We start from the raw sequence: 242,548 nt of genomic DNA, 5'->3' as shown, positions 1-242,548 counted from the left end.
CCATGCTGAACTGAGTTGTTCTGGGTCAAATATGAAGGCAAACCCACTTTCCCTTCAGTATTTTGCTGCAATTGGCAGAAATCAGCTCATTCGGCCTGAAAATGCTTTTAAGCGCATAAAAACTTACACTCTTGATTTCTGGCTAAATAAAAGCTGTTGCAATGATATTTCCATGCTGAACTGAGTTGTTCTGGGTCAAATATGAAGGCAAACCCACTTTCCCTTCAGTATTTTGCTGCAATTGGCAGAAACAAGCATATTTGCTCATTCGGCCTGAAAATGCTTTTAAGCGCATAAAAACTTACACTCTTGATTTCTGGCTAAATAAAAGCTGTTGCAATGATATTTCCATGCTGAACTGAGTTGTTCTGGGTCAAATATGAAGGCAAACCCACTTTCCCTTCAGTATTTTGCTGCAATTGGCAGAAACAAGCATATTTGCTCATTCGGCCTGAAAATGCTTTTAAGCGCATAAAAACTTACACTCTTGATTTCTGGCTAAATAAAAGCTGTTGCAATGATATTTCCATGCTGAACTGAGTTGTTCTGGGTCAAATATGAAGGCAAACCCACTTTCCCTTCAGTATTTTGCTGCAATTGGCAGAAATCAGCTCATTCGGCCTGAAAATGCTTTTAAGCGCATCAAAACTTACACTCTTGATTTCTGGCTAAATAAAAGCTGTTGCAATGATATTTCCATGCTGAACTGAGTTGTTCTGGGTCAAATATGAAGGCAAACCCACTTTCCCTTCAGTATTTTGCTGCAATTGGCAGAAACAAGCATATTTGCTCATTCGGCCTGAAAATGCTTTTAAGCGCATCAAAACTTACACTCTTGATTTCTGGCTAAATAAAAGCTGTTGCAATGATATTTCCATGCTGAACTGAGTTGTTCTGGGTCAAATATGAAGGCAAACCCACTTTCCCTTCAGTATTTTGCTGCAATTGGCAGAAACAAGCATATTTGCTCATTCGGCCTGAAAATGCTTTTAAGCGCATCAAAACTTACACTCTTGATTTCTGGCTAAATAAAAGCTGTTGCAATGATATTTCCATGCTGAACTGAGTTGTTCTGGGTCAAATATGAAGGCAAACCCACTTTCCCTTCAGTATTTTGCTGCAATTGGCAGAAATCAGCTCATTCGGCCTGAAAATGCTTTTAAGCGCATAAAAACTTACACTCTTGATTTCTGGCTAAATAAAAGCTGTTGCAATGATATTTCCATGCTGAACTGAGTTGTTCTGGGTCAAATATGAAGGCAAACCCACTTTCCCTTCAGTATTTTGCTGCAATTGGCAGAAACAAGCATATTTGCTCATTCGGCCTGAAAATGCTTTTAAGCGCATAAAAACTTACACTCTTGTTTTCTGGCTAAATAAAAGCTGTTGCAATGATATTTCCATGCTGAACTGAGTTGTTCTGGGTCAAATATGAAGGCAAACCCACTTTCCCTTCAGTATTTTGCTGCAATTGGCAGAAATCAGCTAATTCGGCCTGAAAATGCTTTTAAGCGCATAAAAACTTACACTCTTGATTTCTGGCTAAATAAAAGCTGTTGCAATGATATTTCCATGCTGAACTGAGTTGTTCTGGGTCAAATATGAAGGCAAACCCACTTTCCCTTCAGTATTTTGCTGCAATTGGCAGAAACAAGCATATTTGCTCATTCGGCCTGAAAATGCTTTTAAGCGCATCAAAACTTACACTCTTGATTTCTGGCTAAATAAAAGCTGTTGCAATGATATTTCCATGCTGAACTGAGTTGTTCTGGGTCAAATATGAAGGCAAACCCACTTTCCCTTCAGTATTTTGCTGCAATTGGCAGAAACAAGCATATTTGCTCATTCGGCCTGAAAATGCTTTTAAGCGCATAAAAACTTACACTCTTGATTTCTGGCTAAATAAAAGCTGTTGCAATGATATTTCCATGCTGAACTGAGTTGTTCTGGGTCAAATATGAAGGCAAACCCACTTTCCCTTCAGTATTTTGCTAAAATTGGCAGAAATCAGCTCATTCGGCCTGAAAATGCTTTTAAGCGCATAAAAACTTACACTCTTGATTTCTGGCTAAATAAAAGCTGTTGCAATGATATTTCCATGCTGAACTGAGTTGTTCTGGGTCAAATATGAAGGCAAACCCACTTTCCCTTCAGTATTTTGCTGCAATTGGCAGAAATCAGCTCATTCGGCCTGAAAATGCTTTTAAGCGCATAAAAACTTACACTCTTGATTTCTGGCTAAATAAAAGCTGTTGCAATGATATTTCCATGCTGAACTGAGTTGTTCTGGGTCAAATATGAAGGCAAACCCACTTTCCCTTCGGTATTTTGCTGCAATTGGCAGAAACAAGCATATTTGCTCATTCGGCCTGAAAATGCTTTTAAGCGCATAAAAACTTACACTCTTGATTTCTGGCTAAATAAAAGCTGTTGCAATGATATTTCCATGCTGAACTGAGTTGTTCTGGGTCAAATATGAAGGCAAACCCACTTTCCCTTCAGTATTTTGCTGCAATTGGCAGAAACAAGCATATTTGCTCATTCGGCCTGAAAATGCTTTTAAGCGCATAAAAACTTACACTCTTGATTTCTGGCTAAATCAAAGCTGTTGCAATGATATTTCCATGCTGAACTGAGTTGTTCTGGGTCAAATATGAAGGCAAACCCACTTTCCCTTCAGTATTTTGCTGCAATTGGCAGAAACAAGCATATTTGCTCATTCGGCCTGAAAATGCTTTTAAGCGCATCAAAACTTACACTCTTGATTTCTGGCTAAATAAAAGCTGTTGCAATGATATTTCCATGCTGAACTGAGTTGTTCTGGGTCAAATATGAAGGCAAACCCACTTTCCCTTCAGTATTTTGCTGCAATTGGCAGAAATCAGCTCATTCGGCCTGAAAATGCTTTTAAGCGCATCAAAACTTACACTCTTGATTTCTGGCTAAATAAAAGCTGTTGCAATGATATTTCCATGCTGAACTGAGTTGTTCTGGGTCAAATATGAAGGCAAACCCACTTTCCCTTCAGTATTTTGCTGCAATTGGCAGAAACAAGCATATTTGCTCATTCGGCCTGAAAATGCTTTTAAGCGCATCAAAACTTACACTCTTGATTTCTGGCTAAATAAAAGCTGTTGCAATGACATTTCCATGCTGAACTGAGTTGTTCTGGGTCAAATATGAAGGCAAACCCACTTTCCCTTCAGTATTTTGCTGCAATTGGCAGAAATCAGCTCATTCGGCCTGAAAATGCTTTTAAGCGCATAAAAACTTACACTCTTGATTTCTGGCTAAATAAAAGCTGTTGCAATGATATTTCCATGCTGAACTGAGTTGTTCTGGGTCAAATATGAAGGCAAACCCACTTTCCCTTCAGTATTTTGCTGCAATTGGCAGAAACAAGCATATTTGCTCATTCGGCCTGAAAATGCTTTTAAGCGCATCAAAACTTACACTCTTGATTTCTGGCTAAATAAAAGCTGTTGCAATGATATTTCCATGCTGAACTGAGTTGTTCTGGGTCAAATATGAAGGCAAACCCACTTTCCCTTCAGTATTTTGCTGCAATTGGCAGAAATCAGCTCATTCGGCCTGAAAATGCTTTTAAGCGCATAAAAACTTACACTCTTGATTTCTGGCTAAATAAAAGCTGTTGCAATGATATTTCCATGCTGAACTGAGTTGTTCTGGGTCAAATATGAAGGCAAACCCACTTTCCCTTCAGTATTTTGCTGCAATTGGCAGAAACAAGCATATTTGCTCATTCGGCCTGAAAATGCTTTTAAGCGCATAAAGACTTACACTCTTGATTTCTGGCTAAATAAAAACTGTTGCAATGATATTTCCATGCTGAACTTAGTTGTTCTGGGTCAAATATGAAGGCAAACCCACTTTCCCTTCAGTATTTTGCTGCAATTGGCAGAAATCAGCTCATTCGGCCTGAAAATGCTTTTAAGCGCATAAAAACTTACACTCTTGATTTCTGGCTAAATAAAAGCTGTTGCAATGATATTTCCATGCTGAACTGAGTTGTTCTGGGTCAAATATGAAGGCAAACCCACTTTCCCTTCAGTATTTTTCTGAAATTGGCAGAAACAAGCATATTTGCTCATTCGGCCTTAAAATGCTTTTAAGCGCATCAAAACTTACACTCTTGATTTCTGGCTAAATAAAAGCTGTTGCAATGATATTTCCATGCTGAACTGAGTTGTTCTGGGTCAAATATGAAGGCAAACCCACTTTTCCTTCAGTATTTTGCTGCAATTGGCAGAAATCAGCTCATTCGGCCTGAAAATGCTTTTAAGCGCATCAAAACTTACACTCTTGATTTCTGGCTAAATAAAAGCTGTTGCAATGATATTTCCATGCTGAACTGAGTTGTTCTGGGTCAAATATGAAGGCAAACCCACTTTCCCTTCAGTATTTTGCTGCAATTGGCAGAAATCAGCTCATTCGGCCTGAAAATGCTTTTAAGCGCATAAAAACTTACACTCTTGATTTCTGGCTAAATAAAAGCTGTTGCAATGATATTTCCATGCTGAACTGAGTTGTTCTGGGTCAAATATGAAGGCAAACCCACTTTCCCTTCAGTATTTTGCTGCAATTGGCAGAAACAAGCATATTTGCTCATTCGGCCTGAAAATGCTTTTAAGCGCATAAAAACTTACACTCTTGATTTCTGGCTAAATAAAAGCTGTTGCAATGATATTTCCATGCTGAACTGAGTTGTTCTGGGTCAAATATGAAGGCAAACCCACTTTCCCTTCAGTATTTTGCTGCAATTGGCAGAAATCAGCTCATTCGGCCTGAAAATGCTTTTAAGCGCATCAAAACTTACACTCTTGATTTCTGGCTAAATAAAAGCTGTTGCAATGATATTTCCATGCTGAACTGAGTTGTTCTGGGTCAAATATGAAGGCAAACCCACTTTCCCTTCAGTATTTTGCTGCAATTGGCAGAAATCAGCTCATTCGGCCTGAAAATGCTTTTAAGCGCATCAAAACTTACACTCTTGATTTCTGGCTAAATAAAAGCTGTTGCAATGATATTTCCATGCTGAACTGAGTTGTTCTGGGTCAAATATGAAGGCAAACCCACTTTCCCTTCAGTATTTTGCTGCAATTGGCAGAAATCAGCTCATTCGGCCTGAAAATGCTTTTAAGCGCATCAAAACTTACACTCTTGATTTCTGGCTAAATAAAAGCTGTTGCAATGATATTTCCATGCTGAACTGAGTTGTTCTGGGTCAAATATGAAGGCAAACCCACTTTCCCTTCAGTATTTTGCTGCAATTGGCAGAAATCAGCTCATTCGGCCTGAAAATGCTTTTAAGCGCATAAAAACTTACACTCTTGATTTCTGGCTAAATAAAAGCTGTTGCAATGATATTTCCATGCTGAACTGAGTTGTTTTGGGTCAAATATGAAGGCAACCCCACTTTCCCTTCAGTATTTTGCTGCAATTGGCAGAAACAAGCATATTTGCTCATTCGGCCTGAAAATGCTTTTAAGCGCATAAAAACTTACACTCTTGATTTCTGGCTAAATAAAAGCTGTTGCAATGATATTTCCATGCTGAACTGAGTTGTTCTGGGTCAAATATGAAGGCAAACCCACTTTCCCTTCAGTATTTTGCTGCAATTGGCAGAAATCAGCTCATTCGGCCTGAAAATGCTTTTAAGCGCATAAAAACGTACACTCTTGATTTCTGGCTAAATAAAAGCTGTTGCAATGATATTTCCATGCTGAACTGAGTTGTTCTGGGTCAAATATGAAGGCAAACCCACTTTCCCTTCAGTATTTTGCTGCAATTGGCAGAAATCAGCTCATTCGGCCTGAAAATGCTTTTAAGCGCATCAAAACTTACACTCTTGATTTCTGGCTAAATAAAAGCTGTTGCAATGATATTTCCATGCTGAACTGAGTTGTTCTGGGTCAAATATGAAGGCAAACCCACTTTCCCTTCAGTATTTTGCTGCAATTGGCAGAAATCAGCTCATTCGGCCTGAAAATGCTTTTAAGCGCATAAAAACTTACACTCTTGATTTCTGGCTAAATAAAAGCTGTTGCAATGATATTTCCATGCTGAACTGAGTTGTTCTGGGTCAAATATGAAGGCAAACCCACTTTCCCTTCAGTATTTTGCTGCAATTGGCAGAAACAAGCATATTTGCTCATTCGGCCTGAAAATGCTTTTAAGCGCATAAAAACTTACACTCTTGATTTCTGGCTAAATAAAAGCTGTTGCAATGATATTTCCATGCTGAACTGAGTTGTTCGGAGTCAAATATGAAGGCAAACCCACTTTCCTTTCAGTATTTTGCTGCATTTGGCAGAAACAAGCATATTTGCTCATTCGGCCTGAAAATGCTTTTAAGCGCATAAAAACTTACACTCTTGATTTCTGGCTAAATAAAAGCTGTTGCAATGATATTTCCATGCTGAACTGAGTTGTTCTGGGTCAAATATGAAGGCAAACCCACTTTCCCTTCAGTATTTTGCTGCAATTGGCAGAAACAAGCATATTTGCTCATTCGGCCTGAAAATGCTTTTAAGCGCATAAAAACTTACACTCTTGATTTCTGGCTAAATAAAAGCTGTTGCAATGATATTTCCATGCTGAACTGAGTTGTTCTGGGTCAAATATGAAGGCAAACCCACTTTCCCTTCAGTATTTTGCTGCATTTGGCAGAAATCAGCTCATTCGGCCTGAAAATGCTTTTAAGCGCATAAAAACTTACACTCTTGATTTCTGGCTAAATAAAAGCTGTTGCAATGATATTTCCATGCTGAACTGAGTTGTTCTGGGTCAAATATGAAGGCAAACCCACTTTCCCTTCAGTATTTTGCTGCAATTGGCAGAAATCAGCTCATTCGGCCTGAAAATGCTTTTAAGCGCATAAAAACTTACACTCTTGATTTCTGGCTAAAAAAAAAAAGCTGTTGCAATGATATTTCCATGCTGAACTGAGTTGTTCTGGGTCAAATATGAAGGCAAACCCACTTTCCCTTCAGTATTTTGCTGCAATTGGCAGAAATCAGCTCATTTGGCCTGAAAATGCTTTTAAGCGCATAAAAACTTACACTTTTGATTTCTGGCTAAATAAAAGCTGTTGCAATGATATTTCCATGCTGAACTGAGTTGTTCTGGGTCAAATATGAAGGCAAACCCACTTTCCCTTCAGTATTTTGCTGCAATTGGCAGAAACAAGCATATTTGCTCATTCGGCCTGAAAATGCTTTTAAGCGCATAAAGACTTACACTCTTGATTTCTGGCTAAATAAAAGCTGTTGCAATGATATTTCCATGCTGAACTGAGTTGTTCTGGGTCAAATATGAAGGCAAACCCACTTTCCCTTCAGTATTTTGCTGCAATTGGCAGAAATCAGCTCATTCGGCCTGAAAATGCTTTTAAGCGCATAAAAACTTACACTCTTGATTTCTGGCTAAATAAAAGCTGTTGCAATGATATTTCCATGCTGAACTGAGTTGTTCTGGGTCAAATATGAAGGCAAACCCACTTTCCCTTCAGTATTTTGCTGCAATTGGCAGAAACAAGCATATTTGCTCATTCGGCCTGAAAATGCTTTTAAGCGCATAAAAACTTACACTCTTGATTTCTGGCTAAATAAAAGCTGTTGCAATGATATTTCCATGCTGAACTGAGTTGTTCTGGGTCAAATATGAAGGCAAACCCACTTTCCCTTCAGTATTTTGCTGCAATTGGCAGAAATCAGCTCATTCGGCCTGAAAATGCTTTTAAGCGCATAAAAACTTACACTCTTGATTTCTGGCTAAATAAAAGCTGTTGCAATGATATTTCCATGCTGAACTGAGTTGTTCTGGGTCAAATATGAAGGCAAACCCACTTTCCCTTCAGTATTTTGCTGCAATTGGCAGAAACAAGCATATTTGCTCATTCGGCCTGAAAATGCTTTTAAGCGCATAAAAACTTACACTCTTGATTTCTGGCTAAATAAAAGCTGTTGCAATGATATTTCCATGCTGAACTGAGTTGTTCTGGGTCAAATATGAAGGCAAACCCACTTTCCCTTCAGTATTTTGCTGCAATTGGCAGAAACAAGCATATTTGCTCATTCGGCCTGAAAATGCTTTTAAGCGCATCAAAACTTACACTCTTGATTTCTGGCTAAATAAAAGCTGTTGCAATGACATTTCCATGCTGAACTGAGTTGTTCTGGGTCAAATATGAAGGCAAACCCACTTTCCCTTCAGTATTTTGCTGCAATTGGCAGAAATCAGCTCATTCGGCCTGAAAATGCTTTTAAGCGCATAAAAACTTACACTCTTGATTTCTGGCTAAATAAAAGCTGTTGCAATGATATTTCCATGCTGAACTGAGTTGTTCTGGGTCAAATATGAAGGCAAACCCACTTTCCCTTCAGTATTTTGCTGCAATTGGCAGAAACAAGCATATTTGCTCATTCGGCCTGAAAATGCTTTTAAGCGCATCAAAACTTACACTCTTGATTTCTGGCTAAATAAAAGCTGTTGCAATGATATTTCCATGCTGAACTGAGTTGTTCTGGGTCAAATATGAAGGCAAACCCACTTTCCCTTCAGTATTTTGCTGCAATTGGCAGAAATCAGCTCATTCGGCCTGAAAATGCTTTTAAGCGCATAAAAACTTACACTCTTGATTTCTGGCTAAATAAAAGCTGTTGCAATGATATTTCCATGCTGAACTGAGTTGTTCTGGGTCAAATATGAAGGCAAACCCACTTTCCCTTCAGTATTTTGCTGCAATTGGCAGAAACAAGCATATTTGCTCATTCGGCCTGAAAATGCTTTTAAGCGCATAAAGACTTACACTCTTGATTTCTGGCTAAATAAAAACTGTTGCAATGATATTTCCATGCTGAACTTAGTTGTTCTGGGTCAAATATGAAGGCAAACCCACTTTCCCTTCAGTATTTTGCTGCAATTGGCAGAAATCAGCTCATTCGGCCTGAAAATGCTTTTAAGCGCATAAAAACTTACACTCTTGATTTCTGGCTAAATAAAAGCTGTTGCAATGATATTTCCATGCTGAACTGAGTTGTTCTGGGTCAAATATGAAGGCAAACCCACTTTCCCTTCAGTATTTTTCTGAAATTGGCAGAAACAAGCATATTTGCTCATTCGGCCTTAAAATGCTTTTAAGCGCATCAAAACTTACACTCTTGATTTCTGGCTAAATAAAAGCTGTTGCAATGATATTTCCATGCTGAACTGAGTTGTTCTGGGTCAAATATGAAGGCAAACCCACTTTTCCTTCAGTATTTTGCTGCAATTGGCAGAAATCAGCTCATTCGGCCTGAAAATGCTTTTAAGCGCATCAAAACTTACACTCTTGATTTCTGGCTAAATAAAAGCTGTTGCAATGATATTTCCATGCTGAACTGAGTTGTTCTGGGTCAAATATGAAGGCAAACCCACTTTCCCTTCAGTATTTTGCTGCAATTGGCAGAAATCAGCTCATTCGGCCTGAAAATGCTTTTAAGCGCATAAAAACTTACACTCTTGATTTCTGGCTAAATAAAAGCTGTTGCAATGATATTTCCATGCTGAACTGAGTTGTTCTGGGTCAAATATGAAGGCAAACCCACTTTCCCTTCAGTATTTTGCTGCAATTGGCAGAAACAAGCATATTTGCTCATTCGGCCTGAAAATGCTTTTAAGCGCATAAAAACTTACACTCTTGATTTCTGGCTAAATAAAAGCTGTTGCAATGATATTTCCATGCTGAACTGAGTTGTTCTGGGTCAAATATGAAGGCAAACCCACTTTCCCTTCAGTATTTTGCTGCAATTGGCAGAAATCAGCTCATTCGGCCTGAAAATGCTTTTAAGCGCATCAAAACTTACACTCTTGATTTCTGGCTAAATAAAAGCTGTTGCAATGATATTTCCATGCTGAACTGAGTTGTTCTGGGTCAAATATGAAGGCAAACCCACTTTCCCTTCAGTATTTTGCTGCAATTGGCAGAAACAAGCATATTTGCTCATTCGGCCTGAAAATGCTTTTAAGCGCATAAAAACTTACACTCTTGATTTCTGGCTAAATAAAAGCTGTTGCAATGATATTTCCATGCTGAACTGAGTTGTTCTGGGTCAAATATGAAGGCAAACCCACTTTCCCTTCAGTATTTTGCTGCAATTGGCAGAAATCAGCTCATTCGGCCTGAAAATGCTTTTAAGCGCATAAAAACTTACACTCTTGATTTCTGGCTAAATAAAAGCTGTTGCAATGATATTTCCATGCTGAACTGAGTTGTTCTGGGTCAAATATGAAGGCAAACCCACTTTCCCTTCAGTATTTTGCTGCAATTGGCAGAAATCAGCTCATTCGGCCTGAAAATGCTTTTAAGCGCATCAAAACTTACACTCTTGATTTCTGGCTAAATAAAAGCTGTTGCAATGATATTTCCATGCTGAACTGAGTTGTTCTGGGTCAAATATGAAGGCAAACCCACTTTCCCTTCAGTATTTTGCTGCAATTGGCAGAAATCAGCTCATTCGGCCTGAAAATGCTTTTAAGCGCATAAAAACTTACACTCTTGATTTCTGGCTAAATAAAAGCTGTTGCAATGATATTTCCATGCTGAACTGAGTTGTTCTGGGTCAAATATGAAGGCAAACCCACTTTCCCTTCAGTATTTTGCTGCAATTGGCAGAAACAAGCATATTTGCTCATTCGGCCTGAAAATGCTTTTAAGCGCATCAAAACTTACACTCTTGATTTCTGGCTAAATAAAAGCTGTTGCAATGATATTTCCATGCTGAACTGAGTTGTTCTGGGTCAAATATGAAGGCAAACCCACTTTCCCTTCAGTATTTTGCTGCAATTGGCAGAAACAAGCATATTTGCTCATTCGGCCTGAAAATGCTTTTAAGCGCATCAAAACTTACACTCTTGATTTCTGGCTAAATAAAAGCTGTTGCAATGATATTTCCATGCTGAACTGAGTTGTTCTGGGTCAAATATGAAGGCAAACCCACTTTCCCTTCAGTATTTTGCTGCAATTGGCAGAAATCAGCTCATTCGGCCTGAAAATGCTTTTAAGCGCATCAAAACTTACACTCTTGATTTCTGGCTAAATAAAAGCTGTTGCAATGATATTTCCATGCTGAACTGAGTTGTTCTGGGTCAAATATGAAGGCAAACCCACTTTCCCTTCAGTATTTTGCTGCAATTGGCAGAAATCAGCTCATTCGGCCTGAAAATGCTTTTAAGCGCATAAAAACTTACACTCTTGATTTCTGGCTAAATAAAAGCTGTTGCAATGATATTTCCATGCTGAACTGAGTTGTTCTGGGTCAAATATGAAGGCAAACCCACTTTCCCTTCAGTATTTTGCTGCAATTGGCAGAAATCAGCTCATTCGGCCTGAAAATGCTTTTAAGCGCATAAAAACTTACACTCTTGATTTCTGGCTAAATAAAAGCTGTTGCAATGATATTTCCATGCTGAACTGAGTTGTTCTGGGTCAAATATGAAGGCAAACCCACTTTCCCTTCAGTATTTTGCTGCAATTGGCAGAAACAAGCATATTTGCTCATTCGGCCTGAAAATGCTTTTAAGCGCATCAAAACTTACACTCTTGATTTCTGGCTAAATAAAAGCTGTTGCAATGATATTTCCATGCTGAACTGAGTTGTTCTGGGTCAAATATGAAGGCAAACCCACTTTCCCTTCAGTATTTTGCTGCAATTGGCAGAAACAAGCATATTTGCTCATTCGGCCTGAAAATGCTTTTAAGCGCATAAAAACTTACACTCTTGATTTCTGGCTAAATAAAAGCTGTTGCAATGATATTTCCATGCTGAACTGAGTTGTTCTGGGTCAAATATGAAGGCAAACCCACTTTCCCTTCAGTATTTTGCTGCAATTGGCAGAAACAAGCATATTTGCTCATTCGGCCTGAAAATGCTTTTAAGCGCATAAAAACTTACACTCTTGATTTCTGGCTAAATAAAAGCTGTTGCAATGATATTTCCATGCTGAACTGAGTTGTTCTGGGTCAAATATGAAGGCAACCCCACTTTCCCTTCAGTATTTTGCTGCAATTGGCAGAAACAAGCATATTTGCTCATTCGGCCTGAAAATGCTTTTAAGCGCATAAAAACTTACACTCTTGATTTCTGGCTAAATAAAAGCTGTTGCAATGATATTTCCATGCTGAACTGAGTTGTTCTGGGTCAAATATGAAGGCAAACCCACTTTCCCTTCAGTATTTTGCTGCAATTGGCAGAAATCAGCTCATTCGGCCTGAAAATGCTTTTAAGCGCATAAAAACTTACACTCTTGATTTCTGGCTAAATAAAAGCTGTTGCAATGATATTTCCATGCTGAACTGAGTTGTTCTGGGTCAAATATGAAGGCAAACCCACTTTCCCTTCAGTATTTTGCTGCAATTGGCAGAAACAAGCATATTTGCTCATTCGGCCTGAAAATGCTTTTAAGCGCATAAAAACTTACACTCTTGATTTCTGGCTAAATAAAAGCTGTTGCAATGATATTTCCATGCTGAACTGAGTTGTTCTGGGTCAAATATGAAGGCAAACCCACTTTCCCTTCAGTATTTTGCTGCAATTGGCAGAAACAAGCATATTTGCTCATTCGGCCTGAAAATGCTTTTAAGCGCATCAAAACTTACACTCTTGATTTCTGGCTAAATAAAAGCTGTTGCAATGATATTTCCATGCTGAACTGAGTTGTTCTGGGTCAAATATGAAGGCAAACCCACTTTCCCTTCAGTATTTTGCTGCAATTGGCAGAAACAAGCATATTTGCTCATTCGGCCTGAAAATGCTTTTAAGCGCATCAAAACTTACACTCTTGATTTCTGGCTAAATAAAAGCTGTTGCAATGATATTTCCATGCTGAACTGAGTTGTTCTGGGTCAAATATGAAGGCAAACCCACTTTCCCTTCAGTATTTTGCTGCAATTGGCAGAAACAAGCATATTTGCTCATTCGGCCTGAAAATGCTTTTAAGCGCATAAAAACTTACACTCTTGATTTCTGGCTAAATAAAAGCTGTTGCAATGATATTTCCATGCTGAACTGAGTTGTTCTGGGTCAAATATGAAGGCAAACCCACTTTCCCTTCAGTATTTTGCTGCAATTGGCAGAAACAAGCATATTTGCTCATTCGGCCTGAAAATGCTTTTAAGCCCATAAAAACTTACACTCTTGATTTCTGGCTAAATAAAAGCTGTTGCAATGATATTTCCATGCTGAACTGAGTTGTTCTGGGTCAAATATGAAGGCAAACCCACTTTCCCTTCAGTATTTTGCTGCAATTGGCAGAAACAAGCATATTTGCTCATTCGGCCTGAAAATGCTTTTAAGCGCATAAAAACATACACTCTTGATTTCTGGCTAAATAAAAGCTGTTGCAATGATATTTCCATGCTGAACTGAGTTGTTCTGGGTCAAATATGAAGGCAAACCCACTTTCTCTTCAGTATTTTGCTGCAATTGGCAGAAACAAGCATATTTGCTCATTCGGCCTGAAAATGCTTTTAAGCGCATAAAAACTTACACTCTTGATTTCTGGCTAAATAAAAGCTGTTGCAATGATATTTCCATGCTGAACTGAGTTGTTCTGGGTCAAATATGAAGGCAAACCCACTTTCCCTTCAGTATTTTGCTGCAATTGGCAGAAACAAGCATATTTGCTCATTCGGCCTGAAAATGCTTTTAAGCGCATAAAAACTTACACTCTTGATTTCTGGCTAAATAAAAGCTGTTGCAATGATATTTCCATGCTGAACTGAGTTGTTCTGGGTCAAATATGAAGGCAAACCCACTTTCCCTTCAGTATTTTGCTGCAATTGGCAGAAACAAGCATATTTGCTCATTCGGCCTGAAAATGCTTTTAAGCGCATCAAAACTTACACTCTTGATTTCTGGCTAAATAAAAGCTGTTGCAATGATATTTCCATGCTGAACTGAGTTGTTCTGGGTCAAATATGAAGGCAAACCCACTTTCCCTTCAGTATTTTGCTGCAATTGGCAGAAACAAGCATATTTGCTCATTCGGCCTGAAAATGCTTTTAAGCGCATCAAAACTTACACTCTTGATTTCTGGCTAAATAAAAGCTGTTGCAATGATATTTCCATGCTGAACTGAGTTGTTCTGGGTCAAATATGAAGGCAAACCCACTTTCCCTTCAGTATTTTGCTGCAATTGGCAGAAACAAGCATATTTGCTCATTCGGCCTGAAAATGCTTTTAAGCGCATAAAAACTTACACTCTTGATTTCTGGATAAATAAAAGCTGTTGCAATGATATTTCCATGCTGAACTGAGTTGTTCTGGGTCAAATATGAAGGCAAACCCACTTTCCCTTCAGTATTTTGCTGCAATTGGCAGAAACAAGCATATTTGCTCATTCGGCCTGAAAATGCTTTTAAGCGCATAAAAACTTACACTCTTGATTTCTGGCTAAATAAAAGCTGTTGCAATGATATTTCCATGCTGAACTGAGTTGTTCTGGGTCAAATATGAAGGCAAACCCACTTTCCCTTCAGTATTTTGCTGCAATTGACAGAAACAAGCATATTTGCTCATTCGGCCTGAAAATGCTTTTAAGCGCATAAAAACTTACACTCTTGATTTCTGGCTAAATAAAAGCTGTTGCAATGATATTTCCATGCTGAACTGAGTTGTTCTGGGTCAAATATGATTTCTGCCAATTGCAGCAAAATACTGAAGGGAAAGTGGGTTTGCCTTCATATTTGACCCAGAACAACTCAGTTCAGCATGGAAATATCATTGCAACAGCTTTTATTTAGCCAGAAATCAAGAGTGTACGTTTTTATGCGCTTAAAAGCATTTTCAGGCCAAATGAGCTGATTTCTGCCATTTGCAGCAAAATACTGAAGGGAAAGTGGGTTTGCCGTCATATTTGACCCAGAACAACTCAGTTCAGCATGGAAATATTTGTGCAACAGCTTTTATTTAGCCAGAAATCAAGAGTGTAAGTTTTTATCCGCTTAAAAGCATTTTCAGGCCGAATGAGCCAATATGTATGTTTCTGCCAATTGCAGCAAAATACTGAAGGGAAAGTGGGTTTGCCTTCATATTTGACCCAGAACAACTCAGTTCAGCATGGAAATATTTGTGCAACAGCTTTTATTTAGCCAGAAATCAAGAGTGTAAGTTTTTATGCGCTTAAAAGTATTTTCAGGCAGAATGAGCAAATATGCTTGTTTCTTCCAATTGAAGCAAAATACTGAAGGGAAAGTGGGTTTGCCTTCATATTTGACCCAGAACAACTCAGTTCAGCATGGAAATATCATTGCAACAGCTTTTATTTAGCCAGAAATCAAGAGTGTAAGTTTTTATGCGCTTAAAAGCATTTTCAGGCCAATTGAGCTGATTTCTGCCATTTGCAGCAAAATACTGAAGGGAAAGTGGGTTTGCCTTCATATTTGACCCAGAACAACTCAGTTCAGCATGGAAATATCATTGCAACAGCTTTTATTTAGCCAGAAATCAAGAGTGTAAGTTTTTATGCGCTTAAAAGCATTTTCAGGCCGAATGAGCAAATATGCTTGTTTCTGCCAATTGCAGCAAAATACTGAAGGGAAAGTGGGTTTGCCTTCATGTTTGACCCAGAACAACTCAGTTCAGCATGGAAATATCATTGCAACAGCTTTTATTTAGCCAGAAATCAAGAGTGTAAGTTTTTATGCGCTTAAAAGCATTTTCAGGCCGAATGAGCAAATATGCTTGTTTCTGCCCACTACATCACCAACATTTCATGCCTAGAAAGAGTACAACAGATGCAGTATTTGCTTTAAGGATGACTAGTACAGAGGATGTCATAAGGAGTTGCATTGTTGTCTTCGTAAATTTAGAGAAAGCATATGACAGGGTGCAGAGAGAGGAGCTGTGAGGACGTCTTGAGTGGCAGAGAAGTATGTTAGAGTGGTGCAGGACATGTATGAGAGCTGTACGACCGTGGTGAGGTGCTGTAGGTGTGACAGAGGAGTTCAAGGTGGAGGTGGGTCTGCATCAAGGATCAGCTCTGAGCCCCTTCTTGTTTGCTCTGGTGATGGACAGGCTGACAGATGAGGTTAGACAGGAATCTCGGTTGAAGGGTGAGGTCACAGAATTGTGTTGATTAAAGTGTCAGGTGTATTGTTTGATAGAGTATGAGCAACAATGAAAGGAAAGGTATTCAAAACGTGGATATGAAGTCAGCCAGATATCCCTAAACTGCCACAATGTATGGGAATAAATTAATAATTACATTAATTAATAATAATAATAATAATAATAACATTTCTCTTAAATATACTTAACTACGAAAGATGCCAATTTAATTTAGCTTAAAGGCACAGTTAAGTTTCACATGAGACCAAGCTGAAGTTAGAACCTGGAGTATGTTTTTGTCTGAGTGAAATTTGATACAGCGTTACAAATATAAACATACGAGGAGTTTAATATTGTAGCAAGCCCAGCTTCCAAAAACCTACATTTTGATAAACAGAATTCATAATTTTTTTTCTTTTTTTTTAAAGTGTGTTGTTAGCTCCAGGCAAAAGAGTCATTTTGGTTAGGATTAGAAAAAGGATGGATGTGTATTTTCTGAACATGTGTATGAAGTGACTTTTTCTCTATTAAGTGTTGATCTTTCTGTTATCCTAGCGAGCTGCTGTGCGTACAGAAACATGTCCATTAAAAATTTAATAATGCTGCACTCAGACTGGAGGTTGCAGTGCAACAATTCATAGTGTGATGGAAAACAAAACTGAATGTGCTACAGGAAAAAATACATCTGGTAACATTTTATTGATATGTTCAGTATCAACATAATTGCAACTCACCATTTACACTGCATTTCAACAAATCCTCATTACATCATCGAAAGCGTAATCTATATTAAATAACTTTCCACAGAAATCCCAATTTGCGTTTGCAGCTGTAAAGAAACTTTTTAGATTACAGGGATGACTGAAGTAGAACATTTTCATACTCATGGTGGCTTCTTTACCTGGGAAAACAAATAAAAACATATGATTCAAATATAACAATAGCTGATCTTAACAGTCCCTTTTACATAAGCTCCAATGAAACGAAACTTCAGACTAAAGGCTATGACAGACCAAGTCAACACACACACAACACTATTTGTCCATGTCGGGCTGTAGTTGAGCATCTGTCAGTTTTTGTTTTTGTCATTCCGTTCGTTTTGAGATGTGATGACTAAGCTAGTTAGACCCCCATCTGACCCCTGTTGGTGGCTCTTTAAGCTGTTTTGACATATTGAATCTGCATCTGTCCTAACTCAGATACTACTTACTCAGATTGGCTGTTTAGCGATTTGGTATTAACTTCTAAATGCTTAATCTCGACAAGAAATAGCTATAAGCCATCTTTTGTGAGCCGCAGTTATGTGAAAATGGTAAACTTTATCTGTAGTAACAGGTCTTTTGCATGGTGTATCACAGCCCTGAGAAATCAGCTTGTCCCATTTTGTGCCTGCTTCTGACTCGGGTCCACAGGCTGCGGGCAATTTTTATTCTGCGAGGTAGACGGAGAGTCCTCAAAGGCTCCCTGATGCACGCCAGCACTCCTGGCTCTCTTGGCTGCCCCAGGTATTCATGGGAAATGTAGTTTATTCTCCTCAGCTCTTTGCTGTAGTAATTCCTCAGGTCACAGAGCTCTTCAGCTGCAGTGTCAGAGATTATAGAAACCTGAGATGGGGAGCTGGAGGCAGTGAAGGAGGGTGTGTCATTAGCAGAGGGTTTTTGCCTCACTCTCTGAACAGTGTTGGATTTCCTTTTGGAGCAAGGTTTAACTGGATGTAATGGTGTTTTCTGACCATTGCTAACACCTGAATTGCCTATTATATTAATTTCAATTTTAATTTTAACATCAACTTCAAAAACATGCGGAGACATAATGGATCCTCTTTTGTCCTCTTCTCCACATCTGTCGGTCAGCTTTTTTTGCCTATCTGCTTGTTTGTCTGTCCGACTGACTTTTTTCAGTTCTTGTTTCGCAGATATGTTTTTAGTTTGTTTCTGTTTACGTTGTGCAAGACAGCTGTTTTCCAGGACAATGGGTTCAAATGTTATATCGATCTTGTCATCATTGGCTTTTACAGCTGATGTGCTCTGGAACCATAAAAAACAGAGTTAGTTAACATAAAAGAAGCATTCATTCATCCTGGAATCACCTTTTGGGGGTGCTAATAAATGTGGTGGAAATATAACAGCCGTAGTGCTCTTTTATTATTGTCCTCATGGTAAAGGAAATGGTGGAAAACAATATTCATTCTACCTCTCACAGTAATAAGAATAAATTGGTAAAAGGTTAGTAAAGGTTAGTGGCTGAATGCTCCTGATTATGGAAACTGGCACCAGAAATGATGAGCAACAGGCATGAGTGATACTAAAGTTTTACAAATGTCAAAAGTCAGAATCAGATTTAAGAAATCATATTCAATAAAGGTTTTTATACAAAAACATCTATTCCAGCTGCAATAAATTAGGTACTACAGATCATGTAATCCAGTGTGTAGTATGTTTTAGTTGAATTCCTCTAGGTTTTCAAACAACTAGCATCTTTAAGGCAGTAGTACACTAAGCCAACATGCCTTAGTTTACTATTTTCACACCACTCTCAGTCAATACAGACACATAACCATTTCAAACCATGAATCTGTTTGATAAGAAGTTAAAATGGAATTATTGCGGTTAGCATCATTGTCTGTTCTTGTGCAGTGATTTGTTAAACTGAACACCCAATTAGAGTGGTCTCTCTTACCAACGCCAATTCAGCATACTAAATTAGCTTTTAAAAAAATGATTTGGGGGTAATCTGACTAGTCCCAGATGACTGATCATTGGGTTTTGTGTCACAGTCTGTAAGACTCCTGGTAACAAATGTCACTAGGAACACGTGGCTGATTTAAATTAACCCATCAATAAGCAAAACTACAGGTTTTGCAAAAAACTTCCATCACCACCCAAGCCTCCTGGTACAAGAAGAAAAATGATATGCTTATTTCTTTACAACTAACACATTTTTTTTAGATGAAACTAGTTTCTTAATTTTTACCTTTCCTCTACCACCCAGCCAATCTGATCTTACAGTGAAGCATATATTGGTAAGCAAGTATAGGTATGCCAGCAGCAATAGTGAGCATAATAAAGAATGATACACTGTACTTTGTCAGCTTGTCTTCTGGTCGGGGTGTGGGGGCTAGGGGAGGTCTGTCTTGATTTTCTTGCGCACAGGGGCATCTCCAGCACTTTGAACGGATCCCTTTCCTTCTTTGGTTTTGCCCTGGCCACTCACAGTTCTTACCTGCAGGTTATTAACAACAGTCTTTACCTTAGGGTCAGACATATAGTACAAGGAGCTGACGAAGAAACACTAGAGGGGAGGATGTGGGATGATAAGATCTGGAAAAGAACCTAGAGTATGTTCCATTTTGTCATCACAGTGGCTGGGGATGGCATAAAACATAAAACATCCACAAGACTTGAGCTAACTTTTCTGTTCAATCACTGTTTTCTGAGATCACTTTCTAAACCAGAAGGGACTGGATACTAGAAAGCGGATCAGATTCAGTTCACATTTTGTTAATTGTCTATGTATTGTCTAAACATAAGTTTTTAAAACTCAATCTACAAATTAATCTTCTATACCCCATAAAGGTGCAGCATTCAATGCAAAGTAAACTATTTGGACTACAATGTTTTTTTTGGATTAATCAAGTTAAAGGTGGCAATGTGAGCAATGTTCAAATTACAGATCTAGAATATACTTTAAAAATTTAGTCACCACTATGTGGAGAACATACTCTACTGAACAGTTTGAATTATCAGTGTACACACTAAAGTGCACTACTGACTTACCTTCATGGATTTTTGGTACTAATTATGTGAGAGTATTTTAAATTCAAAAAACCCATCAGCCACATAATGGAAGAAGAATAAACTAGTTAAGAAGAGAATTGGAGAAAGTACTGGAAGAAGTCACATTAATGTACTATACAGCACTAAAGACAAAAGCCAAACATCTACTGGCAAAATGAACAGTCTCTGAACAGTCAGGCTCCATCATATATAAAAGACCTCATAGCACCATATCATCCCAGTAGACCAATTCGCTCTCAGAATGCGGGCCTACTTGTGGTTCCCAGAATTTCCAAAGAGAAATGGGAGGTAGAGCCTTTAGCTATCAAGCTCCTCTCCTTGGGAACCACCTCCCAGTTCAGATTCGGGAAGCAGACACCCTCTCTACTTTTAAGTCTAGGCTTAAAACCTTCCTTTTTAATCAAGCATATAGTTAGTTATAGTTATGCTGCTATAGACTTAGACTGCTGGGGGACCCACCCCCCCCAATGCACTGAGCTCCTTTCCTCCTCTTGACCATCTCTCCTCTCACCCCGCAATTGTCACCACTGTATGTCATTAACTGTGTGTTCTCTCCCGTAGTTGTCTTTGTCCTTCTCTGTCTCCCTCTCTCTGTCCCTTACTGCAGGTGTCCCTGGCTTTGAAGCTGTGTGTCTTCCAGCGTGCAGCTACTGGTCCTACCAATCTGCCCGATATTTTGTTGTTGCTTTTTGTTGCTCTGTTCTTTTCTCTCTCCCCTTTCCACTCACCCCAACCGGTCGAGGCAGATGGCCGTTCACCCTGAGCCTGGTTCTGCTGGAGGTTTCTTCCGTTAAAGGGAGTTTTTCCTCTCCACTGTTGCCTATGGCTTGCTTTGGGGGAATTGTTGGGTTCTCTTTATACATCTTCATAATATTGACTTTATTCTGTAAAGTGCCCTGAGATGACTTTGTTGTGAATTGGCGCTATATAAATAAATTGAATTGAATTGAATTGAAAATAATATTTGCGATCTTCGTGGCTCTTCTGTATAGTTGCAAATAAAAGTAAATACATACACTCAACAGAGACATGACTGTCCTGGCAAGATTGAGCTTTACATTTTTTATATTAACTTTATTTTTACTGAAGTGTCTGTACAAAATACATCTATGAAAAAAAAAACAAAAATATTAACACAGGTTCAAAATTAAACATTCAGAGTCAAAACTGTACCCCTTAGCAAGTTTCACTTTTTGTAGAAATGTTTGGTAACTATCAACAAGGTTTTGGCAGAACTCTAGTTATACGTATGAACAGTTTGAGTTTAAGGTGTTGATTTTATAACAGAAGCTTCTTTCTTAGACATAATCTTTTAGTCCACGGCAATATAAATCTTCACTGAGTAAAGAACATGACACTAGTATTCCAGCAGATTCCAGGTCATGACAGACCTATGCCATGATAGTTTCTCTCAGTAATTTGCATTTATGTACAATTATTTGAACTGATGATCTTGGAGTCTGCAGCTGTTTACAAATGGCTCCAAAAGACATTCCTGGACTTGTGGAAATCTACCATCCTCTTTCTCAGATCTGACCTAAGCTCCTTCGACTATTACATTGTGTGTTGGCCAATCCAATGAGCATTGTCAAACAAATCTTTTTTTATGATGGCAACTGTAATCTATCATGATCAATAACAGGAAGTTAAGAGGCCTTGACAAAGTAAAAGACAATTCAAAACTTTTAGCACCATTAAAATAATCAATAATTTGAGCTTGAAAATTGCAAAAAAATTAAACTGTATTCACCAAATTCTTGGTGTTAATGTTCATTAATTATTAAAATGCATTACACAAATGATTATATTTTTATTAAAAAAAAACTCATTCTAACAACTAATTGAAAGCCTAATGCTGCCATGACAGTCATGTCCTGAAAATCATTTCAGATAGATAAAGATTCAGTCTGGATAATCTTTGTCATCTTTAGCACACAGAACCTTTGGACATTAATTTGCGTTGTATTTTAGAAGAGATGCCAACCTTTTCTAGAAACAGGGCTTGTATACTAGACAACACATACATAAAGATGCAGAACTTGGTAGATACAGAGGAGTATCTGTTTGACACAGTTGTGATAGATTAATGTTGTCAGGTTCTACTCACCTTTGCAGTGCCAGTCTCTTTTGTTCTCATCTTCATTCTGAGTGTGTGACTCTGGTTCTTTAGAAAGGAAGCTTTACGACCCAACTTCATGTAGAAGTAGGTGGTGTATGGCGTGAAGCTGAAATCCTCACTGATGTCATTACAAATACAAGATCAAAAGAGCAGACAGTACACAGTTAAATATATATATATATATATATATAAAATAAAATAAATAAGGAGCTCATACAAAACATGTATAATATATGTAGCTGTGTGGTTAAGTGGTAAAATATTTTTAAAAGTTCTCCTAATAATAAATGATACATTGCTGCTGGAGGCCTACAATGTCATTACAAATTTTGGTCACAGGATGGCAGCATTTAATAAGAATTAATCTGCCCAGACACTGCCAGTAGCATATTAGTTCCTTCTTCCTGTTTTTTTGTGGGGAGACTAAAGAGTTGTAAAATTATTATTAAATAATCAAATATTTCGTTACTAACATTTTTAACTTAGAGATGGCTGTGGTTTAGATGATATGGTGTCATACAAAATCTGGCTACATAGTAAATGGTCTGCACTTACAGTATATAAAGCTTTTCTACCTATTGCCACTCAAAGTACTTTACACTGCTTGTCATTCACCCATTCGCACTCACAATCACACGCACACTCCTACATCGATGGGGGAGCTGCCATGCAGCTGGCCAATGCTCACCGGGAACAACACTGAAAGTTGGGGTTCAGTGTTCTTTGGACATATGACCGGAGAAGCTGGTTTGAACCAACAACTCCAAGATTGATGGACAACCGCTCTATCTTCCTGCGCCACAGTCGCCAATACATGCTGTTGTGTTCTCAGCTGACTAGCAGGGTAATGTTATTACTGATTATTTTGCATAAGACTCTGACCATATTCTGTTACTGGTAAATATGTATTCATTAATTTTATTTCTGTTTGTATCCATCATCCACTACACACCATTTTTATAGAAAGAAAGAAAATACAAAAGCTGCTAGAACCCCAATTATTATTATCGTGGTGCAGGCTTAATTAGTTGTTACACAACTAAATAAGCCTGCACCAGATTTATCTACTACAAACTGCTGAATTACGACGGTGTACAGACACTTGTACTTATGTTTGTAATTTCCAGATTATTAGCATTATGAATAAACCTAAAAATCACCAGATAAGTATCCTGTTTTTCATTTCATTACACTGTCAGCTGCTTATTACACAGAACTAGTTGGTCGTTATATCAAAGCAAAGATAGGTCTTCTAGGAAATAAACATATATTTGATAATCCACAAATAACTTCTTGCATAGTTTCTAACAATATGAACAGAGACAACACCTGAGGTATCCTTGCAACAGCAGCTGGACAATCACAGTTTCAGCCTCGAGCCGAGACAGTGTTGTGGTCTGAATCATCTTCCTGCGCTTGGCTGGACCTTTCCCCATCCACGTCTCCACCAGCTTTAGAGGAGTTAGCTTCTCATCCATGGATGATGCCAGCTCTACAATCTGGACCACCTGCCTGGCATGCTGGGTAATGTCCACATTGGAGTAGTCTGTAGAAGTAGAGATAAGATTATCATCAACAAAGCTGACAGTTAATGTCATACATGCAAGCCTGGTTCTTGGCTGTTGATTAAAATATACAGTATCAAACACACACCTTTTGCATAGCGACAATTATCACACATCTGGTTGCATCCTTTATCGTCCCATACTTCATCAAAATGAACAGCCATCAGAGATCTCCGACACCTTCACGCATCAAACATGAGAAATTTAGATGCTGCTGTGAGAGTCAATAGTTAACACGTGTTCATCTTTCATATGCAAGTATGTATACACAAACACACAAACACACACACACACACACACAAGTACGAGCGTGCATGTGTTTGAGGATACATAAATGGAAAAGTGTTTTTAGAATACTTTTAAGTATTTAGTACACAATGTCCATTCATATATGTATTTATTAAAAAAGTGTGTGCGTGTGTTTGAGTGCTGGCAGTACCTGTCAACATTTTGGCAATAGTCGACCATTTGCAGCAGTTTCTGTTGACCAACATTCTCCATCACTACCATGGTGCTGATCCTGAATATATCAGAAAAGGCAAAGTAGACGATGCAGTCTGCTGGATTGTCATCTCGACCTGCACACACAGAGAAGGTTTATAATGAGATGTATTCAAAAAATAATAGAGTAGCAAACACCAGCATGTTGGCCCTGATAGGTTAGAAACAGTGTGTAGTGTGGAGGTGACTGTGGCGCAGGAGAGCGGTTGTCCACTGCAGAGTTACCAATCTCACAGTTGTTGGTTCAATCCCTGGCTCCTCCAGTCACATGTCGAACTGTCCTTGAGCAAGACACTGAACCCCAATGATGAATGTTGGCCAGCTGCATAGCAGCTCCCCCATCGGTTTGTAAATGTGAATGTGAATGTGAATAAGAAGCAGTGTAAAGTGCTTTGAGTGCCAGTAGGTAGAAAAGCGCTATATAAGTGCAGATCATTTACCATTTACCTGCACGTCCACTCTCTTGGTAGTAGTTCTCGATGGATTTGCTGATGGTGTGGTGGATGACAAACCTGACATCAAACTTGTCGATGCCCATCCCAAATGCAACAGTAGCTACCACCACCTGGACCAATTTCAAAGAATTATGTGTTAAAATATGACACCTATAACTGAATTTCCAATTTTGTAGTTTCTGAATGATGTTTAAAATAAATCTGTGTAGTACACTAATGTAATCATTAGTTGGTAAGGCAGTCCTCCATGGACCACAGGGTCAGTGGATTGATTCGTTGTCCCTCCTGGCTACATGTCGAAGTGTCCTTGGGCTAAACACTCAACCCTAAATTTACTACTTTTGGGTCGGGTGAGCCCCTTTGCATGGCAGCCACCACCGATGGTAAGTAAATGTGTACGGGAATAACAAACAACATTGTAAAGTGCTTTGGCTGAAAGTACTACATAAGTGGCCATTTACAAGCCCCTTGTCAAGAGTTATGTAGAGATTTATAGAGAAAACCCAACAACTCCCCAACACACACACACACCCCAGATAAAAAAAAGTAATGTACATCATATGCAAATACCTTGATTTTGTTGGAGGCCCACTTCCGGTGAATCCGAGACTTATCTTCAGGGTTCATGTTAGCGTGGTAGGGATAGGCATGGATGTCTCTCTTTTGGAGCTCAGCTGATACCAACTCTGCATCTTTCTGAGAGAACACATACACGATGCCTGTAGGATATAAAAAATAAAAAATAAAAACAGACTATTTACAGTTCAAATCTTAAAATCTTTGACTTGAGTATATTAGCCTTTATGAAATGCCTTATACATGCAAACACTGCAGTACCTGACTGGTCCTTGTATCGGCTTGTAATCAGAGAGGCGATGTCACTTAATGATACATTACTGTCAGAATCTTTAATTCTAACCTAAAAAAAAAATAAAACAATATTATAAGTCACGCTATCTTTTTGTTCTTTTTGTCACTTAAGTTAGTGTCAATAGATGGAAGTATTCTGTGTAAAGACATGTTTATACAGTGCATCCCAAAAAATATTCACAACACTTAACTTTTTGTGTTATTTTAGTCTTATTCCAAAATGGATTTGATTAAAATTTTTCCTCAAAGTTCTACGAGCAATACCTCATAATGACAAAATGAAAGAAGTTTGTTTGAAATCTTTGCAAATTTACAAAAATACCTATTGGCACCTGAAGTGGTTTACACTGCTTCTTATTTATCTATTCGCACTCACAATTACACACACATTCACACGCTGACGGGGGAGCAACATTCACCAGGACCATCTAAGTTGGGGTTCAGGATCTCGCTCAAGGACACTTTGAGTGACCGGAGGAGCTGGGGATCGAACCAACAACTGCAAGATTGGTGGACGACCGCTATACCTTCCGGTGCCACAGTCGCCCCCTATTGTATTCAACGCCTTTGCTTAATGTAGCACTTTAGGACCCTTTACAGTCTTAGGTCTTCTTATGTATAATGCTACAAACTTGGCAAAACGATTTTGGACAAGCTCCACCAGAATGGATGGGGAGTGTCAGTCTGCAGCCATTTTCAAATTTCTCTTCAACTTACAGATGATGGAGGCCACAGTGTTTCTTGGAACCTTCAATGCTGCAGAAATTCTTCCGTACCCTTCACCAGATCTGTGCCTAGATACAATCCTGTCTTGGAGGTCTACACACAGACATGCACTGGTAAATGTGAGACCTTACTTACAGGTGTATTCCTTTCCAAATTATGTCCAATCAACTGAATTTCCCACAGGTAGACTTCAGTCAAGTTGTAGAAACATTTCAAGGATGATCAGGGGAAACAGGATGCTCAATTTTGAGTGTCATGGCAATGACAATATACTTATATATGTGTGATGTTTTTTATTTTTTTATACATTTGCTAAGATTTCAAAAAAACTTCTTTCACATTGTCATTATGGGGTATTGATTGTAGAATTTTGAGGAAAATAATGAATTTAATCCACTTTAGAAAAAGGCTGTCACATAAAAAAAATTGGAAAAAGTTATGTTCTGTGAATAAATGGTAAATGATCTGCACTTATATGGTACTTTTCTACCTATTCCTAATCAAAGCACTTTACCTTGCTTCTCATTCACCCATTGGCACTCACAATCTCACAAACACGCACTCACACCGATGGGGGGAGCTATGCAGCTGGACAACGCTCACCAGGAGCAACTTAGTTGAGGTTCAGTATCTTGCTCAAGGACACATCAACACATGACTGGAGCAGCCAGGGATCGAACCAGCAACTGGTGGATTGGTGGACAACCACTCTACTGTGTCACAGTCGCACTTTCTGGATGCACTGTAGCTATCTGCAGTAATGAACCAAATACCGCACCACCAGCAATTTACAAGTTTTACAAAAGGAGGTTAGACAGGTGAGTTGGCAGGTAATATGGTAAATAATCTGCACCTATATAGCTATTTTCTACTTTACTTTTCAATGCAACGTGCTGGCGTGAACCAATCAACCATTTTGTTATTAATTCTGTCTACTTTCTTATTTTTTTTTTAACCACCAACTTAATCCTATCTCTCTTTTCCTCTCGCTCTACCCCAAGCAACCTCTCTGCATCAAACACAAAACTCCTCTCCTTTAAAACCAAAACATGTCCAAACAGTTTATGTGACTTTACATGTGTTTCGCTCTGACGCCACGAACCACAATTGTGGTTTGCTTTTGCCAAGGCCACATCCCTATGTTTAGCAGCATTGCAGTTAAACTGTGTATCTTAAACTATCTTCCTCAACCTTGTCTTCCTTGTCTGCAGGCGGGGGAGGAGCAGAAGCCAACAGGAACGCTTCTCTTATTAATGTAGTGGTAAAAAAGTTTGCTAAAAGATGTGTAAGTGCATAGTTGCCATGGTTACCACCTCGTAGTAGAGATTGGTTCGGTTAAAGGAGGCTGTGATTGTGATTGGCTGTGGCACACACAGGATCTTCTCACAGTCCTTGAGGACACTGCTGGTTGCTGTGGCTGTGAGGCCAAGCAGTGGGACTTTGGGGAACTGCCTCTTCAGAATACCCAGCAGCTTATAATCTACACAGAAACAAACACACACACACAGTTCCTTTTTTTAACAGAAACCAAGAATTTAAAAACTGAGTTAAAGGCAATTAGTTGGGTTCTTTTAGAAGAAATATTCATCAAAAACCCTTTAGCCCTAGAAAAAAACCTGGTCTGAAGTCGTGTCCCCACTGACTGCAACAGTGCACTTCATCCACAGCAATCCGACTCAACAGGCTGGCATTGTAGGCTTTTTCCAGACGAGACATGAGCAGCTTGCTCTTTGCAATCTTCTCCGGAGTTACGTAAACCAGCTTAAAAGGAGCCTTCATATCTGTCATTCCAGCCATGACTGTCTTTGTGTGCTCCTACAAAAAAAATGATTGCTAACACTTGCAGACATAACAAACTAAAATATCCATGTCATGCATGCCACTGAAAAACTATTTGGACCCCTTGAATTTTGTATATTTCACAAAAATGGGAAAATTATTTTAAAAATCAAAAAAGTGAAAGTTTGCCTATCAATCTACACACCCCAGCCTATACTAACAAAGTACAAACATTTTTACAAAGTTTGACAAATTTATTAAAAATCAAAAATTGAAACCTCTCATTTAATCTTTGAGGGGCCAGCTCTAAAAAGCTCTTTAAACTACAGGTTTTATAGCCTTGTCCTGATGTATTCCTCACCACAAGACATTATTATGTCATATTCTGGTTTTGTCCTAAAGTGTGGAGTTAATTGAAGAAAATGACTGTATTACAGCCAATATTCAGACACATCTAAAGGAAACCTGATCACAATTTGGAGCCTCAGCATAGGATGTGAATACTTTTGAAATACAAAATTTAATTGTTATTATTTTTTTGAAACTATGCTGTCAGACGATGGGATGTATGAGGATGTAATGGTACAGTTGTGCTCAAAAGTTTGTACCCCTCCTTTATTTTTGGTGTTTTTTTGTGTAAAAACATCATTCGAAAATCATTCAATCATAACAGGTCATGAAAAACGTGCAACTTTTTTTTACCATGGCATAAGTTTTTAACAAAAGTTTAACTAAAAAGAAAAAAGCACGTGGGCAATACTTAGTACCCCCCATGATTCAATTGCTTGTAAATCCATGTTTAGCAGCAATAACTTAAAGTAATCATTTTCTGTATGACTTTACCAATCTCTCACATCATTGTGGAGGAATTTTAGCCCACTCTTGGCCCAACTGTGTTTCAGTGTAAAGGTTTTTGGCCATTTGCTTATGCACAGCACTCTTAAAAGTCCTGCCATTGCATTTAAATTGGGCTGTCCTGTTGCATTCAGATGCAGTTTTGTAAGGATCAGCCATGCTTTCAGGTTCTTTCTTTAGACTGAAGATGCTTTCTCTTGGTACCCTTCCAAACAAACCATCCTTGTTCACTCTTCTAATTGTGCGGTCATGGTCTATAACATTTAACATGCTCAGTGAAGTCTGTAGGGTTTTTTTGTATTTTTCTTTGCATTGCATGGTAGATGGTCTGCACTTATATAGCGCTTTTCTATCTATTGGTACTTAAAGCACCTCATACTGCTTTCTCATTCACCCATTCACACTCACAATCACACACACACACACACACAATCACGCACACACCGATGGAACTAAATTGGGCTTCAGTGTCTTGCTCAAGGACGTCATGTGACTGGAGAAGCCGGGGATCAAACCAACAACCTAGGGATTGGTGTACGATAACTGGGCCACAGTCTCGTCTTAGTCTGACCTTGAGGTGAATGTGCTGGGACAACAAGTGTTTTCCATTTGTAAAAAATAGTTTGGAAATAGTTTTTTTAACCCTTTCCAGATTGATGTGCAGCAACCATTGTTTCTCTAAGACCCTGTTTAATTCTTTCCCTCTTGTCATTGTGTTAACAGACACCTAAATTATACAAAGCAGCAAATTACCAAAGCTTCTGCTTTGTAGTCTGTACACCTGCTAAGGATCACTAAATCAAAGGCTGTTGAAGCACCTGGCTGCAACTTACCCCCCTAAATCCTTTAGAAGCAATAAGGGGGTACTTAGTTTTACCCACAATTTATTCTTTTGGACTTCATTTTTCTTAAATAAATAATGGCACAGTGAAAAAAGTTATATGTTGTTGCTCGTCTGATGTTGTATTTGACCCATTATATCAAATTTTTATTACATTTTCACCCAAAATAACATTATTAAAACAAGGGGTAATTTTTCATTACATACTGACCTATCACATTACAATGATGGCATAATTAATCGCCTACTACGGTATATTATAATTATGTAGGGGCTTTTAGCTGCAAAAGAAGAAGAGATGGAGCTTGAATGCGGCTGTCTGGCATTAAAAACAGACAACAATAAATCGAGAGCACCAAATACTAAATAAAATCTGCAATTTGTTTCCATAGTCAAGTAATCCATGCACACAGATAAGTAATTCGTTTTATATTTGTTAGTTTTATATTTTTTTCCCCTCCCTGGACAGTCTAAGACTCCATATTCTTGGGTAATAAAATACACACACACACACACAAATTTTAAAGTAAATGTATATGCCCCTTGTTTTACTGCTGAACTATTAAAGTCCTATTCCAGGTAAATACAGGGTTTATTCTTTAAAGAGCCCATAAACCTAAATAACCAAATATTATATAATTTCATACATATATCTAGCTGGATTGTGCTGGTTTTACACATTCTGAAAGGTGTGTTTTGTATTCTAAAATATTCTCTCTATCCCAATGTGATTTGATGTGATATAAGTGAATCAAATGTTACCTTGCTACTGGATGCATTCATCAAAACTGCTGAAACATTGATTGACTTCAGGTACATCATCTGGTCCTCCATCAGAGACACCAAAGGGGTGATAACCAGTGTAAAACCTGACACACACACACCGTGCATTTACACTATGACTGGAGACAATATACCCAAATACACAGAACAAACAGAATGATCTAATTAAAGTGTATATGTGTTTCTGAGTAGGAGTTTAGCTAAAAACAGTGTGTTTTATTTACCCTTAGAGCAGACTGCAGGCAGCTGGTAGCAGAGGCTTTTTCCTCGCCCTGTTGGCATCACTAGGAAGAGATCTTTGCCGGACATAGTCAGGTTGATGGCCCTCAGCTGTAGCAGTCTGAACTTGGATAAATGGAATGAATCCTTCAGATGCTGTTCAATGTCTTTGGACCATGGGAAATCTACACAAAATACAAAGGTTAAAACAGGGCAACACTCTAAATCTAATATTTATTCTGTGTAGCCATGTATACCTGTGCCATCATAGAGCTTCAAGTTCTGCTCGCTCATTACAGAATCAGGTCCAGATGACTTTGAGGATGAGGATGATGGCGGCTGTGCAGCACCACAGGCCTGCTCCAATTGCTGTAGCAGTGCATTCTTATGAGATGTCAGCTCAGATTGCTTCTGCAGAAGCTCTGCGATCTGCAGCTCCAGCAGCTCCAGCTCAGCCTCCACTGAGTCCAGCTCCACTTGCACATCTGAAGAGGAACAAACACATTAGGGATTCTGTCAGCAGGCTTAACCAGGCCAGTTATCAGTTACTGTGTAGCGTTTTTTCCTCACTGAATAGTAAGTTGATAACTTTAATATGGGGGAAACTGTCTCAAATGTACAGGTAATGATCTGAGGCTCATATCCCCAGCTAATGATCTTGTCTTCTTTTTACCTCTGCTAGTGTCCCTTTGGAGCCACGGGAATGTAATCTGCTGTTTGTTCCAATGATGTCAACCTTCTCTTCAATATAAAACAACCATAGAGATGCCTGTAACTGGTGCCTAGCCATTAATAATATTTAGCTCATTTCTCATTGAAATAAAAATGAAGCAAGCAAACAAATATCCTCACATCTTCTGTCCTTTGCTTCTTAGCTGCTAGAAAAGACTAACCATTAGTTCTGCTGCCACCATCCATTTTCCTCAGACTGCTGTGCTTTGAGAGGAGCCAACCTTCAGATCGTCAGAGATGGTGAGGAGTCTCAGATACCCTGTCCAATTAAAAGTTAACTATCAAAGCTCTGTTACTTTAAACATGTAATTACACTGTACAATTCAAAATTAAGAAATTCCTCTTATTAAAATGTCATTAATGTATTAGTCTTACAAGAGAAGCTACCAATTACTTTCACTTAACTGATTAACGTCTGCTTGTTTTTTGTGTTTTATTCAATAATTTGGTAAGAGAATTAATGGATATAATGCAGGATACTCGTTTGTAACTCGTTTTGTTCAGCCACCTACTTTAGCCACATAAAAGGACCTGTCTTACACAAGGAACAGCCAGTTAAGTGCTAAGCTAGCTGTTAGCTTGTAGATTGCTGTAATTGGAGCATCGTATTTAGCACAATACCCTTCCTCTCGACTCATTACCTTGTTCGTAGCAAATTGTGCCCCAGTAAGGAACGGTTTCTTTCTCTCGTGGACTAAATTACTATATGTGAAACAAAACTTTGGAAAAGAAACTAACCACTCAGCACCTCTGGTTGGGTCCCCGTCTTTTTTGTTAGAGCCTTTCCAAGGTTGCTATAGACAAAAAATACATCGACAGAAAAAATACTCTCCAGCAAAGGGGGTTTAAACAATGAGGATAATTTTATGTCCTTGGTTGGGACTGTCAGGTTTGCCAACAAATTCCAACTCACCACATCGATTTTCATATATACAGTTTATACAAACTGTGCTGAAAACAAAAAAAAAATAGAAGACCCGGTTCAGAGCGGATCCTGTTTAGCGCTACCTGCAAAAGTATGCCCAGGACAAAATTTCCCAGACGGTCAGCGTGATGCATTCAAGAGACGAAATAAGATGGCAATAACATTAGCCGTAATAATAAAGAACTCTAGTTGGTACTTTGAATGCGCCAAGGTTCCTTTCCGGAAAATGACATCGCGAGAAGGTGTGTTTCCGGAAGACGTGGCTGTTGCTGCAGTGGCAGCTGTCATCCAAACCCAAAATTTAGGAGGTGCACTTCAGTAGCTACTATACTTTTCTCTCTTCTTCTCTTTAAACTTTATCGGCTTATTCGGCATCAAAATGATTTCGCTAACGGATTCCCAAAGTAAGCATTTCTGTGGCTTGATATTTTCTTTACCAAACCTGCTGTAGCAGTTGGCTAAGTAGCAATTAGCATTCAGTATTAAGAAAGCTAGCTTAATTTTTTCTAATAGTATAACGTTACCACATACCGTGGCTGAAAAAGCTAACAGCTAGCTGTATCTTACCAACGTTAAACTTTTCAACAGTTACCGGTGTGGTAATGCTCATGACACAGGAATAGTTACCTTTATGTCAATCTCAACGTAATCTCAGAAGAGTTTACCAGCTCCATATATATATATTATAAATAACGGAACTCCTGTGCATGCTTCAATGAAAACATTATTTTCAGTTATGCTTTGGTTTTTGTTAGAATTGTTAACATTATTATAACATTATTCTTAATGTTTTTTTCTGTATCTGATAATGGAGTAAATATGAACACCTGTGATGAACCCTTTCAGTTAACATCAGTAAACGATAACATGTAGGACAAGCCTATGTATCAAATCTAAATCAAGTCTAAATGAAAAGATATTGTGGCCCATTTAGGTCATTTAGGTTTGTTTTTAGTGTGTGCTTCAAATTTAAAACAGTCAAGGCAATTAAGGGGAGCTCCAGTGTTCATTTACATTTCAACAATGGGTGTTGAGTTTGTATTACAAGAATTAAGTGATGGATGCAGATGGAATATTTTAACATTCTGTGATGTGTGTTTCCTGCAGAGATTGGAATGGGATTGACAGGTTTTGGCGTGTTTTTCCTCTTTTTTGGAATGATCCTGTTCTTTGACAAAGCATTGCTGGCTATTGGAAATGTAAGTATTGCTTCATTCTTGAACTGGTGTTACTGGCAAACCTGAGAAACCCACAGGTGCACCTTACATCACAGTGATATTACTTGTTACGGTTATTTTGTCAGACTTACAGAGCTCACTCAGATTCACAGAAGACACTATACAATTGTTTTCACAGGTTAGTAGTTGTACATCTTGCTTGTACATCTTGTTTTAAGTGCCTAGCTACACTGGTACCTACACGACACAGAAATGAAATTTCTTTCCCACACCCAGCACTTGCAGTCTGATTGGGTGTGTGAAGAAATTTCTGTATCCTGTGTTCCTGCAGTTGCAGGAAAGGCCCAGTATTGAACCATTCTCTAATGTTGCACCAACCTTCAAATTCTCAGATTTTATTTGTTGCCGGACTCGCCTTTGTCATTGGGCTGGAGAGGACCTTCCGTTTCTTCTTCCAGAAGCACAAGATAAAGGCCACCAGTTTCTTCCTAGGAGGCGTGTTTGTGGTGCTAATTGGCTGGCCCATCATTGGAGTCGTGCTGGAGATCTATGGTTTCTTTCTCTTGTTCAGGTAAGAGGAGACTAGGTAACAGACATAGAAGACTGAGAATCAATATAAAATGTGAAATTTATTTTCCAATGGCATGTTTCCATATGGAACAGTGTGTTAGTGGGACAGTCGGCTGACGTTTACACTGATGCATTCCTCCTGTTCATACTGACCACTGACAGATCTCCTAATGTGCATCCATTAGTGATGGTTGACTACATCCTGATGATTGCAGCCAAAATGTGCTTCAGTATTTGATGAATTCTGACTATAAATGTGGTGTAGAGCATAAAAGGATACATCTGCACAGCTTTATGCTAGACAAGACCAGCCTATCTGGAAAGTAAATCCAAGTTGACCTAAGTCTCCAGGTCCTGGGCTTTGCGTGATCATCTAGAACCAAAATTGACACTTAATTATGAAGGCTTGGTTGAATACTGAAAACATAATGAACATATAATGAGCTTTTATTATTTATTTATCCGCTTTTATCTTTTTCTGTCTCTCTCGCTCTGCCTCACTCTGGTCTTTCACTCTAAACATGCAGGGGTTTCTTCCCAGTTGTAGTAGGCTTTATCAGAAGAATACCTGTCCTCGGTTCCATCCTAAATCTGCCATTCATCAGTGCGGTGAGTATACCATAGGGCCAAAGCATGATGTCTGTGCAGCATGGCTCGTTTTCTTGTTCATTTATCACCCTCTTCACACAAAACAGCCTCAACTGCCCCACTCAAATATCAACATAAGTCCTGCACATACCAGCTTCTCTGTTGGGTTAGTGATGATAGTAGACTGTCTATAAACATAGTGATTGATCAGGTTAATTCCATAAACACAAACACAGTTTTGGTATTTCTACATAAAGAAATGTCAGGGTTGTCCGGGATTAAACTCCTGTCTTAAAAATTTGTGAGCTTTCCAATGTGGACTCTTATAGATAAATCTAGAGATAGTAGTTTAGTGGCTGATGAATATGCTCCTTCCATGTTGTTGCATAGAAAGCTTTATTTTGAGGTGAATGTCTCTCTGTCTTTGTGTTTTTGTTTTTTTTTTGTTATTAAAGCCGTCGTAAGGCTCTGAGGACAATCAGCAGTTGTGGTCAGTCACTGCAGATTTTCCCTAGCATGCTAACATTTAACACGCTTTTCAACATTCACAAGAAATGCATACTATGATTCAAGCAAATAAGTATATATTTATTTAGATTTGTTTTTCATCTTACTTTTTTGACTTTAAATGCACCACCGCAGGTAAAATGTTGATTTTTAAGTAGGCCAACATGAGGCTTGAGAGCAGGGGTAGTTGGGAATTTGTATATAGTAGCTGTCAAACTAACTAATAGTAGAAAATAGCAGATGTTAAAGAGAAAATTTGTTCTAATTAATATAAAGAGTTGGTGGTTCATTTGTTTATTCAACAGATCCACAACTTTTAATGATCTATTGTAGCTCTAAAAAAATGGCGTTACTTCTGACACTAATGAGTTTTTTCCCATGATTTTGTTCCTTTTATCCCTGCTGTATTTTTAAACTATTTATAATTTTTAATCTCCCAACTGGTGAGCTGAAGCTGAAGCTGCTTTCAGTTTGATGTAAAACCAGACTGCAACATTAAAGATGTGAGGATAAGTTACGGAGCCATACAGAATATGCATAACTTATAGACTGGGTTTCCTTTGCAGCTGACTAAGCAGCAACACAGTTTTAGACATGTATTTTACATTTATGCATTTTACTCAGTTGATCAAAATTTGTGATAGTTTCTGTGATCTCTGATAATCTGTTCTGTATTGACAGTCTTTGATAGTCTTCAGGTGTGTCCCCACCTTTAGAACAGAGGGAAGTCTAAAGTCTTAGCGTCAGTGTTAGCACTGAAACTACATTAAAGAACACAATTTTGCCCTTTGCCAGCAAGTTCACTGATTACTACTTTTCCCTTCAGATGAAAACTTATTATTTATTTATTGTTTATTCAAATTTTATGTTAAAAATGGTGGTGTCACTAGGTTCTTGATAACTATTCATTTTATATTGAGGGAAAACAACAAATTCTTCTCTAAATTGAATTAAAAACTGTAATCTGCACTCAGATACTGTATAACTGCTGAGAAAGGGCTTCTAAAATTGTTTATTAATGAGCCTTGTTGAATTTCTAAAAATAAAAACAAAATCGTAGAAAATGAAGAGTGCCGTTTACCAGTGGTGTGTCTCTTTAAGCCATGTTTTCCATTAGAAATGCTACAGGTTAGTGGCCAAACATTGCAGTAAATCGGTCTGTGTCATACATCACACTTTGCATCTCAATAAAAAAACTCCCACATCTGTGTATTAGATCATGCATCTTTCACAAAGAGGGTGTAAAAACAAATCAGATGACTCTTAACATGGTTTGTTTTTATTTCTTCCAGTATGTCGACAAAGCGGGTGAGAGCAACACCATGGTATAACAGTGACTTTTTGTACGCACTGAAGGCTGATTGAACAGGTTTTGTAAACCAACACAAACTTCCATTGGGCTGATTCAAAGCAGCAAAGTAAAGATTCATCCCTCCTCCAGCAAGCAAAGACTGCATTGGTCAGAACAAGCAGTCAGAGGGTCATCAGTGCATTGCCCCAGTAGTCTGTTACTACTATTGAACCTTCTACCACTGACTGCATTTAGCATGAACAAGGAGGATGAAAAACTCTGTCAAAGCATCTTCAACTCTTGTTTAGTTGTGACTTTTTAACAGACAAAACTATCCTACCCTTTGCCCACAAGGATGAGAAGTGGATTTACAGCTTTCCATCTTCTTATGTTACTGTGGCTGCGCTTTTAACTTTATTTGGACAAAAGCTCCAGCATTTTGTCTTTTTGGGGATCTTTTGTGACACTGTTTTTGCATCTCACAGCTATTTGAATACCAAGTGTGGGTATTGTAATATTTTCCCTTTGCTACATGTCATTTCTGTTTACACTTGGCTCATGACTACTTTGTTATAAATTATTTTTTAAATGATCTATACTTGACTTCATGTGTGGGGTTCTATAACGGGGGTAGCAGAAACTGAATAGTTATCTTCTTGCTTGTGATTGACTGATCACCCCTCATCCAGGCAATCAGCATTGAGCAATGCAGGGATGGTAGGAAGACAAGCAGGGCAAGGGCTTTGGAGGACTTTAGTTGACTACCCTTGCTAGTATTCTTTGATAATTTTACCCCCCTAAATTCATAATTGTGCAAACTTTTAAAATTTAGTCACACAAATAAACACCAAAAGCTGATTCATGATGACACGTGGATGGAAGGGTTCATCCAGGTGATGCTACAAGGTTGGTATGCATATGTTTCCAATTGTCTGTGCTGAAGATAGCTGTGATTAAACTAAAGTCTTTTGCTTTTTTCCTGGCCCTTGCTGGTATGAGCAGACATTTTTGCTTTGTGCTCCAAAAAATGACAACTTGGTATCTTATAAGCAGACATAGGTTTCACTTGATATGGCAAAGAGCTTAAATGTCACAAAAAGTATTTTGTATTGTTAGTAAGGCCACCTAAATCAAATAATTGAACTATATGATTTTTGATACCAAAATAATATATAAAATATGAGAAATTGTCATGTAGTAAAAGTTAGCTATATTTGTAACGTTGTTCAAGTTCTCCTTAAATGTTTGCCCTTTAAATCATATTCATATTCCATATATAAATCATATTTAAATTCTTTTTTTTTGCATAGATGTTATTAATATTGAAATGCATCTTTTTGGCAAGTTAAAAAAAATCATATCATACCCAGCTTTGTTTTCAAAACTTTCCACAAGAAGACAAATATTTTTTATTTTTAATTCATAGAAAACTCATCAAAATCTTTGTGATATCCTTTTTTTAAGTGCTATAAGTGCCATTTGCTTTTAAAGATGAGCTCTGTTTTTTTAGAACTGGGTGCTGTTAAAGGAAAAACGCCGAAAATAGAACCCACATTGTAATAAACCAATGGGGTTTTTTTTATGTGTGTCCTTTCGGCTTATCCCGTGAGTTCAGGGTCGCCACAGCGTATCATTGTCTGCATGTTGATTTGGCATAGTTTTTTTTTTTTTTTTTTTTTTTTTTGCGCCGGATGCCCCTCCTGATGCACCCCTCCCCAATTTCTACTGGGCTTGCACTGGCACTGCACAGTGGGGATGAGAATGGGCTCTTAGGGTTCAGTGTCTTGCCCAGAGACACAGACCGGGTCTGTGGACGACTGCCTTTACCAATTGAGCTACAGCTGCCCCCACATTGTAATAAACCAGTAATGTTCTAAAACACTATTATGGTCCTTTTTAAAGGTTGGTTTTAGTGATTTGAAGCAGTATTCATACGAACAAATCAAACCTGAGCAACATTGCTCAACACAAAATGTAAATAGTGAAACTGCTGCAGGTTCCCTTATTTGTGGAACTATAGACTTAATAGCTTAATAGAAATGCTTTTTAAAAATGTGCCCTCTAGTACTCTCTTTGTTCATACATCCAATATCTGTAAACTCTATTGACCTTTGGACAAAACGAAACCCGATTTTGCATTTTCTTCTGTTATCATTTGTTTCTGATAGAAAAATCTCATAATCACCTAGATTATCCACTATAACTGATGATTCATCTGTTTACAGTGTCAAAAACTGAAGTTTTGCTGTTTGACACTTTTATCAATATACTGTGGAATTTAGCTTCACATCTGCCACACATATTGTTTCTGTTTGTCTTTTCACTGACTCTAACATGCATACATCCATGAAGCTGAGAATTTACAAGACAAAGCTAGAGAAATGGGTGTCCAAAGGTAATGTTTCTATTGTCTCAATGTCTCAATTGCTAATTGTGTGGTTTATTAAGAGTAAAAAATGTGTGAATAATATTGTGGGTGACTGTGGCGCAGGAAGGTGGAGCAGTTTTCCACCAATCTCACAGTTTTTGGATCAATCTCCACCTCCTCCAGTCACATGTTGAAGTGTCCTTGAGCAAGACACTGAACCCCAACTTAAATGATAAATGATCTGCACTTATATAGCGCTTTTCTACCTATTGGCACTCAAAGCACTTTACACTGCTTCTTATTCACCCATTCACACACACACTCATACACCAATGGGGGAGCTGCTATGCAGCTGGCCAACGCTTAAGTACACAGAACTCTTTTTTTCTTGCAAGTTTCTTGCAAATTTTTATTGACTATTCTCACAAATCTTGATTTTCAAGGTAGAAATAAGTAACTGTTGGCAAATTGTCTCCACTTATAAGCACTTTTTTACCTCATTCGTACCCAAATTAAATATTTTATACTGCTTCTCATTTATTCAGACTCCATTCACACTCAATGGTGACCTGAGCCAATTGGAGCAACTTGGGTACAGCGTCTGGCTCAAGGACACTTTCACATGTGACAGGAGGAGCCAGGACTCAAACAAAAAATTCTGGGATTGTTCAACAACTGCCCTACCTCCTGAGCCACTGGGATCATTGTGTAGTTTTGTGTTAAATATATTTGAAATACTACATGGGGAAATTATAAATGAAAGGTGCCATTCAGTTTAAATTGTTAACTTTAGAAATTTCCTGAGCTGTTCTCCAGCGCTCTATGACAAAATTGAGAAGGGGGAAATACAGTTCTGATTAGTTTATACACACTCGCTGTGGACACAGCCAATACATAGAATGCTAAAAGAAACCTGATGGTATTATAAGAGGTCTGTAAGCCTGAGCTTACCTTATTTGAGGAGAGGCTCACATCAGTCTGGTGAATTTATGGTGAAGTCGTGCTCTGTGGACTGCACAATCAGTGTGTCAGACTATTCTGTACCAATAGCATTAATTTAAATCCTTAGGCAAATATCAATTATTGAGTAAGAATTACTCTTCATTAATCAGTTCCTTGATTTAATTTAATTAAATGCAGTCAATTAAATAAAATTTTCTTCTTTCTTAGGAACAACTAACTAAATCATTAAAGAACTCACTTCATTTTCAGTTTTGTTACTGTGAAGTTAAAATCATGTAAAATTAAAACAAATACAAAAAAAAAGAAATGTCAATGTTTGCAATTTCATGGTTTTCTGCATAAATTATTAATAAAATGTGATCTGATTTATTTTTTTATTTTTTTTGTCCTTTCGGCTTATCCCGTGAGTTCAGGGTCGCCACAGCGGATCATTGTCCGCATGTTGATTTGGCACAGTTTTTACGCCGGATGCCCTTCGTGACACAACCCTCCCCAATTTCTGATCTTAACCATCACAATTATTATCAAACAATATTTAAAAGCTAATAAAACAGAAACTATCATAATTTTTCATGTCTTTGTTGAACACATCCATAAAAGATATAAGGTGATGGTGGAAAAGTAACAGCAACAGTGTTTAAGTAACTGGTTGAAATACCTTTGGCAGCAGCAACCTCAAGCAAGAGCTTCCTGTAGGTGTGGATTAGAGTACACTACCAGATGAAGTTTGGAACCATTCTTCTGCATAGAATAACTCCATGTCAGCCAAATTCCTAGTGGCGTGAACTCTTCTTTTGACTATGTTGCTCTTGAGCTCTCGGCTCTGACTGAGTAACTCGAAAAAGGTGAATTTTGTGTCTCTAAAGCCATTCGATTTACTTTGATGTTTATGGTTATGGTCCTGCTGCATCACCCAGCTTTTTATGAGGATTAACTTGCAGACAACCACTCTGAAATTATCCTAACATAATCATTTGATAAAGTTTAGAATTCAAGTTCCAATTTCCCCCTAACAATGGCAAATTACATCAGCTGATGCTGCTTGTGAATAGCACACTGACACATTGTTTTTACAAGTCAAGGTAGTTCTTAACCACACCTCCATTCTTGTTTCCTTGATTGGTCTCTGTGTGTTATTTAATAAAGACAACCAAGATCATGACTGTGTTTATTGGCTTAGAAATGTTGTGTTTAAGAAAAAAGGGCTGGATAAAAAGTCACCTTAATTGCAGGTCCTATTGTAAAGTTCAAAATATTGACTACCTGAATTAAAAATAAAATGTATTAAATGAAACTTTATATCATAATAAACCTAGACAATGAAAAAGCTTGATACATATTACAATTTTTTAAGTCCAAAACATGAGAAACAATATGGAATTGGCTCAAATTAGAAGTTTAAATGTCACAGTATAAAATTTAAGAAACCATAAACAAGAAGCAGTGCATAATAAACCATTGTATTATGTCAAACAGGAAATTCAATCTATAGGTAATGGAGCTTGGCAGCACAGTGGAGTAGTGTTTAGCGCTCTCGCCTCACAGTAAGAGGCAGTGTGCAGTTCTCCCCATGCTTGCATGAGATTCCTCTAACTACTCCAGTTTCCTCCCACAGTCCAAAGACATGCATATTAGGTTAACTGGTGACTCTAATTTGCCTGTAGGTGTGAATGTTAGTGTGAATGGTAAAGGGTCTGCACTTTTCTACCTATTGGCACTCAAAGCGCTTTACACTGCTTCTTATTCACCCATTCGCACTAACAATCACACACACACTCATACACCGGTGGGGGAGCTGCTCAATATGCTATGCAGCTGGCCAACGCTCACCGGGAGCAACAAAGTCTGGGTTCAGTGTCTTGCTCAAGGACACATGAGTAGAGAAGCGGGGATTGAACCAACAACTGCGAGATTGGTGGACAACCACTCTACATTCCTGCGCTACAGCCGCCACAGCCAAATGGTTGTCTGTCTGTGTATATCTCTCTGTGTTGGCAGAGATACAATGGAGACCTATCAAGGGTACACACCACCTCTTGCCAATGACAGCTGGGGCTCTAACCATCCAAGGTTACAGGATACGCGGTTACAGATAATGTGTAAAAATAGATAGTTATTTACACTTTTTCATAGTGGTAGCATCATGTTTAGCTGCTTGCTGCCAATGGAAGTGATGTTTATATGGAAAATAATGAAGGAGGGTTAACTCAGCAGAACCTTGACTAGATGGTTGAAATTAAACGCCCTTATAACATTAAGCTTTTGGATTGTCCTTTACGAAGTCCTGATCTCAATCCTATCGAAAATACTTAATATTTTGGCCAACTCGTTCATTTTAAATAGGCTGGCCAAAATATTAGAATCATCTCTTCTTATAATGCCCTCTTAAGTACAACTCCACCACCCTCTTTCATCACAATAATAAATACATAGTAGAATTATCACCTTTCTGACAGTTTCAACCTAAAAACTGAGAAGTTATAACCCTATAAAAGTAGAATTAATGGCAGAGCCACTGTATTAGACAATGTATTGTTATAATGTTATGCCTGATCAGTGTAAATACACATTTAGTATTTTGTTTTAGTGCCTTTGGTTGATGGGTGTATAGAGCATTATTGACCTCTATTGACTATTGACTTATTTTCTACTTGTTTTCTATTTCTAAGATTCTGGCTCAATGATGTTGATATTCCAGTAGGCTGCTGAAAACCTTACTGAAACTCAGGATCATTCTAATAATGTTGCTGGATGTGTTTATTCTTCATAAAATCCTGCTCTCAACCATTTGGGTGCTGCTGCATTGAGCAGGCTGCAAACACATCAATATTCCCCCAAAGGAGAAAATATTGCTCTTTTTACTGACAATGACCATCAAGATCCAGTCCACACTTCAGATCAGGAGCCTGCAGCTCAGTAATTTAGAAAAACTACAGCAGGGCAGCTCCTTTAATTTAGAAATATTTACAGTATGGTTCAGCCCTCAGTGGAAGGAGCGGAATTGATTGGAGGTTCATTCATTCACTTTTCCAGTTGCACCGACTCCATCAAAGTGGCTTGACCTATAGCTGCTGGCATCATGAAGGAGCGTGGAGCACAGAGGGATCCCTGCCCAGGAGTATATAAATGCAGAAAGAGGGATCACCAGCACAAGTTACACTCAAGCTCTCTGCTGTACCCCACGCTTACAACACCTTGGACATAATGCAAGTAAGTAAAACGCACAGGACATCTTGGTTGGAAACCAGATTTTAAAGTACTTTTCAGATAATTTTGTAATTTTTAAACAAGGATCGTCTCTATTTATAGGGACAATACAATAGATTTAACAAATTTCCAAGTTACTGTATGAATTTAAATGCACACAAAAAGCTAATGTCAGATTGAGACTTTCTCCGTTAAAGATTCTGTTGTGTTACAGTTTGTGGATTCAAATGTTTCCCCACAGGGTTTGAGGACTATAACATCCACTTATCTACTCACCCTTTTATTACTTTCGACGTGTATCTCACAATTAAGGAGCGCACCACAGGTAAAGCTGATGTATTTCTCTTCATATATATTTTTTAAAGAATTAAACTAAATATAACGGATGTGGCAGCAAATTCTTTTTAATTGTTCCTCCATTAAAGGGCTCTTTCCAACGGAGGAATTGGACCCCGCAGGCTATGCTCTACCTCAAGGGCACTCGTATGTATTTATCAAGTGATTACATCTGTCTATAGGGAAACACCGATCAGCCATAAGACTAATACCACCTAGTGGTATTAATATAAAAATCTGATGATGATGGTTTTTATATGAACATTATGAACTACTAAATGTTGATCAGCACATAAAGTGGTTAAAATGAGGTCCACATTTATTAACATTGATTTTTGACTCTTATTACTATTTACTGACATGTTTTGCTGTAATTTTCTTCAGTATTGTTTAAAATACATTGTTTTCTTAGTGGAGTACTTTTACTTTTGTACTCGATTATTACTTTTTTTTTTTTTTTGTCCTTTCGGCTTATCCCGCGAGTTCGAGGTCAGCAGATGATTACTTTTACTTGATTAAAAGTAATAATTGATCATTCAAATTCTCGTTCTAGGTAGAAGAGCGTCATATAAGTGCAGAGCATTTACCATTTACTTTAAGCCAATACTTGCACTTTTTCTTGAGTAGTGAGTTTGTCTACTTCTAACACCTCTGCTCTTTCAGGGCCTTGTCCTTAATGACATAATTAAGGCCAGTAGGGATAACGTTGTGGCTAATTGGTGAATAATCATGACATAGTATTTTAAATTAGATTTTTTTTTTTTCAGTTTTTTTATCTCCTAATGCTAAAAATCCACTAACTTAACAAAAAATGTCTTAATGTCTTATCGATTTATTTAAATATGGTTGCTTAGTGCTTTTAATTTTTAGACCTGGTTCAGGACATCACAGCAGACATCACTAAGTGCTGGATTTTGTTTTGTTTTTTACCAGAGGGACGTCGGTTCATCTCAGAGGACCGAAAAGAAGGAGATGTCTATGACACGTTACACTTAGGTACACCAACAAGTTTACTAAACAAGACTATGTTAGGCTTTTGATTTGATAGGAATCAATCATAGGAGCATTCCCCAAAATGTTTCCTGCAACAGTCTTAGAGCTGTAGTCAACTTTGGCCCATTAAGTGATCCATGTTTTGGTGCTTGTTCCCTGTCAGAGACCCGCAGTCAGAACACAGAGAAACTGAGTGTGGACCAAGCAGCCACCGTCCTGCACAACTTCCTGCAGCAGGCCAGACAGGGAGGTAAGACCATTGTCTGTTTTTCTTGTTTTGTTTGACAGAATGACTGAACTAAGTCTTCCAACTTTAATGCTCAAAGATGTCATTAGTCAAGTACCTACCCTCTCATGTGGATCGGTAAACCGCCACCCAAACCTGCCTCCTGACAAACATTGAAGGATCTAAATGCTATATCATGTGTTCAAGTGGGAATACGCAGTACACAGTATGTCCTATCATTATATTTCCCTGTCTCATATTTGACAGTCACAGAATTAGAAAAAAAAAGGACAGACATTCTGTGTAGTCTCTGACATTAGGACAATAATCTCACATGTAACTTTATTATTTGTATTTATTGATTTACTGAAAGAAACAATGGGCAGCATGGTGGATGAGTGGTTAGCGCTGCCGCCTCACAGCTTTAAGGTTGCAGTTAGCTACCCAGCCAGCCGTGGCCATCGGTGTGGATTTTGCATGTTCTCCCTGCGCTTGCTTGGGTTTCCAAATACATGCATGTAAGGTTATTGATTAATCTAAAATTGCCCGCAGGTGTGATGGTTGTCTGTCTGTGTATGGCCCTGCAATAAGTCTATTGTAGGGCCATACACGTGCACGGTGTACCCTATCTCTTGTCTGATGACAGCTGGGATAGGCTCCAGCCCCCATGGGACCCACATAGGATAAGCGGTGACCGATAATGGATGGATGAAAGGAACAATTTTACTACAGTGGCGCTGATTTTTTTTTTGTCCTCAGCTCTGATTAGCCTAGATAATCAGCACAAATCAGAGTAGGCCTCTGAATGTGACCTAAATTAAATTATGAGCTTGATTTGTTTTTATTTCCTCTGGATTTTTCACAACAAAGTCATCTCAAGACACTTACAGAATAAAGTCAACACTATAAGAATTTATAGAGAAAACCTAACAATTCCCCCCTTGAGCAAGCCCTAGGCAAGTGGAGAGGAAAAACTCCCTTTAACGTAAGAAACCTACTGTAGAACCAGGCTCAGGGTGGACGGCCATCTGCCTTGACTGGTTGGGGTGAATGGAAAGTGGAGAGAGAAAAGAACAGAGCAACAAAAGCAACAACAAAACATTGGTCAAGTTGGAAGGACCAGCAGCTGCACACTAGAAAACATACAGCTCCAAAACCAGGGACACCTGCAGAAAGAGACAGCGAGAGGGAGACAGACAACTACAGTAGAAAACACACAAAGTTAATGTCATACAGTGCTGACAATTGTGGGGTGAGATGATAGAAGAGAGGGTCAAGAGGAGGAAAGGAGCTCAGTGCATTGGTGGGTGGGTCCCCCAGCAGTCTAAGCTATAGCAGCATAACTATAACTAACTATAAGCTTTATCAAAGAGGAAGGTTTTAAGCCTAGAATAAAAAGTAGAGAGGGTGTCTGTTTCCCGAATCTGAACTGGGAGCTGGTTCCACAGGAGAGGAGCTTGATAGCTAAAGGTTTTGCCTCCCATTCTACCTTTGGAAATTCTGGGAACCACAAGTAGGCCTGCATTCTGATATCAAAGTGGTCTACTGGGATGATATGGTGCTATGAGGTCTTTTAGATATGATGGAGCTTGGCCGTTTAGAGCTTTATATGTAAGAAGCAGGCTTTTAAATTCTATTCTAGGTTTGATGGGGAGACAACGGAGAGAAGCTAGTGAAGGTGAAATATGAACTTTGTTGCTAATTTCAGGCAGCACTCTTGCTGCAACCATTTGGATTAATTGCAGACTTTTTAGGGAGTTACTGGGGATCCAAAAGTAGTCCAGCCTAGAAGTAACAAATACATGGATTAGTTTTTCAGCATCACTTTGAGACAGGATGCTCTTAATTTTGGCAATGTTTCGTAGGTGGAAGAAGGCTGTTCTAGAGATTTGTTTTATATGTGAGGGAAAGGACAAATCCTGGTCAAAGATGACTCCAAGGTTCCTTGCAGTAGTACTGGAGGCCAGACTTATGCCATCTAGCGTAACTATATGGTTGGTCAGTATATTTCTTAGCTTTTTAGGCCCAAATACTATGCCTTCAGTTTTGTCTGAGTTTAGAAGTAAGAAAGAAAAAAAGGCCTTTTATTGATGGGTATCAGTGAAATAGCCATGGTATGGGGCAGCATGCTAAATATCACATTTGATGTCAAAAAAGGAAAAAATTATTGTTCAAGTATTAGCGCACTTTCCCTCTAATCAACAAACCCTGAAGGAATTACTGATGAAAAATTTAATAGTGTCTTTTGCTCTGATTTTGTGTTGACAGTTGTGTTTTAGTTTCACAGTTTAATGCTAATTTCCTTTTTGTCTCTTCCAGCCGATGACCCAGATGAGGTGTATTTCCAGGAGCTTCCGGTGTGGAAGAGAGAATACTTCTGATAGTTTTTCCATTGTAAAGCAGACAAAAAAACGGTGTCTTTAAATTTAAGTTCCTACAGTCAGTGAGATAGAGAGGAACAGTTGTAAATATGAATTCACTGTGTCTGAAATTTCACATTTTAATAAACATCATATGAATTCTAAGCACTGTTGGTCTGAGATTGCCTGACTTTTTTTCTACTATTCAGATCACTCAGATACAAATACAATATTTATGACATATGAAATATTTAAATATTATTATATTTTAGAACCATGTACATGAAAGACATGACTGCCAAAAGTTCCAACATTTTAGTTCTTTAGTACTATACACACTCTTTTCTACAGTACAGCCGAACATACAGTATTACCAGATATCAGGGCAGATTCTCTCTTTGGACCTTCTTGCACTTACATGGGAGCTGGAAGTCAGTGTCTAACAGTTGGAAAGAAATTAATTCATCCCAAAGGTCTCTATCGGATTTTAATTTCAGCCCAAATCCCTTTCGGTACTCAGCTGTTCTATTATGTGAAAAGATCCAGAGATACAACCTTTCCAACTAGCAGTAACAATTATTATAACTGGGCAAAGAGAAGCAAAAACTAAGCATATAATTCATTCATAAAAATACTAGTAGAATTATATGAAGGAAACTGACAGAAAAGAGGGTGGAAGTAGAGAAACAAATAAGAAAATAATGGATAACTAATACGCAAAATGCATGTAATAATAAAAATTCTTTATATCAAAGACACAAAAATAAAACATGGTAAGAATTTTTGTTGCTCTTAAAAAGGCATTTGTCACCATGATATGGCATAAGAAGTGTTGGACAGCAACAACAAATTGCTCAGTGACAAAATTTCTTGGTTTTTGTTTTTTTATTTGACTATTATTTATATATTTTTGTTTTAATGGGGATGTTGAGAGGATTAAAATGGCAAATGTTTACAGTGGGGTAGTGGCTTCAGCCTTCTCCCTTTCCTTCTTATCTTATAGGGCATTACATATTATATAGTATGCATGAGGAATTGTCAAAACTTAAAATAAACCCTTATGAAATGAAATAAAAAATTTTAAAATACTGCCTTTAAACCTTTAAAAAAGGTTGTCACATGTAAGGTCTATGTATCTTCGAGGACATAAGAATCAATAGAAGCCACTTTTAGAATGCAAATCATAATTTTTTCATCACTTTCCAAAATTCTTCTCTGAGAATGTTTGAATAACTCTCAAGGATGTAAAATGCAACAACTTCAATATAAAAGTAAACATCCCATGTTGCTTTGCTTAGCTGCTTCATTGCACAGTTTAAAGATGGTTTCATGTAGTGAGGTAAGTTACTCCCAAATTCAGAAAATTTATCTAAATAACTTTATTTTATTATTTTTTATCCTTTTGGCTTATCCCAAGAGTTCAGAGTCGCTACAGCGGATAATTGTCTGCATGTTGATTTGGCTCAGTTTTTACGCTCGATGCCCTTCCTGACGCAACCCCTCGCCAATTTCTAGCAGGAGAGGACCCAAAAGGAGCAGAACACAGAGGAGTGGGAGGCAATGTTAATTTATTAAGAGAGAATGAATAATGGATGGGATAGCCGGGGTGGTGACTTGGGGCAGGACTGAGTGAAGGAGATTGCCAGGAAGCGGTAGAGCGATCTGAGGGAGAAGAGAAGACAGAGGTGAGCAAAACCATCTACAACACGGGGAAAGATTGGGGCGTAACTAGAATCTTACTTTGCCCAAGTGCAGAACGGTGGTGGTGATGTGGAGACCAAAAGGTGCGGGACAACTAAGGGCGGCCGGGAAAAAGCCCAGGGAGAAAAATACAGCAGGAATCTAACAAAGTAACAACTAAACAAACAAAGCATCAAATCAACAGAAAGTATCAACAAAAAATAACTCTTATCTTCTGGCTTGCACAAAACTCCTCTTCTAAGAATAATCCACGGTGCTTAAGTCAAAACTCTAAACGTAAAGTCACTTACTGCTCTGAAAGCCAACAGGGCATCTTAGGTACACTGTCCAAGAGCAGGAATTCCTCAACAGGACAAAAAACAAAAATACTTGGATAGAAAAAACACAAGAAATCCTCAAAGGCATAGGCCGAGCAGGTAAACAGAGAAATAATTTACACATAGAAACCTTAGGTAGACACGGAGACTGGTCACTCGGGGAAACAGGAAGATAATCTGGCGGAGAAAAACAGGTAACCAGGGCTTAAGAAAGGGAGGTAACAGGTGTAGGGAATCTAGGCTGACAGGCAGTGCAGCCGGGAGGGAGAGACATGGAGATGAGAGTGGAGGGACGAGACGGTGAATCTCACCAGGACAACACGGAGCGGAGTTACGGTCATGACAAAGGTATCTCTGTACACAAGGGATAAGGCCGAAGGTCAGAACTAGATGAGCGTGATATTCGGGCCCTTAGGTGGCACTGCATTAAAAACAGGTATGATTCTCTACAGAACATCACTGCATGGGCCTAGGACAATTCCAGAAATCACTGTCTATGACACAGTTCACTGTGTAATCCACAAATTAGTTAGTTAAATCTGTATCAATCAAAGAATAAGCCATATGTGAACACATATGGATCCAGAAACACCACCGTGTTCTCTGGGCCAAAGCTCATTTAAAATGGTCTGATGCAAAATTGCATCTCTTCTGTGGTCAGATGAATCAAAATTTAAAATATGTTTTGAAAACCATGGACGCTGTGTCCTGCGGACTAAAGAGAAGAGGGACCATCCAGGTGGTTACCAGCAGGCAGTTCAAAATGCTGAATCTATGATGGTATGGGGTGTGTTAGTGCCTATGGCTCGGGCAGCTTACACATCTGAAAAGGCACTATCAATGCTGAAAAGTACATAGAGGTTTTAGAACAACATATGCTCCCATCTAGACAATGTCTCTTTCAGGGAAGGCCTTGCATATTTCAGCAAGAAAATGGCAAACCACAGACTGCATCCATCACAACAGCGTGGCTTCACAGAGGAAGAGTCTGGGTGCTGAATTGCCCTGCCTGCAGTCCAGACCTTCCATCAATAGAAAACACCTGGCGCATCATAACATCCAGTAACAAAGACTTTTGAGCAGCTAGAAATCTGTATTAGACAAGAATGGGACAACATTCCTCTCCTTAAACTCAAGCAACTCGCCTCGTCACTTCGCAGATGTTTACAGACAGTTGTTAAAAAAAGAGGGGATGCTTCATATCACCTGGTTCCAACTTTTTTGAGATGTGTTGTTGGCATTAAATGTAAAATGAGCTAATGTTTTCCATGAAATGGTAAAATATCTCAGTTTCAACATTTGATAAGTTGTTTGTATTCTATTGTCAATAAAATATGGGTTTATGAGATGTTTTTATTTAGGTTTTACACATTGTCACAACTTCTTTTTTTATTGTTTTAGAGGAAGAGTTTGATATTAAAAGACCCCAAGTTAACGTTATGCACATTTATTTAAAAAAATAAGCAATAAGAGAAAATTAGAACTTAGCTATTCTTAGAACTTAATTTCACTATTTCGGTAAGACAGATACATTAATTAGATTTCAATTGTGACTACGTGATCTGCACAACAATTCATGCAACAATTATATTTTGTATAACTAAACTAGGTGGAAACATACATAAAACGGTGGGCCCCTTAGGAAATGCCACTATGACATTAGGCCAAGATCCCATGAGTTTCAGGACACAGACATAATCAGGTTTACTGTTTCCACAAACTTAAGTTAAGAGCTTTAGTGTTACCTGGCTGTTGCAGAAATAATGAAACAGTGGACTGTGACAGTGCAAATAAAATGGACGCCTACTCCAGCAGCAAAGTGTGATTGGTGATTTCCATCACCAATGTACAGCATACCTCTGAGTACACACCCAGCAGGCACACTTGGTGTAGCCACTCATGGTTCCTTTCAGTTTCCTGATTCTCCCGGTTGCTTCTTCTTCCCCGCTGGAACAGCCCCCAGCACAAAGGGAGTCTTGATGTTCAGCCGGTCCTTCTCAGCCTCCTCTTCTTCATCGTAGGGCTCATCATCATCATCATCCTCCACATCACTGTGGTGTGGGGTGGAGTGGAGGGAGGCAGAAGGAGAGGGGGGCACAGATGAGGGCCGGGGGTAACGGAAGCCCTCTGTCTGTGGAGATAAGGAAGTTGCAGTTTTCTTTCATTCTATCTTTTCTCACTGTATTCCTTACTTTCTTTCTTTCCTTCTTACTTTTTCTGTATCCTTTCTCCTATCCTGCCTTTCCTGATTCCTTTCTTCAATTCTTTTTCAGCTTTTGTTTTAACTAAAATATTAATAAATACCTTGTATGATCACATTTTGATTTATAATTAGTCTAAAATTGAAGCTTATGACAAGTGTGTTTTATTTTGTAAATGTATATCAAATAGAATGTAGTAAAACTGTAGTATCAAACACAGGACTTAAATTAGGACAAAAGCAGCATAGCACAGCAATTTTTAGCCTCAATACACACAAAATGATGTTCTGTCTCTCAACCAAATGTTATGCTGTCAATTAAAGCCTGACAAGTGTTGATGAAATTCAAAAGGATGCACTCTGTATGTCAGTCAGTGCACCGTAGGGATTCTCATGTACATGCATGTGGACTTAGAGGAAGTTTTGGTTCTCAAAAGTTCCCTTTACTGCGAACTTCCAAAATGTCATTTTCTGTTTGGAGCACTGTTGAGATTTCAACAACCCCAAAATATGTGATGTTGTGCTCACATCTTTTCAGTTAAAAGTACAAAGCTACAAAGTGAAGGATACATACATTCAGTAAGCATACCTGCATTGTGTCATTTAAAAGTTTTTCCATTTTCCTGCTGCACATATGTAATGTAATTTTACTGAATAAAGCTTTCAAATGTGCACGTTTAAAATGGTAATTTGGGGTTCAGTGTTTTGCCCAAGGACACTTTGACATGTAGCCAGGAGCAGGGATTGAACCACTGACCCTTAGGTCTATGGTCAACTGCCTTACCAACTGAGCTACAGCCGCCCGACATTTAAACGTTTTACCGAAAATTGCAGAAGGTTCTTGTTAACTTCATGTAATTTATTCAAGTTTGAGACTTGGCGGTTTCACAAGATGCATTGTTTGAGAGTTAAAACTATTGCAAGTTTTGCCAAGTTGAAGACACTTGGTTTACAGTTAAAAGTAGTTTACAGTTTACAAGCTGGATGCATTGCAAAAAATGAAGTGCATTTCTATCACCAGTTAAGACGTGGAAGTGGAGCCGTAACTCATTCCCAGAAAACCTTACCTTCAGTGAAGCAATGGGGTCTATCTTGAACTTGTCTGGGAAAGCTCTGCTGAGTGCGAGACGGCGGGCATGTATGTAGAACTGTCAAGCACAAGTCAACAGAGATTCACATCATCTCTTACACAACATTCTTCTGTCCATCTCAAAAGTAAATTTGGCACATTCTCTTAATTTGCTAAAAGTTGGGCTAATTTTGAAAGTTGGGTTTAATTTATTATTTATTTAATTTGTTACATGAATATACAGAAATTGACACAGGACAAAGAATGGTCCATCTTTTCTGACATGTTTTCGTTTGCTTCTTATCAAACAGCTGTTTACTACAGGTTCTACAGAAACAGACCCGTCCCAGGAATCTCCAGTCCAGCAGGTCAGACAGTCTCTCTGTTCGGTTACGTTGGATGATGCGCTGACGCCGAGATTGCTGGCAAAAGCTAAACATGAACTGGGTCAGCTGGTTACAAGACTCCTCAGGGGAATGAAACCGCCGGTCCACAATGTAGATCCCTGAATGGCAAAGAGGGAAAGGGGGAGGAGAGGCGAGGAAAAAGCGATGAGAAGGACGCACATGTAATGCTTCAAATTATGTGTGTGTGCTTGGTTTTGTGTCTTTTTGTTTGCGTTCATACCATAGGCAGCAGGGTCTGATATGTGCTCCTCTATGAAGCAGCCGAAGCCTGACAGGTTGGTGGTCACACTGGGAATGCCCATTACAGTACATTCACCTGTAACACAACCACAGCACACAGCTCAGAACTTACAGTAGACAGTCTTTACAGCTATTTTGATAATCAATGATTCATAATCAATTACAATGTTAAACAAAAGAATAAATCCCGATGATACATTGATAAGATACAAACATTTGTGAACACATACTATACATGCATGTCTCCTTGTTAGGTGCACTGGCTTTACAGACTGTCAGATAGTCAAGTTCAGCTTATTGCTGAGTTTGCATTAGATACATCAAATGTTGAATGAGTGTAGTCTAGATTGGACTGTGAAAGGTGAAAGGCTACCAGGTGTGTATCCCCATGGTTCATAGTAGGAGGGGAACACTCCAAGGTTACAGCCACGAACAAAGTCCTCATAATCCATTGGCAGCAGGGGACTGGTGGAGGACAGGAACTCAGGGTGAAAGATAATCTGGGGGAGGAGAACACATAGGGAAACACAGAAGGCAAATATCAGGTGGCGAAAGAACAAAAGTAACGTGGTATGTAGTCCATCGAGGCAGCAGCGCTAACTACTTCTTCACCTTGCTATCTCACTAGACTATATACCATCGGGGGAGTGGGTAGTGCTGCTGCCTCACAGCTAGATGGTTACGAGTTCGCATCTGAGACTGAATGTGCATTTTGCATGTTCTCCCTGTGCTTGCTGGGCTTTCCTCCCACATTCCAAAGACTTCATGTAGGTGTGAATGTCTGTCTCTGTGTATCTCTATCTGAAATAGACAACAGACCTGTCCAGGGTGGACAGGGCTCACTGTTTTTGTTATAGAATTACAACTTATTTTTCAGGTCTGAACTGCAGACTGGTAGCACCTAGATTCTTTTACTACTGAGCCATGTTGTAATACATGTAGAATACGGTTTGATATAGTTTAACATGACATCAGCAAAATCTTCCCTAAAACTACTTCTGAATGGCAGCAGATGTTGCTCCAAACTCTGTGTATATGATTTAGCATTAACGCTTCTCAGATGTGTAAGTAACCTATGCTGTGTGCTCTGGTAATACCCACACGGTAAAAGATACTGGCTTTTGAACCATTTGGTCAGAGGGTGCCTCGTCTCTTTAGCATGGACAATGCAGCGTTAGGGGTCGGTTATGATAGCTGATTCTAATTTGAATCTGGTTCCAAGTTTGAGAAAATACCTGGATTTATAAAAATCATAAAAAAGTGAACTGAATCCTTTATTGAAACTTTCATTAACTTTGTGTAATTCATCGTGTCACATCTGACTGTCTATGAAATAACAGACTAAAGACTGCTGGTGTATACAAATGCCTGGTGACTCAGTGACTCTAAGTAAACATGAGAGAGTGGCTTAATTTTCTCTAAACACTTCAAAGTCAATGGAAACAACAGTGACTGCAATATTTGTGGGAAGATACATGGGATTAGGGAGGATGACAAGTTATTTGTTTAAACATGTAACTATCATCAGGTAAAAGTAAGAAGTTGAAGAACGTTTGGTAATTTTCATTATTGGAAAACATTCAGTGCCTCTGCTATCAGGCTTTGCCTTCAGAATATTCAGCTATTCTGATTATACAACTTCAGCTGCAACAAAGCTACAAAGAATTCAAAAAGCATCAATGATTTCCAAAAAGACTTTTACATTTTATCAGACCACAGGACAGTCCATTTTAAATGAATTTCTTTGTAATTTCTACATTGAGAAACATTATACTTAAGGCTTTGAATGAGAGGTGAAACTTACCTATGAAAAGGTTCTCTCAATGACTTGATGACTAAAATTAGTAAAACTTCACTTATATATACATTATATCTAACCATAAGGTCCGGATTGCAATGGAATTCACTTAGCAAAGCCTACTATAGTCTTCACTTTGTCACAATATCATTATATATATCATTATAATTATATTAAATGATATTTTAATTGTGTTTATATTGTGTTTATTCAACACAATATAAAATGAAAACAATGGATGTGGATGAACTGTCTACCTTGACACGGTCGTTCCTGGAGTTGAAGAGGCCAATGCGTCTGACGTTAGACAGAATGGGGTCTGTTGAATCATCCAGCATGTTGTGAGTTGTCACTGGTGGGAGGCTGTGTCTCTGCAGCAGGAAGTGTTAAAACCAGTGAAACAGACACAGCTTTGTTTTTTTAAAGACACCAATTATGACCTTTTTGATCATTGATCTTAAGTGATCGTTTCAGTTTGCATCATTATGGCCACACTGCTAATCAATTGTCTCTAGGAGGAAGTAATGTTAATCAATTAACTTCCCTACAATCAATGCAGCTTATTCCCATTGCATCGTGAGTAATGACTGAATGATGATTCAGTCCACAGCTACACAACTTGACAGAGAAATTATGTCTGGTCCACTTTCATCTTAATTCTGTGTTTGTGTGTCTGTGAATTTACTTAATTTTAATATTTTCATGATTTTAGGCATACACTACATCTCATCCACGTAGGAACATTCATTCCTAAGGCCGGGGAATAAAGAGAAATGACATAATGAGTGTCTGAAAGGTTACCAATTGAGCATCACTAATTCAGAGTGTGATTCTGAGAAGTATTGATAAATGCAGGTTTCGGCCTAATGATATCTGATCACTGTCTCACACCACAGTGCAACACAAAAGAAAACCAGCAACTCTTTATCTTATATCTTCCTGTAAATTCCTATGACGAAACTGCAAATTCACATAAACTGAGGTTGGTTTAATATTTGCATTGAAGTGGAGCAGTTTAAGTATGGAAAATCATCTGTAAATCAACAACTCACCAAGAACTGCTGTAGCTACCTGGATTTTTTATTTTATCTTTTTTGTCCTTTTGGCTTATCCTGTGAGTTCAGGGTCACTCACATTGTCCGCATGTTCATTTGGCACACAGTTTTTACGGCAGATGCCCTTGCTTATGCAACCCTCCCCAATCTCTACTGGGCTTGAACCAGCACTGCACAGCTGGGAAGGGGAATAGGCTATTAGGGGCTGCCCAGAGACCCTTTGACATATAGCTGGGACCGGGGATCAAACCACTGACCCTGTGGTCTGTGGACGACTGCCTTTACCAACTGAGCTACAGCTGCCCCCTAACTAGCTAGAATATCTAGAATATCAGTGACATTATTATGACACTATTTTCCTTATGTAGTATTGGGGTAGAGGTCTTTATATTAAAACTGCTGCCAGATATGAACAATAGAAAGAAAGAAAAAGCAGTGTAACAGCCCTGCTGTTGTAAAAGTTTGAGTAATTAAAAAAATGGTGTGGAAAAAGTCTGTGCTTCATAATACCATTACACTTGTAGCCAATAACACACACTGCACACAATTCTGTGTTCATTTAGATTAAAATTGAGAAAGACTTTTGTGTGGCACTTTTTGTGTAATATGGTGCTTTAACGTACATCACCATTGAAGATATTGACCCATTGTCTGGGGTAAAGGAATGTAATTAACTTATGATCAGATTAGCTGTACTAGTGACGTTCATTCATGCTCACATTGATGAGTCCAATCCTAAAAATTGAGCAATCCTAAATGAAAGTCAATTGTCAAGTGTCCACAAGGCCCTTGACCTTTACATGCTGAGAGTTTGTTATGCCACTACCAAACTGTGATCAGTCAGGATTATGCTAAAGTAAGACCAGTCAACCTTTGGCTTCTTTTATTATTGTGTGCAACATTAGTGTGGGCAGTTATAGAAGGTGAATAACAGTTTGAAGAAAAACATTTAAATAATGACAGAAGCAGCAACTTCAAATTACATATGTGTTGTGTTAGCCAACAGCAACACAAAGTATGTTAAGTATGGACAAGTATGTACTAGAAAGAGGAACTTTCCATGATGACAATTAAGTTGTATAGAGTAGATAGCTGGTTGCTGGCAGATCCATGGATGACAAGATTCACTGCTTTGATAGCTTGACAAGAACAATTCAGAGAAACAAGTCAGAAAGACTGTTCTTTAAAAATGCAGACTTTGAATGTGTCAGGATCAATGAGCCTCTGGACATTTTGTAAGTCTTGTTTAATACTCAGTTACTTAGTGTGAGTGCTGCTATATATTTTATAAAAATATTCAGTTTTATTTTTGAGTGTGTTGCAGTCATCACACACACAATTTGCTTACATTGAAAGAAAAATACAGTAAAAACTATCTCCTTAGATGAAGTTTAAAACAAATTCACAAAACACAAATATTAGTTTTTATAACTTTTAAGATAATGTCCCACCTTTTCTGGTAATGGGGTTTTGTACAGTGCATCCAGAAAGTTTTCACAGCACTTTTTCCACGTTTTGTTATGTAACAGCCTTATTCCAAAATGGATTAAATTCATTATTTTCCTCAAAATTCTACAAACAAAACTGCACAATGGCAACGTGAAAGAAGTTTTTGTGAAATGTTTTCAAATTTATTAAAAAAAAAAAAAAAAAAAAAAATCACATGTCTATTATTAGTCATAGCGTTTGCCATGACACTCAAAATTGGGCTCTGGTGGATCCTGTTTCTACTGATCATCCTTGAGATATTTCTACAACTTAATTGGACTCCATCTGTTGGAAATTTAGTTGATCGGACATGACTTGGAAAGGCATACATCTGTAAGTAAGGTCTCACAGTTTACAGTGCATGTCAGAGCACAAACCAAGCCATGAAGTCCAAGGAATTGTCCCTAGACCTCCGAGACATCATTGTATTGAGGCGCAGATCTGAGGAAGGGTACAGAAAAATTTCTGATTAAAGGTCCCAATGAGCACAGTGGCCTCCATCAAATTTAATGGAAGAAGTTTGGAACCACCAGGACTCTTCGAACATCTCTGGACAGATCTGAGAGGTACTGCAAAGAAGACACTGCCCAAATATAGGTGTGCCAAGCTTGTAGCATCATACTCAAAAAGGCTTAAGGCTGTAATTGGTGCTAAAAGTGCTCTAACAAAGTATTAAGCAAAGGCTGTGAATACCTTTCTGAATTTACTGTATGTAGATCCATGTTTAGCTGTAATAACTGCAGTAATGCCTCAAGGGGCATTCTTCCATTGCTATGGAAGAATTTTGGACCATTTTTCTTTAATGTTGTGACAGAGTGAAAGTGAAAGACACTTTTTTTTTATGACTTTCACTCTGTCACAACATTAAAGAAAAATGGTCCAAAATTCTTCCATAGCAATGGAAGAATGCCCCTTGAGGCATACAGAGGCCCTCGGTGTGAGGAGGCAAGGGGCTAAAAAAAGATAAACTATGTACAACACTGGAATTGTGCAATGTTTGCAAAGACACTACCAGTCACAGACCTCCCTAAGATGGCCTAGACGCATATGATTCTGTTTTAACAAACAATTCTAATGAGACGAGGAAAACCAGCTGAAGAAAATGAAAAGTAGTTATTCCTCTTGGAATAGAAGAAAAGATGCAGCCAAGAAAAAGAAGAAGAGGAGAAAACAGTAAGACAGTGGTAAGAGGAGCAGATAAAAATGATTAAATATTTTATTATGTAGCATTAGCTAAATGCTGCTATTGTAGCCATAATTGTGATGAAGAAAGAGTAGAATAACATTACTTTCATATGACATTTTTTCTTTTGTATACTTTGACATTTAACCAGTTAATTTAGCCAATTAACTTAGCAATGTAACCTAATGTGTCCAGCTTTGCTTTGGTCAGAGTCGGGACACCATTAGTCACTCATATGCTCAGTGAGGCCTGTAGAGTCTTTTGTATTTCTGTGACCACTGCACAGTCTGACCTTGGGGCTGAATATGCTGAAACATCTACTCCTGGAAAGAATGGCGCCTGCCTGCAACTTTTTTTTAATACTAAGACCCACAATAATCTGATGATTTATATTATGTTTTACACCAAAAGACATTGAATTAAAAGAGGTCCTGACTTCTGTACATGACTGTAAACCTATGTAACTACATCTCAATATAATATAGCCATGTATTGAGGGTTTGTCACAGATGCTACAACTCTTTTTGTGCTAACCTTTTATAAATTAATCCAATTTGCATTTATGGGTATTTTCACGTCAACTAGAGTTAGTAACCACAGTCCAAGATCAATAACTATGTGACAAGGTAGATATTATAAGAACATATGTGATATTTTGCAGTATGGCTGAAGTCTTAAAGTTAAGTGGAGGAAGTGGCGCCAGCAACCCCACTCCTTACAGTTTTGGCTTTGTCAGGGACATAAAGGACATAAGTGTTACAGGGTTTTACAGTAAATCTTTATTGAAAGATCAGTGATAGGATAAAAATCGTTTCAGCAACTTAATATTAGAAGAAGCAAGAGTTTCTTACAGTATATGCACATCATAAATACGCAACGCAAAGCTATTCTAAGTGGCATCAGTAAAAAAGGTAACACTGAAAAAGGTACACTGACTGGAATTCAGAGATGTATTCAAATGTGAATACAATCTAGCTTTTGTTGGGTGACAACCTTTAATAAGAATTTTGAAATGTTGTGACCTGCAGAGGTCAAAACATTTAGGAGTCAATGGAATAAAAGACATTTTTTATGTAAATACATAAAAGGAGTTACAGAGTAGTGACATTAGTTGCCAAAAATAGATCTGAAACATGTGCCACTAGTTCATTTAAAGATGAAGAAGAAGCACTCTATTACCTGAGTGGCATAGATGGCTCTCTTCATTATAGTGAAGTCATCTCGGTCCAAAATGGAGTTCATGTCAGGAATCTGCCCTCTGAGAACAAATCAAATGTACACAAAAATCAATGATCACATCAATTTACAGTAATCTCACACAGCATCCATATACTTACTTTAACAAAGCATCATACAGCTTTTTTCCAAACTTCTCCTTCACACTGTGAGCTGTATCCCTGTGAAAGACAAATGGCAGCTTACATCTGCAGACATCAGTCTGATCCAAACACAATAGTTTGAGAAACTATTTTGTAATTTTGGGGATTAGAGTTGGGTTAGGCTGCCTGCCAATCCCCAGACCTATGTGTAAACAGGTATAATAAAGAAGCAGTCTTTGCCTGTGTTTTTATTGATACAAAGTTGAAGCATAGGTTAGATTCAACAACAAGGTTTTTCTAAGCTAAGTAAATGTAGCACCTATAAACACACATCAGTATAGCAGTATGCGCGGTATGTATCCGCATCACTGTTTAAAAGTTTCTTTATAAGGAGCAATTCTGAGGTCCCCAAACAGAGACTTTCCTCACCCAACACCGCACCTTGAGACCCTGTCCATTTAATCTCTTCGGTGGGAGATATTGGTGGGACAATGGACAACCCTGTCAGGGGCCAAAGTAAACTTTGAACCAGCAGTTGATGAAGTGAAAGTACAAATACACAAACATAACTTTACCCCAGTAAAAGTAGAAGTATCAAACTGACGGTTCTATTTGTGAAAGTAAATAAGAACATGATTAATAAATCACTTAATTAAAGTAGAAGTACTGGACATTTCCCCCTGTGTCCCTTTCAAGTGCCGGTTTATGTTTGTTGCTAAATAAATGAAATCATTGTGTTAATTCATATATTTTATATAGTATTGTTTGTTCTTTTAGATGAAATAGCAATAAAACCAAACAATTATGATGACCAACTAGATATTTTGAATAAACTGTAAAAAAACTCATCAAATTGTTGTACTCTAAATGAAAGAACATAGCCATTAAACTCATCATCTGAAGTAGGCACTGATGGTGAAACACAGTTTCAATATATTTCATCTAATGAGTTAAGTAAGTTTTTGTTTAGTTCAGGCTTTTAAAAAATACAATCCACTTTGCCAGGAAAAATTTGAAACGTGCAAATGTGGTAAATTATTTGGAAGCAACGGTGCTAAAGAAATTGGTTCTAAACAAGGGCCATGTTATTGGTACTTTAGACACTAGAGAGTGAGATTAGGAGTTTGGTTTTGGAGTATGTGGTGCAGCCTCTTTCCTTTCTGTCTCCCCTTGCTCTGTTTGGGTGGGGCCCATCTGCTGAAGTAAAACTTGTTTCTGGAGTTGACAATTATAGATGGCCAAATAGGCTGTGCTCTTTACTGAAATCTAAAATATCATAAAGCTTTTTTAATAAGGCCACGGAAGGAGGCCTTGCTGACTCATATGAAGTGATTCCTATTTTGATTTGTTTTTATTAAAAAAAAAAAGTATGTGTAACACAACTTTGATAAAGTGGAATACAAAGTATATATTTCCTCTCTTAGACTTTCAGTCAGGATTTAGAGTTCATCATAGTAGTAGGGCTAGTCTCTATACATGTTCTGTTAGATTTGACTTAGATTTTTTCTGCCTTGTACCTCACTTGTAAGTCGCTTTGGATAAAAGCGTCTGCTAAATGACTAAATGTAAATGTAAATGTAGATCTTAGTGCTGCATTTGATACCATTGATCATCACATTTTATTACAGAGACTGGAACATGAAATTGGGATTAAAGGAACTGCACTAGGTTGGTTTAAATCTTATCTATCTGATAGATTTCAATTTCTTCATGTTAATGATGAATGAGGATTCATCATGCAGAGGCTTTAGCTATCGAGCTCCTCTCCTGTGGAACCAACTCCCAATTCTGATTCAGGAAGAAGACAACCTCTCTCCTTTAATTATAGGCTCAAAACCTTCCTCTTTCATAAAGCTTATACTTAGTTATAGTTATACTGCTATAGGCTTAAACTTAGACCCCCCTCCTCCTCTCTCCTCTCCTCTCACTTCCAAATTGTAACTACTGTATGACATTAACTCTGTGTGTTTTCTCCCGTAGTTGTCTTTCTCCTTCTCTGTCTTCCTCTCGCTGTCCCTCTTTGCAGGTGCCCCCGGGCTTTGAAGCTGTGTGTTTTCCAGTGTTGTCCTACAAACCTGCGTGATGTTTTGTTGTTGCTTTTGTTGCTCTTTTTCTTTCCACTCACCCCCACCGGTCAAGGCACATGGCTGCCCACCCTGAGCCTGGTTCTGCTCGAGGTTCCTTCCGTTAAAGGGAGTTTTTCCTCTCCACTGTTGCCTATGGCTTGCTTCAGGGGGAATTGTTGGTTTTTTTTTTTACATCTTTATAATCTTATATAGTCTTTATAGAAGCTTAGATGTAGTGGAATAAAAATGTAAGTAACTACAATTAAATCCACTTAAGTACAGACATGTGAAAACTTAATGACAGTAATGAAATACTTGTACTTTGTTAGTTTTACCACTGTTTTACTTCTTACAAGAAAACAGACTGCTGAATGGCTTGTAACAATGGCCAGATACTCTAAGGGACACAATTCTTTCTGTATCAATGTGATTGGAGAACACCCTCATAAAGCACACCCGCACGTATTCATTATAAAAAAAGAAATACAGAGGGGCTGAATTTGACAGCTTCTAGGTGTGAATTTGTGCAACTGTGTATGTCTGAGGGTTACTGTGAGTGAAACTACCTGATCGAAAAAGGTACATAAATATCTGCTTGCCATCTGAGGAATATCTCTTACCTTCCTGCATAATCATTGCTACTCGATCTGGGATAGAGTAAAGTAAACTCTTTATATAAATACAATAAGATGTATCATCTAATATTGTTAATATTGTATTTTTATTCAAATTACAAAATGGCATACCAAAGCTGTTTGCGAACTGCCTGCCCTCTCAGAGACTCCACATTGAAGTTGTTGGTTTTGGCTGGCATGATGAAGAAAACTACTACTGTCATGTCATTTCTGTGGACCTGTGAGCAAAAAAGAGAGGAGATGGAGGAGGAACCCATAGAGGACAGCAATAGGGATTTGAACAGGAATGCATACATAAATATATAAAACATATGTATTTGCTTATGGAGTTCTCCTGACTTTATAAAAGCTAAAGAGCTCACCCGCAGCAGATAGTTGAGTCTTGACAGTGATTCAAGAAAAATATCAGCTCCTTTGTTAGAGAACTCATAGCGTCCAGCAATAAAGAAGAAAAGAGTTTTGTCCAGGTTAAAGTCCAGATAGCTGCCATGAGGACAGGAATTACAGCCAGTTTTAAAGAGGAGCATTTTAGAATGAATGAATTTACTCATTGCAAAAAACAAAAAAACAAAGTGAAGGCCTGTTACGTAAACACAAACACTGAATTACCTCCACATGAGTTATCTGAATAAATACGTTTACCTACCCATAAAAGTGTCCTCTGACAAACTCTTGGATGCGGGCTTTGTTGGTGGAGTGCAGGTTCTGAAACTCATGCATGGCTGAAAACTTCTTCACATTAAGCCCATTTGGGGTAACCACATCTGTACCATCACAGCAATAGAAGTCTGTATTATTAAGCTGCCTGCAGTAGGCAATAATAGATTTGTCAATCTGTAGAGAACAGCTAAGCGGCTTAGCTTCATCCTCTGAGGACCATGGATATAGCATACTATACTTTTCCACATCGCTTCACCACATCTAAAAAGATGTAGTGTTGAACATGAGGACAGATGAATAAACTGAGCAGCTATAAATGTGTATGAAAAACATCCCCACCTGGCTTCCTGTGGAGGATGTGGTTGGCCTCAACAGCAGTGATCTGGGACACTGTAGTGAAGACATGAGCACAGTGGACTGCTGCTCTCTCCAGACAGTAGCGATGGTAGATCTGCCTCTCACCTGCCTCTTTGTCAATGTTGAACTATAACACACACACACAAACAAATACATACACATAAAATACAGTTTGAGGGGGCGTTATTTAAAGATTTATTCATACACCCCTTATGATAGTATGTACTAAGGTGAGTGCATTGTAATTGCAAGCAGTAGTTTGCAGAGTGTATGTGTATGCGAAACAGTTTGGAAGTGTTACAGAAGTATGCTGTTTTGTTTTTGGGGCAATTGTGGTGCAGGAGGTAGAGCAGTTGCAATCCCAGGGTTGTTAGTTCAATTCCCGGGCTCCTCCTGTCACATGTAAGGGCCATCCCAGTCCCCAGACCTGAATGTCATTGAACATCTGTGGGGTGATTTGAAGTGGGCTGTCCATGCTCGGCAACCATCAAACCTAACTGAACTGGAGATGTTTTGGAGGAGGAATGGTCTAAAATACATTCATGCATAATGCAGACATTCATTAAAGCCTGTAGGAAGCATCTAGAGGATGTTATTTTTGCTAAAGGAGGCTCTACTAAATATTGATGTGTTTTTTCTGTTGGGGTGCCCAAATTTATACACCTGTCTAATTTCATTTTGATGCATATTGCGCATTTTCTGTTAATCCAATAAACATCATTTCACCACTGAAATATTATTAATAGTATAATAACATATTGTGTCCTTCAGTTATTTGATAGATCAAAATGGAATTGCTGATCAGAACACCCAAATATTTATAAATGAAAATCATAGACATTGTCTTTTGCCTACAACTGTATAAGGCCATAAGCTTTGTAGCCCATTTCCAGTACTAACCCTTCATCCAAGGGTTAGTTCATCAAAGGGTTGTTAGACCCCAACCCTTTGTATAAGTACACTAATAATATTGATACTGAACAGAGTAATGAGTAATATATTAAAATTTTTGAGTAATGAGCTTAACACTGGTGTTAAAGTCCCATTTAAAATTGGGATATTTCAACCATGACCACTTATGACTCAGGAGCATAAACTTAAACTTGAGGGTACACTGAGAGTGGGTAGGGTAAATATAAAAATATAAATTTGGATTTGGTCCAGGTATAGTGTTCTTGTTGCTTAATACATATGTCTGGTCATTTTGGCCAACCTACTGGTTCTTGGGTTGTTACTGACTATCCCAATCAAGAGTGAGACAGTTTAGGTCTTCTTTCAGACTTTGGGAAACCGTTCCATCTCCCAGTAACTTTTATTTATGTCTAAATGTTGGAACTGATAATCCTTAGAAATAGCTCCAAGAGTCATTGATGACTGTAAATCTGCTATCATCTACTATCCCCTGCACAAAGCTCTTTGCTCTTTCCAATTGCAGTGCAGGTTGTCAATTCAGTGAGTGGGGTCAAACATGTCCTTCTTATGATTGCACAGAGAAAACACCAGCTGTAGTCAATCATGATCAATAACAAGAAGTTGGAGGCCTTGGCCTTGACAAATTAAAAGACATTTTTTGAGTCACAGAATGAATAATCTAAGTAGATGTATGTATATTTTAGCCATGTCAGAAAACTCCAAATAAATAAACTATGTACACCAAATTGGGGAGCACGTGATGGAGTGGTTAGTACTGCTGCTTCACAGATAGAAGGACCCTGGTTTGAATCCTGGCCAACTGCAGCCTTTCTGTGTGGAGTTTCCATGTTCTCCCTATGCTTGTGTGGCTGTCCTCCAGGTGTTTGTTTTCTTCCCACAGTCCAAAGACATGCATGTTGGTGATTTGCCTGGTAAATTGCCCATAGGTGTGAAAGTTAGTGTGAATGGTTGTCTGTCTGTGTCTGTCAGAAACAGTTACAAGGATTTTCAGCAACACTGAATTAACAATTTGAGTGTATGTGTGTGTAGTTTTAACCATTTATGTTTAATTTCAACCTGTGTCGATGTCTGAAAACCCGAAATGACTTTAAATGGTCTACACTTATATAGCGCTTTTCTACCTATTGGCACTCAAAGCACTTTACACTGCTTCTTCCTATTCGCACTCACAATGTCACACACTCACACACCAATGAGGGAGCTGTTATGCAGCTTGTCAACACTCACCAGGAGCAACCATGTTGGGTTTTAGTGACCAGAGGACCGGGGATCAAACCAACAACTGTTGGATCGGTGGTTGACCGCTCCACCACTACTACCTTCCTGTGTCACAGTTGCAGTGAGCTCTGTGCATCAAATTCTTGGTGTTCTTTTTTATTAAAGATTTATTTGTAATGCTCTGCCAATTAAACTTTAAAATATAATGTTATACTTAATTTCCTAATGTGTAAATTGTGCTTACAAAATAAATACTGTAAAGGAGTTTAGATGTGCATTCAGGACACAGCTCTGTACATGACAAAGACCCAGATTTCAAAAGTACAGAGACTAACATCTACATGTCACATAGAACAAAGCTTATACTATTAATCTAATTGATTTAGATTAGATTGATTTAGTCCCTCTGGACTGGTTCAAGCTGAAAATAACAAAAGCCTTTAGTGTCAATCATGCATTCAGGCAGAGAGCACCACTTTAGCTGTTGACCTTTAGGATGTATGCAGATTAGATACAATCACAAACATCACCCTCTGCACACAGCTCAACATCACTAATAATGCTCTAAGTGGGTGTAAAAGGCAACAATGTTTAGTCCAAATGTTTGAATGTCAAAGTTTTATAACTGTGTGTGTGTGTGTGTGTGTGTGTGTGTGTGTGTGTGTGTGTGTGTGTGTGTGTGTGTGTGTGTGTGTGTGTGTGTGTTCTAGTAGAAAATCAATACAATCAAAACATCAAACAAATGATACCTTGTCAGACTGATGCTTAGTATTTTCAATTAAAAAAAACATCACATCTAGACAGCTGTACTTTGACTTCACCAATGACATTCCACAGTCACATCAAACAGAGGGTCTGGGTTAGGGACTTCCTGACATCTTGGGCCATTATCCTAACATCAGTGGGGTTTTTTTTGTTTGTTTGTTTGTTTTCAAATGAGAAAATCTAAGCTGCAAATTCCACTTCTTGTAATGTCTTATTTGCAATTTAAAAAAATTAAAAAACTTCACATTTTCTAACATTTGGCACCTTATGGTGGATGGCGCAGGAAGGTAGCGTGTCCATCCACCAATTCCACAGTTTTTGGTTCGATCCCTGGCTCCTCCGGTCACATGTGGTCCTCAAGTGTCCTTGAGCAAGGCACTGGACCCCAACTTAGTTGCTCACGGTGAGCGTTGGCCAGCTGCATAGCAGCTCACCCATCGGTGTGTGAATGGGTGAATAAGAAGCAGTGTAAAGTGCTTTGAGTGTCAATAGGTAGAAAAGCGGTATAAAAGTGCAGACCATTTAGCTCATTCTTTTTAAACAGGTTGGCCAAAACATTATATAACATTGTAATGAATTATAACATTCTTATAATGCACTCCAGCAGAACTTCACTACCCACATTGACCTCAATAATAAACAGATAGTAGAATTACCAACTTCTGAGTGTTAAAACCTAAAAACTGAGAAATTATGACCTCATAACCTCATTATAACCTCATGGCAGAGCCACTGCCATAAATTGCACAGGTGTAATTAATGTTGTGGCTGATCGGTGTATATACCTAATGAAGTGGCCAGCGAGTGTTAAATATAACTGAATTCACAGTTCTTCTACTAAAATGATCCCTGATAATAGAATACCTACATCATCACATACAGTAATGACATGGCAGTAGTTTTCTTCGTGTGTGTATCTGTTCCAGTGTGGTTTCCAACACTGACAGTATAGAATCTGTCCATGTTCTATGTGTCTCACCTTGTCAAGGTTGTTGTAAAAGTCAGCATTCCCAGCACAGAGGTAACGTCCCAGCAGTGTGGCATGTGTTGTGAATACTGTTGCCATGGGAAGCTTGCGGGAGCGAGAAAGAATAAGCCCAGGTCCTGCCTGCCACTCATGGAAATGACTGATGACATTGGGCTTTTCCCCGAGGTGATCAGTTAGCTAGAGGAAAGCAGATGAGACTTGGAGTTAGAATAACAGTATAAAATAAAGCTATAATGATCCTATAATTGTAATAATCTAAATTGAAGAGCTGGGTGTTTGGTCATCTTACAGCAGTGTGCTGTACATTAGCATAAACACCACCTGACCTCTTTGAAGAACCAGGCAATCAGGGAGCCCAGGATAAGCGAGTCATTGGCCTCTCTGTCGTGGTAGGGCAGGCCGATGTTGCAGGTCTCCCACAGGTCCCCCTTCCAGCGGTCCAAGTTCCATGCAGCTGATCCAATGTCAAACAGGATCACATAGGGGCTGCCCTCAATCAGCCAGCGCCCGAAAAAAACCTGGAGCATTGATATCAACACACAGGTGTTGATCTTGCTTTTTTGAAGCTGAAATCTTTTATTGCAGCATATGCCATCATTTCATCTAATTCATAGGAATTAGTATGTAGTTATAGATGTCAGATGTTAGATGTCTTAAGAAAAGGTTCAGTTCTAAGTCACGTATGACATATGAGGTCGCAGGTTTTCATTTTAAAAGGGCAATCACAGCCTAAAGCAGATATCCTATTCAATCTGATTATTACAGGAAAGATGTAAACACGATATTGCACTGCCCCAGATAATCCTCATCTCTGGTGTTTGACCGCCATCTACTGACAAGTGACTAGCGACAGTGAGGGAAAATTCAACACACTGAGAGGCTACAAAATCAGCACTAATCAGGTTTTTCTATATACATAATATACATAAACAGACACATATACTATTTGTATATGCATGTATTGCACAGCTGGTCATGATGTTATGCCTGATCAGTGTAAATAACAGTGAGTGTAGTATTTGTATGGGTAAATGCAGTAGTTATTGTGCTGCCAGCTGCAGCAGTAGCTGCACAACTGGAAAATGTGTGTTTGCTTACAATACATTACCATACAATATCTCTCATCAGGAGCGAGCCACACCCCCCCCGCCCCCCCACCCCTGCATTACCATATGTTTCCACTCTCCCACCTGGCAGCCGTTGTGGATGAGAGCATCCATGGCCTTCCTTATAGCAGCCTTAGGTGGCTCACAGACTTCCACCTGGGTCTTGAAGTTGTGCTCAAAGTACGGCCCCATCATGTAGTAGCTCTCCCCCCATTCGTCTGTTGTGATTTTCGCCTTGGTCTGAATCACTGTGTAGATTCCTCCAACTGTTCCCATTGTGAAAGAAAAGCCATATTTTCTTTTAAATGTATATCAATAACAGACATCTTCACTGAATGTGCATTAAAATCTTATCCAAAGTGTCTGAGAGTCTTTGACATCTTGGCTAACATCCTCTTCTCACCCACCTCCTCCACAGAGTCCAGCGGGCAGAGGACAGAGCTCCTTACCAGCTTGTTCAGTGTCTTCCTGTGCCGGTGAGCAATTTGACATGTTCTTAACGTCTGTCAATAAGAACCGCTACCTGAGATGTGTACCAATAACTCATCATATCCCCAGGAGGGGGGGGTTATTTTTTGTATTTGTTCATTTTTAATTTTCAAGAAAGAGCAGGGAATGACATCAGTCAGAGCTGCAAATTATTACTATTATTCATTTTTTCTTTTTTTTTAAAGGGCTTACAGCAGCACTCTCTCCAGCAGGTGGCACCTTAGGCAAGCGCCTATATGGCCTTTGCCATGATATTGCTCTGGGCAAACCTACATGAAGTAGCCTATAATCCGAACTTAATTGAAATTTCACATCAAATATTTCCTCATTTTCAAATTCAATTCAATTCAACTTTATTTATATAGCGCCAATTCACAACAAAGTCATCTCAAGGCACTTTACAGAATAAAGTCAAGAGTATAAAAATGTATAGAGAGAACCCAACAATTCCCCCTTGAGCAAGCCCTTGGCAACAGTGGAGAGGAAAAACTCCCTTTAACGGAAGAAACCTCCAGCAGAACCAGGCTCAGGGTGGGCAACCATCTGCCTTGACCGGTTGGGGTGAGTGGAAAGTGAAGAGAGAAATGTAAAAAAGCAATAAAAAGCAACAACAAAACATCGGGCAGGTTTGTAGGACCAGTAGCTGCACACTGGAAAACACACAGCTTCAAAGCCCGAGGACACCTGCAGAAAGGGACAGAAAGAGGGAAACAGAGAAAGATAAAGACAACTATGGGAGAAAACACACAGAGTTAATACAGTGGTGACAATTGTGGGGTTAGAGGAGAGAGGGACAAGAGGAGGCAAGGAGCTCAGTGCATTGGGAGATGGGTCCCCAAGCAGTCTAAGTCTATAGCAGCATAATTATAACTAACTATATGCTTTATTAAAAAGGAAGGTTTTAAGCCTAGACTTAAAAGTAGAGAGGGTGTCTGCTTCCCGAACCTGAACTGGGAGCTGGTTCCACAGGAGAGGAGCTTGATAGCTAAAGGCTCTGCCTCCCATTCTACCTTTGGAAATTCTGGGAACCACAAGTAGGCCTGCATTCTGAGAACGTAGTGGTCTACTGGGATGATATGGTGCTATGAGGTCTTCTATATATGATGGAGCCTGACCATTCAGAGCTTTATATGTAAGAAGCAGGGTTTTAAATTCTATTCTAGATTTAAAGGGAAGCCAATGGAGAGAAGCTAGTGAAGGTGAAATATGATCTCTCTTGCTAGTTCCAGTCAGCACTCTCGCTGCAGCATTTTGGATTAATTGCAGGCTCTTTAGGGAGTTACTGGGGCATCCTGAAAGTAGGGAATTACAGTGTCCAACCTAGAGGTAACAAATGCATGGACCAGTTTTTCGGCATCACCTTGAGACAAGATGCTCCTAATTTTGGCAATGTTCCGTAGGTGGAAGAAGGCTGTTCTAGAGATTTGTTTTATATTTGAGGTAAAGGACAAATCCTAGTCAAAAATAACTCCAAGGTTCCTTGCACTAGTACTGGAGGCCAGACTTATGCCATCTAGAGTAACGATATGGTTGGACATCATATTTCTGAGATTTTTGGGCACAAATACTATGACTTCACTTTTTTCTGAGTTTAGAAGTAAATAATTGTGGGACATCCAGGCCTTTATGTCTTGAAGGCATGCTTGAAACTTGATTAAAGTGCCCTGAGATGACTTTGTTGTGAATTGGTGCTATATAAATAAAGTTGAATTGAGTTAAATTAACTGATTTTTTTAATCTGGTTCCATAGATAGCATAGCAATGGAAATTTGTGGAGTGTTTTCTAATAATTTTGCCTAAAGGAGACTTGTATAAAGTAAAAAATATTGGTCCTAACACAGAGCCTAGTGGAACACCATAGCTAACTTTTGTGCACATGGAGGACTCATCATTGACATGAACAAATTGAGTGAGAAAGAATGAGAAATGGGGGGGGAGCAAAACTATAAGCAGTGTATATTAAATATATTTAAAACTAACTATATATAATATTTAAAAAACATAAATTGTCATTAATATCAGCTCTGACTTAGCCTCCATCAACATTGTTATTACTGCCATGAATGAAATTAATAACAATGGTGCTTGTAATGTTTTATGTTTCTCCACCATCTTAGTTGTTAAGGTTGATTTTTAGCTATGAGGTATTCCCACATGTGAAAAAAAGGGGGAGGGGGCATTAAATCTGAAAGCTTGATGATAATGGGTTCATGGGAATGCATAGCAGTTTCTGTATTTAAATAGTCATATCACACTCAAATAATAATAATGTCATTCTCAAGCAATGCTCAAGCAATCCACTTGGGGTTCAGTGTCTTGCTCAAGGACACTTCGACATGTGACCCGGAGGAGTTGGGGATTGAACCAACAGCTGCGAGATTGGTGGACAACCGCTCTACCTTCCTGCTCCACAGTCACCCTTTGTCCTTGTTAGTGGCAAGCTTGAACTCAGATAACACTACAGACAGTGAAAACACACACAGTGAAGTCCATCATAGTTAAGAGAGTAAATAATTAACAGAAATTTTATGTCATGAAATACCGCACGATTCTGACGGACTCGTGCGCTAAGCGTATTGCGTCACTTCCTGTTTCTGCACACTCTTGGGTTTCTATTGAAGGACTGTTTACTGATTAGTTGTAGCTCTTATTTTACTTAAATAAGTTATTTCTTCACACAAGAATTAATACTTGAGTCATAACATACACTTGTATTACACAAGCACCTGCTCTTGTAAAACATAACCAGCTAAAGTTTACAAATTCCAAATTTCACGTATATTAGCTTCGTTAGCTTAGCAGTTATCCGTTAGCAATGGCTTGTCTATCTCCCTCTGTTTCTCCTTCTCTCACTTGCTCGGTGTGTCTCATGTTCAGTTTTTCCTCTGCCTCCTTTCGTGATAATGGTATATGTAATAAGTGTAAGGTTTTTGCAGCTTTGGAGGCGAAGCTCACGGAATTGGAAGCACGGCTCCACACCATGGAAATATGGGTGGTTTTATTAGACAACCAAAAGTATGACAATCTAGAGTTGAGCCTAGGATACAGAGATCCAGTCCTACACGCCTCTCTGCAGTGTCCTTACAAGATGCTGACAGTAACTGCCTGAGCACTGCGTTTAATTCATTATTAGATTTAATTGGTTTTTCCCAAAATGTAAATAAACCCACTCACTGTTTTAGTCACACGTCCTTACGTATGGAATTGAAGCAGATAAGTTAACAATATTTCCTCACAACTCTCTTCTGTCTGACCATTTTTTAATAACATTTGAATTTACAATAACGGACTATGCAGCAGTTAGGGAAAAATTCCACTATAGCAGATGCTTAAGTGAAAAAGCTGTCAATGAATTTAAAGAAATTATTTCTTCATCATTTGCTTCACCATATGTTAATACAATGGAAAGTAGTCTCCTTAATGTTACTCCTGCACAAGTAGATTTTCTTGTTTTCTGCAGCCTCACTACGTACAATACTCGATAGTGTTGCCCCTCTGAAAAAGAAGGCAGTAAACCAGAAGAGGTGATCTCCATGGTATAGTTCACAAACACGCAACTTAAAACAGGAAACACGAAAGTTAGAAAGGAAGTGGCGTTCCAGAAAGTTAGAAGAATCTCATTTAGCCTGGAAAAATAGTTTTAAAAAGTACAAAAAAGCTCTCTGTGCTGCCAGAACAGCATATTATTCATCATTAATAGAAGAAAACAAGAACAACCCCCGGTTTCTGTTCAGCACTGTAGCCAGACTGACTAAGAACCATAGTTCTGTTGAGCCTAGTTTTCCCTTAACTCTAAGCAGCAATGACTTCATGACTTTATTTATGAATAAAATTGTAGCTATTAGAGAAAGAATTCACCAGATCCTCCCCCCAAAAATATTACAGATAGATCTTCATGTACAGCAGTGCTAGAGTCATCGATAAGGCCCCTATCCCTGTTAGACTGCTTTTTACCCATAGATCTCTCTGAGCTAACTTCAATTATTACCTCATCTAAACCAACAACCTGTCTGCTGGACCCTATTCCAACTAAGCTGCTCAAGGAAGCTTTACCCTTAATAGATACGTTCATATTAGATATCATCAATCTATCTTTAGAAACAGGCTATGTACCACAGGCCTATAAGGTAGCTGTAATTAAACCACTACTTAAAAAACCCTGTCTTGACCCAGGTGTTTTAGCCAATTACAGACCAACATGTAATTTCCCCTTTATTTCTAAAATAATTAAAAAAGTAGTTGCAAAACAATTATGTGATCACCTTCATAGGAATAATTTGTATGAAGCCTTTCAGTCAGGATTTAGAGTTCATCATAGTACAGAAACAGCACTGGTAAAAGTCACCAACGATCTTCTCATGGCCTCAGATATTGGACTCATCTCTATACTTGTTCTGTTAGATCTTAGTGCTGCATTTGATACCATTGATCACAACATTTTATTACAGAGACTAGAATATGAAATTGGGATTAAAGAAACTGCACTCGGTTGGTTTAAATCTTATCTGTCTGATAGCTTTCAATTTGTTCATGTTAATGATGAATCCTCCATGCACACAAAGGTTAGCTATGGAGTTCCACAAGGCTCTGTGTTAGGACCAATACTTTTTACTTTATATATGTCTCCTTTAGGCAACATTATTAGAAAACACTCGATAAATTTCCATTGCTATGCTGATGATACCCAGCTATATTTATCTATGGAACCATATTAACTGGAACTAGCAAGAGAGATCATATTTCACCTTCACTAGCTTCTCTCCATTGGCTTCCCATTAAATCTAGAATAGAATTTAAAACCCTGCTTCTTACATATAAAGCTCTGAATGGTCAGGCTCCATCATATATAAAAGACCTCATAGCACCATATCATCCCAGTAGACCACTTTGATCTCAGAGTGGAGGCCTACTTGTGGTTCCCAGAATTTCCAAAGGAAATTTGAAGCTGTGTTTCTTCCAGCGTGCAGCTACTGATCCTACCAATCTGCCCAATGTTTTGTTGTTGCTTTTTGTTGCTCTGTTCTTTTCTCTCTCCACTTTCCACTCACCCCAACCGGTCAAGGCAGATGGCCGTCCACCCTGAGCCTGGTTCTGCTAGAGGTTTCTTCCGTTAAAGGGAGTTTTTCCTCTCCACTGTTGCCTATGGCTTGCTCCAGGGGGAATTGTTGGGTTTTCTCTGTACATCTTTATAATCTTGACTTTATTCTGTAAAGTGCCCTGAGATGAGTTTGTTGTGAATTGGTGCTATATAAATAAAGTTGAATTGAAAATTGAATTGAATTGAATCAAATGTTCTGCACTTATATAGCACTTTTCTACCTATTGGCACTCAAAGCGCTTCACACTGCTTCTTATTCACCCATTTGCACACAAAGTTTACAACAAACAGATTCAGATGTCTACAGAGTTATCAAAATTATATATGTGTGTATGAGTATATGTATGTTGTGCTTGTTTACCATCCAATTCATAATTAGCTATGAGGTTTGTCATTTTGCACCTTTAATTCTATTCTTGGCACACTTTACAGTTTGAGAAGAATGAACCAGTCACATCTGAAGCTGCTCCACTTTCGTTGCTTATCTGCAGTTTAATGTTTAACTCTTCAGAGGGGCACCACTCTCAGTAGATTCCAATATTTACTCTTTAAAGGAGAAAGAGTCATAGTTTCTTCATAAAATATCACCAACAGAGCAGACTGTGCTGAAAGTGCTACATATTCAGGATTAAAATGCGCAACATAAATGGTTTCACCTGTTGTTTCACAGTAGCTCCTGCCAACTTTTACCTTTTCTCTTCACTTCACTTTTTATTTGATGAACGAATCTCTACACTTGTGACAGTCAAAAACTACAGTTTGCAGTCACACTTGCCTTTGTTAGTAACCTCCCAGGCCACTTCGAAGAGCAGCAGGTCCTCCACAGGCAGCTCATCCTCTTCCCAGGCCGGCAACACCCCACTCAGAGATGACATGGACAAGGAGCGAGACAGCGGCATCTTGAAACACCTGGTGAACCAACACCTGGAATGTGAAGCATATGTGTGTGTGGCAGTCTGAAGAGAAATCTTTCAAACAGGCCTGTAGGTGAAGGTCCTGAGCTCAGCAGGGACCGTCCCCCCAGGATGCAGCAGGACAAGATAACAGGGACTCATGAAAGCAAACAGATTTCACCCCACCCACTGGGGCTGATCCTCTACACACACAGGTTAAAGTGAAATGTTTGGTGAGGACATGTAAGATGAACTGAATGTGATTGTGAAATGTTAATGAATAGATACAGGTCTACTTAGGGTTGGGTCGAAGTTCAAAATTCAAATACATTTTTTTTTCGGATTAATCTATACTCAGTACCACGAAATGACAAACTGAAAAACAAATGAAATGTCTGTACTTTTAAAAGGTCTACACTTATCTAGCGCTTTTCTACCTATTGGCACTTTACACTGCTTCTCATTCACCAATTCGCATTCTTAATCACACACACACTCATACACCGATGGGGGAGCTGCTATGCAGCTGGCCAACACTCACCAGGAGCAATTAAGTTGGGGTTTGTGTCAGTGTCTTGTTCAAGGACACTTCGACATGTGGAAAGCAACAACTGCGGGATTGGTGGACAACTGCTCCACCTTCCTGAGCCACAGTGTGTGTGCATCTATATTATTATATAGATCATTCTTGTGAAAGGTTGTTTGTGATGTCGCTAACTATTGTTTTGAGGTGTTTTCTCCAACACTACCAAAAAGCTTCTCTCATCAGCTGTTGTTTTCTTTGTTCACCTGTCCTGTGTGTGTTGCTGATAGTTCACAAGTGCTTTCTGTCTTTTTCAAACCATTGAAATTGTTGTCTTTCAGGGTCACAGCCTTGGAAGAGGGAAAAAGATCTTTGTTAGCTTGCTGGTGTGGTAGTGAAGACTAGTGAATAGTCAAGATTCCAGAATTTTTTCACTCAGTTTTTCATTCAACAGCAGTTTCACTAAAGGGAGTGTTTGTATCTTAACTTAAATAAAGACAAATAATGATGCAATGTTTTACAAAAAAAAATCAAGAACTTTTCTAAAATAAAAATGTTTGTTTAGCTAAGTAAAGGAACCATCCATGAAGGTGGTCCATCCCCCACCATAGCTAAAGCAGAATTAATGAGCAGATCAAGCAGAATGAAATGACAGGTGACAACCAACAGCCAGCCCAATGGGCTGTCTCTGTTTGATGTTTTACTGTATTACTGTTGTATTACAAGTCCTGGCATCAAGTTTACGTCACTTATTGAATTTACAAATGTCGCCAATGTGCAGTAACATATTATGTTGTACTGGCTGAAATATCCAAGCAGCGGGCAACATTTCTGAGAAGAGATAATGAATGATGCATTTCAGCACCTGGAGCAGAGGATAGCTTCGCAATTTATTGCACAGAGATGCAGGCAGCTGCGATTGGCTGTTAGCAAAAGGAGCAAAAGGTCACCTGGTGGTAAAATAAAACAGGTCTGAATGGAGAGAAAGCCATCAGTACCTGCAGAGTGCATCAACAATCACACTTACAGCAGTGCTGTTTGGACGCCCAAAGCAAGGATTTGTATCTTGTATTAAAAGATGAGAGTTGTGGCTCTGGTTATGGTGTGGGGGCTGATTGTGGGTCAGAATGGAAGGAGTGTGAGAGCAGCTCTGCCAGGATTTGGTTCTGCATACAGGACACAAGAAGCAGGTGGGTTACTTCATTTACTTGGAGCAATATATTAAATTATTGTTTTTTATCCAATCATGTACTAGAGTTCACTTACAATGACCTCATTAAACTCCTCAAATGGATGTATAGATTACGCAACACAATAATGTTTTTTGTTTTGCTTATTACTATTTGGTTAATTTACTGAAGAATGTCCCTTATTGTAATAAATTCATATTGATTCTGTTATTAATATATTAGCCTATATTAACCCATATTATTATTTTTATTTTCTATGATTTATTAAAAATTTCAAAATCTCTTAACGTGCCAACACATATAGACACAAGATTTATTGCACCTAGTGGTGTTAGTGTTGTGGTGGACAGGGGTCAGCATGGGCACTGTGAGTTGTCTGCAGCTACACAACCTCAGCAAACTGCACTGTGTTGTAACCCTTGTGTTCCTGAATAAAACAGATGTAGTACATTTATTGACTGAATTTACTAGGAAATGCATAAAATTAGGTTGAGAATAAAATAAACATGGACCCAAAAAAACCTATATGAGCCCCTTTTCTACCACAACACAACAACACCAGACAGTTATTTAGCAGTAAATTTGTTGTGTTTAAGTAAAAAGTTTTGGTTTGCTTCGTAGATGAGCTGCTGTTGAGTGACGTTTCTGCTGTTTCCTCAGGATCAGTCTTCTCTACACTCCGGAGAAGAACAACATCAGATTTCCTGGCAGATGATCCCAACCTGTGTTTCTCCCTCAGAGAGAATGAAGACCAGCGACAGCTATTGTGCAACGACCGCAGGAGTAACTTCAACTTCAACCCGTTTGGCCTCCGCTTCGGGAAACGCTACAATGGTTACATTTACAGAAGAGCTGTAAAAAGAGCCAGGACAAATAAATTTTCACCCCTCATGCTCCTACCACGAGAACTAGAGGTGCTTTCCAGAAAGAGATGAGAAGTCCTCCGTGTTTCATTAGTCAACATGTGACAAATGACTTTTGTATGTGTTAAAACGCCTTTTACATCAGAAAATACTGTTTCCCTGAATAAAACTTTTGTACTACCTTTACTGTATAATTACTTTGAAATTAATGCCTGCAGGTGGAGGGAAAACTACTAGCCTTTCAAAATAAAATGAACTAAAAAAGATTTTTAGCAAGATAATTTTATTTCCTATCAGTCATCTTTCTCGTCAGTGATGGAAAGTAAGGACATTTATAAAAGTACTTTACCTAAGTACAGCTTTCAGGTATTTGTACTTTACGTAAGTATTTAAATTTCCTTTTAGTTCAAACTTTGACTTTGCTATATCCCTGAGGCATATATTGAAATTACATAATATTTACGGAAAGCGTCTATACCTTACGTCTCAGATTGATAGTACAAAGTACAACATAAGAGTTTATTTATTCATATTGGGAAAATCACAAGCTACCATGCATACCCTTTAATTTTCAATATTAAATTATTTTGAAACTTATTCATCAAAATTAACACATTGCATAAATCTTCTCCAACATATCAAACATTCTTCAAATTATTTTATTAAACCATTTTTATTCATCAGGTGTGCACTCTGAAAAGACAAATCAATCAATCAATCTTCAATTATCATATCATCATATAGTAGCTTTGTCCACTACAACATTTAAATACTGTAATTAGAATACAATTATATAACATACATTAATTAGAAATATATCATTCTGCTTTTTTCTTGGTACTGGTGAATACTTTTGTAAATTTTTTAAGTAAAGTCTTGAATGCAGGACTTTTACATGTATATTTACACTATGGTATGGCAACTTTGACTTAATTACAGGATCTAAGTATGTCTTCCATTCCTTTAAGTAATTATAGTAAAACATTTCAAATTAAAAAGTTCAGTGGAGTTTTATTATAAAGAAAATGTCTGAATAAAAAAATTATTGTGATAGCTAATTTTTTACAACAAATAATTTGCTGCACTTGCAGGATCCAACACGAAGGGGCCCTTCAGCACCTTTATGACCTCAGAGACCACTAGAATGGTTTCAAATGACCCTCCTAACACTCATAACCATAAGTTCAGGCTCAACCCAAATGTGAGCCATATGGTTACTAAGATGCTTCTTCATGTATATTCTAATACGCTTAGTTACATCCCAGTTTCCTTTTGTTATATCTTTTCCAGTCCCTCCCTCTAAAGATATGAAGAAACCATGTATTTTCAGCCTCAGGTGTGACTGACTGGAAAGGAAACTTGCTTAAAGAAATTAGAATATCCTCCTGTAACTATAATACTCTTTGTCATTGCCCACCAGGCTTGCAAACTGGGCTTTGTTTTAACCAACAGAATTCTTGAAGAAAGATTTGAAGAAAGAAAAGACTTAAAATCATTAAAGTTCCTGCATTAAATGAGTCAAGTCTGGGTTTATATTGATCGATTCAGCAATGTAATGCCAGCTGACAGAGTCTGCTATTTGAGACACCTAATTCTCCTCACTACCTAAATATCTTCAGCTGTAATTGTTTTAATCGTGGTTTAATGTGTATTAAATATCGCAGTGGTTGTCAGTTTTTTTATAGTTATAGTTATATAGCTATATAATTTGTGTTTTTTTTTTGTTATAAAGTGCAGTAACTGTCGCACTGTTTCTGTAATATAAAGTGCAGTATTTTTTATAGGATGGTTTTCTAAAGTAAAAAGTGCAGTTACTGTCGAAGGGAGACATTATGTTTTTCTGTAGCATAAATTAAAGTAACTGTGTGAGAGTATGTGGATATCTCTGCAGTTCAAAGTACAGTAATTGTGATAAGGTGAGTTTGGGTGTTTCTGTAGTATGATGTTCAATGACCAATGCCACAACGTAGGTTTGTTTGTTCTCTGTAGTATAAATTCCAGTAATTGTCACAGGTTGTATTTGTTTTTGATCTGTAGTAGTTGCAGTAACTGAGAAAGGGTGGCTTTGTGTGTTTCTGTAGCATAAAGTGGAGTAATTGTCACAGTTCAGGCAGGTAATTTACAAAGAGAGTTTCCCTGATTATGTTCTGCATGGGAGAGGGAAAGAGCTTCCAGGCAGGAGGTCTAGAAGAAGATTTATGGATGTAGTGAGGGGACATGAAGTGGCATGAAGTGATGTGAGAGAAGGGGGTGCAGAATATAGGGTTGAACTGAGGCACATGATTCGCTGTAGCAACCCCTGAGCGCGTATTAACTTTTTGAAATGAAAAAAGCGGCAAAGGAAAGTGGAAATTATAAAATAGGGTCAGTGAATGTGCTTTTGTAACTTGGAGAACCCCAATTTCTTCATTTTTGTTCAGAAATAACAAATTTCAGTTGTAGGACGTACGCCATTTCCCATGCATCAAATGGCGTGACAAATCACAAGCCACAGGGGCGACTGTGGCGCAGGAAGGTAGAGCGGTTGTCCACCAATCTCACAGTTGTTAGTTCAATCCCCGGCTCCTCCGGTCACATGTCAAAGTGTCCTTGAGCAAGACACTGAACCCCAACTTAGTTGCTCCTGGTGAGTGTTGGCCAGCTGCATAGCAGCTCCGCCATCGGTGTGTGAGCTTTAAGGACCACATCTCCTCAGTCTCAGTCAGATTTGCTCTTTACAACATCAGGAAGATCAGACCCTACATCACAGAATATACAACCCAACTCATTGTACAGGTGCTGGTCACATCTTGTCTTGATTACTGCAACACTTGGTTGATGGGGTTACCGGTATCCATAATCAAACCCTTGCAGATGATCCAAAATGCAGCAGCTCGCCTCATTTTTAATCACCCAAAAAAGACCCATGTCACACCACTTTTTAGATCTCTGCACTGGCTTCCTGTAACTGCTTGCATCAGGTTCAAAGCTCTGTCTCTTGCTTACAGGGTGGTTAACTCGACAGCTCCCGCTTACCTCAACTCACTCATTCAAGTCTACAATCCTTCTCGCCCGCTGCGGTCTGTCAACGAACGACGTCTGGTGGTCCCAGCACCGCATAGAAGACACCAAGCAAAACTGTTAACGCAATGATCCCACGATGGTGGAACGAGCTACCAAACTCTGCAAGCTCAGCTGACTCTCTCCCAATATTCAAAAAACTGGTGAAAACTGAACTCTTCCGTATCTTCCTATGCACTTAAATCTCTTAAAAAATAAAAATAAAAAAATCCTTTCTGCTCTCTTGCACTTGTATCTCGTGAACTGTGAACACTTTTCTGATAGGACTTTGCTTTGATGTTTTCTCCTTGACTTAGATTTTTGCTTGTCTTGTACCTCACTTGTAGGTCACTTTGGATAAAAGCGCTATATAAGTGCAGACCATTTACTTACTGTGCCTGTGGTACACCCCACCAGCGAGGTTCAGGTGTCATCACATACGTCATTGAGAAAATATTTCCTTGGTTACCCAACACGTGCTCAGAAGCCTCGACATGGCATGTCACATCACTACTTGGACCTTGTTTCCCTCTTCCCCCATCTGGTACTGTAAGACTTACTATTCTGCCTCTCTGGGTAAATACCCCGGCTCTGTTTTACAGTTCTGTGTTTGTTTATTCCCTCTGAATACTTTTACTCTGTGCGTCTTGGTCTTTGGCCCTTAGGATCTCTTTTGCACCTTGTTTCTTGGACTTTTAAATATGAATTGGATCTTGGATTATTGGACTGTGTTGTTTGTTGTTTGCTGTTCCCTTACCTCAGCTCATCAGTTCTCCATCTCCTCTCACTGTCAGACCACGTGGTGGACGTCAACTACTGCCTCCTCTTCTCCTCTCCATTCACCTGGAGCAGACTGCAATACAGTATATCCTAAGTAAGCCATCCGCCATTTTGTACTCATCACCTGTATGACACTGACTTATTACTAACTTGCCTCTCCTGTCTTCCCAGAACTTGTTTGAAAACACTCCATAAATTTGCATCGCTATGCTGATGATACCCAGCTATATCTATCTGTGGAACTAGATGAAAAAAATGAATTAAAAGTTAATCAAGCCTCAAGCAAGCCTATAAGACATAAAAGCCTGGATGTCCCACAATTTTTTACTTCTAAACTCAGACAATACTGAAGTCATAGTATTTGGGCCCAAAAATCTCAGAAATATGATGTCCAATCATATCGTTACTCTAGATAGAAGTCTGCCCTTCAGTACTACTGCAAGGAACCCTGGAGTCCACCTACATCCTGTCTCAAAGTGATGCCAAAAACTAGTCCATGCATTTGTTCTAGGTTGGTCTACTGTAAATTCCTACTTTCTAAAGAGCCAGCAATTAACCAAAATGCTGCAGCAAGAGTGCTGAATGGAACTAGCAAGAGATATCATATTTCGCCTTCATTAGCTTCTCTCCATTGGCTTCCCATAAAATTTATAATAGAATTTAAAACCCTGCTTCTCACATATAAAGCTCTAATTGATCAGGCTCCATCATATATGGAAGACCTCATAGCACCATATCATCCCAGCTGACAATCTCAGAATGCAGAACTAAAACTAGTGGTTCCAAGAATTTCCAAAGGTAGAATGGGAGGTAGAGCCTTTAGCTATCAAGCTCCTCTCCTGTGGAACCAGCTTCCATTTCAGATTCGGGAAGCAGACACCCTCTCTACTTTTAAGTCTAGGCTTAAAACCTTCCTCTTTAATAAAGCATATAGTCAGTTAATAGTTATGCTGCCATAGGCTTAGACTGCTGGGGGACCCACCCCCCAATGCACTGAGCTCCTTTCCTCCTCTTGTCCCTCTCTCCTCTCCCCCCACAATTGTCACTACTGCATGACATTAACTCTGCGTGTTTTCTCCCTTAGTTGTCTTTCTTAATCTCTGTCTCCCTCTTTCTTTCCCTTTCTGCAGGTGTCCCCGGCTTTGGAGCTGTGTGTTTTCCAGTGTGCAGCTACTGGTCCTACCAAACTGCCCAATGTTTTGTTGTTGTTCTTTTCTTTTCTCTCTTCACTTTCCACTCAACCCAACCGGTGAAGGCAGATGGCTGCCCACCCTGAGCCTGGTTCCGCTGGAGTTTTTCCTCTCCACTGTTGCCTAGGCCTTGGTCAAGGTGGACTTGTAGGGTTCTCGCTATACATCTTTATAGTCTTGACTTTATTCTGTAAAGTGTCTTAAGATGACTTTGTTGTGAATTGGTGCTATTAAATAAATTGAATTGAATTGAATTGAATTGACTTGGTTGAGCATTCCCCCACCTGATGATCACCTACACTCCTTGCATTTCTTAAATAAACCATCTAAAAAAATACCTGGAGCTCTAATCTTTTACTTGGGCCATTGTATTTAGTTTGGTGTGCATATGCACACCGTCACAGGGTACCAATATTTTTAAATTGTTCTCATTAAGACACCAGTAAGAATTGCATGTGTAGGGTTTTAACCTTTTAAGAGAGGTTTGGGTTGGTCTTTTCAAGATACTGGGAGGAGTTTGATGAGCCAGATCTAAGACCCTGAGATAAACAAGATGGCCCCCACAGCCTAGTTTGGGTTTGATGTTCACTAATTCACAGAGACCAAAATTACAGGTAAAAACGGTGAGTAAAAAAGGTGGTGTTCTCATTATGATTATCTAATAAGTGGGTGTGAATGGGTGGGCGATCTGTGGGAGAGGGTGACTGTCAATGGCCACGGTTTGAATGAGTTCAGTTAAGGGATTAGTCTCTAACCATAACCCTGCTTAACAAACTGGGTGTCCAAAAAATTTGCATCAGCATTGGAGTCTATAAATGTGGGAACTGGATGACCTTGAGCAGCAGGGAGAAGAAAGTTTAATAGATGGTCTTGTTCAAGTAGTTGGTTAGACATTCCTCTGATGTCTGCTGGTTTTACTGTGGGCAGATTGTACTGTAATGATCCAACTAGGACCCATAAGTGAGATGGTGGAACGGGCCGATGTTCACGGAAGGATTTATGCACAGAGAGTCCAAAAATAATGAAGAAAAAAAACCCACTCACGAGCAGAACATGACAAAAATTGAGCTCAGAGTAATGGTGCCTATGAAGAAATTCTATTTGCTTTGTCCTTTGAAGGTTCCCAAGAGTGCTGTCATTGAATGCCAGGGTTGGGCTAAATATATTAAACCTGAGATAACCATAACTAAACCAATAAATCTGTCGATTCCAAATATGTGGTTTGGACATTTCCACCAAAACTTTGAACACATTAAATCTCCTTAAAAGTTGCACAATTACCAAGAAAAAACATCAATAGTCAAATTGAGAAAGTGTGATGGTCATACACTCATAACACAAAGCAGGCTTTATACAGTTTAGGAATTTATTGAGATACTTGTTGCTGTTTTAACAAAAAGTTTAGGATACAAATTCAGACAGACAGTCACAACTTGAACAGTCAACACAAAGTTGAACTCGAGCTGGTCATCTCCACTGCTCCACCTCCCTTTGCTGACACCAAAGAGCATCACAACATGTTAGCCTGTGTTAACCTAAGAGAGCAGTATAGATTAGCACATTTGGATAAAGTCAGGAAGAAATTGTCTCCTTATGAGTTTTTAGGGTTTCAGAGTAGAAGTTAGGGTCTGTCATTTATGCTGGAAGAGAAGTGTGACACTATGGCTTTTTAATGGCTCCTACTAGGTGAAAATATTCTTTTTTAAAGAGACACACCAGTGTTTGACATTGTGCAGCACTTATACAGAAACAGTCAAAGAAGCCTGATGACAAACAGGCACAACTAAGAATCACTGAAGCAATTTAATAAAAAAAGACTTATACTATCCATTAGGAGTGATACAGACTAAGAGAGAAGGGCATTATAAAAGGAGTGTGTATGTGTCTGCCAGACATTTTGCATTCTGTATTCTGGGTGTGTTCAAAGGTTCTTAAGGTCCTTCTGGATGCCCCACAGTGTGTCAGCGCTCTTCTTCAGCTGGGCCACCTCGCCATCAGTCAGGGTCATGTTGACCACACTGCTCACACCGTTGCTGCTCAGCACGCAGGGCAGAGACAGGAAGACCTCATTGCCAATGCTGTACATATCCTAAGGAAACACAGTGTGACAATGTATTCAAAATGCAGCTGTGTTATAAGGATGGTTCAATATTCAGGGTAACATTGCTTAACGTGTATTTATCAATACTTCTCTCTTTTTAGATAAGGTACACGTAAGAGCTCCAAAAATATCTAAAATAAATTAGTAATGAACATGTTGAGTCTCATATTTTCAGCAGACACATTTCAGGGGAGCTGCATGTTTAAACAATTTCTTCCACTTGTTACAAAGATACATTCAGGGAGTCAGTAACTGCTGGCAGAACCAGTCTCACTGTTATCCTACACTTTGCACTTATATAGCACTTTTCTATCAATTGGCACTCAGCCTTTTCACTGCTTTCACCGCACAGAATTGATGAAGGTTGAGATCAGTCATGAAAACATGACACACAATAACTACATTATATGGGCTGTGTGATAGGATCGATTACCAATGAGGCCCTGATGACTCTGTATCCATAGTTTTCAGGTTACTGACTTATTTGGGAAGAAGCATCAGTTAATAGAATGGGATAGGTCGCATTCTCACTTCCTCTGAACTCCTAGTCCCTTTTATTCTCCATCCAGCCACAAGATACCACTAGATGTTCCTCCATTCCCTGTCACTTGGCCTCCACCTCACCTGGTTCTCATTGCCTCATCAACTTGCAGAATAAGCCCCAAGGATTTAACCTCTACTTCACTTACTTGTTGCCCTATTTGGACAGTTGAGGATGGGGGGTAGGAAGTTGTACCCCGAGGCCGGCCAGCACCTTGCCTGACAACATCAGTGTGTGATTGAGGAGCAATTGTCTTGTACCTTCTACAATAATGTGTAAAAGCTATATAAGAGCCGACCATTTACAATGTCCTGATCTTCAGTTTTAAAATAGACTAGTCAGCTTACTGTTATTTATTTGACCTGCCCATTAGTAAAGCTTTTGCTGATGTCTGGTTAATTTGCTTGCTTCCTAACCTTTTCTTTGAATATTTACTGGAGTTGTCACCTGATCCTGCCTCTCTGTCTGGCTGTTCACCCATGTTTGCCTTCAGTGTAAATCACTTCTTTTGAGTCAAGCTGACACACCTGACTCATTTTTGTCTCCCCATCTGTTGCCAAAAACTGCATTATGGGTAGTAAATAAGAAATAACCTTGTGTGCATGCATGTGTTTTAGTTTGACTGACCTTGACCATGGTGGAGACGGGGTGGACTCGGCTCAAGTTCTTGACAATGGTCTCAGTAAGGTCAGACACACTCATGCCAATGGCCCAATTAGTGTAACCCTTTAGCTTGATCACCTCATAAGCACTGAAACAAAAAACCATAAAAAGCAAATATTTTTCAAAAAAACAATCACATTCTGGTTTAACATTTGATATGTTGTCTTTGTAAAATGTACTATTTTTTGTCGTTAGGATTAAATATGTCAGTTTTTGTGTAGCTTAGCCATTTTAGGCTTGGAACTCAGTCGACAATTTGAGAAAATTAGCAAATTTGAGATACATTCATTCAGCACGGCCAAAAAGGCTTAAAAAGATCTCTTAAGGGTTAACTAATTTAAAAAATAAATACAATAAAAAAAATAAACTCAACACATTTACATTTGTGTCTAAAATAATGCTGGAACAGGCTAAATGCTAAATGTACTTAATTACCTGTGAACCACTATATAAACAAAGATTTTAGAACAAGTTAAAATACCACCTGCAGTTACATGCTTTACTGGGCCTAATCTGGACACACACACACACACACACACACACACACACCAACAATATTAGGTCTAAATTGATTTGTTTGAAATACATTAGTTTATCAATATAAACATGACATAAACTGACATAACATTATGACCACCTGTGAAATTTAATGCAATCCAATACAGTGGCTCTGATATGAATTCTAGTTTTACAAGGTTATAATTTCTGTTTTTAGGTTAATACTCTGTATAATATAGCCCTTGTAAAACAGATATATCAAAGATTGTAGATTCACAATATCAACATTTTTAGGCTTTCTGAAAAAGCAGGTGCACACAGGGAAAGCAGAAAAGGACATAGCTTTATTTTGGATTTATGTTTTTTACTGAGAATGTAGCACTCAACTACACACAATGGATTGGGCAGGGAACTTTGTTTTTCCATTATTCACATCTGCATCACCTGCAAGGATATCTGACCTGATTGCTGGAATAACAGACAGGCTGAATCACATACTGCCAAAAGGTCACTTATCTGTCTGTGGCTGAGATAACCTAGATCTGCTCAGGTTCAATTTACTTGGAGCTTTAAGAGAGTCTCTTGTGTTGCCTAGCATCTCACTTTTTGTATGGTGTAGCCACTTCACAAAGACAAACATCATACCAAGAGCTGTGATTGTGGATACTTCATTATACAGGGTTCATTCACGTTTTTAAAAAGTTCAAATTTAAGCACTTTCAAGGTCAATTTCCTCACAATAACTTTCAATAATTGTGTTACTGAAAAATGTCAAATGAAATCTGTCATTAAAAACACAAACTAGTGCCAAGTAAAGCAAAAAGTTGCATTATACACCGATTAGGTATTAATATTATAACCACCTGTACAATTTAATACAGCAGCTTCTAGATTTACAAGGTTATATTTTCTTAGTTTTTTGTTAAAAATGTCATTAAGGTGATAATTCTATATGTTTATTTTTGAGGTCAGGAGTTGAGGAGTTGTATTAGAGTGCAATATTAGGATATGGTTCTAATGTTTTGGCCACTATATTGCTGATTGCAAACCATGTGAAAAGCTTTATGCTATAGCCTACGCTGATAGCCATAAGTTGGTTGGTTATGTTCATTAAAGCTCATTAAAACGACAACCTCCAGGTATGTTGGTGCATTCATGTCCGCCTTGCCCCACCCCCCCAGGGTTACTCATGAAAACAGGCTGGCTGATCAATCACATGCAGAGGCGCAAAGGAGACCCAGATGTAAGAGTTTTCCTGTTAGTTTATTTCTCAACCTACTAAGCAAAAATCCAAGCATATTTTAGACCTTGAAAACTCAACATTATAATTCAAGTATTTTCACCACTATAATTTATAAGACCTGCTGTGGCCTGCTGGTTGACTGTCCTCTGCTAAATCTGCACTGATAAATCTTTAAATGGTGTCCGTCCCAGATCCTACGCTACATCTGCCATTTAGATTACAAACAAAACTCCTAAAGCACAAGGTATACCTGTCTACCACAGCCTTGTGCACGTTCTTCCACTGTTCCTTATCAGCTTCAGTGCCAATCTCAGGATTCAGCTTCTGCAGGTTGACTCCTGCCACGTTGGTACCGCTCCACACAGGCACTAGAAAGACACAAACCCACAAAATTAATGACAGTATCATGTTGAATTTTGAGGTGTAATTCAATTCCCCTTTTCAGAGCTGCTCTGAAAATAGCTTGGACTGATTTGTATAACTGTAATGTGAGATAATAAAGAACTGAGTCTGATCTCTGTGTGTACCCACCACTAGTGTCTCCATGCTCGCCCAACACCCAGCCATTGAAAGAGCTAGCGTGAATGCCCAATTTTTCAGCCATCATGTAACGGAATCGAGCCGAGTCCAGGTTGGTGCCACTGCCAATGACGCGGTGTTTGGGGAGACCACTCAGCTTCCAGGTCACATAGGTCAGCACATCAACTGTGGAGGGTGTTACACGCAAGAGTTAATAAAATGAGGTACACACATAAAGTGTGGCAACTGTGGCGCAGGAAGGTAGAGCGGTTGTCCACCAATCTCACAGTTGTTGGTTCAATCTGGTTGGTTCACATGTGGAAGTGTCCTTGAGCAAGACACTGAACTCCAACTTAGTTGCTCCCGCTGAGCAGTTCCCCCATCGGTGTACGATTGTGAGTGCGAATTGGTGAATAAGAAGCAGTGTAAAGCGCTTTGAGTGCCAATACGTAGAAAAGCACTATATAAGTGCAGAACATTTACATAAACATGAAGGTGTATTAGTATTTACCAGGGTTGGAGACCACAATAATTATGCAGTCAGGGCTGTACTTGACGACCTGGGGGATGATGGACTTGAAAACATTGACGTTCCTCTGCACCAGGTTTAGTCGGCTCTCACCTTCCTGCTGACGAACGCCAGCCGTCACCACAACCAGGCGAGAGTTGGCTGTCACGGAGTAGTCTAGGAGAGGACAACACAAGAAACATTTATATATTGCTATTACTGACATTTTATGTGGGACATGGTATGAATTACTAATTTATTTTATTTTATGTTACTGTGTGATGTTTGACAGGAGACAGTTTGTGATCTCAGACCACTGAGCTCAATGACTAAGACTTCTGACCTTTGTCAGCGACTATCTTGGGGCACTTTAAGAAGAGGCTGCCATGCTGCAGGTCCATCATCTCTCCTTTCAAACGATCCTCCATCACATCAACCAGAGCCATCTCATCACACAGGTCCTGGCCAGAGAAGGAAGAAGACACAATTTCCAATTAATCTAGGATGAAATTGGGACATAAGCACTGATATCCAGCTGTATATTATTACAGCATATACATTTTTTTATTGGCAAAGGAATTAAACAGTTAAGTGAGCTGTGGAAAAAGAACCTTGATTGTGTCATTACATCAACTTGTTTATTTAAACCAAACGATAAAAGCAATTCCAATAAATTCTAAATAGAAGCATGTAATGGCATAATTGGGCTAACTTACCTAAACATACAGTCTTGCTGAATGAGAACTAAATTGACATATTATATAATTTACACAATCATAATTATTTTTTGTCCTTTCAGCTTATCCCATGAGTTCAGGGTCGCCACAGTGGATCATTGCCCGCATGTTGATTTTGGCAGTTTTTACACCGGATGTTCTTCTACCTCTTTCTACCAGGCTTGGACCGGCACTGCACAGCTGGGGATTACACACTCATAATAATAGTCATTCTAAATGTGTTGTCTTACCCGCAGTAGGATGCTAATGGCACAGGCCATGCCCACCTGGCCTACCCCAACCACAGTCACCTTGTTCTTGGGAAACTGAGTCGAGCTGCCGGCCACAGGCCTCAGGAGCTTCTCCTGTACTGTGGACATGATTGCAGCTGCAGGGAAACAGAGAAATGACATGTGAAGCTGAAGGTTTTTCAGTTTGGAGCACTGCAAAAGGAAGTATAATGAACTGGTCATCACAGAAAACATCCTAATGATATTCATTCTAATCATTCAGGGTTTTGTAGCTGAGGACTTAAACCTGCTGAGACCACAGGTAGTAGACAGGACACAACGTTCCTCAGATAAATGTATCAGAATCTCTCTACCTTCTCTATCTCTCCTCTATTTTAATTCTGAAACAGACTGATCATTTAACAACATATAAACCAATATTTATAATAATTTTTTACCGCTGCAAGTCTCAGGAAAGTAATCGATGCCTGTATTTCCTCTCACTGAGCTCTGGCATCAGTCAGACAACATTGCACCCAATCTTGCATTTGGCACCGTTTCTGAAAATGTCTTTCAAGGATTCCTGTGTCGGGCCTCTACTTATATTCACCATACAGTATGTAATCCTGACCCAGACGTGTACTCATTTTGTTACCCAAGGAGCCTGCTCCCTAGTTGATTTTCTCATGCTAGCTCAGTCTGTACCTTCTTTAAGTCACTTTTCTCTGTTGTTGTTATTCTTCTTTTGGTCACAGTCTTTACGTTTTTCATTTTTTTAATTATTGCATTAGTGTAGCACTTATTTCTAAATCCAATTTAATCTAGCATTTTTACTTCTATCATTTGTTTTTACTTGTCATGCACTTTGTAACAAAACTAGTTATTATTGTCTAGTTTTAAGACCACAGGGCCTAGGTCTGTGTGTTGCAAGTGATTTCAAATTTCATGTTAGAAATGCTGCCAGAACATTTATGAGCCAGAATAAAATGAGAAGCTAGTACAAAAAGTTAGAACAACAAATCTGGGTGACAAGGTGTTTTGAATGAAAAGCAAGAGCAATATCATACAACCATAATTTCCCAGCTTGCTCCTACCCAGTTTATAATCCTAGTTTATATAAAGCCTAAAGTATGATAAATTGACTGAATTTAAATAGTGTGATATGTATTTTAAATAACTGTTTAGAAATCAGAGATTTCTGAGGATTCCAGGTTCCCAGTCTGAGGACTACTAACCTCTGCTCTAATGTTTAGCTTGCTCACATAGGCTGCCAACAGGTTATCAGCTCAAGGTCAAAAGGACAAATGGAACAGGACAGTTGTGGGGAAGTGGATATTGTCCAAACAGGGACACACCTCGTTGCCACTTGGCAGCACAGCTAAATTGGAATTATTTCATTGGCTGCTAAACAAACCAAATGTCCTAGTTTAACCTCTAAAATAAATGTCATTCCCACTTCCTCTCTTCTGCTTGTATTATGGTGGCGACAGAGTTATGTAACAGCCTGAGCCCTTTGCCTTGACTGTAGTGATGCTGCTACACAGTCAGAGAAACATATTTTGAGATAAATGTGCAGCTTCGTTCCCTTTTAAAATCCGACCGAAAGACGTTAACGTTATAGGAGCAGACGCTCAGATCACAGAGCGTTCAACTGCTTCCTGTAAGACGACATTTTAGAAACAGGACACGTACGTAACCTAACCCGAACCCAACCGTCAAAGTCAATTGTTCGTGCCGCCAAATCGAGTAAAATTTGGTCGTAAATTCCAACCGGTCGACGTTAGGATAGTTTGTTCAAATATTCTGGAGTTTGCTGGGATCTAGTCGAAGGTTAGCTAAATAGGTAAATGTATAATTTTGAGGGGATTGGCAGATAGCCTTTTTACTAGTTATGCACACAGATCCCTTTCTGTGACTTCTTCTGAATGATGTTAGAGAAATTATTTTTAAATCAACTTCGCAGTTATTAAACAAATGGATTCCAATCTAAACGTCAGCATCCATTGCTGCTGAGAGCTTCGGCACGCGTGTCTGTACAGCAGCTGGAACAGTCTGACCCCCTGCAGAGAATGTCTCCCTAAACTCCCCATGGGTCATGAAGAAAAGTGTTTGGGTCTGGTCAAACATCCTTAAAGACGACTGGCTGCGTTTAGAAGGTAAAATATGGCCAAACACGTAAGCTATGAACGTGGAAACGGCATTCGACTAAACACGTATTCCAAGAAAGACAAATATTTGAAAACAAACGGAATAAACCTACTTACATTATTACAGAGGTGTTTGCAAGGTGATAGTCGTTATCTGTCTGGTCCTCTGAGGACACGTTGCCGTCAAACACTGCGATTGACAACAGGATGGAGAGAAGCTGAGGGAGGGTCTGAAACCAGAGAGGAGCCCCTGGAAGGAGGAAGTGGAGCTAGGCTGACGTGCTGCGGATCCGCACGGGGCTGAAGTTGGTATCCGATTCGTGGCTTCCAAAATTCTAGACACAGTTTCAATGCTATCTGAAGCCAAACCTATTTTCAAATTTGTGAAAACTGAATTATATTATATTATACACCAAGGTGTTGCTCTTGCTGTTCTCACGTTTCTACCACTTTCGACCAGATCCAAAATCAACAATTAATTAGATTTCTCAAATCAGGTCAAAAAGTGCTTTTCTACCTATTGGCACTCAAAGCACTTTACACTGCTTCTTATTCACTTATTCACACTCACACTCATACACCAGTTGGGCAGCTGCTATTGGTGGACAACCGCTTTACCTTCTCATGCCACAGTCGCCCCTAAATTAAAAGATGGTTTCAGATTTGTAAAAGTTATTTTGTATTTGTGATTTTATTTAGTCCACATTTTAGATCAGGCCCATATACATAACTGCTATACATATACTAGTCAAATCTGGTCTAGATTATCACAGACCGTCCATAGAATCTTGTCACAGTGTTCGTGCCTTTGGACATGACCTCCCAGCTGCAGGATGCAGTGACAAGAGCAGGGTCTGACACGAAGTTTGCAGACAAACAATTTAAAATAAAGGATTTTCATGATAATAACTGTTCCAATGATGTACTGACAGAGAGGTTTTAATAAGAATGTGTTTTTATTTAGAACAAGGAAAGAAAACCCCAATCAACCTAGTGGGTGACATGCATAACTGCCAACAAAAATCTGTATAAAAAAATTAGTAAAATAGCCCTTTAGTGAGTTTTCAAAACCAGTGTTTTAGTAATGTCCTTTAGGAATCTCCTTAACAATCTAGACCTGATTTGAAAAGTCTAAGTGTGTTGATTTTGGTTCTGGACCTGCTATAAAGTGGCCTGCATTCTGAATTATTCCAAATGCATTCTGCATTTTACAAAAGAATTTGTAAAATGGCTCCTTATTGAGTTTTCCCAAATAGACAAGAATTTTCACAAAGCTAAAATTCAGTTTAATATTTTTTTTAGAGTCTCCTTGATCCTGTACGGATATGCATAGTCTTAAGTGTTGTGTCAGAAGCTACGAATCTGATGCCAACTTCAGCTGGAGGCTCGATATCACTAGTTATCTGTGTTGAATTTACCTGCCACACATGGAAATTCGGTAAGTATTATGGCTAACTAGATATTATCTGGCTATTTAAAACTTTTTTGTTATCTTGACCCATCAACATACACTGATTACAGTCTGTAATGCAGCCTAGTTAGAGTACAGATATTTAGCTGACTGGCCTGCTTCTGTCCATTGGAGGTGAAGTGAATAATATCTTTGTATTATCAACAAAATATATTTGAAGTTTTTCACATATTATTCTATTGGTATACTTCAGTTAAAGGGTCCACCAACATTAATTGTCAGTCACTGGACACACTATCAACATATTAGTACTGTGGATAAATAATGCAACCGCAAGGGGGCACAAGCCAGTGTCTTCTCGTGCCAGTCCCAAGTCGGGATAAATGCAGACGGTTGTGGCAGGAAGGGCATCCGACGTAAAACACATGCCAAATCAAACATGTGAATCGTGACAATGACTTCCATACCGGATCGGTCGGGGCCCGGGTTAACAACGACCGCCACCGGTGCTGTTGACCTACAGGGTACCGGTGGAAATTGGACTAGTGTTGGTCGAAGACGAAGAAGAAGAGGAGGAAGGTGTGTTCGTAGGCAGAGAGAGAAGAGGAAAGCTAAGAATGTAGGACTGACAGTAGAGACTTTGAATGTTGGTACTATGACAGGGAAGGATAGAGAGTTGATCGACATGATGCAGAGAAGGAAGGTGGACATACTGTGTGTCCAGGAGACCAGGTGGAAAGGTAGCAAGGCTAGAAGCTTAGGAGCAGGGTTCAAGTTGTTCTACCATGGGTCATATAGGAAGAGAAATGGAGTAGGAGCTATCCTGTAAGAGCAGTTTGTGAGGAATGTTCTAGAGGTGAAAAGAGTATCAGACAGGTTAATGAGTCTGAAGCTGGAAGTTGAAGGGGTGATGTTCAATGTTGTGAGTGGTTAAGCCCCACAGGTAGGATGTGAGTTAGAAGAGAAGGAGAAATTCTGGAGTGAGTTAGATGAAGTGATGCAGAGCATCTCCAGAGGTGCGAGAGTGGTCATTGGTGCAGATTTCAATGGGCATGTAGGTGAAGGGAACAGAGGTGATGAGACTGTTATGGGCAGGTTTGGTCTTCAGGACAGGAAGGCAGAAGGACAGATGGTGGTAGACTTTGCTAAAAGGATGGAAATGGCTGTAGTAAACACTTTCTTTCAGAAGAGGCAGGAACATAGGGTGACGTACAAGAGCGGAGGTAGAAGCACTCAGGTGGACGACATCTTGTGTAGACGCTGTAATCTGAAAGAGATCAGTGACTGTAAAGTGTTGGTAGGGGAGAGTGTAGCCAGACAACACAGGATGGTGGTGTGTAAAATGATGCTGGTGGTGAGGAAGATAAGGAGGACTAAGGCAGAGCAGAGGACGAAGTGGTGGAAGTTGAAAAAGGAAGAATGTTGTGTAGTTTTCAGGGAGGAGCTGAGACAGACTCTGGGTGGTTTGGAGGTGCTTCCAGATGACTGGACCACTACAGCTAATTTGATCAGGGAGACAGGTAGGTACTCGATTTGTCATCTGGAAAGAGGAAAGCGGACAAGGAGACTTGGTGGTGGAACGAGGAAGTTCAGGAGTGTATTCAGGGAAAGAGGTTAGCTAAGAAGAAGTGGGACACAGAGAACTGAAGAGAGTAGACAGAAGTACAGGGAGATACAGCGTAAGGTGAAGGTAGAGGTGGCAAAGGCCAAACAAAGAGCATATGAGGACTTGAATGTTAGGTTGGATACTAAAGAGGAAGAGGTGGATTTGTACAGGTTGGCCAGACAAAGAGATAGAGATGGAAAGGATGTGCAGCAGGTTAGTGTGATTAAAGATAAGGATGGAAATGTATTGACAGGTGCCAGGAGTGTGATGGGAAGATGGAAGGAGAACTTTGAAGAGTTGATGAACGAGGAAAATGAAAGGAAACAAATAGTAGAAGAGGTGACTGGTGTGGAGCAGGAAGGAGCAAAGATTAGTAAGAGTGAAGTGAGGAGGACGTTGAAGAGGATGAACAGTGGAAAGGCAGTTGGTCCTGATGACAAACCTATGGAGGTATGGAAGTGACTAAGAGAGGTGGCAGTAGAGTTTCTGACTAGTTTGTTTAACAAGATCTTGGAGAGTGAGAGGATGCTGAGGACTGGAGGAGAAGTGTACTGGTGCCAATTTTTAAGAACAAGGGAGATGTGCAGAGCTGTGGCAACTACAGAGGAATAAAGCTGATGAGCCATAAAATGAAGTTGTGGGAAAGAGTAGTGGAAGCTCGGCTAAGAACATTTGTGAGCAGCAATATGGTTTCATGCCTAGAAAGAGAACAACAGATGCAGTATTTGTGTCACAGAGGAGTTCAACGTGGAGGTGGGTCTGCATCAAGGATCGGCTCTGAGCCCTTCTTGTTTGCTCTGGTGATGGACAGACTGACAGATGAAGTTAGACAGGACTCTCCATGGACTATGATGTTTGCAGATGACATTGTGATTTGTAGTGAGAGCAGGGAGCAGGTGGAGGAAAGTCTAGAGAGGTGGAGGTCTGCTCTGGAAAACAGAGGAATGAAGCTTAGCAGCAGCAAGACAGAATACATGTGTGTCAATGAGAGGGACCCAGGTGGAACGGTGAGGTTACAGGGAGCAGAGGTGAAGAAGGTGCAGGACTTTAAGTACTTAGGGTCAACGGTTCAGAGCAACGGAGAGTGTGGAAAAGAGGTGAAGAGGTGAGTGCAAGCAGCTTGGAACGGGTGGAGAAAAGTGTCAGGTTTGTTGTGTGATAAAAGTGTTTCAGCAAGAATGAAAGGAAAGATGTTCAAGACGGTGGTGAGACCAGAGATGTTGTTCGGCTTAAAGACAGTGGCACTGAAGAAAATACATGAGGCAGAGCTGGAGGTAGCAGAGCTTAAGATGTTGAGGTTTTCTTTGGGAGTTTCGAGGATGCAGAGGATCAGGAATGAGGACATCAGAGGGACAGATCATGTTAGATGTTTTGGAGATAAAGTCAGAGAGGACAGATTGAGGTGGTTTGGACATGTTCAGAGGAGAAACTGTGAATATATCGGTAGAAGGATGCTGAGGTTGGAGCTGCCAGGCAGGAGGTCTAGAGGAAGACCAAAGAGGAGATTTATGGATGTAGTGAGGGAGGACATGAAGTTAGTTGGTGTGAGAATGAGGATGCAGGGGATAGAGTTAGATGGAGGCACATGATTCGCTGTGGCGACACCTGAAAGGGAACAGCCGAAAGCAAAAGAAGAAGAAGTGCTGTGGAAACAGTGTAAACTTGATAAGCCTGTTGATGTCTTGTCTGGGTGGATCTGGACACAGGCAGACTTTAACCTGTAAATAAGTGTTTGCAGTGACAGTGTTATTGTATTGAATTCAGTATTTATCTCAAGTCAATAGTGGACTTTGTCCAATCAGCAGTATCATGTGGCTTAACCTGTTAATGTGATGTGACCTACACGATATGACATGATTAGATCACTGTTTAGTTCCCTCCACAGGGTGATAACGGGTCGATATTAGCACCTCTGTTAATCTAAATATTGTTTTTCATCTACTGGGTAAAAAAAAAATCTATTGTTGATCAATACCATGTGTGTCTGTTCCTCTTATGCCACTTGTATATCCCTCTAAAAGTTAAAGCATGTTTATGTTACTATCCTGTCATTATTAAGTAGCTTAGCTGTGTTATTACATAACAAACCTCCATCACTCATCTCTGGACTGTGTGCATATAAACCACATTTGGAGGTAAGACAATGCTCAACTCAGCAGTTTAATGGGTTCAACGGTCAAGAGACAAAGAGGGAGTCTGAAACTAGATACACAATAACAGGCTCAGCTGAGCCTCTCATCCTTATGAAGGGTAAGATTACATTGGCTGATGGAAGAAGGTGGAGCTGACAGGCTGTTGCATAACACACAGCCCCCACACAAAGCACCTTCACTCTCTGTAATATATGAATTGAACTAACGATGCAGAAAGATGCAAAAATAATGCAAATGCAAAAATGTCACTTTGTTCATATAAAATAAAATCAGCAAAACAATAAAGTCTGCAAAAAGAAAAGTCAGTGTTTACTGTACTGTATGTCCCAAGTTGAAAGTTTGTTCAAAACAACAATCTTCACTAGAATACGATCATCACCCATACACACCTACCCAACTTGATTGCTCAAGTTTTGTCCAGCTGCAACATTAATAAATTGAACACATGATTGCATCAATAAATATAATTCAATAATATCATAATGATGAACCACTCTACATAAACCGTATTTAGTACTTCAAGGACTTTTCTACCTATTGGCACTCAAAGCACTTTACACTGCTTCTTATTCACCCATTTGCACTCACAATCACACACACACACACACACACACACACACACTGATGGTGAGCTGCTGTGCTCACCAGGCTCATTCAAGTTTAGTGTCTTTGCTCAATTACACTTTGACATGTGACAGGAGGAGCTGGGGATCGAATCAACAACTGCAGGATTGGTGGACGTCTGCTCTACCTTCCTGCACCACAGTCACCCACTTTATGTGATACACATGCTGTACATGAGTTTAACAACACTTCATTTTCTGCATATTTCTATTTAAAGGGTTAGTGGCTACAGACCATGAAGATGTGCAATTTGAATAAAGTATTGAATAAAGATAGAATATAATATTGATGCACTAGTATTTAAAGTAACAGAATAAGTTGTTTAAATAATGAATGACTTACTAATTATGGAACCAAAACACACATGGGGATGCATTTCTCATTCTTTTTTAAAAACATGTATGTTTAATTTTTTCATATTTTTCTTGCAGTCAGGATAAAATTTCTGCCCCTTCTGGTGAACTCTTGTTTACACTTTTACAGCAAGGTCATCAGCAGTGTGACTGTACACAGTGTGACTGCTGGGTATTAAAAAAACTCTCATAAAGGGCCAGGTCCAGATTTTATGAAGAAAGGTGAGCTGATGCATGTATACTCAGTTAATTGAGTACAACAAGCTGTACTCAACAGTTTTTACTGTAAATATGAAAATGTGACTGTGGAAAAAAAACATTAAAACCTCTGACCAATCAGGACACACAGACACCTCCCAGACAGTAGGCATGCATTGTTTTTTGGACAGTCAGGAGTTAAGTTTGGCAGGCGGAGGGGCCAGCTGGGAACAATTCCGCTAGAAAAGTGACCTTATGTAACTGGAGTTAACGTGTGAATTTAGCCATATCAGAAGCTGTGTTTCTCACCAACATGTTGAACACAAGTGTAATCATCATTCAAAGAAGACTCAGACATTAGCATTTTTTTGTAAGACACTATTAACTTTATTTTAAACATTTGAAAAAAAATCACATTCAGACTTTCTAGGTTGTGTTCATTCTGTCTGTTCAATGCAACCACAAAGGGACACGCCAGTGTCTTTTTGTAACAGTCCCAAGTCTGGATCAGTCAGAGCGTTGTGTCAAGAAGGGCATCCAACATAACACACATGCAAATTAAACATGGGAATCATGACTTCCACCCCAAATTAGGTACTTAGGATCAACGGTTTAGAGCAACGGAGAGTGTGTTAAAGATGCGAAGAGGCGTGTGAAAGAAGGGAGAAAAGTGTCAGGTGTGTTGTGTGATAAGGAAAACTGAAGAGGACCAAAGATAAGATTTATGGATGTAGAGAGGACATGAATTAGTTGGTGTGAGAGAAGAGGACCCAGAGGACAGGGTAAGATGGAGGCACATGATTCGCTGTGGCGACACGTTCTGTTTTTTAAAATGCAATTGTAACAGACAGTTGTATGACAAACACTGAACATTTATTGAATTCCAAGTTCCACAACTGAGCTGATAACAAAGTAATTCCACAGAAAATGTTTCTCAAAATAATCCCACAGAACAAGTCCCACAGGAAAGTGTACCTCAACTTTCCTATACTACTTCGTACTCCCCACAACCTTATAATACCAATAGCTGTACCTTGTGGCTCCACTAGCTCTAACCAAAAATTTGTTTCCCTGACAACTGACTAAGCAAACCTTAAAGGCAAACACTTCAAAGGCAGTTATGAGATTTCATTGATGACATCAACGGTACACTGCTTAATTTACTAACCTTTCAAGAAAGAGCGACCACAGAAAAAACAAAACACAAGAAACACATATAAGACTCCCACTGGCTCATACAACACCCTTCAGCACAAGCTCATTTTCACTGCTTGTATTCACAATTTCACACTTTCTATTAAAATCCAAAGCTTGTGACCACATGTGAGGGCTGGGTGTTAGTTAACTAGGTAAATCAAAAGCGTTCCAGCTTAGCTCTCTTTTTACCCCAACAGTCCAGTACGAAGCCTGCATCACTGCTGAGGTTCTGTTCCATTTTACCCCTGGTTGTGAAGAACTTGTGAAGTCAAACTTGAACCCAAAAACTTGCCCACTGAGGACCACCATCTATCATCTACCAACAGCATCACAGAAACTACAATAGGCAGAGAAGGTATCTTGAGGACCCCAAACTGCACATTTGACCTCACGAAATCCTGTCAATTAAAGTATCAAACAGAATCTGTGAATGTAAGGACTGGATGGCCTGTAGTCCTACGAAAACTTCCAGGAGCCACATAGAGGAACATGACAAAGGCCTTCTCCAGTCACAAAACCCGGGAAGACTGGATGGCAGGTGTGATGATCCTTATAAACCCCTGGTTTAGAGCCACTCTGTTTCTCCCAGAGAACAAGACCTAGCTTTGATTAAATTATTTAGCAACCAAAGAAAGCATTGTATGGTTGCAGTGGTTGCTGGTGGTTCTGCGAAGAGACTGGGGTCAGAGAAAGCTGGTCCTTCGCAACCCATGAGACACATGGGAATTACTACTAGGCCCGAGCCCTGACAGAGGACTTAGATATCTGGCTTGGAAATGGATTTGAAGTTTGAAGACAACTGCAGAGCTGACAATAAACATGGATATTGAAGTGGCGCAGCAGAGAGCACACAAGTGAGCACTGGTGAGGTAATGCTGAAGTTGGCCAATACAACCGGGAGTGTAGGGTGGTGCTAATGAAGAGGCAGCAGGGGAAACATTGGGATGAAGGTAGTGAATAGCTGGATGAATTCGTTCACCTCAGCCAAGAGTACATCATCAAGAATAGACAGTAGCCGCGTTCTGCATGGGTTAGCTTTTGGCCTTGGTGTTATACCCCACTGACAGTGGCGCTTCTGTCTCCTCTTATAGCAGCTTGTTTGTTGGCTGTCCCACTGCTAAATGGGTCGCTGTATCCTCCTAGAGTTGCAGTCCATGGCTATGCAGACGCTCATGTTTCTAGAAGGTTTTTATTCTAGTAAAGACTTGCGGTCGTATCTTAGTTCCTGGCCCGAACTCTGTAATTTGACGAGATTAAAAATGTCGAGATTAACAGTAACAACAGGAAAAAACAAAAGAAACACTGTGAGCTAATGAAGCTGCAGCCAAACAGGGTGCTACCATCTTGAAAGAGCTCCTTTCACAGTTTGTCATTCTTTTATCTTATTTCCTATTTAAGTTTTTTCCCTTGTAAATGGTAAATGTTCTGTTATAGTTTACAGTTTATAGTTCTGTTTTCACATGCTCACACTACAATGGGGGAGGCCAATGGCCTATACTCACCAAGAGCAACTCATTTGGGATTCAGTGTCTTGCACAAGGACACTTCCGACATGTAACCGGAGGAGGCGGGGATCAATCGCACCAACAACTGCGGGGCGGCTGTAGCTCGGCTGGTAAGGCAATTGACCATGGACCACAGGGTCAGTGGTTCAATCCCCGCTCCCGGCTACAAGTCGAAGTGTCCTTGGGCAAGACACTGAACCCCAAGTTGCTCCCGGTGGGTCAGGTGAGCACCTTGCATGGCAGCCACCGCCATCGGTGTCTGAGTGTGTGTGTGAATGGGTGAATGGGAAGCAACATTGTAAAGCACTATATAAGTGACTATTTATTTACCATTGGCGTATGATCGCTCTACGTTCCTGCATCACAGTTGCTTGTATGATTGGCAGTTAGGGAGTCCATATATTTTAGCACATTTTGATGTACTATTTATATCTATAGATTTATATCTCTGCTCACTGCCAGCCCAGCTGTTCCTCTCAGTTCTGAATGAATTGTAGGTAACTAGACCTATAAATAAACTACTAACAGATTAATAAAACAACCATTATGAACATCGATAATGCAGTATGTGTTTTGGAATACATTGAACCTGATCCTCATACTAGTTGAAACCACTGTTTTTGACACCTATTTGCTGATCACGAATAAGCTCTAAGAAACTGAGTGTATGATTTTTAGCTTTTTGATTATATCTACTTTGGCTCATAGCACATTAAGATGTTGCTTGTTGCTTTATAAATCCACCTATAAGAAAAAAGCAGTGGTTGTAGCAGCCTCGTGTATCTTAGCTGTGAGGTTCCAGAGGGCTTTAGTGAAGTGCTGTTGAGTTAATTCCTCCCACTGCGAATGCCTCAGGGCGAGCCAAGCCAGGCCCCCTCATTCATGTGACCAGGAACACCAGCTGCTATTTCAAAGTGACCTCCAAACCTCACTCACCACATGACGACGGAAGGACAATGGCTAGATGCATGAACGCATCGATGGACCTGTTTGTACATGCAGCAGTATGTCTCCTCTGCCCCTGTCACTTGTCTCTTTGAAGAGGTGGAGTTAGCGTTGACACTTACCCTCCTGATTGTAAAAGCCAGACAGAGCTTCCATTCTCACTGATGCATTAAGATCTCTGCAGTTTTTTGTTTGATACGTTCAGAGCCATATAGGCAGTTGCCTAGGGCACCACCTGCTGGGGAGGGGGGCATTATGGACAATATCTCTCATCGGCTGCATTAAACAGTGGAGGCTTTGTGCAGCCCCATCAGCAGCACATTGATACACTCTCAGTGTAGATAGAAATGTTACCACAGGTCTTTCATCCACACTGCTGTAAGACTGTACAACTTAGTAGTAGACCCCTCTCAGAATGCAGGCCTACTTGTGGTCCCCAGAGTTTCCAAAGGTATAATAGGAGGCAGAGCCTTTAGCTATCAAGAATCTCTCCTGTGGAACCAGCTTCCAGTTCAGATTCGGGAAGCAGACACCCTCTCTACTTTTAAGACTAGGCTTAAAACCTTACTCTTTAATAAAGCATATAGTTAGTGATAGTTATGCTGTGTATAACTATGTGTATAACTATATAGTGGAGTTGTGTGTTTTCCAGTGTGCAGCTGCTGGTCCTACCAACTTGACCGATGATGTTGTTGCTTTTGTTGCGGCTGCCCACCCTTAGACTGGTTCTGCTGGGGGTTTCTTCCGTTAAAGGGAGTTTTTCCTCTCCACTGTTGCCTAGGGCTTGCTCAAGGGGGAATGGTTGGGTTCTCTCTATACATCTTTATAATCTTGACTTTATTCTGTAAATTTCCTCGAGATGACTTTTGAATTGGCGCTATATAAATAAAGTTGAATTGAATTAAATGGAATTTAATGACAACCCTCAAAAAATTGACAGAAATAAATTGCACACAAATAAGCGACAAATACGGCAGTGGCACATAGATATCATGCTGCGTGAAATGTTTTTTTTGATTCACAAGTATCTACAATGTGTCTGCAACTGCAGTCATTTCTACTTGGTGAGAGCATCAGTTTCACTTACTGTATTTTTCCTGGTAGCCTTTACCTGATTACGATACACTGCTATGCACACAGTAAGACTTTGCCCTCTGCAGTTGAAACTCAGCAACTGCAGCAAAACCACCACTAAATTCAATTAAAAGTTTCGAGTACTATAAGGGATTTTCACCACCTGGTTACATATAAATGCTTTTGTATATACATTAATATTTCCACTTTTCCATTTTTGTAAATACTAAATACTATAAAAAATATTTTTGCACTGTACACCATTCCCCTGAGCTGCTTAACCTGCTGCTGAAATTCCCCACTGTGGGATCAAGTTTGATCTTATCTTATCTGTCTGTCATAATGTTTGGGGTGGTGAGTACGTGTGGGGATATGGGGGCACCAAACCATAATCTCACCAAAATACATTCATATAAGGTGGTGAAGCATATAAGAAGCCGAGCTAAGATCTACAGAGATGCCTCCCCCATTATGTGATAGATGTCATTGTTCCCTGCCAACTTTATACAGGCAGAGTTTGACTGAAATACTAAGTTTTAAGATAGACTAGCCCCCCTTTGGAGCTCTATTTCAGGCGACAACTCTCTTTGCATTTTTTTCATCGCAATAGAATGTAATTTGACCTTTGTTAGATTACTAATTAAAAGGCTGATTGAAGTGGAAAATGTTCTGCACCCCTCTGTTATAAACACTGGTCTGTGGACATGCTCAGAATAAGATAGTACGACTCTCTCCAGAGGAACTTACATTTCATTTATCAAAAATTGAAGCCTCAATGAAATTTAGTGATTGTTTTGGAAGTTCCCTCCTGGCCAAAAACCCTAACCCCCCCAAAAAAGGTCTACTGCATGTCACTGAGATTTGATAATATGATTAATTGTGCATTGAAAACATACAAAGGTGGTGTTTATTTATGTATTATGATCCCACCAGGCGTCTGGTTTGCTAACAAAAAACAACCTTGCATTCTTTAAAACTTTGAGACTTATGACCAAGTTTTACAAGTGGCTGCTGTTTTTTCAGGTACCCAAAAATGATATGTCCACCCGTGGCACCCACAGTCCTTCAGCTGGTAAAGGTGGAGGTGACCACTTCATGTACTGACAACTGTTTTATCATGTACATCTGTAAAAAGTATATAGTAACTAAATTCAATTCAATTTAACTTTATTTATATTCACAACATTAATTCACAACAAAGTCATTTCAAGGCACTTCACAGAATAAAGTCAAGATTATAAAGATGTATAGAGAGAACCCAACAATTCCCCCTTAAGCAAGCCCTAGGCAACAGTGGAGAGGAAAAACTCCCTTTATCGGAAGAGAGCCCAGAGTTATGCCATCTAGAGTAACAATATGGTTGGACAGCAATCTCAGCAATTTTTGAGATTTTTAGGCCCAAATCCTATGACTTCAGTTTGTCTGAGTTTACAAGTAAGAAATTGTGGGAACATCCAGGCGTTTATGTCTTGTAGGCAATCTTCAAGCTTGATTAACTGATTTCTTTCATCTGGTAGATAGAACTGATTTCATTCTTTCATAGATAGATATAGCTGGGTATTATCAGCATAGCAATGAAAATTTGTTTTCTAAAAATCTTACTAAACTAAACTAAAGCTGTCAGATTATGGTAGAGAAATAAAATATAACATAAATTGGAAGTAAAGTATTAGATTATAAACTGCTATGCCTGAGTAAATGTACTTATTTTATTAGGTATTTTATTAGAATTAAGAAAATATATTGTTTGCAAATTTACACAAATGTGTAATGAAGTAAAAATGATGACAGTGGGATAAAAGGTTCCTTGTTAAATCATCAGAGCATAGTGGGCTGCAGCAGAGCCTCTAGTTTTCAGCCTCGATAAAATCCTGTTGAAAAAGCATTAAAGCTGGAGGTTCATGTGGGTGACTGGTATATACTATCTCACTCTGCCTGTCTGGTGCTGGCACAATTCAATGGAAACCATTTTTACTGGGCCTAATAGTGAAGGCTTGAAGCCTAACAGCAGATTCCATCAGCGGTCAGATGGAGCCAGCAGGTACAGACTGCCAATTGCCAACATGAAGGAAATGACTGGACGACACATATTTACAGGTTATCACTAAATGTGGAAATGACTGCTGTGATCAAATCTGAGAATAGGAAATATGCAAAACAAATCTCTGGGGAACGTTTTTATGATGTTTTATTTACTGAGGCAGCAGTGACATTACAACCTCACAAACAGGGAATACATACATGATTCCATTTCCCATGACCCCTTGCTACTCACCCTGTCAGCATGCATCCTTTCCACAGCACGATGCCAGATTACAAACAGCGTATTTCACAAGCAAACAAATGCATTATAAAAACTGTGTGTGATTGGGGGTGGGGGGCTGGGCTCACCATTACCCAGATCCGTTAGATAATGCAGACTTCAGGTAAATACTAACCTTTCTCTTTCCACGTATGACACACTCCACTTCATATACACATTAGTTTCTACAGTTTGAAACACACTTTGGGGATTTAATAATGGCCTCGTCATTCTCTGTGTGCCACCTGAGCAGCAGCACCAGGGATCTGGCTGGTACAGTTGATATGTGCAAATCATAATATATTCTTACTGCATTAACTGTTTTTACTAAAGGCTGACATATTATACACAGACTTTGCAGATAAACCTTGTGCAGCTGCTCAAATATAAATATGTCATTAGTAATTCTATATACATCATGCAAGTGTGAGGGGAAATACTTTTGCGTTTGTACTATAACTTTTGAATACAAACTTTTAATTGTGATGTTGGACTCCTAGATTTTACTTCATCAACTACAATTAGGATAGTCTTTGCGTCCCTGTTTAACTCAACTGAGGAGTGAATGCACTCATCTACCAAGCAGTCAATGGTGGAGTAAAGACCTCCTCTAGTGGTGGAGAGTAAAATTCCCTCTAAGAGGTAAAACAGTTCAGCCACACCCATCTGAATCCTGTTTGAGTATATAAAAATACAAAAATAATAAAGTAATTACTGTGATTGCACTTATAATTGAGTAAATGTACTTAGTACCTACCACCTAAACGTTTGACAGTTATATTGTACAGGCCCTTCCAGAAGGTTTGGAACACCAAGGCCTATTCTACTGTTTTTGCTATGATTGTATCACATCATCCCCACTTTAACTGAGCAAAATTATTCAAACATTATAAACAACAACTGTCCCTGGGCAAGACACTGAACCCCCAACAGCCCATCCCCACACGCAGCCATGAAGTTCCAGTCCCAAGCCCCGTAGAAATTAGGGAGGGTTGAGTCAGGAAGGGCATCTGACGTAAAAATGATCTGCCGTGGTGACCCTGAACTCACAGGATAAGATGAAAAGACAAAGAATTAATAAAATAAACAACAAAACAAAGTAAAACAGAGTAATACAAAGTAAAACAAATTTACTTGTGAATCCCAATTTCGATAATTGCATTGATCCTGTGACTAGCTGACATCACCAAACTATTGGTTTCTTCTTCTGACCTTTTTTTGCTCAGGGATTTTCTGCACCTCCTCAAGTTATTGTTGTTGTGGGCGGTCTCACTTTAGTCTCCTCTTCAGCAGGTGAAGTACATGTCCAGATGGGTATGGTTTAGTGCAGGGGTCACCAACAGGTAGCCCGCAAGGACCACATGAGTAGGCCACGGGTCTGTTCTAAAAATAGCTCATCATAGCGCTACTTACCAATGATCTGCATCCAATTTTTTTGTTGCTTTTCTTTATTAAAATCACATTTGATAGTTATTGTGAGAAATCATTAACATGATCTGTGTCTTCACATTGATGAATATCCTTAATTTAGTTAATTATTAGTAATTACACATAATTAACGGTAAAGTGAGTATTAAACTGGTAGCCCTTCGCATTAATCGGTACCAAAGAAGTAGCTCTCAGTTTCAAAAAGGCTGGTGACCCCTGGTTTATTGATTTACTTGGTCAGTCAAACCTTCCACTTTTCCTCTCTGATAAAGTTTTGGATCATTGTCTTGATGCAGGATGAAGCTCCTGCCCATACGTTTTGTTGCATTTTCTCTGTAAACTTGCAGACAAAATGTTTCTGTTCAGCTCAGAATTCATTCATAAGTTATATCATCAATACAAATCAGTGGGTTGGTTCCAGAAGCAGCCATTCAGCCCAAACTGTGACACCACCTCCACTGTTTCACAGATGAGCTTTTGTATGATTTGCATCATGAGCAAATGTTTTCTTGCTCCATGACTTTGGTTGTTTTATCACTTTGGTTTTTGATGGTCATTAAAAACTGATAAGTTTACATCTTGTGGTACAACCTCTATATTTCTGCTCTTTAAATGGTGGATTGTGATACTTTCCTGCTGGCCTCTTCTGTGTTTGTTGCTTATAGTTCACCGGTGGTTTTTGTTGTGGGACGTCAACATTTTATTAGCTATGCCCACTTTATGCAGTACCTATAGTGGTTTCCCTCTTTTCTCAGATTTAAAACGGCTGCTTTTCTGCCGTAGAACATTCATGTAGGTGTTCATGTTTAACAAAGTCTTCACCAACATAACTCAATACTATAAACAAACACCCACTCCTAAAAAATTTCAGTTATTCCAAAAGGTGTTATGGCCAATTTCGTGTATAACAGACATAAATCAGTAGTTTGGAAAGGGCTGGATTTGATTCTTTGTGCAGTTTAGTTTTGATCTGACATTGTTAATCTTTAAAACATATTTATAAAGAAAAGTGTCGGGTCAAGTTTAGGTGAAAACAATTTGAGCATGAGCCCCTTTTTTCTAACAAGCAAATCCCTGACTGTGTAGGAGTTATCTTGTCTAGACAAGACATTTTATAATAGGGTCAAGGTCAATGGCCATAGATTTTAAAATCACTTTACTTAACAGGGGGTTAATTCCAATTGTGAGATAGTAAAGGCTTTGACTACTGGCAAATGGGGCTTTAAACCCACAATCTTCAAGGTGAAAACATGGATAACAAATTACTCACATTATGTGGACATCTGGCAATATCGTTTTACAACATTCCAATTTACTTTCCTTCACTAAACTCGGAAACATGGACTTTAATTCCATTTATAGGACCTTAGGAAGTGATGATTGGGGTATGAACAGGAGGAATTATTACAGCAAGTATAATCTGCCATTTTAGCAAAAACCTGAAAAGAATGAACCTGCCTGTAAATGTTAGTTCTGTAGCAGATGTGAAAAGCCGATTAACCTCCCTTACTCCACAGTAATTTAGTCAGTACGTGGATTGTCATTGAATTTGCTTTCTTTGATATCAGTACTCAAAAGAGCAGTAGAGAAATCTACTTTTACAACTTGCATTTCTTGTGTTTAATGGATTGTTTTATGACAAAACAGCTCAAGTTCAAATAAATGATGGACTCTTCTTTAAGCAGTTGTAAGAAGAAACCCTGCATGCTGTTATTCTATGAAATGCTCAAGCAGTATGGCTTGAAAGTGATGAAATAAAATGCTCGGGAAACATGTCTTTTATTAGAATTATCAGGTTTCTAGTGACAGGGATTGATAAAACCAGATCAACATTTCTACTTAGGAATATTTTCTGTCATACTCTTGATGAAGCGACAGCTCCATCTCCTCAGTCATTTGTTCCGTTTTAAAATATACATGAATAGTAGCACCTCCGGGCTGAGCACATAATATAAAGAAAACTGTTGTGTGCACTGTTGAAGTTGGGAGAGACAGCTGCTCAGTGGAGGGATGGGGTGAGGTGGGGGCTTTACTCTGTGAGGCCAAGCTTCTTCTTTAAGGACTCTGGCATCTCAGGAGGAGGGGGGCGGGGCAGGCGAAAGTAGACCTTGACAGAGTCGTAAATGAACCACTGCAGGGCGGTCAAGGTACCTATCATGATGATACGGGCAACCAGACCCTTCCACACACCTGATACAGAGAGACCACATATTCAGACACTCATAACAGTAAGAAAACATGCTAGTATTAAGTGCAGTTTTTTCATCTACATATCAAGTCCAGTGTGGATCATACAGACCTTTAGGTCCAAGTTTCTTGAGGACCTGGAAAGCAGTGCTGCCCTTCTCCTTGTTCAGCACAGACACCACAGAGTCAGCAGGGTGGGAAACGATGGCACAGAACACACCAGCTGCACATAGAGCAGACACACATCAGTGAAGTAGACTCAGATCAGCTGGATCACAACACATTAAATATTAGTTTATTCCAGCAGTCTTGAGATGTTGTGGTACTCACCAATGTATCCTGCCACAAACGTCACAACTAGCTGCTCTGACTTGCTGCACTCACTGCGTGGCTTGGGAACAACATACTTGTAGAGCATCTCCACAGTGCGCTCAAAGCAGGCAAACTTCATCATGGTATAAGGGATCTGCCTCATCCACAGGGGCACCACACCCTTATAGAAACTGGAGTTACAAAAGACATGAGTTCACAAAGAGGTACTATGTGTTGTACCAATACCAGATCAATTCACCCGCATTACCATACACAAGACACGCAAAAGCAAGGTCAACCCCTTCGGGGGATAGGATTTACCTCAATGCCCTGCTGTTTAAATTATGTTTGACATGTGTCTGTCCCCCAGACAAGCAGCACTGGGAGAATTCTGTCTATAGAGAACAGTTGCCAGTAATGCAGATGGGCTGGTGGGACAGGTATACTGCTCTCACACGCCAATGACTCAAGCACCTTCGACTGTACAGCCAAAAAAGCTGCAGAGGAGCTCTGCTCCAAGCAGAGTCCTCCAAAGGTGGATCTAAGGAGCGTGTTGTCACATATCCAACCTCTCGATAAATTCAGCCAACAAAGCAGTGATAAATTACTGGAACTGAGGGACTTTCGTACTTACGCCCAGAGCCCCTCCTCTGCATACATCTTGGGGACACATTGTCTGAGGGTGTTTGCATAACCTGGCTGTGTCTGGATACGAACTTTGACCGCCTCCATGGGAGCCAGAGCAATGTCAGCAAAGAACTCAGCACTGGCCGAGGCAGCCAGGTACAGTGATGTCCTCCACAAGTAGGTGTTCTCCTGTTGGGTGGGAGTACACAACACATTTGTCAGGTAAGGCGAATCCCCAATGTCGCAGAGCAGGTGAAGGCCACCCCACCATATAAAGACAAACAGTAACCCTGATTTAGTATGATTTCCTTTGACACTGTACCTAGCTGACATCGCCACATGGACTAAAACCCCCCAAACCATTTCAATTTTGACATTAGCCATTTAGAATGGATCTGTTTGCCTTCTCTCTCACTGACAGAAAGTTATGAATTTGTCTTTCCATATGTAAAGCTCATGTAAACTAGACAAATGGCAATCTTGAGCATTGTACACAGATGGGGGCCTCGTGTGGCCACTGACATTGTGTGTGTATAAATGTGAAGTAACATTGTAAAGCATTTTGGATATAAGTGCTATATAAGCAGACCTTTAACCTGAAGTGGCAATCCTGAGCCAACAAGCCGAGCTGGTAATAAGCACACGACTTACAATGCAGACCATACAGTTTAACTTGGCATCTGACATCCTAAGATTTACCTCTGGTTTTTATGTAACCAATGGTTCACGTCATATGTAGACACCTTATTCCATTTGTTTACTTTTGCACGACTTCTAACCAAAATGTGAGTAAGTCTAGCAGCCCTGTGTGGACTCACCTCTCCTAGAAGGTCACTGTAGAAGATCTTGAACACTTCGTAGAAACCGAACTTGCACAATCCCTGCATGGAGTAGCCAATGAAGGTGGGAGCCCAGCCCTTTGCCAAGCCTCTGACACCATCTTCCCTCACTGTCACGGCAAAGCCATTACCAATGCTTTTGTATTTGCTCGGATTCACCTGAAGACAGCAAACGCTTCAGTAAGAAGTAAAATCAGTAAATCAGGGGCAGCATTAGGATCTCGTTATAGATGGTATTTTAAAGCTTGTGAAAGAAGTATTGAGTTTGGATTAATGGCTGGCATTTTTTGTAGCTGCTGCTAACTAGCTGCTTAAGAAATTAAGTGCAAAAGGGGGACATAAGCTACAGGTCTACTAGTGGCTACTACAGACAATTCAGGGTTTGTAATTTTTCTTAGAATGATTTCCACATTAAATTGAAATTAGTGTTCCTTTTTCTTCTAAAATGTGTGTTTTTTGGAAACATACTAATGGGTCATGTAGAGGTCTAAGAGGCTGAGCTTCCATACAAACCTGCAAACGGCACTTGACAAGGTCGAGGGGCACCACTGCTGTGTGTGTGATGCCGCAGCTCAGGATACCCCCAAACCCACAGAGGGCATAGTATTTTGAGGAGCCAAACTCGCAGCTGACATCCTCTGTGGTAGAAGGGAGGGCACACACAACATACATGCAACATGCAGGGTCACATGCAAAACTGGACAAAAATTAAAACACCAAACAAGAACCTTATAATGGAGGATCTGTCACTGCAGGAGAAAATATTACTACCTTTTGATGATGGCAGTTCTGCACGTCAATTACATGACTATTTAAATTCACTGTCACAATTCCTCCATTACATGGCTGTGCCATTAGAATTACACACCAAATGCTGATCAAATCATTGTAAAGGTGATTTCAATAACCTGTGGGGCTTTGAAAGATGGTCCATTCACCAGTTACTCCTTTATACAATGTTTTTCGTGACTCCCATTAAACTAGGCAAGTGAAATTAGGGGAACACACCCAGTTTACACCCATCTGGCATCTGGTTCTTGAGGGGAACCTGACTTCTAGTGCCCAAACCATGACTGCTGAGAAGTTAGTTTACAAATAAAAATGTAATTCTGTGGGTCAAAAAGTACTATGAGACTCCACTGACTGTCGAGATGGTAGTAATCACTTAATATGGGTTGAAAATTCTAGCTCACAAGTTTTAAAAACATTATGTGTAGTACACTAATGAAACAAAAGACACTTCTAAATCTATTATAGGAGAAACTTAAGGATAAACACTGGTAATTCTAATACAGAGGCTGAAACCAAGAATGATCTGAATCTGTAAATGTAGAACCTGATTTAGCTTATTCATCTGTTTCATAGTTGTCTGAAAACTATTCAAACACATCTCACTGGGTAACCTGTTCTTTTTATTATGAAATGTGGCAATAGAAATTTTTGTAAAACAGCTCAAACTAATATCAGCATCCCTTTTATATAGTCTGGTAAGGGTTCTGTAAAACTTGACAGGCCACTGGCTGCCAATTATCTCAATCAGGTTTGTTCAGTAAATCACAAGCTTTCATTCATATCTGCAGTAGGCAGGGACAGATGTAATAGACAAGCGCATATATATATATATATATATATATATATATATATATATATATATATATATATATATATATATATATATATATATATATATATATATATATATATATATATATATATATATATATATATATATATATATATATATATATATATATATATATATATATATATATATAAAGCAGGAGCTGTATTGAATTGAAGTTGAAAATGGCAAAACTATTGCATTGTGCAGTGAACATAAGTGGCTGGGATGATGTTCTTAGTCGGTAGAGCCGTTTACAGTAAAAACTACTGTGACCTTATCTTACAGTCATTTTGGCTTTTTTCTTCCTTTATTCAATAAATATAAGTACATGATTTACTAAAAATAAAAAGACACACCAAAATGCAACTGGCATCATGTTTTCTAATGCCTGTGTTTCAAATATCTTTTCAACTGGATGCTCCTGACAGTACAAGGGCACATAGTTCATTGTGGCATCAATGACGGATCCCATAGTGTATGTCCACTATACATTCAGACACACCGGATGGAGCCATAAGAAATGAGGACATTTTTTGGAAAGTGTGAATCTGTTGACCTCTATCTATTGTGTACCCAAGTTGGGGCTGGTGAGCACAAAGCATTTATATAGGAGCACTTTTGCAGAATCAAGGGGGTGATGTTATGATCAATCCAAAACATTTGAATCACCACATAATGGAGAAGTAATGGAAAATGTTTTCACAACTGGTGTTTGGCTATTTATCACATGCTAATTGGTGCATTTAAAGGACGAAAAAAAAAAAAAAAAGTTATGGGACGGCGAGGCGTGACGTTAAAAAACTGCATCGAGCCATGAACACAGACCTGCATTCTGCATTTGACCAGATCGAGGGGAACCACAGCTGTGTGGGTGGTGCCACAGCTCAGAATCCCACCAAAGCCACAAAGGATGAAATACTTCTGAGAGCCGAAATCACAACTGTCTCCCTCTAAAAAACACAGGTCAGACTTTAAGAGGACGACACATGAGATGAGAAAGGACAATCAATCTGTTTATTGGGTGTCCAACTGGCTTTTTCAGCATAATCCAACTGGAATTAAAAACAGGTCTTCCAATTTAACCTTAACCCTCATTCTCTTAGATGTCTTTTTTTGATTGTATTGGTATGTGTATGGTTATTCGGTTGCGTAATTGCTTATTGGCTGTAAGACAAATTGCCCCATGGGGATAAAGTTTACAGTGGCCCCTTTTTTTCCCTCTCACAAGCACAGAACATGCAGTGGTACATGTTCACCAGCTTGCATTTGCTGTGGATTTAAGTGCCACTTATCAACTCAAATGAAGATGATGTGAGCAGATGGAGATGTTTGCCTCTAACCAGTACAAGTTCCAAATTATAAAGACAGGAAGGAAAAAAAAAAAGTACCACGTTGGCCCTTGGTGAACCTTTGCCGTCAAACTAGACATTAAAGAACAATGAAGGGATTAATGAAAGGATGGAGTCATTTAAAAAAAAATGTTATGTTGCGGTTTGAACTGTACGAGATTCTATTGACCTTGTTAACTAAAAAGGGCTAAATTTGAACAAGCTCTTGACAGAAAACAATTAGCACCATTGCTTTATTGCGCAACATTAACTCATGTTGGTTACCTTTAGTGGCGTTTTACAGTGCTCTCACTCATCCTAGATCCAGTATCTGAGAGAAAGTGCGACAGTTAAGACGCAATTTGCTGCTGTACAAATACAACACAGCACTTTGCCCTTCCTTGTCCTCCACAGGCGGCTTGTATGCAGCTTAGGCCAAGCAGCTAACCTCTTCAACAAGTCCCTGATTGTGAATACTGTATATATGTATATTTAATTTCTAACGTTAGTTGCGGTGCGTACACAATTGTAACAACTAGCTTTGATGCTACATCTGAATTAATGGAAAACGACTAACAGTTACAACCAAATATACCCCACAGGCTAAGCTAATGTAGCTAACGATAGCCCTGTGCCCGAGGTTACCTTCTGCAACAGCGGCTGCTGCAAGTCTGCGGGTTTTCTGTCCATGAAGACTCTGCTGGGGTTCTTCCACCTTCTGGAAAGTGAATAGAGGAGCGCTGAACGGATTAGCCCGGGCCAGCTGCATCAAAGACGTCGGGTACATGATGGCGTCCTGCCTTCCTGCGGAGCTGCGTTGGGACGACCAACAGATTAATCGTGTGTAATAGCTCAAGCTAACTGATTGCGGTGACTGAAAGCACAATTCACCCCCACCGACTCACGAAACACATCCTATATCGACCGAAGGGACAACATGTCACGTGCTGGTTGGCGAGTCTGACGTCTGAATGACCGTGAAGGGGACATGTTCACTAAATCAACACGAATTATCACGTAACTCGAAGTTGGTTCAAGCTTCTGAGCAAAAGTTAGCCATCTCAAGGTCTTCGTCATAAATACTAAATACCATTGCATTTACTTTTTTGTTCTAGCTCCCCACAATGCTATGCTAAAGTAACGCTTTGTGCTAAGCTAACTTGACCGATTCAAGGTGGAAGGTCTCCGAACAGAATACATGAATCCCGTGAAGAAAATTACTAACAAGACGTTACAATTAATGTAATTTAAAATGACTTGCAATATAACATTTCACAATAAAGAGTCTAAATTAACACTCATTAAATGAACTTCCACTTACTTTCTGCTTAAGATGGCGACTCCGCTGTGCTGTAACCGGCTGTTCGAAGAGGCCGAATGACCTCGCGATACATCAATTTGTTCTTTCGTTACGTCACCGAAAAGCCTGGGCGGGCCGTTCATTTGTCTGACCCGTAAAAACACGCCGAACAGCCTTCAATCAAGATCTCTGGCCCAATAACAAACGGTCAAATATAAAATAAGGCGGTGCTTGTAGGAACTTGAGAGGAAATTCTTAAAAGCCGCAGTGACACCGACTCTTGAAACCTTAAACTGTAGGAAGTACATAGCTGAGAGAGAGGTCATGATGGGTGAGTGGAGAAAACAAGGTGTGTTTAATCTGGGGTTTAAGGACATACTGGAGGATGAGCCTCATTACACACATTTCCAAGCAGATATCTCAGCAGTACTGCAAGTGCTGTTCAATGATTCTGACTTGAGGAAAGGCATCATTAGTACCTTTTCACAATAAGATACTGTATCAAGTAATTTCAGAAAATGATGTTCTTCCTAAGATGAACTGTAATCATGTAACAATCAAAACTTTCCTCTTGAAGCTGCTAACATGACTACTCAAAAGAGCTTTTGCAGCACATTTATGACTAGATACATTTTTAAAAGGTGTCATCCCTGTAAATGCTAATGACTAATATAAATTATCTCTTTTGCAGGTTTGGATCAAACCATTCAACATAGGATTTCATTTCACTAAAGAACCCCTTTCTAATAGCTTTTTGGCCTTCTCTTGCAAAGTGCAAGTTTATTTCTATAACGAGTTTTAAACAGAATTTTTAGAAAATTATGATATGATTTTCTCAAAGATTTACATCACAAGTAACATTTTTAATTACCAGATATTTACAGTTGCTGCAATATGCTACTTTTAGGGTCTTATATGGCTTTGGACAAGCTAAAAAACAACACCAACTTAAAATACAGTCTACATCCAGTAATATGTAATATATAAGTCATTCCAATTGCTAATTGACCTTCGCATTTGGCTTACTTCACAAACTGCATTAGGTTCAAAGTGACAGCTCAGACTGCACTAATCAGAAGAGTGTGGGCGTGGTTGTGACATTGTGTCACGCCTGCTCACATTACCTTATGTCTGGTTCAACAATAGGCACTTGACTTGAACATACTGCAAACATTACAGCCAATGAGCATGTAGAAGAAATGTGTCTTTGTACATATGTTGGTATCTGCAAACTGCAGCTTAACATTTTCACATTTTCACACACATCTCACACTCATTCACCACGTATAGTTTATATTTCACTTCACTGGAAAAGTGACCATTAATTGCTGGATATCAGCTCTTGCCATTACACTAGTATCCTTAAAAGGAATTGTTCTGTGGATTTTATCATAGCATCAAATTGCACTGTCAAATTAGTCAAAGTTGTGTGTGGCAGGGTGATCCTTGGTTTATAATAGAGAAAGTTACCCATCATGACCGCAGTCTCAAAATAGACACGATGTAATTGTGTTACCAGAAAATTACTAACAAGTCAGACTGCAAAGATCAAAGTTAGGGCCTGCAAACATTCAACTGTTCAGTCAGTGGGCAATTCAAAGCTAAACTGTGGAGTCAACAAAAACCTAGACAAAACTGTGTGCATAGTAGCTGGTGTGACAAAAAGATTCCTAATTTAACAGTCCTGCTTTGTCATCCCATCTGCACTAGATTACTTCCAAAGAAAAAGTTTTCGCTGCCGGAGCTAGATTAGATTGCCAGATTGACAATGCACACTATATGAAGGTTTGCAGTGTTAAAATTCCCCCCAAACTTACAGTGGGGCAAAAAAAGTATTTAGTCAGCCATCGATTGTGCAAGTTCTCCCGCTTAAAATGATGACAGAGGTCTGTAATTTTCATCATAGGTACACTTCAACTGTTAGAGACAGAATGCGGGAAAAAAATCCAAGAAATCACAGGATTTTGTAGGATTTTAGTAGGATTTTTAAAGAATTTATTTAGAAATTCCTGTGTAAAATAAGTATTTGGTCAGTATTTGGTGGAGTTAGAAGAGAAGAATAAATTCTGAATTGAGTTAGATGAAGTGATGCAAAGCATCCCAAGAGGTGACAGAGTGGTGATTTGTGAAGATTTCAATGGACGTGTTGGTTAAGGGAACAGAGGTGATGAGAATTAGATGGGCAGGTCTTCAGGACAGAACGCAGAAGGACAGATGGTTGTAGACTTTGCAAAGAGGATGGAAATAGCTGTAGTGAACACTTTCTTCCAGAAGAGGCAGGAACATAGGGTGACATATAATAGCGGAGGGAGATGCATTCAGGGGGACTACATCTTGTGTCAACGTTGTAGAGGAGGACGAAGTGGTGGAAGTTGAAAAAGAAAGAATATTGTGTAGTTTTCAGGGAGGAGCTGAGACAGGCTCTGGGTGATCAGAAGGTGCTTCCAGATGACTGGACTACTACAGCTAATTTGATCAGGGAGACAGGTAGGAGGGTACTCGGTGTGTCATCTCGAAAGACGAAAGCGGACAAGGAGACTTGGTGGTGGAATGAGGAAGTTCAGGAGTGTATACAGGGAAAGAGGTTAGCTAAGAAGAAGTGGGACACTGAGAGGACTGAAGAGAGTAGACAAGAGTACAGGGAGATACAGCGTAAGGTGAAGATAGAGGTGGCAAAGGCCAAACAAAGAGCATATGAGGACTTGTATGCTAGGTTGGACACTAAAGAGGGAGAGGTGGATTTGTACAGGTTGGCCAGACAAAGAGATAAAGATGGGAAGGATGTGCAGCAGGTTAGTGTGATTAAAGATAAGGATGGAAATGTATTGACAGGTGCCAGGAGTGTGATGGGAAGATAGAAGGAGAACTTTGAAGAGTTGATGAATGAGGAAAAGGAAAGAGAATGAAGAGTAGCAGAGGTGACTGGTGTGGAGCAGGAAGTAGCAAAGATTGATGAGAGTAAAGTGAGGAGGATGTTAAAGAGAATGAAGAGTGGAAAGGCAGTGGTTCCTGACTAGTTTGTTTAAAAAGATCGTTTAAAGTGAGAGGATGCCTGATGAATGGAGAAGAAGTGTACTGGTGCCGATTTTTAAGAACAAGGGAGATGTGCAGAGCTGTGGCAACTACAGAGAAATAAAGCTAATGAGCCATAAAATGAAGTTGTGGGAAAGAGTAGTGGAAGCTCGGCTAAGGGCAGAGGTGAACATTTGTGAGCAGCAATATGGTTTCATGCCTAGAAAGAGAACAACAGATGCAGTATTTGCTTTGAGGATGCTGATGGAGAAATACAGAGAAGGTCAGAGGGAGTTGCATCTTTGTACATTTAGAGAAAAGCGTATGACAGGATAGTGAGAGAGGAGCTGTGGTATTGTATGAGGACGTCTGGAGTGGCAGAGAAGTATGTTAGAGTGGTGCAGGACATGTATGAGAGCTGTAAGACAGTGGTGAGGTGCTGTAGGTGTGACAGAGGAGTTCAAGGTGGAGGTGGGTCTGCATCAACGATCAGCTCTGAGCCCCTTCTTGTTTGCTCTGGTGATGGACAGGCTGTGTTGTGTGACAAAAGAGTATCAGCAAGAATGAAAGGAAAGGTGTTCAGGACGTTGGTGAAACCAGTGAAGTTGTACAGCTTAAAGACAGTGGCACTAAAGAAAAGACAGGAGGCAGAGCTGGAGGTAACAGAGCTTAAGATGTTGAGGTTCTCTTTGGGAGTTTCGAGGATGCAGAGGATCAGGAATGAGGACATCAGAGGGACAGATCATGTTAGATGTTTTGGAGATAAAGTCAGAGAGGACAGATTGAGGTGGTTTCTTAATAGAAATACAATTTTTGAGGTATTTCCATCTGGTTTTAAAAGATACCACAGCACAGAATCAGCTTTTGAAAGTTTCTAATGATGTTTTATTAACAGTTGATCCTGTGGACTCAAAAACTATTATGGCATCCAAGGATGTAGCTTAAGATGGATCAAATCCTATTTGACTTACAGAAATAATCTTTCCACTGTTTTGCTGATTTGTTTAATGCAGCATTTTGTTAAAAAATGTCATCAAGTCTTTCTTGGCTCCCCCAGCAGTCTAAGCATGCCCTTTTCTTTTCTCTCTCCACAATCGGTCAAAGCAGATGGCCACCCACCCTGGACCGGTTGGAGGTTTCGTCCATTAAACGGGAGTTTTTCCTCTTCACTGTTGCCTCGGGCTTGCTTTGTTTAATTTGTTGGGTTTTCTCTATACATATTTATAGTCTTGTCTTTATTACGTGATGTCCTTTAAGATGACTTAGTTGTGAATTGGTGCTATACAAATAAGGTTGAATTGAATTGAATTTATTAGTTTGTCTTGAGGACATTCGGTAGGGATTTAAATTTGATAATCAAATTAACTCAGCTGTTAAGTCCAGGTCTTTTAATTACCTACAGCTTAGTCAACAGTTTCAGTCAATTTTATCCAACCAGCTGTAGTTAGGACAGATAATGGACATCAGTTTTCTGCAGTCTTTTTTTAAACTGTGAGAAATGTGATAATTCTATTTATCATTGACTGCACAGTTGGTGGTGGTATCTTAGAATCGTAATGACATGCTGTGCTATAAAAACAACAGAATTGAGGTTGGTTGGGGAGCGGTAATGTCAGAGTAGCTATACCACCCTCTAATGGAGTGACATAAGGTTGCCTACTGTTACCACATGAAAATGTTATAAAGATGTAGGGGTAATTCTTTCCTGAGAAATACTAGATCCCAGACTTCTATCTCGGCCTTCTATTTTTAACACAAACCTCTGCATTCACAACTTTGTGAGACACAAACAGAGATCAGACAAATTTCCTTTTTCATGACTTGGGCTGGAAAACCAAAAATATCCAAGTTTCCCAAGAAACATGAGAACTCTTAAAGAGTCAAATGTGCAAACTACATGTTCTGGAATAAAATGGTCTTTTAGGATAAGTAACAACACAATAGTTTATTGAGTGAATATTCAATATTTGTGACAGTGAATACATAATTATGTAGAATATACTAACATCTACTTTTAATATAAGAGAAGATTAAGAAAAAATTTGTGTTTAAGATTTAGAACAATTCAAATTGTATAACAGGCCTCAGCATTTCAATAAGAAAATGGTCGAGTACAAAACAAACTTTTCAAGGCTGTTAATGACTGACAGAGAAAAATTAAGGCCAAATGTGAAAGATCATTAATCACATATTCAATCCTCTCTCACTCTCACAAACATACACACACCATGCAAGTCTGTCATAAAAAAAATTTACTTGACCACAATTCCACATATTCCCATGAAAGCTCCCATGTTTATGTTTCTCAGAGTTGATTAGTGGATGGCTTTGATGTAACCTCATGTCAAGGATTGACCATAAAGACAACACCATGTGTGCTACTGTCCCTTCATAATGTGTCATAGATATCCTTGACGAATCACTGAATGGCTAAAGTGTTTCTCCTTAGGGATTAACGTAAAAACGAGAGAGGAATGAGGGAAAACAATAAGGAGGAATTTGAGGGGGGGGGGAAAGTCATGACGTCAAAGGTAATCACGGCACCCATTAACAAGATGGCTACAATGTAGATTTATAATTTGAAAAATAAACAGAAGCATGCAGGCTTCTCTTTTCCTTTTAACTCTCTACACAGTGCTGCCAATGGCCACTTCTGAGTCTGGAAATGGAGCGCTGGTGTTTGTCTCCATGGCCTGGTAAACCAAAAACAGGAAAGCAGCCACAATGGCCAGCAGGAACAGCTTAATCCACAATAAAACACTGTGGCGTGCTGCTTTGGTTTGAACTGCAGGAGGCGTTGCAGATAGGAGCCTGGAGGAGGTGGACGAGGAGGAAAAAGAGGAGGTGGAGGGAGTGCCAGAGGGCAGGCTGGTGAGTCTGCTGAGTCTCTCTGTGTAGGAGGATGAGGAACCGCTGGTCTTAATGTGTTTTGGAGAGAAGAGGCTGTTTTCATCATTCCACAAATCGCTCGACTTCACTGGGCGACCGGCAGCTCCTTTGATGGGTTGCCGACAGGTGGCACTATGAGGCACAAGACAAGTACTTAGTCTACATGGCACACAGACAGACATGTAATTGTCTTTGAGGTCTTGGGGGCATTTGAGAAAACAAACTGATGTTAAGCCTGAACTGATTAACCCTAAGATGGGCTTTCAGTTACATGAAAGCTGATCAGCCTATGTGTTTGCTTACTGATTTAATAGCGTGTTTGAGGATTAAAAAAAAAGCTCATACACTATGATTCACTATGGTAACTAAAGTAAACCAGGTAAATAAAGAGCAGGTCTTCCATTTGAATTCAGCTGCATTAGAAATAGTAATGCGTGACATTAATACAGATTTATCTTTAAAAAAAAGCAAGAGCAGTGAAAGGTAAAGAAAACCAATGAATTAACACATTTGGAAATAATCTTAGTTACTTAGTAAACTTGATTTTCCTATATGGATGATAGAGTAGCTAAATCAAAGGCCTCGTTTCTTAGATATAATTTGACAAGGACAAAGTGCCTATGGCAGGCTATTTCAAATCATTGCCTGTGCCTTGTCCCTTGAGGGGTTGCCACAGTGGAACACATTGATTTGGAATGAGGTTTTTTTTTTTACGCCAGATGCCCTTTCTGGCGCAACCCTCCCATTTTTTTCCCCGACTCATGATGGGCACCATAGTGGCCCCTTAATGGCTGGGCGGAGCTACACCTGGTGGGGTGGGATTCGAGCCTGAGACCCTATGCATCCCAACCTGATGCTTTACCCATTGATCCACCAGGTCCCCTACCTATGGCAGGTGGCAGGTTATAAAAACCTATGTAACATACAAAAGTTTATATATAGACCTGTGACTGTTATATCAGCCTGACAAACAATAATGTAAAGGTAGAGATGGCAAGTAGAGATGAAAGTGCATTTATGTTAGAAGTAAATGGAAATTTTAATCTTGCAAAATATTTAATGACTATGTTTTAATGTGTAGCATATAAACTTAAATGCTGTAAAATTTTGTTCAGATTTTCTTTAGCAATAAATGTTTCAGTATTTGTAGCTGTAATCCAACCAGCCTAGAACTATGATAATGATTCATCAGTTTGATGAAATACAACACAAGAACTCATTCTTACATCAGTTGTCTTGTTTCTAAAGCCCAAAATATTTTTAAGTAATATATGGTAAATGTTTCAGTGCAGTATAAATGATTGACCACCTGACATTTGTCTAACCCAAAGACTGAGTGTTAGAAGGCCAGAAAATGTACAGATTTTATACTGAGGTGAGGATGAATGCATGTCTGTTAAATATTGCATCATATACGTGAGGAGAGAGATGTCTCTACTCCAAATCATAAAAGCAACAACAGTAAAGACAGGTCTTGGGTAACAAATTACTAGGGTAATATCTAAACTGAATTTTAATCTTCTCCTGATATAAATATGTGGATGTGCTCTAATCTGTGAACACAAAAAGAAAAAAAACATCATACAATCTGTCTCTGGTAACCTGTGATAGGTATTTCTATAAGAAACAAAAGACATTCATTAGGCACTTACATCAATCTTGTGGGACTGTTGATATCATTGGGGACCAGCTCCTTCAGAATATCACTCTCATTCAATTTCGATGTTTGGTCACCAGCTGCAATCTTTTCCACCTACAGAGAAAAACAAACATACTGAGTGTGTTGAGCAAACAGCTGAATAAATCTCCCCAAGGACTTGTAGCAAACTATTTGTTGCTGATTACTTTTAAGGGAAATTCACTGCATGTGTGGACCCACAGTGGACCCCTGCTTGACATTACACACCTCACACCATGTGACCACTTTAATGCGGTTTACTGAAAAACCATGTGTGTGACACAGAGCACAGTCTCCACCTGTAGCAGTGTACCTGTCTCACTAACACACACTTTGACAGTGTGGACATGTACAATTAGTTCTGTGTCCTCAGAGGAGTGCAAGGAGACACGAAGCTGGTGTTTTTCTGCTGATTTATCTTAAGCTCTTTTACTTTTTAATTAATATAATAATACATTTACATTACATTTACATTTAGTCATTTAGCAGACGCTTTTATGCAAAGCGACTTACAAATGAGGTACAAGGCAGCAAAAATCTAATAATAATAATACAACATTCATAGCCACAATTATCTTATTTTTTAGTCTATTCAGCTCTGTTTTAGGATACAGCAGCTAAATGCTGACATTGTGCTTTGCTTTAAGATAAATAACCCACTTCCAACTTTAACCTGATTCTGTACCTATATCTGCAGAGCTGGAAGGTGAGCATAAAAAAAAATTGTTACATAATATATAAAATCTGATATTAGGAGTGATTAATTGGCTGTCAACTGCAAGTTATGAAAAAAATAAGAAAAAAAAAACCCTGTTATTTTCTAAACCCCTGTAGATGCAGGCTTACTCGTGTCCGGTGGTCCAACAATTATCCACTCCAGAGGTCGTTTCATGATAAAACTCATCTCCAAAACATTTATTGAATTATTCCACAGAAAAAGTTACACAAATATTTCCAGAGCACGTTCAACAAATTAAATCCACAGAACACAGTAAGAAATGTACCTCCACAGCTACACACTAAACTTTCCACTACTACCCTGCTGCTCTCCCCTCCATTAGCTCAAAAGGTGCTCAAACATTCTTTCTCTAACCAGTTTGCCCAACCAGTAGTCAAAGGCATTTTATGTATACTTGTACATACATCCTTAATTTATCTAACCTTTCAAGACACAATTCTATAGACAAAGAACAATAGTAAACAAACAAAAAACTCCCATTGGCTCATACATACCCTCCGAGCCCTAATTGTTCTCCAATATTAAAAACAATTACTAACTTAACATTGGAAACAATTACTAAATTACTTATGAAATAACAACAAAAACTATCCTATAACTTAGCTGGTGATGTTGATATCCTTTTGGACCAGCACCAAATAAGTAAAGTGCTGTTTGAAAGGTAGCTGAGTTTCGGTCATTTCTCGAGTCTGCTGATTTAGTCTGTTTTAAATAGTGTTAAGAACTGTAGGCAGGGAGTTTAGCTCTTCTGGTGAAGTGGATATTTGGTCTGTTGTGGGTGGTAGTTTCATCTGTCCACCGAGCTTCACCGAGTGTTCACACCCTTGACCTTAACAAAGGCAAACAAATTAGTTTGGTTTCAACGAGGAGGCGGTTTCCATATATAAGAGCAAATATAAGGCACCTGTTGGGCTGGAGCGTCAGCTGAAGCATCAGCCCTGGTTTTGAAGCCTCCTTGTGTGAAGACCAGCGAGTCTACCTGCACGAGTCCACAGAGTGATGACATCGAAACGCACTTTATTTCTAACTTCCTTTACTCCTTCTCTTTCTTCCCATTAACCCTTTCTACTCCATAAAGCCTTTTTCTTTGTTTTACCACGTTTTCAGCAGATCCCTTTTCTCCTCTGCAGACACAGAACATAGCACCCTACTAGAAGATGACAAGTTTCCCACCTGCGCAGCCTCACCCAGACCACTTTGTCAGCAGCCTCTTTTACTTTTACCCTGTGGAACTGGCAGTCTGCAGTGAACAAGGCTGACTTTATTCAAGAATTTACAGAACAAGGCCACCCCGCCTGCACTCTCCACCAATTTTTTCTCTGTGTCACCAGGGCAAAGACTGAATACCAGGAGAAGCTCAGCAACACCACAGACAGCAGAAATCTGTTCTCCACTTTCAGATAACTCATATACCCACTTCCACTTTGCCGGCTTCTCCATTAGCTCAAATTGCTCTCCTCCAGATGATGACATCCAGCTGACTTCTTCCAACACTGCATCGCTCTCCTTATTTTCCACTCTGACTGATGAGGATGTATCCACCCTCCTCCTCTCTAATCATCCAACCACCTGCTCTCTGGAGCCGATCCCTTCCATTGTCCTTCCAGCAGTTGCACCCACATTAACACCAGCTTCTACACAAATCATCAACACATCTTACATCAGGCCCTTTTCCGACCTCATTCAAGCAGGCCCAGATTACCCCACTGCCAAAGCCTTCTCTTGACCCCTCACTTGTGGAGAATACCGACCTGTCTCCCTTCTTCCATTTCTGGTTAAGACAATGGAACGAATAGTCTTCAATCAACTCTCAGACTTTCTTTCCAAGACTAACTTCCTCGATTTCAACCAGTCTGGCTTCAAGAGGGGTCACTTCAGAAACTGCACTCCTGACTGTTGTGGAATCTTTTTGAGCTGCAAAAGCCACAGGTAAGTCTTCTGTCTTTATCCTACTCAACCTACAGTATCTAGACCTGGCAGCGCTCCCTCTCACATAGCCGAGCCCCATTTGGCTTGAGGGAGGAAGCAGTTAAGACCTTCAGTATAGCTTGAAGATGATCGTCAGTAAGTCTGGACCTGTACTTGGACTTATTGAAGTTCAAGTTAGAGAAAAACTTTTCGCACTAATATGTGCTCCCAAAAAGGCCTTTTGACTTTTTGGTCTGCTTGGGGGTCTGCTTGTCTGCTTTTCCACTCACTTCCCTAAACTTGGCTTTGAGGTCAGAGTTGCACTGCAGATCAGTGACCTCCATTTGAAGCACAGGAAGGGCATCTTCCACATTAAAGAAGAAGGGATCGTGTTTTTCATGATGACATGAATATCATACCATTTGTAGATGGTAGAAAGTACCAGGATACCGGGCTGTTCATTATCACCTGGGACAGTGGGACACCATTATTTATTTATTATATACAAACAATGGGATTTACTGGCTTTTATTTTCTATAATAACCTCATTGAATCGGTGGTACGTCTTAGCCAACACTGATGTTTTATTGACTATATAACCGAGGCGGGTAAGCCCCTGATGAGGCCCCAGCCTGACTCCAAAGTGGGACGTCAGGCGGGAGCTGGCTGAGTGGCCCCATCGGAGGTCCACTCCCCTCAATGGAACATTGGTGTTGGTCATTAATGCTGGTAACATTGACTTCGTCCAGCTCGAAGTCAAACATGCTCATTTCAAACACAGTAATTGGTCATTCTATGGCGGCTATGTGATGTTACAAGGCTCGCCCCCAGAAGCCTTATATCATATCATATATCATATCATCCTGTGGGTCACAAAATATCGTCTCGCGGGCCGCAATTGCCCCCCCCTGCCCTCGCGTCTGAGACCCCTGTGATAGGACTTTGCTTTGATGTTTTCTCCTTGACTTAGATTTTTTCTAGCCTTGTACCTTACTTGTAAGTCGCTTTGGATAAAAGCATCTCCTAAATGACTAAATGTAAATATTTATTTGCATTGCAGTGGCGGTGAAGCTCTTTATAGTTGAAGGACACTTTGTTCTTTGGGTTTGTCCCTCATACCCCAAAATAAAGATTGTAGTGCAACCCTGGTTTGTTTGTTTATAAACTCCACTAGTTCTTTAAATGTAGCCTTACGCCTGAGTGTCATAGGCCACATTCCTCCACTACTTTCTCAACCTGTATGGAAGCTTGGAAACAATAGCACACATGTTGGCTTTACTATCATAAGCTTTAATTGTTTTCCAAATGGATAAGGCCTCATCCATTTAGGCTACAGAGATCTTATATTCATTGCCATAATGCTCCTTTAAAAGTCTCTTGACTTTTTAGTTTCCTAGGTACGGTTCCATGTGAAAAAACTTGTCAATCTTTGTTTTACTCTCCACCCCTTGTTTAAATGCTCTGACGAAGAGTCTATAGACCAGAAGATCTCCACTAAAGTTGGGAATATATTGAGGAGGTAGAGTAGACAACCTTTAGTGTTTAACCAGAAATTCGGTCATGTCATTCTGGCACTACATTACCATGAGCAAAGCTGGCTGACTTTCTGAACCTGGCAGCTGGCTAACAGCACTTGCTTGGGAACCACAGTGGTATGTTTCTGCCCTTACACTCCCACTAGATTTAGCAATGGAATACCTCATATTAGGTTCATCGCTTGCTTCTTCACGGTTTAGCAGCACTGGTAACAGCAATAACAGGTACGTTGTTACCCCTTGCATTTGTTGTCTGTGTCTGATTTGATTTAGAATAGTCTTTGCTGCTCTTTGAGCCACCCAACACCATATCTTCATATTTCTGCAAGATCTAAAGCCCAAAATATTTTTAAGTAATATATGGTAAATGTTTCAGTGCAGTATAAATGATTGACCACCTGACATTTGTCTAACCCAAAGACTGAGTGTTAGAAGGCCAGAAAATGTACAGATTTTATACTGAGGTGAGGATGAATGCATGTCTGTTAATATTGCATCATATACGTGAGCTTAACTTCTTGTTCCTCTAGAGTGTGTTTTTGGCTTAATGCCTCAGCCTTAGCTAATAAAGCTGCCCTTTCTAGTTCAACCTTAAGGCATAGAGATGAAGCCAAAAATGCTACAGAGCGTTCTGGATTTTACGGATCTCCTAGAGGACACTACCTTCAGAACTTACAACCTCACTTGCCCTATTTGCTTCCTTTATGTGCCGATGTGCTTCTTTAATCCAACGAGCAACACTCACCAAATTTACTGAATTAATTTGGCTTTGGCTCAAACCAGCATTGCTGATCACTTTTCATTTCTTTTTCTGATTTTCTGAGTACTTCTTTAACAGAGATATTTATATCATATATTCACCAAACAGTTTGTTGAAAGTTCATCAGTTTGGACCACCTCCACCACCTCCACGCAGCAATCATCATCCATTAAACTAAGTTGTTCTTTTTTCCCTGTTAGCTCGCCTAATTTAGCCTTTCTTGTATTTATCAGACTTGCTTATCCCTGTCGTTGTTCTACTATAGCTGGATCAACTTCCTCTTCTATTATTTACACCGAATGTTAATCCACGTGTTTAATCCATGTAGATATGGTTTCTTACTAATGTAGAGGCAGGCTTACTGGTGTCCGGTGGTCCAACAATTATCTACTCCAGAGGTCAATGTATGATAAAATACTTAACATTTATAGAATTATTCCACAGAAAATGTTCCACAAATAATTCCAGAGCAAGTTCGACAAATTAAATCCATAAAACATGTACCTCCACAGCTACACACTGAACTTTCTACTAATACCTTGTTGCTCTTCATTCCCTTAGCTCAAAAAACTGCCCAAACAAACATTGTTTTCTTGAACTGGTTAGGCAAATTTTAAACGCAGTTATGGGATGTCATCAATGAAGTCATTGGTGCACTTGTACAAAAAACATTCACCTAGAATTTAACTAACCTTCAAGACACGGTGACTATAGAAAAACTAAAATAGTACAGAGACAATTCCCGTTGGCTCATACGACCCCATTAAGCATATCAGTAAATACTAGCTACAAAAGAAAAACTCATGTCTTCAATACAGTTCAACAGCAGCACAAAAAACAGCGTCCGCAATTGAATTAACTCTGGAGTTTGAACACAAACTATTATTACCTTCATGAAGGAGTCTATTTACTCCAGGACTGTTGGATTACACTGACTTAGTTTGAGCCTAATAAACTTACAATTGAGTGGGAATTCAATCATCTATGTCTACAACTGCAAAGTCACCACACAAACTCTGTATCTCCTTAATAAAATTGAAGCTAGGTGAAGTTTAAGAAAAATGAACATGAAATCAGTTTCTATCACTGATCCATGTCCTTCTTTCTGTTGCTGATACGGACTCTCTGCTAAGAGCTACAGGGCCCTGTCTGGGTTGGGAATGTGAAGGTTACAGTGTCCACCAGAACCTGTAACACATTAGGTTAAACAGTCGGTTTGTATAACTTCCAGCTTTAGGTGGATGTAAGTTAATGTTTTTGTGTTTTGATAATTTCTTCTTATAGATCTTTAATTTATGAAGCGCCAGTACTGAACGAACACGTTGTCGGTTCGAATAACTTGGACTTTACCTGAGCAGAAGAGGCTGGTCCACAAGTTTGTTATCTTATTCGTTAACCTCAGTGGTGTTTTAAAGAATTCAAATATTATGATGTCATTACACAAATAATCATATTTTCATGCTCTAGTTAAATACTGAATCTTTGTGTACCTTTAATTTCTAGCCCAACTTACAACGCATTGTCGCACATTTCATAAAATTGGCGTATTTTTAAAAATTGATTATGTTGACGCGTCGCCCCACTCTTACACAGGTACACCAGAGAATCCGAGTTGGTACTTTATTTCCCTGCCCTTACTAAAGACAATGCACTGATAAGATACAAGTGTCACCGAGAAGCAGAAGTGAGGAACAAAAAAAAAAGAAGAAAAAGCAGCCACCACAGATGTAGAACTGGAACTGTACCCCTTTTGCAAAGACACCCCGTTGCTTTAATCCTGTTGGGTCTAACACAGTCCAGTGGGATTCCTGACTCTTAATGGGTGAGATGGGGCTAAAGGTGACTGGGTCGACCGTGGTGGGGCCAACCAAAGGGAATGAAGACTTGGCAGCTCCCCGTAGAATTAGTTCTTCAAGTAGAATCTTTGACTTTAACAAGACACAGTCTAAATTAGATGTGCATGTTAAAAAAAACCGAAAACAATGACAACTGAAACACTTTCTATTAATCTTAATTTATAAATGAATAGAGATATTAAATTAGTACTACAGTTTACACACCCTGAACTCTGGTGTCAGTGCTGCACTCTGTCTTACTGCTGGCTCAGGTTGCTGAAAAACCAACACAAATACACAAGATGAAATCAAAATCCATCAGAAATCAGAATGAGATCATCAGGTCTATATCGCCTGCAGTTTTAACCTGTTAATTTAAACTGAAGTGGGTTCTGTTCCATTATGTTAGAGATGTCTACACTGGTTAGGAAAAATGCTTTTAAAAAACAACAACACATATTTAAGCAGTGCCGTGTGTATTTCTGATGCTGTTTACAACACTAGTATACCTCATTCAGTGCTGTGAGTGTACCGTTACCAGAGACCAACATAATCACTGTTGATGTGCCAAAAGTGAATCCGTGTGTACTGTCAAAGTAAAAAAAAAACATCTACAAATGGAGTTTAAACTGTTTTCTCACTTTTAACAAAGTCCTTGCACTTCACTTGTTAAGTTTGGACAAATACTTAAGAAACATATTTAATTGATAAACTGATTTATAATCAGTCAGTGATAAACCACATCAGTACTTAACTCCAAAATGCACCTTTGTTTAATCTACTCTGGTTGTTGTCCAGTGAGACTGTAAGTAGGAAAATAAGTTATTTGGTAATTTGTTCAAACAAAGTAGAGTAATTTAAGGTCAGCTTTTGTGAGGTTAGAACTAAAATTCTAAAGTTAAACCCCCCCTCCCAAAAATTATATGGTGAGGGCACCTTCCAGCAAGGGCTTCCAGGTGCTCCATTTTGGGTGGCCATCTTTGAATCAATCTTCCATTTGTGCCCCACATTATGGGAAAGAGTTTCCCCTCCTGGACTCTTGGGGAAACCACATCAACACATGAAACAAACCTGACATTTATCCACAAATGGAACCAAGGGGTTACACAGGAAAATGCAAAGCACCCAACAGCCCAAAAGTTCTTAGTTGCTGTGCAAGGCCAAAAACAAATGTGAAATAAGTGAAATATAACCCAACTGTGACAAGCCATGTGGATAATACATACAATTTGTCTACATTTGTCCACCCTCAGGTGCAATTTGCAATTATATATCCCTCAAAGAACAAACAGGCTACCACCACCTAGGGCTACCTGAGCAGTTCTGGACAAAGAGGAGTAAGGTTCAGCACAAGCAAGGTTGAATACAGGTTTGAGATCCTCAGGTACCATCTGCGTGGACAGATACCACAAGATAAAGACAACTTTTATCAACTCTGAACAGAGCAATCTCTACTTTATCTTCTGCAGTTATATTATTGTTGACATCACATCTAGGCTGTAGTTATCACAGTAGGACACAAGAACTTTCCTATCAGGTTGGACAAGTTCTAGATTTTGACAAGCTAGCTCTAATTAAAAAAGTTAGCAACAGCTAGAGTAAAAGCTAAAATATAAAATAATGTTATCATTGTCTTTGAGGAATAAATAAATACATTCTAAAATGTAACCAAAGTCAAAGAGGCTCTGTACAATGCTCTGTTTCAACCTACACGCTCCTCTTCACGTGGACAGAGATTCCTGACTAGAAGAGAAAGTGATAAAACTGTGCATGTGGAGTGTGTGCAGAGTTGTACACCAGTAGGTTTAACCAGTTCCAATGTTTCTGTGCAGAGATGGGAGTGTGGTGGGGGGTGGACAGTATTCACCATTCTATGTGATAATTTCCTGGATCTGCGCTTTACACTCAGCATGGGCTCTTCATCTTTTTCTTCCTCATCCATCAACAGTTCTTTCTAAAGACATGGCAGATACATAAATCTATCACCATGTCAGGCTGCTTTTCCCCCCACTTTACAGATTTCTTACTTTGTGCTTATATGTAAAGAACAGGTGACATAGAATATCACATTATACAAGAATATTTGTATCGACACATGATCATTTACCATTTCATACACACAAAATAATAGAGCCTGAAGTAAACAAACTGCAAACAGGTACCTGGGGTGCTGTCAATATACAATAACCCAAACAACTGATACATCAGCTGGTTGATCAACAGAAGAAATACAGATTAAGTCATTTAATCAATAAAAATGTCAAACACTTGCTGTTGCCACTTTTGTAAATGTGTGGATTATAGTACTGTTTTTATACTATATAGTATAAAAATTATAGTTTTTTTACAGGCTCTAATGTAGATGGTATAATATAATAAATGGTAACTTATAATAATAAATGGTAAGCACTTATATAGTGCTCATATACCTATTGGCACTCAAAGCGCTTTACATTGCTTCTTATTCAATCATTCGCACTCACAATCACTCACACACCTATGGGGAGCAGCTGGCCAACACTCACCGGGGGCAACTAAGTTGGGGTTCAGTGTCTTCCTCAAGGACACTTCCGACATGTGACCGGAGGAGGCGGGGATTAATCACACCAACAACTGCGGGATTGGTGGATGACCGCTCTACGTCCCTGCACCACAGTCACCCATATGTATTTTATATTATTTTATTTTAAGACCTCAGCTCAAAAAGTGTATGCTCACTTTGTGAACAGCAGGAGGAGCTGCTCACAATCACACTATTTACATATCTCGCACGTAGCGGTCGAGTGTTTCTATTGTATTAAACTTAGTGAAGTGGGTTTTTATGACTTCAGTAACATTTGTAAGGATTAGGTACACCTTGCTCATATCAGGTTAGACCTCTTTTAACCCTTAGAACTGCCTTAATCCTTTCTGGCATAGTCTCAAAATGGCTTAAAAACTGTTTTTTCTGACTACAATAACATATTGTAAGGACTGTTGAATGGAAGTTATCAGAAGGACGAGGTAAGGAGCAGCCATTACAGATGAATGGATAAAGTGTAGTCTAAAGTCTAAAGCACTGAGTGCACGGAGCAGCTAACACTGTAATGACACACTGTCACCAACATATTACCAGCATAGGAGAAACAACAGTGGCACAAACATAATTTGGCAACAGAAACTAGGCACATTTCTACAAACTGCCAAGTGAGGTAATTTAAAAATTTTGAAGTTTGTACACCCGGTGCTTACTGGTTCTTACCATTTGCGGCTGGGTGCTGTGGTGGCGACTGGTGACTGGCGTCTTCCCTCGGCTCCTTACCGCTCTCTCCACCACTGGAACTGGTTCAGGCTCTACCACAGGTTCAGGCACTGTAACTGATGTCACTTCTGATAAAACCAAGTACAAATGAGAACAAATCGTTATTTTAAATTAATGCTAATCATTTTCAAGGCATAACTCAATTTTATATTCATTGCTTACCTGCAGGCAGTCATTGCTGTCATTTCATGTAAGGTCATTTAGGTACAGTGAAAATTAAGAGTGTAAAGATGAACCAATTTTATTGGATAGGAACCAACCGTATTGGTTGGTTCATTGGCTGATCCAAGAACCAGAGACACAGCTGCATCAGTTTAAAACCTTAGTTTCATACTAAATAGAACAATACACCTTGGGTAATTAAAATCTCACCTACATGTAGTATAATCTGCTACACAGCTTTACATACAGTCAGTCTGACTGCTTAAGACTGACAACTTACCATCCTCCTTGTCACTGTAGAGCTCTGATTCACAGTTGATGTTGTGGTTGCCTTGGATTTCAGTGAGAACCAACTGTGGCAGCGGTGGCCGTGCAGGACCATCATCCAGCAGCTTCTGCAGCTTTCGCTCATACAGTTTCCGGCTGGATGCTGGTAGAACGAGTAGAGGAGAGAACCTCGAGTAAACCTTTGCAGTGCCACCTGAATGAGACTAATGGTAACTTCTCAACTAGAAACTTGTAGTAAACCCATCTTTGACATTTTAAAGTAATCTGCATCAGATGACTGTGATCATGCTGGCCATTAAATAAATAAACGAATGAATGAATGTAAAAAAAAAAGTCTGTAGAGGGGTATGGCAGGGGGACTGGCCAATGTACTCAAATATGTAAACGCATCAACGCATAACAAGTAGGAAGTAAGATGGTTGTGTCTAGCATGGAAGTATTTTAAGCAGTATTTAAGCACCTTTTAATGAACTGCTAGATTTTGTTACTCTAAAAGTGATTTAAATTTTATTTTGCTATTTATTTTGTCGAATTACTAAATGTAGATTGCATCACATTTCTTTGACTTGAATGGAACAAGCTCTTGCTTTAATTAAATGTGGAGAGACTTTACGTCTGTAAGTCTGTAAAACACAAATTACCAGTTAAGACTGCCCTATTTTTTGTTTTGGGAATAATGCCCTGCAGTACATACTTTATCAAACTTTTTTTTTTTTTGGAGAAAATTAATAAAAACACTGAAATAAGTAATGATACATGAATTAAATTTTTTCCCCCATTCCCATCCCCAGCTGTGCAGTGCCGGTCCAAGCCCGGTAGAAATTGGGGATGGTTGCGTCAGGAAGGGACGTAAAGACTGTGCAAAATCAACATGCGGACAATGACTCGCTGTGGCGACCCAGAACTCACGCGATAAGCCGAAAGGACGGGAAAAAAACCCAAAAACAAACAAAAAAACCCCCCAATGATTATTGTCGGGGCCAGTCTTTATTTTATATACTGTAGATTTAGGGACACACAGTCTGTGATTTTGCAGTTGAAATGAATGAATTATTTCACCAAGTTTTCCTGTTACATGTGAGCACTCCAGACAATGTTAGGAGAATTCAGCCTCCTGTGCATGATGATCATGCATGGAAATTTAGTGGATTTTCACAATAATAAAATAAGTTACGTGTTTCTAAACACTCATTAACCCTTTTTTTATTGGTACCTGCTTTTCCTGTTAAGGGTCGTGAGTGAGCTGAAGCCTATACCAGCTGATATAGGCTGAGAAGTGGGGTCAACCCTGGACATGTCTCCATTCTGAGGCCCAACGCAAACAGAATATAACATCTACCCTCACACCTACGCGCAAATTAGAGTCACCAAGGAAACCAGAGTACCCAGAGGAAACAGACAAAAGCACGGGGAGAACATGCAAAGTCGACAAAGCAAAGCTGCAGCCACCTGGGGATTGAAACCCGTACCACCTTCCCCCTAGCAGGGGAGCTTGTGCATGATCCTCTGTAGTAAGCTTAAACACATTTTTAAAAAAAATCTAATGGACACAAAAAGCAATTAATGGTCACACACACACACAATACTTTGTACACCAATACTACTTTGCCTAGAGTCAGAGAGAGTTTAAAGACCATTCACCAAACTAAAATAGGGCTGCCACTAACAACAAGTTTTCTAACAATTAATCCATGGACTATTTTAAAATTAGCAGGACCATGACACCTGAAGGGCAAGATAGCTGCAGTAAAACATGTTAAAGAATGAAATGCCTTAACAAACTAGCGCTCCTGCACAGTAAAACCAGCACAGCAACATATTTGTGTCAAAATGCTAACGTTACCAGTACAGTACTAAAACTATGTGGGAAACTATGCCTCAGGAGGTACGGCAGTCGTCCACGAATCCCAGAAATGTTGGTTCGATCCCCAGCTCCTCCGGTCACATATTGAATATCCTTAAGCAAGACACTGAACCCCAACTTAGGAGCTTCCAGTGAGTGTAGGCCAACTGCATAGCAGTTGCCCCATCAATGTGTGTTATTGTGAATGGGTAAATGAGAAACAGTGTAAAGCTCTTTGGGTACCAATAAGGTAGAAAATTGCTATTTACAATAAGTGCAGACCATTTACCATTTAATACAAGCCAATGCAGTAATATCACAAATGTGTGGTGTTCATTATTTTGCCTGGGGACACTTTGACATGTGGTCGGAAAAAGCGGGTCGCAAACCTCTGACCCTTTGTTTGGTAGGCTGGCGGCAACTCTACCAACCGAACCACTGCCCCCCCACAAAAAAAAAAAAATAAAAAATTTAATATTATGTATAAATAACTAAAGAGCCAAAGATGTTGTAGTGGTAAACACTTATAGAAGAGTAATGATTGATTAGTGTAATTCCTGATAATTTTGATTAGATTTTTTTGTAATTCTGAGACATTCTGACTATTTAGTTTGTCCTGTAAAAGTCATACAAAAAGACGAGTCGATTGAAACTTGATGACTATCTAGGTTGCAGTGCAGATAAAAATAAATTGTTGCTACCTCCTCTCAGTATGATCCTCAAGCTTTCTGGGGTTGAGGTATCATCAGTGAGAAAGTTGCCTAATTTTTTTGTGAGGTTTTAGATTAGAAAACACTTTACAGGAGCACAAAGCTTACCAATAAGATAGAGGTGTGCAGTGATAAAAAGGTTCTGTGAAGGTAATTGAAAAATCTGCTGATGGTTTGAATTCAAGGCATTTTTAATGTTTTGAATCTGACTGGAACTTTAAGCAGAGACTTAAGTTTATAGATGTTTTTTTTTTTATTTAGTAAATTGTGTTATAACATGTGTTATACATTCATTCCACACAGACTGATATATTTCAAGTGTTTATTTCTTTTAATTTTGAAGATTATAACTGACAACTAATAAAAACCCCAAATTCACTATCTCAGAAAATTTGAATATTACTTAAGACCAATACAAAGAAAGGATCTTGGCCAACTGAAAAGTATGAACATGAAAAGTATGAGCATGTACAGCACTCAATACTTAGTGGGGGCTCCTTTTGCCTGAATTACTGCAGGAATGCGTGTGGCATGGAGTCGATCAGTCTGTGGCACTGCTCAGGTGTTATGAGAGACCAAGTTGCTCTGATAGTAGCCTTCAGATCTTCTGCTTTGTCGGATCTGGCATATTACATCTTCCTCTTCACAATGCCCCATAGATTTTCTACGGGCACAGCAGCAGTCCAGTCCTTTTTGTCTTTAGGTGTGACGCTTCTGACGCTGTCTTTTCTTCAAGAGTGGCTTGACACAAGGAATGCGACAGCTGAAACCCATGTCTTGCATGGTAATTGTAGTGACTCCAGCCGTAGTCCACTCTTTATGAATCTCCCCCACATTGTTGAATGGGTTTCATTTCACAATTCTCTCCAGGGTGCGGTTATCCCTATTGCTGGTACACTTTTTTTCTACCACATTTTTTCCTTCCCTTCACCTCTCTATTAAGGTGCTCGGACACAGAGCTCTGTGAACAGCCAGTCTCTTTTGCAATGTCCTGCTGTCCTTGTGCAAGGTATCAATGGTCGTCTTTTGGACAACTGTCAAATCAGCAGTCTTCCCCATGATTGTATAGCTTACAGAACTAGACTGAGACACCAATTAGAGGCCTTTGCAGGTGTTTTGAGTTAATTAGCTGATTAGAGTGTGGAAAAATCCTTTCTATGTATTGGTCTTAAGTAATATTTTAATTTTCTGAGACACTGAATTTGGGGTTTTCATTAGTTGTCAGTTATAATCATCAAAATTAAAATAAATAAACACTCGACATATATCAGTCTGTCTGGAATTAATGTATACATTATACAAGTTGCACTTCTTGAATGGAATTACTAAAACAAATCAACTTTGTGAAGATATTCAAATTATTTGACCAGCACCTGTACTAGCACATGAGAGTGAAAAGCTTTTCTGCTTCTCTTTTTATTAGATGTTGAAACGATAGATGGTTTACCATCTATAAATTCATCAGAATGTTAATTAATAAAAACCTTTCAATACAACAAACTGGATCTTCTACTGCTACTTTACATTGACAGTAGCTTGACACTGACAGCGTAGCTTTTTCTTTATGAAACTATTTGCAATTAATTTGATTGGTAGGTAAGACATTTGACACTGTTTATTAGACTTATCTGGAGGCATGTGTTGGACTCAAGCCCAAAACACATACCAAGGCAAAGCAGATTTAACTTAAGGTGTTTCCAAGGATTACTGTTGGCTTGTGATGATGGATCATTGAAACCTGGGCTTTTATTTTATTTATTTTTTTAATACCAGAATTTATATATACTGTACATGTGCCTTCCTATGTTAAACTACCGGAACACCACATTCTGACAACTCCCAGAAAGAGTTAAACATGGCGTGCTATTAGCTAACATTTGAATTCTATCACCTGTGTACAGCGTGTGGCACCAATGCTCCACTCCCCTGTGTGTCTGTACAAAAAGGGCCGATGTCACCTCTGTCTTTACCTGCTAGTAATGTGAGCACTCACCCACAATTGGCCCCACATCCACTCCGTGCTTGAGCAGCTCATCCCTCAGGCCCTGGTCAGTCAGCACAGTCACATCCACCTCATCTGGCTGAATTCGGTCTGTCTTCCTGGTGGCTTTCTGTTGAAACAGGACAGGACAAATCATCAGCTGAGTGATGAAAGTCAGCTCACAGACTAACTGATTGTTGTCCTGAAACTTGTAATCATTAAAATAATGACAACAGAAGTGTCAGACCACACACAGTTGTGTTTATGACTGTGGCCTGTGACTGCATGTTAACCTGCAGATACCCTTCTGTGAGATTGTGCATTTAAACTGACTGTCTTTTCCAAAGACTGAATGTAAATGTTCAGCTATAGAAGCCTATCCACCATTTTCATAAATCACACACATAACGCTGGTCTCAGCTACATTCAACCAGCAATTAGTGATAGAAACATTGGAAAAGTACACCTATAGTTACTCAAGACAATTCTACAATTGAACATGGCCAAAGTGAAAAAGTTGCACTCAAGCTCACAGACACGATTTGGAAGAGTGCGTTTCTTCAGATGTGTGCTTGAGAGAAAGAGTGGCAAATAAGCAGCTGACACCGCAGGCATTTGATGTGCAGATTGTAAGCAACACACTAGACCGTTGCAGTGCATCTCTCAAGCACACACAGGAAATTACAGTGTGTCTAAAGCCAGTGGCCTCTGAAATGAAGCTGTGTCCCCTCCTTTGCTCACTGCCAGAGATGTCCTGTCCCTTAGTAAAGTAGAAGTATGCATCTACAATTTATTTTACTAAGCCCTGATGTGAATGAACAATCTGCTGCCATGTCTCTCCAAATAACACTGTGCTGGAGTAAATCTTAACATCTAAAAGTGTGCAGTGATGCTAGTAACATGTTTGCTCAAGTGTTATCAAAAAAACACACAGGTACAAGGATTGAATACATTTACATTTTTACATTTAGCAGACGCCCTTTATCAAAAGCGAATTACAAGTGAGGTACAAGTAAAAGAGAAAACATCAAAGAAAAGTCGTATCAGAAAAGTGTTTACATTTTATGAGCTGCAAGTACAATAAAGAGCAGAAAGGAAGTTTTTTTTTTTTTCTGTTTTCAGCAGTATTTGAAATATTTGGAATGAGCATGCAGAATTGCTGATAATTTGCTGAGCGTGCAGAATTTGGTAGCGCGTTCCACCATCGTGGGATCATTGCATACATTATTCTGTACTGAGTATTTTTAAATCTGCTCTATATGCATAGGAGTGTGTACAGCCCACTTGGTCATACATTTCAGTTGGGGTCAAGGTCAACACCTCAAAAAGCACTAGGATCTGTTTGAGAGCCAAATAGATCCTGGTTTAACGTAAAGGAACAGGAAGGTTTAACATAAAGTGAATGTCATCAGGTGAGCAGGAGCTGCTGAGCTCAACACTTGATTTCACAATAAAAGTTAATCCAGTCTTTATGCTGCAGGATTTTACTGGGAGAAAGCTGCTGCACAAAAACATTTTTTGTAAAACACAATAATAATTGAAAGCCAAACTGACATGCATGGCAGCATGATCTGTCTGACATGCATGGCATGCATGGGAACAGCCAGGGCCAACCTGTCCCGTGGCATCAGAGAGGCTAAGAGACTGAACTCCAGGAGGATAGCCCATCAATTCAGCAACAGCAGAGACACTCTGAGCCTGTGGCAGGGGATACAGACCATTACGAACTACAGACCCCCACCGCTGATCTGTGACAGCAACATCTCTCTGCTGAACGTGTTGAACGCCTTCTTCACTCGCTTCAAAAAACCAAAACAGCTCCGCTGCACAGAAGACTCCACCTCCTCCCGGTGACCAGATGTTGACGCTGACCCCAGACAGTGTGAGGAGATCCTTCAGCAGGATCAATGCACGCAAAGCTCCGGGTCCTGACAACATTTCTGGGCGTGTATTGAGAGACTGTGCAGCAGAACTCACCAGCGTCTTCACAGACATTTTCAACATCTCTCTTTGTCAGGCTGTTGTACCCACATGCTTCAAAGCTACCGTCATCATTCCAGTCCAGAAGAAGCCGTCTCCATCCTGCATCAAAGACTACCGTCCAGTTGCACTTACTCCTATTATCATGAAGTCCTTTGAACGGCTAGTCATGCAACATATCAAGTCTGCCCTCACCGCCTCCCTTCTAGTTTGCATATCAGTCCAACCACTCGACCGAGGATGCCGTGGTAACTGCTGTCCACTCAGCACTCACACATCTAGACAAAAATGACTCATACGTCAGAATGCCATTCGTAGACTTCAGTTCAGCATTCAACACTATCATCCCTCAACAGCTCATTCACAAACTGGTCCAGCTGGGGCTCAACACTTCGCTGTGCAACTGGCTGTTGGACTTTCTAACTGGAAGACCTCAGGCAGTACTGGTCGGCAGTAACACATCCAGCACCATCCCACTGAACACTGGGGTCCCACAAGGATGTATTCTGGGCCCCTTTCTCTTCACTCTGCTGACCCATGACTGCTCGCCATCTCACAACTCCAACCTCTTTATTAAGTTTGCGGATGACACGACTATGGTGGTCTCAGTAGCAACAAAGATGAGACAAACTACAGGAGCGAGGTGAGATGCCTTGGCAGGTGGGGCAGTGACAACAATCTCTCTCTGAATGTGGTGAAGACGAAGGAGATTGCTGTTGACTTCAGGAGAGTGCACATTCAGCATGCTCCTCTAACCATCAACGGTGCTAATGTGGAGAGGGTGAGCAGCACCAAGTTCCTGGGTGTGCACATCACAGAGGACCTCCCCTGGACCGACAACACTGCAGCAATGTTAATCAGTTAATCAGATATCGGATGCAGTATCAGGGGATGTTTTCTTAAAGTGTTCGATACACAAGGGTAGTATCGGAAGAGATAACCTGATGCTGGTATCAATATTGAGACATCCCTCTTAAGTCGTATTAAAATAACTAAGAATTTAGAAACTATTTAAATAAGAACATGTATGGGTATAGGTCCCACTTACAGCTTACTTGAAGTGCTAATAAAATACAATACTGAGAATCAATTTGTATTCCTACTTTGAGTTGCACCTGCATGCCCAACCACATTTTTACATTCACGTCCTCTAACTTTCTGATGAATATGCAGATCATTTAGCTGGTTGGTCCTTGGTTTAGGTATCAAAATTTGGTATAAATGCAGTGCCATAGAGGTATCAAAATTCGATATCCAGCCTTACAGATGGCCTCTCTCCTTCTGCCTTCTGCTGTCTAAGGGGCCGTAGCAGGAGAAAAAGCGAGGCTCCAGAGCGGGTGTCCAGACGAGATTGAGGAGATACCGGGCATCTACGTTTACCCCGAGTAGGGCCGGACCGGAACAGGTAGAGCAGTGCCTACGGCAGGTTGTCGGGACATGGTGCAGTCGTAGTCACATCACCTCTCTACGATCTACACTATAGCCGAGCTTTTCCAACTCGACAGTCCCAGACAAGGGGCAGAAGTAATGAAATGAGGTTTATTGGATTAACAGAAAATGCGCAACATGCATAAAAACGAAATTAGACAAGTGTATAAATTTGGGCACCCTAACAGAAAAATCACATCAATATTTAGTGGAGCCTCCTTTAGCAGAAATAACAGCCTCTAGATGCTTCCTATAAGCATGTAATAAGTGTCTGTATTCTGCATGAATGTATTTCGAAACATTCCTCCTTACAAAACATCTCCAGTTCAGTTAGGTTTGATAGTTGCCGAACATGGACAGCGTGCTTCAAATCACCCCATGTTGTTCAACGACATTCAGGTCTGGGGACTGGGATGGCCCTTCCAGAACATTGTACTTGTTCCTCTGCATAAATGCCCGATTAGATTTTGAGCAGTGTTTTGGGTCATTGTCTTGTTGTGCAACTTTGTCATTATTCTCAAGAATCTGCTGATATTGAGTGGAATCCATGCGACCCTCAACTTTAACCAGATTCCCAGTACCGGCACTCGGCCTACAGCTCCACAGCATGATGGAACCTCCCCCAAATTTTACTGTGGGTAGGAAGTGTGTTTTTGGAACGCTGTGTTCTTTTGCCACCATGCATAACGCCCCCCGTTATCCCCTCCTTTTTAAAACAAGCTGTAGTGAAACCCATTCTTAAAAAGCCAAACCTGGATCCTTCGGACCCTATAAACTACAGGCCCATATCTAAACTGCCTTTCATGTCCTAAAGTTTTAAAAAAGTGGTAGCCCAACAACTATCCACTTATCTGTATCATCATCAAATCTTGGACAAGTTTCAATCAGGTTTCCGCAAAGTGCACTCAACAGAGACAGCCCTTCTTAAAGTGTCAAGTGACATTTTGATGCTGACAGACTGCTAGTACACAGTGTGGGTTTTACTGGATCTAACCTCAGTGTTTTATACAGTTGACCATAGAATTTTGCTAAATTGTCTCCAAAATGTTATTGGTTTGTCTGGGTCTGTACTTCAGTGGTTTTCATCATATCTTACTGATAGAAACCAGATCATGTCTGACACTATGCCTTGTTCTTTCAGGGAGTCTGAGTTTCACTTGTTGTCTAGCTTGTTGGAATGTCTGTCTTGTATTAAGAATTGTTTGGGCAGTAACTACCTTCAACTAAATCCAAAAAACATAGAAAATTTGATCATTGCCCCAGATAAGAAAATTCCACAGATCAGGCAACATCTTGTGTGCTGCCACTCATATGTAGAGAATGGGTTGCGTGTTTTGTCTTATCTGGCTTACCGTAGTTGACTGTGAACCCGGAAGTTCAAAAGATTAGTTCAGCAGTGAGCAGACAATTTTTCTTTCTAACTTTTCCATCAGTCCCTAAAGAACATATGTCTGTAAGTACCGAGTATGTTAAAGTTAACACTCGTATCATATGTATGTCTTAAGATGGTTTAGTTTGTAATTTATTTGTTAGTTCGATAAAACGTCACGATGCTAATTGCGTAGCATGTCTATGGACTTTTCCATGTATGTTAGCATCGGGCTAATTTCGTTAACGTTACCCGCTTAGTGCACTTCTGTTATACGTTCTGATTTGTAATCAGCTTAATTCATATCTTTTAATGACTTTACATGTATGTAAAAATGAAACTATTTGTAACACGTATTTATTTTGTATTGCAGTTTCACAGTGCTTTCTTCAGTAAAGTTCAGAACTCAAAAACTACCTGCTGAGTGTTTACTGAAGGGACCTGTTAGCTATCTGTCAAGCTAGACGCAACTCTCCACACTAGTGAGGACAGAATAGTGAAAAGACATATGTCTACGGGCAGCCTAAGAAGAGTTAACACAGAAAAACAACATTCTTAGACAAGTATAGCAGCATCCAGTAACTATTTGCCAATATGGATGACACGGAAGAAATGCTGGAAACACGATCACAGTGCTCAAGCACCTCACGTTCCAGTCAACGTACCTCAGCTAGTTTAATAGCAGCGCAGGCACGTGCTAAAGCAGAATCTGCACGAACACAAGCATCATTTGCTCAAAAAGAAGCTGACTTAATTAAAACCCAAGCTTATATAGAAGAAGAAAAACAAAAGGCTACAGCAGAAGCTACCAGGAAGACAGCAGAACTTAATGCCAACTTACACGCACTGCGGCTAGAAAGAGCAGCAGCAGCAGCTATCGCAGAAGCTGAAGTACTGGAAGCAGCTGCTAAATACGACTTCGAAGACGTGGATTATCAAAACATAAAAAAGGACGATGCTAGGGACGCAACCACTGGCTCATTGGCAGACGTTCACCAAGCTACTAAGTTAGCACATCCCTTAATATACCCTTCGCATCAGATTCAGATGGACAATGGTGAAAGCACAATGTACGACGTGAGGAAGGATAACACACAGTCAAAGGAGATCAGAGAATATAACTCTGGTGAGTTACCAGGGTTGCATGCATCCAACCACAACGTTCCTAACTCTCCTAATATTCCACAAGAACAAAGCTTATCCAGGAACACCGACCTGCCTCAATATCACAGAAGTCCATCTACTTGTGAGTACAAACCACTACCATACAATGCAGACTTTCACCCCAGACAGTCACCTCCACAACCAACACCCAGAACTAATGAGACCAATTAATCTGCTACAATCGACTTAGCCAAGTATTTAATACGTCGAGAGTTGGTAAGTTCTGGACTACTAACATTTGATGATAAGCCAGAGAATTACTGGGCCTGGAAGACATCTTTTCTCAGTTCCACTGAAGATTTGAATTTGACACCAAGGGAAGAGCTTGATCTTCTCTGTAAATGGCTGGGACCCAAATCTTCTGAGCAAGCAAAGAGGATAAGGGCGGTGTGTATTCACAACGCATCATCAGGGGTCAGCATGGTGTGGCAAAGACTACAAGAATGCTATGGGTCACCAGAAGCAATAGAAAATGCCCTTCTAAATAAGGTAGATGAATTTCCAAAGATCACAACCAGAGAAAATCACAGACTTGGGGACTTAGGAGACATCTTAATGGAACTCGATGCAACTCGTACAGATGGATTCTTACCTGGTCTTAATTACCTGGACACATCTCGGGGCATTAATCCTATAGTTCAGAAACTCCCACATCACCTACATGGGAGATGGATCTCTTTTGCAGCACGCTACAAAGATGAACACCATTCTGCTTACCCACCATTCTCTGTTTTTGTGAAATTTGTGTGTAACCAAGCTAAGACTCTCAATGATCCAAGCTTCACACCATTACTCACTGGTGGTATGAATCCACCCAGAATGGAAAAACCCTATAAGTCTAATTTTAGAGCTTCAGTGTCTGTCAGAAAAACAGAAGTCTCAACGAGTTCTGATGCAAACTACAACAACTCAGACAAAAGTGTGATGGATCCTGACAAACAATGTCCACTGCACAACAAACCACATCCCTTAAGGAAATGTCGTGGCTTCAGAAGCAAATCGTTAGATGAGAGGAAAACCTTTCTCAAAGAAAAGAACATCTGCTATAAATGCTGTTCCTCTACTAACCACATGGCCAAAAATTGCAATGAGAATGTACAGTGCAGAGAGTGCAACAGCCGTCAGCATCTAACAGCTTTACATCCAGGGCCAGCACCATGGAAATCAGAGATCTCCGCAGCCCTAGAGATTCAGGGCGGGGAGCATGCAGAAAACCTCTCTCCAGCAGTGATATCAAAATGCACTGATGTTTGCGGAAGTGTAAAAAGTTCAAGATCCTGTGCCAAGATCTGTCTGGTCAAAATATACCCATCTGGGCAGAAAGAAAAGTCTGTCAAAACCTATGTGGTTTTTGATGAGCAGAGTAATAAGTCCCTGGCAAAGACTGAATTCTTTGAGCTTTTCGGCATCAAGACAGATGCAGCTGTGTATACGTTGAAAACCTGTTCAGGAGTTGTGAAGACCGCAGGGAGGCGAGCTAACAATTTTATTGTGGAGTCATTAGATGGCAAAGTCAGTATTCCTCTACCCACATTGATTGAGTGCGATATGTTACCAGATGATAGGTCAGAAATCCCAACACCCGAAGTTGCTGGACACTATGCTCATCTCAAACAGGTAGCAGACAAGATACCAGCTATTGATGAAAATGCAGCTATCCTTATCTTGCTCGGCAGAGACATATTAAGAGTCCACAAAGTCAGAGAACACTGTAACGGGCCGCACAACGCCCCATATGCCCAGCGCCTTGATCTTGGCTGGGTAATAATAGGAGAAGTCTGTCTAGGAGGAGCTCATGTGCCAGCTAATGTCAACGTGTACAAGACCTGTGTGTTGAACAATGGCCGTACATCTCTCTTTGAACCCTGTAATAACGGTCTACACGTTAAAGAAGAGGTAAATACACCAGCATTGTACACTCGTACTCTTAACATTACCGACATTATTAAATCTGATGAAACTGATAGCCTTGGCGAGGAATTGTTCAGGAGAACACCGCATGATGATATACCTACCATCTCTGTGGACGAGAAAGTCTTTCTGGATATTCTGGACAAGGAGATGTTTGTGAATGAGGCAAACAGCTGGACAGCCCCTTTACCCTTCAGGTCACCAAGACACCGACTCCCAAACAATCGAGACCAAGCAGTGAAGCGTTTCACAACACTGTGCCGTATGCTCAACAAAAGACCAGAAATGAACCAACATTTCTTCGCATTCATGAAGAAAATCTTTGATTTAGGTCATGCAGAACCAGCTCCACCACTCAACAAGGAAAAAGAGTGTTGGTATTTACCAATCTTTGGTGTTTATCATCCTCGCAAACCAGGTCAGATACGTGTAGTATTTGACTCAAGTGCTACCCATGAGGGCATCTCCCTGAACAGTGTTCTACTGAGTGGCCCAGATTTGAACAATACGCTTCTTGGGGTCCTCATTCGTTTTCGCAAGGAACCAGTCGCTGTAACAGCAGACATACAACAGATGTTCTATTGTTTCACTGTTCGTGAGGATCACCGGGACTTTTTGCGTTTCTTATGGTTTGAAGATAATGATCCTGAAAAACCCATCAGAGAGTACCGCATGACAGTTCATGTGTTCGGCAACAGCCCTTCTCCTGCCATTGCTATATACGGCCTAAAAGGAGCTGCTCTGGAAAGACAAGATGAATATAGTAAGGAGGCAAAACAGTTTGTCCTAAGAAACTTTTATGTTGATGATGGATTAACCTCATTCTCCAGTGATGCTGAAGCCATTCGTGTTCTGAACGAAACAAGACAGATGTTAGCAGACTCAAACATTTGTCTCCACAAAATAGCTTCCAACAGTCCCGAGGTAATGAAGGCATTCCCCTCACAGGAATGGGCTAAGGAGCTAAAAGACCTTGACCTAGGTGCAGACCCTTTACCTCTGCAGCGGAGTTTAGGGCTCAACTGGAATTTGCAAAAGGACAGCTTCACCTTCCTTGTCTCCCGAGAAGAAAAGCCATTCACAAGAAGGGGCGTTCTTTCAACTGTCAACAGCTTATATGATCCTTTGGGATTTGCAGCACCTATCACTATGCAAGGCAAGGCTCTAATCAGAGAACTGTGTTCTGAAAACTGTGATTGGGATGCACCATTACCAGCTGACAAAGAAACACAGTGGAGAGCATGGCAAACCTCATTAGTAGACCTCGAGAAGCTCCAGATTCCAAGGCAGTACATTCACACGTCTCTGCATACTACACTACGGAGAGAGCTGTGTGTCTTTGCAGATGCTTCTACACTAGCAGTATCTGCTGTGGCCTACCTCAGGGCTTTTGATGAGGAGGGACAAGTTCATGTAGGATTCTGCATGGGGAAGTCCAAATTAGCTCCACGTCAGCCTCATACTGTCCCACGTCTAGAGCTATGCGCTGCCGTGCTTGCAGTTGAGTTGGCTGACACACTGCTGGAAGAACTTGATATTGAAATCCATGAAGTAAAATACTACACTGACAGCAAAGTTGTTTTAGGTTACATAAACAACACTAGTCGAAGGTTCTATGTGTATGTTGCCAACAGAGTAGCACGCATCAGGAAGTCAACTAATCCAACACAGTGGTACTTTGTTAACACACAACACAACCCTGCAGATCATGGTACACGACCGGTGCCAGTCTCTCTTCTTTGCAGTACCAGCTGGTTGACTGGGCCAGACTTTTTAAAGAAAGTCAGTGAAGATGCACCACCTCAGCCAGACTCATTTGAGCTTGTTGAACCAGCCTCAGATGTTGAGCTACGTCCACTGATTACAACATTCACTACAAAAGTTGGGACCACACAGCTTGGATCACACAGGTTTAAACGCTTCTCCAGATGGAGGCTTCTTATCCACGGAGTAGCCAAACTCATCCAGAAAATCAGATCCTCATTGAAAGCTCCCGAAAAAGATATGAAAAAATTAGACGAGTTAAAACAGGCAAAAAACATAATCATTCGGAGTGTGCAGGAGGAGGAGTTTAAGGAAGAACTTAAAAGTCTATCCAAAGGAGAGCTTGTACCTGAGCACAGTCCTCTTAGGAGCCTCAGCGTCATCCTAGATTCAGAGGGTTTGATAAGGATAGGTGGAAGATTGTCTTCTGCAGAAATCCCTTGGGAACAAAGACATCCTATAGTCATTCCAAAAAATTACCATGTAGCCCTTTTACTGGTTCAGTTCTACCATGAACAGGTCGCTCATCAAGGTAGACATATCACAGAAGGAGCAATTAGGTCTGCAGGGCTGTGGATTCTTGGAGGAAAAAGACTAGTGTCAAGTGTCATACACAAGTGCGTGACTTGCCGGAGACTAAGAGGAAAGATGGAGCAACAGAGAATGTCTGACATGCCCGCTGATCGTCTTACCCAAGCCCCTCCTTTCACACATGTAGGATTAGATGTGTTTGGACCATGGAATATCTGTGTTCGTCGTACAAGGAGTGGTGCGTCGGAGAACAAACGCTGGGCTGTTATGTTCACTTGTTTGGTCACAAGAGCAGTGCATATTGAAGTGATAGAGTCCCTTTCAACGTCAAGCTTCATTAATGCTCTGAGAAGGTTTGTGGCAATTAGAGGACCAGTAAAGCTTTTCCAGTCAGATCGTGGAACAAACTTTGTTGGTGCCTGCAAGGAGTTACAGTTTGCTGCAGAAGATCCAGAACTTCAGTCTTACTTCAAGGACGAAGGATGTACTTGGAAGTTTAATCCTCCCCACTCGTCTCATATGGGGGGAGTATGGGAAAGAATGATAGGAGTTGCTCGACGCATCTTAGATGCTATGCTACTTAAGGTGCACACACCCAGCCTATCACATGAAGTTCTTACTACGCTTATGGCAGAAGTCTCTGCTATAATGAATGGTCGCCCATTAGTTCCAATTTCAACAGATCCAGAGCAACCAGATTTGCTAACTCCTGGTTCAATTTTCACGCAGAAAACTGAGCTGGTATCTGCACCTCCTGGAGTATTTGAACCCAACGAGCTCCATAGAAAACAATGGAAGCAAGTACAATGCCTTGCTAATTCATTTTGGAAACGATGGCGTCAGGAATACCTTGCTACACTTCAGCCAAGGAGGAAATGGCAGGCAGTCGGACCTAACCTGGAAATAGGGGATGTTGTACTTCTGAAAGACAGCCAGGCTAAAAGAAATGAATGGCCCGTTGGACTAATTGTGAATACTTTTCCTGGACAAGACAATAGAGTCCGGAAGGTGGAAGTAAGGGTGGTCAAGGGAGGTACACCAAGGGTGTACATAAGACCCATCTCAGAATGTGTGTTATTGGTTAAAGGTACATAGTGGTATAAAATTATACCAGACGGGGAGTGTGCTGCCACTCATATGTAGAGAATGGGTTGCGTGTTTTGTCTTATCTGGCTTACCGTAGTTGACTGTGAACCCGGAAGTTCAAAAGATTAGTTCAGCAGTGAGCAGACAATTTTTCTTTCTAACTTTTCCATCAGTCCCTAAAGAACATATGTCTGTAAGTACCGAGTATGTTAAAGTTAACACTCATATCATATGTATGTCTTAAGATGGTTTAGTTTGTAATTTATTTGTTAGTTCGATAAAACGTCACGATGCTAATTGCGTAGCATGTCTATGGACTTTTCCATGTATATTAGCATCGGGCTAATTTCGTTAACGTTACCCGCTTAGTGCACTTCTGTTATACGTTCTGATTTGTAATCAGCTTAATTCATATCTTTTAATGACTTTACATGTATGTAAAAATGAAACTATTTGTAACACGTATTTATTTTGTATTGCAGTTTCACAGTGCTTTCTTCAGTAAAGTTCAAAACTCAAAAACTACCTGCTGAGTGTTTACTGAAGGGACCTGTTAGCTATCTGTCAAGCTAGACGCAACTCTCCACACTAGTGAGGACAGAATATCTTGGTTCTTTGGGCTCCTCTGTTCAGTCAAGCCTCAGGAATCTCAGTGTTGTATTTGATCAATCCATCCCCTTAGATCAACAATCAGGACCGATAGTCAAAAACTGTTTCTATCACTTACTGAATATTTCTAAAATGAGGAAAATTTTTTAACTGGAACCAGTAGAAGATCCCACATAACACCGGTCTTATATTCTCTTCACTGGTTACCAATCAAATTTAGAATTGTTTTTAAAATTTTGTCGTCACTTATAGAACCCCTTATTAGAACGCTCCTGAGTACATTTCTGACCTGTTGACCCATTATGGCTCCTCGAGAGCATTGAGGTCATCAAGTCAAAATCTGCTCGTTGGCCCTAAAACCCATTTTAAAACTTTAGGGGGTTGGGGGATCTTTCTTGTGGAACGCACTGCCCCTGTCTCTGCGTGTGGCTGATTCTGCTGATTCTTTTAAAAAACAACTGAAGACGCTCTTCTTCAGACAAGCTTTTAGCTGACTCGGCTCTCATGGTTGCATCCATGTTGTAGTTATGTTTTATTTTTTTGTTTTATTTAAGTTTTATTGTCTCTAATATTTTCTCTTTTTACATTTTGTAAAGCACTTTGTGATTTTATCTGTGAAAGGTGCTATATAAATAAATTTTACTTACTTGATTTCCAAAATGAATTTCACTTTCAGACTCGTCACAGGACATTTTTCCACTTTACCTCAGTCCATTTTAAATAAGCTCAAGCTCAGAGAAAGTCGCAGTAGTTCTGAATCTTGTTTAAATATGGTTGCATGGTAAAGTTTTAATCTGCCAGCCAGTATGTGTAGAATGCAAGCATGAACATATGGTAACATATTAACATTGAAATCCATATTACTGCCTGCTGTACTTGACTGCCAGAAGTTGGAGGTGGCGCAGCACCTTCACACAAATACAAAACTACTTATGTTAAATGTCCACTAACCGTACCAGACCTGTAGAACGTAAATGCACAGGTGTTTCTAAAAAGGCTCTCACTACGTCACTCAGCTGGCCCAGGAAAAATTATCCCAGGGAAAATTAGAGGATATTGAGTGATTTTCTCCATCTGCCTCTCAGTGGGCCATGTGCAGGGTTTAGTCTGGACATATTGTAGCCTGGGCTACAGAGAACGAGAGAAGAGGAGGGAAGACCACACCCTGCCCTTTAAAGGCATAACTGAACTGTGAGCTCACAGCTGGTCCTGCGATCCAAGCTCCACAGTGTACACTCAAACTACAGAGTTCCTTATAACTTCAACCAATTTTAAAATTCAGCATATCATCAGAGCAACACACAATAAAATCCACAAGTTGTGCAACGTCTGAAATTAATTCATCCAGGGGTTTCAGAATACAAATAAATTAGGGCTACTGTGGCACCTTGAGCAAGACACTAGACCCTAACGTAGTTGCTCCTGGTGAGAGTTGGCCAGCTGCATTTGCAGCTTCCCCATCCGTGTGTGTGTGTGTGTGTGTGTGTGTGTGTGTGTGTGTGTGTGTGTGTGTGTGTGTGTGTTTGTGAGTGCGAATGGGTGAATGAGAAGCAGTGTAAAGTGCTATATAAGTACAGACCATTTAAATAAGTCAAATAACATTTGCTGGTCTGGCTCTGGTATTTCGCCCGTTTCTCCCACCTTATGAAACAAACTGATAAACCAGTTAAGCACCTACGTTGTTAAAAGTGTTCTCTTGTATGAACCCTGGATGATGTCCAGAGCCCTTTCACACAAAAAGCAGACAACATTCATATTTAGACATTTGTCTATTTGTTCTCACATAAAGCTCCTCTACCTAATGTCAATATAAGTTAAAGAGTTGCAGTGCATGTGTGAAAACAGCCAAGGGTGCTGCAAAATGATTAACAGTGTTTTAAGACTTGTAATTCTTCCTCCATCTCAACATTCAACTCGTGTTCTTTACTTTCCCTTACTACTTACTAAACTCCAAACAATGCATAATTCAGTTTTACCTACATTTATAAGATGCCTCCTTATTTGTGGCAAACAACAGGCAAGTTTAATTTTGGGTGAATGTATGATGTCTTTGTTCATTGCTGACTTCTTTATATCTCAGTTTGGTAGACACTGCTTAACCCTATGAGAGATTTCCAGAGACGAAACCACCTCACACTGCGGGTCCTGCCCTGACACCACAGCACCTACATTGTAAAAAGCGGTAACATTTGAAGATCTGAAGCTTTAGGGCTCGTTTTGAAAGCCTCCCTTTACTGTAACTGTTGGGAATTCATTTCTGAGCTGCAGGCCCACCACCACATTCTACCTGATGCCATGCAAACAATGCACCGCAATTTCGCAATACCTCAGATATGTTTCCACACGGCCTAACTTTACATTACACACACACACACACACACACACAGAGCACAAATTCCTCTTCCTGAGAAAAGTATTTCCTCAGTGTAGAGGCCAAACCCAAAAAGATAACTCCTCACCAGCTGCAGTTAAACCTTCAGTCTGCCGTGCAATTCCAGTCTCTCCATTGCACTGAGGACATTTGTTACAGAAACACTGTGAATGTCAATAAATGCATTTATGGAGTGTGTTACATTTACAACTTGAACCAGTTGGTTTCAGCTTTGTCTGGAAAGTTTATTTCTTAGGTGTGTGTTTGCCACCTTATTTTAAAAACAAAGTATGCCTAAGGTCTGAGAGAAATTTTAATTTACACAAACTGTCTCGTAGAAATCTAAAGAGGTTACTTTCCCTGTGGCTTTTTAATATTCAGACTGTTGTGGATTAGCATCATATGTCTTTCCTTTTTCTCCACCCCCCTCACTCTGCTGCGACATGAACACACACAGTCAAAGTCAGAAAGCAGCATTTTCCATTATTATACACTTAATATCTGTGTGCCAGGCTTCAAAAACATGTCTGAGGTGGAGGAGAAATCAGGTTACTTGTGCTGCATGTATACACGGATTTCCCGTAAACAGGTTCCTTAAGCACCTGTAAACACCTTTCCCAGGTTACCAGAGAAAGCTGATTTCTTTAAGTACCCTGGTTACTTAAGTCCATGTGAATGCAGTCAATGTGAATCACCAATCTAACTTCACTTCAGACACCACTTGTTTCCCACACATTAATTTCACCATCATGTCTAATAGCAGTATGTTTTTTTACACGTGCAATTTTAGAATCCAGACAATTCTTCAACAACGGGTGAACCTAGCAAAAAACATTACAATGGTTACTGCAATACACACTTTTGCAAAACTAGTTTTATGTTTTTTGGGTGATCAAATTCCGTAAACTAGTAAAAATACAGAGTGCGTCATATGGCTAATTGTACATGCTACAAAAATTAATTTATGTTTAAGTTTTCTTCAAATTTAATAGTGAGAAAAGATGCATCTGGACCTGATTAACTGACACCTCCCAAACCATGTCCTTTCCTGTACTGGGCATACAGAAAGACAAATGAATGTGACGACTTATTCATTTTAAATAAGGTGGCCAAAACATTAGAACAACCTCTTCTTATAATGAACTCTAGTACAACTCCACCACCTGCTTTGACCTCAATGATAAACACATAGTAGACTTACTAATTACTACCTTTGAACTTAAAAACAGTTTGAACTTAAAAAATGAGAAATCAAAAATAGGGCTGCACCTAACTATTATTGTTGGTTAATTAATGGTAAATGGTAAATGGCACTTACATAGCGCTCTTTTACTCTGCTTGTTATTCACCCATTCAAACTCACACACACCGATGGGGAAGCTGCTATGCAGCTGGCCAACAGTCACCAGGAGCACCTAAGTTGGGGTTCAGTGTCTCGCTCAAGGACACTTCGACATGTGACTGAAGGAGCCGGGGATCAAATACAACTTCGACCTTGGTGGACGACTGCTTTACCTTCCTGTGCCACAGCTGGCCCATTAATCCATTAATTCATTGGTAATCTGTGTTTTACAGACTAAAATTTAGTCTCTAATTAAAGTGTTACATTCGTTACATTTAAGTTAAAGGAATGTGGTGCCATCTTCATTTCTTCAGCAAACAGTTCTGTTTAATATAATTAAAAAGTGTAACAGAATAATGGCAGTCTGTGCAAACTGTGTACACGTTTTCACGCAGTTGCAAAAAAAAAAAAAAGCACCTCACAGCTCTTAATACCTCGAGCTACATGAAACAAACATTCTTTTTCCACCCGGCTGTTTGTTTAGTGACCCAGGACCCGGATGTCACGCGGCTTTGGTCTGGCTCTGTGGCTTCCGCTGGAAACACGGTGCCAACCCACGGATTTCTGGCCCTGTAGGACGACCAAATAGCCTGTCCCAACACAGGCCTGCTCCTCACCACTGACGCAGGAGGCCTGGATCATAAAAAGAGACATCGTACAACACCTGCTCATCTGGTCAACCAGTCCACTGGACCACCTTCGCCGGTCCAGGTAACCGGTTCACTGTTCTTGAGAAGCTTGCAAGGCTGACTTCCCGGCAGCAATTCCCTGCGATTGCCTGCCCCGTGAGATACCAGATGGCTCGGCCCCTACAGGTGACTGCTTAGCCTCCTGCGCGCAGCAGGGTCGGGGCATGCTACCGGGGCATTTCCACCCCAATTCCCACAGTGGGTCGCGGTGTTGGCTGGTTCTCCAGACTCCTCAGCCACACTGACTCTTTTACGTATCTTTTCTGGGATCGTCCTCAGTACTTCAAACAAGATGGACTGCACCAGAACTTTCTGGGATCACGGATGTTGCCTGCGAACATTGTCCACAGCGTCTCAGTTTCCAGTGACTGACTCAGCATTGGAAACACCTGTGGCTCTGATGTGCTTACCTCTCCTGCATCCTCCACTCAAACCCCCGACAACATCCACAGGTATGAACAGTCTGAGATATCTATAGAATCTGATAATAATAGACAAAAGGCAGCTCTTTTGGATTCTAATTTTTCACCCAGGGAATTTTATTATTTTAATGAATGTTATGATCTTAACCACACTGCTCTTTGCCCTATAGAGACTATGTCTGTTCCATGATCACTTAAATTTTTAAATTAAGTGGAGGTGGAGGAGTAGCAGCATAAACTCTAGAGCTAAACATAGTTTAGCTTACTCTTAGCCTTTCACACGCAAACTGGAAAACTCAAAAACCACTTCTATTTGTTATCGTGTACCGTCCTACAGTCCCTTGTTCAGAGTTTTTAAATACATTTTCTGATTTTCTATCCGATTTAGTGCTTAGTACAGATAAAGTCATTATAGTGGGTGACTTTAACATTCATGTAGATGCTGACAGTAACTGCCTCAACACTGCATTTAATTCATTACTAGATTCAATTGTTTTTTCCCAAAATGTAAGTCACACTCTAGACCTTGTCCTTACATATGCCATTGAAAATGATAATTTAATGCCCAAACAACATATTATTCAGCACTAATAGAGGAAAACAAAAACAACCCCCGGTTTCGCTTCAGCACTGTAGCCAGGCTGACTAAGAGCCATAGGTCTTTTGAGCCTAGTATTCCCTTTACTGTGAGCAGCAATGACTTCATGACTTTCTTTACTAATAAAATTGTAGCCATTAGGGAAAAAAATTCACCAGATCCTCCCTACAAATATTACAGATGGATCTTCTGGTACAACAGCTCTAGAATCCTCAATAAGGCCCCAATCCCTGCTTAGATAGAGGTCACTGAGCTAACTTCAACTATTGCTTCCTCAAAACTAACAACATGTCTTTTAGACCGTGTCCCAACCAAATTGCTCACAGATGTTCTACCTTTAATAGACAGGTTCATATTAGATTTGATCAACCTATCCTTAGAAACTGGCTATGTAGCAAAGGCCTATAAAGTTGCTGTAATCAAACCGCCACTTAAAAAAAACTCGTCTTCATCCAGGTAAATAAGCAAACTATAGATTGATATCAAATCCTTGAAAAAGTAGTTACAAATACGACCACCTGTACAGGAATCATTTGTAAGACTTTCAGTCAGGATTTGGACTTCATCATAGTGCAGAAACAGCACTGGTAAGTCACCAACAATCTTCTCTTGGCTTCAGATAATGGATTTGTGTCCATACTCGTCCTACTAGAACTTAGTGCCATTACTGAAATTATTCTGTTTGGGCCTAAAAAGATGGGAAATATGCTGTCTAACAATATAGTTACTTTAGATGACATAACTTTGGCCTCCAATACTGAGGTAGGAACCTTGGAGTTAGCTTTGACCATTTACCTCACATATAAGACAAATGTCTACAACAGCCCACTTCCAACTACAGAGCATTGCTAAAATTAGGAGCATCCTGTCTCAAAGTGATGCCAAAAAACTAGTCCATGCATTTGTTACTTCTAGATTGGACTACATTTGGGGTGTCCTTATAACCCCTCTAAAAAGCCTTCAGTTAAACAAAAATGCTGCAGCAATCGCTGACTGGAATAGGCAAGAGAGAGATCATATTTCTCCTTCATTAGCTTTTCTCCTCCTTCTCTCTATACATTTATTTGTCATTACTGCATGCAATTAATTTTGTGTCTTCTCCCCCTCAGTCTCGCTCTCTCCGTCCCTTCCTGCAGGTGTCCTTGGCTTTGGAGCTGTGTTTCCAGTGCACAGCTACTCGTCCTATCAACCTGTAAAATATTTTGTTGTTGCTTTTGTTGCTCTTTTCTTTTCTCTCTTCACTTTCCACTCATCCCTACCGGTCACCCCACCCTGAGCCTGGTTCTGCTGGAGGTTTCTTCCGTTAAAGGGAGTTTTTCCTCTCCACTGTTTCCTGTGGCTTGCTCAAGAGGGATTTGTTGGGTTGCCTCTACATACTTGTGTAGTCTAGACTTTATTATGTAAAGTGCTTTGAGATGACTTTGTTTTAAATTGGCACTATATAAATAAAGTTGAATTGAATTGAAGAATGAACATGAAATCAGTCACTATAACTGATCCCAAACCTCCTCTGTCTGCTGCTAAGGGGAACTCTCTGCTGACGGCTAAAGGGTCCTGCTTGGTTTTTGAGTGTGACTGCCTTAGAGTCCACCAGAACCTGTGGCATTAGGTTGAACAGTGCATTAAGTGCAGCACATAGAGCTTTTAGTTGGATGTAAGGTAATGCGTTCGTAGCAGTTATCAAGTAGGCAACAAGCTTGTTGTAGTTAACACATGGCGGTGAATAGAGAACTGCCGGCACAGCTGAATCGTTTTTCTGCATGTTCATGATCATTTAATGAGTGTTTTGATCGTTTACTCTTATATTGTTAATTTGTGGATCGTATGCACACAATGCTGTAAATGTTTATGCCGGATGCCCTTCCAGACGCAACCCTCCCCAGTTTTTACCGGGCTTGGACCGGCACTGCACAGCTGGGGAAGGGAATGGGCTGTTAGGGGTTCAGTGTCTTGCTCAGAGACACTTCGACATTTAGCTATATTTATGTAATAATGAGTTGTAATTAACTAAGTACATCCGGTTAGGTAGGCAGTCATTGAATTGCTCATATTGTAAATTTTACTGTAATGCTGTAACGTTTGTACTTTTTATAATTAGCTTCTGATTTAATTTCAATTGGATTTGTAGGAGAAACAAAAAAAAATCTTAAATGTTGTAAGTAACTTTATAACAAAATCTGTTCTTAGCAGTCTCCCTTTTTGTTTGAGTCTTTATGAAATGGCTTTAGATATAAATACCATGTGCAACAAACATCTGGAGAAACTCCAGGAAGTGAGCAGGCTTAGAAGTCATGATTCAGAGGGAATTCAAAAGACTGCTCTTATTAAGGAACAGGGAATGTGCAGGCGATCAATGGCTGAAATAATTTTATTCTTATTATTAGAACAACAGAGGAAAGAGTCCAAGACACAACAATTGTAGATTGAGGGCAAAGCCAACTATGCAATGTTTCATTCATTTAAATCCATTCAAAAAAACAACAACATCTATCTGCTTCTTAACATGTCAGGGCTGATTTTGTTTATTGAATTTCCTTCAGGATTAAATAAGTATCCATCCATCTATCTATTCATCTATCCACTCAAAAACACAGATTTAATTATCATGTACAAAGCACAAAGGGTTCAACAGTTGGAGAAACCCCCACAGCCTGCTCCTCAGCTACTACTACAGATCAGTGCCAATTTTTATCAGTAGACCAGTCAAGCTGCTGGTATTGTGTTGTAAGCAACAACAAAGGAGACCTGCATGTTTAAGCTGAAGGAAAGAGGGAAATTTATGGAACGAGGTAAGTGAAAGTTTAAAGTGTAAATCTGGTGAATTCATTAGGGTCTGGTCATTCGTGTATGTTGGATTTAAAGCTATGACTTTCCATTAGGGGCTTTGAATTGGTGCCCTAAGGAGATAAATTATTGGCGACAACTGAAACATATAGTTCTTACCCGCGTTTTGCAACACCACGCAACCAAACAATCCTGTACTTAGGTGATGGGAGTCAGTTGTAATTTGAAATGTCTATGGGACAGTAGAAAGGGCGGCTGATTGATTAGTTAGTTAAGATTGACTTTCATGCTGGGGAAGTTTTTAAGTGAGCTGAAGTATCGGCTAACTTGGCTGTTACAATATTTATCCATTAGTGGCTAAATTATGTGATTTATTGTGTGTGTTTAATGTGTTTAAGTACCTGAAACTTGCCTAATGCTAATTCACTACTTTTGCCTTAGCTAACACAAACTTGGATAATGCTGTTTAACAGTGCTGTGCCATTAATAATTTTAATTTATACGGATTGACATTAACATAGAAGCGGGAAACAAAACTCACTCTGCCGAAGGAACGATTTCTGTTAGAGACGACGGGCGGCGGCAGCTCCTCGTCGCTGGAGAAGGCGTCCAAAGTAGTGTCCGCAACATTTTTCTTGTTCTGAGCAGTCAGGTTCTTCAGATAAAGCTGCACGTACACGTCCTTGGCCGGGTTGCCGCTCGGAAGCGAAACGTTGTGGGCAAGCAATTCGCTCTTCAACTTATCTTTAGTTAGCACAGAAGGGTCATCCAGGTATTCCGGCATGTCGGCGTTCAGAAAGATGGACAGAGTTACAAAGTCGGCCGGCGGGTAACTTAGCTAACTAGCTAGCGCCAACAGTGAACAGGGGAGGTTTGGTCCAAGTGGAACAGCTAAGCAGCGCCTCTCACTGGACTGGATACTCGCGGCACTATGTTAGCTAGGATAATAAAGTGATTCAAAGTGAAAAGAAACAAACGGAATAAATGAAAGGAAAAACTAAAGAATAAGTAGAATTCCAGTCTTTGCTCTCGCTTCCTTATCCACGCACAACAAATAGGGTAGTGAAAGTGGTAGTCGTTGGGTAGCAGAACTGAACGAAATATGCAGTGGCCCACTGCTGCTTGTGAGAATCTCAGGCCTGTGGGTGACCAAACCGGAAAAGACACCTTCTAAAGGCGACCACCATTGGCCATACATTCTATAAACGGCGTCCTTATTGGTGAACCACAGAAATTTAAAATGAACCGCACGTCACCAGTAAGTAGCACGTTCTTCGCAATGAAAATCCCAAATAACAGCGAATTATTAAGTTGATAGGCCAATTACTTCAACATGTTTTGACTTTAGTTTTTGTTGCACTATTACTACTACACTGCAAGTTAGGTAATTTACAATAATAATTCCTTTATCGCGGATGAAAAAAGAAAAACACGAAACAGTGCTCTATTGCAGTACTGACTATTCAAACGGTAATGCGTTCGTTTATTTCATCACTTAACACAAATGAAGACAAACCAAAGTTGATTTTTTTTTAATCTTGCCTCCATCACTTTGTCAGAAAACAGTGTCTTCTTTTATTTGGACACTTAATATACTGAACTAGGACAACAGCAGAAAATTCACAAAGCAAGAGTTTTGAAGAAATTAAAGCGCTAGTAACACAAACTGTGCAATCACCATCGGTTTTCTTGTAACTATGAACTGAAAACAAAAGTATTGGTCCAGCTCATTAAGTACTAAACTATGAAACTGAAATCACTCTTACCGAAATGTAGGGTCAAACTTAAAGGGAAGTTAATATAAGGGAGACAGACAGAACTGGGCTGATCAGAGAGAAAGCAGGCAGCAATGAGCCATAGACACTCACAGCTCTACTGCTTTACTCCCCAGCCCATACTGTCCAACTGCCAAATGTTTATCCATATGTTTGTTTGTGGCAGAGATGGTCGGTCTATGACCGAGAGGACCTTCATAATATCCACATCAGCTCCTGGTGAATGGAGGTGTTCTGGACTCCACTCCTTGCTGGGGCCTGGTAGAAAACAATGGAACACCCTCTGCTCGTCTTTTCTCTTACTCTCACTCTCATTTCCAATCAGTAACAAGACATTTTCTCTTTAAGCTTTGATCTCAGGGGTTGGTGTGTACAGCTGCTCAGAGTTCTCTGCCCCTAGGTCCTCTGAGGAGGAAAAATAAGACAAGAATTAGGGAAAACCATCATGATATGCCAGAGTACTGCTGGCAAACAAAAAGCATGGTGAAACAGCTGCTGCTGGCAGGATTCTATTACACGTGACTAATATCCTCTGTGACTTTGTCAGCTCTAAGCAAATAACTGATACAGTGGTGTCCTCGTGTAACTTAGAGATAATACACATTTAAAACAAAAAGCCTGCATTATAAGATGGTTGGAAAAACGATTATTAGGCAGGATTTTAAAAAAAGCAGTTGAGTTGTATTATGGGAAATGCTGGATTGTCATTTCAATAAGAGCTGACTGAAAACTCCCAGAGAAAAGAAACTGGAGTTCTCTGAAGCTGCTATTTAGTAACACCACAAGGGTCTGCATTTACAGAACATTTCACGACTGCAACTGTGGCGCAGGAAGGTAGAGCGGTTGTCCACCAATCTGACAGAAAACATCCAGAATCCCCGGCTCCTCCGGTCACGTCGATGTGTGAGCAAGACACTAAACCCCAACTTAGTTGCTCCTTTGCCGTTGTTTGCCAGCTCTCCCACAGGTGTATGAGTGAGTGTGATTGTGAGTGCGGGTTTATAAGAAGCATTGTAAAGTGCTTTGAGTGCCAATAGGTAGAAAACAGCTATTTAAGTTTAGATTTACAACATTTTTAGCATCAAGTGTTTTTTATTTGAGCTCTCTCGTTAAATAAACATTCTACATAATATTAATTTGTACTTTTCTTTGTATAAATTCTATTTACATGCTTCTATACAGTTTAAAAACTGCATGCATCAGGATATGTATTGGACATGTTGTGCCAGCAGTTCTATATAAAATAGTTTTTAAAGTTAGAGTTTTACCAGGAAGGACACACTTCCACAGGCCATAGGTTTTCCCCACCGCCGTCTGCCACAGTCGAAGTGTGCCGTCTTCAGAGCCACTGGCATACAGCTCACCATCTGGACTAAAGCGAACGCAGTGCACTGGACCAAAGTGACCTTTATAGGACTCTGCAGACAGGAGGAGCACCAACACTATTAGCAGGAATCATTCATGGAATGACTTTAAATGTACTGTACATCTGTATTATCTGACCAGGAAATGTATAATCTGACCAAGAAACCCCTGTAAAACATTTTTTCCCTTTTTTCTTATTAAAAAAAAATCTAAAGAAGTCAAAAGCTTGTTGACTGCACAATAACAAAAATGTAAACATTTATACAGTAAACTAGGTGTCTCACCTAGCTCCTCCTTAGTGCTGTAATCAAATTTGTAGAGCTTAAAGTCTTCCCCACCAGCAACAAAGAAGTCTTTCTCTGGGTGGAGGGAGGCTGAGTTTATGGGAGCTGGGGCCTCCACCGTCTTAATCAGGTCCAGGCTTTGGACATGTAAACATCAACCATTGTATTATTGTTTTTCTTATCATCACCATCACTAGCAATAATTAGGAAGTGAGAAGTAAAGAATGTGTTTACATCTCTTGTTGAATAAATTGGCTTCATTTTCTATTGAGAAATGTCAAACATTCTCATTTTTCACTTCATTTACCATTTCACTTTCACTATTTATATGCATTTAGTTTATTTCATGTATGGCATGGGTACCTCAGAGCATTGTAAAAAGCAACGGTCTTTCCGTATGTGATCACAAGGATCTCTCCATCAGCCACATATTCCATGCTGCTTACAGATGTGTCAAATGTCAATGTCTTCACCTCCTCCATCGAGCTCCGATCCCAAAGTCTGGACACACATGAATGCACACAAATAAATAATCATTGCAAAAGCCATCCAGGTTTATTTAGTTTTGTTCAAGACCTGTTCATCACACACATAAAAGAAAAACCATTACTTCACTGACCGTATGGTTTTGTCCTCAGCAGCAGAAAGGATCTGCCTATCATTGTTACACCACAAAGCTTTCTTTATGGCTGAAGTGTGACCTGAAACCTCCTGTGGTGCTAAGTGACATAAAGATACAACACTCAAAGATAAGAAGACAAACAAAATGCATATATGACCTGCATATGTCAGAGCTTGAGTGGAGCAACTCTGCATCTCTTCTCTCTCTCTTTTATTTATTTTTACAATTGAGCTACATAGTCCTTCACCTGCCACTTGATGGCTTTTTGAACCACTTACCCGCTTCAGGGTTGCTGAGATCATAGATGCGCAGCAGCTTGTCATTTCCTCCAGTCAACAAACAGTTGCTGTCCTGGAAAAGAGACAGAAATACAGAGATGGCAGCTGTTTCACCTCCACAATGAGCAAATACTTTCCAATTAACGTGATGGTTTTTGGTCCTTTTAAGGTTTTAAATAATTTGCAAATCATAAACATGCAACTCTTTTTAGTAGCCTTTTACATGTCACACATGTAACACATTTCAAATTAAGAACTGAACAAAATAATCATGGACAACCAACAAGATTAATTTGACACTTTATATTAATCAAAAGAATGGGGGAAAACCGTAGTTTCAATAATATGAAAAGACACTGAGAAACACATACAAAAATTCTAGTTTATCTACTGCATATACAGTACTCATAGTGTAAGTTTGTAATGTCCTACTATGTATTGTTCTTGTGTTATTAAGTCAATTTTCTTATTAGAGGTATAATGCCAACATACCTGCCATTGTTGCAAAACAAAGAAAACATCCAGAACATGTGCAGAAAAAAAGACATGTTCTAAACCTTTTATCCACATCCAGGAAGCCACTTACCTGAGTAAAGGTGACAGTCTTAACAATGTGTTTGTGTGCCAGTGTAAGGACTTCGTCTCCACTCACTGCATCCCACACCTTTCTACATGGCACAGAGATGGAGATCATCCTTTTACTTCAAACAGTACAGGCAGGAACATTGACATAATATCTATCTTTAAATAAAATTTGTGTAAAAGCAGAACTTGTTCATTGGCTGAAATAGAAAATAATTAAGAAACAAATATGTAAAATGAAAGGCAGAACAACAACATAGCCCTAGTAGAACAAATACAAATATAACCAAATACAAGTAAAACTATAATCTGAAATGCAGTTGTTTACCAATAGGACTGTTTGTGTATAGTTTCCATTGTTCAAAAGTTGACACCATTGCCAACATTTTAATTTTAATCATTATTGTATGCAAAAATCTCTAATTTATACCATTCCTTTCTCTACTTTTAGAGAATTTATTTATCAAGATCCTAGAGCAAGTACAAGAGCAACAACATCAATCTCCAATCTGTGTTTACATGCATTAAAAACAGCAAAGATCTATTCATGATAAATGGGTTATTTTCAAAAGTGTGTTGGCAAAATACAGGACTGGACTCTGCACTTACGCTGTGAAGTCTGCAGCGGCAGTGGCTGCTTTTGTGGCGTCTGTGTTCAGAGTGGCTCCCCAGACAGCGCCTTTGTGACCCAGAAACGTTCCAATCCAGTCCCCTGTGTCTCCCTGGCGCAACATGGGCTTGCCATCTGAGAAGATGGAAGGATGCAGATGTTACAGGACAATGTAGTAGCAGATGAAAGATACGTCAAATCTTTGATACAGCTCACTACAGGCACACACTGCACCCCCTCAGATAACGTCAGATTTAGCGTTGGCATTTAACGATAGCTGACATGGAGCTAAACTCAAAAAAATATTTATAACACGAAGAATATATTGATGATAGTAGGCACACATGGAAATTGAGTTTCAATTGTGTTTAGGAAGGAAAAACTACTGTGCCATCAGCCTGGATTTATTACGTTAAACGTTGTTTTTTTGCTTGAGCAAACTATACACACAACTCATTGGTCATACCCTTGCAGGCGCTGATCAGGAAGTAGCCATAGGGAGTGATTCCACTGAAGGCCAGGTCCACCACAGGCCGGGTATGACCGGAGCAGGTGAGCGGAGTCTGTCTCATGGCCATGGTCCTCCAGCCGGGAAAGAGCCGGATCGCACTGCGGAAGGAGACAGGAGAATGCTAGTGGATCGCTAGCTAGCTAGCTAGCTTGATAGGCTAGTGAGCTAAAGAGAAGACAACACAATAAGCTAACTAGGATAGTATGTTGGTCAGCAACGCCAATTTACGGTGACAAAACTGCTGTCTGGACTGTAGATTAGTGAACCCTGTAGGTCCGTCAAACTAAACGACGGATCTACCTTCCAGCGTAGGAATGGCTTATCGTGCTAATAGCTACAACTTTGCAACTAACTAGCAACGTGCAACGCAGCGTACCCACAGAAGGGATATATAGCTGTCGTTCCGCTAGCCACAACGAGGATAATACTTCCGGTAAGATAGTTTTCACAATAAAAGTGTCACCTTCTCAACCTGCTGACTAATTGTTGTGAACCCCCGGTAGATATTAAATGAAATTACATGCTAAAGTACGGGGTAAATAAAAACATGAATAAAAATAACAAAATACATAGCATTACAAATTTGCACTCTAGTACAATTATGACCTCAATAATCAACAGAGAGTAGAATTATCAATTTTCAACAGTTTTAACTTAAAAACTGAGAACGTAGAATTAATTGTGGGGCTGCTGTATTGGATTGCATTAGATTGTAAAGGTGTACCTAATAAAGTGGCTAGTCAGTGTATTTCACCCCCTAACTTTTTGGCCCATGGAGCCACCTCTGGTTGAGCACATTTTTCTTAGTACTGTTTTGACGATAATATGAACCATATTGATTTGACTTTGTGTGTGTCTGTGATTGTATTCCAGCCACAGTGGGCTGGTTCTATTGTCTTTTGTCTTCTTTTTTTTACTTTTTTCATGAAGACATTATCTGATCTTCCTTATCACCCTTTTACATAATGTTGTACTATTTTGGCCGTGGAGCTGTTGCATAGCACATACAGCTAGTAAAAACTGCGTGTCTAGTGAAAAGGAAAACATGTGGGTTGATTCCAAACAGTGTGTCACATATAATACCATTGTTAGAATGTAGGTAATTTATGATACAAACATACTGTTTGTTGTCAGTTTGGATTGGTTCTGATATAAAAGACCTAACTATGTTGAACCCAGGATCTTCTTTTTACAAGATAGGTGCTTTGACCAACTAAGCCACAGTACATAGGAGCAAGCATACTGGCAGCTTCTGTTTGTGTTATAAGGTCTGAAGATACAGGATTGCTTAAACCTCACAGATGCCACTCAAGATGACCAGGCCAATAGGTAGGGCTTTAAACCCATCTTCTCAGGTTTACTAGGCAGGTACTTACGACTAACAGTGAACATCTTAAGCCAAGTAGAGCATTTTGACTTTGAGGATTGACGATTGAGTCCTAATATTTGAGTATGTGTGTGGATGTGTGGTGTAATTGTGTTGCAGCCACAACATTTTTTGCTACATTCATTTAAAGCAGAGGTGGTTTTCTCATTGAGAGTCCTTGAATTTTAAGGAGCTGTTAAAGCAATTACATCTTGGCAGTGACACTGTTGCCTGACTGGACAAAGTGGCCCTTCAGTGAAAAGGCTTTTGTGGGGTAAAGAATCTGAACAATGCTTCAGATAATATCACGTTGTAGTTTGTTTAAAGCTTCTTTGAATTGGTAATATGATGGATGTTTCCTATGGGATCTAATTATGTTAAGGAACAAATGGAGTTTGAACCAGGATCTCTAAATGACTGCACAAGTAGCCAAGACATTTGAGCACTGTTGTTAGGATCAATTTACTGTAAAAGTTATGTATTATGTGTGTGTGTGTGTGTGTGTGTCTTTGGGCTACATATGACATAATTTATAATCATTGTCTTCATATCCTTTTATTCTCTGTATTAAACTGCTAGACTATAGGTCACACCCTTTTATTGTTGACCTTTATGGCATGTCCTGCACCATGGTCTGATCTCCAGAGGGCGCATCCATCTGCCGATATTGTGCGTACCGAGTCATCCTGCTGGAACCAAGGAAAAGACCTCCAGTTGACATGATTGAATATTCGTATAACCAAACTTGGATGTCTAAGAATCTTCACCGATGACACAGAGTGTGCCTTGCTTCTCGGCTGCAGGCAGAGATGGCGTCCTGGTGCCGGTGAATAAGCAGAAAAGAGACCGGAGGGAGGAGAAAGGACGAGGGTAGCGCGTGATGAGACGCTGCATCATTTAGAGCATCACATAGCAGAATATGAGTCTCTAGCGGTGACAACAGCGCCTTAAGAAAATGTGTGTGACGGATCCTAATTGCTCTTCTTCTAAATGAGATTTGAAACAGCGGTGTGATTCCTGGGGAAGGGGGGGTGGGGTGGGGTGGGGTGGGGTGGGGGGCGAGGAGGGTTTGTTGTCTACCTCAACTCTTTCTCCTCCGACGAGCTCTCTGCTTATCCGACGCAGGGAGGAGAGGTCAGAGGAAGGGAGACAAGGGGCGATGGCCGCCGGCGGAGCAGGATGCGGAGACACGGTGGAGCAGTACCGGGGCGAGGTGGAGCGCCTCACACGGGAGCTGGCGGAGGCCAACCGGGAGAAGATCCGGGCGGCGGAGTGCGGGCTTGTGGTTCTGGAGGAGAACCAGAGCCTGAAGCAGCAGTACGCCGAATTGGAGGCCGAGCAGGAGGCGCTAAGGCAGGAGCTGGAGCAGCTGCAGGAGGTGGGCTTAGCAGGGGTATGGTTCGTTATTTGAAAAGTACCAAAGCTAAAGCTGTTATGATGATCGCAGCTGATTATCAGTTGTTAGTCTGCGAAAGACAACATGTGCAGAGCCTCCCAGATAAGCGACTGCAAAATCTACGCTAATATCAATTCGTGTTGTTTAGCTGCAGCACCTGTAGTCATCCTCCACCTGCTGGATAGCTAACAATAGGCAGGCCATGGTTAGAAATCCAAGACTTATAGAAAGTGGTTCCCTCTGTCCTGTCAGGAAAAGATTTTAATGCTGTTTCTCTGCTCTCATCTAGGCTTATAGCTTATAGATTTGTAGCTTATAATAATATAGTATCCTTTCCACGTGAATACGTAAATTTTGAATACATTTATTCATAACCAGCTAAATGTAATAAGATGCCAGACATGATTTTGATACTGTCATGAGGGCTTTTTTTGGCTTCCACATCCATTTTCCACCACGTTTCTCTTTTTAACTTCAGCACAAAATGTCCTTTTAAAATAAATGTATCATTACCACACTGTTACAAGTGAAGGTCTTGCATTTATGTAAAAGTAGGCAAGTTCAGGTAAAGGTAAAAAGCTCTTACTGGGAATACAACATTGTGATCTACAGGAATTTATCCCCCTTATTTAAAATAAATAACTTTAAAAAAATAAAGTTATTAAAAATAATTAGCAAAAAATATACTATTAGCTTTGTTGACAGTTGTTTGAAAATAAATGTACACTGTGAATTCATATTAATGAATCATATGAATTAATTTATCTAAAAAATATGCAAACCTATTGCCTAAAAAAAACAAAACAAGTAAACTGGAATAGGAATTGTATTTTTACTTACAAATAGCACTTTGAGATTTGTTAACAGATGTAAATTTCTTTATAAATAAAATGAATTATTATTATTATTATTATTATTATTATTATTATTATTATTATTACAAATGCTTAGTAAGTGTAGTACACTCACAATTCAATTTACACAACAAAAAAAGTCAGTTTACCGTTATTGAAAATGTACTTCAGGTGTACTTGTAATTCAGTAAAGAGTACTCAGAATTACTATTTTAAGCAAGAACTTAATTTTTAGTTGAATGAACTGGGTACTATATTCTCTCTCTTTCTCTGCTGTACACAAGTAGGAGCGCTTCTTGTGTCAATTAGCTGTAATTATCCAATGCTCATATTAGTTGTCATAAGTGTAAATGGTTCTTTAGACTGTACTGTATGAAAGAAATACATTTCTTTTGCAGCAGTGCATTTTTTAAAATGTTAATCTTCCCTCAGTAAATGCCAGCAGAGGGTGCTCAAAGGCAGAAAAAGGTCATTGGTCAACTGCGCTGGGTTAATAAACTGCACCAGGATGCTCTGACCCCCTTAATAATTTTTTACTGTATATGATCCTGTTAATACTTGCCTGAAGTTTTCTAGGAGATTAGGCACCTTTTTGTGTATTGCTGCCTCCCACTGGTGTTGTAGTTTAATTGCTTCATTTATTACTACAGTACTTGATTGTTTTAAGTTAGATGCACTCAAAAATAATAGGTTTGTTAACCCTACAATTACCTCTAAATTGATCAAAACTTGTAAGAAGTGCATATTTTTGATAACTGATTAAAATTAACAAAATAATGTAAGTTAAGATAGTTATTGGATTTTACACTGTAGCAAAGCAAATACTTAATTGAAGTTAAATTAAAGCAAATAACATAAAAGGTACAGTACTTTAGTAAATACTACTTTCTACCACTGATTTACTTTGAAGTTCATAGCTATCAGGCACTGGCAACATGTGGTCCTTTGCTATAGAGGGGCCATGTGTGAAACCTGGTTTTAACAGTTTCTTTAAGTCTGTCATGTTTTTCGTACACATACACAATATTTTAGTAAAATTGTCACAAACTAAGTGACTAAAAACCTGAAGCTACAATTGCTAGTTGGTTGGTAGGGTTGTACGCAAAATAGTGGCATGTATATCATAGTGTCTGATGATGTAATCCTGCAAAATATTGTGTTTCACCTTTGGTTGGAGGGGGTTATTTACCTCCAATGAGTCTGATATTCAATCTCAGCTAATGAGGTGTACAAGAATCACACGAGATCAACTAATTGTTCTGACTGATATCCATCAGAAAGATACATTTTCTACTACAGTGGGTAATGGAGAGCAACGTTTCTTCACTTGGTTGTTAGTTGTAGCACGGACTGGAGCTCAGTTAAGAGGCTGAATGTGCAGTTACACACTGAAGGTCAGTGTTGCTACCAATCAGAGTGTAGGAAGAATGTGCCACCCCTGTAGCTCCACCCCTGTGTTTTGAGCTTGTCCCTTTTCTTTCTTCCTGTCTGTTGCTGTGATGCCACTGTTCTTGCAATTTACTGCACAAAAAATGGCTGATACCATCACAGACACATACAACTGTCTGAGGGATGTCCTTCACACTCTCAAGCATCTAAAGTTGGTCAAATAATCTGCCCGAGAAATTGTCTTTTTTAGGGAAGCAACAAATATTTTAAGCCTTGACTGATCTTTTGATTATTTTCTGACTGTCAGAATGTTACATAATTTATTGTGTATCTTGGTTGCTTTTTTATGGATTAGAGCGTGTGAAGTGTATGTGGGGTCACCACTAGCCTCCACTAAACATCAGGCATTTGTCATTTATGATTATTTTGTGACTTCTGACTGACACCACCTTGTTTAGAAGGGATTTTTAAGTCCAAGAAAACAAACAATTTTCACTATTCCTATGCAATTCTATAAACTCTGTCTCACAGGTGTGCTAACGCAGTACCTCCTATTCCAGCTCATTGGATGCTTATTGACGCTCTCTGTCTTAAAATAGGCTGTCTGGGAGTAGTAGTTGCACCAATATGATACATCATTAAATCAGCTTTTTATTAGTCTCATTTTTATTTAGACAAATGCCACGAGGTTTACCCTTGTAAGACTTGTCAGCTAAACGCACTTTGCATTTCTAGCTTTTTTTCCCTAAATGATCAATGCTGTACAGCTACTGCACTGCCTTGTATTTAAACTCAAACCCTAATTAAAACAAAAAAAATTAAATGGTTAAATTTGTTTTTCTGAAACTGTTGTGTCAGTGTTTTGGCTTCTAATTTTCATTTCAAATGTAAAACTAAGACACTTTCTCTACCACAGCTGAATGTAAGGCCACCAAGTGCAAATGTGAAGTTATATAAATAGTTTCTTCTATAAATGATTCACTGTAGTGCTTTCAACACTGAAGTGTATGGTCAACACAAGCCTTAATATTTCATTGACATGCAAGCAACTCAAGTGCCATTCAGAATATAGTATCAGTGTGAAACAAGCAACACTGGAATTGTTGGATAGGTCTCATTAGTACATGTGAGAGGTTGTCAGCATTTCTATTTGATATAGCAGAAGATTACTGAACATCCATGTGTCATCAGAAAGGTTCAGGAAAACAACAGCAGCACAAATGTAGTTGAAGAGGTGCAGATCAGTTGTGGTATTCTCCATTATCCTCTTACTTTGGCTCTGTTCAGTATATTCATCCCTACAAATGTTTCACATTACACATAAACCTTTTCTAAATGTATATTTCTGAATGTCAGCATAAGTCTAGTTTACTGTGTTGCAGCTGTTTTCTTGTCTCCATCTTGTCAGCGTTAGAACAAGTAACATTCAATTCAATTCAACTTTATTTATATAGCGCCAATTCACAACAAAGTCATCCCAGGGTACTTTACAGAATAAACTCAAGATAATAAAGATGTATAGAGAGAACCCAACAATTCTCCCTGGAGCAAGCCATAGGCAACAATGGAGAGGAAAAGCTCCCTTTAACGGAAGAAACCTCCAGCAGAACCAGGATCAGGGTGGACGGCCATCTGCCTTGACCGGTTGGGGTGATTGGAAAGTGAAGAGAGAAAAAAATAGAGCAACAAAAAGCAACAACAAAACATCAAGCAGGTTGGTAGGACCAGTAGCTGCACGCTGGAAGACACACAGCTTTAAAGCCGGGGACACCTGCAGAAAGGGACAGAGAGAGGGGGACAGAGAAGGACAAAGACAATTACGGGAGAAAACAAATAGTTAATCACATACAGTGGTGACAATTCCGGGGTGAGAGGAGAAGGGAGAGGGTCAAGAGGAGGAAAGGAGCTCAGTGCATCGGGGGGGGTGGGTCCCCCAGCAGTCTAAGCCTATAGCAGCATAACTATAACTAACTATATGCTTTATTAAAGAGGAAGGTTTTAAGCCTAGACTTAAAAGTAGAGAGGGTGTCTGCTTCCCGAATCTGAACTGGGAGCTGGTTCCACAAGAGAGGAGCTTGATAGCTAAAGGCTGTACCTCCCATTCTACCTTTGGAAATTCTGGGAACCACAAGTAGGCCTGCATTCTGAAAACGAAGTGGTCTACTGGGATGATATGGTGCTATGAGGTCTTCTATATATGATGGAGCCTGACCATTCAGAGCTTTATATGTAAGAAGCAGGGTTTTAAATTCTATTCTAGATGTAATGGGAAGCCAATGAAGAGAAGGTAGTAAAGGTGAAATATGATCTCTCTTGCTAGTTCCAGTCAGCACTCTCGCTGCAGCATTTTGGACTAATTGCAGGCTCTTTAGGGAGTTACTGGGGCATCCTGAAAGTAGGGAATTACAGTAGTCCAACCTAGAGGTAACAAGGGGGAAGGCTGTTCTAGAGATTTGTTTTATATGTGAGGTAAAGGACAAATCCTGGTCAAAAATAATTCCAAGGTTCCTTGCAGTAGTACTGGAGGCCAGACTTATGCCATGTAGAGTAACAATATGGTTGGACATCATATCTCTGAGATTTTTGGGCCCAAATACCATGACTTCAGCTTTGTGTGAGTTTAGAAGTAAAAAATTGTGGGACATCCAGGTCTTTATGTCTTGTAGGCTTGAAGCTTTATTAACTGATTATTTTCATCTGGTTCCATAGATAAATATAACTGGGTATTATCAGCATAGCAGTGGAAATTTATGGAGTGTTTTCTAATAATGTTGCCTAAAGGATATATAAAGTAAAAAGTATTGGTCCTAACACAGAGCCTTGTGGAACTCCATAGCTAACCTTTGTGTGCATGGAGGATTCATCATTAACATGAACAAATTGAAATCTATCAGACAGATAAGATTTAAACCAACCTAGTGCAGTTCCTTAAATCCCAATTTCATGTTCCAGTCTCTGCAATAAAATGTTATGATCAATGGTATCAAATGTAGCACTAAGATCTTACAGAACAAGTTTAGAGACTAGTCCATTATCTGAGGCCATGAGAAGATCGTTGGTGACTTTTACCAGTGCTGTTTCTGTACTATGATGAACTCTAAATCCTGACTGAAAGTCTTCATACAAATTATTCCTATGAAGGTGATCACATAATTGTTTTGCAACTACTTTTTCAATGATTTTAGAAATAAAGGGGAGATTAGATTTGGTCTGTAATTGGCTAAGACACCTGGTTTAAGACAGGGTTTTTTAAGTAGTGGTTTAATTACAGCTACCTTATAGGCCTGTGGTACATAGCCTGTTTCTAAAGATAGATTGATGATATCTAATATGAATGTATCTATTAAGGGTAAAGCTTCCTTGAGCAGCTTAGTTGGAATAGGGTCTAGCAGACAGGTTGTTGGTTTAGATGAGGTAATAATTGAAGTTAGCTCAGAGAGATCTATGGGTAAAAAGCAGTCTAACAGGGAGTGGGGCCTTATCCATGATTCTAGCACTGCTGTACATGAAGATCTATCTGTAATTTTTGGGGGGAGGATCTGGTGAATTCTTTCTCTAATAGCTACAATTTTATTCATAAAGAAGGTCATGAAGTCATTGCTGCTCAGAGTTAAGGGAAAACTAGGCTCAACAGAACTATGGCTCTTAATCAGCCTGGCTACAGTGCTGAACAGAAACCTGGGTTGTTCTTGTTTTCTTCTATTAATGATGAATAATATGCTGTTCTGGCAACACAGAGAGCTTTTTTGTACATTTTTAAACTAGTACTTTTCCAGGCTAAATGAGATTCTTCTAAATTTCTGGAACGCCACTTCCTTTCTAACTTTCGTGTTTCCTGTTTTAATTTGCGTGTTTGTGAACTATACCATGGAGATCGCCTCTGCTGGTTTACTGCCTTCTTTTTCAGAGGGGCAACACTATCGAGTATTGTACGTAGTGAGGCGGCAGAATTGTCAACAAGATAATCTACTTGTGCAGGAGTAACATTAAGGTGGCTACTTTTTATTGTACAGACCTCATCTTTTCTTTTAACTACTAACATAAGTGGGAAGTTGCAAAGAAGTTGACACTGAACATGTTAGTAAAATATTCCCTGACACTATATTCTTTGTTCTGAAAAATAGCCAGTTTGACAGTTTTACCCTTTTTATGGATGTGTTTAAGGATAGAAAAACTGTGATCTAGTTTAATAGGGAACAAATTTACAGTTCCTTCACTCACAATGTTTAATAAATAACCTTTAAACCAACCTATTATTATACACAGTGAAGTTAAACTCAGGTCTGCGGTGTGACATATTTTATTCAAAATCACATAGCATCAAAACAGACTTCACCATGTGCATTATGGCCCCCCAAAAAGTTTGAGTTTGACGTTTTGTTGCACATAAGAACACATTGAGGGCTGACACATTATATGTAGTGAATAAAAGACAGTGACAGCAGTTGAGCCATGTTGATTTTATAGACAGGCAGATGCAGCACAAAGCTACTGTAGAGGCGATCAAAACTGACGAATCTGACGCTTCAGCAAATACTACACTCCAGAGATCGTTGCATGACGAACATTGAACATTTATTTTACATTTATTGTATCATCTAAGGCAAATTGTCAAAACTATATTATGTCACTAATGACATCATTATTAAACAGAAACATAACACAACACAAAATACAGTACAGTTCACAATACACAATACATGCTACATAAAAAAAATAACACATAAAACTGAGGAAACCCTTGGTTGGCTTATACATACCCAGGTCCTAATTGTGCTCCAATATTAGACACATTTAATGTTGGAAACAATTACTAAATTACTTTGCAAAAAAACACAAACAAATCATACAATAACCCATAAACATCATGACTATTCTTTTATGGTATTCTCTCTTCTTTCTTATGGTGCCAGGGGGTTACCAGCACTTAACACACCGTAGGAGATCCGTCTTTACCACAGTCTCAGTCTGATTCACTCTGAAGACAGACCTCGGTTATGGGTGTACGAACCTGACGGACTAGACCTCGCTCATCCTTTATTGTGTGGATGATCCTGCCAATCACCCAGGAGTTACGAGGGGCTGACTCATGAAGAATCAACACCATGTCCCCGGGACCAAAATTGCGGTTTGCAAGTGTCCATTTTTGCCACCTTCAGGGCTCTGGTAGGTTAGCCCAACGTGCCATGTGCTGATGCCCGGTTGCACCATGTAATCTTCGACAGGTGCAACACCTGGATAGAATCTTTCTGATTGCTGAAATTGCATTTGGTATACAGTATCTCTGATGCAAGGTAGACAAGACATGGAGATACCCGACGATCTTTAGCTCAAAAGTATGCCCCTCTTGGCAAAACAGACAAGACTAAGGTGAGGCTTTGATGGTATTGGAAGGCTTGGGTGAGGCTCTGATGGTACTTTGGGATGGAAGAGTCTGTCTTACTAAAGCCAGGCTCTGCACTCACATCCTTTTGAGTAGTCACTTTCCTCACAGAAGCGGTAAAGCTCTTTTTAATACCACCTACCTTCCCTAGCTTGGTACCTAAAGGACTCTTCAGGCGACCTTTAGGTTTGTCTACTATGTCCTCATAGCAAGGATGCAGTGAGATCTGGGGTTCGTCATTTACAAACTCAACTACATCTATAAACTTAGCCTTACGACCGTGTTTCCGACTAAGATCATAGAACAGATTCTTCCACTTCTCTTTCAACTTATATGGGAGGTTGCAAACAATCGCCCGTATGTTGCTTGTAGTATAAAGCTCTCCCATACATTCCAAATCCGCCATTGCATTTACACAATTAGCTAGGAAAAGAGCGAACCAATGGAGCTTCGCACCATCTCCATGGGTTTTCCAATTTTGCTCAGATTCAACAGATAAAGTCGATCACTGTCATCTATTCTCCACCACGTGCTCAAATGTTTTGATAAGGAGACCATAGTCCAAGTGATCTCCACTAAAGGTAGGAATAATTTGAGGAGACTGAGAACAAAACCTGTGGTATTTATCCGGAGTTTCAGTAGAGTCGTTATGACACTGGGCGTCCCTAAACGATACATGTTGACCCTTTGTAACTGGATTCTGGTTAAAAACCCTTGCTTGGAGAACACAGTGGTGACGTGGTACATCTTTTGCTTCATCAAATGGTACAGCCGCATTAACGGCAACAGCTACTTCCTCACCAGCATATATTGTCTGTGCCTGACTAAGATTGAAGTTGGCATTGCTGACATTCGGACCACATGACGCAACAAAGCCAAACAAATGTTTCTTCAAGATCTGGCTTAGTGTGTTAGCAGCTGGAAGAGCGGCGTTCACTTCCAATTCTTTCGCTGCTCTGATCCTCGTTTCCTGACGCTCCCTTTCCATCTTAAGCCTAGCCTCTCCCTGCTCTCCTCTGCCCTAAGCCTAGCCTCTCCCTGCTCTCCTCTGCCCTAAGGCTAGCCTCTCCCTACTCTAGAGCATTCTTTCCCTTAACTCTTCTGCCTTCATTATTAGATTAGCTCTCCCTAGCTCGACCCTCAAGGCATGACTTTGAAGCTGAAGATACTACAGAACCTGTTCTGGACTTCCTAGATCTCCTTGAGTACGACACTGTCTTCAGGAGCAACACTTTCATTTGCCTTACTTGCTTCCTGAAGAGCAATCTCATCGCCAAGTTTTCTGAGTGATTTTAACATCAGCTAGAACCACTCTTTCTGGTTGGTATTCATTTCCTTTTTGAGCTTAAGCTTCTGGTATAGTTCCTTGAGTGAGGTATTTATGCTACAAAACTCCTCGAGCAGATCGTAAAACTCTGGCAACAGCTTAGTTTACACCACCATGTAGCAGTCCTTATCCCCAAAAAAGCACATCTTTGTCTTTAGTTTCGCTAGCTGGTCCAACTTTGCCTTCCTTTTGTCTGTCAGATTTTGCAACGCATTCTCCATGGGGCTGAGTCGGCTTTCCACGCTGTCCGGATCAACTTGTCCTTCCATTATTCGCTGAGTAGTGTTTAGTCCGTGTAGAGATAGTTTCTTAGTAATATAAAGGCGATCTTACTCGAAACTGACGACTCTGATGCTCCAGCAAATACGTCACTCCAGAGATCGATGTATGACGAACATTGAACATTTATTGTACTTGCTTCTCAACTTAGCCAATGACGGTTCAATTGTACATACAAGCTTAAGCACAAAAATCTCACAAGCACGTTTACAAGCAGCTTCATCAAACAACACTTTCTGAAAGTATGGCTGAACTCATTGAACTCGCAGAACTCTGTAAGAAACCGTGTGCCTCAACAGCTACGCACTGAACCTTTTTCTCCTAACTTGTTGCGGTCCACACCACCTTGTAGTCAGTTCCTCTGCTCCATCTACCGTGTCACGTCTGCACCCTTCAGTAGCTGAGCTGAACTGAACTGCCCTCTTTTGTAACAAAATCATTGCTATCCTTGACAACCGGACGACAAACTTAAAAGATAAACTACAAAGGCAAACCATCAAAGTTATATGTCAATAACAACATCATCAGTAAACAGAAACATAACACAACACACAATACAGTACAGTTCACAATACACAATACATTCTACATAAAACAAACTAAAACTTAAAACTGAGAAATCCCTTGGTCATACACCTACATTAAAGTCAAAGTCATTTGGACAGAGCACCTTAAATAGAAAATGGAATGTGTGGAGTCAGTTCTTTGTTGCTAACTTAAACTTTCTAAATATTCTGACTAGCATAATGTAAAATATGTTTTTGTATTTTCTCTGTAGCATCCAATTACAGTATTTAATAAGCTAAGCATGGCTGATACAGTATATCTACAGCAGCGACATGAGGCTGTGGGTTCTATATTTGTAATAAAGTCAATAAACATCCTGACTAATACAGATCCGTGAAGTAATGGGCTGATGGTACTGTTTTGCTGAGCTCGGGGCTAAACAGCTTGTGGGCCTTCAGAAGGCAGTGTGTGTGTGTGTGGCTGGGGAGGGGAGCTTCGTCTTTGGGCGTGATGAAAAATACAGCAAGTGCATTAGCGCAGGCTTAGTGAGATGCCCCACCCCCCTGTGATGCTACTATGTGATCTCACATGGTCGATGGAACAGTTCCCTAACTGGCTTGCTGTTGCCAGATCCTGACTCCATGGATTAAATGAGTTGTGGATCCTGCTCCTCTAATAAAATTCCCAGTGGCAGCAAAAACAACTAATTGACAACTAACAGGAATTATAAGCCATTGATAAATCCAATAAAAGTTAAAGATAGCTGACAATGTGTAACTGTGTCACTAAACATAGATAGATAGATAAATAAATAAATTAATGAATGAAATTGCATTATACACTGATTAGAAACATTATGACCACCAGTGCAATTAAATGCAATACAGTACAGCAGCTCTGCTATGAATTCCACATTTACAATGTTATAATTTCTTATTTTTATATTTAAATAATAAAAATAATAATTTTGTATCATTTAAAGGTAATAATTCTACTATGTGTTTAATATGAAGGTCATAATGGAAATTAAGATAGCTGCAGCCTGGGTCACCTGCGGTACAAAGGGACAACTACCTACGATATTTCACAATTATACCGGTCTATCCCAAACAAAACTCGACAAACTATGCCTTGTTACAAAGCAGAAAACCTCACAATTCTAATTATATAAAGAGCCACCGCAACAAGAGTTTCTCCAAATGTACCAAGAGTTTGTAAGTTACGTATTAGCGTCCCTTAATTTTTATGATTTTTGTGGGGGCACAACATTATTGAATCCTCAAGTGCTGCACACCATTGTGTCCGTGAGACTCTGTGAGAGTCCGTGAAACAACAACATAAAATAGTACCAAGCTTTTTTACCAAGAAAAAAGCCTTAAAACCATATTTCTTTACTGTTCAGTCATTGCTAGAAATATGTATTTTCTTTATTGCAGCTTCATATGAAAAATAAACATTGCAACCAGCAACATTTTGAACTGGGCAAGCCTTCTGGATTTAAACAACCCCACATCTATGTTTCTGCGACACAGATTGGCTCTTCAAGGGACCTATAAACCAATTATAGCCCCAGACAGTGTACATACATTATGTATCCAGTGACGATTCTCGGGCCAACTAATTCAATTCAATTCAATTCAACTTTATTTATGTAGCGCCAATTCACAACAAAGTCACCACAGGGCACTTTACAGAATAAAGTCAAGATTATAAAGATGTATAAAGAGAACCCAATAATTCCCCCTGGAGCAAGCCATAGGCAATAGTGGAGAGGAAAAACTCCCTTTAACGGAAGAAACCTCCAGCAGAACCAGGCTCAGGGTGGACGGCCATCTGCCTTGACCGGTTGGGGTGAGTGTAAAGGGGAGAGAGAAAAGAACAGAGCAACAAAAAGCAACAACAAAACATCGGGAGGATTGGTAGGACCAGTAGCCTGCAGAAGACACCTGCAGAAAGGGACAGAGAGAGGGGGACAGAGGAGGACAAAGACAACTACGGGAGAGAACACACAGAGTTACATACAGTGGTGACAACTGTGGGGTGAGAGGAGAGGAGAGATGGTCAAGAGGAGGAAAGGAGCTCACTGCATCGGGGGGTGGGTCCCCCAGCAGTCTAAGCCTATGGCAGCATAACTATAACTAACTATATGCTTTATTGAAAAGGAAGGTTTTAAGCTTAGACTTAAAAGTAGAGAGGGTGTCTGCTTCCCGAATCTGAACTGGGAGCTGGTTCCACAAGAGAGGAGCTTGATACCTAAAGACTCTACCTCCCATTCTACCTTTGGAAATTCTGGGATACACAAGTAGGCCTGCATTCTGAGAGTGAAGTGGTCTACTGGGATAATATGATGCTATGAGGTCTTCTATATATGATGGAGCCTGAACATTCAGAGCTTTATATGTAAGAAGCAGGGTTTTAAATTCTATTCTAGATTTAACGGGAAGCCAATGGAGAGAAGCTAGTGAAGGTGAAATATGATCTCTCTTGCTAGTTCCAGTCAGCACTCTTGCTGCTGGGGCATCCTGAAAGTAGGGAATTACAGTAGTCCAACCTAGAGGTAACAAATGCATGGACCAGTTTTTCAGCATAACTTTGAGACAGTATGCTCCTAATTTTGGCAATGTTCCGTAGGTGGAAGAAGGCTGTTCTAGAGATTTGTTTTATATGTGAGTTAAAGGATAGATCCTGATCAAAAATAACTCCAAGGTTCCTTGCAGTAGTACTGGAGGCCAGACTTATGCCATCTAGAGTAACAATAGGGTTGGACATCATGTCTCTGAGATTTTTGGGCCCAAATACTATGACTTCAGTTTTGTCTGAGTTTAAAAGTAAAAACTTGTGGGACATCCAGGTCTTTATGTCTTGTAGGCTTGAAGCTTTATTAACTGATTATTTTCATCTGGTTCCATAGATAAATATAGCTGGGTATCATCAGCATAACAGTGGAAATTTATGGAGTGTTTTCTAATAATGTTGCCTAAAGGAGACATATATAAAGTAAAAAGTATTGGTCCTAACACAGAGCCTTGTGGAACTCCATAGCTAACCTTTGTGTGCATGGAGGATTCATCATTAACATGAACAAATTGAAATCTATCAGACAGATAAGATTTAAACCAACCTAGTTCAGTTCATTTAATCCCAATTTCATATTCTAGTCTCTGTAATAAAATGTTGTGATCAATGGTATCAAATGCAGCACTAAGATCTAACAGAACAAGTATAGAGATGAGCCCATTATCTGAGGCCATGAGAAGATCGTTGGTGACTTTTACCAGTGCTGTTTCTGTACTATGATGAACTCTAAATCCTGACTGAAAGTCTTCATACAAATTATTCCTATGAAGGTGATCACATCATTGTTTTGCGACTACTTTTTCAATTATTTTAGAAATAAAGGGGAGATTAGATATTGGTCTGTAATTGGCTAAGACACCTGGGTCAAGACAGGGTTTTTTAAGTAATGGTTTAATTACAGCTACCTTATAGGCCTGTGGTACATAGCCTGTTTCTAAAGATAGATTGATGATATCTAATATGAACGTATCTATTAAGGGTAAAGCTTCCTTGAGCAGCTTAGGTAGAATAGGGTCTAGCAGACAGGTTGTTGGTTTAGATGAGGTAATAATTGAATGGTGTGTGTTCCATTTGATGATGAAAAACTTTCTATAGGCATCGAAATAACAGTTTCGATGATGTATAGTTTTTTTGGCACTGTAAATGGCAGTGGCCCCTTATTCTCAGTGAAATGCGCCTATTTCATTGAGAATAACAGGCACGCACAACCGCAGTGTGCATGCAGGATGCACAACATTGAGTTTAGCACACAGGAACCGATAGCTATCTGATAAGATAATGTTAGTTTTTCTAGTTTTGTATTTAAAATTATGGTGTTTTGCAGTTCTAAACATCAATAAAGCCATTTGGTTACCTGGTGCAATTTTGAAAGCCCAAATGTCCACTTTGGTGTCTGCCTGGAAATACCCTTATAAAAAACAATCCAGAAGGCATATTTTCTGTTATTTTTTCACTTCTGGTCCACAAGTGTGTCTGTGAGTCCATTTTGCTGTTTGGTTCACCTGGCACACCTCGATTTGACTAAGTTCAGTAAAATAAAAACACTGTAGGCGAAGATAAACCCAACATTTATACCAGCTTTGTGCCTCTGTAAGTTTTCTTCAGTGTCACATAACAAGATTCTGTCTTTTTATTATAGAATTAGAAAATGACACCAAGCCCATTAGTGTGAGCCTTACTATTTAGGAATTACAACCATTTTGTTTTGGGGATGCTTTTTCAGCCTTGTGCTTTATTGTGCACGCAAAGAGGGGCGACATTTTCATAGAGGAAAGTCACCAACATTACCGTTAAGTAACGTCGGGTACATTCACTGCATGTAGATGAGTGTCATAATTAACATGCGATACTAGCATTGCTACACTAACACACACAGTCGCTCTCAATCATTTAGCCAACAAATTTGCAAGCTAGCACCTTAACATGTACTGTATGTGTATATGTGGGTGTGCTTACGCACACCAAGCTAAGTAGTGAGACCCACTAAAGAAACCATAGTTCCAGATAGGTTTTAAACAGTTTATTTAGGAAATAATTGCCAGGAGTGTCAATGTGAGTGTCAGGCCTCTCATCAGACGAGAGGCCTGTGAAACACAGTTGAGGCATATAAATTGACTGATGGCTTACTCAGCATACTCAGCCCCAGGGCAGGGCAGTTTCTTTCTCCATCTACTAAGTAAACTAAAACTCAGTCACACTGCTATTTATTGTGAAAGACATACAGTTACTGTTTTAATCATTTTAAAGCACATTATCCAAAATTCATGCACATTTCTGACCTTGAAAAACATTAAAATTCCAGCATTTTCAAGGATTTCCAGCACCCATACGAACCCTGTAGTTCAGTCAGTGGTGTATTGACACGGATGAAATGAACAGTTGCATGATTTGGATATAGAGTATATTTTATGTTATAGTATATTGTTGCTTTGATCCACATATGCACATGATGGCACCACGGACGGCAGCCTCTGTGTTTTGGTGGGCTCTACTTTGTCTTGTTTTGTGTTTTAATTCAGTTTTCTGCCCCAGTTCTGGTGGTCCGTACTCTAGAGAAGAACTCATGAACATCAGAGCTACTACCCATAAGGATTCATTTCTGACTTTTCTGGCTTCTACGACAGATTTACTTCCTGTTTTGATCAAGAAGGTGCCAACAAAGTGAGGCCCCGCAAAAGTAGTAAATTCTCAGGTGTGCTTGTGCGTCTCTGCTGATGCCTATTGTGCACCGCGCTCCCTGGTATATTCCTCTCTAAAGTGTGCTCACTTTCCAACAAAGTGGATGAGCTGACCCTGCTGAGCAAAAACAGAGACTTTTCTACTGTGTTTTGTGCTTCATGGAAACGTGGCTGTGTGATCTAATACCAGAGGTATAAGGGAAATGGAATCTGTTTTTATATCAATAGTGGCTGGTGTAACAATGATTTGGTGCTATCTATGCACTGCTCCCCGGACCTGGAGGCTTCATCATTAAATGCAAGCCTTTTTATTTACCCCGTGACTTCTCCTCATTCATCCTCTTTGTTGTTTACATTTCACCACAAGGCACCATGAGGCGCAGTGTGCGCTGGCTGATGAGATACTGTGTGTGGAACAGACAAACCCGGACGCCTTGGTTATTGTCCTAGGAGACTTTAACAAAGGTGATCTATGTCACAAACTCCCCAAATACAAACAGTTTAATAAGTGCACGGCCAGAGAGTGGAATGTACTAGACCACTGCTTCACCACCATTAGGCCGTTTTTCACGCTGCACAGGGCCTATGGTAGTACAATAGTAGCACAATTATTTTTGCTACTATTTGTGTGATTTGTGTGTGCGTACTTTGTATTACAGTCTGTTTGTCTGTCTGTATTCAGATTTGTGTGTCTGTACACCAACTGTAAATAATATTTGTGTATATGTAAAATAATGTGCATTCACTCAAAAAACTAAATGTAAATGTCTAATTATTTGAGAAAACACTTAGGATTTAACTAATAGTGCTGGAAAGCCTCACAATTGGCTGTATTTCTGTGGGTGGAATTTTGCTACTATTCTGCCGTCTGCAACACTTGTTTGTGTGTAAAGCAATTTGTCTTTATTGGAAGTTTTAACTTGCCCTCAGCTCGGGCTCCCAGGCTCACCCTTACAAGCCAAGTACTGTTCAGCTCACAGTGTGCCTGTGTCCACACTAAGGCATAGTGAAGAAGACTAAATCTCCAAGGCCGGTCCAGCCAGCCAGTGCTTAACGGAGGAGCGCAGAGTCGCCGCCACGGTCCCTCAGGTGAGTCTCCCCATTACCTGTCTTTGAGTTGGCCATGGTGTTTTGCTCTTGACTTTCTCCTGCTCAGCCAAACAGAGTTTATAGTGTTTCTGTTCCTGACAACAGAGCCAACTGTTAGCCACAGCATATAACATTAGCCGGTGCAGGCAGGTAAACAGCTACAGCTAGTGTAGCTAACAGCGAACTATCAGTGTGAGCTAACTTTACTACTAGAAGTGCTTTTCAGTGGCAACTGCACTTGTGTTTGACCAAACCTTTTAGAGTAGAGGGTAAACATCTTGGAGAGCTACAAGCAAAAGTTCAGTTTTCACTGAACGGCACTTTAGGATAACCATAACATTGATGATGGAGAATCCCCACAGACCGGCAACTTCACTGGTTTTTAGAATATGATCGTCAGCTGTTGCACAGCTCACGGGGTTTTAACTCATAGTGCCATAGTGTCCTGTGGCTATATGTTTAATCAACCTGGTTATTGCAGTTTTAATGGCAGTTAACCCGTCACGGAGCCTTTGCAAACATGTCGCTTAGCACAGTTAACCTTACATTAAAAACGCATTAAAAAAGCATCATAATTCAACATCAAGTTGTTTAGCACAATACTCATATTTGTGTTCCGAGAAAACCGTCACTCAAGATCTCACAGACTAAAAAAATATTACTAACATGTGACTTTATGACTTTGATATTTCCTGTTATTTGAAATAAACCAAGTTAACATTATAATGAAAGGAGAAACACTTGGTTACTGTGTGGATTTCACCCCATTAGTTTCTCCACAGAAATTATCAGAAATGCTGTAATATGTTAAAATTGGCTTTCTACCCATTGCTGCAACAGTAATGCAGTAATACAATGCACAACTATACATATCTATTATATTTTCAAAGTATTTGTATCTGATAGGCACAAATACATAGGATACAAATACACCAATGCTAACCTTTCTGCATTTCAAAACTGCTTTACTGACTGTAGCTCCTCTATTCCACCCAGGGAACAGCCTTTTTACGTATATGTAAAGACATGTATCATTCATTGTATCCAAGAGGGATATCTGATCACGAGGCTTCCTCATGAAATTACTTATATGTAGTTGCGGGGCTACTGGATTTGTATTTTTTGATTTGTTAAGCTTTGGTTTTGGTGTAGTCCCTGGGACCACAAATGTTTTTACTGCCAACATTGTGTTTGTAGATGCAGATTTTAAACCTTAACAAGTGACTTGTGTCATTGTTTGTAGGCAGTTCCTTCATGGGAAAGCTGATGCAGAACTTGCTCACCTGACATCGTCATCATGGAGGATGGATTACTGATGCTGCACACAACTGCATCTTATAAACTGGCGATAACCAACCAGGCTAAAACTGACTACAGGTCAGATGGCACATTGTACAGTACAGCCTATAGGTTGTCCAGTCACACATTTTAATTGTTTTGCCTGTGTGTCACAATTTTGTATAAAGACGGACCAAAGTGAAAAGACAGTAAGAGGGAGTAAACTGATAACCAGGTTTATTTAGGGCAAAATAACTCAACAACAAAAGATCGCTCCTGAGAGGAGGACACGGATGTGTACACTCAGATATGTGACTAAGGTAACAAAACAGACTCAAAAACGGGTAAGAGCCCTCCGGGGGACAGCATGGAGGCCGGGCAGGTGGCTGGCGATGACGGCTGAAGCCCTCCAGGGGCTGGGCAGGAGCTCCGGCAGGAGGCCGGGGTCTGTGGCGGAAGCCGTCTGGGGGCCGGGCAGGATGGTTGAAACCAACCAGCGGAGGACCAGGTGTTGGACGCGAAGGGTCGCGCGACCTAGGAACAACTGGGAAACAGGAGATGCGACCTCCAGAAGAGGGGCCACCATTTTGGCGCCAGGCCCAGAGCCGGAGGCTGCATCGACGCGCTTTGAGACAGGAACGGGAACAGGACCGGAGGCGGCATCGACCCGATCAGAGACTGAAACTGTTTATTTTTCACTCTTTGAAGTCTGAGAGTTTTCTTGGAAGACAAATTTGAGTGTTGTGCAACTATATGTTTAAATGTTACATTTCTTTTGATCATAGACTCAGTGATGAGTTAACGGCCATAAAAGCTGTAATAACTGGATTGACTAAACACAGATATAGCACTGGACATGACGCTGTATAAGTTAAAACCTCATTAGCTGCACAACAGCTGACGATCATGTTCTAAAAACCAGTAAAGTTGCCAGTCTGTGGGGATTCTCTGTCATCCAGGTCATGGTTATCCTGAAGTGCTTGTATTTCTCCAAGATACAACATTTCCCCTCTCCTCTGAAATCCTTGTGCCTGCAACGTTATTCTCACAGCTGTAAGGCTGCCTCATGTTGCCTTGGTGATCAGCAATCTCTCGTCTCTGCTCTGATTTCCTGCTGTCTCTCTTCTCTCTCCTGGTCCCTAATCAGCCTCACTCCGTTCACCTGTTGGCTTCCCTATATATATGCCCCAGTCACCTGGCCCTCTCTGCCAGTTTGTCTTTCTGCTTTTCCTGAGCGAGCAGCCACGCTCTGGTCAAGGTACTTTGTATGTTAAAGCCTCCCTCAAATTATCTGCTCTCTTTGTGTTTTTGGAGATTTTGTGTTAATTTGAGTTTTGTCTTGTTTGATACTTTGTTTGCCTCCTGGCCTGTCGGCAGTATTCCCGTGGACGCCTGTTTTTCATCATTCTGTAAGTGACTTTAGTACTTCTATATACAGACTGAGAACTTTGTCTAGTTAATATTCAGAAAAGGATTTTGCTCAAGATGAAAGAAGTTTTTGATTTTTCATCCCTGGATTTTTTAGTTGGTACTTTTTGTTTGTTATTTTGTAATTTTAGTTGTTATTTACCTACTGTGTCCTGGCCACCTCCACCACGCGCACCTATCCTGAGCCACCCCCCCCCTGTTGTCCCATCTGTTACACTTCCCGTCACAATAAACTATCATTGTCTTCCACTCCTCTGTTGTCCTCCTTTCTTGGAGCTTCAGTCTTCACTGCAGCCTGAGCACGGACTGTAAGGCACATTGTGAACTAAACCGTACTCTGCCTGTAAGGGTGAGCCTGGGAGCCCGAGCTGAGGGCAAAAAAAACTTCCAATACAGACAAATTGCTATTCACACATCTCGCAGAGGGCAGAACAGTCGCAAAAATCTACCTGTAAAATGGTGCTCTTCAGCACTTTTAGTTACATCCTGTGTTTTCCCAGATAGTTAAACATTTACATTTAGTTCCTTTGAGTAAATACATTTGCACATTATTTTACATACAAATTTTAGTTACAGTGTACACATAGAAATAATTTTGCTACTATTCTACTCCCATTTGGGCCAGTCTGACCACATTATGGTGCCCCTGATTCCAGGATACAAGCAAAAATTAAAACTCAAACCTGCTGTGAGAACATCAGAGAAGTGGAGCAGTGAGACTGTGGGGGAGCTTGTACAAGTGTTTTGACTGTACAAACTAGGATGTTTTTAGGTCTGCCACTAACAGTCTGGATGACTTCACGGACACTGATGTTCTACATCAACGTTTGTGAGGGCAGTGTCACTCCAGTGGGGACAAACCCAAATACAGAGAAGCAAAGTACAGATTTAGCAAAGAGCTGAACAGAGCTACTTCAGTGCACAGTGAGAGAATGGAATAGCAATTCTCAGGCAACTCTGCTTCTGTCTGGAAACTCACAGTCTGAACGGAATAACTAACTACAAGCCTAGAGCCCCCCACTCTGTGAATGACTGCCTGAATGAGTTTTACTGCCACTTTGAAAGACAATGGGACAGACCTGAATTTTTTCACCACCTTCTCCAGATAGCCAATGAATCTTCTCAGGTTGACTTTGATGTTGTCAGGCACAAATAGCTGCTAAGGGCTGTACTTGCCTCTTCCTCCTTTACGAATCTTGGCCTTAAAGACAGGCTGAAGTGCCTTCAGTGCAGGTAGTAACTGGATGTTTTTAGCAGCTTTATCTGCCTTGTCTCCATCTGCAAAAAACAAGGTTTCGAGGGCTTCTCCGTTCACAACCAGGTCTGCACCCTTGTGGCAACTGCAAGTAAGGCGCTCCCTTCTCTTTGGCTAATGTCCTGCCAGTGATGCCCAGAATGGCAACAGCGTTGGCCCTCACACTGGATCCCCACAAGGCTGCATTAGTTCCTCCTGTATAGCAAAAGCTGCACATCTGGTTACCGCCGTCAAACTCCTAAAGTATGCAGATGACATAACCCTCATATGCCTCATCTCTGATCGAGATGAGTCTGCCTACAGGAGCGAGATGGATTGTATGGTGTCATGGTCCAGCATGAACAACCTGGAGCTCAACGCTATCAAGACAGTGGAGATGATGGTGGATTATTGTGTTTTATTCCTTACCTATATTTATATTACGTATTTGTTTTGGTCTTATATTATATATTATGTTCTTTGACTTCCTAGCTCCCTCTCTCTTCACATACCTCTAACTTCTGGAACAACTCAGAGTCCTGCCTCCTCCAGAAGTTTTCTGATGACTCTGCAGTTGTTGGATGTATCCAGGGTGGAGATTTCACGGAGTATCGATAAGTGCCGGACAGTTTTGTTAACTGGTGTTATCTCCAGTTCAACATCATTAAAACAAAGCAACTGGTGGTGGTCTTCAGAAAGTCTGACTCCTGTCAATCTTCTCTCCATATGGGGACAGGGGTGGAAGTAGGTTTGAAGTACAAATGCCTGGCTGTCCACCTGGGCAATAAACTGGACTGGCCAGTTGATGCAGCAGGAAAACGCAGAGCAGGCTGTATTTTATAAGGAGACTTAAGTCCTTCAACATCTGCAGCACCATGATGCAGTGATGGTTCTGTTTTGGAGGAGAAGCTGGACCCTCTGCATGTTGTGGCTGAGAGGAGAAGGAAAACTCCTCTCAATCGTGGACAATCCCTCCTACATATTCCACTGCATGCTGGTTGCACAGAGGAGCACTTTCAGCCAGAGACTGATCACAGTCAAGTGCTCCACAGAATGCAACAAGAGATCCTCTCTCCCAGTGGACATTAAACTGTTTTTAACTCCTCCCCATTCTGTAAAAAGGAGGGGGACTAAATTGTCTTTGGTGGAAGTTCTTTCTTTTCTTTTCTACTATTTTCGTGAAGACCAGCTGTAACAAGGCAACACAATTTCTCCATGGGATCAATGAAGATGTTTGAATCTTGAATGCACAGTGTGACTACAGGAAAAACTAAAGTAGAACAAATATAGAGAAAACTCCTGTTGGCTTATACATGGAGCTTTCCGAATGATTCAAACAGCCAGAATGCAAAGTGTTGTGGATCATAGCCTACACTGAGCTTAGACTAAATTAGATTACATTGCACTGGAGTCCGAGAGACATCCATTAAAAGAATCAACACACAATACACAATCAATACATGCTTTTCTAGATCTGGAAAGCAATTTTACAACAATCATTCAAGCGCTGAAGGTATTGTCCATATCATTAAAATGAATTACAAGAATGAATTACACTGTTTACACAGTCTACATCTAGGTGTACAAGGGAGAAACTTTTTTGTTACCAGTGCCATTTAAAAAAAAAGCTTAATATCATCATTGTGTTAATTATTTTCTTCAAAATTATCCTAAAGCTTCACATAAGTCCAACAGTCTGTGTAACCCGTGAACTACATGTGGCTGTAACACTTACGAAGTGCTATCAATATTAGTGGACCCAGAAAGAGAGACGGAACCAGGTTGTTAGGAAGGTTAGAATGGTTTATTAGGGGGTAGGTAGCACGGGTATAAACGGGGGAAATGGGGCTGCTGACGGAGAGCGATGTCCGGGGAATGAGAGCCTGATCAAAGGAGCTTGAGACCCGCTGCAGGGAGAGGCGATGGAGCGGCGAGTCGCAGGAGAAAGACGAATAGTTCTGGGGGCAGGGAGACAAAGAGAGCAGGTTAGTAAAACTATACTGGTAGGTTTTAAAGAGCCTAGTGCACTCAAGTACCATGGAGGTCACTGAGACAATCTAGCAACTTGTGGTGTGAAGGAGACTGGTATATGAGCTGCTGTCATTAGGGTGGATCATTGCATGCAGGTGTGGCCACCGCCGCAGTCCAGGTGCACTGGGGGGAAACAAACACAGGAAGGAGAGGAGTGGACGATGGGAGAACAGGGGCTGTGACAGTGGCTAACTAGTCTGTAATGTTACATTACAACTATTACTTATCTTTCATTTAAGAAGAGTTAATCCTGGCATGGCTGTACTAGAATTGAGCTTTGAAAGGCATCACCTGATATACTTTAAATGATGCCTTTATAATAATTATCATCTACTCCTTCCCTAATTGATGTTATCATACAACTTTTTATTTTACATTAATCATTAAAGTGTCATTGCTCCTGTCAAAATGTTGGTGTTGTCAGTTGACTCATGCATTCTGTGATTGCATGACGCCATCTCCTGAAGCTCTGTAAGTGCTTTCCATTTCAGTTGAATTTATCCTGTCAAATTTATAAAAAGCAGAAGAATCTTGTTCTCATTTAGCACACTCAAGACTACACAATAATATGTATAATGTATGAAATTTTTACATGGTATCACATGTGAAATGTTAGAGTTGGTGGACAGGTCATTTGCCAGATTGACTTTTTAGTAAATTACTTGTAGTCCCTTCTGTATGGCTGCTTATGTTTGCACAGCATGGTGCACTTTTTCCTTCAGTACCAAACGTTCATTTTAAATGCCTAAGAGAAGAGAACTGGGCATTTAATATGAGCAGTGAAAGCTCTGTCTAACAGACCCTGTAAAGGAAAACACTGTTATTGTACAGAGAAAATGTCATGATAGCGCTACTTGGGTCTAAAGTCCATAAAATGAAATCTCTTGCTGCTGTCTTGTCTCTTGGTGCGAGATCAATTGTTCTCCATCACCTGCAGGATTTATGCTGATCCATGTGCCTCCTGTCCCGGTTCTGGGACTTCAGTCGTCTGTAGTTTTACTTCCTGCTCCTGGCTTTAATTTTAAAGTCACTCAGCCCAACTTCCTACTTAGTTTCTTTAGCTGCTTTCACCTTGTTTACCCTGATTGTTTTCACCCGTGCCCCCGTGTATTTATACCCAGCTCTCCCCACTGATCCCCGCCAGATTGTCTCTCCTTTACTCCTCCCTGAACCGTGAAGATTTCTATGGACAGTTAATGGTTTTGGACATTGTTCTTCCCATGGTGTGTACTCCCCCAGTGCAGAGCCTGATCCCCATGTTTGGACTATCTCTTACCTTTTGGTCTGAGGTTTGGTTTCCTGTTTGTTTCATACTGCTTCAGTATTTAGATTTAGTCTTTTGTTATTCCCGCCTGTTTGGTCCCGATTTTGGGTTTGGTTATTTATTTGTCCCCTTCTGTCAGTCTGCATTTTGTGCTTAGTTTGTTCATTTGTTTTTCCCTTTTTGCTTAAGCTTAGTTACTTAGTTAGTTCCCTTGCTTCCCTAGAACAGTTATAATATATTATATTTAGTTAATCTTCCATTCCAAGTGTGTTTAAGTTCATGTTCTGTTTTACTTTGTTTAGTTATTACTACGTGTGTTTTTCCTGCCCTCATGGAGTGATATTCAGTTTTTTGACTTATTGTTAATAAAGAACCCTCATTTACTGTAAAACCTCCCCACGCTTTCTCTTCTTTTTGTTCCTATAATAAAATTAAGTGAGGTAACATTGAGCAAGGTAAGTCCAAGTGGACAGTCCACACTGCCAAAAAAGTCTGTCTTACATATGGATGATCCATGTGGACTGACTGGCAACATTATGTGGAGATGAGTCACCATGAATGACAAACTGACTTTTGGAGCAATTTTTTGAGGGATTTTAGCAGAAAATGTACTGTAGCAAGAAAAGTATTTGAACTTTAAAAACGATCTGGTTTTCTCTATTAACTGGTCATAAATATCATGAGAGTGACGTTGAACAATAACAAAGGGAGAAATGGATGATCCCTGGGTGGATTATGTCAAAGCAGGGCAGTGTGAATTGAACTACATTCTATAGATGTATAGATATATTAGTATAGTATATTCCTTTTTGTAGGTGTGTCTTTCCCAGATAGTAATTATTCTGCTTTAAATCCCAAACTCTCCCATAGCCTTAGTGCATTTACAACACTTACATTTACATTTAGTCATTTGGCAGACGCTTTTATCCAAAGTGACCTACAAGTGAGGTACAAGGCAAGCAAAAATGTAAGTCAAGAAGAAAACATCAAAGCAAAGTCCTATCAGAAAAGTGTTCACATTTTACGAGATGCAAGTGCAAGAAAGAGCAGAAAAGTAAATGGTCTGGACTTATAGTGCTTTTCTACCTATTGGCACTCAAAGCGCTTTAAACTGCTTCTCATTCAACCATTCGCACTCACAATCACACACACACATACAACGATGGGGGAGCTGCTATGCAGCTGGCCAACCACTCTACCTTCCTGCGCCACAGTCGCCCCACTAGGGCACGTGTGTGGCCCACAGGGGCGACTGTGGCGTGTATAGGAAGATGCAGAAGAGCAGTTTTTTGAATATTGGGAGTGAATTTGCTGAGTGGGCAGAATTTGGTAGCTTGTTACACCATCATGGGATCATTGTGGTGAAGAGTTTTGCATGGTGTGTTCTGCGCCGTGCTGGGAGCACCAGACGTCGTTTGTTGGCAGACCGCAGTGGGCGGGAAGGATTGTAGACTTGAATGAGTGAGTTGAGGTAAGCAGGAGCTGTTGAGTTAACCACCCTATAAGCAAGAGACGGAGCTTTGAAACTGATGCGAGCAGCTACAGGAAGCCAGTGCAGAGATCTGAAGAGTGGTGTGACATGGGTCCTTTTTGGCTTATATCGGTAACCCCATTAACAAAGCATTGCAGGAATCAAGACGAGATATGACTAGGACCTGTAAGTAGACTTGTATGAAGACTTTCAGTCAGGATTTAGAGTTCATCATAGTACAGAAACAGCACTGGTAAAAGTCACCAACGATCTTCTCATGGCCTCAGATAATGGACTCGTCTCTATACTTGTTCTATTAGATCTTAGTGCTGCATTCGATACCATTGGTCACATTTTATTGCAGAGACTGGAACATGAAATTGGAATTACAGGAACTGCACTAGGTTGGTTTAAATCTTATCCGTCTGATAGATTTCAATTTGTTCATGTTAATGATGAATCCTCCATGCACACAAAGGTTAGCTATGGAGTTTCACAAGGCTCTGTGATAGGACCAATACTTTTTACTTTATATATGTCTCCCTTAGGCAACATTATTAGAAAACACTCCATAAATTTCCACTGCTATGCTGATGATACCCAGCTATATTTATCTATGGAACCAGATGAGAATAATCAGTTAATAAAGCTTCAAGCCTACAAGACATAAAGGCCTGGATGTCCCACAATTTTTTACTTCTAAACTCAGAAAAAACTGAAGTCATAGTATTTGGGCCCAAAAATCTCAGCGATATGATGTCCAACCATATTGTTACACTAGATGGCATAAGTCTGGCCTCCAGTACTACTGCAAAGAACCTTGGAGTTATTTTTGACCAGGATTTGTCCTTTAACTCACATATAAAACAAATCTCTAGAACAGCCTTATTCCACCTACGGAATGTTGCCAAAATTAGGAGCATCCTGTCTCAAAGTGATGCAGAAAAACTGGTCCATGCATTTGTTACCTCTAGGTTGGACTACTGTAATTCCCTACTTTCAGGCTGCCCCAGTAACTAAAGAGCGTGCAATTAATCCAAAATGCTGCAGCAAGAGTGCTGACTGGAACTAGCAAGAGAGATCATATTTCACCTTCACTAGCTACTATCCATTGGCTTCCCAATAACTCTAGAATGGAATTTAAACCCCCCTATGCACTGAGCTCCTTTCCTCCTCTTGACCATCTCTCCTCTCCTCTCACCCCGCAATTGTCACCACTTTATGTCATTAACTCTGTGTGTTTTTACCTGTAGTTGTATTTGTCCTTCTCTGTCCCCCTCTCTCTGTCCCTTTCTGCAGGTGTCCCCGGCTTTGAAGCTGTGTGTCTTCCAGCGTGCAGTCACTGGTCCTACCAACCTGCCCGATGTTTTGTTGTTGCTTTTTGTTGCTCTGTTCTTTTCTCTCTTCACTTTCCACTCACCCCAACTGGTCAAGGCAGATGGCCGTCCACCCTGAGCCTGGTTCTGCTGGAGGTTTCTTCCGTTAAAGGGAGTTTTTCCTCTCAACTGTTGCCTATGGCTTGCTCGAGGGGGAATTGTTGGATTCTCTTTATACATCTTTATAATCTTAATTTTACTCTATAAAGTGCCCTGAGATGACTTTGTTGTGAATTGGCGCTAAATAAATAAAGTTGAATTGAATTGAATTGTACAATGAGTTGGGTTGTATATTCCGTGAGGTAGAGTCTGATCTTTCTGATGTTGTAAAGGGCAAATCTGCATGCTCTAGAGACTGAGGAGATGTGGTCCTTAAAGCTTAGTTGGTTGTCAATGATGACCCCCAGATTTCTGGCCGACTTAGTGGGAACAATCACTGTAGCTGCAATGTTGACACTGATGTTGTGTTGCAATGAAGGTCTGGCTGGGAAGACAAAGAGTTCGGTCTTGGAGAGGTTGAGCTGAAGATGTCTCTCTGTCATCCAGGCAGAGTTGCGTGATGAGACAGTGGAGTCAGGTGGAAAGGACAGGAAGAGCTGTGTGTCATCAACATAGCGGTGATAGGAAAGACCATGTGAGTAAATGATAGAACCCAGGAATGCAGTATAGATGGGAAAAAAAGAAGACCAAGAACTGAACTCTGCGGCACACCGGTAGACAGGATATGAGAGTGAAAAACATGCCCCCGCCAGGATACAAAGGCTGTCAAAGGCTGAAGATAGATCAAGTAGGATTAAGACAGAAGACTGACCTGTGGCTTTTGCAGCTCAAAGAGATTCCACGCCAGTCAGGAGTGCCGTTTCTGTGGAGTGACCCCTCTTGAGGCCAGACTGGCTGACCTCAAGGAAGTTGTTCTTAGAAAGAAAGTCTGAGAGTTGATTGAAGACTGCTTGTTCCATTGTCTTGGCCAGAAACAGAAGAAGGGAGACATTCCAGTAATTCTCCACAAGGGAGTGATCAAGAGAAGGCTTGCGCAGTGGGGTAATCTGGGCCTGCTTGAATGAGGTCGGAAAAGGGCCTGTTGTGAGAGATGTGTTGATGACTTGTGTAATAACAGGCATTATTGCAGGTGCAACTGCTTGAAGGATAGTGAAAGAGATCGGATCCAGAGAGCAGGTGGTCCAATGGTTAGAGAGGAGGAGGGTGGATATGTCGTCCTCAGTCAGAGTTGAAAATGATGAGAGCAATGCAGTGTTGGAAGAAGTTAGACGGATGTCTCTCACTGCTGACGACTTTGCCGACTTCTTTACTAAGAAGGTGGCAGCAGTGAGACAGGTAGATGGCAGAAGTGGGTAGATGAGTGATTTATAAGTGGAGAACAGCTTTCTGGTGTCTGAGGTGTTGCTGAGCTTCTCCTGGTAGTATTCAAGGTAGTGACTGCACTACAAACCTACTCCAATGTCTGAGCTGCTTCCACAGCGTGACACAGCCAGGGACAGTTTGATGTGTCTGTCTGCTAAATTACATGTCTTCACTAGGCTACTCTGTCAGCATACTAATACAGCCAGAGTTAAAGAGGGGAGGTGCTAGAGAAAGAAAGCAATATCAAGTGTGTTTGTGTTGGCCTTCCTATGCCTGGGGATGAATACTTTATGTACTGTGTCTTGTCACTGTGGTCACTGTAGACAATAGAATGTCTCCAGAATGAGACAGAATTATGGTTGTATGTTTGGTGTCAACATGAGTGGGAACACCTCTCAAAATAACTGGCTAAAAGCAAATGAGGTTTGTCAAGGATGCCTAGATAGTCCTAATTTTGGCAATATTCCATAGGTGGAAGAAGGCTGTTCTAGAGATTTGTTTTATATGTGAGTTAGGATAAATCCTATTCAAAAATAACTCTGAAGTTCCTTGCAGTAGTACTGAGGGCCAGAGTTATGCTATCTAGAGGAACAATATGGTTGGACATCATATTTCTGAGATTTTTAGGCCCAAATATTATGACTTCAGAGTTTAGAAGTAAGAAATTGTAGGACACTCAGGCCAAGTTTAATTGTTTTATTTTTTTCATCTGGTTCCGTAAATAGATATAGTGTCATCAGCACAGCAATGGAATTTTATGGAGTGTTTTCTAATAATGTAAATGGTTTGCAATTATATAGCGCTTTTCAACCTATTGGCACTCAAAGCGCTTTACACTCCTTCTCATTCACCCATTCACACTCACAATCACACACACTCATACACCGATGGGGGAGCTGCTATGCAGCTGGCCAACACTCACTGGGAAAAAAAAACTGGGAGCAACTAAGTTGGGGTTCAGCGTCTCGCTCAAGGACACTTCGACATGTGACCAGAGGAGCCGGGGATTGAACCAACAACTGTGAGATTGGTGGACAACCGCGCTACCTTCCTGCGCCACAGTCGCCCAATGTGCCATGAATAAATTGGAATCTATCTAATGGATAAGATTTAAACTGACCTAGTGCAGTTCCTTTAATCCCAAATTAATGTTCCGATTTCTGCAATAAAACATTGCGATCAGTGGTGTCAAATGCAGCACTAAGATCTAACAGCAGTTTATGAAAGTTTGTATTTTCTGCAGCTTGTAGTAGAGTTTGTTGTTACTTATACCTTGTCTCATTTTTTTGTTAGTATCTCTCTTACCTTTTTAGTGATCTTTTTGTTCTAAATGATCTAGCATATTTATCTTCATCCTAACTTTTGTAGCGAGTTGTTTTCTTTTCTAATTGTTTGTCAAATCATTAACCTTCTACCTTTGTAGAGAATGTTTTCTGTTTTGTTTTCCTCATTTCATATGCTGCGTTTCTCTCACTAAGTGAGTTTATTCGATAGATTCATGGTTCCATAGGTGAATAACTTTCAAACATTTCTTACAATAACAGTTCTATTGTAACAGGTAGGCACCTTCTTAAAAGTTGAACTCACTGACTTTCTTTCTAAAATGGAAGGTTTTGGACTTCAAATAGCGACCTTTTATAAACATTAAAGATTTTGGAAAACTCAACTTGTTCTCTCATGCCCTGTTCCAGGCATTTGGCCAGGCCTACTCCACCCAGCGTAAGGTGGCAGAGGATGGGGAGACTAACGAGGAGATGCTGCTGCAGGAGTCTGCCAGCAAGGAAGCCTACTACATGGGCCGCCTGCTGGATCTCCAATCAGAGCTGAAGCAAACCCATGCCACCGCCTCCAACGCCCAGGCAGACAGCAAGCATCTTAGCAGTCTGCTGCAGGAGCTCAGGGAGGTACAGCACAGTGCCTCAGCTTAGAGATATCATATCTGCAAAAGCCAGCTGCCCATGTGCAATGGTTTCACTTTTGGAATTTTAATTTTTGTCAAGAGATAGAAAGAGGTATAAATTTTTAGCTGACCACATGGTTTCCTATAGAAATTATTGTTATTAAGGTTTTTTGTTATTGTATTTATGATTCTGCCATGTAAAACATAGTCACTTTCAAAGCAGTGCATCTCCAGCTCTCTTTCTGAACTGTCTCAGCAGAGTAATGAGATGTTGGAGCTCCAGTGCAGCCGGATGAGAGAGGAGATCAGAGAATACAAGTTTCGAGAGTCGCGGGTACTCCAGGACTACACTGAGCTGGAGGAAGAGAACATCTCTCTCCAGAAACTGGTGTCAACACTGAAACAAAATCAGGTACCACTGATGCAGAAAAAAATTATTTATTGAACAATCTCCACTGATAGCAAAACCAAAACAGTATATCTTTAGGGCTAAAACTAAAGGACATGTGTTGTAATGATTATTAATTATAAAAAAAGAAATATTCTGAAGGTTCTTAAAAAGATCATACAAAGAGAGATACAGGGAACAAGCCAACCACAGAAGTAAAGACAGCACATTGTCCAAAAAAAGCAGTTTTGAGACGAGTTTTCTTATCTGTAATACAGAGATGAATTAAATAAATATTCTCAATATAGTTTTATTCCCTTTTGATAAGACTTTGGCTTCAACAAGAGATGGTTAATTGTGCTTTCAGTGGACAACATTGCATGTATACATGTTAATGTTTTATACGAAAAACATTTTTGAGCTTCTTCTAACATCTTGCTAAATATTTTATTGATACTTTTAAACTTAAAATCAAATAAAATACTTTAGTGAACCTAATCCTCCTCCATACTTAACCTTACTAGAACTATATGAGTGATGCACAAGATCTACTGGCCCATCACTTGATTTGATCCTTTTTCTCTGTCTGTGCCTCTACCCTTGGTTCAGGTGGAATACGAAGGTCTGAAGCATGAGATCAAGGTCCTGGAGGAGGAGACAGAGCTTCTCAACAGCCAGTTGCAGGATGCTCTGCGTTTGAAGGACATCTCAGATGCCCAGCTTGATGAGGCCCTTCAGTCTCTGAAGAGTGAGCGTGAGCAGAAGAACCACCTGCGCAGGGAGCTGGTGCACCACCTCAGCATGTGTGATGTGGTCTACACCGGCAGTGCCCATCTCATATTCAGCTCTGCCCCACCCAGTGGCACCACCACCCCAACGGCACTGCTTTCCCCAAATGCTGAAGAGCCAGCAAGGTGGATAATGCATAAATGAAATCAATGTGACAAATTAAAAGAAGTTGTTATGTCGATGTTTTTAGTGATCACAAGTAAGCCTTACCGGAAAACAATCAACCATGTATCCAACAAAATCCAACTATATCCCACTTCTCTGGTTGGCTACAAAGGTTTTGGAGCACATTGTAGATAGTTGAGTTCACAATGCACCAGAATCTGGGTTTTATATCTTTGTGAGGTTACAGAATTCTTAAGGTTTTGGAACAATATTGAGCTAATTAACACATGTTTCTCTGCTTTTAATGACTAATAAATTAATCAAATTCCATGGGAAGACCCAAAACAACGGATAACGATGAAACTGTATTGTATGGCAAAGACGAATACGTATAATACATCAGGATTTGTTTACTTTTTTACTAGGTATTAAATCCAGTGTTCAGACTCAATGCATCAATGAATGTATTGGAATTCTTTTGACAAGATACTAAGCCTTTATACATACTTCAGCTAGTAGTAGAAGCTGAAAGCAAATGGAAGTGTTAGCAGCTAATATTTGGCAGATCTTTGAAAGCCTTTCTCTCATTGGCTTTCTGTTGCATGGAGGTGCCCTCTCATTCTCCATAGAGAGGGTCTCTCCTTGCAGGTAGTGGCCCTAAAGCATGCTGGCTCAATAAGAATTTTCCAAGCTGTGCCCAACTGGACCCCATGGGTCAAGGCCCAGCTACCAGACATCTCCCCCTCCGCAGGTCTGGCTCCAGGAAGGTGACTTGGTTTCCCTAATCTAGGCAAGGTGAGGCAGTTTTAAAATGACTGTTCCATCAAAATTCTTTGAATTGCTCTTTGTCTGCTCCCTCCCTTGCAACACAGCAACACAGCTCTCAGCATTATTGGGACACTCAAACCCCTCCACTGTTTTAAGGTTGAAATTCTCACGGAAATTATGTGAATTACTTTTCCTGCAAAAGATATTTTGTAATCCAGTTACAGTTAAGCTTTTATTGTTTAGTTATGAACATAAACATAAACTAACAACGTAAACATTCTTCTCTGTCTCATTCTTTAGTACTGGCCTAAATATGTTGTGTTATAGTTGTTAAAGTAGGTAGTAAGAATTTGGGAAACAGTGGGTGTTTCTTGGGTTTAAAGATCTTGTTCTCTGCTATCATCTGTCAGGTGTAATGGCCACTTTCAGGGTCGGACAGGAGCTGGGACACCCACAGGACCATTGCCTAGGGCTAATGGGGATTACAGAGGGTTGGGTCGAAAAGCTGAGGTGGTGGAAACATCAGATCTCTTCAGTGAGATGAACCTGACAGAAATCCAGAAGCTCAACCAGCAGATAATTATGGTGAGTTTTCATTTTTCTTTTTTGTCCTTTTGGCTTATCCCGTGAGTTCAGGGTCAACACAGCGGATCATTGTCCGCATGTTGAGTGTGTGTCAGTTTCTTGCCCAGTGACAATCTGACATTTAGCCAGGACCAGGGATCATACCACTGACCCTGTGGTTCGTGGACGACTGCCTTACCAACTGAGCTACAGCTGCCCCAGAGTTTACTATGGAAATCAGTCTTGGATCAGTGTAAAAATGTTATGAATTAGTTTTCTTCAGTTAGAACCTGGACTAAAAGTAATTTTTTTTTCTGAGGAGGGACTTGCAGACAAGTTAATCTAAGGTGCTGTGTTCATAATCCAGCAGCCGACAAATTGTTAGACACAGTGTTTTGTAGAAAGTTTCTTTTCTCTTGTCCATCCAGCTATATTTAAAAGTTACAGACTATATAGGTATTTGTAGAGTTTTACTTATTTTATCAGATCATGTTTCAAAACTAACTAATAGGAGAAGTAAGAATAGAACGTGGTTCTTTGTGGTAAAAAAAAAGGGTGTTCCCTGAGATGTTCCTCTATGTAAAAATGCAAAAAGAATTTGCATGTGGTTTATAAAATAATTAAAACATTCAGGGAATATGTGGGAGTCTGTGTACAGATAAGACAAGGCCAAACATCAGTGGCTTTGAACTTCAGGCAGCATTGCATTAAAAACAGATACAATTCTCTTGTGGAAAACACTGCATGACCTCAGGAACCCCTCTGAAAACCACTGTCAGGGAACACAGTTTGTTTATGGATTCACAAATGTAAACATTTGTCTTTGTACTATTTAAAATTGAATTTAAAAAAAGCATGACAATTCAGACAGTCTATGACACAGAGATTCACTCCTACACGCCTCTCTGCAGATTCATTACACCCGTCACTCTTAGAAATCTCCCAAACAAAGGGCGACTGTGGCGCAGGAAGGTGAACAGTTGAACACCATCTCACAGTTGTTGGTTCAATCCCCACCTTGTCCTTGAGCAAGACACTGAACCCCAACTTAGTTGCCCCCAATTCAACTTTCAATTCAACTTTATTTATATAGCGCCAATTCACAACAAAGTCATCTCAGGGCACTTTACAGAATAAAGTCAAGATTATAAAGATGTATAAAGAGAACCCAACAATTCCCCCTGGAGCAAGCCATAGGCAACAGTGGAGAGGAAAAACTCCCTTTAACAGAAGAAACCTCCAGCAGAACCAGCCTCAGGGTGGACGGCCATCTGCCTCGACCGGTTGGGGTGAGTGGAAAGTGAAGAAAGAAAAGAAAAGCGCAATAAAAAGCAACAACAAAACATCAGGCAGGTTGGTAGGACCAGTAGCTGCAGACTGGAAAACACACAGCTTCAAAGCCCGAGGACACCTGCAGAAAAGGACAGAGAGAGGGGAACAGAGAAGGACAAAGACAACTACGGGAGAGAACACACAGAGTTAATGACATACAGTGGTGACAATTGCGAGGTGAGAGGAGAGGAGAGAGGGTCAAGAGGAGGAAAGGGGCTCAGTGCATTGGGGGGTGGGTCCCCCAGCAGTCTAAGCCTATAGCAGTATAACTATAACTAACTATAAGCTTTGTTAAAGAGGAAGGTTTTAAGCCTAGACTTAAAAGTAGAGAGGGTGTCTGCTTCCCGAATCTGAACTGGGAGCTGGTTCCACAGTTGAGGAGCTTAACTGTTAGCTAAATAGCTAAAGGCTCTACCTCCCATTCTACCTTTGGAAATTCTGGGAACCACAAGTAGGCCTGCATTCTGAGAACAAAGTTGAAGTCTATCAGATAGATAAGATTTAAACCAACCTAGTGCAGTTCATTTAATCCCAATTTCATATTCTAGTCTCTGTAATAAAATGTTGTGATCACTGGTATCAAATGCAGCACTAAGATCTTACAGAACAAGTATAGAGATGAGTCCATTATCTGAGGCCATGAGAAGATCGTTGGTGACTTTACCAGTGCTGTTTCTGTACTATGATGAACTCTAAATCCTGACTGAAAGTCTTCATACAAATTATTCCTATGAAGGTGATCACATAATTGTTTTGCAACTACTTTTTCAATGATTTTAGAAATAAAGGGGAGATTAGATTTGGTCTGTAATTGGCTAAGACACCTGGTTTAAGACAGGGTTTTTTAAGTAGTGGTTTAATTACAGCTACCTTATAGGCCTGTGGTACATAGCCTGTTTCTAAAGATAGATTGATGATATCTAATTTGAACATATCTATTAAGGGTAAAGCTTCCTTGAGCAGCTTAGTTGGAATAGGGTCTAGCAGACAGGTTGTTGGTTTAGATGAGGTAATAATTGAAGTTAGCTCAGAGAGATCTATGGGTAAAAAGCAGTCTAACAGGGAGTGGGGCCTTATCCATGATTCTAGCACTGTTGAACATGAAGATCTATCTGTAATTTTTGGGGGGAGGATCTGGTGAATTCTTTCTCTAATAGCTACAATTTTATTTATAAAGAAAGTCATGTCTAACTGCTGCATAGTCCATTATTGTAAATTCAAATGTTATTAAAAAATGGTCAGACAGAAGAGAGTTGTGAGGAAATATTATTAAATTATCCGCTTCAATTCCATACGTAAGGACAAGGTCTAACGTGTGACTAAAACAGTGAGTGGGTTTATTTACATTTTGGGAAAAACCAATTGAATCTAATAATGGATTAAATGCAATGTTGTTACTGTCAGCATCTACATGAATGTTAAAGTCACCCACTATAATGACTTTATCTGTACTAAGCACTAAATGAGATAGAAAACCAGAAAATTCAATCAAAAACTCTGAATAAGGGACTGGAGGACGGTACACGATAACAAATAATAGTGGTTTTTGAGTTTTCCAGTTTGCGTGTGAAAGGCTAAGAGTAAGGCTCTCAAATGAGTTATAACTATGTTTAGGTCTAGGAATTATTGATAAGCTACAATGGAAGATTGCTGCAACTCCTCCACCTCGGCCTGTGTGTCTAGGAACATAATATGATATATGACTTGGGGGGGTTGACTCATTTAAACTGACATATTCTTCCTGCTGCAACCAAGTTTCAGTGAGACAAAATAAATCGAATTGATAATCGCTTATTAAGTCATTTACTAACAGAGATTTAGAAGAGAGAGATCTGATATTTAATAATCCACATTTAATAGTTTTGGGGTTTTGTTCTGTAAGAGGAGTAGTCTTAACTTTTATTAGGTTATTATGATTAACTCCTCTTGTTGTCATATTTACTTTATGTAATTTAGGTCGGGGAACAGACACAGTCTCTATAGGTATGTGGGAGTTGTGGGGGGGTGACGGTTGTAAGGACACTGCAGAGAGGCGTGTAGGACTGGATCTCTGCATCCTAGGCTCAACTCTGGATTGTCATACTTTTGGTTGTCTAATAAAACCAGCCATATTTCTGGATAAGAAAGCTGCACCATCTAAAGTAGGATGGATGCCATCTCTCCTAATCAGCCTAGGTTTTCCCCAAAAACGTTTCCAATTGTCTATGTAGCCCACATCGTTTGCTGGACACCACCTAGACAGCCAGCGGTTGAATGACGACATGCGGGTGTACATGTCGTCACTGGTCAGATTTGGCAGGGGCCCAGAGAAAACTATGGAGTCCGACATTGTTTTGGCAAAGTTACACACTGACTCAACATTCATTTTAGTGACCTCCGATATCTTTAGCCAGGAGTTTCAAATATGATTCAACGTCGCCCGCTCTGGCCCCAGGAAGGCATTTTACTACGACCGCTGGAGTCTCTAACTTCACGTTTCTGACTATAGAGCTGCCAATTACCAGAGTTGGTTTCTCAACTTTTGTTTTTTGTTGGTCGCTGAGTGGGGAAAATCGATTAGAAACGTGAACCGACTGGTGGTGAACCTCGGGCGTCTGTTTAGCATTAGATCTCTTACGAACCGTCACCCTGCCGGACTGGCTTCTCAGCTGCTCGGGAACTGCCGGGGGACAGCTAGCAGGGGCTACGCTAGGTCGGCCCGCACCAGCTACCGGGGCCTGACTAGCTGAGTTGTTTTCCATGGTGCGGAGCCGTGCTTCCAATTCCGTGAGCCTCGCATCCAAAGCTGCAAAAACCTTACACTTATTACATAAACCATTATCACTAAAGGAGGCAGAGGAAAACTGAACATGAGACACACCGAGCAAGTGAGAGAAGGAGAAACAGAGGGAGACAGAGAAGCCATTGCTAATGGATAACTGCTAAGCTAACGAAGCTAATATAAGTGAAATGTGGAATTTGTAAACTTTAGCTGGTTATGTTTTGCAAAAGCAGGTGCTTGTGTAATACAAGCGTATGTTACGACTCAAATATTAATTTTTGTGTGAAGAAATCACCTATTTTAGTAAAAATAAGAGCTACAATTAATCAGTAAACAGTCCTTCAGTAGAAACTCAAGAGTGTGCAGAAACAGGAAGTGATGCAATATGCTTACCGCACGAATGACTCTGAAATGAATCTGAAATTCAAAAGTTTAATTTACTAACGCTGCGTACTCTCTGTGTATGCTGTGTACCCCCACAGTGAATGTTGGCCAGCTGCATAGCAGCTCCCCTATCGGTGTATGAGTGTGTGTGTGATTGTGAGTGTGAATGGGTGAATAAGAAGCAGTGTAAAGCACTTTGAGTGCCAATATGTAGAAAAGCTCTATATAAGTGCAGAACATTTACCATTTACCATCCTGTGTCTGTTACCCAGTCACCAAAACTATTTAAATCAAAAATGAGGAGTTAATCATTAAAACTTATAAAATTAAAGCCTAATTAACTAATAAGTAATAATCAATTTTATTTATTTTGTCTTACTGAAACTTAGCAGCAGCAGAGAGAATTATTTCTAATTAGAATTTCAGGCTTACTGGTTTTCAGGCGACAACGAGCGGAGCCCAAGAGGAGTGTGTGGCAGAGTGTGGTTGAATTAAACAGAGGCAGATTAACTGACAGATGGATATGGGTAACCAAGATGGCATCAGAGCAAGATGGCCACGCCCAGTGTGTACTCCATATGCCTGTTTATATGGGAAACAACATAAGAAGCAATACTCAAGCTTCAAAGCTTGCGTTGAGCAAAAAGGGCTTTGCTTTGGAGATTGTGCCATGTGATTAATGACAGACGAGGCCTCGCCTTGTACTATACTCATACAGTGCCTTTTTTGAAATGGAGCCACTGAAAAGTAAAAGGACGTCTCCTTTTTACGAATAAACAGCAAGTAATGCTGAGTCAGTTGACTCAGTTGACTCAACTGACTGTTATAAGTTTAGACTGTTCCCCAATCAGTGATAATGTTTGTCTGTACCTCAACAGATGCAAATCAAAATTGTGGGTTTATGAGAAGGAGATATGAAACAAATAAAAGTATAGTATGTGCATATAAATAACTAACATATAATCAAATATAAATAATGTATATTGGATTTACAGTTGTTACGTTCAGTTTTTTCACACAAATTACTTAAAGGGTGATAAAACTCCTCCTCACCTAAGTTACACATGTATTTGTCACCACAACATTTTTGCAGAATTATAAAATGTAGCTATTCTTCAAAGAATACTATGTTTTTCAAATTTTTGAATCACTATGTTTCTATAAGATCTACAGACATTCCTCCAACAGATGGTGTAAAAGAGGTCATTCAAATGTTTCACACAACATTGAACCATTTTCAGAATCAATTGCTTCAACTCTATCAAAGCTACAGAAACTCTCTATTCTCACTACTGCAAACATGAGAGCTTATGTAGGCAATACCTTTTTTTAATTAAGCTTTATTAATAAAAAAATATTATCGAAAGGGTTCGCCACAGTTAATCATGTGCCTCCATCTAACCCTGTCCTCCGCATCCTCTTCTCTCACACCAACTAACTTCATGTCCTCTCTCACTACATCTATAAATCTGCTTTTTCATCTTCCTCTAGACCTCCTGCCTGGCAGCTCCAGCTTCAGCATCTGTCTACCGATACATTCACAATCTCTCCTCTGAACATCTGCAAAACTCCTTCAATCTGGGCTCTCTGACTTTATCTCCAAAACATACAACATGAGTTACTTACTGATCCTATCCATCCAATTTACTCCCAAAGAGAACCTCAACATCTTAAGCTCTGCTACCTCCAGCTCTGCCTCCTGTCTTTTCTTCAGTGCCACTGTCTCTAAGCCGAACAACATTGCTGGTCTCACCACCGTCTTGAACACCTTTCCTTTCATTCTCGCTGATACTATCACACAACCCACCTGACCCACCGTTCTAACCTGCCTGCACTCGCCTCTTCACCTCTTTTTCCACACTCTCCGTTGCTCTGAACTGTTAACCCTAAGTACTTTTAAAGTACTGCCCCTTCTTGACCTCTGCACCCTGTAATCTCACCGTTCACACAGATGTATTCTGTCTTCCTGCGGCTAACCTTCATTCCTCAGCTTTCCAGAGCAGACCTCACTAGATTTCCCTCACCTCACTAGATTTTCATCCACCTGCTCCCTGTGATCTGTAAACATTACAGTCCATGAAGATTCCTTTCTAACCTCATATGTCAAGCCTTTCCATCACCACAACAAACAAGAGGATCGGAGTAGATTCTTGATGGAGACCCACCTGCACCTTTAAACTCATTCTTCCAGTGGTTTAGACAGGGCTTCATATATTCATATAGAATTTACCAAGTAACAATAAGTTATTAATAACAAGGAACAGGTTTTTATCAGTAACACAAATACAAAATTTCACTATTTTTAAACTAAGGAATGGTATAATAATTCATTTTATTTGTAGCCAGCTTTGCATGCCTCATGATCCGACACACTTGTTCACTTCCTGCCCCAGATTATTATTTTTTTCTCCTTTTCTCCACTTCCTGTCCCCAGTTTCCCCAGTCATCACCGCTCTCAATTGCTTTCACCTGTTCCCCTGCCCTTTTTAAAATCAGCTCTCCTCTTGGTTCAGTGTTGGATCATTGTCTTTGACTGACACAGTCACCTATGTCACACTGCTCTCGAGTTTACCCATCGCATGGTTTTTTGGACTCCCTGACTCTTGTTCCTGTGGACTTCTGCAATCGAGTTCTTGGTTTGAGGTTTGCTTTTGGGTTTGCACTCTGTCAGTCTTTCCCTGTGTGTGGGTTTTGTCAGGTGTATGTATGACTTGTTTTTATAGTCTTAGGAGCATCCTGTCTCAAAGTGATGCCGAAAAACTGGTCCATGCATTTGTTACTTCTAGGTTGGACTACTGTAATTCCCTATTTTCAGGATACCCCAGTAACTCCCTAAAGAGCCTGCAATTAATCCAAAATGCTGCAGCAAGAGTGCTGACTGGAACTAGCAAGAGAGATCATATTTCACCTTCACTAGCTTCTCTCCATTGGCTTCCCAATAAATCTAGAATAGAATTTAAAACCCTGCTTCTTACAAATAAAGCTCTGAACAGTCAGGCTCCATCATATATAGACCTCATAGCACCATATCATCCCAGTAGACCACTTCAATCTCAGAATGCAGGCCTACTTATGCTTCCCAGAATTTCCAAAGAGAAATGGGAGGTAGAGCCTTTAGCTATCAAGCTCCTCTCTTGTGGAACCAGCTCCCAGTTCAAATTCGGGAAGCAGACACCCTATCTACTTTTAAGTCTAGGCTTAAAACCTTCCTCTTTAATAAAGCATATAGTTAGTTATAGTTATGCTGCTATAGGCTTAGACTGCTGGGGGACCCACCCCCCCCGATGCACTGAGCTCCTTTTCCTCCTCCTCCTCATCTCTCCTCTCACCCCGCAATTGTCACCACTGTATGTCATTAACTCTGTGTGTTCTCTCCCGTAGTTGTCTTTGTCCTTCTCTGTCCCCCTCTGTCTGTCCCTTTCTGCAGGTGTCCCCAGCTTTGAAACTGTGTGTCTTCCAGCGTGTAGCTACTGGTCCTACCAATCTGCCCGATGTTTTGTTGTTGCTTTTTGTTGCTCTGTTATTTTCTCTCTTCACTTTCTACTCACCCGAACCAGTCAAGGCAAAGGGCCGTCCAACCTGAGCCTGGTTCTTCTGGAGGTTCCTTCCGTTAAAGGAAGTTTTTTCTCTCCACTGTTGCCTATGGCTTGCTCCAGGGGGAATTGTTGTTCTCTCTATACATCTTTATAATCTTGACTTTATTCTGTAAAGTGCCCTGAGATGACTTTGTTGTGAATAGGTGCTATATAAATAAAGTTGAATTGAATTGTTACCCCTAGAAAAGATTAAAAATATTTTGACCATAGGGACAGGTTGAACTATAGTGTGTCCTGTAATTAGCATCACAGGTGTATTCAAACTTGATGAAGTAGGGTAAAATGGCACAATTGGCCATGGAACAGAAAGTGGGAAAGATGGCCTACAAAATAAACGCTGGGAACAGAAAGTAAGGCTGGTGACCATGACAACCCAGCTTCAGAAAATTGATTCGTCTCTATACTCATCTTGTTTGAACTTAGTGATGCATTTGATATTGTTGACCACAACATTTTATTACAAAGACTGGAACATGTCATAAAGATTACAGGATCTGTACTAGGTTGGTTTAAATCTTATCTATAATTTTTTTGTTAATGATGAATCATGTTTGCACACACCAGTTTGTCATGGAGATCCACAGAGCTCTGTGTTAGGACCAATACTCCCAATATTCTCCCTTAGGCGACAATAATGGGAAACATTCCATAAACTTTCATTGCTAAGCAGATTACACCCAGCTATAGCTATCTATTAAACCAGTTTTGATGAAGCTAATGAAACTTCAAGCATGGCTACAAGACATAAAGGCTTAGATGTACTCTAATTTCCTACTTCTAAATTCAGACAAAACTGAAGTTTTTGTATTTGGGCTGAAAAATCTGAGAAATTTGCTTTCTAACCATATAGTTTCTTAGATGGCATAAGGAAATAGCTACTACTGTGAGCAACTTTGTAGTTATTTAAAATGTCTTTTAAATTTCAGCCCTTTTCCACCTGTGGACTATCGCCAAAGTTAGGAGCATTCTGTCTCAAAGTGATGCTAACAAACTAGTTTATCCATTTGTTACTTCTAAAATGGACTGTAATTCCCTTCCATTGGGATGCACCAGTAAATCGTTAAAAAACATTTAATTAACGCAAAATGGTACAGCAAGAGTAATTGAAATTAGTGAGAGAGATCCCATTTCTCCCTCTTTAACATCTCTCCATTGGCTTCCCAAAAAATCTAGAATAGAATTTCTTGGTTCTTCTAAAGGCTTATTTCATGAGAGGGAGTTTTTCCTTTTCATTGTTGCCTAGGGTTTGCTCAAGGGGTATTTGTTGAGGTTTTCTCTACATATATAAAAAGTCTTGATTTTATGATGCAAAGTGCCTTGATGACTGTTGTAAATTGGTGCTATAAATTTAAGAAATAGGTTTCAAATGATTTGCAAATTGTGTTTTTACCTTTTTTAAGTAGTGTCTCAACTTCTCTGTAAACGGGTTTTGCAAACTTACATTTATTAGTGGCAAAAATTAAGCAGAATTCCTGAAATGACACATCTTCATTTTCATCAGCATCTCTCTGTTGGTACAGATGTAATTTATCTAGATAACAAAACTCACTTTGATCTCAGATATACTGTATCATGTCTTAGTTTTTTTCTAACTTGTTATTTCGAGCTGACTCAGTTATTACCAACATTAAACTTGTTCCAAATGACTGGAGCAAACCTGTTGACTCCTGCAGCAGATTAGAAGTGTTTCAATTACCCTGTGAACCTCTTAGATTAGCAGATATTAGTTTCAGAGGCAGAGCTACTCTTTTCTCTTTATTAAGATTATATGGGTTTTTCTGACTCAGTTTTTCTGATTCGACACCCCCACAGATTGAACGTGAGAAAGCAGAGCTGATGATCAGCTTACAGGAAACTCAGACTCAGCTCCAGCACACCCAGGCGGCTCTTACAGAGCAGCACGAAAAGACCCTCCGCCTCAGCGAGAAAGTCACTGCCCTGCGCCGCCTGCATCGAAGGGCCCAACTCACCCAGGGAGAACACAGCAGCCTCTCCTCTCAATCCAAACCTGAGGCTCTAATGGAGCTGGACAGAGGTGAGGAGGAAGCTGAAGAACAAGGAGGAACTAAGGTAAAGAGTGAGACACTGAACAAAAGTCAGGTATTTTCATACCAAACACCAGGCCTGGAGATCCTGCAGTGCAAGTATCGCGTGGCTGTGACAGAAGTAGTGGAGCTAAAGGCAGAGGTGAAAGCCCTTCGTGAAAGGCTGGTTCAGTGGGGGGAGGGAGCAGCGGAGGAGAAGCCAAGGCAGGACAATGAGCTTCAGAAGTTGGAGATGCAGGTTGCCTCTTTGGAGAAGAGCTGCAGGGAAGGCCATAAGAAGGTAACGATGGTATACTAATAATATCTGCCTGAAAAAATGGCCATTAAGAGATAAAGCATTTCTTTTTCTATCTTCTTGTCTCAGATCTCTGGCCTGGAATTGGAGTTGCAGGCAGCTCAGACAGCAGCCAGTGAAAGTCGGGGGGCATTAAACACAGCCCAGGATGAACTAGTGACACTAAGTGAGGAGCTCGCCCAGCTCTACCATCACGTCTGTTTGTGCAACAATGAGACGCCCAATCGTGTCATGCTGGACTACTACAGGTCTGATGTGTTTTTGGTCAATATTGTTCATACATTTCTCAAAGTTACTGCAGAGTCCTGGAGATAGAAGAATTGTGACAGCAAGACCCACAGCAGGTCACATGACTCATGTAGCTTCCAATAGTTTTTATATTAATTAAACTACAGTGTATATACACTGTTGGAATGGTTCTATAATTTCTCAGTGAAAACTATTTAATCGATAATTTAATTAATTAGTAATAATTATAATTCAGTAAAAACATTATTCTTGCTTTCAGTTGCTGAGTAACAATTGAAATAAATGTTATAATCTCCAGCTGATTCAACTTCTTATTTTAGAAAAATGTTTTGAAAACCCCGAACTCTGTAGTGCCACGACTGCTAGCTGCAAATGTTTGGAACTGATTGACGTTTCCATGGTCCATTAATTTTGGGAAACTGTCCTTAACGGGTCAATAGAGATATTGTCACTCTCTTCCTAAATCCACACAGTGACTGTGGCCCAATTTGACAATCAACCATCTATATTTAGTTTAAACCACACATTTTCAGTTAGATAGATCCAGAGCTCTCAGGATTATTCTGATCTGAATTTTTATTTTTATTAATGCATGTCGTATTTTCATAAAACAAAAACTGAATAGGCAATCCTCAATTGCTACCTTAGTCTTAATGTCAAAGTACTAAGCTGGCCCAGTCTTTTGCAATGGGTACTCCAGAATCCAGTCAGCTGGATTCCAACAAAGTGTGCTTACTGATGATAATGTTTAATGCTCCTCGTCTACAGCCACATTGCCTTAGGACTTTATTATATTGCAAGGCATTTTTAATTCACAGGTGTTTCAGGAAAATTTTGGGAAAGACACAGCACTTTATTAAATCAAAGTGTGGCAACATAGGTTTTCAGGCTACCATTGGAAAAAAATTGCTCCCTGTGCTGCCGAAACCCACCAACATGTTAACTATTTCTTTTCCTAGACAAGGCCGAGGGCTCAGGGGCCTAAGTGCCAGTCTCAAAGCCATGTCTTTAGACAATAGTAAAGTTCTTCTCACACCACGCCTCGCTAGACGGCTGGTCACTGTCACATCAACAACCTCAACTTCTGGGGAGTCACGGAGCCCTTCAGAGTCTCCATCCAAAGAGCCCCTGTCTGAGGAGAGACGGGGTGAAGAAAAAGAAGGGGACCGGGAGGGTCTCCATGTAACAACTGAGCAGAGTTTGCCACCGTGCACACCTCCAACCCGCTCGCCCAGCATCAGTGCCTCATCATCATCCTCATCATCTTCATCGCCTGCCCTGGAGCCAGCTGGCGAGCTGCGCAGGGAACCCATGAATATCTACAACCTTAATGCCATCATCAGAGAACAGGTAGGACACATTGGTCATGTCCCTCTCTTGTCTTCAACTTTCTTGTTTTCAGCCACCACAAACCTTTTTTTCAGATAGCCTTGTCCTTCTCTCATTCACCTTCACCTCCAGGCTCTACATCTATAAAACATCCTCCAGTTTTATTTCTACATATCCTCCCTCTCTAATCTCCATCCCTTGATCTCTACGCTGTCCTAAGATGTGACCCCTCTATGAAGATTTGGTGTTTTCATATCTTAACCCTTATTTTTAGGTTGTGTTTTCCTTCCCTTTACTGCTGTTAACTTCTCCGCCCTTCTACACCACAGATAAAATGTATCTATTTGGCAGAAATCCTCATCATCTATCTTTTGTACTAACAATCTCTTCAAACCTTCTTTTTCTCTCTTCCTTCTCTATTTCCCTCCAAAGCACTGCTAAGACTGCTAATTGCACCACTCTTTGTCTTATAATCTTCTCTTGTCTACAACCTTACTCATCCCCTAGGTGAAGCACCTGCAGCGGGCAGTGGACAGGTCTCTGCAGCTGTCTAGACAGAGAGCTGCAGCCAGGGAACTGGCCCCTCTACTGGACAAGGACAAAGAGATCTGCATGGAGGAGATCTTGAAGCTCAAGTCTTTGCTCAGCACCAAGAGAGAGCAGATAGCCACCCTCCGACTGGTGCTCAAGGCCAACAAACAGGTGAGAGGGCAGGCATGCAAGTTTAACAATATTTTAGATTATGTAATGCACGTACAGTGGCAGTGTTTTGGGTATGGCTGTTGATTCAGCATCCAAATGGGGTAGGGTGATATAATTGCTGAGAAGAATTCCAAATATGGGCATTATAGCCAAAGAATTTCCATAAATTTTCTGTTATCAATCAAAAGTTATTTATTGGTCCACCAAGTTCTCACTGGTTCAGTCTGCTATGACCCATGTCTCCAAACCAACCAATCAGAATATGGTAATAAATGATAGAAATCAATGTGATGAATGCAATGATATATTGAAAAAACGGCTTGTAAGAAGTCAGCTATGCTGTTATGTCCAAATAAGATAAATAAGTCTTAAATTGAGAACCATTACTACTGAATTAGCAGTTAGTTTACTCAATTCATAGTGCTGTCAGTCACAACAGACACAACAAGTATACAAGTATAGACCTCCACTATAACATCTTGTGGTGACACACAGACCACTACCTATTGTGCTGAACAGAACAGCAACATCCAGCAGGGGGTGCTTCAACTCAACACTAATCCAACAGCTAAGACAACCCTATAGTAAACATAAAATGCTACCCTATCTCTTACCCTACCACCGAGGATATCTGATCCTTGTCATGGGTTGAATTCTTGAGTACATGATCATGAACATGCATCAATTTACCAAGTAAGTTTCTCACTAAGGTAGTTGTGCATTAGTGATTCAATGCAGATGTTACTGTTACCTATATTTATTGAGAGAATTTCTAACCTATTTTTTCCCAGACAGCAGAGGTGGCTCTGGCCAACCTTAAGAGTAAGTATGAGGCTGAGAAGTTCATGGTGACTGACACCATGATGAAGCTGAGGAATGAGCTCAAGGCCCTGAAAGAGGATGCAGCCACTTTTTCCTCTCTGCGCGCCATGTTTGCTACCAGGTCAGAGACAAGATAAAACAAACAAAACATCACTGCTCAGAGTTTTCTTCACAATGACAGATCTAGTGGTTGCAGTAATGAAGCCACAGAGCAGTTCTTAACAAACTCATACAGCATTTATGTTGCATTATTTTGTTATATTCAGATAAACACATTTACATTTACAGTTGAGTGAGAAATTGTCTGAGTCACTCTAGTTGCTCGTAGCCTTTGGTTGCTAGCTGTGACTGGTGGTAGCTTAACATTTACTGCGCAGACAGTGTTATCAACCCACTCATCTGCAAGAAATTATTTCTTGATCTGCCCATCACTCTTTCATTTTGATTTTTATTCAGGTGTGATGAGTATGTGACACAGTTGGATGAGATGCAGAGGCAGCTGGCTGCAGCTGAGGATGAAAAGAAGACTTTGAACTCCCTCCTGCGGATGGCCATCCAGCAGAAACTGGCCCTCACCCAACGCCTGGAAGATTTGGCCTTTGATCAAGAGCAGACTCACCGCACTCGTGGGGGCAGGCTGAGCCGTGGGAAGACCAGCACCCCTAAAGTAAGTCTGCCTGCCTCGGCTTCGGCCTCCAACCTCACCCAAGGTTCCACTTCAGATATGGCTCCTGGCAGCCTCACTTCAACTGGCCTTACTAGTCCAACGTCAATTCTTCCTGATGATTCCACTTCTCCCCTTAACCCTTCCATGGTCAGTGCACCAGCTGCAGCTCTAGCTTCACCTCTCAGCTCCTCCACTACACACATAACACCTTGCAGTCCATCATCACCCATGTTTGCCTCATTAGGTACCTCTTCGGTGCAAGAAAGCCCACCATCTCTGGAGACCCGTTCTTCTCCTTCAGCACGGACAACACCCTCAACCCCTCTGAGGCTGCCTCATTCCCAGTGGACACTCGGGGTTCAGGCATTTGTTGTTGATTCCCACAGTTTCAGTGTCAACATCTCCCCTGCTCGTCCTCAAAGCTCGGTCCTCTCCAGGCAGTACACCCCAGACACACGCACCTCTCCTCCACCCACCACCACGACTACCACCAGGCCCAACCAGCTAGGATCAGTCCCCTCCTCTCCCTACCAATCCCCTAATTTGGGTCTCAGACGCTCTACGTGGAGCCCCTTACCCCGAACTCGGCCCCTTTCTAGCCTGACACGCTCTTCTGTTCTCTATACTCCTTCCTCATCCTCCCTCTACTCATCCTCCCACTCTGCTTCTTCCTCTCCCCACAGTTATTCTTCTACCTACTACAGCTCTTCTCCTGCTTTTACCCCCTATAGCTCATACCTTAATACTGGCACCTCCACCTCCTACAGCCACTCCACCCACTATATGCCACTGTACCCCAGATACTACAGTTCTTACCAGCCCCGGCAGTGACACCACGCTATAAATACTTTACTATAGCCATTTTTCAGGCTTTTCTACCAGGCTCCTCATTGAAACGCAATCTGCAGCTCCCAACATCCTGTTCTATCCGTGTCCTGAGAGAGTGGGGGCTCACAGAGAGGAGGACAGTGTGGTTTCCATTTTCCTAGTCCCGGTTTTCCTGTGCCTAAGCCTTGGCTAATGGGTTCTGAATGTTCAGTGACTTGCTCAGGGATTTAATATAAGGAGCACAAGCGGCTGTGGCATCCTTTTATTCTGAGACTGATGATTGGTCCACAGGAAGGCACTAAAAAGACTTTTTTATTGGTGTTTTCAGCCTTTAGGTTCTTCAGGTTGAGACCACACATTCATGAAGTGATTAAAACAAAGAGACATTCAGACATTGGCTGGACAATTGATGACACTTTCAGTGGTTCAGATGAAGGCCATAAAAATTTCAGTGCAATATCCAAACTTTAAATAGTAATCAGTCTGACATTCTCCTTATGCAAACATTGTAAACCAGATATATTTTAGTAAAGCAATTTCCTCTGGTAATGAGGTACCTGGATGCTTAAAGATTCAGTATGATTCAAACTAGTGTGTACAACAATGTTGTTGAAAATTGTGAAAATTGCTGCAGGTCCCTCAAGAACGGGTGTAAGTGGAGTCAAGAATTCTGTTTGATGCATATTCACGCCTTTTTCATTTTCAGCATTGATTTTGTTCTATAATTGTAGAGAGAATCACATGCAGCTTGTATAATGAGACAGCTCTGTATGAGGAGTGACAAATGAGTCACTGGTTTGCAGTGGATATTTAGTGATAGTGGCTGTTGATCTCTAAAAGGAATCTGTTGCATCTCATTGACCATTCTTCATTTCTTGTTAAGGCTGGTTGCCATCATCAGCTCAGTCTTTCCAATTTTTGTTTACCTCTAGCACCACCCCGTGCTTTGTGTGTATACAGCCATGTACACAGCTATGCATGTTCAAATTTGGATGCTCCTATACTGTAAATGTCATTTGTCCATGTGAGTAAATGATAAAATAAAATAAAATAGGTGTATAGAAAACAGCTAGGAAAGAGGTAGGGAGAAGGAGAGCACAGAAATGTGGCATTTAACCGGGTAGGATCAGCTAAATCACATAATCTAGTTTAGGCATTTGTGAAAGCAGTATGACTTGCAGTTAGCTCTGAGGTGTGTCTCAGTAGTCTGAGTTGCCTTTTCCCTCATCTTTTATCTGGACCTACCTCAAGTAGAGTAAGTATTGAAAGCACTGGTAAAGTAACTAACACACTATGACACACTAGCCAAATTCCCCAACACATCACTTATTACATATTGTTTCAGATACAGCACTGTGGATTAGTTAGTAGAGAGGTTGTTTTACGCTGAACACAAATTCAAATACAGTATGAACCTTTTCTAAGAGACTATGAATCTCAATAATTTGTAAATTCTCCTTTTTGGTCCCCGAACACTATGGCCACAATGGAAATTGGTCTTTTTTTTCATTTTACTTTTACTGTCACGGTTACTATTACCTACAAAAAAAATGGCCATTTAGACAGACGTTGATAACTTGACGTAATTAAATATTTGCATTTGTTTAAAAGATTATGCCATGTATATTCTTAGAATTAAATAAATTCTAGGGTATTTCTACAAAACAAATAGGTGCTTCAAAGAAAGTACAATCAAATAACTATCAGTTAGTGGCTCTATCCCAATACACACTCTTGGTGTGCATAAGTACATAAGGGCCTCACTTGCGTGCGTGTGATTCCCACAGTGCCCGTCACATGTTACATTTTGCCATGACTTTGTACTGTCTACATGAATAATAATATAATGCTGAATCCCACATCATTAACATCAAGTTCCTTATGTCTGTTGATTATTATTGTCTTAATGTCAGCTTGTACTGTACAACTGGATGGGTGTGGCATGATAGACTGTGGTGAATTGTAGGATCCACTTTGAATTCTGCTTTGAAGCAATGTTAGGACAAGTGTGCATCAAGTGTGGGTTAAATGCACTGCGTGTTGGTATGTTTATGTGACATGGGACATACTTGTCTACCACGGTACCTCTAAGTTTGAGTGCACACTGAAGTGCATACTGCAAGTGTGGGTATTGGGATAGACTCAGTGCTTTTACTGGGAAGTGCATAAAAAAAACTGTTCTGACTCACCATCATGGCCGACTTTGGTTAAACTGCTACATTATCAATGTAGCACCCTCTTGACCCTCTGAGGCAAATTGCAAAGGTTCTTTCTGTTACACAAATGATTGTATTCAGGTTATATGAAGGTTTGTTCATGGTAATGCTCATAACTCAGGGATAAAAAAAAAACCTTCATTCAACCTTAAAAGAGTCAACAACCAAACCAGAATGACTACAAGCTGATGCTTGTAGTCATTTCAGGGAGAAGAGCTTTCCCAATTAAGACTAGTCTTAAATTTTAAGAAATATGCTTGATATGCATCTTACCTATGTTCATCTTTTCTAACATAGAAAACATTGATCAGTTTCACCTAGGTGTCTGGTACAGAGAAGTCTGGTGTGTGGGTAGCTTAGCTTAGCATAGACATTGGATGCAAGGGGAGAATTGCATCCTGGCATGATGACTTGGCAACAATTTTAAATTTAATTTATTAATTTTCTTCTGTAGATGTTTATGCCAAATGGTAGACAACTGTTTCTCATATCTCTAAGTGTTAACTTAATTTTTTTTATGTGCTGTATCGTCCCATTTAGGATGGATGTATTTCTATGTACTCTAACTCTTTAGCTAGTGCCGATTCTGCTATTACTGTATTCATTTGAGAGTTTCTGGGAAATGATAATCTGCATTAAATGGTTGATATTTGGCAACTAGTTAGCATCAAGACAGTGCTTTGAATAAAAAGATTTCAGTCAAATCAATGTTCCCATTTTTGTCAGAATCAGAACAAAATCAGACGCAATATCTATATGTCTGGAGTAGCCATCATAACTAATGTCAAAGGAAAATAAATTAGATTCCACTTGCTGAACACTTTGTAACACTATATTATCAACCTGTTCACATGTAGAAGATACTTTCCTCTTGCATCTAATTTAGCTTATCTTGTGTGTGCTCCAGTTGAAATAGAAAATCAGGTGAATAACCCGGATGGCTAAATGTTAGCTTTGGATTTCTTGTGACTCAGAGAAAAATGTGAAACAATACGACTGAAATCATGTTTTCTTCTGAGACTAACCAATTGCCCCCGATATCTTCCAGTTAACACAACTTCTGCTTTCTTAGAACTTCTACAATAGTATTAGCCGGATTAACAGTAGCTACAGATTCAATATAGACACTATTCAAGGAAATACAGCAGCTTAAAAATGTTTCTATTACTCAAAGTTAGGGAATGACACTTATGACACTAATTGGGTGCTTCCCGATGACTGGACCACTACAGCTAATGTGATCAAGGAGACAGGTAGGAGGGTACTCTGTGTGTCATCTGGAAAGAGGAAAGTGGACAAGGAGACTTGGTCGTGGAACGAGGAAGTTCAGGAGTGTATACAGAGAAAGAGGTTAGCTAAGAAGAAGTGGGACACTGAGAGGACTGAAGAGATTAGACAAAAGTACAGGGAGATGCAGTGTGAGGTGAAGGTAGATGTGGCAAAGGCCAAACAAAGAGCATATGAGAAATTGTATGCTAGGTTGGACACTAAGGAGGATTTGTACAGGTTGGCCAGACAAAGAGATAGAGATGGGAAGGATGTGCAGCTGGTTGTTGTGATTAAAGATAAGGATAGAAATGTATAGACAGATGTCAGGAGTGTGATGGGAAGATGGAAGGAGTAATTGATGAATGAGGAAAATGAAAGGGAAGGAAGAGTAGAAGAGGTGACTGGTGTGAAGCAGGAAGTAGCAAAGATTAGTAAGAGTGAAGTGAGGAGGATGTTGAATAGGATGAAGAGTGGAAAGGCAGTTGGTCCTGATGACAAACCTATGGAGGTATGGAAGTGACTAAGAGAGGTGGCAGTAGAGTTTCTGACTAGTTTGTTTAACAAGATCTTGGAGAGTAAGAGGATGCTGAGGACTGGAGGAGAAGTGTACTGGTATCAATTTTTAATAACAACGGAGATTTGCAGAGCTGTGGAAACTACATAAAGCGGATGAGCCACACAATGAAGTTGTGGGAAAGAGTAGTGGAAGCTCGGCTAAGGGCAAAGGTGAATATTTGTGAGCAGCAATATGGTTTCATGCCTAGAAAGAGTACAACAGATGCAGTATTTGCTTTGTGGATGCTGATGGAGAAGTACAGAGAAGGTCAGGGGGAGTTGCATTGTGTCTTTGTAGATTTAGAGAAAGCATAGGACAGGTGCCGAGAGAGGAGCTGTGAGGACGTCTGGAGCGGCAGAGAAGTATGTTAGAGGGGTGCAGGACATGTATGAAAGCTGTATGACCATGGTTAGATGTGCTGTAGGTGTGACAGAGGAGTTCAAGGTGGAGGTGGGTCTGCATCAAGGATCAGCTCTGAGCCCCTTCCTGTTTGCTCTGGTGATGGACAGGCTGACAGATGAGGTTAGATAGGAATCTTCGTGGACTATGACGTTTGCAGATCACATTGTGATTTGTAGTGAGAGCAGAGAGCAGGTGGAGGAAAATCTAGAGAGGTGGAGGTCTGCTCTGGAAAACAGAGGAATGAAGCTTAGCCGCAGTAAGACAGAATACATGTGTGTGAATGAGAGGGACCCAGGTAGAACGGTGAGGTTACAGGGAGCAGAGGTGAAGAAGGTGCAGGACTTTAAGTACTTAGGGTCAACGTTTCAGAGCAACGGTGAGTGTGGAAAAGAGGTGAAGAGGCAAGTGCAAGCATGTTGGAACGGGTGAAGAAAAGTGTCAGGTTTGTTGTGTGATAAAAGTGTTTCAGCAAGAATGAAAGGAAAGGTGTTCAAGACGGTGGTGAGACCAGAGATGTTGTTCGGCTTAGAGACAGTGGCACTGATGAAAAGACAGGAGGGAGAGCTGGAGGTAGCAGAGCTTAAGATGTTGAGGTTCTCTTTGGGAGTGACGAGGATGGACAGGATCAGGAATGAGGACATCAGAGGGACAGCTCATGTTAGATGTGTTGGAGATAAAGTCAGAGAGGCCAGATTGAGGTGGTTTGGACAAGTTCAGAGGAGAAACTGTGAATATATCGGTAGAAGGATGCTGAGGTTGGAGCTGCCAGGCAGGAGGTCTAGATGAAGACCAAAGAGGAGGTTTATGGATGTAGTGAGAGAGGACATGAAGTTAGTTGGTGTGAGAGAAGAGGATGCAGAGGACAGAGTTAGATGGAGGCACATGATTCACTGTGGCGACTCCTGAAAGGGAACAGACGAAAGGAAAAAGAAGACACTTGTATTTTTCAGAACTTCATGCTAAGCAGCAACCACCCAATATACAGTATGTGGTTAGTCGCAAACTAGACCAATATATGATGTGCTCATTTGATGTGAACTGTCAGCAGTCAAGATTTGGGATGTAATTTTAACATGTCTGACATCATCTCAGCAAACATGGTACCGTATTCTTTGTGCCTGTGTGTGCATTACAGAAGCTAATATACAGGTCTACTGTACACAGTGTAGCCTAATAACAAATACCTGCTCTGGCTGATCATCTTTTGTCTGGACATACTTTTTTTTTTTTTTTTTTTTTTTTTTTTATAATATAAATGCAGTTCCAAAATGCAGTCTTTTTGTCTTATTCTGTATTTCCTTTTTTGCTTACTTTCTGTTGGGTGCATAATAGCCCAGTTCTGACAATAAATGGCCGGAAGTATTTTTTGTGAGGTTGCTCTCCAAAATACAGACTTGGCAAAGACTTCACTTTCAACTTTACTGCAGTGTACTCTCTTTTGTTGTATTCTTTCTATTACTGGAACTAATAATTGTCACTCTTCTATTTACTTTCTTTATGTATTCAATGAGGATATCACTGTTTGACTATGGACTCTTGTCTAATACTGTAAATGGATACAACCTCATGCCTAAAACACAAGATTTTCAATATGCAACATGGGGCAAAAACTCATTTGACAGGCACATTCATTTCTTTTTTTTTTCTGATTGGCTGCTTTATAAGCTATCTTTGCTTTCATGGGCCCACAGATTGACTTTTTCCTACCTTACATTATGTCCCTACCCAATTTTTACCACTGTTATAGTTCGGATTCAAGCTGATCCATTCTCATGACCCAGTGATATGCCCACACATTATAAAATTTGACTGCTTACTGCTGACCTAGCATCGTCACACCACACATTTCTCAGGCATTTCCATCATAGAGCAGCAGTTTGTAGATCAAAATTTTATTAACATTTCAAACAAAAATAGCCAGCAGGATAAAAGAAAAAACAAAAGGATTACAAACTATACATGGAGGGGACACAAACTGGAGGGCCAAGGCGGGTGCATTGACCCACTGAAGTAGGCCGTGCAGAGTAAAAAACACAACACACACCACGCATCAATAACAACTTCCATAAAAGACAGAAACTGAGAAGGCTTTCCAACCAGCTGCTACCATCCTCTCAGCAGCTGTTGAGCAAAACAGGTATGGCCAGATGTGTTACTACTACCAAAAGTGGCAGGCAGTCCTAAATCATTTGAATGCACATGTAAGGAAGCTTTGTAGAACAAAGAGTAAAATGTGCATTGTGTTTACACATAATATGCAGCTTGCAAGGTGTTAAATAGGTTCTGTGATAATATATGAGTGATCAGCTGATGGTGTAGTTTTTGAGAAACAACGTTAATGTTTTCCACTTTGGCTCCCTGTCAAAATAGGGAGGTCATACCCCCATATGCTAACTAGTAAGAAGTTTATACAAAAAACAAAACAAAACCCCAACATGCTGTTCGTTTTTTAAAAGATGATTAAAGATCTCATAAATTAAATCAAAAGGAAGATGTATAAAAAAAACATTTTGGATCTCTTAAAATGTAAGCAAGACTTTCCCATTCAACCATGATTATGTCATAATGGAGAACACAAGTGTCATTTGCAGGAGATAAAATAGTTAATATGACCATCAGATCTAAATATTGTAATTAATTACGGGGCCAGAATGAAGCTGAATGTGCTTGGGTGGTGCTTTAGGAAATACGATGTCCTCAAGTCTCCAGGGAATTCTAGACTAATGAAGTCACAAAGAGACAGAGGCATCAAGTTTAAACCAAAACATCAGTGGTGTGGGAAATTATTATCACTTAGCTTAACTACTATGTCCTAAAAAATCCACATTCGTTTCCATTATGCATTAAAAGTGGGCTCAAAATGAAGAAATATAACAGTCTCCTGTGGGTGTAATCTGTATGTTGGCTGAGGTAAAAGGAACCCAGTGTGATCTCCTCTCTGTGACATCCCCCACTGTACACAACTCATGCAGTCCCTCACTGACAAACATGTCCCTGCCCTTTAATAAACATATGCTAAATTACACGTTGCTGAATTTTAAACAAAGAAAGGTGTTAAGTCTGTCAAATGTTGTTTTCTGCCCCATGGTACACCTGCTGGAATATCAGTTCACTTATATGCTGTTTCAGAATTATGTCTGTGGCCTTTCTCTCAGATAGTGCCCACTAAAAGATTCCATACAACAACCAAATGTTGAATTTGATTGCTTACCTGCTGTTTCATCTGTTAACTAACATTGCAAGCCATCACGTGGAACTGATGAAATGGCTGAACATTATGAGTTTAATAAAGTGGGCATTTAGAGAGAAATACTGTAAAAAACGTATTTGTTCAGCCAACTAGGTGTTTTTGAACAGGCTACATTACAGTGGAATACAAGGTGATTTGCTATACAGACATGTCCTAAAGCAACACATATCTGGTCTTTGAAAACATGTTTAAGGTACATTCACATTATTTTGAACAAATAGTGCCGGCAAGGCCCGATCATTTATGTGATATTCCTTTAGTAATAGACAGCCTAGGTAATTGGCAAAAAATTAGCATTCAGCATTCATACAGTTACAAGGACTGTTGAATACACAGTTTGACTCTCTGAAATGTAGCTAGCTACTGCTATTAGCACTGTAGCTAAGCTGGCATTGTTTTGTAAAGCCCCCCTGGAAGTTTTGGAAGTTTTCAGCGATAATGGGAGCACACTGTAAGTAAGTGGATTCCACGGTAGCGGCACAATCCAAAATCAAAACAACAGTTTTTCATAGTGCCAGTGGGATAGCAGATGAAACACAGCAGTATACATGAATATCGCATTACCAACCATGGCAAGTTGTTTGTTTGCTCTTCAGCTGACAGTCATATATTTAAGAATTAAAAAACAGCTGCACTAACCCAGAGACTTACTCACATCAAGCCTGTGGCAACCACACAGGGAACAAAATGTGTTTATAGTAAATTATTTTTTGGTGTTCTGTTGAGGTTTGGCCTCTCCAAAGCTGCCAAAAAGCATCATATTATACCATATTCTTCAAATATACATCTACATTATACATGTGTACAAACATTTACATTTTTTGTGACATTTGGATTTGGAGATGTAGAATTTTTATGGAAAAGGAAAAGGAAGGTTGCAGTGGTTCTCTTCAAGAGGCCAAGAAAAAGCAATAAAAAAATCTTCAGATTCAAGAAATACTGTTCAGTAGCAACTGGACTTGCTTGTAATTCAGCTGGCATGGAGAGGCAGGCCTATAAACATTAGAGTCTTTAAATTGTTGTCCCTTTGATGGTCCCTGGAGGTTGTTGTCCTGCACCACTTTCATGTGTATTGTTAGAGACACAATGCAGTTCATCATTCCTAAGGCAGCTCCACAGTCATTCACACTCAAAATGTGTAAGTGTTTTATAAGTGGTGCCAAAAGGTGTTCACCTACTATGTTGAGAAAAGGTCCTTCCTGTCTGACATATTACTTTTGATACATTTACTTTTGAACACCTTTAAAAATAACAGTCCTCCCTTTCATACGTTGCTGTCTTTAAAGGAGTGACCCTTGTCTTTTAGGTGCAGATGGACTGCTGAATCTTGTCGGGAGGAGCTGGGTCTCCTTTTTGCATCATGTGTTTAAGAAATAGTTGTTTACTGACTGAATTACAAAATAATTCAGTCAGGACTGTAAAAGTCTTTTGGATGAGAGGTGAAATGTCTGAAAGGACTATAAACCAAGTTCACTCGCCACTGAACAGAATAATCGTGACCTGGATGAATTAGAATCTCCTCAGATGCTCAGTCAAAATAAAACAAAGCAAAACAAATTACTTAAAATTCAGAACTACAGCCTACTGAGGCCTTTTTCAACAGCAGTGTCTATACGCTCAGAAAAATATTGTTTTATTTTGTTTAGTTTTTTTGTGTAATATTCTGTGCAAATCCAATCCAATCCTGATGGTTGAATTTTAGTTGTGGCTATTTCTAAAACTCATCAGCAGCACTGGCAAGAGTGAGGAATGAGAACACCAACTTTAAACGGATGCAATAACCTTAACCAGAAAAAGTGAATTTGTCTGAAATGTCTGTCTAGCTAAAACTCCACTATGTTGTTAGAGCATCACCTTAATAAACAGTAAGGATCCCACTTGTATTGTTTGAAGACCAAATCTTACTTGATCATGCTAGAACTTATGTCCTGGAAAGTGCAAGTAGTACCTTTGAGGTAATGGCCTGCTATTCAAACATCCAGACTGTTAAATATCATATCACTGGGTAAGTTCCAAACCAGTTTGCTTTGCGAACACTTTATATGCAGGTGCACATAGCAAGTATGTTAAAGCTTTAACTGTACAGTGTTATGTTCTTATGTATCATAAACATATGTGAATTAATACACTGTTTTATTTTTTGTGATTGGGTGGTTGATCTTGACTCTCCTACACAAGAGGAAAATAAATTTCCATAATTCCCATTTGTAGTCAAGGTATATGCAGTAGACAGTATATCTACAGAACAATGTCTCAAAAAGAACCTAATCTCATTATTTCAACCTTAGCCTCCTTTTTGGGTAAGTGTTCTGGCCTTGATTTCCTTTAGCCTTTATCTTAAGTACAAGATGCAGTGTATATGTGTGCTTTGTGTGGTGCATCTAATAGTGTCAGTCTCTTACAGATCGTCAGTAGCCTTCTGCCACAGTGCCGTTCCTCATATCCCCCCCACAGCTGACAGTTGGGCCTCCTCAGCTCTTTCCACAGGTAACAGTAACAGTACAAAATAGAAGATATAGTCAGTAAGCAACCGCCAAGTTTATATTTGTCCTTTCAAAATCTCATGTATGCCACAAAGTCACATTTCCACTTGTTAAATAATCCAATTTCAATTCAATTCAACTTTATTTATATAGCGCCAATTCACAACAAAGTCATCTCAGGGCACTTTACAGAATAAAGTCAAGATTATAAAGATGTATAGAGAGAACCCAACAATTCCCCCTGGAGCAAGCCATAGGCAACAGTGGAGAGGAAAAACTCCCTTTAACGGAAGAAACCTCTACCAGAACCAGGCTCAGGGTGGACGGCCATCTGCCTCGATCGGTTGGGGTGAGTGGAAAGGGGAGAGAGAAAAGAACAGAGCAAAAAGCAACAACAAAACATCGGGCAGATTGGTAGGACCAGTAGCTGCATGCTTGAAGACACACAGCTTCAAAGCCGGGGACACCTGCAGAAAGGGACAGAGAGAGGGGGACAGAGGAGGACAGAGACAACTACGGGAGAGAACACACAGAGTTAATAACATACAGTGGTGACAATTGCATGGTGAGAGGAGAGGAAAGAGGGTCAAGAGGAGGAAAGGGGCTCAGTGCATTGGGGGGATGGGTCCCCCAGCAGTCTAAGTCTATAGCAGTATAACTATAACTAACTATAAGCTTTGTTAAAGAGGAAGGTTTTAAGCCTAGACTTAAAAGTAGAGAGGGTGTCTGCTTCCCGAATCTGAACTGGAAGCTGGTTCCACAGGAGAGGAGCTTGATAGCTAAAGGCTCTACCTCCCATTCTACTTTTGGAAATTCTGGGAACCACAAGTAGGCCTGCATTCTGAGAACAAAGTGGTCAACTGGGATGATATGGTGCTATGAGGTCTTCTATATATGATGAAGCCTGACCATTCAGAGCTTTAAATGTAAGAATAGTTTTAAATTCTATTCTAGATTTAATGGGAAGCCAATGGAGAGAAGCTAGTGAAGGTGAAATATGATCTCTCTTGCTAGTTCCAGTCAGCACTCTTGCTGCAGTATTTTGGATTAATTGCAGGCTCTTTAGGGAGTTACTGGGGCATCCTGAAAGTAGGGAATTACAGTGTCCAACCTAGAGGTAACAAATGCATGGACCAGTTTTTCGGCATCACTTTGAGACAGGATGCTCCTAATTTTGGCAATGTTCCGTAGGTGGAAGAAGGCTGTTCTAGAGATTTGTTTTATATGTGAGTTAAAGGATAGATCCTGATCAAAAATAACTCCAAGGTTCCTTGCAGTAGTACTGGAGGCCAGACTTATGCCATCTAGTGTAACAATATGGTTGGACATCATATCTCTGAGATTTTTGGGCCCAAATACTATGACTTCAGTTTTGTGTGAGTTTAAAAGTAAAAAATTGTGGGACATCCAGGACTTTATGTCTTGTAGGCTTGAAGCTTTATTAACTGATTATTTTCATCTGGTTCCATAGATAAATATAGCTGGGTATCATCAGCATAACAGTGGAAATTTATGGAGTGTTTTCTAATAATGTTGCCTAAAGGAGACATATATAAAGTAAAAAGTATTGGTCCTAACACAGAGCCTTGTGGAACTCCATAGCTAACCTTTGTGTGCATGGAGGATTCATCATTAACATGAACAAATTGAAATCTATCCGATAGATAAGATTTAAACCAACCTAGTACAGTTCCTGTAATTCCAATTTCATGTTCCAGTCTCTGTAATAAAATGTTATGATCAATGGTATCAAATGCAGCACTAAGATCTTACAGAACAAGTATAGAGATGAGTCCAATATCTGAGGCCATGAGAAGATCGTTGGTGACTTTTACCAGTGCTGTTTCTGTACTATGATGAACTCTAAATCCTGACTGAAAGTCTTCATACAAATTATTCCTATGAAGGTGATCACATAATTGTTTTGCAACTACTTTTTCAATGATTTTAGAAATAAAGGGGAGATTAGATTTGGTCTGTAATTGGCTAAGACACCTGGTTTAAGACAGGGTTTTTTAAGTAGTGGTTTAATTACAGCTACCTTATAGGCCTGTGGTACATAGCCTGTTTCTAAAGATAGATTGATGATATCTAATATGAATGTATCTATTAAGGGTAAAGCTTCTTTGAGCAGCTTAGTTGGAATAGGATCTAGCAGACAGGTTGTTGGTTTAGATGAGGTAATAATTGAAGTTAGCTCAGAGAGATCTATGGGTAAAAAGCAGTCTAACAGGGATTTGGGGCCTTATCGATGACTCTAGCACTGTTGAACATGAAGATCTATCTGTAATTTTTGGGGGGAGGATCTGGTGAATTCGTTCTCTAATAGCTACAAATTTATTCATAAAGTCATGAAGTCATTGCTGCTCAAAGTTAAGGGAAAACTAGGCTCAACAGAACTACGGCTCTTAGTCAGCCTGGCTACAGTGCTGAACAGAAACCGGGGGTTGTTCTTGTTTTCTTCTATTAATGATGAATAATATGCTGTTCTGGCATCACGTAGAGCTTTTTTGTACATTTTTAAACTATTTTTCCAGGCTAAATGAGATTCTTTCTGAAACTTTCTGAAACGCCACTTCCTTTCTAACTTTCGTGTTTCCTGTTTTAAGTTGCGTGTTTGTGAACTATACCATGGAGATCGTCTCTGCTGGTTTACTGCCTTCTTTTTCAGAGGGGCAACACTATCGAGTATTGTACGTAGTGAGGCTGCAGAATTGTCAACAAGATAATCTACTTGTGCAGGAGTAACATTAAGGAGACTACTTTCCATTGTATTAACATATGGTGAAGCAAATGATGAGGAAATAATTTCTTTAAATTTGTTGATATCTTTTTCACTTAACCATCTGCTAAGTGCTCAGGCAGTTACTGTCAGCATCTACATGAATGTTAAAGTCACCCACTATAATGACTTTATCTGTACTAAGCACTAAATGAGATAGAAAATCAGAAAATTCAATCAAAAACTCTGAATAAGGGACTGGAGGACGGTACACGATAACAAATAATAGTGGTTTTTGAGTTTTCCAGTTTGCGTGTGAAAGGCTAAGAGTAAGACTCTCAAATGAGTTATAACTATGTTTAGGTCTAGGGTTTATTGATGAGCTACAATGGAAGATTGCTGCAACTCCTCCACCTCGGCCTGTGCTTCTAGGAACATGATCATTAATATGACTCATTTAAACTGACATATTCTTCCTGCTGCAACCAAGTTTCAGTGAGACAAAATAAATCGAATTGATGATCACTTATTAACTCATTTACTAACAGAGATTTAGAAGAGAGAGATCTGATATTTAATAATCCACATTTAATAGTTTTAGGGTTTTGTTCTGTAAGAGGAGTAGTCTTAACTTTTATTAGGTTATTATGATTAACTGCTCTTGTTGTCATATTTACTTTATGTAATTTAGGTCGGGGAACAGACACAGTCTCTATAGGTATGTGGGAGTTGTGGGGGGGTGACGGTTGTAAGGACACTGCAGAGAGACGTGTAGGACTGGATCTCTGCATCCTAGGCTCAACTCTGGATTGTCATACTTTTGGTTGTCTAATAAAACCAGCCATATTTCTAGATAAGAAAGCTGCACCATCTAAAGTAGGATGGATGCCATCTCTCCTAATCAGCCTAGGTTTTCCCCAAAAACGTTTCCAATTGTCTATGTAGCCCACATCGTTTGCTGGACACCACCTAGACAGCCAGCGGTTGAATGAAGACATGCGGGTGTACATGTCGTCACTGGTCAGATTTGGCAGGGGACCAGAGAAAATTACGGAGTCCGACATTGTTTTGGCAAAGTTACACAGCGATTCAACATTAATTTTAGTGACCTCCGATTTGCGTAATCGGGCGTCATTAACTCCCACGTGAATAATAATATTACTGTATTTACGTTTATCCTTAGCCAGGAGTTTCAAATATGATTCAACGTCGCCCGCTCTGGCCCCAGGAAGGCATTTTACTACGGCCGCTGGAGTCTCTAACTTCACGTTTCTGACTATAGAGCTGCCAATTACCAGAGTTGGTTTCTCAACTTTTGTTTTTTGTTGGTCGCTGAGTGGGGAAAATCGATTAGAAACGTGAACCGACTGGTGGTGAACCTCGGGCGTCTGTTTAGCATTAGATCTCTTACGAACCGTCACCCTGCCGGACTGGCTTCCCAGCTGCTCGGGAACTGCCGGGGGACAGCTAGCAGGGGCTACGCTAGGTCGGCCCGCACCAGCTACCGGGGCCTGACTAGCTGAGTTGTTTTCCATGGTGCGGAGCCGTGCTTCCAATTCCGTGAGCCTCGCATCCAAAGCTGCAAAAACCTTACACTTATTACATAAACCATTATCACTAAAGGAGGCAGAGGAAAACTGAACATGAGACACACCGAGCAAGTGAGAGAAGGAGAAACAGAGGGAGACAGAGAAGCCATTGCTAATGGATAACTGCTAAGCTAACGAAGCTAATATAAGTGAAATGTGGAATTTGTAAACTTTAGCTGGTTATGTTTTGCAAAAGCAGGTGCTTGTGTAATACAAGTGTATGTTACGACTCAAGTATTAATTATTGTGTGAAGAAATCACTTATTTAAGTAAAAATAACAGCTACAATTAATCAGTAAACAGTCCTTCGGTAGAAACCCAAGAGTGTGCAGAAACAGGATGTGATGCAATACGCTTACTGCACGAGGAGCAGGAGAATCTACAATTTTTAAAATACCTTCTTGTGAGTCTGAGGATGAGTTCTAAATCCGACAGACAACTTGAAAAGAGAGTTTCCTGTTTCAGAACTGCTTCTGGATTGTGTAGATCTCATTATGGCAGGTTAGGTGGAGCCCATAGACTGTCTGTAAGTTGCTCCACCACTTTGGTCCAGGCTTAAGTATCTCATCTCTTTGTACATTCAATCATGATCTCCAGAGGTTAAACTCCACTGACTTGGTGATTCCTGGATAATCCCCATTAAGTTTACAGTTGTGGTTTTGGGTTTAAAGTTTTGGGTTTAAAACTGCCGATAGTAAGATTTGGTAAAGGTATTTTCACTGACGTGACTCTCTGCCTGTGTTCAAAATCATCCCCTACTCACTACTTGCTCACCATATTGTGTGTTTGCCATTTTGTAGCAATGTCCGAATGTTGAGTGTGTAAATCCACCAACTATATAGATACAAGTAGTCCATAATGCAACACTAAAAGTAGAGTAAATGGCATGTACCCTGCTAACAATCCTACAATGCATTGGTCCCTATTTTAGATGAAAAAAATACCATTGTGCGGCTCAAACAGCTGTTAGTGATGACGCAATGTGACAAAATGTCAATGGACTGCTCGTTTTCGAGGAAACTACTTGGTGTAGGGAGGAGGGAGGGATTTTGGGCACAGCCTCTGTCTTCCAAACTGCAAATGCAAATATGTTTTTGTAGCGAATTTAATTGCAACTGGATTACATTTTCTTTTAGCATTACGACTCTAAACAAAAGAACATAACTGTCAGGTCGCAAAGATGTTGACACTAAAAAAATATACCCGGACAATATATTAACTACCAAATTATCAGATCTTGCAGTACAACATCCAATTGATCTGATTAAGGTGATAATAAAGTTTTTATGATTGTGTTTACACTCTTACAGGATTTAGTTAAGATTAGGGAAAGATTGTAAATTTGTTAATTATTAACCTGATTGATTGAATTCAATTAATTCAACTTTATTGCGGTGCCAATTCACAACACAGTCATCTCATAGCACTTGACACAGAATAAAGTCAAGACTATAAAGATGTATAGAGAAAACTCAACAAATTCCTGTTGAGCAAGCCCTAGTTAACAATGGAGAGGAAAAACTCTCTTTAATGGATGAAACCGCCAGCAGAATCAGGCTCAGGGTGGGCAGCCATCTGCCTTGACCAGTTACGGTGAGTGGAAATTGTAGAGAGAAAAGAAAAAAGCAACAAAAAGCAACAACAAAACACTGGGCAGGTTGGTAGGACCAGTAGCTGTGCAATGGAAAATACACAGCTCCAAAGCTGGGGACACCTACAGAAAAGGACAGACAGAGAGACAGAGAAGGACAAAGACAACTATGGGAGAAAAAATAATACACAGAGAGGAGAGGAGAGAGGGACAAGAGGAGAAAAGGAGCTCAGAGCATTAGGGGGTGGTTCCCTCAGCAGTCTAAGTCTATAGCAACATAAGTATAACTAACTATAAGCTTTATCAAAGATGGAGGTTTTAAGCCTAGACTTAAAAGTAGAGAGGGTGTCTGCTTCCCAAATCTGAACTGTGAGCTGGTTCCAAAGGAGAGGAGCTTGATAGCTAAAGGCTCTACCTCCCATTCTACCTTTGGAAATTTCGAAACCACAAGTAGGCAAATGTTAAATGCTCTGCACTTATATAGCGCTTTTCTACCTAATGGTACTCAAAGCGCTTTATCTTGCTTCTCATTCACCCCTTCACAGACACAGACACACACACAGACACACACACGCGTGCATACATACACCGATAAGGAAGCTACTATGGAGCTGGCCTATACTCACCGGGAGCAACTAAGTTGGGGTTCAGGGTCTTGCTCAAGGACACTTCGACATTTGACCAGAGGAACAGGGGGTTGAATAAACAACTGTGGGATTGGTGTATGACCACCCTACCTCTTTTTCCACAGTCACCCTAAGTCTGCATTCTGAAATTGAATCTAAACTGGGAGCTGGTTCCACAGGAGAGGAGCTTGATAGCTAAAGGCTCTGCTTCCCATCTACCGTTAGAAATTCTGGGAACCACAAGTAGGCCTGCATTCTGAGAACAAAGTGGTTTTCTGAGATGATAAGTAACTATGTGGTCTTTTATAGATGTTGGAGCTTGACTGTTTAGAGCTTTATATGCAAGAAGCAGGGTTTTAAATTCTATTCTAGATTTTATGGGAAGCCAATGGAGAGAAGCTAGTGAAGGTGAAATATGATCTCTCTTGCTAGTTCCAGTCAGCACTCTTGCTGCAGCATTTTGGATTAATTGTAGGCTTTTTAGGGAGTTACTGGGGCATCCTGAAAGTAGGGAATTACATTAGCCACCATTATCCTGTCTGGCTGCCATGCAAGGTGCTCATCTGACCTACTGGGATCAACTTGGGGTTCAGTGTCTTGCCCAAGGACACTTCAACACGTAGGCGGGATCTGGGATTGAACCACTGACCCAGTGGTCTGTGGACGACTGCATTACCAACTGAAATACACCCGCCCGTTTTTCCAGGCTGAACGGGATTCTTCTAAATTAGTGGAATGCAACTTCCTTTCTAACTTTCATGTTACCTGCTTTAGGTTTGTGGATTATACCATGGAGATCCCCTCTTGTGGTTTACTGCATTCTTTTTCAGAGGGGCAACAGTATTAAGTATTGTACGTAGTGAGCCTTTATTTTCACTTAAGCATCTACTGTAGTGGAGTCCTATCAGTGAAATTAGATTGGAGGTGTAGGGTAGAACTACTTTAAATCATAACACCCCTAAATATTTTTGTGTACAGGCATTTGCTATTAAGACCCATGCGTCACAAAAGGAGATCTCAGAAGATCTGTGATCAAGACTTGTTTTGTATGAAGATGGAAAGGGTTACAGAGAAGTCTCAAAAATTTTAGAGTATCAGACAAACTGCCTATAAATGGAGACAGTTTACTTCTAGGGCTATTCTTTACAGATGTAGGTGCCATGTCAGAGTCAAATGAAAACTCTGCCTTTAGAAGTGACCCAGTGAATGAATCCGGACCTCAGAAAACCCATCTACTTTTTTTGTCACTGTGGGGTAATGATCACGCAAAGGTGGGCAATAAGTAAGTAAAATCTTGGCTCCAGGTAGGATACATGTTGATTAATATCTGTTTTAAACATGGGTTTCCATAGCTAATTGCACAATAAATTGATGTCAACACCAACCTATCAATTCATCAGCCATGTTTGCTAGAATTACAGACACAGCTGTTAATGTAGTTTTTTAATAATTCATTTCATTAAAGGTGAGAAAGCTTTACATATATTCAGCACCTTTGGCAAACATATTCACAGCACATCAAATAAAATGTGTATTGTAATTACATAACCATATTGCTATAAAACTGGAAAGAAGGAAAATATTTTCTACATATAATTGTACATGTTTACCACACATACATTCATTTATGTGCACACTCCAAATCCCAACCTGCTACTTACCTGTGTCTATAACCTATTATGTTCTATTTAACAAGAACTGGGTACCTGCATTTCACATCATAGCTCAAACACAATGTCTGCCTCTTGTTCTCAGCAGCAATGGGTCGACTCTTTTGGTTTACTGACGCAGATGCCCCCACCGTGAGTGCCTCCTGTCTGGCTTTCCGCAGTTCCAGTCTGGCCCTTCCATTGAATGGAACACAGCCCTCAACATATCTGAACAACAGGATATTTGGCCCAGTGAAACCTGGCCACCTGGAAACTACCAACCAATACTTCCACAGGGAGTGGAGTGGCTCATACCTACTGCTATAAGTGACATCCTCTGACATTTGCTACTACCAGCAGAACCCACGAACTTATGGACCCAGTCAGAACTTAAGTACAATTTATCCCTATTTGATCATTCAGCTTAATCATTTAAAATCAAATGAATCCAAATCCTTTTTTTCACAAACACTGATTATTGTGTGTGTATGTACATATTAGGTTGAAGTGTCCCACAATGTGTCTTTGTTTGTATTACAAAAAGTATGGCACCATACAAGTATGGTATATTTAGTTTTGATGCTTTAATCATTAGAGCCTCTTCAATCCATATTTAATGCATTACTCTTAATTTACTTTTGCTTTTTAATTTAACTTCCACATGTAATATTCCTACAAATAGAAAGATTCTGTAAATATCCTGTAGAATAAGCACAAACTGAAGCAATGCATTCCAAAACCTATTGTGTGTGACTATAAGAATCATACCAACAGCTGCAAATATTGTGGACAGTGCAACAATATTCAGTTGGGTCTCTTTGTTTAGTTGGAAGAGCTTATCATTCCACACAGCTTTCACTTAACTGCCAAAAGCTGAAGCAAACAGGATGTAAATGAAATCTGGCCATAAAAATGTGTGTATCATGAAATGACAAGCAAAGGGTGTGGTGGCTCAGTGGTAGAGGATTGGGTTGCGATGCAGAAGGCCGCAGATTTGAATCCCACCCACCCAGCTACCAAGAGCCACCTTAGTGGCGGTCTCAAGCCTGGATAAGATGGGACGGTTGCAGCAGGAAGGGCAACCAGCATAAAAATGTACGCCAAATCAACACAAGGAACACATTCTGCTGTGGCCACTCGTGAAGGGACAAACTGAAAGCTGTTGACTGTTAGAAAAATTACAGTGACATCAAATCTGTCAGGTTAAAGTCTTTATGTTCTAATCTGACTACGGCATAAAGCTGTTTATAAGGAGGATTAGTTTACCTACCTTATGGTTTTACAGTACTGTTCAAGGGGGAATGAAGGTTAAAGGTTAATTTTACCTGCATTAGTCTTGGCAAATGCTTTGCTTATATAGTGCTTTTATCTATGCTTCTGATTCGGCTGCCACGCAACCTGCTCACCTGACCCACTGGGAGCAACTTTGGGGTTCAGTGTCACTTTGACACATAGCAGGGAGGGACCGGGAATTGAACCACAGATCCTGTGGCTTTAAAAACTGAAATACAGCCACCTGCTACTTTTAGTTCCACTTTATGTCTGAGAATCCAGTTTGAGCCTTTTCCAGGTGCTTTCCTACCTTATTGGTACCCAAAGTGCTTTACACTGCTAACAATCAGACTCTCACATCAATGGGGGAGCTGCTATGCAGCTGGCCTTCACTCGCTGGGAACAACTAAGTTATAGTCCAGTGCCTTGCTCAAGGAAACCTCGACATGTGACCGGAGGAGCTAGGGATTGAACTAACAACCCTGGGGCTCTACCTCCTGAGCCACAGTCCTGTGATGTCACTGAGAAGGGTGAAAATTGATTCATCCTCATTTTGATTTTAAGTTAGTGCTTTACTGTTAGGCTGTCACTGGTATTTACTTGTATTTATGTATTTACTTTATATTTACTCATTTAATCAGAATGATTAGCATTAATAAGTACAGTAATATTGTTGCAACATTTGTTTTATTTTCTCTTAAAAGCCTCCATTCAAGTCAGAAATAAAGTCTCCTTCCTTATATTTGTCCTTTATATTTGTAACCTCAGAAAAACTTCCATCTGGAAGGAAGACGTTCAGGGTTTTACCAAAAGCTTACTAAATGGATAAATGGATAACTAAATGGAGCTGAAGTGGGCTGAGCAAACAGTAGTCATAACAACTATGAAATTATGTAAACCCCCTCAAACCTTATTTCAGTTTCCTAATTTCTTTTTCATGAATAAAATTTATCAAACGTACTTCTAACACACGTGAGGAGATCAAATAAGACTTACGTAGGGGTTCAGCAAACACTACTACACAAACTTAGGTCGTTATGGGTATGAAAAAAAAAACCCAGTAAATCTTGCTGCCCAAACAAGTCAATTAGAATTATAATTGGCATTATTTGATTGAATAGTTAATATGGTAACTTTTCTGCACTTATATAGCGCTTCTCTATCTATTGGCAGTCAAAGCACTTTACACTGCTTCTTCTTTACCCATTTGCACTGCCACACACACACACACACACACACACACTACATACATACACGTCTCCAATCTTTTACCGATAAACGCCTGCATGATGAACAATCATCTCCATCAATACATTCACCCACACTTAGCTCAACATTCCCTGAATCGTATTTAATATTGTAAACATACCCCTGCATTCCCTGATGTTCTCGCTTTAACTCAATTGGAGTCGTACGCTTCTCAACGCGTCTCTTTTTACGCGGCGCACAGCAACCCATCACAGCATCTAAAGAGGGCTCAATAGTAGACGCATCTCCGCGAGAGATACGTGCAGATCCGTATGTCATCATGTGATGAAAATGTCCAAAAGGAGATAGAAAAATATTAGCTGCAGTAGCAGCAATACAGATAATTCAGCAGCAGCGGCAGCGATCGCTGAGATAATAACGGGGCTGTTGTTCCCATCGATATATGACGTAGAAAACAGTTGATTCACACGTAAACACTGAAGGGGGAGCTTCTATGCAGCTGGCCAACGCTCACCAAGACAGTGTTGGGGTTCAGTGTCCTACTTCAAGACACATCAACATGTGTTGGGAGGAGCCGGGGATTGGAACAGCAACCCTGAGGTTGGTAGATGACTGCTCTACCTCCCACTCCACTGTCGCCCAAACTTCCCATATGCTCTCATATCAAAAGGTTTCCTCCTGTACTTCACAGGACCTTTGCACCCATATTTTTACCCTCGGGGAGGCACTTAAGACGAGTACAGAAAATAGTTTGCCCAAGTTATCCCTGCCAAATGGAATGTGAATATTTAATGCATAGCTTCCTTACATCCTAAAAATAACAGTCATATTGGTTAAATCCACAGCTCACAATGCCAAGAAAGCAGTGTGTAGTAGTATTCCTCCGAATTAAACAACTTTTAATATTGACTGGGTAGCAAACCATGTTGCAATCAGCAGAGTTAGTGGAAGATTAGCCAGATCTGTACAAAATGTGATAACATGGCACTGCTCAGGTGGTAGCAAAGCAGGTAATGAGATAGCTTATGCTGTTTGGTAGGATGTTGTGTTCTTATTGTCTGTCCGCATTGAATTCTCATATTCTATTTTTCATATATATTGAAACTAGAGACTATTTTCCAGGATGACATTTTTGTTGCCTCCAAATTATAGTTGACATTGTTCCAGTGGGGCAGAAATTAAAACATTTTCTCACTCATACCTGAGAACCACAGCACTAACAAAGCAAAGCAAGCTGTGCACACTGCAGTTATTCACAAAACTTTGCAGCAATTTTAAAAATGTCAAAGCAATTTCTCAAATACTGAATACAGATAAAATATCTTCTCATAAAGATTTGTAGATTTGAATGTGTGGAATGTGATTCTTTTTCTTTTGTATTGCTTTTCCAACTGTGTTAACTGTGGAGAGTGGAGAGAGTGGACACTCTCCACAGTTATCACAGATGAGTGCATCAGAAGGAACTGGCGATCCCGTACTCCAGGAGATGTGATTAGTTAGATTTGTTTGGCTGTGCTGTTGACAGGGGAGGGTCCACAGATGGTGATTGATTGTTTCAATCGGTTCACTCCAGACAATCTCCATTATAGCTGTACGTGAGGAGACTGCACTTGGGAATCAGAATCCAGTCTCATGCCACCATAGCTATACCTACCTCTGTCAGGTCCATCTGTAAACATTCGTCAAGTGAGAGGCAGGGAGGGTGGTGGACAGCCATGACATGGCTTGTGCTGCCTCTGCTGCCGATTGTATGCTACCTATCCTCCAGCTCACTGATATCCTCCACTGGGCTGGTCTCTCTCCGGAAGCAATTTCACTTTTTCTAAAATGGAGCGTTTGTTCTGTTTTTCTTCACTTCCCTGCAGCTCCTGTTTTCTTGTACAGACTCAAGTATTTTCGTTAAAACCTCAGCTTGTTGATAAATATGACTCAAGATAGTATATGTATGGTATTGGCCAGCGTCACTAATGACAGGCAAAAAACATAAAAAGTAGGCAAGGTAGCAAAATAGATATGACCATTAATGCTCCGGAGGTTTGACTCATTTCACAGGATTACTCAATGTATTTTTTACCATTTAATATACTGCAGACTACCGGAAAATGTTTCCAGTGTATTTATTTCCTGTAAGCAAAACATATAAGGGCAACTATAAAAAATGATGTGATCCAACAGTCTCATACTCCAGCTCCAAACACAGATAAAGTGATACATGCTTTCAGATGGCTGCAAAGAAATCCTGGGCACCTTGAAGGGCTATGGCCTTATGTACATCAAATAGTGGTTTGCAGGTGTAAACCTCTATTGTGATTAATCATAAAATATTAAACCTAAGCTAAAACCATAATAATCACTAGGTGTCAGTATGGAGACATAATTCTTGCTGGGATCACACAGTCATTTTCAAAACATCAACTGAAATGTCATTCATTGCATTCTGTAAAGTATGGTATCATTTAAAACATTAGACACAAATACTTCATGCGTACGTCTGCTGTTTCCCCAAAGTTCTGGTTTTGTGGTCTTGTTAGTCCACAAGCACCGCTTCCTTCATTTGATGACAGGAGGTAACAGGCATTCAGTGTTTTGTCTTGAATCAATTCACAGCTCAGTTCAGCCTTTTCAGAGTGTGTTGGTGACAAACACCCAAAGTAATGCGACTTTTTTATTTCTTTATTTATACGTTTGTTGCATATCAGCACAGGGGGGAAACACACAGATGTTGAGGATCTGCCTTTTTCAGTTCTACAGTTTTATGTCCTTGAATCCACCAGCAAGTGCAAATTGCTTATCAACAGGTATAAATCAAAAAGTCCTCTTATTCACCAAATATAATAATATATACTACACATTTAGTTTTGTCTGTGCACTGTCCTTGCTATGCTATTTTGCAAGAATCTGACAGGAATGAAAAGACAATGAAACAGGAACAGTCAGAGATCCGCAAATGATCAGCAAATATGTCTTCAAGTCTTGGGTCAAGGTTGGGTGGGGTCTAATTTGACAATTTCTCCAAAGTAAAACGTACAAAGAACATATCAAATGTTAAAACTGAGAAGTGTTTTTGAAACATTGTTGTTCAGTTAGAATTTGATAGCAGAAACAAAATTTTGGGACAAGGTTTAGCATCTCCCCTTCTTTTAACAACTACAAAAACAATTATAAATTAATTATTTCTGAGTTTCAATATGTTTGTCTTTGTACTGTTTACAATCAGAAATAGGTTTTAAATGATTTGCAAATCATTGCATTCTCAACTTTTCTCTTAGCAGGATGACAGGCTTTTTATGTCAGAGAGTTTATGAGCAGAGTTAAACAGGAGTAGATGCGGATAGATCACTACAGTAAATCACTGTAAGGCTGACTTTCTTCCTCTGAATTTATTATTTTAAACTTAGCAAAAAATTCTTGCATTCAATTTTAAATCAAATTAATGAGTGGCTTCACCTTAACTTTTAATAAGAGAAATGGTGTTGTGGGACCTTCATTAAAGGAAGTTAAAGGTTGGCTCTACTGGAGACAGTCACACACCAGGGAACTGATAAACTGGGTGCTCCACTCTCCTTGCTGTAATTTCATTTAGTCAGGTCAGCCCACTCAGTATATAAAGTCTTGGCTCTTTTGAGGCTGAGCATCAGAGAAAATATGAAGGCAAATCTAACTAATCAAAATGTGCTGCTTACAACGTCCTGTTTTCTTGCAGTGGAATAATTTCACACGTTTTATATGATTCATAAATTATGGCTGTAAGTTGTTGTTGCAGTGCAAATGCATCTTTATGCTAAAAATCTCCAAGGAACTGTGGTAAATCACAGATAATTAACTGAATAATCAGAGGTCTCAGCCCCTGCATGATCAGTTCCTTGCATCGGTCCTGAAAAGGATTATGTCATTTGATTCTGATTATTAGCAAATATACAGGCATTATTAGTGTCTGTGTGCCCTCCTCCCTTTTTCAGGAGCACCCTGATGACGTTCACACCTGGGAGATGCCCAGTACAACCACAGCCTGATCCCTGATCCACTTAGCAGCTTTGGAAAAGGGCCGATGAGGGAGGAGACTGGCACTTGCCCAACCTAGATTTATACCCTGCCAGGGATTGAACCTGCAACTTTCTGGCCACAGGGTTACTTCTCTAAGCTTTAGGCAAACACTGCCCCCAAGTTCCTCTTATTTTCCTGTCAAGTCTAAAAATACCAATTAGAGCACATATTATCTTACCGTGGATTTGGAATAAATTCTGTCGATGGCAGATTGCAATGATGGAATTTAGTAGCATCTTTCATTTAACCATTCTTGCTCTTCAAACGTTTTTCAAGCTGCCTATGCCCTGTTTCTAACACAGCTACTCTGTTAGCAATGTGCAAGTATCAATGATGATACCACCATATCATTTCTCTGTTCTAGTAATATAAAAACATGATGACTCTATACAGATGTGCTCTGTTCAGTAAGCAAACTGAGTTAGTCAGAATGCCCTGAAAAGCTGAAAAGCTTTCGGGAATTCCTGCAAGTCTAGTACAACTGGTGTACTACCAGGTGTGTGCTGTGTGTGAGCAGTGTAACAATGTGCGCTTTCATGAATCTCTCTTCCCTCCAAGTTCACAGGGCTAAATTGATATTCATGGAAAATGAAAAGATGAAACAATATAAGCAGAGTTTTTGACTCTTTTGCTTTTATTCAGGTAGCAGCATCAGTCAGCACTGTCCTACTTACACACTGCAGCTTCTCCCAGCCCTGAAAAGACCCACGCATGCATACACACATTCACACACCCACACACACATTTAGAACAGCCTCTTTACACCTGCATACTGAACAGACATGTACAATCAGACACTTCTACACACATCTGTATGACTGCACCAAGCCCTTCTGCAGCTTTTCCATTCAAAGTGAGAGATGGGACTGGGGGTGTACTCATGTGTTGGGACTGTCTCTCTACAAACTCTGTTATAATATGAACATCATCAGTGTTTAACTGATTCCTTCCTACTGCTCATGCTCAGGAAATCTGAGATGACACACTTGCTATAATGTGTTAAAGATAAGGAGAAACCGTCTTTCAAATTCGTCTTTCAAGAAACATTCAAATTAATGGGAATTCAATTCAAGATCAGACCACACTATTTGTGTAAACTTGCATGAAAATTTGTCATGGATAGAGTAAGTCATGGAAAGAGATAAGTGACTAAACTCGGTGCGAGAGGTTTTTGACAATCCAGCCATGTTTTAAAAATGTATAAATGGATTTTTTGTTTTTACTCTCTCTGTTTATCTACATGATTAATCTATGTGTGAAAAGTGACTCTTCAGAGTGTGTCAACTTTGATATTGACAGGTATGACTGCACTGAAATTAGAACTCTTTCCCCTCTGCACAGAGTGAAAGGAAGACAGCTATTTTAGCATATATGTTCATACTGACAGTGGACTTGGCTGTTATGGAAAAGCAGCATGGGTGACATCCTCTAAGATATTACTTTTGTTTTAAAGTCATGTGTGTGCTTAATCATGAATAGCTGTTAGCTACTTAGCTAAAATATTACATAAATGGAACCTTGTGCTTTATTTAAGTAACCTTGTTTAAAACTCACACTATAACATGTTATAGTGGCTAAGAAATCCTTAGTTTGGATCGTAAATAATACAAACACAACATACTATGTAAAAATAATTGCTCATTTTAAATTTGATGCCAGCAGAATTTTATGTGTTAATAAAATAAGCACAGCTTTTCCTGAGTAAGATCTTGTTATGTTAAATGATCTGCACTTATATAGTGTTTTTCTACCTATTGGTACTCAAAGAACTTTACACTGCTTCTTATTCACCCATTCGCACTTACAATCACACACACACTCATACACCAATGGGGGAGATATGCAGGTGGCCAACACTCACTAGGTGCAACTAAGATTGGATTCGGTGTCTTGCTCAAGGACACGTGACTGGAGGAGCCGGGGATTGAACCAACAACTGCAAAATTGGTGGACAACCGCTCTACCTTCCTGATAGCTACTATTCCAACAAACAATGTTGCATTAATGGAGCCTTCACATATATTTAGGGTGCTCATGCTGTGTGCATTAATGCATGGAAGACACAGCATCCGTGATTTTCAAAAAATTCCCAAAACTTTTTTTATTATGTCTTGCTAGCATCAAATTTAAAAATTAAAAATCTTTCAAAAAGGAACCAAATTTCTTAGTTTAAACTTTTGATATGTTGTCTCTGTACCGTTTACAAGCAAATATAGGTTTGAAATTATTTGCAGATCAGTGCATTCTTCTTCTACTGACAATTTGCACAGTGTCTTGATTTCTCTTTGTTGGCAGAAACTCAACTATAAGTGAGTGAAGATATTCCTCAACTTTCTATCATGTGGCAGCTTTGGTTAGCTAATATAAACATTAATTCACTAGGTTTAAAAACAGACAATATTAGCTTGTTTCTTCTTAATTTTAATTACATCATTACTTTACCAAACTGAAGAATGGTACAATTTCTCACATACACTGCTTATAGTGTTATTGGCCTGCACTAAAATTTCATTAAACTAGAGGCCAGAGTAACAAAAAAGAGCAAGAGTAAGTGACAAGCTACGGCCTGTAATGGCAAAATTATGCTTCTCCGTAGGTACACATAAACATCTATGAGGACCCATGCAACATATGCGCAAAGTTCTGTGAACATATCCTGCATATGTTTAAATTTAGATGTAGGCATTCAAACTGCTTTTCCGCTCCGTTTGCGGTAACCCACTGGTGCCATTGCAGCCGGAATGCACTGTGTTGTTATGTTGTTTCCATTACCCTGTCTACTAAAATGTTTCTAAGCAACTAGGCTGGAATAGCGAATTTGCTTTGTAGGAAACATATTTGATGTTTGGATTATATCCGACTACAACATTTTTTTTAAAATGAATGAAATTATACCTAATTTATTTACCTATAAACATGTACATGTAGGCTGTAGCAATAATGGTGACATTGAGGGTTGTAGCTCTTCCATACCCAAGTTGGACTCTGATATAATCCTTTGACTTTAAAGTATTTTTCATATTTGATCACTTTTTTCTCTCCTCACATACTAAAACAGATTTATTACAGTTAGTATTTTTTTTTAGGATATTTCTATCTTTAGTTAGATCTGTGGGAGCAGACAAAAAACACTGGAGGGTATGACACACAGCAAAGGTCCTGTGCTATACTTTCCATCTTTAATATCCACACTGACCATACTGATTTTTCTATGCAATAACAAATTATTCCCCTCCTGAAAATGTCCAACTACACATTTGACCTGAACAAGCAAAAACTTTCAATACAGTGTTGCTGTCGGCTGTTGGCTATAGTACCACAACCCCCTACCACTACTGCTGATGTGCATCAGGCTATTTTTATTTTATGTTTACTGAATACATGATTCACCTGTGTATATGCTAAATTCCTTTATTTATCATGGGACCTGGTCTGTGTTCACATTTGGTGGTAGATCAGCTATTAACAAACTAGCCAGCTTTTTACAGCAACTCTACTTCAGACAGCAGCAGGAGTTTTGGGTGAAAGAAAAATAAAGGTCTTAAGACAATGCATGCATAATCAAAACTCACCCAAAGTCTGACAAAAACTAAAACCCAAATTGGCCTGTAAAAATCACTTTTCACTGAATATTTTATTTATTTGGACAGTTCGTGCTGTCACCCCTTTTTTCTGATTGTTTCTTCCAGTCTATCAGCTGGATTAAACTACTACTTTTCCACACTTAATTTATAGGCTACTGTTCATCCAACATGTACTTCAGTCTTTTTTTTATAAGGCTAATTCTAAATTAAGTCTTGATAGGTAACCATGGAGACCATAGTCACTGCAATTCACACCTCTCAAGTGTGAGGTCATTGCATGTATATATGAATTCAAACAGTTTATTCTCGCCTCCATCTTCTCATCTCATACTTAAATAAAAAAAATAAAAACCAACATACTGGTTAGCTGTTGAAACTTGACTCAAAAAGAGAGTGACTATCTGCAATAGCGCAGATTAATTTAGGAGTTGGTCAAGATGCAGATTTACTGAGTTTCTGCTTGCAGAAGACAAGCACTGATTTGTGTAAAACTGCAGTCAGCTGAGAATAGAAACCTACCTCCCCACTAGACGTGTTTGTTTTTTTTCTAGCTCCTGTTCACAGTGCAAACTGCATGACTAAGAGGCTGATGAGACAATTTTATTTTGACAATAGCATACATTCTCATTCTTTCTTTTGGTGTTTTGATGGTTTGGAGACTACTGTACTGTCTTTTAATACATTACATTCCTATGCGAACGCAAACACATATACATTTGTAGGGGCAAAAATCATTTATCATCATAAGGGATATAACCTGTGTGTATACATATACACCATATAAATTTTAATATTGATTTACATTTTCCTATATTTTATATGCTGCCTGATGCCATTCTCAGACCAGCCCCAGATCTGTCTCCTCAAACACATCAGATGTCAGGCACTGTCTCACAAAGACCAATAGTAAATTCTAGCTTTTATGAAGAGCAAGGCAAAGAAGT

General features: G+C 39.9%; 11 protein-coding genes and 1 non-coding gene across 40 annotated transcripts; 5 read left to right on the top strand and 7 right to left on the bottom strand.

The window, feature by feature from the left end:
* Window positions 1-16,789: 16,789 nt before the first annotated feature.
* Window positions 16,790-32,412, bottom strand: recql (RecQ helicase-like). 7 transcript variants are annotated; one of them, XM_067529250.1, is made up of 17 exons: window positions 32,265-32,412; window positions 32,090-32,145; window positions 31,513-31,610; window positions 30,877-31,104; window positions 30,625-30,804; window positions 30,380-30,486; window positions 27,759-27,957; window positions 27,456-27,622; window positions 25,384-25,465; window positions 25,117-25,265; window positions 24,539-24,656; window positions 24,030-24,168; window positions 23,679-23,770; window positions 23,355-23,571; window positions 22,014-22,143; window positions 19,193-19,331; window positions 17,997-18,136 (listed from the first exon to the last, which is right to left on the bottom strand). In XM_067529250.1, exons 3-16 carry the CDS (start codon window positions 31,535-31,537, stop codon window positions 19,227-19,229), a joined length of 1,938 nt encoding a protein of 645 aa, XP_067385351.1. In that variant the 5' UTR covers window positions 31,538-31,610; window positions 32,090-32,145; window positions 32,265-32,412; the 3' UTR covers window positions 17,997-18,136; window positions 19,193-19,226. The 7 variants fall into 7 exon arrangements, with proteins under 7 accessions (XP_067385357.1, XP_067385351.1, XP_067385354.1 ...); XM_067529253.1 differs by having other exon boundaries at window positions 32,100-32,145; XM_067529252.1 differs by having other exon boundaries at window positions 31,993-32,405.
* A 104-nt stretch (window positions 32,413-32,516) lies between these two features.
* golt1ba (golgi transport 1Ba) lies at window positions 32,517-37,002 on the top strand. Of its 2 annotated transcripts, XM_067529259.1 has the most exons (6): window positions 32,517-32,680; window positions 33,384-33,475; window positions 33,847-34,025; window positions 34,552-34,633; window positions 35,068-35,102; window positions 36,412-37,002. In XM_067529259.1, exons 1-5 carry the CDS (start codon window positions 32,656-32,658, stop codon window positions 35,074-35,076), a joined length of 387 nt encoding a protein of 128 aa, XP_067385360.1. In that variant the 5' UTR covers window positions 32,517-32,655; the 3' UTR covers window positions 35,077-35,102; window positions 36,412-37,002. The 2 variants fall into 2 exon arrangements, with proteins under 2 accessions (XP_067385360.1, XP_067385359.1); XM_067529258.1 differs by lacking the exon at window positions 35,068-35,102.
* Window positions 37,003-37,153: 151 nt separating this feature from the next.
* On the top strand, window positions 37,154-46,960 carry spx (spexin hormone). The gene is made up of 6 exons (XM_067529257.1): window positions 37,154-42,951; window positions 43,190-43,273; window positions 43,374-43,431; window positions 44,218-44,280; window positions 44,441-44,527; window positions 46,823-46,960. Exons 1-6 carry the CDS (start codon window positions 42,868-42,870, stop codon window positions 46,882-46,884), a joined length of 438 nt encoding a protein of 145 aa, XP_067385358.1. The 5' UTR covers window positions 37,154-42,867; the 3' UTR covers window positions 46,885-46,960.
* Window positions 46,961-48,411: 1,451 nt separating this feature from the next.
* gys2 (glycogen synthase 2) lies at window positions 48,412-75,003 on the bottom strand. Of its 8 annotated transcripts, none has more exons than XM_067529244.1 (19): window positions 74,731-75,003; window positions 68,432-68,634; window positions 67,589-67,780; window positions 67,254-67,439; window positions 63,341-63,485; window positions 62,988-63,105; window positions 62,704-62,824; window positions 62,453-62,559; window positions 59,659-59,718; window positions 59,501-59,579; window positions 54,853-54,966; window positions 53,171-53,297; window positions 52,778-52,873; window positions 52,492-52,655; window positions 52,149-52,229; window positions 50,739-51,012; window positions 48,855-49,058; window positions 48,604-48,720; window positions 48,412-48,525 (listed from the first exon to the last, which is right to left on the bottom strand). In XM_067529244.1, exons 1-16 carry the CDS (start codon window positions 74,852-74,854, stop codon window positions 50,791-50,793), a joined length of 2,139 nt encoding a protein of 712 aa, XP_067385345.1. In that variant the 5' UTR covers window positions 74,855-75,003; the 3' UTR covers window positions 48,412-48,525; window positions 48,604-48,720; window positions 48,855-49,058; window positions 50,739-50,790. The 8 variants fall into 8 exon arrangements, with proteins under 8 accessions (XP_067385345.1, XP_067385347.1, XP_067385342.1 ...); XM_067529246.1 differs by having other exon boundaries at window positions 48,604-48,658; XM_067529241.1 differs by having other exon boundaries at window positions 48,604-49,058.
* Window positions 75,004-75,851: 848 nt separating this feature from the next.
* Window positions 75,852-77,646, top strand: kiss2 (kisspeptin 2). Its single transcript, XM_067474779.1, has 2 exons — window positions 75,852-76,561; window positions 77,222-77,646. Exons 1-2 carry the CDS (start codon window positions 76,450-76,452, stop codon window positions 77,494-77,496), a joined length of 387 nt encoding a protein of 128 aa, XP_067330880.1. The 5' UTR covers window positions 75,852-76,449; the 3' UTR covers window positions 77,497-77,646.
* A 6,135-nt stretch (window positions 77,647-83,781) lies between these two features.
* On the bottom strand, window positions 83,782-91,877 carry ldhba (lactate dehydrogenase Ba). The gene is made up of 8 exons (XM_067474725.1): window positions 91,717-91,877; window positions 89,474-89,610; window positions 88,850-88,967; window positions 88,510-88,683; window positions 88,011-88,184; window positions 87,730-87,847; window positions 85,703-85,826; window positions 83,782-84,522 (listed from the first exon to the last, which is right to left on the bottom strand). The coding sequence occupies exons 2-8, from the start codon at window positions 89,600-89,602 to the stop codon at window positions 84,355-84,357; spliced, it is 1,005 nt and encodes a 334-aa protein (XP_067330826.1). The 5' UTR covers window positions 89,603-89,610; window positions 91,717-91,877; the 3' UTR covers window positions 83,782-84,354.
* Window positions 91,878-108,157: 16,280 nt separating this feature from the next.
* Window positions 108,158-114,790, bottom strand: slc25a3a (solute carrier family 25 member 3a). 3 transcript variants are annotated; one of them, XM_067474318.1, is made up of 8 exons: window positions 114,634-114,790; window positions 113,958-114,124; window positions 112,810-112,934; window positions 110,340-110,519; window positions 109,529-109,710; window positions 108,913-109,085; window positions 108,695-108,805; window positions 108,158-108,585 (listed from the first exon to the last, which is right to left on the bottom strand). In XM_067474318.1, exons 1-8 carry the CDS (start codon window positions 114,753-114,755, stop codon window positions 108,425-108,427), a joined length of 1,221 nt encoding a protein of 406 aa, XP_067330419.1. In that variant the 5' UTR covers window positions 114,756-114,790; the 3' UTR covers window positions 108,158-108,424. The 3 variants fall into 3 exon arrangements, with proteins under 3 accessions (XP_067330419.1, XP_067330418.1, XP_067330420.1); XM_067474317.1 differs by lacking the exon at window positions 112,810-112,934 and adding an exon at window positions 110,874-110,998; XM_067474319.1 differs by lacking the exon at window positions 114,634-114,790 and adding an exon at window positions 110,874-110,998 and having other exon boundaries at window positions 113,958-114,098.
* On the bottom strand, window positions 109,249-109,449 carry LOC137099063 (small nucleolar RNA SNORA53). Its single transcript, XR_010910702.1, has one exon. It is a non-coding gene; the product is annotated as a small nucleolar RNA SNORA53 (small nucleolar RNA).
* Window positions 114,791-119,550: 4,760 nt separating the features above from the next.
* tmpoa (thymopoietin a) lies at window positions 119,551-158,565 on the bottom strand. 7 transcript variants are annotated; one of them, XM_067474410.1, is made up of 9 exons: window positions 157,844-158,552; window positions 137,267-137,384; window positions 132,713-132,862; window positions 132,211-132,338; window positions 130,837-130,923; window positions 129,195-129,245; window positions 128,880-129,062; window positions 122,166-122,266; window positions 119,551-120,645 (listed from the first exon to the last, which is right to left on the bottom strand). In XM_067474410.1, exons 1-9 carry the CDS (start codon window positions 158,084-158,086, stop codon window positions 120,252-120,254), a joined length of 1,455 nt encoding a protein of 484 aa, XP_067330511.1. In that variant the 5' UTR covers window positions 158,087-158,552; the 3' UTR covers window positions 119,551-120,251. The 7 variants fall into 7 exon arrangements, with proteins under 7 accessions (XP_067330511.1, XP_067330514.1, XP_067330513.1 ...); XM_067474413.1 differs by lacking the exon at window positions 132,713-132,862 and having other exon boundaries at window positions 157,844-158,565; XM_067474412.1 differs by lacking the exon at window positions 130,837-130,923 and having other exon boundaries at window positions 157,844-158,547.
* Window positions 142,528-149,094, top strand: LOC137098802 (uncharacterized). The gene is made up of 2 exons (XM_067475419.1): window positions 142,528-148,680; window positions 148,970-149,094. Exon 1 carries the CDS (start codon window positions 143,616-143,618, stop codon window positions 148,494-148,496), a length of 4,881 nt encoding a protein of 1,626 aa, XP_067331520.1. The 5' UTR covers window positions 142,528-143,615; the 3' UTR covers window positions 148,497-148,680; window positions 148,970-149,094.
* Window positions 158,566-158,818: 253 nt separating the features above from the next.
* strap (serine/threonine kinase receptor associated protein) lies at window positions 158,819-163,695 on the bottom strand. The gene is made up of 9 exons (XM_067474418.1): window positions 163,285-163,695; window positions 162,818-162,953; window positions 162,213-162,294; window positions 161,627-161,699; window positions 161,346-161,445; window positions 161,090-161,227; window positions 160,727-160,863; window positions 160,346-160,495; window positions 158,819-159,482 (listed from the first exon to the last, which is right to left on the bottom strand). The coding sequence occupies exons 1-9, from the start codon at window positions 163,394-163,396 to the stop codon at window positions 159,421-159,423; spliced, it is 990 nt and encodes a 329-aa protein (XP_067330519.1). The 5' UTR covers window positions 163,397-163,695; the 3' UTR covers window positions 158,819-159,420.
* LOC137098297 (protein bicaudal D homolog 1-like) lies at window positions 163,633-223,223 on the top strand. Of its 7 annotated transcripts, XM_067474407.1 has the most exons (13): window positions 165,933-166,073; window positions 182,016-182,174; window positions 183,418-183,551; window positions 195,310-195,522; window positions 195,775-195,930; window positions 196,516-196,820; window positions 197,979-198,153; window positions 208,018-208,530; window positions 208,615-208,793; window positions 209,754-210,144; window positions 210,631-210,825; window positions 211,617-211,768; window positions 212,104-223,223. In XM_067474407.1, the coding sequence occupies exons 4-13, from the start codon at window positions 195,373-195,375 to the stop codon at window positions 213,143-213,145; spliced, it is 3,258 nt and encodes a 1,085-aa protein (XP_067330508.1). In that variant the 5' UTR covers window positions 165,933-166,073; window positions 182,016-182,174; window positions 183,418-183,551; window positions 195,310-195,372; the 3' UTR covers window positions 213,146-223,223. The 7 variants fall into 7 exon arrangements, with proteins under 7 accessions (XP_067330507.1, XP_067330502.1, XP_067330504.1 ...); XM_067474406.1 differs by lacking the exons at window positions 182,016-182,174; window positions 183,418-183,551 and adding an exon at window positions 163,633-163,762 and having other exon boundaries at window positions 165,821-166,088; XM_067474401.1 differs by lacking the exons at window positions 182,016-182,174; window positions 183,418-183,551 and adding an exon at window positions 165,168-165,652 and having other exon boundaries at window positions 165,821-166,088.
* The last annotated feature ends 19,325 nt before the right edge of the window (window positions 223,224-242,548 follow it).

The sequence above is a fragment of the Channa argus genome, chromosome 14 (genome assembly GCF_033026475.1).
Source record: "Channa argus isolate prfri chromosome 14, Channa argus male v1.0, whole genome shotgun sequence".
Classification (NCBI taxonomy): domain Eukaryota; kingdom Metazoa; phylum Chordata; class Actinopteri; order Anabantiformes; family Channidae; genus Channa; species Channa argus.
This window is presented reverse-complemented; position numbering and strand designations above follow the sequence as displayed.

Bases quoted from the DNA above. Each gene is read 5' to 3' on its own strand.
- recql (XM_067529256.1), bottom strand. From the start codon at position 31,537: ATGGATGGTGGCAGCAGAACTAATG. The intron at 25,466-27,455 runs GTGGTAACCATG...TTTTTTTTTTAG, and splicing joins GAACCAATCTCTACTACGAG to GTTAGAATTAAAGATTCTGA. The intron at 18,137-22,013 runs GTGAGTAGAACC...TTATGGTTCCAG, and splicing joins AAGAGACTGGCACTGCAAAG to AGCACATCAGCTGTAAAAGC.
- golt1ba (XM_067529258.1), top strand. From the start codon at position 32,656: ATGATTTCGCTAACGGATTCCCAAA. The intron at 32,681-33,383 runs GTAAGCATTTCT...TGTTTCCTGCAG, and splicing joins TTCGCTAACGGATTCCCAAA to AGATTGGAATGGGATTGACA. The intron at 34,634-36,411 runs GTGAGTATACCA...TATTTCTTCCAG, and splicing joins ATCTGCCATTCATCAGTGCG to TATGTCGACAAAGCGGGTGA.
- spx (XM_067529257.1), top strand. From the start codon at position 42,868: ATGCAGAAAGAGGGATCACCAGCACAAGTTACACTCAAGCTCTCTGCT. The intron at 43,274-43,373 runs GTAAAGCTGATG...CCTCCATTAAAG, and splicing joins AATTAAGGAGCGCACCACAG to GGCTCTTTCCAACGGAGGAA. The intron at 43,432-44,217 runs GTATGTATTTAT...GTTTTTTACCAG, and splicing joins GCTCTACCTCAAGGGCACTC to AGGGACGTCGGTTCATCTCA.
- gys2 (XM_067529241.1), bottom strand. From the start codon at position 74,854: ATGCCGCTGTCTCGCTCCTTGTCCATGTCATCTCTGAGTGGGGTGTTG. The intron at 59,719-62,452 runs GTATGCCATTTT...TGTCTTTCACAG, and splicing joins GCAGTTCGCAAACAGCTTTG to GGATACAGCTCACAGTGTGA. The intron at 59,580-59,658 runs GTAAGTATATGG...ATTTGTTCTCAG, and splicing joins CTGTATGATGCTTTGTTAAA to AGGGCAGATTCCTGACATGA.
- kiss2 (XM_067474779.1), top strand. From the start codon at position 76,450: ATGAGAGTTGTGGCTCTGGTTATGGTGTGGGGGCTGATTGTGGGTCAG. The intron at 76,562-77,221 runs GTGGGTTACTTC...CTGTTTCCTCAG, and splicing joins ATACAGGACACAAGAAGCAG to GATCAGTCTTCTCTACACTC.
- ldhba (XM_067474725.1), bottom strand. From the start codon at position 89,602: ATGTCCACAGTACAGGAGAAGCTCCTGAGGCCTGTGGCCGGCAGCTCG. The intron at 88,968-89,473 runs GTAAGACAACAC...TTCTCTGGCCAG, and splicing joins CCATTAGCATCCTACTGCGG to GACCTGTGTGATGAGATGGC. The intron at 88,684-88,849 runs GTCAGAAGTCTT...GTCCTCTCCTAG, and splicing joins CAAGATAGTCGCTGACAAAG to ACTACTCCGTGACAGCCAAC.
- slc25a3a (XM_067474318.1), bottom strand. From the start codon at position 114,755: ATGAACGGCCCGCCCAGGCTTTTCGGTGACGTAACGAAAGAACAAATT. The intron at 110,520-112,809 runs GTCTGTGTTCAT...TGCTGTCTTCAG, and splicing joins TGGTCAAATGCAGAATGCAG to GTGAATCCGAGCAAATACAA. The intron at 108,586-108,694 runs GTCTGTATGATC...TCTCTGTATCAG, and splicing joins CAAGAAACTTGGACCTAAAG to GTGTGTGGAAGGGTCTGGTT.
- LOC137098802 (XM_067475419.1), top strand. From the start codon at position 143,616: ATGGTGTGGCAAAGACTACAAGAATGCTATGGGTCACCAGAAGCAATA.
- tmpoa (XM_067474410.1), bottom strand. From the start codon at position 158,086: ATGCCGGAATACCTGGATGACCCTTCTGTGCTAACTAAAGATAAGTTG. The intron at 137,385-157,843 runs GTGAGTTTTGTT...CTGTTTCAACAG, and splicing joins GAAATCGTTCCTTCGGCAGA to AAAGCCACCAGGAAGACAGA. The intron at 122,267-128,879 runs GTACAGTTCCAG...TTTTCTCTGTAG, and splicing joins GGGGTGTCTTTGCAAAAGGG to GTGGAAAAGATTGCAGCTGG.
- strap (XM_067474418.1), bottom strand. From the start codon at position 163,396: ATGGCCATGAGACAGACTCCGCTCACCTGCTCCGGTCATACCCGGCCT. The intron at 160,864-161,089 runs GTACCCATGCCA...ACATGTCCAAAG, and splicing joins GCTTTTTACAATGCTCTGAG to CCTGGACCTGATTAAGACGG. The intron at 159,483-160,345 runs GTAAAACTCTAA...TTTCCTCCTCAG, and splicing joins GTGGAAGTGTGTCCTTCCTG to AGGACCTAGGGGCAGAGAAC.
- LOC137098297 (XM_067474401.1), top strand. The intron at 195,931-196,515 runs GTACCACTGATG...CCCTTGGTTCAG, and splicing joins CAACACTGAAACAAAATCAG to GTGGAATACGAAGGTCTGAA. The intron at 198,154-208,017 runs GTGAGTTTTCAT...ACACCCCCACAG, and splicing joins TCAACCAGCAGATAATTATG to ATTGAACGTGAGAAAGCAGA.